The sequence below is a fragment of the Stegodyphus dumicola genome, chromosome 4, assembly GCF_044657685.1.
Source record: "Stegodyphus dumicola isolate Sdum_Otavi_A_Nest chromosome 4, ASM4465768v1".
Taxonomy (NCBI): domain Eukaryota; kingdom Metazoa; phylum Arthropoda; class Arachnida; order Araneae; family Eresidae; genus Stegodyphus; species Stegodyphus dumicola.
In genome coordinates, this window is record NC_140771.1 from 237,081,606 (window position 1) to 237,369,963 (window position 288,358).

The 288,358-nt window shown below is 34.6% G+C and overlaps 2 long non-coding RNA genes across 2 annotated transcripts; both read left to right on the plus strand.

The window, feature by feature from the left end:
• The first annotated feature begins 354 nt into the window (after window positions 1–354).
• LOC118196601 (uncharacterized) lies at window positions 355–138,307 on the plus strand. The gene is made up of 2 exons (XR_015040549.1): window positions 355–472; window positions 138,074–138,307. It is a non-coding gene; the product is annotated as an uncharacterized LOC118196601 (long non-coding RNA).
• Window positions 138,308–192,472: 54,165 nt separating this feature from the next.
• On the plus strand, window positions 192,473–198,250 carry LOC146997841 (uncharacterized). Its single transcript, XR_015040550.1, has 3 exons — window positions 192,473–192,507; window positions 195,050–195,139; window positions 198,118–198,250. It is a non-coding gene; the product is annotated as an uncharacterized LOC146997841 (long non-coding RNA).
• The last annotated feature ends 90,108 nt before the right edge of the window (window positions 198,251–288,358 follow it).

Consider the following 288,358-nt stretch of genomic DNA (forward strand, 5'->3'; position numbering starts at 1 on the left):
AGATGCGAGAAAGTGAAGATTTGACTGTACACACGCAGAGATTTAAACGAAGGATCTATCTTCCAACTCCAACCTCGATATTCTACTATTTGCACTACAAAATCATTCAGGAAAAAGAAATAGGAAAATTCCTGATTTAGGAAAGTTTCTCAAGCTCACTGTTGAAACTCTCACCGACAACCACGTGATTTGCGCATGCGCGCAGCAAAAACTAAAAAAACAGAACTCTTTTTCACTGAACTTTGAGAACTCGTGATGGACGTTTGAGTGAAACATATAATCCTTCTCTTCTGCGTTATATATATATTTTAGTTAAGTGATGTGATTGTAAATTAAATAGTATTTTATTATTTTAGAAGCCTCTCTTTTTCCGTGAGCAGTGCCTTTGATGAATGTAGTGCCTTTGATGAATGTAATTAATAAAAACATTCCCGGATACGCCTTTGGAACGAGAAAGAAGATCGACTAAAAGGTAAGCCTTTTTACCTTTTATTTTATAAGAATTAACAGAAGATTATGCTGTTAATCATAGCATGAACATTACACTCACTTATAATTGTAAAGACTAAATGTAACTTAAAATTGCAAAGATGACTCACTTGTAAAGACTAAAAAGTCTAAATTTTCTACAAATTTAAATATGTCAGTTTTAAATAATCCTAATATATTTCTATCCACCCTGATCCATGAAAAATGCAAATACGTTTACTGGAAAAAGAAAAATTTGGAGATATCAGAAAGGTCTCGATTTCCTTCCAGATCAGTATATTTATATAGTTTGATCTCCTTAGGTAACATAAAATAGAGCAAAATTCTAAAAGACAAGTGATAAATCAGCGCTATGACTTGCAGGTAGCACAGAGATATAAAAGACCCTTTTATTAACTGAAATAAAGTTTAACATTCGGCGCCAACTCGTGCTTACAGAAGCGAACAATTACGGCTTGAGTGAAAGATAACTGATTAACTAAAGTAATGAAAATTAGTTAGCGTAACGTCTTCACAACTGAAATAAAGCGAAAACTGGCTCTGACTTAAAGTCGACGTAACAAACCTAAATACGAGAATAACTCAACGCCGCAGAATACACTTTACAAGAGAATCAGTTTAGCAACGTGGCTTTCAAGCAGGTGAGACACGCTTTGATTCTGTCCTCTAATTAGATTTTTTCCCTTAGGCAGTCTCTTCTTTCTACCTCATTTTAATATCCCGCGAGATAGAAATATACATTCTGCCACGAAAATGGAAAGAAACGTATCAAACTCGTAAAATATAATTGGAACACATGATGATCTAAATATTTCTAACGTAATTTTCATTAGTAATTCTGCTAATATTATAAAGATGACTATATTTGCTGCAGGCGATATAAATTTTAAAACGGAGCTCGCATTTAAATGATGAACTGAAACCTCGTACAAATACAAATAGTTAAACGGGTATATGATTTCATAGCTTGAGTTTTAAGACACTCTTCAACCTGCAATCTCACATTTCTGTTTGCCTCGGAAAGAAACAGCTATGTCGGTTAGACTTTGCACAATAATGTTAAAAATTGCACTATATTGTTCAAAAATGCTACATTGTTCAAACTGTTGTAGTTAATTTCTTTGTAAGATCGTATTTTATTTGAAGAAAGCAAGTAAATTAATTTTGAGGAAAAGCATTTTCTTTCCCCCTCTCCTCAACAATTCGTTAATAATATCACTTATTAACAAATTTATAAAATAAAATAGCGTATAAGAAACAGCGACTTAAATAGCTCAGATGCGTTCACACACAGATGAAAATAGTAAAGCCTAAACAAAGTTCTCAGTGAAGCCTGAACAAAGTTCTCAGTGAAGCCTGAACAAAGTTTTCAGTGAAGCCTGAACAAAGTTCTCAGTGAAGTCTGGACAAAGTTTTCAGTGAAGCCTGGACAAAGTATCAAATATTAAAGTATGATTTTAGAGGAGGAAAATGCTAAATTGTTCCTTTCATATGAATTTAAACACAGAAGAATTCCGCAGTTGATTCTTTATTTCAGTTATTATACAAAGTTTTCAGTGAAGCCTGAACAAAGTTCTGAGTGAAGTCTGGACAAAGTTTTCAGTGAAGCCTGGACAAAGTACCAAATATTAAAGCATGATTTTAGAGGAGGAAAATCCTAAATTGTTCTTTTCATATGAATTTAAACACAGAAGAATTCCGCAGTTGATTCTTTATTTCAGTTATTATACAAAGTTTTCAGTGAAGCCTGGACAAAGTACCAAATATTAAAGCATGATTTTAGAGGAGGAAAATGCTAAATTGTTCCTTTCATATGAATTTAAACTCAGAAGAATTCCGCAGTTGATTCTTTATTTCATTATTATACAAAGTTTTCAGTGAAGCCTGAAGAAAGTTCTCAGTGAAGTCTGGACAAAGTTTTCAGTGAAGCCTGGGCAAAGTACGAAATATTAAAGCATGATTTTAGAGGAGGAAAATGCTAAATTGTTCTTTTCATATGAATTTAAACACAGAAGAATTCCGCAGTTGATTCTTTATTTCAGTTATTATACAAAGTTTTCAGTGAAGCCTGAACAAAGTTCTCAGTGAAGTCTGGACAAAGTTTTCAGTGAAGCCTGGACAAAGTACCAAATATTAAAGTATGATTTTAGAGGAGGAAAATGCTAAATTGTTCCTTTCATATGAATTTAAACACAGAAGAATTCCGCAGTTGATTCTTTATTTCAGTTATTATACAAAGTTTTCAGTGAAGCCTGAACAAAATTCTCAGTGAAGTCTGGACAAAGTTTTCAGTGAAGCCTGGACAAAGTACCAAATATTAAAGCATTATTTTAGAGGAGGAAAATGCTAAATTGTTCCTTTCATATGAATTTAAACACAGAAGAATTCCGCAGTTGATTCTTTATTTCAGTTATTATACAAAGTTTTCAGTGAAGCCTGAACAAAGTTCTCAGTGAAGTCTGGACAAAGTTTTCAGTGAAGCCTGGACAAAGTACCAAATATTAAAGCATGATTTTTATAGGAGGGAAATGCTAAATTGTTCCTTTCATATGAATTTAAACACAGAAGAATTCCGCAGTTGCTTCTTTATTTCTCTGTTTTAAGTTAATTTATTGTTAATGGTTTTAATCCCTCCAATCTCGAATCTTGAATCTGCAATCTCGATTTGCACCTCGTTTTGAAAAGTAGTGACGTATTTTTCTTCTTTCTTTAAACATCCATTATGGATTGGGGGGGGGGAATTAGTGCGGCTATGTCACTTGTACCACTGGAAATTAAAGTCTGATGTTTGAGTCTTCTTTCTGTTAATACTTGGAAATTAATATAAGAAATTTTTAAAGCTTGGTTGCTCTCTGTAATAAACATAATTGAAGCGACCAGAAACGTAAAAGCATTTGAATCCAAAAATAACTCGTTCATTTTATGGGAAATGCTACAGAGTTTACCCAATAGGAAAAGAAAAATTTCAATTTTCCTTAAAAGTCTTTAAGATCCTAAGTTTTATTCGGTTTTCATGCAACCACCTCTTAAATGCGGTGGCGTTACGTTTAGTAATCAGTCTTTAAGAGGCGCTGAAAGTCTTCTCCTTGTGATGTCAGATTGCAGGAAAGGAAAAAAAAATGAGCTTTAAGATCTTAATGCATAGAACACGTATTTGCGAAATGAGGTTCCCGAGGTAAGTGACATTATTTTTTTAGGCAAGGTTTTGATTGTAACAAACAAGTTGGACTTTTCTACAATAGATAAGTGAATATGTAACCTAAGACTCGAATATTATTTAATTAATATAATAAAACAAATGTGCTTAATTTTGCAAATGCATGCATTAGCAAAAATTTTCGGGTAAAATTATTAAAAGCTAAATTCGAGTAAATTTTGTACCCATTTTAACAAGAAACATGCTAATACGAAATTTAAAACTCAGCAATTAAGTAAACTTAGATTACCATCGAGTTTGATTAAATCTGTGTCTGATATAGGCAATTTAACATAGATCCGTCTTCACTAGGGAGGACCCAACATAATACTTTCAATTAATTATAATAGTAATTTACTATTTAAAGATACCTAGAAGTTCGAATAATAAGAATGAACAATAAAAAACTATTGAAAGCGCATTAAGCATTTGGAAGTTTACTTCTTCGGTAATTCTGAGAAAATTATGTTTTTTTAATAGTTCAAAATATTTATTAGTCCGAAACAGGAAACATGTTTTTGTGTTGATTAATTGTAAACGTGTTGTAAGGCATTTTGTCCCTCCTTCCAGCATACCTTCGTGGTGTAGCGGTAGCACACTAGGCGTGTATTCGAGAGGTCTAGGTTAGAGCCCCGGCTAGGGTATTGCTCATGATTCATGTATAAGGTATTTCTCCCACTTTCCTAGCGTCCTTCGTGGTGTAGTGGTTCTGCACGCTGGGCCGGTATTCCAGAGGTCCGTGGTTCGATTCCCGGTTGCATATTTTTCATCTTTTCTGCTTCCAATTAACCTAATGACTCTACAAGTGGCGCCCGAACTAAAAGGGGTGTAGATGATGATTCTCCGCATCCAGGATTTGGCGACTAGATCCCCTAAAACCCTAGTCGCTCTTTGAAAAGGGGAGTATATAAGGTATTTCTCCCACTTCCATAGCGTGCCTTCGTGGTGTAATGATAGCACGCTGAGCCGGTATTCCAGAGGGCCGTGGTTCGATTCCCGTCGAAGGCGGTTGCATATTTTTCATCTCTCTGGCTTCCAAAAAATCCTAATATTTCTATAAGTGGCTCCCAAACTAAAAGGGTTGTGGATGATGACTCGCCGCACCCAGGATTTGGCGACTAGATCCCCTAAAACCCTAGTCGCCCTTTAAAAAGGGGAGTATATAAAGTATTTCTCGAACTTTCCTAGCGTCCTTCGTGGTGTAGTGGTTCTGCACGCTGGGCCGGTATTCCAGAGGTCCGTGGTTCGATTCCCGGCGAAGGTGGTTGCATATTTATCATCTTTTCTGCTTCCAATTAACCTAATGACTCTACATATGTACTGCTGCTTCAAAATAACCCTAATGGCTCTACAGTCCCGCCCGAAATAGAAAGATGGTGGATGATGATTCTCCACCACCAGGATTTGGCGACTAGGTCCCTCAGTCCCCAGTCTCCCTTTAAAAGAGAGAGTGCATAAGGTACCAGAAGTGGGCACAGCCCAAACCACATAACCAAACAAGTTGGTTTTATGTTCATAACACGCCACGCCGGAGTACATATGGTATTTTTTCCCTCCTTCCTGCGTGCCTTCGTGGTGTAGCGGTAGCGCACTAGGCTCGTATTCGAGAGGTCCACGGTCGAGTCCCAGAAACGGCATTGCTCATATTTCATGTACTCCAGCTTCAGAATGAATCTTAAAGCAGAATTTCATAAAGAATCATTTTCAAGGGTCTCCCGAAATTCCATTTTGGGATTTTCACATTAATTGGTTAAAAGATTCTCCGGCAAAGATAATTCCAGGCTTCATTTTCTTTAACAGTATTCCGAAATATTGAAAGCATCTTAAAATAAGTTGTAGACTTTTGTGAGAACTTTTCACAGCTGTGGATGGAAGAGTTTTATAAATAAGAAAAGATATTTTTTTATATGATCCGGTAAAGCGGTAATTCCGAATAGTAAATAATTACCTTAGTTTAGATAGTTTAAGGAGAAGTTAAAGACCTATAATTAGTATTTTCAAGCAAAGTAACTGTAAAATTAATGAGAAACGGAGTTTATCACCAGGAACAATCTTCAATTACTCAAAAAGAACAAAATTTACTTTGTAGCATTTTTTTCTGAGTATTTTATTAAATTTTTCGAATTCTTTTAACACATTTATAATTCAATATCTTCCCTAACGCTTCATGTAAATGTTTCATGCCGCTTTCTGCGCATAAATAATTAAAGCTTAATGGCATTTAATTTTATTTTTAACATTTAAAAGCAATGAAATTCTCTTATCATTCTCCTTTTGTCGCTGAAAAGATAAATTTTATTCTTACAAAACTCTTCCATGTGTTTCAGTGAAAAAGAACCTGCGTTCAAAAATAAACATTAATAGTTCTGTCAATAGCTCTTCTGCAATAAATTCGTCAATCATAAATGCAATTCGCTGTGTGATATAATCTTAAAATGCTCTTCTTTCGGCGAAATAGCTCAAAATTCTACTTCTCCTCATCTGGACCTGCAAGTGAAAGAACTGAGCTGAATAAGAAGCCCAATCTCGGTGAGTCGTACATCTTTAAATGGCTGTTGTTACCATGGTAACACGGCAAGAGGGGGGATGTGTGAGCTCCACCCCTGATTTGGAAAAATAGAAAAAGCATCCAGTTTAAACATGAGTGGCAACAGGAAAGCAGCATGCATGCTTCGTTTTTCTTTGATAGGCTCTAACTTCCTTCGTTTCCAGCAGTATCAATCGCAGGTAAGAGCAGCGCTTAATTTCTTTCAACAAGACCATAATTAAGAAAAAAAATTTTAAAAATATTTTTAAAAAATCTAAAAGCTATTAGATTTTAACGGTCACCCGAAGGGGTTTGTTAAGATTTTAAACGCTGTTATTGAGCTAGCAGTCTACCAGTTTGCTGTACCTCACTATAACCCATTTTGTTTGTCTTTTTAGCTTTATTATTAAGCATCATTTTCTTTTCACTTATTCCATATACAATTCAACAGCAAAATAACAAACAAATTCAAAGCAGCATATGTTTATAAATCCTGAAGCAATGCTAAGTGTTATCATCTATTTCACTTTTTTTTTTCAGTCATTTCTCAGTTCATCATACCAATGTTCAATTTTTCGGTACTATTCGGTTTCGAGGGCCGTAAAAAATCGCCAAATTATTGTTGATGCCAATGCTTCCAAAAATAATTCCGGCAACCCTAGTAACTGCGGCAAGAAAGGAAGTATAATAGTAAATAACTATCTAAGACTGATGTTTTAATTCAGATGAAAGGTTAATTTCATATAATACTTTTTTATTATTATAATTTATATGAAAAAAAGCTAAACATGACTGAATGGAAGCATAAGAGTAAATAACTATTTCAGATCATCATTATAATTTATATAAAATTTGCTAAACATAACTGAATGGATGCCTGCATCGCTATTTCGCTACCGACTTATCGCTAAAGCATAATTTCATCTCGTTGGTTGTTCAAACGTAATTTTCTATAATGAATGATGCCTTTTCTTTGAAAATATTCTCGGTAAAGTCCAGAATCGCTCACTCATTTGTTTGCCGCTTTTTACGAGGATAAAAACAATTGAATTTTGTCAATTTTCTTTTACATTTTAAGTAAAAATAGGTCGATTTGTACATAGATAAAGTCAAGGGTGTGCGCAGTGCAATTTTTGTGCAATTCTAGGATTTTTTTTAAGTGAAAATGGGTCGATGTGCACATGGATACCGAGTATGTGCAATTCTTAAAAACGCGTCAAGCAGTGGGGGATTCTGCACTTTACCCAAAATTCGATTGCCGACTTTTCGTCGTGGGCAATTCTCAAGTTGTTAAATCCATAGAATATCAAAAAAAGGATTTAAAATAAAAACAAAAAAAAAAAAAAAAAAAAAAAAAAAAAAAAAAAAAAAAAGAAATGTTTCAGATTTTAAATTACGTCCAAAGGGGCGTTTTTTAACATTTTGTGTGTTACCTTTCTTTATTAAATATCATGTTCCTCGCACTTAAACCATAAGATCCAGTGCAACAGCAATATCGCAAAATAGTTTTAAAACGAGCCTATCTTTAGAATTTCCGATACAGAGACTCACGCGCTGGAGATAAAAATGTTTTTTCTGCACAACGTTGCCATTGCTCGCTTTGAAATCCTTGAGTTTGTTAATCAAAAATTCGTCAAAGTTTTAAAAAATAGGAAATCGATCATAAAACAAATTTCAAATTTCAAATTTGGTCTTCCACATGCTCATATTCGTTGGAGGATTACGTTATTCAAAATTCGATGACTCTATGTACCGTTGTTTTATCACAATACGAGAAATATACATACATTTATGCAGATTTTTCATTATTTAATTTCTTCAAATATAATGCAGGACTCTAACATTTTGTGGCAACAGTTTGAAAAGTGAACCGACATTTATGAGTCCGACGCAAAATGCCAAAACGAAACTAATAGTCCTTCGGGATTCAAATCCCTTTGGACTAAAAAGGATTTAAAATCAAAAAAGAATTTAAAATCGAAAAAGGATTATAAAATTAATCTAGTATGCCAATCGCGTCTTAAAAAATATAGAACCATATAAACTTAAGCAATCTGAAATCAACGCGTACGCTAGATTTGGCGCGCTGTTAAATGGGAGCGTTTGCTATATTTGGCGCTTTGCGCATACATTTTCGCTGAAATTTTTTTATGGCCCTCAAAACAGAATAGTACCAATTTTTCTTACTAAGATGACTTCAAACAAAAACTTTTTTTGTCTTTTTATTATTAATGATTTGTGTATTTACTTTATGTATGGAATATCATGTTATTGGTGTTTACGCCACATAAAATTCGATTCAATAGCAAAATCCCAAAGTATTAAAAAACAAAATGTCTTTAGAATTTCGAATTTCCCATAAACTGTTGGTTTGGTTTATGCGATTATGACAAAGTCTCGAGGGCCATCTGCCTAAGGGAAGGGATGCTTTCGTGGAGCACATTCTAAGGATAACTGACTGGTATACACGTTAAACATGGGAAAAACCACGAGAAGGCTCATGCAGCCAGCCCTTTTGTGTGATTCGAACCTCGGACCGAACTACCAGTGTTCAGCGATTTTACCGCTGGGCCGCTGATTGGCCCTCCTATAGACAGTATCACGCGCTGGAGATAAAAATGCAGTGTTGCCTCCGCTCCCTTAGAAATTGTTGCGTTTGTTAATCAAAAACTCGTTAAAATTTTACAAAATATGAGATATATAATAAACAAATTCGAAATTCAAAATTCGTGCTTCCAGTCTCCATGTTCGGCTGAAGGACTACGTTATTCAAAATTTGATGTATCTAGGTATCGTTGTTTCTTCACAGTGCGAGAAACATGTCTATATTCATGAAGATTCCTTTTTATTGAATATCTTTAAATGTACTACAGGACGATAATATTTGGTGGCAACAACTTGAAAAGTAATACAACGCATTTTATTTTTTCAACGCAAATTGCCGTTTTGAGACTAATATCGAATTCGGGATTAATGTTCCTTTTGGGCTAAAATTCTCTTTTCAGTGCGGTTTTCTATGTCACCAGCATAAAGCCTTTATGATTGCACTCGAATGATATCAAAGGGTTTGGAGAAAGGTGACTGCAGAATGTTTTCCTTAAATATTTATTCAATAATACTATATAAAAATAAAATATGTATATAGAAAGAATTTCAATGCATTTAAGATAAAATTTCTTTGTAGTCAATAGATTTTATTTTTGCAATGGTCGATATTTTTGCCAAGAACTACAGGTAGAATTACTGCTTTCGACATGTAAGGTGTACAAAATGTTAGTAGAAAATGTACATAAGACATATCTTTAAATAATGAATTTTATGACTGCAAAGCATTTTTATGAAGTGGAAGATGAATTAAAAATTAAGCCTTACGGATTGGGCCGTTGCGTTTTCTTTTGCGAGGAAATGAAAACCGCTGATTGAAAACACAACTTTTCAATTTACTAAAGCAGACAATACACATGCTAATTGTTCGGATTTATTTAATATTTGCATTTCTCTTTTTTCTTTACTTTATTTATTTTCTTAGTATTTAATTCTACGTTATCATTAATATATCATAATCTTGTTACTGGCAACATGTTTTGTTTTACTATTGGATTTGAGTGAATGGCAACAATATTGCTGCTGTACGTTTTTACTTCCTTGTACAAATTAAAAGAAGTATTGTAATCACGAAAAATTTCGGGTACAACGAACATATCCATTTTGACGCTATCGAATGCAATTTAATGTTGATTTTTAGCGACTCTGTACATAAGGGCAGAATAAAGAACTCTTTTTCCCAAAACCGATTGTAAAATGGATTCAGAAGAGATATTTTCGGGACATCTGTACGTGCGCATATAGTATGTATCTCCCATAACTCAAACACGAGTAGCCTCAGAACGTTGATATTTTGTATATAAGACTGCTATTATATGTAGTTGTGCACCTCACGTTTTGGTTAAAATCGGCCTCACCAAATATATATATATATATATGTGATGTACCAGCTTTTGTCAGGAATAAATAGATTGTTGAAGAATCATAAATGTAGTCGTAGCTTAAATTATCAGACGATAAGTTTAAAAAACGGCATCTATTTATTATTGGTCAGGAGAAATAGCAGTTACAAAATCAGATATCCGGAGTAAATAAAAAGAATTACTAATAACTTTTTGTATGAAGTATACTGCATCGTGACATTTAAGAAAAAGCCCCCGATATCCTTTTGCGAGTCCTTTTATAGGAAAGGCGGAGCTTCCAAGAAGTTACGTCAGCCTCGTCAGCCAATCCAGTTCGCTTTAAATATTTCCAGAACATTCGAAAACTGTACGTGTAGAAAAGGCGGGAAAAACAACTTGACTACGGGGCTGTGAATTTAATTCCACGTACTTTTAAATAGGAGACCGTCGCCATTAAAAAGGAAAAAAACATACAGTTAGAATTTTAAGTGTATTCTCGACTATGGAATTTTATTATTACATATATATATATACCCCAGCTCTATTACCCGGCTTGGTGAACTCAGTTTTTTGCTCTTATCTGTTGACAAATTGCGCATTTTTTGCTATAAAAACGTTTGAATTATGCTGTTCTTATATTCCGGTTAAGGTTTCAATGCCTTTCATTAATCTGCATGCTATAGTTGTAGAATTAACAACAGTTTAAAAGTTGTTTAATTGCTGAACAGCCATATTTGTTTACATTTGAAACTTAGCAAAATAGTGAATTAAGTCAGTTTCTGCACCTTCAGTGTCTTTTTGCCAAATGGGACCAAAAGAAATGTTTTGTCAGTTTTGTACACCGAAAAGTCTACCTTCTTACTCACTAGCAGAATTGCTTGTTTTTGCGTAGGATTTTTTAATTTTAATTGTAGCAATTGTTTTCTTAATTGATTTATCTGCAGGCGGTGTTTTATGTTTTCCCATATTTTTCAATTTTTAATGAAGTTATCTATTTTGAATTTTTATTTATTTTTGCTTTGCCGTGAAGTGAGAACTGAGTTAAATGAACGAGAAATTCGAGGAAATAAGTTTAAATGAAATGCAGCAAAATATACGTATAATTTAATAGTCATGTTGTGTCCAAATCAGATATTTTTGGTATATAAAAAAAAAAAAGAAGACTAGACTTCTTAGTCATACTGTACTGCAGGCATTTTCCTGTTTAATAACATTTCACGTTTTATAACTTTTAATGTTATTAAAGTTTCTGTGTCTACAAAGCGCAAATAAAAATGGAATTAAAACTGCCGACTGCGAAATTTCATGTTTATTGTGGATCGACATTTCAGTATTCTGCGCAATCAGTATTCTTCCTCTTCAATATGGATCTACACTTCTACGTCTCAATGTTCCTCAATCAGTACTTCTAAATTTTGCTTTCATTACACATATATATATATATGATGTGAACAGCACATAACTTCCTAGTAAGGCTTATCAAATTATACAGATTTTTTGCTGCATTAAATGAAATGAAACTTATTTCTTCGCAATTCATTAGAGATATATTTCTCATTCAATTAATTCAGTTTTCAATTCGTGCCAAGGCAAAAATAATAAAAAAAAAATAAATAAATAAAATTAAAAAAAACACCAAAACATCTTAATTAAAAATATTAAAAATACAAAAAAAATAATAAAACACCAAATGCAGTTAAAAATAGATAGATTAAAAAAATATTTTACAATTAAAATTACTGTTTCTACGCACAAGCAAGCAATACATCCAAAGGGCGTTTACGAGATAAGAGTTTCTGTTACTCAGCGCGTATTCAAGAAGTGCTGGGTTCAATTCCCGGCGAAGGCACTGCACATTTTCACCTCTCCAGCGTAAAAAAAAATAAACCTAATGCCTCAACAAGTGGTGCTCGAACAGGCACTCGAACCCTGAACTTCTCAAATACGGGTCGAGTATGCTTCCAATTACCCCACTAAGACATGCGAAAAGGAGGAAGAAAATACCTTATAAGGGACGGAAAAGAATATATTGATAGAAGGATAGAAATTAATTAATGCGCAAATTAGCTGATAAGGAAAAAATGGAAAAGAATGAGAAAAATCAATTAGCAGGCATGAAAAATGGAAGCTTCAAGTTCAGTTAGTTAATTAGACTTCCGTCTTTTGTTAATTAGAAGTTTCCCTGTCTTTGTTCGGACTTTATTTATTTATTATCTTCTTATTATTTATTAGAATCTTTCTTTAATTAGTCAAACTTTTATTCTTTTTTGTCAAATGTGTTCTTTCAATGAAAAAAAGTATTCCCTTTTAAAAAAGAAAACTCCGTCTCCTTTACAAGGCAACGTGTTTATTTAATCTATGTCATCACTAACATAAATATAGGAGCGAAAAGCAAAGAGAAGGGGAAAATGTTCTCGGAATCCGGATTCTCTGGCGACAACCGTTTCCATGGTAACAAAAGAAATTCAGGAAGGATTTTGATACTTAAGCCGCCACACCGTTTCAACAAGTAGATTTTAACAGATTTGAGACTTTTTCTTAAGCGCAAAACGTGGTGGTAAACAGTAAGCCATTTAATTACAATGCAATTTAAAGTGACATCACAGGATCGTTTAAATGCATTTTTATTTTAAGAATTCACTTAATTCAACTTTTAAGGACAAACTTTACATTTTCCAAGTTATTTTTTTAACCTTTCCTTTTAGAGCCTATTACGAGCCAAACATAGTTAAATTAAATATGTTGTTTGCATTTATTATAACAGTGTTCTCAAGAAATCATTAAACGTTGCATATCATTCAAAAATACAGGTGAAAGATTCATAAAGAATTGCAACATTTACTTATGCAGTTTCTTGAAAATAGAATCAGAATCAGAAGAATACTAGAAAGTAGAATCATAATACAGGAAATGGTATTGTTGTGTGCTATCAATCTATTACCAACCCGTACGTAAGAAACAATTGCGGTCCGATGATAGGTTGATAAAATTTATTTCATCAAAAGAAACATGTCAGAATTCTGGAATTTTCCACACAAATAGTCGTACAGCTATTTGCAATATCACAGAATACAATTAGCAGTTACTTTTCAAACTACTATGAACTTTAAACACAGCGTACTGCATAACGCAACTAAAGAGAAAGCTACCCGGAGATATCTCAGTACTCCGAACTCACTCTGAGCTAACAGCTAGCAGTAACAAGTACAACTAACAGCAGATACTGTCACCCACGTTACATAGTTTTAAACCGGCCGTAGAGATATTTCTAGTACTTTTTGCTTCTCGAAATCATTGGAAGGCAATATGAGGGTCGAATTACGGTTACAGCTAATATAGTGATCAATTATATTTATTCAATTACAATGTTTATTATTATTATACAGGGACCGGTCCAAAATGTCGCCAAGTTTGGCGACATTTGGCGATTTATCACCAAATTTAGCAGCGAAAATTAGACACCAAAACCCTTCCCAGATTAGCGATACCTCGCCAAATTACCGGGAGGCACATTTACTCAATGTTAAATAGACTTGCCCCTGTATTCGTACGTTTCCGGCATAACTTGTCTGTTAAGATTTTTTTTTTTTTTTTTTTTTGGCGTTGCATTACACAGAAAAGTACAACAATTTCACATATAATTGCGCTAAAATCACATATCTAAGTACAAAATTGGTAACAATATTAAATTGTGTTAAAAAGTCTTTTGACATATAAATGTATTCCCAAACAAAGTGCATTCAAAGTGCGAATTTTTGCACTTTGAATGCACTTTGTTTGGGACCCAAATAGTCTCAGTGCAAAAATTCGCAATTATGCTCCTTTATTTCTTGACAAGTATAAACTAACAAAATATGTATCTTCAAATATTTCAATTAATTATATATCTTCAAACGTTTGAGTAAAATAAAGGGTATCCCAAAATAAACGCAAGATCTGAATTTGGCGCCATTTTTGCATTAAGTTTTTGGCAACCCTGAAAAAAGAACAGCTTGAAAGCCGAGAGTTTAGGGTTAGTGAAAATGGAGCCTTATACAATACAACAACGTGTCTTTATTATTGAACAATATTTTTAAAATAATAAAAGTTTGGCGGTCGCAGTTCGAAAATTTTATACAAAATATGGTAAAAATAGTGTTTTAACCTCGTCAACTGTGAAAAGATTAATTGAAAAATTCGTGGAGACTGGATCAGTTGGAGACGCTAAACACACCGGTCGTCCAAAATCAAGCCGTTCAAATGTCAATATTGAAGCAGTGCATGAGAGTGTTGGTGAAAACACAGGAACATCATTTCGGCGTCGTGGACAAGAATTGCAAATTTCAGGAAGCACTCTACAGCGTATACTCTAAGAAGATCTGTGTCTTCATGCTTACAAAATTCAATTAACACAACAACTGAAGCCTAATGACCATGAACAGCGAAGAGAGTTCGTGGAATGGATTATTAATCATCAAAAAGTGGATGCTGGTTTTTAGAGCAAAATAATCCTAAGCGATGAAGCACATTTTCACCTCGATGGCTTTGTTAATCGCCAAAATTGCCGTATTTGGGGCTCGGAGTACGCACGTGGTGATTAGCGAAAAACAAATGCGCCCACAACGTGTCACTGTTTGGTACGGATTTGGGGCAGGAGGCATCATCGGACCATACATTTTTGAGAATGAGGCTGGTCAAGCAGCAACTGTTAATGGTGCTTGATATCGCGACATGATAACACAGTTCTTTCTGCTGAAATTGGATGATATTGATGGGATCAATATGTGGTTTCAACAAGACGGTGCCACATGTCATACAGCCAATGAAACAATTCAATTACTGAATAAGGTATTTCCTGATCGTGTAATCTCTCGTTTCGATCATCAGAATTGTCCTCCTAGATCATTTGATTTAACACCATTAGATTTCTTTTTATGGGGTTATTTGAAGTCAAAGGTCTATGTCAACAATCCCAAAACCACACGTGCATTACAAGAGGAAATTAAACGCTGCATCAACGAAATTCAGCCACAGTTATGCAGAAAAGTCATGAAACATTTTGACAAAAGGATGCGTATGTGCCGTGGAGGCCATTTGCCCGATGTGTTATTCCATAAATAACCCTATCCTATATACTTTATAATTCACTTAAAAATAAATACCTAAAGACTAAAAACTCTCTTTTATATTGAATTCAAATCCTGCGTTAATTTTGGGACACCCTTTGTATATATCTCATTTAAATAATTTGGCTCTATTTTTAGACTTTTTGGTGTTTATTTACTTTCCATTCATGTTTTATTTATTCAATGGTAATAAAAATAATGTAAAGTTGAGTTTTGAATAGTGAAAATCAGGAAATCTGCAGATTTTGCATTTATAACTGAAACATATTTGTATGCCGCATAAAAAACTTTCTGGAGCTGTACCCTGGCTTCCAGTTTGAAACCACTAATAGATTTTATTTGATGTTAGGTTTGATTTAGGCCTCAAATCGTTTCATACATTGATAGAGTCACGTAGATGATTCTATTATCAGTTGTGATTGATGGATCATTTCTCATCTTCTGGCATACAACTATTAAGAGCTTTTAGAAGTAAATCAGATTGTTGAAGTAAGCCCATTCACGGTAATAAGACGATGAAGTTTAATACTGTACATCTATACATGGGAATGAAAAGATGACGAACATCAGAATGTTATCTCAGAAATGAAATCGTGCACGTACAGATGCCACCATTTCTTAGCGGGAAAGGAAGATGCTTTGTCACTGCAATCATTATTAGAGACCAAACATTTCCTTTCAATTCTGAAATTACCACCAGCCGATTTTCGATGAATGTAATGGCATTTTCGATAGGAGGATCTTATTCTGAAAATTCCGACATAGCTGATAAGGTAAAATACTAATTTTATGAAAAAAATTGTTAGTTGTGATCAGAATTTTATTTTAAACTAGCCGCTACGTGAGCAGCTTTCGTCTCGTTTTTAAATGTATCAGAAAACAAACGTCCTCTTGACAAACTGAACAAACGTCCTCTTGACAAACTGAACAAACGTCCTATCCAATGACTTCACGACAAACATCCAGTATCCAAGAGAAATATTAAATTTCAAAACGGCACAGAATTATCACCTTCATTTTTCCGAGTGTCAACAGAGCTGAAATAAACAACAACGGCTCCCTGCCATCGATTTGATGTGATTTCATCAAAAAAGATAAAGCAAAAAAATCTGATGTGCACACCACATGACTTCCTTGTACGGAATACTAAATTATACGCATTTTTTCTTGCATTTCGTTTAAACGTTTGGATTGAATTAAATCTACTTCGCCGACATCACATAAACCACAATAGAATAAATGCATTCATTAAAATTATCGCTATTTGTTTACCATAGCGACACTCTTAACAGTATTATATTTCGTTTATATTATAACTCAGAATGCACAAAATTTATATCACTTGAAGAATTATCTAATCGTTGCCACATGTTCTATTCAAATACTATAATAAAGCTAGAACGATGTATAAAAGAAATTAAGCAAGCAAAACAAAAAAGAAACAGTTTTTTACAGACGATTGAGTATTTCTCATTCAATTAATTCAGTTCTCACTTCGCGACAAGACAAAAATACATAAAAACTCAAAATATCTGTATTAAAAATTACGAAGTAAATCTTAAACACTTATTTCCCCAAAAAAATTCCAGAAAGGATTAAGCATGATTTAATTCGCAATAATAAATGAAGGCGTTATCTTTGTTGTTGCGAAGCTAAGTTTCTCTAGATTAGCAACAAATCCACTATCCTGCTGTTTCAAATGTAAACAAGCAATGGCCGCCATCAAAAAAATTATTAGGCTTAGCGGCACTTAAACAACTTTAAAATTGTTGATAATTCTAAAAATATTGCATACAGATTTACTAAAGGCATAAAAGTCTTAACCGAAAGATAAGAACAACATAATTCAATCATTTTTAAAGCATAAATTTTCCATTTACAAACATATAAGAGTAAAGAAACTGAGATCACTGAGCCGGGTAACAGAGTGGATATATATATAAATATATTTATATACGTTTGGTGTAACCGATTGCAACCAAAATACGAGGTGTACATCTACATGTCATAGCACTCCTATATACAAAATTTCAACGTTCTGAGGCTATTCGTTTTTGAGTTATGCGAGATACGTACGTACATACGTTCGTACAGACGCCACAGAAAATTCTCTTCAAAATTTATTTTAAAGAAGTTTTATAATTTTTTTAGAGGAAACGAGTCTTTTATTCTGTCTTTACGTACAGATATGGCTCAAAAACATAGTTAAATTTCATTCGATAGCGGTCGAAATGGATATTTGCGTTGAAATATGCTGCCTGAAACTTTTCGCGATTACATTACTTTCTTTTTACTTCGTACAAGGAAGTAAAAAAGTCATTCGAGTTTTGAAGAAAGTGCTTCGAGGTGCACTGTCTCTTGTCTAGATGCACCTATGTACCAAATTTCGTAGCCCTGGGTCTAATAAGCACAAACGAAAGATACATACATTTACACAGACAAACTTAATCTTCCTTTTATTATAGGTAGAGATATTACTCTAAGTTTCTATGAATTGTTATGTTTCTAGCGTTCCAAGGCACGTCTGTGATGGCACTTTGTTCTTTAACAAGTCAAAATTTCTTCTATCAGTTTTTATAGTTGTTGCTACGCTGGTAGCAACAACAACTGCATAAAGCAACACATTTCTAATGAGAGGAAGGTGGAGGGTCCTTTTCACTCTTAACTTGAGCCTGGAGCTCCTGACGATAATGCTATAAATAGACATGAAAACAGCATTTGCCTTATTCAGAGCTTAAGTGACTTGCTGTTCCTCATTTAGCCCATTGTCGGGAGTCTAAAATATTTCTGTGACTTCTTAACTGGGAAAATCTTGTTGTTTGCAACTAGTTTCCGTGTTCACAGAAGTATTTCTTCTTTATCTTCCGTAAAGTACAGCACAGCATTTGTTGGTACTCATTTCGATTTTCCAAAGTGGAAAACTATGTGTAGTTGTAGTTTGTTAATTGCTAATTGTGGATGTTATAAAACATACATTTTTAATCATAGTATATGATCGTTCTTCAAGCTACTCTTTGCGGGTAATGAAATGTAATGGATTTTGTTCAAGGAATGATATTTTCCTATACTAATGAAAACTGCGGAGCATTTGTTGAATATCCACACCACAGTAAATGCAGACTGAAGGTTCAAATTCGGGGTTTGGAATTTCGAACAGGATTATTAAGCACAATATAATGTTTTGAGTGAATTCTAGTACTTGTAATATTAAAGATATTGCAGCACTAAAAATATTGAAAAATTTCAACAGGGAATTAAAAATCCTAAAATGTCCAAAATCCTCATATTAATTTGTAAGGATCCTAAGTTTTACTAACGTTTATTTTATTTTAAATCTTTACTATCACTTCTTATTTTCTACTTCCGGCCAGAATTAAAAGCTTTAACTTATTTATGCAAATTTGTCTTGCTAACGCCAAGTACTTAAGTTGTGGCTTTTTGCCAAGCAAAAGAGAGGAAGGAGTTGTTAGAAGCAGGCCGCTTGCCATAGTAGTTTTACTCGGTTGCTGGTTGCCTTCAAGGCCAGAGGTTTAGTCCTCTTGATAATTTCAAACGTATTGTTTGTTTAGCAGCTCCCTGTACTACATACGGATTTTGTTAAATAACGGCCAATCTTAAAGTTAGGCACTTGTATATTAATCCAAAGTTAGTTTTAGTTAGAGCTTTAGTTAGCAGTTTTATATTTTACGTTCAGACTACAAGTGGATGGTCTCTGTATTCCGAAGTCCGGAAATCATTGTAAAGATAGAAAAATAAAGGGTTTCGTATACCCTTCCTGTGTGTATTGTCTACTTCACAATTTATTGAACATAGCTTGAGTAAGCTCCCTGTTCCGAGTCAGGACAGTTGATGTTTCCAAGGCAAGTAAAGAGGAACACAAGTCCTGATAAATTTAATACTAGTTACATATCATAAAATTCGCGAATTTGTTAAAATAAATTGCAGAAATTCGCGTAACTCATGATCTTGATCATTAAATAGGTTTGTTTGAAAATAAACTGTAAAGAATCTCCAGAGTAAAATGATGTCAAAAATCAAATGCCACCAATTGATTTTATTGACCAATTTTTCTTAATATTTTCTATAAACATACACAGAATTATGACGTCACGTGATTTCGCAACAGTTAAGTTCGTGAATTTCTCCCACAAAGGAAAGTTAAATAAATGTCATAAAGGAAGAGGTTAACATGCATGAATGTTGCACCTATTTCCGAAATTTTAAGCTTCTAATGTATCTGAATGGTATAGAGCTGGCTGCTATGATGATTAATGGCCTATGTCCTAAGCTTGTCTATTTAGTCGATTATGGTATCGTTCACAAAGGTTATCTATTGTACGCATGCATACGTACAAAATGACGTACATGCACGCATACATATATGCATCCATGCATCTGCAGTACCTCTAAGAAGTTGAAACATTAGTACAGATAAAATGATAATTCATGATAAAACTGGAAAGAGCGAATTAATTATTCTTTTTCGAAACATAATTGAAACTATAGTTTCTGAGAATATGTGTTGACGTTAGAAAACTAACGAAAATTTCTTAGAATTTTCTCTTATTTGTTTCTTTTTCTGTTTCGTTCTACAATGATGAGATTAAGACAAATTCTCATTTAAACAAACATATCTTTTGGAAACTATACTTTGCCTCTTTTGACACGCTTTAACCAGAATTTAGAAATCCTGTTGTCGTTGTTGACCAATGCTGTTAACCAATGTTCACTTGTCTGACCTATAGTCAGCCGAAGCCCACGACATATCTCGTGGGAAGGAAAGTAAGATTACACTTTCCGTTGGCAACAGCCTTAAGCACCCTTACAGGTGACAGTGCAACTTAGCTCAGTTCCGTCCCCAGTTTTGATAGAGTGAACCGGGGGGTCGAGTGTCCCCTACTACCAACGTCTCGAGAGAACCTTGAGCTCGCCACATATTTAGAGTGCCCCCACGCCGCACGGCAGTCAGCAACGCTAACCACAATACCAGTTGGGCCGCATTCAGAAATCCTAAAATTAGCCAACCATTGTGACATTCATAAATTCATTCTCTCAGATCCTGCACAACTGCAAATTTATTCTTCCCGGCTTAGAAGTCAAATAAGAATTTGAAACAATATGACTAATTAAAAACCTCGTTGAACACTTTTAAATAAAGAATAATATTTTAAACTTCTTTTGACATAACGTCTCTTGAAAAACTGTTTTGAGATGTGGTAATTAAATTTTTTTCTCTCTACTTGTTTCTTGCTTTCCATGGAAAATAAATTGGACGTTTCCTTTACTTAGAAGGAAAGAAATATGCGAGTATATATATATTTACACCTACAGAGATAACACATTGCATTCGAAAAGAAATTGAGCCTTGCATTATAGAATGCTCTCCATTCATTCCCTTAATTATTAGTCATTTACATCCTATTTCGTCTTAGATTGCGAAAGCAATGAAAATTTAATAATGCTCTTCGCTTTCCATCCAGACTATCTGTCTTAATTTTCCTAGGCGACAATAAAGTAAGAGCGAAAATGTCAAAAACAGATTTCAGAAAATTTGAGTAGGAAGCATAAGTGCTTACGCATCCGGAAATATTTTAGGATGCGCCTCAATTTCGATGATTTTAATTACGGCAGAAAAAATGTAAATGGTTTTAGCTTTTCATTACATGCTTTTGCAGTGGTTCGTTACAGCAAACAATGTAAAATGAGGGTAAAGATCTCTAAACATCATACATCAGAAGGTTGAACCAGATGTAGAAATTTTCGTTTTCTTTTAATCGAGATAAATTAAAGAAATAAATTCAACTTTCTTTAATCATTGAGAAACGGCCGTGGATATTGGAGTATTTATTCCCTTTTATTCAGCACTTAAGAATGCAATTTAGCAATCTAAACCTGGTATAAAGCGCAGCCATAGATATCGCTTTCTCAGGATATGGTCATTAATAATAACAAACCTTGCAAACTGATAACTTATTAAAGAGCTTTATTCATGAGAATTTAAATCTTTTTAAATAAATGTATATACATGTAATAATAAAATTCCATAGTCAGGAATACACTTATAATTCTAACTGTATGTTCTTTTCATTTTTAATGGTCTCTTATTTGAAAGTACGTGCAATTAAATGCACAGCCCCGTAGTCAAGTTGTTTTTCCCGCCTTTTCTACACGTACAGTTTTAGAATGTTCTCGAAATATTTAAAGCGAACTGGATTGGCTGACGAAGCTGACGTCATTTCTTGGAAGCTCCGCCTTTCCACAGGCTATAAAAAGACTCGCAAAAGGAATATCGGGGCTTTTTCTTAAATGTCACGATGCAGTAAACTTCATACAAAAAGTTATTAGTAATTCTTTTATGTACTCCGGATATCTGATTTTTGTAACTGCTATTTTCTCCTGAATAATAAATAATGGATCCTGTTTTTTAAACTTATCGTCTGATTATTTAAGCTACGACTACATTTATGATTCTTCAGCATTCTATTTATTCCGGACAAAAGCTGGTACATCACATATATATATATATACTCTAAGAATGGTATATATATATATATATATACATATATATATATATATATATATATATATATATATATATATATATATATAATAAATTATTTCCTAAACAGTATTGAAACATTATATATATATATATTAGGTAGGGTATATATATCCTTCTTAGGGTAGAAGATCCAAAATGGTACAGAAGATCCAAAATCGTACAGAATCAAATATTTTGTTTGGTCCGTTCGGCGAATTTCATTCAGCACATACGTGTTTAATTAGTCATCTAAATTAATATTAGAGGTCATTTAGCAATGTTACGATCGAAAACTGAATTGGTTATGTATTATATTTCAATGAATATAATTTGAAAATATAGTTTTCTCTAAATCAAAATGACAACTTTCGTTGTGTAGGCTTCTTTTAAAAGTATCAGTATAATATCAGTGAGTGTCAGGTTAGAACTAGGTTTGAACTGGTGGTTTGCCGGATCAAAGATTAAAAATTCATAGTGATATCGATTTAGGGTAAATAGCTTAATAAATATTTTTTGATTCTTTATCCAATAACCAAAAGCCATGTTTCATTTCAAAGCTGGAACGGAAGAGGATAAAGAGATGTTAGTTCACTTGCAAATAAGAATGCATTTTCTGTAAAATTATGAACTAATCCGGTTCAAATGAAGAAAAGCACCTTGAGTAATTGATAAATATAGACGGTTAGAATGTACTGCTATTCTCACAGTTGCGGGTTTCAGAGCATAGTCTTACGTGGTAGCATTGAGTCAAATATAGTATGTAGAATGCAATAATAAGAATAATTTTTAATATGACTTTTGTAATATTTCCAATGAAACGACACGCCGTTAATCCCATGCAGCCGATAATCAGTATTCTACTGCCTAGTAATGAAAAAGGAACTGTCTTACTGCGTAAACGAACTGTAAGAATTCCAGATCAAAGGTTTCTCCTGGAATTTTGCGGAGATTTTCTGCTGTTACAGAACTCTATTTTTGCCGAATATTACACTGCTCTTTATTTAAATTCCGTTACAAGTTAGTATTAGAAATATCACCGGTAATTTATTTATAAATCTTTACTTTTCTGGGTTCTAACATACTAGCAAAAATCCATGCTAAATTTCGTTGCATTTTTCCATGCAGACCGTAGTATACATTCTAAGTTGGTTATCTTTCATGCAGGTTGTAGTGTGTACACTAAAGTCGGTTAATGGAAAATAGAATTCTTTCTGAGCACTTTAAAATGCACTTTCATGCCACTTACTTTCGACTTAGCATAACGGAAACTTAAGTTCCGACTTAGCATAACGAAAATTTAACTTAACTTTCGACTTAGCATAACGGAAACTTAACTTTCGACTTTGCATAACGGAAACTTAACTTTCGACTTAGTATAACAGAAACTTAACTTTCGACTTAGCATAACGGAAACTTAACTTTCGACTTAGTATAACGGAAACTTAGCTTTCGCCTTAGCATAAAGGAAACTTAACTTTCGACTTAGTATAACGGAAACTTAACTTTCGACTTGGCATAGCCACTTCATTTTCCTCTCCTAAAGCTAGAAGATAGTCCTTAATTAGGTAAGAGTTCCTTTTTGATATATTTATAGGAAACTTCAGCTAGTAAATAAACATGATCTTTTCGCAATTTAGGTGGAGGGGAGAAATGCTTATTCTATTTCAGATACAGCCATTTCATTAGATAAATCGTATTTTCTTGAACCAAATAACCTAAACTAGGTTAAAATGAACAGATTTACAATAGTGTCTATGAGAGCTTGATGCTTGTAAAATTTTATTTTAAAAATATATTTTACTGTAAGACTGGAAAAAATATCTGATGTGGACACCACAGTGAGTTCCTTGTACAGACTATGAAAATATACACATTTTTTGATGTATTTCATTTAACTCATTTCCTCCAACTTCATAGCAGATATATTTCTCATTCAATTAATTCAGTTCTCAATTCGCGGAAATGAAAAAATACATAAAACTCAAAACATCTTCATTAAGAATTGTAAAATGCCGAAAAACATAAAATACCAAATATAGTTAAAAACATATAAAAAAATTTGGAATTAAAATGAAAGCAAGCAATTTGGCCAGCGATTAGGAAGACAAATTTTTCGGGATACAAAGCTGAAAGTTTACTTTTGGTTCTATTAGGCAAAAAGGTTTCCTTATTATACATAATAACAAAATCCGAAAATGGAAATTGGGACAATTTTTAGAATCCTGCACCTTGGCTGAATAGATTTAATTAATAAACAATGTAATGAAATTGAAATGAAAATAAATATAGCTCCCACAAAATTGTGTATATTTAGCCAAAGAGTTAAGAATTTCAAATTGAAGTGAAAAGTTAAACCTGTTTAACAATGCAATTTATACATCAGCTCCAATAAAGGTCAAAATAGAGTCACTTCTTCATTATCTTTTAAGTTTAATGATTTTAATTATTCTAATTATCAATAATTTAAAATTTTATTATATTTGTTCTGTTTCGACCTTTATTGGAATTAACATATAAACTGAATTTTTAATCAGGTTTAACTTTTGACTTCAATTTGAAATTCTTAACTTTTTGGCTAAATAAGCACAATTTCATAAGAGTTATATTTATTTTTATTTTTGTTTCATTATATTGTTTATATATTTTGCTTAAGTATTTTATTATTTCACTTAGATTTTCAATTCTTTAAATGTAATAAAATTCTCTTTATTTAAGGTAAAATATTCTATTAGAATTTATTTTGTCTTTTCCTTCCTTTGGGGAAGGGCCAGAAATTTCGGGTGAACTATTATAATTGAAATGGTTCATCGGCTAATTCTGGATACAGAAAAGCAAGAATTTTTGTTGAAGAGAGATATCAATTGATTTCAATGTTCCTCCTCCTCTGACGAAGTGGCATTGAAATTCATTGAATTCCTCTTCTGTTATGATCTTTTTTCTTTAAATTTCATGAAAATTTTTAATAGGGGTGTTGCTTGCTTAAAAGTATTGGTTTTAACATTTTTAATTTTTTTTTACATTTACAGGATTATTTGAAATTTATTACTTATGAATTTCAATTTTTGGTCTTTGTAAAAAGTTAGTTCTAAATTTCTTACTTTATGACTTTACTAATAATTTTCAGCAGCTTAAAGCACGAAAATACTAAGCATATTTATATTTTTTTAAAACGTTGTTTCATAATTATATATACACTATATATAACAAATAAATAATAAACAAATATACATTTTAAATATTAAATAATAAAAGAATTTTATATGTGTAAATATTTATACATTGATCATTAGATAAACAATAATATATACTCTCAGTACATCTATGCTAAGTAAAAGAACTCATGACGACTCGGTGGAAGGCGATGAACATTATACAGGCGGAAAAGTATTAATATGAAAATTACAAGTTACTGAAATATACAACTGAAACAACACACCGATACATCCTACATGACGACACAAGTATACTACTTTAAACGTATTTGAAGCGGGTGTCACAAATTAAAAGTTTTTTAATGTGTTTTATTTTAACGTTTCTGATTATTAAATTTTTCGAAAGCAGCAGTAATAAAAGAAAAGAACTTAGCTTAGATTAAAATAGGAACAGCTTGATTTCTCCCCCTTTAAATGGATAAATTAAAGACAAAAAACAAATGAATAAACCATCTCGGTTCTTTTTGCGGAAATAAAAAAAGAATGGAGTCTTTTCACTTTTCTTAAAACAGATTTGCGTCGATCTACTCTCTGTGTTTTCATATTTATTTTCAAATTAAAGAAAACTACTTCAAATATCTCCGCAATAGTTATAAAATACAGAGGAATATTGTACGAAACAAGTAACTATAGCAACAGATAATGGAATGCTGGGCTTGAAGTTGCGAAAGATGTATTAACTTTTTATAGCCGCTGAGAGTTATTCACCGAATATGAATAAAACTTTTTTAAATTAGAACCTGAGAATGCGAATATTTTTCAACACGAATTGTTTCTCTTTCTGCATAACATAGAAGAGAAATAAGAAGAACTACATTGAAATTTCGTAAACAGAATTTTTATGCATTGGAAAAAGAGTTGAGTTTCCATTAAATTCCACTCTCTTAAGGATTATTAATTTTTTGCTCTCATTTAGAATGTTAAATTTAATTGCATTCCTCTTCCTCAAATACACCACAAGAAAACAGAATAAAAATCAAATTATATTAAGACGTCTGTGATTTCAATTAAAATTCAGTATTTTATTCAAGTTATGCGATAAATATTTAGTTACGAAAATTGTTGCTATTCTGGGATTATTCGAAAGTTGAGCTGCAAACGTTATATTCTGCCAAATTGAAAGATTATAGATGTGTTATATAGATTATAGAAGATTATAGATCAGTTTAACAAAACCTTCTATTGGCTTGTTAAACAAAGAGAAAGGGTAATTCTTACATACTTTTTTTCTGGGTTTTAAATGTATTTATAAAACATTTTGATCTCCTAATGTATTTGAGTAATAGCAGACAAAACAAGTAGATACAATAAAACTACTACTATATTACATCTTAACTATGTCTACATAAACGAAATGCAAAGAAGTAGATTTTCGACTGATCATTGTACTTCTTTGTACGAACTAAATGAAGTATTGCAATCGCAAAAAATTTCGAGTAGCATATTTTAAAGAAGATATCCCATTTAGACCGCTCTCAAATCCATTTGAACGATGTTGTTGCATGATATCTGTACGTACGGACAGATTAATAAGGTGCTTTTTTCTGCCAAAACGGAATGAAATATATTAGATTTCAAATGGAATCAGAAAAAAGTTTTTTTAAAGGGTGTACGTACGTATACATGTATCTCGCGTAACTCAAAAACGAGTCGTAGAACGGTGAAATTTAGTATATGGGACTCTTATAACATGTAGTTTTGTTCTTTCCTTTTTGTTGCAATGGGTCGCACAAAAAGCATACATATAAAACGTATACATACGCATACATATTCCCACTCGTTTGGCCGGATCGGTGAGCTTAGTTTTTTTTATTCTCGTGTGTTTGTAAAATGTGCATTTTTTGCTTTAAAAATGATTGAATTATGTTGCTCTTATGTTCCGGAACATAAGAGCAACTGCACACTATTAGTATTTGCGTTTAGTTAAACTGCTCACGATAGTTGTAGAATTATCAACAATTTAAAAGTGTAAGTAGCGAGTTAAGCCTAACGTGGCCGCTATTTGTTTATACACTCATGTCCATAAATTAAGGATAATGCAAAATCAGGCAAAAGAAGAGTTAGAAGCAAACCAATTTCAACATGCAGGTCAGTTCTGAACCTAGAATAATTCCACCCCAAACGAGCACTCCTGCACCACCGTAACGGTGTCGTTCAATGATGTTTTCTTGGTGGTAACGGGTATCTGGAGCTCTCCATATGAAAGTCCGGCAAGAATCAGACTGCAAGCTAAACCTGGACTCGTCGGAAAACATCACACAAGGCCACTGTTGCGGTGTCCACAATGCATGCTCTCTACTCCAGCTAACCGCAGGCCACAATGAGCTGCAGTAAGTGAAACGCATCTGACAGGTCTACGAGCATATAGACCAATCTGGCCTAAGCGTCTGTACACGGTCTGCCTTGAAATTGTCGTACCAGTGGCTGAAGAGAGCTGACGAGACAGGTCTGAGGCTGTGCTCCGCCTGTTTCTTTTGGCAGTAACTGCCAAATATCGGTCCTCATTCGGCGTTGTAACTCTAGGGCGACTTGTGCTGTGATGTCTACTCACATTACCATCATCTTGGAATCGTTGCCAAAGCCTGGAGATGACACTCTGGGCAATTCCAAGTTCGTCTGATACTTCCAGTTGGGTACGCTTACATTCTAGACGGCCGACAATTATACCACGTAAAAAATCATCCAAATGCGTCCTTTGTGTCATAACTGTTCGGTTATTGCACTGAAATGCTTATAAAGCGCCTGCGAACAATTTTACTTCTTTGCCTGTATTACTTATATATCCCTCTCTTACACTCTCGTCATTGTGACGTACCGTCGGTGTCATCTGGTTACTTCCAGAAATTTGCATATGATTCTTGAAGATGTGTGTAGTGATTTTACAGGTGATATATTTGTTTTAGAGTTCGATTTCCGCGTGACTCAGAATTATCCTTTATTTATGGACATAGTGTATTTGAAACTTTTAGCAGAACAGTGAACCTTTCGTTTTGTGGAAAACGAAATAAGTTTTACTGATTCTTAAAAAGTAGAAATGGATCCACATTAGGATCTGTAGCTTTACAAAAATTTTAAACAGGCTTTACAAGCAGCGAAGGGCAATAATATACTTACGATCGAGCAAGAGGATCCCTTTGTTTTTTCCAAAATAAATGAGCATGTCTTTTTGATGAGCTTTATCTTACATAACGGTTCCTCTTATCTCGACTTCTCTTTAGAAAAGTAGAATTACTAAATCGTAAAATTAGGAAAAGAACAAGATTGTTTTTATCGTAGATTTAGTCAAAAACTCAATCGATCTCTGGGACAAACAGATACAGGAACAAAGGCTCTTCATCAGGAACAAAGAAATCTGAAAACCTGGAAAGCAGCTTTTTGGCTCCTAGCTCGACCTTAAGCCAAGATTATCGTGCTTGTTTTGCAAGACGTGTTTCTGCTCTATCAGGTAATGTCGTTTAGATGCGCGATGATAGCATTTCTTGAAGTGATCCAGCAGACGCGTTTTGAATGGAAATTTGGAGGAGGGGTGTAGCCTTTGTGCCGGGATTCTGAATGGTCAAGAGAAACACAGTCGCAGGGAGTACAGAGTCATGTGAGATGCAACAATTTTTCTTATTGGATCACAGGTACAAATAATCTTGATATACTAAACACATTCAGTTCACAATTAGAGATCAAAACATTCAAACAAAATAAAGGAACTATTTACAATATTTACAGAGACTATGTGCAGTATATGACGAGTATTGGTAGAGCTATATTTTTTATCACTAGAACTGATTTAAGGCAGGGCATTTTAACCCGGCAAGTGAGCTGCGTAGGTTGTTAGATAACGGTCTTCACTGAGAAGTTTGTAATAAAAAGGCCTAACGTCCTTTAGGGTGTCACAGTCCTCAGAGTTTTTGCATGCTTTTCGGTGATAATTCCGATATCGGTGTCGTTATCTGTGAAGAAATTTTGCATTTCATACTGTCTGTTGTGGAGGCCAGGTTAACGGCGTTCCATATCATGATATGAATAGGAGCACATTTAATGGTGTATTGATCCATTACTAGAGATGCTGGTCTGCTCATCAGGTAAACGTTTTTGTCACTGACGTTTGTAAGGAGAGTGATACCCGAGTCTCTAATTATAGAGACAAGGTCGGTGAGGTTTTTGAGAACATGTTTAGCCTCAGGTAGGGCATCAGGTAAGTGCACAGCCTATGATTTGTTGATGATAAATCTGTCTGCGTAGGACTTTACTTTGGGGACTCCTTTCGGCTTGGAGAATTTCTCACAACTTCTGAAATTTGCTTTGTGTGAATTTTTGCAGTTGGAACAGGTAGGAGGTGTATTACCATCATCTTGCATTGTAATGATTCGTGATTTTTTCCGCAGCGGACGCATCTAGCTTCTGTAATTTACAATTTTTAATGTAAATGTTTTGACATTTTATGCATTTTTGCTTTGCCGCGAAGTGAGAACTGAATTAATTGAATGAGATATATCTCTAATGAAATTCGAAGAAATAGGGTCAAATGAAGTGCAGCAAAAAATGTGCATAATTCAACAGACAATACAAAATATTCATATAGTGTCCACATCGGATATTTAACCCGCGAGCACACGCGGCGGGTATGTCATACCCATGTGCATTTTTCTTTTTGTATATTTCTCGCCCATTCTTTCATAAAAGGACGAAACTTGGTGTACCTGAGTTCAAGGTCACATACTTAAATGGGGGAAATTCCTGAGGTGGCAAGTGCAACGGTTTTTTAGGACCAGCATTGTTCGGGCATGTCATACCCGCGCGTGTACTGGCGTTTCTCAGTGAGTCACTTCGCACTTCTCGTTTCCAAGCTTTTAGTATAAGTTTTTCTTGAGTTGTAAGCATAAGGGCCATATATTCCTTACGATGAAGAGATGGAAAGATTGAGAAATCTCCTTGAAACAGTTTCTTTTGATGAGGATTCATTTAGTGAAGAAGAGGAAGATGTTGATGACGAAGAATATAATTAGTAATCATGATTCATCCACATAGAGTAGTGATTCAGATACAGAAACAGAAAATGAAACTCTGGAATTTAGCAATGAGTTTTATGTTGGAAAAAATGGAGTAAAATGGAACAAAAATAAATTCCGGACTAATGTTAGAATCGGGGCAAAAAATATTATAACTAAACTCCCTGGAAATACAAAGTATTCTAAAGACGTCTCAACACCTCTAGAGTCCTTGTCATTGCTTAACGATGAAGATATGTTAAACTCCTTGTCATTGCTTATCGATGAAGTTACTAATACAAATATTTATATTGATTCAATACGAGAAAATTTCACTCGTGAACGGGATGAGTACTTTTCTCAAAGCCTTAGGGATGCAGCTGATAGATAATGTTCAAAATGAACGACGACAAGCATCTGTGGTTTCTGATTCTGGACGAACACTGACCATTGATGAACATGTTAACAATGAACCGCCCTCCAAAATACCTGAAATGACTTACAAGAGGTGTACAGAGTGCTCCAAGAAAAACGATAGAAAGACTAGATTCATTTGTGAAAATTGTAGCAAAAGTATATATATGGAACATATGACTCCATTTTGTAAACAATGTTAAAAGAATTGTAAGTAAATAATTTTTCCTCTCCTTATTGTTTCCTATTTTATCCAAAATGAAGTATTAACTTGGTTTTACATTTTAATTTCTTTTAAAAAACCGATTAATTTTTTTCGGCAAATTTTTATTTACAATTTTTTTATTCGGGTATGACATACCCGGCGCGTGTTCTCGTGTTCGTCGGATCGGTGCGTGTGCTCGCGGGTTAAGAATGTTTTTGGCCTTTTTCACATTTGCTGGTGTTAATGTTTAGAGATCTCGTATAGTTTGGAGCCCAACTGAAAATATTTAGTACTGTAATTATTTTAACCCGATATATTTCCTAATCTCGCTAAAAGCTGGAATTAAACTTTTTACATTTATAGCTGTAACCAGAAATTTGTAGCTAAGAAAAAAACCTAATTTTGGTTTTAGTTGTTTTTTTTGTGTTAACTTAGGGTTTTTTTTATTTATTATTATTATTATTTGTATGTAATGAGTAGTATTCTAGCTTTCCGGTTAGCATTCGAAGTCTTGTGTATTACACGAAGGTAAGACATATGTGTATTTTAACAGAAAATTAGATTTAATTTCACAATTATTATCTGATCAGTACACAGAAATTCCTGCACTTCAGCCATCATAAGTTAATACTGAAGATTACTCAAGTTTTTTTTAGCTATATTGTGTTGATAAATAATTCAATTTGGTTCTCATCTTTCTGCATTTCTTCTCAATGAAAACTAGGTATTTCCATAAATCAACATAAAATGATACCCGTTCCATCCATAAATAATTCAATTTAGTTCTCATCTTTCTTCATTTCTCCTCAATGAAAACTAGGTATTTCCCTATATCAACATAAAATAATAACTCTTCCATCCAAACTCTCTTTATCCTGTGTTTCCCATGAACATGGCGCAATGTATGCGAATCAATGAAAATACCCTTGAACCTATTTTAAATAAGAGAAAAATAAATTACATTCCAGGGATTTATTCAACGTATTGTCTGAATACATTTATGCATCACCGTACTTATTTATTTACGATGTATTTTAAAATGCAAAAGTGCATATGTAAAAATAAATTAAAATTTCAGTTCGTTGTTAGAAATAATTTTTCAAAAATTTTTCTCTATTTCAATAGAATGCCAGACATCGCTTATCAAACGATGTGAAAGCTAATTCAATCTATCCGTGTAAGTAACATTTGATATACGATATGCATTAGAGATCTAAAGTTTCTGCTACGACTAAAACAGAAAGAGCGGTTTTTTTTTTTTTTTTCAAACTCGCAGTACAAAATAGAAGTGTTTCTGTCAAGAGAAAGAACTGATATTTATGTCTGAAATTACTTTTCTTATTCCATCTAACCAAAAAAGAAAAGATTCTTTCCATATGACTATTTTTATTTCCAATTCTGATGATACACTGAATCCTCATGCGTAAAGTCTCTCAGATAAACGCGAAACAGTGGCTGCGTTTAGATCAAATTTTCCCAAAAAAAGGGGGGGTATTATTTCTTAATACATTTTAGCTTTGGAAAAGGCAGCAAAAATGCAAATAAATTCTTTTAATACTATTTTTATTCCAGGAATATTTTAAAAATGCATACTTTGTGAAACAGTATGATTATATCAATTCTCATCTGTCATTTCTAATTTACATGCTGCCTACGACATTGGAGCTCTTTCGAAAATCTCCCTTTGTTTATGTGAGTATCGTTTGCTTCATTTTATTGTTGCAAACAGCGTACATTTCTTTTTTTTTTCTTCCTTTAGTTTTGAACTTTATGTGTGGCAACAAGATAATTGATTGATAGAATTGTGTTTGTGACAGCCATGTAGAATGGCTCGCTTATTTTTTGTCAATTATTTCGCCTCGCTGACATCTTATTTATAATTAAGACACAATAACACGCCGAATAAATACTAATTCAGAAGTCAAACAACAAAAATCAGCGTTAATTTACAAAATTTTCACAGGACTAGTTTCGATGGTTTTACCGAACCATCATCTTCAGCTGCAAAACCGCAAATGAACAAGATAGGAAATAATGTTTAGATAAGATAAGAAAGCCTGGACAAGAATAAGCAAGTGGCGCCATCTGTTGGCGAAACCAGAACTAAAACATAATTTCTCTAAAACCCGAAGGCAAATTTGGATTGGAATTAGGATCGTTAACTAGAACAGAAAGATTTTTATGAATGTGAAATGCCTCTAGAAAATCCAGTTCTCCAATGGAAGATGTTTTTTGAATAATTTTGGCAGCAGAAAAAATGAAAGTGTGATTTTCGGACCAACAATGTTGAGCAACAGAAGACTTCTGTGTTTCCTTTTTTCTAACATATGCCTCATGTTCTTTGACGCGAAATTTTAAAGCTCTCTTAGTTTGGCCAATGTAAATTAAACCGCACTGGCAAGGAATCCTATAAATACCCCAGGAATTCATATCCGGAATGGGGTCCTTGAGTATAGAAGTTGGAATTTTATTGATGGGAGAGTAAACAACCCGAAAGTTAAATTTCTGCAAAATATGTGCAACTTTATAGCTAATTGATGGAAAGAAGGGAATGACAACAGAATTTTTATAATCTCCTAAAATAAGAGTGTGACTTTTAGTGTGTTGAGATGAGAATTTTTTAACTGCTTGATTAATAATGTTGGGTGAAAAGCCCCTGTCAATAGCTATTGCTTTTAAATAATTTAGTTCTTCATCAAGGGCTAGTTTGGAGGAGCAAACTTGAAGAGCACGGAAAACATAGGAATAAAATGAAGCTAACTTTTGTTTAGTCGGATGACATGATTTAAAGTGTGGTGGAAGGCAAACCGATGAAGGTTTACGGTAAACTGTAGTACTGAAGTTGGATGTGTTACGTGTGACCAGAATGTCGAGAAACGGAAGAGAATTGCAAGTCTCAAGTTCAAAAGTGAACTGAATAGCAGGATCAATAGAATTCATTGTTGAAAGAACTCTATTTAAATCATCTTTATTACCTTCAAACAGGGTAAAAGTATCGTCTACGTAGCGGAACCATGCCGGGAAGTTTGGATGCCGGGATGTTTGGGAAACATCCTCCAAACTAGCCCTTGATGAAGAACTAAATTATTTAAAAGCAATAGCTATTGACTGGGGCTTTTCACCCAACATTATTAATCAAGCAGTTAAAAAATTCTCATCTCAACACACTAAAAGTCACACTCTTATTTTAGGAGATTATAAAAATTCTGTTGTCATTCCCTTCTTTCCATCAATTAGCTATAAAGTTGCACATATTTTGCAGAAATTTAACTTTCGGGTTGTTTACTCTCCCATCAATAAAATTCCAACTTCTATACTCAAGGACCCCATTCCGGATATGAATTCCTGGGGTATTTATAGGATTCCTTGCCAGTGCGGTTTAATTTACATTGGCCAAACTAAGAGAGCTTTAAAATTTCGCGTCAAAGAACATGAGGCATATGTTAGAAAAAAGGAAACACAGAAGTCTTCTGTTGCTCAACATTGTTGGTCCGAAAATCACACTTTCATTTTTTCTGCTGCCAAAATTATTCAAAAAACATCTTCCATTGGAGAACTGGATTTTCTAGAGGCATTTCACATTCATAAAAATCTTTCTGTTCTAGTTAACGATCCTAATTCCAATCCAAATTTGCCTTCGGGTTTTAGAGAAATTATGTTTTAGTTCTGGTTTCGCCAACAGATGGCGCCACTTGCTTATTCTTGTCCAGGCTTTCTTATCATATCTAAACATTATTTCCTATCTTGTTCATTTGCGGTTTTGCAGCTGAAGATGATGGTTCGGTAAAACCATCGAAACTAGTCCTGTGAAAATTTTGTAAATTAACGCTGATTTTTGTTGTTTGACTTCTGAATTAGTATCTTATTTATAATTAGTGTAATGAATACAGTCCATGTGTTAAGTGATTATTGTGAAACATATTAAGTAAAGATCATTTATTATTGGTCAAATGTCTAGCCGCGTTCTAGTGAAGATAGTGACTGTTCTAAGTGCATTGTAACAACGCAAATATGCATATGGTTGGTGAAACATTACTCCACTTTGTTAAGTGGATTTTGAACATTTACATTCTATTAAGAATTCGTTTATAACTGATTTTAAGAACAATGTTGTAATACAGTATAGAACTGTTTCGATTTCGTTTTAATAATAGTGTTAAGTGATTTAAGAACAATTTCTGTTTTTGAATTGATCAATTATGAGTTTACTTATCACTTTTAAAACAAAAAGAGCGGTTTTACGCAGGAGTGTTACTAATTATGTAAAGAAAATTGAAACTATTTTAACTGCAGATGAAATTAATTTAATAGAATTAGAGGAATGTGTCGAATTATTGAAATAAAAAGAAACTGAGTTAAGGAAGCTTGATTGTGAAATTGAAAGTTTAATTACAGATACTAAAGAATTAGAAAACGAAATAGATAATGTTCAGGAGTACACAGATAAAATTTATTTGTGGAAATTTAAAGGTGAAAAAATATTAAAAAATCAAAATAGTAAAAATAATTCTAATAGTGTAATTTCAGAACAGGTTCTTGACAATATTAAATTACCCAAGTTAACATTACCGAATTTTGGTGGTAATATTGCCAAAAGAATGGATAGCTTTTAAAGATCTTTTCAGTGCTTGTGTAAAAAATAATACAAATTTATCTAATGCTCAAAAATTGCAATATTTGAAGGCTTCTTTGAAAGGTGAATTATATCGCATTATTCAAACCATTCAAATTTCGGATTGTAATTTTGAAATAGCATGGAATCTGTTAGATGAAAGATATTCAAATAAGAGAGAACACATTTTTGCATATATTAAACGTTTTCTAAGCTTACCAACTACTCAAAATGAATCAGCATTTGCTATTCTAAATTTAGTTGACAATATTAATGAAGTAATTCGTTCTTTAGAAGTATTGAGTCAAACCATTGATAATTTTGGTGACACTTTAATGACTTATTTAATTTTGCAAAAATTAGACCCTGTAACAGAACTATTTAAGTGTAATTAAACTATTTTATTCAACGCCATGAACTAATGAAATGTAAACGAACTATTTTATTGAAACGCAATCTAGTGGCGAAGTGAAAAAACGTCAATCGACCTCCAGCCGCCATGATGATAGTTTACTATGTCTCTGTTATTCTAATGTTTGATGTTCCATTTGGTATATGTTTCATTTTTATGTGTCTATTGAGGAACGGCTACATCACATTAGCGCCCAACTAAATTTGAATCCAAAATGGCGCAACATAATGTTTAGAATTTCTGTTTGTCTTTAACAAGCCCTTACTCCCGAATTTAACTTTTAGTTGCTGGAGATCGGCTCAGTTTCTTTTCAGGTCTGGACTGCTGGTCAAAAATTCTGGAAACCAATTCTGGAATTAAAATTGTTATGCCGTGCTGCTAGCACATCGAATCATCAACTGGACAATTTCAAAGGAAAAGATAAGTTTCGTTTACATTATCGTTTAATCTGAGTTTAAAGTTCTTTTAAACTGATTATTTATTATAAGCTGCTTCTTAAAGCAAATGTAAACTGCTTACTGAAATCTGATTTCTTGATATTGCATAAGAGTATTAAACGAAAGCAAACGGCTTTCTGTTAACCAAACGTTATTTCTTGAATTGTAATTTGTTATTCTAAAATGTTAATGTGCATATTAAATTAATTTGTGGATAATATTGTTTCACTGAATACATGTTTTGATGTTAAAGTTTGAATATATTCATGGACGTTGTTTATTAGAATTTATTAGTTTCGATTCTGACTTACAGTAGCAGAAGTTTTCCTCCCGCGGAATGTTTAGTCTTGAAAAATATTTCTTGAAGCGAAAGAAATAATTATGAATAAAATCGAATGACTATTTAATTAAAGTAAAAGAGTTACTGTGTGTTGCTTAATTAGCTTAATATTTTTTTAAGATTAAGATTTCGAAGAATTCAGCTGAAATATAAAAGTTTATGGTAAGACATTTATGTATGTTTTTGTATGTTTTTGTATGTTTTGTTAAGTAGTAAAAATTTTTTTGAGCAATTTATTACATGTTATTTTCTAGATACAAGTTGAATTTATGAGGGCATTTTATGATATTTTTACTACTCAGAAATAATAAACTTTGGGAGTATTATTGTTTACATTTATAAATGCTGTTTAATAGTGTATGTACGAGTAACATTGTTTAAATTTATATATGCTGTGTAATAGTGGTATACACATTTTACTTAAAGGTATAATTATTAATTCTAAAATACTGTATTGTGAATAAAATTGAAATAACAACAAATTCAACTTCATCTCTTCCCTCCCCCTGACCTCTCATATAATTATGGCTTACCTTGCCAAAGCACGAAAAGAGGATTTAAAAACTCTCGCTACAGAACTGGGTTTCACTGTAAACGACACTATGCGAGTAATAGATCTTAAAGATCTTATCGTCAATTCTGACACTTATGATGAAGCTTTACCAGGAATCTTCTGGAAACTTTAATCGAAACTAGACAACAAAAACAACGTGAAAGCAACGATCTAGAGACACGTCAAAGAAAAGAACAAGAACTTTTATTAGAATTGGAACGTTTAAAATTAAACCTGGCAGCTGCTAGCTCAAATCCTAACTATGCCGCCTTTGCTTCAAATGCAGCTATTGAAACAAATATTCAACACCTAATCCCTAAATTTACAAGAACTTCTGACATTGAAACCTACCTGCAAATTTTTGAAAGACAATGTGAGAAAGTTAATATAAAATAAATAGATTACATCACTCATCTCCTACCTCTTCTGCCTATAGACATTTCGCAAATTATTTTAAGAGAACCAAAAGACAAATTAGAAGATCATTCTTACATCAAGAAGATTCTGCTACAAAGATTCAAATTAAATGCTGAATCATTTCGAATTAAACTTACTACACACCAAAAACACCCTGGGTCCTTATGGAAAGATTTTGCTTACGAATTAAACAATTATCTCGAAGAGTGGCTTCATAGTCTCGATGTTACAGACTTTGAATCACTCAAAGACTTGGTCCTGACAAATCAGCTTAAAAGAAGAGTCAGTAGTGACGTTAAGGAGCATTTTATTGATACTTGTGGAAATATAAAGAGTTCATCTGAATTAGTACAGAAATTGGATGATTATGAAGCTGTACGTGTTAAAAATACGAACTATAAAACTAACTTCCTGGCAGGCGGAACTATTCTTACAAACCGACTAATCCATCCAAACACAAAGTAGAAAATCGAACAAGTGACGTACAGGGAACTCATAAAACCTTTTTAAATCGTGGTCAGCAACAAACAGAATAAAAGCGATCTCCTTTAACATGCTGTGGGTGCGGAAAAACTGGTTTTATCAAGTCTAAATGTGCAGACTATAACCCTCTAAAGACTTCAAATTCAACAAATTTTGCCACTATCCAAATTCGATCCTGTTTATCTTCCACTCGTGCTGCTGTATTTCGAATTAGTATTGGTGGTGTTTCCGGTACAGCTTTCGCCGACAGTGGTGCTATCAGGTTCAATGTTTCTTCTAACCTTCTTCGGAAACATACAATGACCTGACTAGAACAGAGAGCTTACTAAAGCTATGTTCACTAATTGTAGTAAGTAGACAGGATACAGACGAAGGGTATACAAAACCCTTTATTTTTTTCTTTATATACAATGACTTCCGTACTTCGGAATACAATGACCCTCCACTCGGGGTCTAACTTAAAAGATATCAAAATAAAACTAAACTCTAATTTAACTTTAGAATAAGATTGGCCTTATAATAACAGGAAGCGTATGTAGCACAGAGACTGTGAACACTACAATACGTTTAATTTATCAAGAGGATTAAAACCTCTGGCCTGGAAGGCAAAGTAGCAACTGCGTAACTTCTAAGGTAAGCGGCCTGCTTCGAACTCACGGCTTCCTCTCCTCTGCTTGGCAAAAAGGCCACACTTAAATACTTGGCGTTCGCCAGACAACTTTGCATAAACTCCTTCACGCTTATAATTCTGGCCGGAAGTAGAAAATAAGAAGTGATAGTAAAGATTTAAAATAAAATAAACGTTAGTAAAACTTAAGATCCTTACATACTTCCCGCCAGAGTTAATTAGTTTGAAACTGAGGTCTAAAACGACCTTGTTGAAAACTTTTAGCTCTAGAAACTAACGCGAGGCCAAACTTTTACAAACATAACTTAGCTAGAAACTAGAAAATTTTAAAAGAAAGAAATTTGTTACAATAGCAGCTCCCGGAATATACAACAATCTTTTTTCTTTTTCATCTGTACTGCATCAAAACAGGAGCTTTATTCAATTCTGGTTCCTTCCAGAGATCTGGAAGGAAAACTAGTTTAATGAAATGTTACAGAATGACATTGCAAATAACATATAGAATATACTTTTCTTAACATTCTTATTTCATTCATGACTATTTTAATTATCTCTCCCCGTGCTCTCTGACATGTGTTGTAAAAACACCAAACACGAATGTGTTTCTGTCTATGTGTTCAACACTTCCTCCTACAATCAAAACACTAACGTGTTAAAATTCAACATACGAGACCTCTTAACACACCCTAATTTCAACTCTAGACCCTGAGGTACTATTCTGAAAGTGGCTAACTCTAAAGTGTAGCGTCAGAGAGCCTAACTACATCATTCAACCTTTAACACATATTCACCATGATTTAATCTTTACAGTCACACGAATAACAAATTTTTTAACATTACTTTCACTTTTACCATATCACGTTATTTCTAAACATTCAAAATAACAGTTCACATGTATACAAGAACATATCAAGATGCCGTTAATTTTACACATTTGAAAACATACATTAGTAGTACATTGTTAACTTCTATTCTTTTCAAAGCAAGTGCCAATTCTTTCTACATTGAAATAATACTACATTTCAAAAAGTCTTTCAGACTAAAACTTCTTTCTTGTTAGAATGTTTTAAATAAAATTTATACAATATTTAAGTCTTTATACAACGCTATTATACATCAACTTTAGTTTTACGCGCGAGTAATTGAAAAACATAATAAGAAAATCGGTCACAACTCATTTCTCGCCCTTTTGGCGATAAAGGTAGACCTCGCATGAGGTAAAACTTCTTCAAATCTGCCACTTGCAGTAAGAATGAAAGATTAACTTAAGTTTGTAAAGTAACACAAAATTTTACTTATCTTTGTAATATTCAGACATCCTTTTCTGGGCCCAGTCTTTAAAGGTGCTGCAGACCGTAGCTTGGTTGATCCTCCTTCTTGTACGGGCTCGCCCTTCAGTGCTTTCCTCTGGAAGCTTCCGTTTTTCACCACTACGGCCACCCTTGAACATCTTCCTTCTGTCCTCTGCTTGTGGTCTTGGCCGTTTGAAGGCAGCTGGTCTTGGTGGAACCGGGAAACTTCTGTCGTGATCCTGCTTGGACCTCGTTGTTGGCCGTTCAAATTTTTCTTGTACTTTTTCCTCCGCCGCTGATGGCCCTTCCGCAGTTCGGCGACTTTTGCTGCGGAGAGTTCTGTCGGATGAGTCAATCTTCCGTTTCACAGCCGGGTTATAGTTGCCGTCCTTTCTCCCGGTCTTTTCCACATACGTCGTCCTTCTCCCTTCTTCATTCTGGGGGTGTTCGTGAACTCTGTTTTTTGGACGGTGGAACGGCTTCTTTTTCTTTGTACCTTCAATTTTTCCGCGGGGCAATTTTCTTTTCACTTGCTTCTGTCTCTCATTGGCTTGCCCTTGTACTTGTCGTTTTCCCACCTCTGGAACTTGTACCTGCGGTGTCTGCCGTACCGGATCCTGCAAAAGATCTGAAAAGATTTGCATTTTATTACGGTCATAGAATGGTTTTATCTGGTCAATGTTTGCGGAACAGGTTTCACCATTTCTTGCCTTTAATACTACAACAGCGTGAGTTATTTTTTCTATAACATATGGTCCTTCAAAGCGTGGGAAAAATTTGGCAGTTTTATCTTCTGGTGCTGAAGAAAGTGAATGCTTAATTTTTAGTACTTCATCCCCTACTTTATAAGTTACTCCCCGTCGTTTCAAGTCATAATACAATTTTTGTTTTCTTTGTGCTACTTCTGTATTCTTTTTTGCTTCTTTTATTAGTTTTTCTATATCACCCATTTTAAATTCTGGGGCTCTTTGTTGCACATAAAATAGTTTATCTAACGGTGTTATAATCTTTCTGCCTAGAAATAACTCAGCAGGAGTTTTTCCCGTTGTATCATGTTTTGCGGTCCTAAGGGCGAAAGCAAATTCATTGACATAGTTATCCCAGCTTTTATGAAAATTTTTAACATAACTACGGATAATTTTCACTATATTTCTGTTGACCCGTTCCGCTATATTTGATTGCGGCCGATACGGGACCATTTTTAAATGACGTATGCCCAGTTTTTGGCACATGTCTTCAAATATATTACTTACAAATTGAGGACCATTATCCGATATAACTTTTAGGGGCGCCCCGTATTTTAAAATATATTTATTTAAAATAGAATCGGTAACTAATTTCGCGGAGGCTCGTTTTAAGGGAACAATTTCGGTCCATTTACTAAAATGATCAACTATAACAAGGAGATAGCGACTTTTGTTTAACTGACTTTTTGGGAAAGGGCCCAATAAATCGATGCCGATTATTTCATTTGGAAATTCGGATTTAATACTATTTAGAAACCCGGCCGGGCGGAAATTAATATAATTAACGGCTTGACATGTTGGGCAGGACTGGACATACGCCCTTGTTAACTTTTGCAGTTCAGGAAAGTAGACTGCCTCGCGTACGCGTTGGATAGTTTTTCGAATACCAGCATGAGAAGCTAAAGGGCTGTCATGGAGCTCTTGCAGGATATTTAATCTAAGACTAGCTGGGATAACAGGTCGAAATTCGTTGTTGGAATTCGTAGTTTTTGTATAAAATAATAGACCATCTATTAGTTCGTAATGGGCCGCCATATTTCTTATCGCCACAATATCTTGGTGGCTAAAATTTTCAGGATCCTTCAAATACTCATAAATACTTCCAAACTCAGGATCCTTACCCAGTTCGGTTATTACAGTTTCTCGGGAATTTATTGTACACGCTGTCAGCATTGCAACTTTTACGGTATTACCCTGTTCGTCTAATTTAATTCGTGACAGGGCATCTGCTACGATATTTTCCTTTCCGGGGGTATGCTTGATTACCAGATTATATTCTTGCAGCTTGAGTGCCCATCTTATTAACCTTGGGGATAAATTTTTTCCAGAGTACAATCTAGTTACCGCCGCATGATCAGAATATACTGTTATCGGCGCCTTTCCAAAATAGACTCGGAACTTTTGCACTGCTAACAGAACTGCAAGTGCCTCTCTCTCGGTCGCGGAATAGTTTCTTTGTGTTTGATTTAAAGTTCGGCTAAAAAATGCTACTGGCTGCTGATTTTGCGAAAGTACCGCTCCTACCGCATAATCCGAAGCATCCGCTGAAATTTCTAAATTTTCATCCTTTTCAGGAAATTTCAACACAGGGGCTTGCGTTAATGCTTGTTTTAATTTTTCGAAAGCACTATTGGCTTCGGCCGTCCACGAGAATCTTGCCTTTTTCCTTTTTAATTTTAACAATGGCTCCGCGATAGCCACAAAATCTTTTATAAAGGACCTATAATATGAACAAAGTCCTAGAAAAGAAGAGAGCTTCTTTGCCGTGTTTGGAGTCGGATACTTTTGTACAGCGATTATTTTTGATTCATCTGTCTCGATCCCTTTTTGCGATATTTTGTAACCTAAATATTTTAATTCAGGGGCTGCAAATTTGCATTTTTCGACATTAACTTTTAGACCGGCCTCATTTAATAAAGAAAACACCTGTCTTAAATCCTGTACATGTTGGTCTAGATTATCACTAGTAATAATGATATCGTCTAAATAGATAAATGTGGACTTTCCGAGAACAGGTCTTAACACAATGTCCATGCATCGCTGAAATGTTGCTGGGGCGCCTGAAAGGCCAAACGGCATTCGCAAAAATGCATAAGTGCCAGACTTGGTTATAAAAGCAGTCTTAGGCACGTCCTCAGGCCTGATCCCTATTTGAAAATAACCATTCGTTAAGTCTAAAGTTGTCATAAATTTGGTTGATTTTATGTTCCTTAAAATTTCTTCTATAATCGGTAACGGATATACCGGATATTTCGTTATGGAATTTAATTTACGGTAATCAATAGCGAATCTCCACCTTTTTGGATGCTCCAAAGGATAATCATTATTTTTCTTACATAAAACCACCGGACTAGCATAACTACTTGAGATAGGCGTTACGATCTTTTTACGTAGCATATCGGTAATATGCCATTCTATAATTTTTTCCTTATTCTTATCATACCGGTATGGTTTTTGACGAACCGGCAATGCATCTCCGGTGTCAATACTATGGTTAGTAACCTGGGTAAATCCTGGAATATCACTAAATAAGGAAGCAAATTCACTTACCACTTGTCGGATTCTATCTTGCTCGTCATTAGGCAGGTGGTCGAGATTTACCCTTGGCGGTTCAACCTTTTCTACACACACTGGTTTCATCGTCAGCTTAAGAGACGCTTCATTAAAATCCAGTGTAGCTTGTGCGTCTGAAAGAAAGTCTATTCCTAGTATTAAGTGTGCTTGCAAATTCTTTACTATAAAAAACATCACCTTTACTTGTTCGTCCTTGATACGGATGTACAAAGGTACTTTACCTACGCACTTACATTGTTCTCCTTGCGCCGCTAATACTGTTGTATTATCCGCATTATATATGCGGTATTTGCGAAAATACTTTCTAAAAAAGACTTCTGCCACACAGGAACACTGCGCGCCGGTATCCAGGAGTGCGGTGGCCGGGATATTATTTACCAAGACTTCAATCTTCGGAAGAGTTAAATTTTTCACCATTACTGTATTTAACTTGTAGGAAGAGGGGTTTTCGTGGCCTTCGGATTTCCGCACCCTCTCGTCAGCAGAAATCCGTTTTAGTTTAAATTATTTTTCCTTTCGGTGCTTTCCTTCTTTCTCCACTGGCCTTGAGACTTTTTTCCTGGGTTGCTATTGAACTGTCGACGTTCGCCGGCTGTTTTTGAATGCTCGGGTTTCCTTGCCCACTGATTCGCTTTTTCTCCGTAGCCATGTGCTTGAGTTTGCTGTAGTCTTGGCGTACCAAATTGGTTTCGCTGTTGATATTGGCGTCTTCTTTCGACGTCCGCCGTTCTTCTACTTTCAAACTGGATTGCTAGCTCAAATAATTTTTCCAGTGTAGTCGGATTTCTCAATTCAATAAAGTCTTGCACTTGGGGTAGTAACCTCGGCAAAATCACTTGAATTATTTCAGGATCCGGACGGTTTCCATACAAGAGCTTGAAAACGTGAATTTTTCTTAAAATAAACCTGGAGAGGTTTTCCATTCTTTGTTGATATATACTGAAAAGTTCTGTTTCTAATTTCGCACGATCCCTTACAACAGGGAAGGCTTTTAGTAGGGCAGTCTTGAAATTTTCGTAGGTATAGGTGGGACTTCCTGCTTGACCCAAGAGACTTCTGCCGATACATTTGAACCAGTTAAGCGCTTGGCCCCTCAAAGCGCTGGTAGCTAAGGTAACTTTTTGAAACTCGTGCACGGGGTAGAGCATGAAGTGGTCATCCAATTTTTCCAAAAAACTGGTTACCTGTGAGTTTCCATTAAACGTTGCTTCTGGTTTCATCGAAGCGCGCATGGTCTGGACAATATACCCAAATCCTTCCAGGGCGGCAGCTGGCATTTCTGGATTCTGAGCTGTTTCTGCAGGCAGCACAGGTTCTTCTTGAAACTCGGCCATGGTTATTCTTCGTCGGGCGCCACTATCAGGTTCAATGTTTCTTCTAACCTTCTTCGGAAACATACAATGACCTGACTAGAACAGAGAGCTTACTAAAGCTATGTTCACTAATTGTAGTAAGTAGACAGGATACAGACGAAGGGTATACAAAACCCTTTATTTTTTTCTTTATATACAATGACTTCCGTACTTCGGAATACAATGACCCTCCACTCGGGGTCTAACTTAAAAGATATCAAAATAAAACTAAACTCTAATTTAACTTTAGAATAAGATTGGCCTTATAATAACAGGAAGCGTATGTAGCACAGAGACTGTGAACACTACAATACGTTTAATTTATCAAGAGGATTAAAACCTCTGGCCTGGAAGGCAAAGTAGCAACTGCGTAACTTCTAAGGTAAGCGGCCTGCTTCGAACTCACGGCTTCCTCTCCTCTGCTTGGCAAAAAGGCCACACTTAAATACTTGGCGTTCGCCAGACAACTTTGCATAAACTCCTTCACGCTTATAATTCTGGCCGGAAGTAGAAAATAAGAAGTGATAGTAAAGATTTAAAATAAAATAAACGTTAGTAAAACTTAAGATCCTTACAGTGCTAGTCACTCAATCGCAAGTGAATTCCTCTATCATATTCTGCGGAAAATAGATTCAGTAGAAACAAGGTATTTGAAAAGACAACACTACAGCTGTCTTTCGCTGATGGTTTGGTATCTGAAAAAGAGGTACTTCGCACCGAATAAATTATTCTTCTCTAAGGCAGAGAGTTCAAAACTCCGCTCCTTGTGTTGTCTGATGCCAAAAATAACTCGACTCTGTTAGGTAATTGATTTTCATCAAAAATCTAAAATTGTTTTAAATCTTGCTGAAAATAAGTGGAATTTTTCTGATGAACCTCGAAGAAAATATAGCTTCGTGAAACGTCATCAATCCCAAGTACTGGAAGAAGCTCCAGTTGTTGTAAACAACTGCCGACTACGAGAAAATGAAGGACAGCAATTAACTACAGCCCAACGGTTTGCAACTGATGCTTTGCTTAACAAATATCACACTGTCTTCAAAGTAGGGGAGAAGCCACTTCATTCATTAAACATTATATTAACACAAGAAACAGCCCCCTGTTTCAGTCTCTCCATATCGGATGAGCCCAAGTAAGAAAGAACTGTTGAAAAAGGAACTTGATTCCCTTCTAAAACAAGGTATCATAAAAGAATGTGAAAGCCCCTATGCCTCTCTTGTGGAGAATGTGCCACTATTCTTTTGGAGGAAGTCGCCCTTCGATTTGGGTTACCCAGAAAAATAATAAGTGATAATGGTACCCAGTTTACTAGTGCTGTTAGGCAACAACTATGCTATATCTTGAACATTGATCAAAGTCTTACTCCTGTCTATCACCCACAATCTAACCCAGTTGAGAGGAAGAATAGAGATCTGAAACCACGTTTAGCAATACTTGTTGGTAACGACCATCAGTCATGGAAGGATAAACTGCCAGTAATAAGGTTTGCTTTGAATACAGCCAAATGTGATTCAACTGGACATTCTGCTGCTTTTCTTCAATTTGCACGAGAGTTACGAACCTTAGATGATGTAAAGCATGATATAAAAGCCGTAATTGAGAACGATAATTTTGTTCCCGAAATTACTCCATATTTGAAACGTTTTGCAAGAAATGTACAACAGGTACGAAAAAGAGTCGAATTGCATCAAGATAAACAGAAACGTTAAGCTGACAAAAAACGAAGAGGAACACCGAAATTCGTTCCTGGAGATAAAGTTTGGGTCACCCTCCACAGCAAAAGTCCACTGAAGAAAACTGCTGAATTCATGCCCAAGAGGATAGTGACTACAAGATCTCCAACCATTTATGATATTGCCGATCCTCATGACCCAGATAATATTCTTGGCAAGTATCATGTTTCAGCCTTGAAACCACATTAAGATCGAAATAAGTTTCAGAACTCAGCTCGTGTAACTCCAGTGGTTCCCTTAAAGAAAAGAGGACGCCCAAAACGTATAATACCACCCGAATCTGCACCTGTTGCACAAGATGCTGGTGACGCTAAATCTACTGCTCGTCAACTGGAGCCCATTCATCTGATTCTCCGCCCGCTGCACAAAGTAGACAATAGTCAGTTTCTGACTTCTTGCCGAGACGTCTACGAAGTCAGAGGGGAAGGATGTAACAGAACTATTTAAGTGTAATTAAACTATTTTATTCAACGTCATGAACTCATGAACTGTAACCGAACTATTTTATTGAAACGCCATCTAGTGGCGAAGTGGAAAAACGTCAGTCGACCTCCAGCCGCCATGATAATAGTTTACTATGTCTTTGTTATTCTAATGTTTGATGTTCCATTTGGTATATGTTTCATTTTTATGTATATTTCTTTTGTTTGTAACCGTTCCTGTGTGCTCTGTTAATAAATCCTTCTAAAGCTAGCCGGCATTAGTGTCTATTGAGGAACGGCTACATCACAACCCTTCTACAAAATTATTGTGGGAACGTCAGTTAAAATGTAATGAGATTCCAAAACTTACGACTTTAATTGAATTCCTAAAAAACTATGCAAGAACACTTCAAAATAGCAAATCAACAAGTAATAAGGTACCTAAATCTGTGTTTCAAAATAAAAATAATGTTCTGGTCTCTACTTTGGGTTGTGGTTATTGTAAAGAAGATCATAGTTTAGCCAAATGTTCGAAATTTTTAAATTTATCGGTTCAGCAAAGAATAGAATTTGTAAAATCTAATCGTTACTGTTTTAATTGTTTATCTAATATGCACTTGCTCAAAAATTGCAAGACTTTAAATACATGTCAACATTGCTTTAAGAAGCATCACAGTATTTTGCACATTGTAAATAATTCAAAGAATAAAACTCAGTTAAACAGTATATCTCCGCCTAAGCAATCTATCCCTAAAAGAGATGAATTAACGAGTCCTAAGGATGTTTCAGCCACAGTTTGTGCCTCTCATTATGATTCGAATGCAAAAAGTAATCAAATCAATCACATTTTATTGTGTACTGCTTTAATAAAAGTTCAAAATTGTGAACAACAATTTGTGAAGTGTAGATGTTTATGTGACACTGGATCTCAGAGATCATTTATTTCAAGGGAGTGTGTGAAGAAATTAGGATTACGAGTGAAAGATAATTCCATTTCTGTATCATGTCTAGGAGAATTTAATACTATAAGTAATGGAAGTCGATTTAGTATTCACTTCTCATTTTAAAAGTGATATTCGTGTATCAACATCAGCGTTTGTACTGGACAAGGTGACAGATAACATTCCCTATGTATGTTTGCCATCAATCATCTTCGATAACTTCAGTGATTTACAATTAGCTGATCCATTACTTCACAAGTCACAACCAGTTGATATTTTTTTGGAGTAAATGTATTTCTGCATTTAATGACGGGAGTAAATGTCAAACGTGGTCCTGATCTACCATTTGCTCTAAATTCGAGGTTGGGATGGATAATTTCGGGTACTACAAATTTTGAATCTACAAATTTTGAGCCAGTATATGTAAATCATTTGAATACAAACACAGATGAGTTAGTAAATTCTTTCTGGGAATTAGAAAGGTTTCCAAATGTACAACCTTTAACAAATGAAGAAAAACTTTGTGCAGAACATTTTGAAAACTCGCATTTTAGAGACACATCAGGTCGTTATTCAGTTGCATTACCATTCAAACATAATAGAGATATTCTAGGTGACTCCCGTGAAATGGCGCACAGAAGATTTCAATACTTGGAGAAGAGGCTGTTATCTATGAAAGAAATTTACAACCAGTATATTCAGTTTATGAAAGAGTACTTTTCACTAGAACACGTAGAATTAGTGCCAGACACAGATTATGAATTAGAGAATAAACACTATTATATCCCACATCACTTCGTGTTGAAGGACTCTAGCTTAACAACAATATTGAGAGTTGTTTTCGATGCGAGTGCTAAAACAACCACAGATGTTTCTTTAAATGATACGCTAATGATAGGCCCAAAAATACAAGATGACTTAATTTGTATTTTACTAAGATTTAGACTTCATAACACTGCAATAACCGCTGATATTAAAATGATGTACAGACAGAGAAAGGTTCATGAAAAAGATAGAGATTTTCAGAGAATATTATGGTGAGATAGCCCGTATAAACAAATACAAGTTTGTCGTTTGAAAACAGTTACATATGGAACTGCAGCTGCTCCATATCTTGCAACGAAAGTTTTGAGTCAGTTAGCGATTGATGAAAGATTGAACTTTCCAAAGGCAAATAATATAGTGTTAAGAGATTTTTATGTTCATGATATGTTAACTGGTGTGAAAGATAGTTCGGAAGGTATTGCATTGATAGACGAATTGCAACAACTGCTAAAATGGGGTGGCATTGGGTTTCACAAATGGTCGACAAGTGAACCGTCATTGTTAAAAACCTCTGGCTTATCAAGCACAGATAGTGACAATATTCATCGTGTAATAGAAGACAAAACATTGAAAGTTCTGGGATTGGAATGGCATCCGGACAATGATGAATTCAAATGTAAATGTCGGTGTGATAGAGTATCAAAGTGTTCCGACTAAAAGGATTATTTTGTCATTCGGGGGTAGCAAAGCTATTCGATCCATTTGGGTGGATAGCTCCATTTTTAATTCTCGCTAAAATGATCCTTCAGCAATTGTGGAAATTACAATTATTATGGGATGATCCTGTAACAGAAGAGATTGATCGAAATTGGAGAAATCTATGTAGAGAAGTTAAACTTTTGAATTGTATAAATATACCTAGGAAAATTCTGCTACCTGATTATTTTCGATGTGAACTTCACGGATTTTGTGATGATGCGTCTGAAAGGGCTTATGCAGCAGTTATTTATATCAAAACTTGCAATAACTCTGACATTAATGTTAATCTTGTAATAGCTAAAACATGTGTAGCACCATTAAAATCTATTACGATTCCAAGACTGGAATTATGTGCAGCAGTGTTATTGGCACGCTTGATTCAGTCTGTAAAAGCTGCATTAAAAATAAATTAAAATTAAATTAATAAATTTTGATTTAGTGCAAGCTTGGAGTGATTCACAAATCGTGTTGTCATGGCTAAGGTCAGATCCTAGAAAATGGCAAGTATTCGTATCCAATAGAGTTTCTAAAATACAATCCATCTTACCACCTGAGAACTGGAATCATGTTGATGGAAAAGAAAATCCAGCTGATTGTGTTTCACGGGGGTTATTTCCTGCAGAACTATTATCTCATCAATTGTGGTGGAATGGTCCTTGGTTAAAGTGCAGTGAGATTGCCTTGTCTAAATATATTCTTATAAATGAAGAGGCATTACCAGATGCACGTAAAACAGTCTCATGTGTAGTTTCTGAACCTGTACAGGAACTTGCTATTATATCAAATATATCTTCATTTCCAAAGTTACAACGCATATTTGCTTGGATATTAAGATTCATATCGAATTCTAAAGTAGCATATCTAGAAAGAAATGAGTTTTTTTTTATCTAGTAATGAAATATCTAGTAATGAAATTTGAAAATTTCTGTATTGTCCGAATAATACAGCGATTTCACTTTTTTTAAAGAAATTCAGTGTTTGGAGTTGGAAAGGACTTACCTACAAACAGCAACCTCCTTAGCTTGTGTCCAATTTTAGATGACAACAAAGTGTTACGTGTAGGAGGATGACTGAAAAATGCGCAAATATCAGAAAATGAAAACCATCCAATCTTATTACCTTCAAAACACAATCTGACAGAAATCATAATTAGACACTTTCATGTCAAAAATCTGCATGCAGTACCAGAATTTCTTCTATCTTTAATTAGACAGCAATTTTGTATCATAACTGCTAGATCTGCTATCCGAAAAGTAGTAAGATCTTGTATCACGTGTTGCAAACTTAGAGCTAAAACTGCAAGTCAAATAATGGCGGATCTACCGAAATCTAGAGTAACATAATCGCGACCATTTCATCGAACTGGAATAGAATTTTCTGGACCGTTCATGATTAGACATCGTGAAGGACGTGGACAAAAATCATTTAAATGTTACGTATGCTTATTTGTGTGTTTTGTAATCAAGGCAGTACATCTTGAAGTGGTAGAAGATTTGTCAATAAAGGCATTTTTAAGTTCATTGAAACGATTTATTGGAAAAAGCGGGAAACCATTTGAGATTTATAGTGACTGCGGTACTAAAGGTGCAGACAAAGAAATCAGAAAATGTTTTTTGCTATGTAAGCAAAATCAAGAAATTCACAAATTTTTGTCTTTAGAGGAAATAAAATGGATATTCAACCCGCCATCATCTCCCCATTTTGCTGGACTATGGGAATCGGCAGTAAAGTCAATGAAATTACATCTAAAAAAGACTGTTGGTGATACTGTGCTGACCTATCCAGAATTTCAGACCTTGATAGCGCAGGTTGAGGCTTGTCTCAACTCTAGGCCATTGTGTCCAACATCGGCTGATCCAAATGATTTAACTGCATTAACACCTGGTAATTTCCTAATAGGAACGTCTTTAACTGCCATACCTGAACTTGACCTAAATTATAGTTCCTTTAATCACCTTGACAGATGGCATGTGAGACAGTTTATTTTTCAGCACTTCTGGAAAAGAGGGAGTCGCGAATACCTGTCTCAGCTTCAGCAAAGACCTAAATGGCAAAAAAGTCAAAACAATTTAGAAGTCAATGACTTAGTCCTCATCAAAGAAGACAATCTTTCGCCTCTTAAATCGAGGTTAGGGAGAATAATTGCTGTTCATCCGGGCTCAGATCATAGAGTCAGAGTTGTTTGTATTAAAACTGGTCATGGTGTCATAAAACGACCAGTCGTGAAATTGTGTCCTCTTCCTATTCAGACTAAAAACTATGAACTGCGTCGCATATAATATTTTGTATTATTTTTCTTAAGTTTATCTTATCTTACAGACTAAGAAGTTTCAAAATGCTCCAACTGTTGAAATCCCCCGGGATTTCAGCGAGGGCCAAGATGTTTATGTGAGTATCGTCTGCTTCATTTTATTGTTGCAAACAGCGTAAATTTCTTTTGTTTTTCTTCCTTTAGTTTTGAACTTTATGTGTGGCAACAAGATAATTGATTGATAGAATTGTGTTTGTGACAGCCATGTAGAATGGCTCGCTTATTTTGTATCAATTATTTCGCATAGCTGACATCTTATTTTTAATTAGTGTAATGAAATAAAAGTGAAGGAATACAGTCCATGTGTTCAGTGATTATTGTTTGTGAAACATATTAAGTAAAGATCATTTATTACCCTTATTATACGTATATCGAATTTGAGTTAAATTATTTCTCTAATTTCGTTTATTTGTTTATTAGTTCTTTGATAACGGTAGAATATTTTTTAAGCGCTGAAGTAGAGTAAATTTGTTTGTTTTTAGACTTCTTCATCAATAACCCAAGGATTACGTTACATATACACTACGCATACACACACACACAAAACTGGCTTTGCACACACAAACTGTGCTCCTATTGATGAAATATAACTTCCGATTTCCATGTCCCGAAAGCGCAACTTAATACATATCAGATTTATATATAACATTGTTCTAATGCAGAAAATTTGACACACAAGCGAACTTCTCAAATGACATACCTATTTTTTCATATTACGATTTTACGACTCAGTTATGCCCAAATATTAAATTTTGTAAAATTTGGTAAGAAACTTACCTAGAAATTTAAAAATTTATCTTGGCGCCTCTTGTTCAGTTTGGGTCAAGAATAATTCACTTGGTGAAATTCTTAATTTATGGTAACCTATTTTCTTTTCCCTTTTATTTCGCACGAACGGGAGGAAAGGTGCATTGCTCATTCTTTCGAATTATTTTAACAAAGTGCGCAAAGCAAATCTGGCGTTATTATCCCTTATAACAAATATGCCAAATTTCGAAACGCGCCAATGTATAAATTCAAGTATATCTTGCAAAACTGGGAATAACAAAATTTAAATTTTTGCAGGTATGCATAGGAATACATGTACCTCAAGATGATGGCAAAAAATGTATAACTTATAATTAAAACTATTTTCGAAAAATTTATAAAAACTACTAAAAAATACAAATTTTAAAAATAAAAGAGAAAATATCTCCGAATTTTATTTGGATCGAAACTAAACTTCGAATAGTGGAAAAAGGAATCAAGAAAGTTTAATAAAAAAAAAGAGACATTAAATTAATACGTACCAAATTCCATTAAAATTGAAAGGCTAAAATTCTGAGAGCTGAAGTTTTAAAATCTACTCGTGAGATTTTTACAAAACGTGTCAAACAGTCTGAGTCGTAGAACCGAAATTAAAAAAAAGGTATGTTATTTCGGAAAACGTTCGATTCTATGCCACAACACCTATGTTAGAAAAATGCTATATATTAATCCAATATATACCCTACGTCGCAATTTGAGACAGGAAAAACGTATATTAAATTTCATCAATCGGCCGAGTAGTAAAGAAGACATAAAACTGTCAGCCCCATTTTTTTTTTGTGCAGGTACATAGTTGGTTTCAATCGAAGGTTGGTGGGTATTTTTGTTTACATTTTTTTTTCATGGTGATCTTAAATTTTTAAATTTATTAATATTTTTGATTAACCCTTTGCGGCACAGTGTGTCCGGTCTGGAGGCACCTAAAAATTTCCTTCTGTACGCACAGAAAAATTGAATGAAAAAAATTTATAGGTTACTGTAAGTTACTTTGAACCTTCTTTATTTATAGTAGATGGCAGCTCAACACAAACCAGTCCATATATTTTAGCCATGTTTAGTTTTTTAAGACTCTCATTTTTCATAGAAACCTTCCAGATTTTTTTAGGGTATAAAAGGAATTGTTTGAAAAGAAATTTCTATGTTATTTTTTTGGCTGTATGCTAATCTCCTTATTCTATATTAGTTTTAAATGTTTACCTTGAAATCTTGCCTAAAATCAAACGGCGAACCCTAGGTGTGCCCGGCGACCAGGCTCACCGATAATATAGGACAACTGAGAGTCGGTATTCTTTGTTTCTCCGCATCTCATCGGTCAGTTCATTGGCAACAATGCTCGTTTCAGCACTCTTTTCGAAGCTCTATTCAATGAGTATGCCCACTTTGGGCACACTCACAGAATTAAACGATAAGTACTATCTTCACAAAATTTTAAATCTAGGCCTAATTAAACTGCCTATTTTTTTTTAATCAAAACTCCAACTTTAAAAGGTAGCGTGCCGGAAAGAGTTAAATCATTACCAGAAAGAACAGTACACTAATTTTCGATTGTAGTACATTTATTTATTTATTTTTCAGCTTGATAAGGCTATTGTACTGATAGAAAAGTCTCTTCGTCGAAATTATAAATATCAAGTCAAGTAAATTATAATGGCTGTCTCAAAACATTTGGGTCACCCGGTATAAGTCTTAAGCAAAGTTTTTTGCTTGCAAGATTTTGTCTCATATTCCCAGCTGTTGACTTTGGCGTAGCTTCAATAACTTCGGAGAAAAGTGAGTATGAGAACCTGAGCCAATTATTCAAATAGCAGTTGAGATAATAAAAATCTCTAAGGTAGTTCTTTTTATTTGCGCTTAGCCCAGAATGTTTACTCATTTTTGTTTCTTTAGCGCTTTGTTTGAAATTCATTTGTTGTTGATCTTTAGCTGTTCCGCAACGCAGTTTAGGTAGCACTATGAGACAATAAATTTTCTTTTCCTTAAACATTCCATTATCGATTGGGAGGGTAATCAGCGCAAATGCGTCGTTCATACCCCTATTTCTGAAGTCTAAAGCTTTTGTCCTGTTTCCATGTGCTGAAATTATCATGAAGAGTTTTCTGAGGTTTAAAAAAGAACTTTTCGAGGATTTCTCATCTCTAATAATCTTAATTGAATCGTTCGGAAATACGAATATAATGCAGTACTTAAGTCTAAAATTAACCATTTCATTCCATCGAAAATGCTGCACTGTTTACCCATTAGGGAAAGAATGTTTTTTCTTTTAATGTATGTAGGGCTTTTAATGTTAATCTTTAAGCAACCGCCCAAATATACTAGATTTTTATTCACAATCGATCACTAAGAGGAGCTGAATAATTTCGCAGCGCGATGTATAACTAAAGCAAAATGAAACAATCTATAAGATGTTAATACATGGAATAACAACATCCGAAAAAGTATATGAGTAATTTATCAAGAGAATATTATTTAGAAGTCCATTAAATAAATATATATTATTTTGCAAACGCTAGATATTAGATAAAGTATTAGGAAAACATCAGATAAAGTTTAATCAAATATTAGATAAAGTCATAAATGATATAAAAATATAAGATAAAGTTATAAATAATATAGAAATATAATATAAAGTTATAAATAATATAAAAATATAAGATAAAGTTATAAAAATATAAAAACATTAGATAAATATTAATTAAATAAAATATTAGATAAATATTAATTAAATAAAACATTAGATAAACTATTTAATAACATAATACAAGATCAAATTTGCATCTCTTCGAAAAGATACACACTAAAATAGAATTTAAAATTAGGCAAAAAAGTTGCTTTAGAATGGTTTAGATTTCGAACACTATCAATTTCTAGGCGAACAGACTGTAGTCGGGTGCACTACTAGAAGGCGTTGTAATGTGGCAATCTATCCAAATATCTATTTAGAAATCCTTAATTAATTTACATGTGCCCAATTATTACTGGCCTGAATTCTTGGTGATCGTACATTGCGAGTCAAACCTTAGTAACAAGAATAATTCAATATTTTACTTACCCAATACCCCACATGCATGAGACTTGCGGAGACACATTTCTTTTCTAATCTCACATTTATTTTATCAAAAACACATTTTCTGGATTAAATATAGAACACTTATCACACACATATAAAATATTATAACTTAGAACACAAAACGTGAGAACCTTTAATGGAATCGTAGACGAATGCAGAACACGTGTCCGTAGCTAACAATCGCAATCCTCTTACATCACATATTTATGCAGTCGAAATTTTCTCACATTAATTTCGTGCAATGTCCTCATCTTTGTGGTACACATGCAAGATCTTGTTTTACACTTTCACATTCTTTTAACACATTTAAAATAATCACATGGTGACACACCGCTGGTGATGCACATTCTGGAGTCGAACACCTATTGATAATCTGCTTGAGATGTTTTAGAACGTTACCGTGGCAGATGGATTTTTAAGCTAAGCATTTTCACCTAAATATATCGCAACCTTATAATTCCCTTATAGTTCTGATTCTTTTTATGCAAAAATACGACGACACTCCATGTGAAAATATGCAGGAACGATGAAACTCCATCAGCGCGATATGCAGGAACACAAACCTTCACAACGTGCGGCGTCGCTGATTGCCAAGCGACAGCAGGAAGGACGCGGGCAAAGAAGGGGAGAACCAACATGTACGCAACGAGTGATGGTGTACCACCGGGGTACCTGGGTCAAAGGACCCTACCCCCAATCGAAAATACGCTAGTTCGAAAAGAATGCAAACTAAAAATATGCCCAAGATTTTGAATACACATTTTTTTCTCTTTTTTTCAATTTTTATTTTTGCAATTTTTTTAAGAATTTTTTTATAAGAATTTATATATATATATATATATATATATATATATATATATATATATATGGGCTTAATAATGAAGTTAGGATGATTAATAATGAACAATTGGAGCGTACATGATTCACATAGAGAAAATGCCGTCCAGGAAAGCCACTAGCAGAAACAGAAACAACAGTACATAGCAAAACATAATGCAAAAAGATTGGTAAATGCAAGTCCCAGTGTGCAATATTAAAAGAAAACATGAATACATCCATAGAATAATTTACAAATACAATACAGGTAAGAAGTAACATTAATGCACAACACAAAACATGCCATACAGAAGTTAGTCAACAGCATCACTAAGAATGGCCATAGGCCTTTTGATGTTGCATTGATCATTGACATCATAATCATTAATTTTAATCACGGGATTACCAATAGACTCCAGGTCTTCGTGAATTTTTTTGGCCATTCAATAGTAAAAAGTTCTAATATGATCTATTTTCAGTTCAGTATGTAGTCTGCGATTTCGAACATACCATGGGGCATTAGCAATTTGTCTCAAAACCCCGTTCTGTACAGTTTACAGCCTTTTCCTTAAGGATCTACTAGAATAAACCCACACAGGGCAAGCATAACACAATAATGGACGTAGAAGGGACTTGTAAATGAGTAACTTGTTGTCTATAGAAAGAACGCTGTTTAGAGTAATTAAGGGGAATAGTGTATGTTTACGTACTCGAAACTTTCTGATAATAGATGTAATGTGTGGGGCCTATGAGAGAGTTTTACTGAAGATCAGCCCAAGATAAAGGACTTGCCTGGACCACGGAATTGACACTCCATAGAACTGCAGGTTTTGGTGAATTTCTTCTTTTTTGTGAACAGGATAGCCTGAGATTTTCCACATTAACCTTAATTTTCCATCTGATGAGCCAAGTCTCTAATGCGTGGATGTGGTTTTGTAGCCGTTGTATAACTGGATTCAAAAATGCACTTTGTGTAAGGATCGCAGTGTCATCAGCATACATTGCGAGTGTTATGTTGTTCAGAGTAGGTATGTCGTTCACGAAGATATTAAAAAGTAAGGGTCCTAGAAGACTTCCATGTAGAACGCCCGCAAAGATAGGCCTAGGTGCAGAAAGTGTTCCTGTGACGTGAACGACAAAGTGTCTACCTGCCAGGTAGGATTTAACTATGTGTGTAATGTACTCTGGGAGCACTAGAGTGTGTAACTTGTAAATGAGAGCATCCAGCCAGACACGATCGAAAGCCTTAGCTATGTCGAGGAAAATGCCACTAATGACCTTTTTACGTTGCAAGCCTTCACTAATTAGTTCCACAACTCTATACAGTTGATGGGTCGTTGAGTGATGACTTCGAAATCCAAATTGATACGGAATGAGTATACCGTTGCTTTCAATATGCTGTTTCAGTCTTGTAAGGATGACAGCCTCGACTATCTTGCTTTGGGCAGACAGCAGACTAATAGATCTATAGGATTCCGGAACGTTCGCAGGTTTTTGAGGCTTAAGAATTGGTGTGATCACTGCAACCTTCCAGCATTCAGGAAAATGCTGCCATTTGATGATGATATTGATAATTTTGGTGAAACGTAGTATAATCTTCCTGGGGAAATTCTTGATCATCTGTTTCGTAATTTTGTCATATCCAGGACTTATTTTTCTTCAGATTTTTGATGTAGCTACAGACTTCCGACGGTAAGACTGGAATGATGTCTGTGCGTGGGTTTTCTATGTAATTGGGGTGAAAGTTATTAATTAACTGTTCTTTAGGAGTGTCGTGAATGCTGTTAGTGCGAAACTGAAGTTCCAGATGATGAGCTAAAAGTTCTGCCTTCTCAGTTTCAGTGTAGTGAATCCGTTGAGGGCCTTTAAGGGGCGGAATGGAATTGTGGCATTTTGTATACCTTTTAATAGTTTTCCACAGAGAATTGTCATCTGTGGAGAGTGATTCAATATATTGAGTCCAGCGGCGTTGTGCACAATAATTTGTGTTGGACGTGACTGCATCGCAGAGTCTATTGAACGTGGCTTTATCCATTGCGTGTCTCGTTCTTTGATACTGCCTTCTGGCGGCATTCCTTTTCTTAATTAACTGACTCAGCTCTTGAGACCTCTTAACTCTGGTTATATCATTCCTCGATTGAATTGTTGGAAGCGTGTACTGAATGTTGTCTAGAGCTTTGGAGAAAACACGCCAGTCAGTTCTGAAGGCTCTTTTGTCTGATGTGGTATAGCTACTGTTATCCAAAATTAGTCTAACTGGATTATGGTCAGAAGATAACTCATCTAATACCGTAACATCCAGTGAAACACTGGGTGTTTCTGAGTAGATAGAAGTCTATGATTCCAGTGGAACGAGCAGTATACTGTGTTGGGGTGTTAGGAGCTGCTATGCGTAAAGGGGCTGTACGAGCCAAGTTGAGTATGATTCTGCCGTGTGTGCTAGAATTATAGCAGTTCCACGCGCGGTGTCTTGCGTAGAGATCTCCACCTATAATAACGTGTGTACCAAGTGAGAGAAGAATGTTGAGATCACTCTCAACATTTACGGAGTTCCTGTTGGGAGGGATATAGGTGGAAATAAGAGTGTATGTTGTATTAGTGTTTGTTGTGATGGAAACAGCTGTGGCCTCAACGGCTAAGAGCTGTGGAATTGTTATTTCATAATGAGGAATGCAGCGCTTGACAAGGAGTACTGTTCCTCCTGCACGAATACTTTGAGTAGTAGCTGGTCTATTTGATCTGGACACACAATAATTTGCCACGCAAATTGGAGTGGAGGGGCCTAGGCGATGTTCTTGTAGGAAAAAAATTCAGGGGCGTACTCATTTACGAAATCCCGTAACCCGTAACTGAGTCTACGGGCAAGTCCATTCGCGTTCCATGTAATGATATTTATACAGGTATTTACAACAGACATAATTACACATCGCTAGTTGAACTAAAAATTTCTTCGAACATTGAGAACAGTACAAATAACTTATCAATAGCATGCTCTGCACTTTGCAGTTCCGGCATTTTTTCAGAAATCTTTTTTAAAATATTCATAACAGAGAATCATTTAAACATATCACAAACCTCCTTAATCATTTTATAAATGTCAGTTAATGCATTAAAAGAGAATTCAGAACTTTTACCAATATTAAGGGAATTACCCTGGCCAACGGGTTTATCCGGTTGGCCTTTAACTACATTTGCATAACTTATACCAGGTGTTACATTAGTTGTATTCATAACATTTTTTTACAGTTGTTTTAAACTGGCTATTAGCATCATTAGAAGGTTTAACATTTTTTTGGTTAGAATTATTGTACACTTTAGGAAATTTCAGACGTCCACGATAATTCGCGGTATGTCCCGACTTTAGGCAGTTGCAACACATAACATTTTCTAGTCGCTTTGCAGAGCAATTTTGAGTTTTGTGCGACCCCGCACACTTAACACAGCGGGGCTTAAATTTGCACTGGTCAGATGAGTGGTGGAAGTGTTGGCAGTTATGACACTGCACAACACTTCCACGTGACTTATACACAGAAATTTCAACATGAAAACACATAATTTAAGTCATAATTGCATCAACTCCTGGAATATTTTCAGTCTGCAATTGGAACAGTGGCATGAGTGCCTTTGGACGCATCCTATGCACTTGCGTGACCTTACGTATTCCATAACCCAATGTTTATAACTCCTCTCTTTTTCATCGACAGGGTAGTCTATCGGGTGTCTTCGTATTACTGCTTTTATAGGCCGCTCTAATTTAGTGGTAATTATATAGTGATCAATTTCTTTTTCTTCTAAATATCTAGTAATTATCCTACGATCCTCCTCTGAACTTGGGAACACCTTTAAAAATTCACCATTAATTTTAACTGAGAATTCAGTCTTAGTATCATCTTTTAATGTTTTAGCAAAATCTGAAAACTTAACATTTGGTTTAACCATTACTATCTTAATTTTGGGGAGGTTTATTGCAATCACCCCAGATTCCCCTGGCATTTCAACATCATTAACATTCTTTTCATCGTCATTACTCAGACTTTCAAACTTATTTTTAACTTCTATACTAGTATTACACTTAACAAGTTTCGATGGTCTGGCCACGTTATGCGGCTGAATAAAGCCATCAGAGTCCTTTAACTCAGTAACAGTACGTTTCCCCTTTTTTTTGAAGCCCTTTTGGGTTTAGATGTTTCAGAACATACACCAGGATTAGTTTTACATGCATCAATTATAGAAATATTATCGACATTTTCTCGATATTCTTACACGTTGAACCATTAGGATTACTAAGCAAAGATTTGGCATTATTTGACACATTTTTATTAACACTACCAGACAAGGATTTTACGTTATCTTATTCATTTTCCTCAACAACATTAACAGCATTTGCACTAAAATAAATAGGATTCTGCCCACGGAAAGTCTCGCACTTACCTTGGAACAACTCATTGAGTCTTTCAGCGCAGGCTATGTAACCCAGAAACTTCGCGAGGATAGCATCCTTCTCGGGTTCCGAAGTAGCAAGATCCGTTTCTGCATTTAGCTGCATTACAAACGCCCTCCGAGAACACTGTACCAGCTTAATTTGATCCAATAACATGCGATAGTCTTGTATCGTAGCACAGTCCATATCCAGGAGATTTGAACTTTAGGATAAACAAGCAGTCTACAAAAATAATCACATCACAGTGCATCGAATAATCAAGGGGAGAAACCAGTCTAACCGGTGCTTATATACACACGTGCAGTTCCGCGATTATGATTAAAATTGTGATGCTGGCAAACTACGTGATGTGAGAAGTTACTATTCTCACACAGACCTAGGCCCTTCTTTTGATTCGAAAGTTTATACGCCAGCCTAGCAAGCGCTTTTGCTTGTTACTTCCTTATAACAAAGTGAAGGAAGTATTGTAATCCCGAAAATTTTCGGGTATCAAATTTCGACGAAAATATCATTTTGAACGTTCTCAATTCCATTTGAACGATGTCTTTGCGTTACATCTTTACGTACAGACAGAAGAAAAGAAGACTCTTTTTTCAAAACGAATTGTGGAATGGGTTTAAAATAGATACAGACGAGAATTTTTTCATTACATCTGCACGTATGTATGTACGTATCTCGTACAACTCAAAAACGAGTAGCCTCAGAACGTTAAAATTTTGTATATGGGACTGCTATAACATGTAGATGTGCCCCTCCCATTTTAGTTACAATCGGCTTCACCGAAATTATGCAAATGTATGTAATATATATATATATATATATATATATATATATATATATATACCCACTTGGTCATTCGGCTCGATGAGCTAAGATTTTTTATTCTTATATGTTCATAAATTGTGCATTTTTTGCTTTAAATGTGATTGAATTATATTTTTCTTTTGTTTCGATTAATTGATTTATGCCTTTAACTAATCTGCATGTAATAGTTATAGAATTATCAACAATTTAAAAATTGTTTAAATTCCACTAACGAAGCTCCATTTCTTTAGATTTCAAACTTAGTATAGTGAGTTCAGTCAATTTCTGCACCAAGTTCAGTGCCTTTTTGTCCAGTGGAGCCGAAAGTTTAGTGCACAGAAAAAAATTGTGTTTCTCCCTAATTTTAATTAATTAAAACTCTAATTTCATCTGTAAAACTGTTTTTTAACCCTTATTAACTCTTTTTGGTGTTTATGTTTTTCTGCATTTTATAATTTTTAACGGTTTTGAGATTTATGTATTTTTACCTTGTCGAGAAGTGAGAACTGAAATGATTGAATGAGAAATATATATCTAATGAAATTCGAGGAAATAAGTTTACACGAAATGCAGCAAAAAATGCACTTAATTTCATAACTGAAACAAAAAATGCACCGTACAAAGGAGTTATATGGTGCTAACAGGGGATTTTTTTTTAATGTAGTGCTTTCATTTAAGTACATAATAAGAGTAAACATAATCAGTTAAAATTGTAGGTGTTCGAGATTCATAAAAATGCTTAATAAGTGTTCACAGAGCTGTTGGAACATTCATTTTTAACTTCCTTGTATGAAGTAAAAAGGAAGTATTGTAATCGCGAAAAATTTCAGGCAGTCCATTTTGACAGCTTTCGAATGCAATTTAACGATGTTTTTGAGTGATTTCTGTACGTAAGGACAGAATAAAAGACTCTTTTCCTCCAAAAAAATTATAAAACTGCTTTAAAATTAATTCTGAAGAGAATTTTTCGTGGCGTCTGTACGAACGTATGTACGTACGTACGTACGTATCCCGCATAACTCAAAAACGAGTGACCTGAGAACATTGACATTTTGTATATAGGACTACTATAACATGTAGATGTGCACATCGTATTTTGGTTGCAATCGGCCGGGCCAAAGATATATAAATATATTTATATATATATATATCCACTCTGTTACCCGGCTCAGTGATCACAGTTTCTTTACTCTTATATGTTTGTAAATTGTACATTTTTTGCTTCAAAAATGATTGAATTATGTTGATCTTATCTTCCGGTTAAGGTTTTTATGCCTTTAGTAAATTTGTAGGCAATATTTTTAGAATTATCAACAGTTTTAGAGTAGTTTAAGTTCCGCTAAGCCTAATAACTTGATGGCGGCCATTGCTTGTTTGTTGTAGACACATTCCTTCGCTTCGCCGGTTAGGATGCGTTAAACAGATTTTTGAAATACTTCTGCCTAAAAGCGCGCATTTTATATATTTTTTCACAGTGAACGGGTGCAAAAAATGTCTGCTTTTTCGACTGTTAATAACATTTGAAACAGCAGAGTAATGGATTTGTTGCCAATCTAGAGAAACGTAGCTTCGCAACAACAAAGATAACGCCTTTATTTATTATTGTGAATTAAATCATGCTTAATCCTTTCCGGAATGTTTTCGAGGAAATAAGTGTTTAGGATTTACGTCGTAATTTTTAATACAGATATTTTGAGTTTTTACGTATTTTTGCTTTGTCGCGAAGTGAGAACGGAATTAATTGAATGAGAAGTACTCAATCGTCTGTGAAAAACTGTTTCTTTTTTGTTTTGTTTGCTTAATTTATTTTATACATCGTTCTAGCTTTATTATAGTATTTGAACAGAACATGTGGCAACGATTAGATAATTCTTTAATGATATAAATGTTGTGCATTCTGAGTTATAATATGAACGAAATATAATACTGTTAAATGAACCTAGCACCAGAGTGTCGCTATGGTAAACAAGTAGACTGAATTTTAAAGAATGCATTTTATTGTGGTTTATGCGCTGACGGCGAAGTAGATTTAATTCAATCCAATAAGTTTAAACGAAATGCAAGAAAAAATGCGTATAATTTATTATTCCGTACAAGGAAGTCATGTGGTGTACCCATCAGATTTTTTACTTATAGGGTTTCACTAATATTGTGAAGAAATTATATACACTTTAGCGTTCCCTCTATTTAATACAGTTTCCAATGTTCTCTTAGACATGAAGGTATAATTTAGGCTTAAAATTTTAGGTATAATTTAGATATAAATTTAGGTGTAATTGCATATTTTGATATAAGTTTTTTATTTTTTCCTTCATCTGAAATGCATTCCTGTTACATTCAATGCTTGCATGTGAAATGAATTTTATCGTTGAATATTTTTGTAATAATCAAGAGAATCCAAGCATTCAAAGAACCAGTTAAAACTTATTCAATGAAACAAAAGCGGCATAAAATAATCAAAAAACCTAAGAAAATCTTTTTGGGGCAATATCTTTAGTAGGGTAGCAAATAATTTTTGTTTTTAATTGGAAGCTATACAAATACAACATCATTGCAGAAGCATTGTTTAAGGGCATCATTTTCAATCTGATCCATATTTCAAGATTCTGTTTGATGGTTGTAACCATAGTCTTACGTGTAAAAAAAATAAAGATTTTCGTATTATATCTGCTATTTATTATTCAATCGATTAATGCTGTGCACCTCCCCTTTTGGGTGCAATCAGCCGCACGGAAACGTATACATATATATATATACCCACTCTGTTACCCAGCTTCGTGCGCTCAGATTTTTTTTATATGTTGGCAAATTGCACATTTTTTGTTTTAAAACTGATTAAATTATGTTGCTCTTATGTTCTGAATAAGTTTTTTATTTAATCTTCGTGCAATAGTTATAGAATTATCAACAATTTAAAAGTTTAAGTGCCGTTAAGCCTAACGAGGCCGCCGTTTATTTACAATTGAAACTCTTAGAAGAGTAAATTAATCCAGTTGATGCACCAATGTCACTGTCTTTTTGCTGAAAGGAACCAAAAGTAAACTTTAAATTTTGTGTCCCGAAACATCCGTCTTCCTGCTCGCTGGTCGAATTGCTTGTTTCTGCGTAGAAACTCTCTTTTTAATTGTAAAAAAAAAATTCAGCTGTTTTTAATTCTATTGGGGGTTTTATATTTTTATGTATTTTAGAATTTTTAACGAAAATGCTCTGAGGTCTTATGAATTTTTGTCTTGCCGCGAAGTGAGAACTGAATTACTTGAAAGAGAAATATATCTCTAATGAAGTTGGAGGAAAGAAGTTTAAATGAAATGCAGCAAAAATGTGTATAATTTAATAGGTTGTACAAAGAAGTCATGTTGTGTCCACATCGGATTTTTTATACTCTACGAATATGTCAGTTATTTCAGGTATAAAACAAATCGCAGCAACTTTAAAATAAATGCCATTTTGTTTACCTTCTTAAAAATTCGAATAACTAAAAGAAATGGCTAGGATTGTTTAAAAATTCCGCAAGCATTATTAAAAGCGATAAGAATGTGGAAATATTTTTTTATAATCTACATTCAAAAAATTGTTTTGAAGAGTGTTAATTAAATATTTTTTTCCCTGTTAAATTTTCCCCCTTGTCTACTAGAGGGGGGAAATCAAATTAACCTCTTCCTATTAGTTAAAACAAAGAAAATATGCATAATTTTTTTTATCAACAACGCTAAAATAGCATAGATGATGATGAACCATAATAATGAGATAGAAGAAAAAAACTTGACACGAATCTCACACACTGTACGGAAATTTTTCGTTTGATTTCTCTAATGAAAACGTAATAAAGTCTTTCGTTTTTCACAGAGATGAACTCAATGACTCTTCCTAAACGAATGTAAGACAAGAACGAAAAATGTCAAATGCAGGTTTCAGGTAATTTAATATGCAAATTAACATATTTACATGATAAGAAGTTCGGGAAAATACACCTTGTCTTCGTAGAACTTTCTGCAGCACCTGAAAAAAGTCCGAAATTAATTAAGCCTTTCATCATATAATTTTTCACTTATCATTATACAGCACACGGTCGTTCGCCAGAACAAAGGTAAAGATTCACCCAACAACTCCATATACATAAATATCATTTTTCTCTCAACTTGCCCGAAATATTTCAAGCACAGGCCTTAACTAATTTAGATTTTCAGTGACATCATTCTTTAATCCTAGAGTGTGTGTATTTAATTATGGCAAAGCACACGAGGGCTATCTGCCTAAGGGGAGGGATGCCTTCGTGGAGGACTTTCTAAGGGAAACTGTCTCGTATACACGTTACACATGGGGGAAACCACGAAAACGCCCATGCAGCCAGCCCGTTCGCGGGATTCGAACCTCGGACCGAACTACCAGTGTTCAGCGACTTTACCGCTCGGCCGCTGGTGGGCCTTTAATCCTAGAGAAACTGACGTGTTTGGAAGTGATATTTTCCATTTTATTAAGTTCTTAAAAATACAATTAAAAATATTTAAATATAAATTCACGAAACTCTTCCTGCCATCTACCCGGGGGGGAGTCTAATTGTTTGCAGATTGTTAGATAAATAAAAAATTTAAACTACACAAATAATAGTTTAAAATCCTTCTAAAAAAGAGTATATCAATACTAGTGCAGTTAATACTCATGTTATTTGTTTTGCTTGATTCTGCCAAATTAATTGTGGACACGTTCCTTCGCTTCGGCGGTTAGGATGCGTTAAACAGATTTTTGCAAAACTTCTGCCGGAAAGCGCATTTATATATTTTTTCACAGTGAACGGGTACAAAAAATGTCTGCTTTTTCGACTGTTAAATAACATTTTTATTTGAACACGGTGAAAGGAGTCAAACTTAGATAATAAGTTGTAGCGTTGCACGCCTCCAACTTGCACGCAACCAAGAGGTGACTGTGAAAACTGGATAAAAGACAGAGTCTTGTTAAGGGTTTAAGTCCCTTTTTATTCAACGTAATAAATTACAAGTGCGTGCTCTTGACGCTCACAAACTGCGCCAACTCGGCGGTCAAATAAAAATAATAACCTGAAAAGAAATTAAAGACAAGACTCTAACTACGAGGGTCTCTAAAAGTAACTAACCTCACCGCGCTTTACAATACCGCTGCTAATTCAGCAAACTTGAAGATCACGTTGAACGATTAACAATACTTCCAGGCAAGCACACAGGCCGAAACGCGGGGTTCTTCAATTTCTGGTTAACTACCTCCGCGCTCGTGAAGTAAGAACAGCACACCTTGAACTCGTTTCCTTTCTATTTAACTCAGAATACTTCCGCTGATAATTTGAATCCTTGCGCGTTCTACTAAAATTTATATACTCTGGCATTGGCAGTTCCAGGGGAAAGTAAGGCTTGACAGGATAGGTAGTTTAAACTTAAAATAAATGTTAGTTAAAATAAATATAAACCCTACAAAGTTAATTTACAGTGATTTGAGTTTTGGTGCCAAGTTACATTCCTTTAAGATATTAATCTGCGAAAAGGAAATAGAAAATATCGACGCTCGTAAATATGTTCAACACTGAAAATTTGCAATAATACTGATTTCTACTTCCTTGTACGAAGTAAAGAAAGTATTGTAATCGGGTAAAATTTCGGGTATCATATTTCAACGGAAATATCCATTCTGACCACTCTCGAATTCATTTCAACGATGTTTCCGCGTGACACATCTATGTACGGACAGAATAAAGAACATAGGACTTTTTCAACGAAAAAGAATTCTAAAACGGATTCAGAAGAGATTTTTTCCCCTGATGTCCGTACTTACCCATAAGTGCGTATATATGTATCTCACATAACTCTAAAACGAACAGCTATGCAGCATTGAAATTTTGTATCTGGCACTGCTATAACATCCAGGTAATCACCTCCCCTTTGCACTGCAATTGGCGGCACCAAACATGAAACAATATATATATGTATATATAGTCCCTCTCTGTTACCCGCTTCTGTGAGCTGAGTTATTATTCGTATATATTGTAAGTTGTGGATTTTTTGCTTTAAAAGTAATTGAATTATGTTGTTCTTATGTTCTGGTTGCTGTTCTTGTTGTTGTCTGGTCCATATTGAATGGAACAATGGTTCCCGCAGCCTACTCCAAAGAGGCGTTGGACTCCTATTTTCCACCCCAATTTTGAGAGACACCTCTCCCCTTCCACCAATCCACACGAGAGGAATTTCAGCTCGTCGCATATTTAAAATGCCTTCAAGCCGCACGGACACTACACATTTACAAATATCCAAGTCTTCTCCGGGATTCGAACCTGAGCTCTTCGGTACCGTAATAGGCTCCCCTAACCACTATATCCTCTGGGCTACTTAGATTCTAGTTAATATTAAGACTACTAAGGTCCGGTAACTAAAGGTTTAATGCTTTTAGTTAATCTGCATGTAATAGTTGTAGAATTATCGGCAATTTAAAAGTAGCATGTTAAGCCTAACGAACTGACATTTGTTTACATTCGAAATTCAGTAGAATAGTGAGTTAAGTCCGTTTCTAGCCCTTCAACACTTTTTTGCCGAGTGGAATCAAAAGTTAAATTTATGGACTTTCAGTTGTGTGCACCGAAAAATCTGTCTTCTTGCCCGCTGGCCGAATTTCTTGCTTTTACGCAGAAAGTCTAATTTTAATAGTAAAAAAAATTTAACTTTTTTAACTGCATTTTTTTTTTTTCAATTTTTAATGAAGATGTTTTGAGGTTTTAGTTTTATGTATTTTTTGTCTTGTCACGCAGCGAGAATTGAATTGACCGCGTGAGAAATGTATCTCTAATGAAATTCAAGGAGATAAGCTTAAGTCCGGAAAAAAATGTATATAATTTAATAGGGTGTAAATTTTAATTTAATAGCTTATTATTTAATTTACTTTTATTTAATAGGTTTAATTTTAATTTAATAGGTTTAATAGGCTGTTGGTGTCCGCATCAGGTATTTTTATTACTATAATCATTCTTCTTCGTGAGATTGAGAACGCTGAGTTCTTTGCCGTAATAAAATGCCCATCAAGATATGTTTGAATGAGGGTACAATGAAAACTCGATTCAGGAAGTTAATTCATTCTTGAAAATTGTTCGAGAACTAAAATGTTCATAAACCAAAACAAATCTCCTCATACAGATAAATGTAAAATGGATTAATTTGTTCTTGAAATATTAACTAAATTAAATTTTGGACAAGACCGACTTAAGTTTTGGTTTATTTGATTATCGTAAAGCACGCGAGGGCTATTAGCCTAAAGGAAGGAGTACCTTCGTGAAGTACATTCTAAAGGAAATTGGTTCGTATCAACGATTCACATTTAGGAAAGCACATAAACCCCCATGCAACGAAGCCACTCGCAATGATTCGAAACCCTGACCGAACTACCAGTGTTCAGCGACTTTACCAATCGGCCGGTGGTGAGACGAAACAAATTAATAGCTTCCGCGAAGTTCTCTAACAGAAATTATTTCTAACGTTAAATGTGTTTAACATTTTAATACTTTCTAGAAATACCGAACATTTTATTTAAGTGGAGTTAAATTTGATTCTTTAGGAGTTCGTTTATTTTTGTCAATTGCTTCAAACTGGAATAACATATTTTGACGTAAAGTCTATAAAATATTTATGTTGGTAACGTTTCGACATGTAATGAGCATAATTAGATAGGAAAAAAATAACACAAAAATTAACAGGTTAGGTAAAGTGGGGGAAAAATTGAGAAAAAGAAGTTAGTGGGTATTTTAAATTGAAGATTACTACAGTCAAAATGATTAGACTTCAAATTATGTCTCTGGTTAGAATTTTCTCCTCCTCTTGAACTTTATTTATTTACTCCTCCTCTTGAACTTTATTTATTTACTCCTATACTCTTATTACTATTTAGTTAGCTATTATTTATTTCTTTAATTAATCGAACTTTTATTCCTTTCCACGTAGTTCTGTTAAATGCTCCTTAAAGTGAAAAAATAACATCTTAAAAATCTTCCCACTCTTTTTCAAGGCAACATATTCATTTAATCTATGACATCATTAACAGTGGAAAAAAAGTAAAATAAGGAAAGAAAGGAAAATGCTCGGAAATCCGAACTCTGCTGGCGACAGCCGTTTCCATGGTAACAAATGAAGCTTTAAGAAGAGTTTTGGTTCTTGAGCTACGGCGCCGTTTTCAATAAGCAGAATTCAGTAAATCCGGGGTTTTGTTCCATGAACAAAGTGCTGTTGCTGCTCATAAACCACGGGATTAATCTCAATAGGATGCACTTAGATTCTTATAACAGACCCATTTAAATGGATTTTCATTTTATTAATTCACTTAATTTCACCTTTAAGTGACGTTTATTCCGGCATATATGGCGCACTTTTAATACAAAAAATTAGATCGAAATTTATGAGAGCATCTTATACGCCAGATATAAAACTGATAGATTTCAAAATAAGAAAAATTTTTAAAAAAATGTGAAAGCTTTTAGATTTCAGCTTTTAGTTTAACGTTTTTCTTGTTACCTCTACTTATTAAATATCATGTTCTTCACATTTAAACCACATAAAATTCAATTCAACAGCAATATTACAAAATACTTAAAAACAGCAAAACCTTTAGAATTTCTGATACACAGTCTCTCGCGCTGGAGATAATTTTTTTTTTTTTTTTTTTTTTTTTGTACAGTGTTGCCACTGCTCTCCTTCAAGTCGTTGAGTTTGTTAATAAAAAATTCGATAAGTTTTACAAAATTTGAAATAGATAATGGAACAAATTCGAAATTCAAAATTCGAGCTTCCATGTGCCCATATTCGGTTGGAGGACTACGTTATTCAAAATAAGTACCATCAGGTCCATGTGGTCCTTCGTTAGGATTCGATTTATTTTGCGTGAAATAACGTAACTTATTTAAACGTGAAATTCTGCGTGGGGAATTTCTTTCCATATAACGTATTGAAAATATTTATTTTGCATGGAATGTATGGTCGCATAAAATTGCGACTTATGTTTGACTGTCTTTGCCCTGTTTCTAATCATCGACTGGACAGCTATTCAACTGTGTGTGGATATGTGTATACATCTGAATCTCAACTCCCGGTCTATGGGAATATCTAACTCATTTTACACAACAATACTTTGCCTGACACACGGTATAGTGTGTCCTACCAGTAGCGGGGATAAGACCGCTTAATAATAATAAGACAAGATCATGAGTTCGATCCCAGGTGAAAGGGTTGGGAGCATGTTTGGGTTTTTACATGCTAACAAACACACGATCCATTTTCCATTTGAAAGTCCTATATCAGTCGTGGCGAACCTTTTTGGGGCGGCGTTCCCAAAATGCAATTTAAACCCACTTATTTATAGCAAAGTGCCAACACTCCAATTAAACCTGAAAATGGGGGTTTGGCTTAGCAAAACAACACACACTTGACTTAAGACTTAAAGAGAAAAAACAAGAAGAGAGTTTTCAAAGACACAAAAAACTTTTTCTTGTAGGAAATAGATTGTTTTTGCGTAATTAATGGGATTTGTGCTGTTGTATACATACTGAGAATTCGTTAAACCTTGGCTCGTACTTCGTTAATTTGAGCGCAACACATGCAGCACTCAGTCTGTTTGTGTCACATTTGATATAACTCAAAGCTGAAAACAGCCGGCCCGAGCTAAAAAGGATGTTGGATGAAGATTCTCCACACCCTAGATTTGGCAAGCGGTGCCCTAAAAACCCCAGTCGCCCTTTAAAAGGGGGAGTATATAAGGTTGTCTACCCGCCTTCCCAGCGGGCTTTCGTGGTGTAGTTGTTTTGCACGCTGGGCCGGTATTTCATAGGTCCGTGGTTCGATTCACGCCGTTTGCTAATTTTTCATCCTGCCTGCTTCCAAAAGTACCTAATGTCTCTACAACGGGAATGATTGTGTAAAATTTTCTAAATGCATCTTTAGATTTGGCAAATATTTCAGCTACCCACTTGCATGATATCTTTAAAAAATATGCAGTTTTCTTTCAAATGTTATTATATCCCAAAACATCCCTTCAGCGGTTTTTCCTAAGCCTTGCAGTTGCTTGTTCAGTACATTGAAGTGTTGTGTAAAATCTGTCAAAAGACAACGTTGTTAAGCCAGAAAATATAGTTGTGGATAATCCTGCCCATTTTCATTCAAAATTAGTCTACATTTATCCAAGCAGCTTACAAAGCTCTCTAAAACCCGACCTCCGCTCAACCATCGAACATTATTTTACATAAGCAAAGTGTTATATTCTGTTTGAACCTCTTCAAGAACGGTCAACAATTAAGAGCTTGAGCCGTGAAGAAATTCACCATTTTGGTAATCTCTTTAAGAACATCGTCTAATATTTTGCAGCTGTCCCTGGAACAAAGAGCGTCTTGATGATTGAGACAATGAAACTGAATAACTGGATGTTTTGGTTCTTTAACAAAGAACTGTACGAAACCAGATGTTGTTCCCAACATTCAAGGCGCACCATCACCAGTAACTCAAACTACATTTCCTGGTCTTATGTCTTTTTGCCAAAAAGCTTCCATCACAGCACTGTTAATATCTATTCTTGTGTTCTTTCGGGCAAAGATGCCAATTTAACTAGTTCTTTTCTCATCGTATCACCAACAGCATAACGCAAAATCATTGCTAGCCTTGCATGGTTATTTATATCTGTGCTTTCATCCAAGCACATTGAGTTACAGGTTGCCTTTTGTAAGTCAATAGTGAGCTGCTGAGCAATATCACTTGCCATCCGCAGGACTCGATCTTTAACAGAATTTTTGCTAAATGATGCCTTGCTTGTTTTTGGCCTTATTATTGGAAAAAGAGAATTACTCCCAGACAACATAACCTCTTTAATTAAATTCCCATCGGAGAGCGATTTACCATGTTTTGCCAGGCACAGTGAAATTTGAAAGCTGGCCGTTGCTAGATGGTTTGTTTTAGAAATATAATTGCAAAAACCAACTTTATGGTAATTATAATTCCTCAATTTCCTTTCAATAAACAGCTTCCGTTCAGCTTCTTCAAATTCGATAACAATTTTGTGGTTGGTGTTAATGTTCCGTCTCACACTAGATGTGTGACACACAACAATTTCCCTTCACAGAATGCTTTCCTATTGTGTTCAATAATTCCAAATGATTCTGTCCAGGTCTCTTGAAATGATCTTACACGATCAATGTTTGATTTTGCCTTTTTTGCTGGAGTCATTTGTGAATAGTATAGAAAAGTACAAAATTTAAAAATGAAGCATTAAGTATAAATCGGTCATATACTATGAAGAGGTAACATTATTATATACGAAATACGATATATGAGAATCTTAAACCTAAGCTTAGGCCCTGTGGCAGTGACATTATGCGTTAAGGGTTACAGCCGAAAACATCGCGGCAAAAACATCGCGGACGATAACGTCGCGGAGAAAACAACGCAAGGCGAAAACGTCGTGCTACAAAACATCGTGGGAGAAAACATCGCAAAGAGAAAACATCGCAGTTCTAAAACATCGTGGTACAAAACATCGTCGTCGAAAATAAAGCAGTTCAAAAACTTCGCAATTTAAAAACATTGTCGTCGAAAATATCGTGGTAAAAAATAAAGTATCTACAAATCATCGCTTGACGATAACATCGCGGACATGCTTTTTTTCATACATGCTTTTCGCAAACATGCGTTAATAACAGTAAATGGATATTCCCATAATGATTTGTGAGCGCAAAATGGAAAGAAGGATAATTTTTACTTTCACATTTTTTTATTAACTAATAAATTTTTTCTGAAAAAGTAAGAAGGAAATTTAAGCATAGCAAATTAATGCAACTTATAGCAATTAATAGAATTTTAAACCGACATAGTTAAATAACAAAGGCCATTAATAAATAATTTTTTATAAAGTTTTTACTAGTAATTTTTCGTGAAAGTATAATCTATAAATTGCATTTAATTTTCTATGCTTAAGTTTCCTTCTTACGTTTTCAGAAAAAATTTATTAGTTAATAAAAAATGTGAAAGTAAAAATTATCCTTCTTTACATTTTGCGCTCACAAATCTTTATGGGAATATTCATTTACAGTTATTAAAGCATGTAGGGAAAAAGCATGTCTGCGATGTCATCGTCATGCGATGATTTGTAGATACTTTATTTTTTACCACGATATTTTCGACGACGATGTTTTTAAACTGCGAAGTTTTTTAGCCGCTTTATTTTCGACGACGATGTTTTGTACCACGATGTTTTAGGACTGCGATGTTTTCTCTTTGCGATGATTTCTCCCACGATGTTTTGTAGCACGATGTTTTCGCCTTGCGTTGTTTTCTCCGCGACGTTTTCGTCCGCGATGTTTTTGCCGCGATGTTATCGGCGGACACCTGCGTTAAGTAAGTAAGTGAAACATTCAAGAACAGACTAAGACACCTATTTAAATTACACAGTATCATTTTATTGTGATTTTTTATCAAGTAAGTAATATTTTAGTCGCGTGCCGGTTGAGGAGGCTCTGCGTACCGACTGTGGCACGCGTGCCATAGGCTCACCATCACCGGTCTAGACCATCCTCGTCCATAAAAACCCTACGTTGTGATTTACAACATCTTCATATGCTGGGTATCAAACAGTGCGTTAAGTCTACAACTGAATGACTGGACTTACAAAAGGAAACCTGTTACTCAATGTGCTTGAATGAAAGCACAGATATAAATAACCATGCAAAGCTAGCAATAATTTTGCGTTATGCTGTTGGTGATACGATGAGAAAAGAACTAGTTAAATTGGCATCTTTGCCCGAAAGAACACAAGAATAGATATTCACAATGCTGTGATGGAAGCGTTTTGGCAAAAAGACATAAGACCAGGAAATGTAGTTTGAGTTACTGGTGATGGTGCGTCTTGAATGTTGGGAACAATATCTGGTTTCGTACAGTTCTTTGTTAAAGAAGCAAAACATCCAGTTATTCAGTTTCATTGTCTACGCTTTTGTACATCGGTCAGTACCCTGTATTTTTATAGAGGCAGTGAATTAACCTATTTTAAGTTATTTTTGTAATTAATTGATATGAGTTGAAGTAATTGTTTTTAGCCAACATTACAGCCTTACCCTAAACTTTAAAGATATGTAATAGATTTGATTTCACTGTAGGAATTCGAATTTGTGTAAATAGATCTCTTAATATTTGAAGTGTTTGCGTTAATCTCCAACAGCAATTTCATATAGTTGAACATGATTGTTTACTTGTAAATTTGCCTTTGAATGCATACCTTAATATATATAGAAAACTTTGATGGTCTGAATGTAAAGTGCATTGCATTATTATATATCCTCAAGCATACCAATCAAAATTGAACTCGTAATGTGTATATTATAATGTAAATTATCTTGAATTTGTGTTTTAGATCATTTTAATTTGTTGTGAAAAATTAAGGGTTAAATTTTGCGTCTCGTAGTTGAAATTGGCTTTAGTTAAAAAAAAAAAAATGAGAGTTGCGGTATTTTGATTAAAATGCGTAGGTATATCCTAATATTCTTAGTAAAAGCTAAGAATATAATAGCTAAGGATATTTAAAAAACTGCAATAAAAAGAGATTCATTTATTATCATCAAAGGGGAGAAAATAATCTTTAAACATGGTTACAAAAATCTATAGGAAGTTTTTCAAAGGGATTTATGATTGTGGCTGGTTTTTCATATAACGGCAATTCAAAAAGTAAAGAGAAGGGAGAAAAATGTTAGGATAAACTCCAAATATGATCAGAAATATGTTTGGTGCCCAATTTTCAAATATGGAATTCCTTCTTTTTGCCTACAATGTCATCAACCAGTAGAACTGCGTCAAAAGAAAGCAGTCACATGTCAAAATCCACTGTTAATTTTCTGGAAAAAATGGAACAAGAAACGGGTATGAAGGCCGTACCCTTCACTCATACCCCTAACTGAATCTCCTGATTTTTTAACCATAGATATTTGTGCTTCTGGACTTTAAAAATGCGAATTGTCCAAGCGTCGACCTATAACAGTCCTTAGTAACTGGAAAGTTTTTACAATTAAAACGGTAAAATATTTATGTAAATACAAGGAAGTTTGTCTAAAGAATCTGCGAAAAGCATCTGTACCATTTATTGGGCATTTAAATATGTTTTCAGGTAACAGATCAAATACACTCTATTTTTATTTTCTTTTTCAAATACATGTATTGTTTTTTATGTTACGTATACATCTTGTTTGACAGTAACATTATCAGGACTTGTGTTCCTCTTGACTTGCTTTGGAAACATGAACTGTCCTGACTCGGAACAGGGAGCTTACTCAAGCTATGTTCAATAAATTGTGAAGTAGACAATACACACAGGAAGGGTATACGAAACCCTTTATTTTTCTATCTTTACAGAGATTTCCGGAACTTCGGAATACAGAGACCAACCACTTGTAGTCTGAACGTAAGAATATAAAACTACTAACTAAAACTCTAACTAAACTAACTTTGAATTAATATACAAGTGCCTAGCTTCAAGATTGGCCGTTGTTTAACAAAGTCCGTATGTAGTACGCCGAGCTGCTAAAACTACGATACGTTTGAAATTATCAAGAGGACTAAACCTCTGGCCTTGAAGGCAACCAGCAACCGAGTGAAAACTCGTAAAACTACTATGGCAAGCGGCTTGCTTCCAATAACTCCTTCCTATATCTTGCTTGGCAAAAAGCCACTACTTGGCGTTAGCAAGACAAATTTGCATAAATAAGTTAAAGCTTTTAATTCTGGCCGGAATTAGAAAATAAGAAGTGATAGTATAGATTTAAAATAAAATAAACGTTAGTAAAACTTAGGATCCTTACAACATCAGCCCAAGCCCATTAAAATCCTCGCAGCTAGGAGCCCAAAATACACCCGTCGTTGGCAACAGTCTTGAGCACCTTACACGTGACAGTGCGATTTAGCTCAGTTCCGCTCGCAATTTTGAGGGAGAGTACCCCGGCGGGGCGGGTCTGAGAATCTTCCATCCCTCTTCCCCTACTATCAACCTCTTGAGAGGACATTCGGCTCGCCACATATTTAGAGTGCCTCCATGATTCTCTGACACTGTACAGTTAAAAACATCCATACCTTCTCAGAGATTCTAATCCAGTCCCTTCGGAAAGGCAGTCAGAGACGCTAACCACTAACCGGTTGGGCGGCTCAAATACATGTAAATTTTGTACCATAAATTTCGTGGTAATTGTTGATCATAATAGTTTCACCATTCCTTCGACAGAAGAATTGTAAATGTGAGTTGGTTTTTGCTTTTCGTTTATTTATCAATGCTTCAGATCATGCGAGGAAATTTTTATATGTCTCCATATTTCGTGTTGGTTCTGAATTCTAATACAAGGGTTCTAGTATTTCCTTTTACAACCACACCTCATTCATTTGCGATATTTTCTTTGTAAGTTTTCGATGAAAGAAGCTAAACGTGAGCCTACACTTAAACAGTCTGTAGGAACACAGGAGCACACAGGAGCTCCTTCGCTCGTTTGAAGGGAATGAAGCCATCAGAGAACGTTTCTGGAAATAAACTGGAAAATACGTAGATCGTGGAATAACAGAAAAGGAAATACGAAGCACATCTCTGGAGAAAAATAATTCTTTGCACGGTGAGCTCCACGAGGATAAAATGGTAAAATGACATCAAGGTTTCATAAAGGTGCGGTAGGCTTCGGATATACTTTTGTTTTTTATCTTGTTCAAAATGCGTAGAGTAATTTCTTGAAATTTCGTAAACATATATTGTAGAATATCAATGAAAGAGCCATTTGCTGCTTTTGTATGAAAAAGATGATTTAACTCTAGCTAAATTAAGTGATACCAAGACATTAAAATTTTGCGGGAGGTTACTGGTTAACACTAAATTTAATTGACTAAGAAGTGCAGGTATATTAATTTTATTCCCTCCATTGACTTAGATAAATATCTTTATGTCACCAATTAGGAGATTATTCATATAAAATATGAATTACTTATTGTTATACTTTACCCTCGAAAAGTATATTAAGGCAATTAATTATTTCAAAACAATTCAACGGCAATCCACCTGTGGATTTGTTGTTAAATATTTTTAGTTGAATATTTAGGTTAAGTTATTAGAATATTAATTCAGAAGTCAAACAACAAAAATCAGCGTTATATTTTCAAAGTTTTCACAGGACTAGTTTCGAAGGTTTTACCACCATCCATCCTCAGCTGCAAACCACCATCCTCAGCTGCAAAATCGCAAATGAACAAGTTAAGAAATAATGAATGTCTTGCTTTATCTTGCTCGTATTTACGTCACACATGGGGAAAAGCACGAAAACGTCCAATGTGCCAGCCGCTTTGCTTGGGGCACCTAAATACTCAGGTTGAACTATCAGTATTCAGCGATCTTATCCACTCGGCCATACCGGATAAGACGATGAAGGTGAAGTCCTATTTAAGGGGAACTGGCCGATATTCAAGTTAAACATGGAGAAAACTTTGAAACCTCCCATCCAGGCAACCTATTCGCCAGGTGTTTAACTGGGGGGGTCATAATATTCGTATTCAGCGGTCTTATTACTCACTGCTAGTGCACAAGTGCACAAGAAATAAAAAAAAAACTAGTGTACTAGATACATATTACAAAGAATTTCCATAGCATATTTTAATACTGGATTCCAGGTCATATTCATTTCAGAAACGAGAGAAAATGTAAACCAGTTTATAATGCTAATTATTGCTTCAAAAAGAATGCACTAGATCTACTTAATTTAAGGTAACTTATGTGCTATTCCGTATTCGAATTTTCCCAAAAATTTATAAATAATACATCAGAAATAATAATAATATATGGCAAGAATTATTCGAATTAACCAAATAATTTATTCATGAATAGCAATCACCTTGGTTCGTAAAAGAAAAGAACCCATGATTTCTGAAATGAAATTCCATGGAGGTGAAACTTCAAGAAAACCATAACAATCAAATTTGAAATGAATTAACACATATACGAAAAAAGTAATCATTTTTTTACTTAAATACGTAAATATAAACTGAGTAGAAAATCTACATATGACAATTCTTACACATTCATTACAAAAGCTGTTCGCATACACTTGCGAATGCAGAATAAAATCATAATTCAGTGCACGTTAATGTAGCTTAATTATCTCAAGAAATAGACTTTTTGAAATGGACAATCCGCTTTTTAAAAGTCTAAATGCACAAAAATTCATGGATTTATAGATCAGAAGATTTAGTTGGGATATAAGTCATGGATATGGCCTTGATATTCTCTTCTTCTTCCATTTATTTCAAGAAATTAACAGTGGATTTTGACGTGGGACTGCTTTTCTTGACCTGATGCAGGTCTACTGATTGATCGTTCTGTGGTAAAGACAAGGTATTTCATATCTGAAAACTATGTGTACAGTATGTTCCTGATAATACGTGGAGCTGATATTAACATTTTTCTCCAATGTCTTTATTTTTAATTTGCCGTTACATGAAAAACCAGCAACAATGTTAAATCCCTTTGAAAACTTCCTTTAGGTTCTATGAATAATGTTTAAAAAATGTTTCGCCTCTTTCATGATAATAAATTGATCTCTTTCAAATGCAGTCATGAAACATCTATTGTGATAGCAGTTTTCCATTTTTATCCTGATAAATGTTGCTCATAAAGAGTATTGCGTTCTGAACATAACTTGCTACCCGAAGGAAATTAAATGAATAGCAAAGCGATGATGACTGTGTATGAAAACCGAAGCAAATTGAATAACCAATTATTATTGTAATTGTTGCGTGCTTACGGTTTTGTAATAGATTAAATGTACAAGTCCGATAATAGGTTACTACAAATGTATTGTTATCAAAAGAAATATTTCAGAACACAAATTTTCCACAGAAATATTCGTACAAGTGTTTACAGTATCACACATTACAATCAGTAGTTACGCATCAAAATACGTTAACGTTAAACACAACGCAATAAAAAGCAAGCTCATCTAAAGAGAAAGCTAATCCGATCTCACAATGAACTAGCAACAATAGCAACAGCAGCTAACTAAACAACTTCGATATTAAAATAGATTTCAACCGGATGCGCGAGATATTTCTAGTACTTTATTCTTCTCGAAATACGTGGAAAGCCATACGAGGATGGAATTACTGTTACGGCTAACATAGTGGTCAATTTATTCAATTTCAATTCAAATTACCGAAATATTCATTTACTCAATATTAAATGAACGTGCACCTGTATTCTTACCTTTCCCGCATAGCTTTCTCTTAAAAATTTGTCTCGCGCTACATTACACAGGAAAAGGCAACAATTTTAATTATAATTCTACTAAAATTACCAATCCAAATACAAAACTCGTAGCAATATCATCCATTTAGCATTTGACGTAGTATTTTCCTGTTTGGCATTTCAGTGTCATCAACCCATTATATTATATGGGTCATTTAATACTTAATAAAAGTAACTTGAAAAAAGGCTTTGCAAACTAAGCAAGAATGAATACGCTAAAAAATAGAAATGCTTAGAGATAAAATCAATGATGAAAATTGAAGAATGACTGATCAATGATGAATGTTTTCTTGAGATAGCATGATTTAAAAACAAATTCTCTGAATCAGAAATCGGGAATAATGATTATTAATTCTTGTGGAATTCGTAAGAAATATAAGTGAACGCCAATATTCCTCAATTTAGACTCTCCAAGTTATAAGAGGCTCATCAAATTCTCAATTAAATGAAAAAAAATATGTATTGTAAAATAAAATCGCTCTAGAAGAGTTCACATATATTAGTACTACCATTTCAATTTCCTCATTTCGTTGCATGTGTTGGATAATCTGTATTAAATTGTAGAGTCATTAGGTTAATTTTTTGAAGCATAAGACGTGAAAAGTGTGCGCAGTGCCAACTCGTCGGGACTCGAACCCTTGACCTCTAACGTATGCGCCGAGCTTGCTATCGTTACACCAGCATGCGGAAAGGAGGGAAAATATACCTTATAAAATATTAAAATAGGCTTAATTAGAGGTAATTTGATTTTATGCATTGTCTAAAAGGTAAAATTCAAAACACGTTACGAATTACATCAAAATGAAGACTTGCGTAATAATAATAATTGAAAAAAATTAATTAACAACACATATGACGATTATAAACTAATACTAATTAAAACTAGATAAAAACTACATTTTGGCAAAATTTGATTCAGGCCTTATGAAAGAGTAATCAGAATTAAACTTTTACTCACGGATGCTAACTTTGATGGTAAATTTATATTTGTGATTAATAACAATAATAATATTAATAACTTTACCTCACTCTTTTTTTATTACTAAATGTGCAACTTTATTACGTATGATATAAATAGAATCTTCTCAATAAAATCTGATTTTTTTTATATATATTGTGAGCAGTAGTGACATTCATATTTCCTCTCATTCCTGTGAACAGTAATGACATTCATATTTGCTTTCTGTATTCCTTCGTGGTGTAACGGTGGCAGATTCGACGCGTATTCGAGTGGTCTATGCTCGAGCCCTAGGGAAGACGTTGCTCATTTTTCACGTCTCCAGCATGAAAAAAAAATCTAATGACTCTACTGTAGCGCCCGAACTAAACGGTGGTGCATGATGATTCTTTACCACCAGGATTTGGCGATTGGGTTCCCTAATCTCCATTGTCCCTTCAAAAGATTTTTGCCTTCGGGGTGTAACGGTAGCATACTCGACGCGTATTTGAGAGGCCCAGGTTCGAGGTCCAGCGACGGCATTGCTCATTTTCACGTCTCTTTCTTCAAAATATTCTAATGACTCTGCACTAAAACAATTTTAATTAAAAAAAATTCGAAAACGTACTCGATTACTGGATTTTGAGATCCAGGTAATTAATCATATTACTCAAACTGGACTACTGATCCTGTATGAAATGTTTAACGTATTCTTGATGCATCAGCGAAACATCTCTTGGATGGTAGATAAAGAAAACTGAAATGTTCTTCCTCATAAATGAAATAAAATAAATCCTTGTTGGTAAAGATACTTTGTTGTTGTTGTACTTATGTATGATGTCACATGTATGACATGATTATGTTACATGTATGACAGTAATATCAGAACAAGCCCACGAAATTCATAGTGGCAAGGAGTGCAAGATTGGGCATCTCATTGGTCAGAACGTTGAGCACCATGCGGGTTACAGTACCACTTTGCTCAGTTTCGTCCGCAATTTTGAAGAAGCGCACTCCGAGGGAACTGACCTGAGGGTGTCTCACTCCTCTTTCCCTACCACCAACCTCTCGAGAGAAATTTCGGTTCGCCACATATTTAGAGTACCCCTATGCCGCAGAGACTCTATACATTTACAAACATCCATGCTTTCGAAACCGAGTTCTTAGGCAGTCAGCGTGGCTACCCACTATCCCCGTTGCTGACGGGCAAAGATAACCTTCAGCCAAAGTAAGCTTGAAGCAATTGGGGAATTTTTGTGGTCACAATGGCCTCGAGCATTGCACTATACCACAATGTAATTTTGTAAACGCTCTCTCCCTATCTCCAATAAAAACAAAACAAAGCATTTATTTGTGTATTTTCCGTTCGTTCAGTTAGGCAGGGAAAATAAGAATCTCAAATTTCCATGCTCGAAACGTGACTTAACACTATCTAAATTGAAAGAACGTAAAAATATTTTTCCATGACTTCCGTAATTAGAGGATGTTCTTTGAGTCATGGCGAAAAGAGAGCTACAGGGAAAATCATTAATTTGGCGAAGTACAAAATTAAAACTTAACTTTTTTAATCCTACCGAACCAGTTCCTATGTCTAAATTTTCAAAATATTTGGCTTCGCGAAATATGATCGTGGGCTTTTCTTAATTTAAAGCGTTGTATATTTCAGTAACCGTCACTAAGAATATCGTAAAATATTTCGCTTAATAAAGAAGCTAAAAAATATGACCGCTGCTGAAGGAAGATGGAGTTTGTTTACGGCATTACTGGGATTTTCATTTCTTAAAGTTTCTCTTAATTGGTATACCTATAAATTTGAGAAAAGCTTTTATCTAACAACATGCAATCAGTAAAATGACGCACTTTTTCTCGTCTTCTGGAATGACACGTTATTTATTTATAGACTAGCTCAAGTACCCAGCTTTCCCTGGGCGTTACGCAAAATGAAAAAGCTTCATTAAGACGGATAAGGATAGTTTTTTAAAATCTCAACCCACTGTGGTTTTTGAACCCAAAGGAGCGTTAGTTCAGAAAAGCTATTAATTTCGTTTTGGTATTTTTCGTCCATTCCCTTTTTACGTTGATTCATTTTTCAAACTGTTGCCACCAAATATTACAGCCCTGTATTATATTTGAAGAAATTAAATAATGAAGAATCTGCATGAATATATGTATTTTTCTCGCATTATGATAAAACAACGGGGTCTGGGTCATAATCCCGACAGCCGAAATCCCGACAAGCCAGAATCCCGACTGTTCAAAACCCCGACAGGGCCGAAATCCCGACAACCCAAAGTCCCGACACGGTCAAAATCCCGACAAGCCAGAATCCCGACAGGGTCAGAATCCCGAGTGTCCAGAATCCCGACAGGGTCGAAATCCCGACTGTCCAAAATCCCGACAAGTTAATATCTAAATACAAACACTCAATTTAGCTTAATAAAATACAATTTTTAACTAACTATTACATATTACTAATTAAAAGTTTAAATCAAAAAATCATAAAAATTATGTCATTACTTAAATAATTTTTAACAAATTGAAATGACCGTTAAAATTTGAAATGAAGATTTATAAAATTCTTTTTATTAAGAAAAAAGAAAACATCACTTACACATGCAAAAGACATATTTACAGTGACACATTGTGAGCGATAGCACGAAGATATTACATCACAGGTCGATTATCACGATCGTCCACAACAGTCATAATTCTCCTTTCTCTGTCATCATCTACCTTCCTACGTTTTGGTTGTTGTTCTCCGCGAAGAATGCATTCAACTTGGTATTCCACATGCTCCTGTTCTTTTTGAAATCCTTCTATGATGTTATAAACGCCAACATGGCCCGTCCAATTAAGGTCTCCAATCTTCTGTGCCAATCCTCGACAGCATTTTGAGTGCGCGGAGCATTTATAGCTGCCTTTTCTAGATCACTAATGATTCTATATGGTCTCCGTTCAATATTATTTTCTTCAGCGAAATCAATTAAATCTTGGAATAATCTTTTGTAATTTTCTTCAGATTTGCTAGTCATCAAAGCATATACTAGTTGCAGCTGTGGAAGTATGTTAAGGGGTCATTAGGCCTTATTGGGATTTCGCCCGTTTCGGTATTTTGACCCTGTCGGGATATTGGACAATCGGGATTTCGACCCTGTCGGGATTTTGGCTTGTCGGGATTTCGACCCTGTCGGGATTTTGGCTTGTCGGGATTTTGGTCTGTCGGGATTTCGACCCTGTCGGGATTTTGGCTTGTCGGGATTCCGTCTGTCGGAATTCTGGCTTGTCGGGATTTCGGCTGTCGGGATTTTGTCCGGATACGAAAACAACGGTACCTAGAGCCATGAAATGTAATCCTCCTCTGAATATGGGCATCTGAAACCCAAATTTGGAATTTGTTTTATTATCGATTTCATATTCTGTAACACTGCGCTTTCGAGGAATGGAAAACGTAATTTAAATTCTAACAACTGGTATTCAGTAGAACGAATTTTATGGTCTTTTGTTTAGTCCAATTGTCCCTGAGGGACTGTTGTCTTCGTTTTGGGGTTTTGCGTAGAATCCCTCTGAATGTCCATTTTAACTTTTCAAACTGTTGCCACCAAATGTTAGAGTCCTGCATTATATTTGAAGAAATCAAATAATGAAAAATCTGCATAAAATGTATGTCTATTTCTCGCATTGTGATAGAACAACGATATATAGAGCCATCGAAATTTGAATGCAAATATGGGCATGTGGGAGCTCAAATTTGAAATTTGTTTTATTAACGATTTCATATTTTGTAAAACTTTAACGAACTTTTGATTGAGAAACACAATGATTTCAAACCGAGCAATGGCAACACTGTACGAAAAAATATAAATTTTTACATCCAGCGTGCGAGACTGTGTATCGGAAATTCTAAAGATATACTCATTTTAAAACTGTATTGCGATATTGCTGTTGAATTGAATTTTATGGTTTAAGTGCAAAGAACATGATATTTAATAAATAAAGGCAACACAGAAAAAGTTTAAAAAACGCCCCTTTGAACGTACTGTAAAATCTGAAAGCTTTCAGATTTTTTTTTCTTTTTTGATTTTACATTTTACTTTTATTAGTTTGGTAAGTTTTTTGCCAAGGTTTTCCCAGTTAATTAGATTTCAAGTGATAATAATTTTAATAATAATTTTTTTTTTGTTATCGCATATAATATTTAGGATTTTAATTAACTTGCTTCTGTAAGCCCTGAGTTATATATTTGTGGTGTACGGGGAGATCTTGTGTGCACAAAATTGAAAAGATAAGAAATCTAAACTACGCTATGATTATTTCAAGCCAAGCCATAAACAGAGAAACTTAAAATGACCCAGCTAAGTTATTAAAAACTGATTCGGGAGTTTACGTAACGCAATGAATGGATATCAGCTGAAAGTTAAGTTTAATGATACAAAAACCGGTGTTTTCTTAGTTTTAATGATACAGAGACTGTACTCTTTTTAGTTTTAATGATACAACAAACCGGTTTCTTCTTTCAACTAAGGCCTGCCAAAAAAATCAGCCTTTAAAGAAGATCAATGTAAGGGAATTAAAATAAAAGCAAAGTTCACTTCACAGTTTTCTTTCTGTAAATGTTGCTTGAACGAGAACGATGAGAGCTGAAGTTATTAAAAAGAGGGAACAAAAGAGAACATTTTACAAATGATTATCGATATAAGAAAACACAATTATACATTTCTGTTTTCAATGGCTCAATCAACCATTAGTTTACCATGGACTGATATTTTTAATGTCGAGAACTTAAAAATATTCTCTAGAAAGAATTACTTTTCGAAACATTATCGCAAAAAATATAGAAATATAATCCCACTTGAAGTTCTGGCTATAATTCCTCTGGTTTAGAATGAAGAAATCGGAAACAAAAAAAAAAAAAAAAAAAAAAAAAAGAGTTTTTAAAAAAGAAATCTGAAAGCTTTAGATTTTATGTTATGCCCAAACAGGCATTTTTTCATTTACACAAACATAAACTCTTCCAGAGCATTTGGGATAATATCCTTTCGGGCTAAAATATTTAAAAACAGCCTATCTTTACAATATCAGGTAAACAGTGTCGTGAGCGCGAGATAAAAATATTTTTTCCCCGCACAGGTTTGCCATTGTTTGCTTTGAAATCTTCGAGTTTCTCAATCAAAAATTAGTTAAAGATTTACAAAATATGAAATAGACAATAACACAAATTCCAAAATCGGACATCCGGGTTCCTATATGTGGGTGGAGGACTACGTTATTCAAAATTTGATGGCTCTAGATACCGTTGTTACTTTCACAATGCATTCATAAGAAATTAGATTTTAAAGTTAAATTTTATGCAAGTGTTCATCCTTATCCTTATGGTTGTAACACTGGGGACATTGAGAACAACTGGTGAAGAACAAATAAATTCAGATAAACACAAATAATATCTGAATCTCAATACCGGAGATTAAAGATAAACTAAATTACATTATATCAGCATAGTGAAATAAATGTTATCATTTCAAATTCTAAACTCTAAGTCAATACTGAAGAGATAATATCCTCTCTAGTGTTTCAGTGTAACGACAAAAAATTAATTATCAATAAAAATATGAAAATTTTATTCATTATCAAATTATACAAATGCTGTCTTTCAATAAATAAAGCTAAATCCTGTGTCTTTCCCTAAAACACATAAACATCAGTATCTATTCCTAAACTACAGAGATAGCCACAAGCTCTTTTCATTTAAATATAAACTCGGAATACCTCAAAACACCATGGAAGGATTAACCACATAAGTAAGATTCAATTACTACTTGAAAGATTCAGATATTATTTGTGTTTATTTGAATAAGTTGCCCAGCACCAGTTGTTCTCAGCGTCCTCAGTGTTCATAAAATTTAATTTAATTTTTTTCCCTACGTAATAATTCGTACATTCATGCAGATTCTTTATTATTTAATTTCTTAAACATAATACAAGGCGATAATATTAGGTGTCAACAATTTGGAAAATGAACGGGCATTTATAACGAATGGACACAAAATGCCGTTTCGTTGTAACTTGTGGGTTAATTATTTCATCAAAAGTAAGTTTTCAGAATCCAGGGAAAAACAGCGAAATCTGCTAGAAGTAAATAGACTTTTCAAAGAACAGGCAAATTTTAACTCATTAGGTCTATATGTACACTTGAAGAAATATTTGTAAAAATATTTTTTACTTAAACTTAAAGCAAGTGATAATGAAGCAAAAGAATTAGTCCCATTTTCTTTTTCCAAAGCAGTTCATTACGTTGGCTTACGTATAAACTTCGAAAATGTTTTATTTGCCAGGTTACTAATGAAAACATTTTCCAAGAATTTAATTAAATTCACCGAATTTTGTTTAAGGCTCTGAATCAAAATGTTTCATCAGGTAATACTTGAAGAGTTTATGTTATTATTATTACTATTATTATATTTGAGTACTGTATTTAAGTGCCACTAAATACAGAAAAAATTGCACTTTATTGAGGATGGGCAAATGAAATAAATATGTGATCCTTCTCATTGCTATTTTAGATGGTACAGAGTGGTTATATACCAAACATTGACAAATTGCTGGTGCCATGAATGCAATAGTTCGCGTTCAAACAAATGAATTATTAGATGCAAGAGGAGGTTATGTGAATGTTATGTAGCGAATTTAAATTATTAATATGTGTTTTAAGTTATTATTATTCTAATATTTTTATTTGTATTCATGTGTATTTTAATCTGGGAAAAAGTATTCTTAAGCTCTTAAGGTTTTATTTAACTCATTATTCTTGAGTGGGATTTGTAACAAAGGCGAGAGACGGTTGCGAGGACACACATCTGGTTTATGGCCTTTCCAACAATGAAGGTAGTAGGGTAAGTATTGTCGCCTGTTAGCTAATGCCGTGTGAAACGGAAATCGTTTTTCCTGTCGCTTTGGCAGTTTTCTTACTTCAAGACAGTGGGAGGTGTACTTGTAAGGATCTTAAGTTTTACTAACGTTTATTTTATTTTAAATCTTTACTATCACTTCTTATTTTCTACTTCCGGCCAGAATTATAAGCGTTAAGGTTTTTATGCAAAGTTTGTCTGGCGAACGCCAAGTACTTAAGTTGTGCCTTTTTGCCAAGCAAGAGAGAGAGGAAGCAGTTGAGTCAAAGCAGGCCGCTTACCTTAGAAGTTACGCAGTTGCTGTTTGCCTTCCAGGCCAGAGGTTTTAATCCTCTTGATAAAATTAAACGTATTGTAGTGTTCTCAGTTATCTGTACTACATACGCCTTCCTGTTAATATAAGGCCAATCTTCCACGTTTATTATTCTAAAGTGAAATTAGAGTTTAGTTTTATTTTTATACTTTTACGTTAGACCCCGAGTAGCGGGTCGGTGTATTCCGAAGTACGGAAGTTATTGTATATAGAGAAAAATAAAGGGTTTTGTATACCCTTCGTCTGTATCCTGTCTACTTACCACAATTAGTGAACATAGCTTTACTAAGCTCTCTGTTCCGAGTCAGGTCCCTGCATGTTCCCGAAGAAGGTTAGAAGGAACATTGACCCTGATAGTGGCGCCCAACGAAGAAGAATAACCATGGCCGAGTTTCAAGAAGAACCTGTGCTGCCTGCAGAAACGGCTCAGAATCCAGAAATGCCAGCTGCCGCCCTGGAAGGATTTGGTTACATCGTCCAGACCATGCGCGCTTCGATGAAACCAGAAGCAACATTTAACGGAAACTCACCGGTAACCAGTTTTTTGGAAAAATTGGATGACCACTTCATGCTCTACCCCATGCACGAGTTTCAAAAAGTTACCTTAGCTACCAGCGCTTTGAGGGGCCAAGCGCTTAACTGGTTCAAATGTATAGGCAGAAGTCTCTTGGGTCAAGCAGGAAGTCCCACCTATACTTACGAAAATTTCAAGACTGCCCTACTAAAAGCCTTCCCTGTTGTAAGGGATCGTGCGAAATTAGAAACGGAACTTTTCAGTATATATCAACAAAGAATCGAAAACCTCTCGAGCTTTATTTTAAGAAAAATTCACGTTTTCAAACTCTTGTATGGAAACCGTCCGGATCCTGAAATAATTCAAGTGATTTTGCCGAGGTTACTGCCCCAAGTGCAAGACTTTATTGAATTAAGAAATCCGACTACACTGGAAAAGTTATTTGAGCTAGCAATCCAGTTTGAAAGTAGAAGAACGGCGGACGTCGAAAGAAGACGCCAATATCAACAGCGAAACCAATTTGGTACGCCAAGACTACAGCAAACTCAAGAACACGGCTACGGAGAAAAAGCGAGTCAGTGGGCAAGGAAACCCGAGCATTCAAAAACAGCCGGCGAACGTCGACAGTTCAATAGCAACCCAGGAAAAAAGTCTCAAGGCCAGTGGAAAAAGAAGGAAAGCACGGAAATGAAAAATAATTTAAACTAAAACGGATTTCTGCTGACGAGAGGATGCGGAAATCCGAAGGCCACGAAAGCCCCTCTTCCTACAAGTTAAATACAGTAATGGTGAAAAATTTGACTCTTCCGAAGATTGAAGTCTTGGTGAATAATATCCCAGCCACCGCATTCCTGGATACCGGCGCGCAGTGTTCCTGTGTGGCAGAAGATTTTTTTAGGAAGTATTTTCGCAAATACCGCATATATAATGCGGATAATACGACAGTGTTAGCGGCGCAAGGAGAAAAATGTAAGTGCGTAGGTAGAGTACCTTTGTATATCCGTATCAAGGACGAACAGGTAAAGGTGAGGTTTTTTTTAGTAAAGAATCTGCAAGCACATTTAATTTTAGGAATAGATTTTCTTTCAGAAGCACAAGCTACGCTGGATTTTAATGAAGCGTCCCTTAAGCTGACAATGAAACCAGTTCGTACTGAAAACGCTGAACCGCCGATGTTAAAACTTGACCACCTGCCTAATGACGAGCAAGATAGAATCCGACAAGTGGTAAGTGAATTTGCTTCGTTATTTAGTGATATTCCAGGATTTACTCAGGTTACTAACCATAGTATTGACACCGGAGATGCAATGCCAGTTCGCCAAAAACCATACCGGTATGATAAGAATAAGGAAAAAATTATAGAATGGCATATTACCGATATGCTACGTAAAACGATCATAACGCCCATCTCAAGTAGTTATGCTAGCCCGGTGGGTTTATGTAAGAAAAATAATGACTATCCTTTGGAGCATCCAAAAAGATGGAGATTCGCTATTGATTACCGTAAATTAAACTCCATAACTAAATATCCGGTATATCCGTTACCGATCATAGAAGAAATTTTAAGGAACATAAAATCAACCAAATTTATGACGACTTTAGACTTAACCACTGTTTATTTTCAAATAGGGGTGAGGCCTGAGGACGTGCCTAAGACTGCTTTTATAACCACGTCTGGCACTTATGCATTTTTGCGTATGCCGTTTGGCCTTTCAGGGGCCCCAGCAACATTTCAGCGATGCATGGACATTCTGTTAAGACCTGTTCTTGGAAAGTCCACTTTTATCTATTTAGACGATATCATTATTACTAGTGATAATCTCGACCAACATGTACAGGATTTAAGACAGGTGTTTTCATTATTAAATGAGGTCGGTCTAAAAGTTAATGTCGAAAAGTGCAAATTTGCAGCCCCTGAATTAAAATATTTAGGTTACAAAATATCTCAAAAAGGGATCGAGACAGATGAATCAAAAATAATCGCTGTACAAAAGTATCCGACTCCAAACACGGCAAAGAAGCTCTCTTCTTTTCTAGGACTTTGTTCATATTATAGGTCCTTTATAAAAGATTTTGTGGCTATCGCGGAGCCATTGTTAAAATTAAAAAGGAAAAAGGCAAGATTCTCGTGGACGGCCGAAGCCAATAGTGCTTTCGAAAAATTAAAACAAGCATTAACGCAAACCCTTGTGTTGAAATTTCCTGAAAAGGATGAGAATTTAGAAATTTCACGGATGCTTCGGATTATGCGGTAGGAGCGGTACTTTCGCAAAATCAGCAGCCCGTGGCATTTTTTAGCCGAACTTTAAATCAAACACAAAGAAACTATTCCGCGACCGAGAGAGAGGCACTTGCAGTTCTGTTAGCAGTGCAAAAGTTCCGAATCTATTTTGGAAAGGCGCCGATAACAGTGTACTCTGATCATGCGGCGGTAACTAGATTGTACTCAGGGAAAAATTTATCCCCAAGGTTAATAAGATGGGCACTCAAGCTGCAAGAATATAATCTGGTAATCAAGCATACCCCCGGAAAGGAAAATATCGTAGCAGATGCCCTATCAAGAATTAAAATTGACGAACAAGGTAATGCCGTAAAGGTGGCAATGCTTACAGCATGTACAATAAATTCCCGAGAAAGTGTAATAACCGAATTGGGTAAGGATCCTGAGTTTGGAATTATTTATGAGTATTTGAAGGATCCTGAAAATTTTAGCCACCAAGATATTGTGGCGATAAGAAATAGGGCGGCCCATTACGAACTAATATATGGTCTATTATTCTATACAAAAACTACGAATTCCAACAACGAATTTCGACCTGTTATCCCAGCTAGTCTTAGATTAAATATCCTGCAGGAGCTCCATGACAGCCCTTTAGCTTCTCATGCTGGTATTCGAAAAACTATCCAACGCGTACGCGAGGCAGTCTACTTTCCTGAACTGCAAAAGTTAACAAGGGCGTATGTCCAGTCCTGCCCAACATGTCAAGCAGTTAATTATATTAATTTCCGCCCGGCCGGGTTTCTAAATAGTATTAAATCCGAATTTCCAAATGAAATAATTGGCATCGATTTATTGGGCCCTTTCCCAAAAAGTCAGTTAAATAAAAGTCGCTATCTCCTTGTTATGGTTGATCATTTTAGTAAATGGACCGAAATTGTTCCCTTTAAACGAGCCTCCGCGAAATTAGTTACTGATTCTATTTTAAATAAATATATTTTAAAATACGGGGCGCCCCTAAAAGTTATATCGGATAATGGTCCTCAATTTGTAAGTAATATATTTGAAGACATGTGCCAAAAACTGGGCATACGTCATTTAAAAATGGTCCCGTATCGGCCGCAATCAAATATAGCGGAACGGGTCAATAGAAATATAGTGAAAATTATCCGTAGTTATGTTAAAACTTTTCATAAAAGCTGGGATAACTATGTCAATGAATTTGCTTTCGCTCTTAGGACCGCAAAACATGATACAACGGGCAAAACTCCTGCTGAGTTATTTCTAGGCAGAAAGATTATAACACCGTTAGATAAATTATTTTATGTGCTACAAAGAGCCCCAGAATTTAAAATGGGTGATATTGAAAAACTAATAAAAGAAGCAAAAAAGAATACGGAAGTAGCACAAAGAAAACAGAAGCTCTATTATGATTTGAAACGACGGGGAGTAACTTATAAAGTAGGGGATGAAGTTTTAAAAATTAAGCATTCACTTTCTTCAGCACCAGAAGATAAAACTGCCAAATTTTTTCCACGATTTGAAGGACCATATGTTATAGAAAAAATAACTCACGCTGTAGTAGTGTTAAAAGCCAGAAATGGTGAAACCTGTTCCGCAAATATTGATCAAATTAAGCCCTACTTCGATCGTAATAAAATGCAAATCTTTTCAGATCTTTTGCAGGATCCGGCACGGCAGACACCGCAGGTACAAGCTCCAGAGGTGGAAAAACGACAAGTACAAGGGCAGGCCAATAAGAGACAGAAGCAAGTGAAAAGAAAATTGCCCCGCGGAAAAATTGAAGGTAACAAGAAAAAGAAGCCGTTCCACCGTCCAGAAAACAGAGTTCACGAACACCCCCAGAATGAAGAAGGGAGAAGGACGACGTATGTGAAGAGAACCAGGAGAAATGACGGCAACTATAACCTGGCTCTAAAACGAAAGATCTAGTCATCCGACAGAACTCTCCGCAGCAAAAGTCGCCGAACTGCGGAAGGGCCATCATCGGCGGAGGAAAAAGTACAAGGAAAATTTGAACGGCCAGCAACGAGGTCCAAGCAAGAACACGGAAGAAGTTTCCCGATTCCGCTAAGACCAGCTGCCATCAAACGGCCAAGACCACAAGCAGAGGAGAAAAGGAAGGTATTCAAGGGTGGCCGAACTGGTGAAAAAAGGAAGCTTCCAGAGGAAAGCACTGAAGGGCGAGCCCGTACAAGAAGGAGGATAAATCAAACTACTATCTGCAGTACCTTTAAAGACTGGGCCCAGAAAAGGATGTCCGAATATTACAAAGATAAGTAAAATTTTATGTTACTTTGCAAACTTAAGTTAATCTTTCATTCTTACTGCAAGTGGCAGATTTCAATAAGTTTTACCTCATGCAAGGTCTACCTTTATCGCCAAAAGGGCGAGAAATGAGTTGTGACCGATTTTCGTATTATGTTTTTCAATTACTCGCGCGTAAAACTAAAGTTGATGTATAATAGCGTTGTGTAAAAACTTGAATATTGTAAAAAGTTATTGTATAAATTTTATTTAAAACATTCTAGCAAGAAAGAAGTTTTAGTCTGAAAGACTTTTTGAAATGTATGATTTCAATGTAGAAAGAATTGGCACTTGCTTTGAAAAGAATAGAAGTTAACAATGTACTACTAATGTATGTTTTCAAATGTGTAAAATTAACGGCATGTTGATATGTTCTGTTATTTTAAATGTTAAGAAATACCGTGATATGGTAAAAGTGAAAGTAATGTTAAAAATTTGTTATTCGTGTGACTGTAAAGACTAAATCATGGCGAATATGTGTTAAAGGTTGAATGATGTAGTTAGGCTCTCTGACGCTACACTTTAGAGTTAGCCACTTTTAGAATAGTATCTCAGGGTTTAGAGTTGAAATTAGGGTGTGTTAAGAGGTCTCGTTATGTTGAATTTTAACACGTTAGTGTTTTGATTGTAGGAGGAAGTGTGGCACACGTAGACAGAAACACATTCGTGTTTGGTGTTCTTTTACAACACATGTCAGAGAGCACGGGGAGAGATAATTAAAATAGTCATGAAAGAAATAAGAATGTTAAGAGAAGTATAATTGTATATGTTACTTGCCATTTCATTGTGTAACATTTCATTAAACTAGTTTTACTTCCAGATATCTGGAAGGAACCAGAATTGAATAAAAGCTCCTGTTTAGATGCAGTACAGATGAAAAAAAAATTTTTGTATCCTGGGAGCTGCTATTGTAACAAATTTCTTTCTTTTAAATTTCTAGTTTCTAGCGAAGTATGTTTGTAAAAGATTGGCCTCGCGTTAGATTCTAGAGCTAAAAGTTTTCAACAAGGTCGTTTTAGACCTCAGTTTCAAACTAATTAACTCTGGTGGGAAGTATGTAAGGATCTTAAGTTTTACTAACGTTTATTTTATTTTAAATCTTTACTATGACTTCTTATTTTCTACTTCCGGCCAGAATTATAAGCGTTAAGGTTTTTATGCAAAGTTTGTCTGGCGAACGCCAAGTACTTAAGTTGTGGCTTTTTGCCAAGCAAGAGAAAGAGGAAGCAGTGAGTCAAAGCAGGCCGCTTACCTCAGAAGTTACGCAGTTGCTGTTTGCCTTCCAGGCCAGAGGTTTTAATCCTCTTGATAAAATTAAACGTATTGTAGTGTTCTCAGTTATCTGTACTACATACGCCTTCCTGTTAATATAAGGCCAATCTTCCACGTTTATTATTCTAAATTGAAATTAGAGTTTAGTTTTATTTTTATACTTTTACGTTAGACCCCGAGTAGCGGGTCGGTGTATTCCGAAGTACGGAAGTTATTGTATATAGAGAAAAATAAAGGGTTTTGTATACCCTTCGTCTGTATCCTGTCTACTTACCACAATTAGTGAACATAGCTTTAGTAAGCTCTCTGTTCCGAGTCAGGTCCTTGTATGTTCCCGAAGAAGGTTAGAAGGAACATTGACCCTGATATACTAAGTTAAATAATTGGATACTCGTAAAAGCTAGTTTCGCTTGTTAGTTGGGGGGTCTATTTTTTTTCTCACGTTATGTGAGTGCAGATGTTTTTCGGATTGCATTGTCAGATTTTATGGTGTTTGATTCGTCATGGGTGTGTCATTTTCTCAATTTAGATAACTTAAAATTCCGGGATTGGTAATATTTAATTTTATGATTTTTTTGAAAGCCTATGAACTCACAGAGGCGGAGAAACCGAGATTTCCTGGGTGCTTGCACCAGGCTAGAGTTCATTCTGATTCTGATTTTCAAGAAGAGTAAGAGGAGAAAAAGTGGGGGCTTGACCCTTCGGGTCTTGTTTCTCGCGAGCCGCGTGAACAGCCGGCAGAGGGTATGATTTTTCTCTCGGCTTTTAGCTCGCGAGAATTTGCGTTGGCATAAGGCATAGAGCTCAGCAGAAGAATTTCGATTTCTCTTATCCCAAGAATTGTTCGGCAGGTTCTCTTGGTGATCCTGACATCCTGATGCGGTATTCCTGTTTTTTACCGGCTTTGACTTCCTAATTAGATTTTGTTCCAAAGGTGCTCTACGCTTATGGTGAGTTTCGGGGCTTCCAGAATGAAAGAGACTCGTGTAGGACCCTTCTAAGGTGTGCATTGCTGTTTATTCTGCCTGTGCCAGCTGCGTCGATTTTTTGTTTCATCATTCCATGCTCTGGAATTTATTTATTGTAAGGACAGCTTCAATGGTGTTGCAACCAAGTCATCTTTAAAATTCGCAAGAACTGTCTGCCTCCATTAACGATGATTTTGTGAATAAAGGACAGCAGGAATAATGTGGTGCTCGAGTAAACTTTGGACGCTGGACGATCTGTGGAGCTGTCAAATCACCTTATTAAATCAGTATACGAAGGTATTCCCGAGTAAAGTGAGTGTTGCCGTTTGGACTTCACCCCGTGAGTGATTTTTTTTTATTTGTTTTACTTCAATAATTATCTTAATACTCAAGCAAGAATCGTCATTTTAATTTTTGTTGAAATTTGAGCAATTTCTTAATTTAATTAATCGATGTGGAAATTATCAGTGTTCTTAAAGTGAATTACCATGATAAATACTTAAAGTTAGAAGATGAAATGGGAGAAAATACTAGTGTTACACTTATGATACAGTAGAATTTGATAATGTTAATCTTAATTAATATAAGCTGTAATTTGGTGTAGTATTATGTGTTATTTTGCTTAGAAAAAATATGTATTGCTGATTCAAGTAAATAACATTTATTACTCCGTATAGACATTAGGCAATTTTTTTGGAGCATAAGAGATGAAAAATGAGCGACGCCTTCGCCGGGAATCGAACCACGGACCTCTCAATTATGTGCTGCGCTTGAAGACCAATACACCACGAAGGCTCGCTAAGAAGGTGGGAGAAATACCTTATAACTATTTTATATTACTCCTAAAACACTAAAAAATAGTGATGTTTTGATTTTGATGACACATTCGTACTGCTAACCAACTTTCTGATCGATTACAAGTGAATAAAATCTTAATCTTAATCGCATATTGCCTTTGCATTCTGTTCGCAAATATTGTGGCGTAGCGATGCACATATAAAACAGTTTATTCATGATGAAGCATAAAACATAACTTCCTCTTGATACAGCACATGTAGAAAATGTGCAGTGATTTAAATATTTAAAAAAATATTTCTATTTTATTGATTGTCTATGTCTCCAAATCTTTCGATGAGACACTTTAATACTCATATACCCTTTAAACTTAAATAACACGTGTATCATCGATACCAATATGTCGCAAAGCCTTCATATGTCGCAAACCCTCCCCGGGGAGAAAATAATAAAAAAATAAATTTAACAAGTTACACTTTCCACTTCACACAGAATTCATCAATACAACAAAAAATATTGCTTAATATTGCACTCAATACCATCATTTAAATACTTTTATTGCACATAATAATTTTTATTATTTAATTTTTTTTTTACTTTGATTAATTAAATATGGTTTAACCGGATAAAGATAAGTACTGACACATTTACTCTTCTACAAACAAGTTCGTCCTGAGAGAAACAAGAATGCTCTAATACAAGCACTATTACAAATCATCCTCACCAATGAGTAATTCAAAAAAAAATTCAATTAAATAATTTCCTGAAGAACTTAATTTTCTTAACCATTAAGTTAAGTTACAATCATTTTAATAAGGTTATAAATCTTTATTCAATTTAATGCTTTTACTTAATTGATACACCAAAGAAAAATGATTTCTATAGAGTTAGGATAAATTTATCAACTACCAAAAATTTTTAAGGTTCAACAAATTAAGTTAATTCAATCATTTGAACTGCAGAAATCTATAACATTTAACTAACCAAGAATTAACCAAAAAAAAAAAAAAAAAAAAAAAAAAAAAAAAGAAAAAGAAAAAAAGAAAAGAAAAGAACTTATCTGTTCGCTGAGCAGAAGGAAGGTCAAACAAAAAAATCCATTGAAGCTCATGAGGAATGCTGGCAGCCTGTTGAATGGAAAAAAAATTGTTCGTCGAATTGTATGGAGTCATTACGGTAGCCTAGAAGTTCTAGTAGATTTTAGGATGAACAAATGAGGTTCCAATACGGTAAGATAAGTGAAATACAGTTCCGGATGTGGAGATACGAGAAGATTATGATGAACAAATGAGGATCTAAACAGGCCAAATAATTGAATACAGTCCCGGATTTGGAGATACGAGGAGATTAACAGGAACTAATTTTCAAACCAATTCCCGGACATCCTCAGCGGGAAATGACGACTCAAATTCTAACAGGTTCCAAAAGCAATGGTTGTAAGTTAACGCTCCATTTCAGAGTATAGCGACTTTCAAATGGTTGATCTGGGAGCACGCATCATTTTTCTAGAAATTTACTTCTGTATATTTCTCTTGAGACAAACACACACAACAAAAAAAAAAAAAAAAAACTGATGAAAGAATTTCGAATTTTTGCGAAGACATAGATGCCCATACCTACGGCCCGCGCTCAAAGCTCTTAGCCAAGAGGCCCGTAGGTCTATCGGGGCGAAGCTCCATTTTCTTCGTCGGGGTCAGCTGTCGCCTCGGCAGCATCGGAAAGCAATTCAAAGGGCAAAAGAAGTGTCAAAAAGTGACCTCGTCCCACAAAACAACCCGTTAAAAGGGAGAGCGCCGGACTGCCAAGTTGGCACAACCCATTATTCGCCGAAAGTTAAAATAGTTGCAACAACAGCATACCCTCACGTTATCAAACTCGCCAAATCCACTACTTTGAAACCTCAACGGAAAATCTATGTCGCCAAACCCTCACCAAATAAACACCACCTGTGACAGGGGAAAATTAGGAATTTCAACAACCCTGCAAGGGTCCCAACGAAAGAACGCTGAAAACTCGCAAAAAGTGACTTTTCAACCGGAAGGAAGGCATTTCATCCCCCTTTAACTAAATCACAAGCAAACGAAGAAAAATCTACTAATTAAAGCTCATAACTGAAATGCAATTAAAGTTAGAAAAACGAAAGTTATGCCAAATTAAAGAGTTAATTTTTCTGCAACTAATGATATTAAATACTAAGAAATCAAATTAATTTTTGACATGAAAAACTGAGTTTATTATGTGAAAAAATTCACTTATCCATTGTTTGCGTGTACAAGATTCAAGACGCAGTTCGCGTAAACTCGGAAAGCCAAAATATATTTATTACACTAGAGTTAATAGGCCCAAAAAGAATATAACCAAACTTGTGTAGCTCAAATTTTAAATAATTACAAATTAAAATTTTGATTTTTATGAATCACTTAAATTAAATTCGCTACACAACAGGTATCAGAAACCCCTATACCGACAAAGTTAAATTGGCCATTTTCGATGTACCTTTTCTCAAAATCTGCTGTAGATACACCCTTGAAATTTTTTATGTAATTAAAGTATACCTATCTGATCATACTGAAATGATCTTTTGAAACATTTTGAATTTTAGAGTAATTTACAGAATATTTTGTTAGGCATAGTAAAATTTAGCACTTTTCTCACACAAAAAACTTTTTAAAATTTTTTATTCTAAGTTTATCACATAAAGCTCATTTCAGTAAATATTAGGAAACCTAATAAATAACCCATAAAAAGTTTAGATACCTGTAAGTAGTAGTTCGTGAGAAAAGGTCCATCGAGTATAAAAAAATCACGTTTGGAGAAAAACGCATTTTTATGTAAAAATCCTCATTGATCAAAGCAGTCGATGACATATTAAAACTAGATTTTTTTTACAGTTCTAATTTTCATAGAGATTAAAGAAGGGTATTTTTTGAAAGATAAATGTGTAAAGAATTTGAAAATGCAAAAATCCGAAATCACAATTTTTTGAAGATTTTGGGGTTCCAACACCCCTCAAGCATAATGGGAAAAGTAATAATATCTCTGCTTATTTCTAACAGCAGAATAATTTGATAACATCTGATCCAGGGGGGTCCACTTCTCCCATTTTGTTGTTGTAATCTTTTGCAATTATTGTTTTTTTACAGTTCGTTTCGTGTTCCAAAATCAATCATCGAATTATTATGGACTATACTCATCAAACGTATGTACTTCTTATCTTTCCAATTCACAACCTCATTTTTTTCTCTTTTTCTGCTGAGTAGACGTTGAAGCCATCTCTCACTGTCTTGTAGCTTATGTAAAATGGCGCGAATATTCATAAAACCCGGGGTTAATTCAATTAGAAATAGAATGCCTGGTTAGTGCTGCCTTCCAGGAAGTATTAGAACAAACAAAAATAAAAATTCAAACAAGTAAACATTTAGAAAGCGTTTTAAACATTTAAAAGTTTTAAAATGTAGAAGAACGCTTGAAGCGCGTTACGGCCGCCCTGCAGAAGTTTCAGTTGAACACGCTAGACGCGTTACGGACGACTAAGAGGTTAATATTTTGTGGCAACAATTTGAAAAGTGAACCGACACATATAATGATTCAACGCGAAATGCCAAAGCGAAATTATTTCTTCTAGGCAAATTGCCCCTTTGGACTAAAAATATTGGAACATTCATAAAAATTGAAAAAAAAAAAAAAAAAAAAAAAAACATTATTTATAAAATGAAAAAAAAAAAAAGTGTTGGAAAAATACATCGAAGCGTCGAATCAATGTCGAATTTTTATCAAAATATATAAAAAATGATGTAGAAAAACATGAAAAAGCAGACGTAAGCTAAAGGAATACTTCTTGTATTACAAAAATACCATAAAATTATTCATTTAAATGGATTTGTCATATTGTTATTTTATTACTAATTATTTATACTCTGTTAATATACATGTATACAGACAGACACACACATCATCTGTAAGGGTTTTATGCATTGAAATAGATAAAATGCTTTCCATATGAAAGCTAAATGAATGATTTAATTATTTTTGGTTTGGATTATTAGATTAAGGCAAAGCACGCGAGGGCTATCTGCCTTAAGGGAGAGATGCCTTCGTGGAGGACTTCTTAAGGGAAACTGGCTCGTATACACGTTACACATGGGGAAAACCACGAAAACACCCATGCAGCCAGCCCGTTCGCGGGATTCGAACCTCGGAATTTTTGGTCGATGATGAAGCGAAATGAAACTAATTTCACAAAAGCTTCTGGGCCCACCAGTGACCGAGTGGTAAAATTGCTGACCACTGGTAGTTCGGTCCGAGGTTCGAATCCCGCGAACGGGCCGGCTGTTTGGGCGTTTTCGTGGTTTTCCCCCATGTGTAACGTGTATACGAGCCAGTTTCCCATAGAAAGTCCTCCACGAAGGCGTCCTTTCCCTTAGGCAGATAGCCCTAGTGTGCTTTGCTGTATTCTCAATACACAGCAAAAGCTTCTGGTTATATAATTATAATTATTAAAAAGTTAGAAAAACCGTATTTCTTACAACTACTTAATTATTAATTATGGAGATTAATAATGGATATTAAACTAAAATGTTATATTATTTTAAAAACATTCCTGTGGTATTCATATATCGAATCTTTCATGTTTCGAACATCTGCAACTCTTTTTTCCTTCTGACTTGTTAATTGTCTTAATAATTTAAATAAAGATTTGGAAATAGGAAGTTTATTTCAAATTTCCATTTGCAATTTTTAAGCAAAGATTCATATTCAAAATTTTTTATCTGTAATTCCTGTTTATAAAACTATTTTGACACATGCTGATTAAATATTTTTGTTCTTTTACTTCACTTCAAATAGAAACCAAATAAACAATTTTCTTCAGTAAAGAAAAGATAAATTTGCATATATATAGCCCACAGCTTTAATAGATCACATTTTATTTCAACAGAGAAATAAACGTTGACAATGAAAATATTTTAAAAAGGTAACAAAGAAATCCTAAGAGCCTGGCGTTACAGAATTTTCTCTATGCGTTCATTCAGTTTTTCGTTGTATATCGCTTATTTAACAACAGATTGCTAGAGCAATGAAAATTCAACAATACATTTCGCTTTCCTCCTTTTTTAAACGATTCTAAAATAAGAGCGAAATATGTCAACGGCAGGTTTCCTAAAATTTGAACATGAAATATAAGTGTTTACGCATTGAAGTATCGTATTTGAGTTTCGACGGTTCTAAGTACTTTCAGAGAAAATGATTTCAGCTTTTCCCTTACCTTTCTGGGTAGTCCGTTACGCCATGTAATTCAGTCTTGTGAAATAAAGCTATTTTTACACCAGACAGCTCATCCCTTGCACATGCTATACATTATTATATTTATATTCAGTACATAAGCATTCTCTCATCTTGATCGAGATATTTCAAACACGGACTTCAACTAAATTGAATTTCTATACACAGCGTTCTTTATTGATTCTTGAGAAATGAAAGGGGTTAGAGAAGAGTTTATTTATTTTCATACTGAGCACCTAAGAAAGGTATTTCAGAAATCTGTACTTGGAAGAACGTAATTTCACACAATTACTCTTCTCAGGCTTTGGTCTCAAAACATAGCCCTTCAGGGTGGTAGCTAAATAAATGTCCTGCCATTGCAGATTTAATATTGTTACGTTATTTTCTTCCTTCAAGGGACACCAATTCGTACGGGGTTCATGTGGATCTGGAGTGAATAACGACGATACTTGATGAAGTTGCGAAACACACTTTATTTAGCCAATATCAGGACAGCTCCAAAATCACGTTACAGTCGTCGAAGAACTACTATAAACACAACCTTCGCACTATCAGGCTATAACGGTGGAGACAGCTTCACTGCAAAGCACCAGAGTACAGCTCCCGACTCTGCTCGGTCGTTCTCGGAACTCCACGTACTCTATACGCTACAACTGGCTGACTATACTCTATACGCTACAACTGGCTCTATACGCTACAACTCTATACGCTACAACTGGCGATGTACTCAATAACACACAGAGCACAGCTCCCGACTCTTCGGTTCAGTCGTTCCCGGAGTTCAACACGCTCTCTCGACGATGCACTAACCGCGATACACTAAGAGACTCTTTGGGCGCACTCGACGACCCCCTCGGCACTCGCTGCCCGGTTGTCAACTCAATCGACTCCGCTCGGACTGAGTAAAACTCGAGACGCTAACTATCTCGCACTTACTCTTCGCGTACCCGCAGGGTTTACATAGTTTTTGGCTTGCGTTCGAGAACATTCTCGGCTAAGCCGGTAAGAATTCGTTCCAGAAGCTTCTCCATCCGTCCATGGCACATTTCCAATTTTTCGCCAAATGGGCGACTTCTCTCCAAATGTGGCAACCCTACCGTCCTTTGCCATTTCATGGCAACCCTAAAACTGCTTTGCGAGAAGCTATCTCAACGCGCATGGACATTTCATAACAATATATTTAAATGTATACAACGCAAAAAATGGGACAGTTCTATATCTCCCGTTCTAGTGGGTCGATTGACAAAATTAAACTTGTCTCAAAAGTGCACCTTAGGATATGTATTAGACTTATATACAGCATTGCTATAATATGGGTATTTTGCCACAAAATCGGACTTTTTCTGAAATGACATGGCAATTAAATTTTTTTCCATATTTCGATTTTAAGACTCAAATTATTCCGAACTGCCAAGTTTTCTAAGAATCGCACCAGTAGAATTTAAACAATTAGCTCTCAAAATTTTAACACCTCAATGTTAATGGAATTCGATGTATATTTATAATTACCTCGTTTTTTTTATTAAACTTACATAATTCCGTCTTCCAGGATTCGAAATTGAGGTTTGAACCAAATATAACTCGCACATTTGTTATGATTTATTTTTAAAATTTGTACTTTTAAATATTTATTATAACTTTTTCAAAAATGTTTTCGTATTATGACCTATAAAATTTTTAACATTATCTTAAGGCATTTCTAGGCACACATGCAAAACAAATTACAGTTTTTTATTCAAAATTTTCTAAAATATGCGCGAATCTACGTATTGGCGCGTTTTGAAATTTGGAGTATTTATCATAAGCGATAATAACAAAAATATGGTTTACTCACTTTGCTAAAATTATTTGAAAGAATGAACGATGGACCTTTTTCCGATCCTGCATCAATGACAAGAAAAAAAAAAAAAAAAAAAAAAAGAAAGTAAGTAGGTTACCGTAAGTTAAGAATTTCGCCAAGTGAATTATTCTTGGCCCAAACTGAAAAAAATTCGCCAAAATAATTTTTTATATTTCTCCGTAAATCTCGGAACAGATTTTACAAAATTTAATATTTAGGCATAATTTGAGTCATAGAATCGAAATATGGAAAAATATTGGCATGTCATTTCAGAAAAAGTCCGATTTTCTGTCAAAATATCTATATTAGAACAATGCTATATAAATCTAGTATATATCCGAAGTCGCGCTGTCGAGGTATGAAAACCGCAATCTGAATTTCGTCAATCGGACGATTAGAACGGGAGGTATAGAACTGCACTTTTTTTTTTTAGTCCAAGGGATTTCAGTCCCGAAGGACTATTGCTTTCGTTTTGGCATTTTGCGTCGGACTCATAAACGTCGGTTCACTTTTCAAACTGTTGCCACAAAATGTTAGAGTCCTGCATTATATTTGAAGAAATTAAATAATGAAAAATCTGCATAAATGATTGTCTATTTCTCGCATTGTGATAAAACAATGGTACATAGAGCCATCGAATTTTGAATGACGAAATCCTACTGCGAATATGGGCATCTGAAATCCCAAATTTGGAATTTGTTTTATTATAGATTTTATATTTTGTAAAACTTTAACGAATTTTTGATTTACAAACTCAATGCTTTAAAAGCGAGAAATGGCAACGTTATATAGAAAAAAAAAATACTTTTATCTCCAGCTCGCGAGACTGTGTATATCGGAAATTCTAAAGATATGCTTAATTTAACATTATTTTGCGATATTGCTCTTGAACTGAATTTTATGGTTTAAGTGCAAAGAACATGATATTTAATAAATAAAGGTAACACTCAAAACGTTAAAAAAACGCCCCTTTGGACGTAATTTAAAATCTGAAAAATTTCAGATTTTTTTTTTTTTTTTTTTTTTTTTTTTTTTTTTTGCGCAGTTTACCTTAAAAGTTGCCAAATCGTATATGTCAAATATTCGGCTTTGATGTACGTGGATTTGTTTTGATTGCGTATATTTAATTTTCCAATTAAATTACTATTAGGATTTTATTTTGCAATATTATGATAAAAATTACATCGAATTAATATTATCTATTCTATTAAAATCTGTCTGTTTGTTTGTTTGTGACATCATTTCCTCCTGAACGGGGGGAAGTTGAGTTTTTAGAGAGGTATCCCTTCCAAAAATTCCTAGGAAAGCCTTTTCGATCATTCTCATTTTCGCACGACTTTAATTACCCAAGATATTAATTAAAAATTCTGAAAACGCTCATTTTTGCACTTTTTTTTCAGAATGGCAACAGTTTTGTGCGCTGGAGATAAAAACCTGCTTTATTTCGAAAAGTGTTGCCAATGTTCGCCTTCAAATCGTAGAGTTTGTTAATAAAAAAATTTGTAAGTTTTACAAAATATGAAATAAAAATAACATTGCCAAACATTAAACATATTATTATTATATAAGGTCATATTCTGACGTTGCAGAAATCATGCGATAGCATGTGACGTCACTGCATGTCGAAACATTTTCATTAATGTGAGCATTAATAAAAAAACGCTGCTGTTGGAAACTTTTTTGTTTCAAGTTAGTATAATTGACACGATATATTAACCCTACACTGCATGATTTTTCATTTTTCCTCGAAAAAAATACATATGTACTTGAATATAACGAGAAAGCATGAAAAATATTTTTAAAAAAGTTAAATCCAAATTTTCACCGTGTTTTAATTGAATATTAATTTGTTACCAAAATGGCAACAACATACAGTTGAACATAAGTAAAAAAAATTAAACTGTGCCAAATGGCTACACTACGCGTTCAAGAGAGAAATAATAGTCTAAATGATAGTCTCTAAAACGGTTTTTCTCTTTGTAAAAACATAGAGGAACTGAGCGTTTGGTGTACTGTACTCCAGTAATTTCTTTGCAATTCAACATTTTACGTGGTCGTTTATCTGTACAGTGCTCTGGCCAGTGATCTGTTCTGTGAAATATATCTTTTGGAGGTTCTATTGAGCAGGATGTTTTTACTTGCTTTCCAGTTATTTCCTCTGTGGCTGACGGCTTCTCGGCTTCCCTCTTTTTAGAGATTTTGTTTCTCCATATAAGCACAAAGTTCGCGCCAACTGCAGTCTCTCCTACTTGGAACAATGTGCACATCAGGGTACCTAGGTGTGGGGCCTTACTCTTATTCGAATAGAGTGTACTGCTGTCTAAAACTGATAAGTTTTATAGACTTTTAAGTACTGAATTCTTGATTGTGCACTTATACAACAGCCAATAATTGATAATTGTCAGGTCTAATAGATGGTAGAACAACCGAATCAAACTATCAAGTAAGTCCATACCTCCCTTGTTGTAAGTTGTTATAACGTGAGGACTTTCACATGACTTCACACACTACTTTCACATGACACTTTTCTTTCCTATCAAAGCGCTGCAAATTAGGATTAACCAGTTCACCGTTTGCCCCGAGAGAAATACGTTCACAGAAAAGGCATCGTCATCCGTTAGCGTCGGCAGACACTCGTCGGGGTGAAATTTGGTCTGAACCGTAACCCCCGAGATACATACGACGCAGCGACGTTTTTCCAACCCCCACAGAATGAGTCGAAAATCAAAAGGGGTGATTGATGGGTTACTTATCTCCTCAGCGGTGTTGCATTAGGATCACAGCGGGGCTGTTTCAGGAAAGTAAAGGATGGGGACACTTTCTTCGACAAGCTACCCCCTCAACATATCTTATGGGATCCACAACGGCTTTCTCCTTTTCTATTAACGGACAAAGGGATTTGAATGCTATCCTTTCAATTCTTAACGATTCAGTTCTTCTCTTTTGTTACAGGCCATCAAGAAAACAATAAAACAAAATTCAAGGATATTTCAAATACTAGCTAATGCCCTTATTTTTACGTTATATAAAGCTTTTTCTTGACAATTAAAAATTACATTTACATTGCAATAGATTTGGGGTTAGGTGCAGGAAATGGAAGTGGGGTAGGTGCAAAGGGAAAAATATCTGCTCTAAGGATTACACCAGTCTTTGTGTTTTATGTTGCTTCTTAGGGGGTCGTTATTCACCATCCTTCAGTGCGACTGGTACGCTGTTCAATCTGATTTGAACAGAACTTCTAAATAGGCTTTCACAGGTGGTGAAAGGGGAAAAGAAATATTCTGAACCCAGTTTTAGACACAAAAAGTTTACCTTTGGATGCGAAAAATGGCACGAAATGTTTACGATTTTCCTAACGGCGAACTGGTTAAATGTAGGATTTTCATCACTATTGTCCATATCTTCATCACTTCCCTTTAAAAGAGCATTTCATATGTCATCTTTTTCTTTTTCTTTTTCTTTTTTTTTTTTTTTTTTTACTATCCGTATCAACAAAGTAAACAGACTTATTTTGCCTGCATTATTTTAGCTTACAAAGTTTTATAAAACAAATGCATTACTTCCACACCTATCACAAAGATAAAAAATTAAAACTGCATGAACAAAGAAAAGAAAAATTCTAGAGTAAAATATATATACAAAGCATATACTGTCTCAAATACAGTGCTGAGTTGAATTGTTCATTTCACTCTTCCTGCATAATATTGCGAAATGCCTACAGATATATATTATGGCCTAATTTTTTAAGACATTAGCTCTTACATAAAAAGCTTGTTACATGGAAGATAAATGTCAATTATATGCATATGCTTTTTTTAGTGTTCATAGAAAAACATTTAATTGTAATTAGCAAATGTGAAATTTGGTCATTCAAATGATTTGAAAAAGTCTATCCCATAGTTTCATTTACGTTTACATTACAGGTTACTACTGCCATCTATTGAGAATAAAAGGTGATAATTGAACTAAAGATGTCCGAAACTTGCTTTTCATGCACAGTGTTGTCTTATGGCTACATTTTGCTGGTCGTTAAGAAGACGAATCACCTGTGTAACCATTTGGTATCATAATACAGTGTAGGGTTTATGCCACGTTGATTCGTTTATTCAGTAAATGTTTCTATATTACATTAAATTTAAATCATGACATCATGCGTATTTATCTGAAGTCTCAAAACTTTTTGATTCCTGGTTTGATTGTAAAAAAATTATTAGCTCAAAGGGCGTTAGCTCAGAAGGGCTACTAACTGCATTTTGACATTTTGTGGCCTTTCTCTTTTCAAATTGTTGCTACCAAATATTGTCATAAAGTATTATATTTAAAGAAATTATATAATGAAGAATCTGCATAAATGTAGGTATGTTTCTCGCATTGTGATAAAACAACGGTACCTAGAACCGTCAAATTATGAATAACGTTCGTCTCCACCCGAATATAGGCATCTGGAAGCCCGAGTTTGGCTTTTGGAATTGGCTTTACTACCTAGTTCATATTTTGTAACGCATTTATGAGTCTTTGATTAAGAAACTCAACGATTTCAAAGCAAGCAATGGGGGAAAAAAATATTTTTATCTCCAGCGTGCGAGACTGTGTATCAGAAATTCTAAAAATATGCTCTTTTAGATATTTTGTAATATTTCTGTTGAATTAAATTTTGTGGTTTAAGATAAAAAAAACATGATATTTAATAAATAGAGGTAACACAAAAAACGTTAAAAAAAGACCATTTGGGCGTGATATGAAATCTGAAAATATTCAGAAGGCCCAAAGGGCGTTACCGCAGAAGGGCTATTAATTTCGTTTTGGTAATTTGTGACGTTTCACTTTTCAAATTGTTGCCACCAAATATTATCGACCGGTGCTATATTTAAAGAAGTTGAATAATGAAGAATCTGCATAAATGTATATATGTTTCTCGCATTGTGAAGAAACAACGGTACCTAGAGCAGTCATGGCAAACCCACGGCACGCTTGCCACAGTCGGCATGAACAGCATCATCAGCCGGCAGGCGACTAAAATATTACTTTCTTAATTAATAATCACAATAAAATAATACTATGAATTAAGTGTTTTAGTCTGTTCTTGAACGTTTTACTTACTTACGTATCGCATAATGCCACTGGTACAAGGTCTAAGCCTAGGTATAAAATTTTCATATATCGCCATAGAAATGACATACATCTTTATTGGCCCAATTTAGGACGTTTGAATTGTTTGGGCCAATAATATTACTTGTTACATGGAAAAGAATATGGCAAAGTTGAAGCACCGAATATTTGCTAAACGAATTCAAATTTATTGCAGACTGCCAGTGAAAAGCACATTTTAAAACTTTGTGCTTTTCTATACTCCATGTGTTGAACCCTCACAATTGACTCCAGCAAGAATGGCAGTATTAAGCATTGATAGTGGAAGATCATTTCAAGAGATCTGGACAGAATTATCTGAAGTTATTGCACACAATAGGAAAGCATAATACATTCTGTGCGTGGCAAGTGTTGTGCGTCACACATCTAATGCCAGACGGCACTTTAACACAACAACATAACAATATTGTTGCCGAACATGATGAAGTCGAACGGAAGGTGTTTATTGAAGGGAAGTTTGAGGAATTATAATTACCAGAAAGTTGGTTTTTGTAATTATTATTTTAAAACGAACCATCTAACAACGGCCAGCTTTCAAATTCTACTGTGCCTGCCGAAACATGGTAAACCGCTCCTCGATGGGGATTTAATCAAAGAAGTCATGTTGTCTGGGAGTAATTCCCTTTTTCATGACTTTCCAAATAAGGACAAAATTTAACAACACATCGCTGAGATACCATTAGCAGAAATACTGTTAATATCTAGTCCTGTGAATTGCAAATGATATTGGTCAGCAGTTCACCACTGATTTATAAAAGGCAGCCAGTTACTCATTGCGCTTGGATGAAAGCACAGATATAAATTACCATACAAGGCTAGCAAAAATTCTGCGTTATACTGCTGGTGGTACGATGAGTGAAGAGCTGGTTAAATTGGCATCTTTGTCCGAAGGAAGACAAGGAATGCTGTGATGGAAGCTTATTTGCAACAAGACTTAAGACCAGAAAGAGTAATTTCAATTACTAGTGAAGGTGCGCCTTGTATGTTGGGAAAACATCTGGTTTCATACAGTTCTTTGTTAAAGAAGCAAAACATCCAGTTATTCAGTTTCATTGTCTCATTCACCAAGGAGCACTTTGTGCCAGGGACAACTGCAAAATATTAGACGATGTTCTCAAAGATGCCAGCAAAACGGTGAATTACATCATGGTTCGACTCTTAATTGTCGAGAGTTTCAAGCACTTCTTGATTGCTAAGCCAAACCCCCATTTTCAGGTTTAATTGAATGTTGGCACTTTGCTATAAATAAGTTGGTTTAGATTTCATTTTGGGCACGTGGCACCAAAAAGATTCGCCACTACTGGTAATGGTTGGTTTGGTTTGGTTTATTGAGAATACGGCAAAGCACACTAGGGCTATCTGCCTAACAGGAGGGATGTCTTCGTGGAGGACTTTCTAAGGGAAACTGGCTCGTATACACGTTCAAGCACAGTATAACACTTTGCTTATGTAGAATAATGTTCGATGGTTAAGCACAGGACGGATTTTAGAGAGATTTATAAGCTGCTTGGATGAAGTTAGGCTACTTTTGAACGGAAAAGTCAGTGTTATCCACAGCTCACTGATGTGGTCTGGATTAACAACGTTATGTTTTTTACAGATTTTACACAACACTTCAATATACTGAACAAGCAACTGCAACTTGGAAAAAACGGCAGAAAGTTGTTTTGCGATATAAAACATTTAAAAGAAAAGGGCATGTTTTTGAAAGAGATCTTACAAGTGGGCAGATGAAATATTTTCCAAAGCTAAAGATGCATCTAGAAAATTCTACAAAATTTGCACACAATCCTTCAAGTCATGAAGAAATCTGCAAGAAATGTTCGAGCATCGTAAAGCTGCGAAGGATAATTTGACAGGTTTCTACAGTTCCGTCAGATGGAAATAACCATGTGTTTTCTTACTTCTCCAGATTAATCTAAGTTTGAAGAACTTGATCTTTCTTGCGTACAATGATTAGATCTTGAAAATCTGGAAATGGAGCTATTGGAATTTCAAGAAATCTCTACATAGAAAAGAAATTTCTCTGATCTGCGTGCAAAACTTGAAGATGAAGATGGATTGAGAAGTTGGAGATTAAAGAGATCACACAGAACAGAGCAGTTGATAGTTATGGAAAATAAAATCCTTAAAGCTTGGAATTCTCTGCCAAATACGTTTAAAGCAATGAAAACACTAGAAAATGCTATTTTTACTTTGATTGGATCATCTTATGAGTGTAAACGGCTGTTTTCAGCTTTGAGTTATATCAAATCTGACACAAGAAACAGACTGACAGATAACCAGAGTGCTGCATGTGTTGCGCTCAAACTAAAGAAATAGGAGACAAGGTTTGACGAATTACCAGTGTGTATACAACAGCGCAAATCCAATTATGCAAAAAGAATCTATTTCCCTGTAAGAAAAAGGTTTTTGTATCTTTGAAAACTCTCTTCTTGTTTTTTCTCTTTAAGACAAGTGTGTGTTATTTTGCTAAGCCAACCCCCCATTTTCAGGTTTAATTGAATGTTGGCACTTTGCTATAAATAAGTGGGTTTAGATTTCACTTTGGGCACGTGGCACCAAAAAGATTCGCCACTACTGGTAATGGTTGGTTTGGTTTGGTTTATTGAGAATACGGCAAAGCACACTAGGGCTATCTGCCTAACAGGAGGGATGTCTTCGTGGAGGACTTTCTAAGGGAAACTGGCTCGTATACACGTTACACATGGGGAAAACCCCGAAAACGCAATTGCAGCCAGCCCGTTCGCGGGATTCGAACCTCGAACCGAACTACCATCTACTGGTAATGGAAAATGGATCGCGTGTATGTTACGCATGGGAAAAACCAAACATGCTGCCAAACCGTTCAACTAAAATCGAACTCACGATCAGCCTTTATTATTATTCAGCGGTCTTATCCATGCTACTGGTAGGACACAATATACCGTGTGCCAGGCAACGTATTTGTTGTGTAAAATCGGAGTTAGATATTCGTATAGACCGGTCGTAGATATTCAGATGTATACATATATCCACACGGGTGTACTCCAACTGCGCTGATGAAAATCCCCCCCCTCGGCCTGCTATAGTCCAACTGCGCCGATCAAAATTTCTTTCCCCCGTTGCCTACAGGGTTACAATTTTATTTTTCGAAGCCAACTGTAGCGAAGAGGAAAATAAAAATAAAGAAATATATTTTTTATAAATGAATAGTGGATTTGTTGCCAATCTAGAGAAACTAAGCTTCGGCAACAACAAAGATAACGCCTTCTTCTATTATTATTGCGAATTAAGTCATGCTTAATCCTCTCTGGAATTTATTCCAGGAAATAAGTGTTTAAGATTTACTTCGTAATTTTTAATACAGATATTTTGAGTTTTTACGTATTTTTGCCTTGTCGTGAAATAAGAACTGAATTAATTGATGAGAAACACTGAATTGTCTGTGAAAAACCGTTTCTTTTTTGTTTGTTTAATTTCTTTTATACATCGCTTTAGATTTACTTTTGTTAATTGCTCTGTAACACAAAAGAAATTTTCAGAGGCCTTTCGTAATACTCTTGCAAGCATTAAATTCATCTTTGTAACAACATGTGGGGCTGCAAGGCATTCTTCATGAGCACAACTATTGGCTCTGACCTTTTTCACTCCTACAACCGGAAGTCAGTGTATATTACTTAAATAGCTAAATTTTCAATCAGTTCCGAACGATTCTTTGACTATCTTGGTGAAAATTATATTTGCTGAGAAAAATATTTAAAAACACGTTAGCATGATAAAGGATAAACTTAAAGAAAATGCTAAAGTATGAATAAAATAAATAAATAAGTATAAAATATTAAATCATGAAAACGATTTCTAGAGCAAATGTCTTAGGGGTTGAAATTTAAAAAATACAGTAGAAATGAGAAGAGAATTTAGATCTCTTTCATATCATAAGTTTATTAAGCATTACATACTCTACACGGAGCACGCATTCATTGAAACTGAAATACGGACGTTGCGGCACAGAAAAATATTTTTTGAAAAGAACTATGTAGTAATGCATAAATGAAAGAAATTAAATAAAAAATATCAAAGAAAATATATAAGAATTATTATATCAAATACTCTCTTGATTGCAAGTGATAGAATTTTGTTTTCTCGTTTATCTTTCAGCAAAACTTACACAATTAAATAATCACTTTCATTCGCGTAAAATTATAAACAAATGTAAATTATTATACAAAACGCATAAAGTTAAACACTACAGTGTGAAAGGAAAATTCTGGAATAAAAATGTTAGGAAAATTGAGGAGAAATAATCCATAATTTATTGATATTCATATGATAAACTCCATGCTTTTGGAAAAAGTTACACATAATTTGCACTGAGGTATCAATCACCGAAACCAAGTTAATTTCTTTCCTTACTTTTTCTTATCAGAGGGATTTGTAAAAAGATACGCTAAGGTGAAAAATTTTGCAATATTTTTAAAGAATAAATTTTAAAAGAATAATAAAGAATTTTTAAAGGATTAATTTTTACTTCATGAACTGAAATTTTTACTATACATTTTTACACAGTAAATAAGTACAAAAAAAGAAAGAGCTAGGGGATCACTGGGACTAGAAACTCGGGTCGAACTACCAATGTTTAGTGACTTTTCCGCTTGATCATAAGACCTTTTGAAATTAGGCTGAACAATATATTAAAGAAAATAGAAGATACAGCACACGTAAGAACAAAAGGGGGCTGAATTAGAGAGTTACATGTTTAATGAATAAGTTAAACTTACCTGTATGCCATTATGAAATATTAGGAAGTAGCATAAAAGCATGAGTGAAGAAGACAATGGCAATCTAAATCATTGTAATCTAAATGTATAACATTATCAGTATCTGCTATTAATTTCAATACTGCTGAAAAAATTATAAATGAATTATATTATAAATCGTATCAACTCGTTGCATTATAAATTACAACAGTTAAAAATATTATTAGCGTGATTTAGCGACCATCTTTGTTAACAAATAATTTAAAGTAACTAATTTTACAAATAATTCAGCCTGAAACTAGATTAGAAAATAAGCTACATGCTGAAGATTAAGCTTTGCCAAGGTGTTAGAAACATCTTCTGTTAACTAGAGTTATGAAGCAAGAATTTGTAAAAATTATCATTTAATTATAAATTGGCATAAATACAATACAAATTATATAAATTTTACATACATGAAAACTTGAGTACAGTGCAACAATATGTGAAAAAGGAATGGATTAAAAGGGAGACTGGAAATCTCAGAATATGAATATAAGGGAGTTTGAATTTTTTTTTTTTTTTTTTGTTAATTATAAAAATTCTGATGACGCTCATAATTATAAATTTATTAATTAAATGTGTATTAGAAATTAAATGCATGCCAAAATGCATCAGGTGGAAAACAGAATAAATATGTAAACGTTTCTAGTATTAAATATGGAATTTGTAACAAAGTTAAATAACCTTAAAATAACTTCAATGATTAAAAATGAAAAGCTTAATACGGGAATATATTGCAATAATATTAGTGTGAATTTAGAACGACTTAAGAAGTCCAATTTTAGATTTAATAAAGATAATTTTTATAATTAAATTAGAACTGTTTACCTAAAATGGTAAATTTGAAAGTTAAAACCATTCTGCTATCTAAGAAGATTTGTTAATATTTATCTAGACAAGAAACTTATTTAAGGTGTGCTACAAATCCGATATTTGATACGTTGATTATGTATCAGTTTTGTGTATGTCATTAATCTATCAATTTTACTATTCAAAACTAATATATATATCAGCGACTAAAATCTACAATTTTGAAAGTTTTTAATTCTTACAGAGAATAAAAAAGATCTGGCTTATCATTCTTTTAAGCATCATAAAACTTTAAAATGAGTGTAAAAGAAATTTATTTTTTAGCACACGCCAAACTTTAAATTAATATTTGTTTTACATGCACAATTTTTGCAATATTGATAAACGAAAATAAAGGCTTGCAGTCTCAATAGAATGTCCCGTTAATGGCGATAAACGACTTTTTGTAACACTCAATCTTCTTGGAAAGAAATGTGGGACAGGAAACGTCGCGCAGTTCGTGGATTAAAAAAGAGGGGGACGGGGATTTTCGATCAAATTTGGCGCAGTTCGTACCCTACCATCCACACAGCTGTCCAGTCGATGATTAGAAACAGGGTAAAGACAATCAAACATAAGTCGCAATTTTATGCGACCATACGTTCCATGCAAAATAAATATTTTCAATATTTTGTTTAAAATAAATTACGTTATATGAAAAGAAATTTCGCAAGCAGAATTTCACGGTTAAAATAAGTTACGCTATTTCACGCAAAATAAATCGAATCCTAATGAAAGACCACATGGAACTGATGAAAGATATATTTCCATTCAAACTTGCATTATATTACGAAGATATTCTGCCTCACCAGCGGCCGAGCGGTAAAGACGCTGAACACTGGTAGTTTAGTGCGAGGTTCGAATCCCGCAAACGGGCTGGCTGCATGGGCGTTTTCGTGGTTTTCCCCATGTGTAACGTGTATTCGAGCCAGTTTCCCTTAGAAAGTCCTCCACGAAGGCATCCCTTCCTTTAGGCAGATAGCCCTCGTGTGCTTTGCCATAATTAAATAATCCAATCCAAGATATTCTGAAGAAATAAAAATTAATTTATTTTACCCATACATTTCAATTCGTATTACAGGTCACCCTTTCCCCCAAATTACGTAGGTTGACCAAAAATCAAGGAATCCTTAAGCGGTAGAGATATCCCAATAAAATATAAGGACTATGTAGGGGAAAAATTTGATGTGTACACCGCATGACTTCCTTTTACGAAATACTAAATTATACGAACTTTTTCCTGCACTTCATTTTAACTTAATTCCTAGAATTTTATTAGAGATATATTTCTCATTCAAGTAAAATCAAGTCTCATTTTGCGGCAAGGTAAAAATACATGAAACCTCAAAATATCTTCATTAAAAATTTAAAGTTATAGAAAACATAAAACACCAAATTCAGTTAAAAACTTTGAAAAAACTTTTTATAATTAAACTTTCATACGCAAAAACAAGCTATTCGGGCAGTAGGCAAGAAAGCAGATTTTTTGGCCCACAGAAATGGAAGTTTTCGTTTAGTCCCTCTCGGCAAAAAGACACCGAAGGTGCTGAAAATTAGCTATTCTGCTAGGTTTCAAATGCAAACACATATGGCTGCTATGGTAAAAAAATTCGGCTTAGCCTCACTTAAAGACATCTTAAATTGGTGATAATTCCACAACTATTGTATGCAGATTATTCAAAGGCATAAAAATCTTAAGCGGAAGATAAAAAAACACAATTCAATCAATTTCAAAGCAAAAAATATACAGTTTACCAACATACAAGAATAAAGAACTGAGCTCACCGAGCCGAGTAACAGAGTGGGTATGTATATATACTTTTTGGTGAGACCGATTGTCACCAAAAAAGAAGGTGCACAACTACATGCTATAGCTGTCCTATGTACAAAATTTCAACGTTTTGAGGCTACTCTGTTTTGAGTTATGCGAGATACATACATGTACGTACATATACATACGTACAGGGTACATACCCGTACAGGAGCCACAAAAAAAAACTCTTGTGAATCCATTTTAAATCAGTTTTATAATTCGTTTGGGGGAAAAGAGTCTTTTATTCTGTTCTCACGTACAGATGTCTCGCAAAAATATCTTTAAATTGCATTCGATAGTCACAATGGATATTTTCGTTGGATATCTGAGAGTCTGCGGATTTTAAGCAATGCATTTTTAACTACGTAATGAAGTTTAATATTTTCATTTGTGACAGTAAACATGATTTTTTTTACACATGAGAAACATTTCATATATGAGAAGAAACATGTGTATGTGTGAAGAATTTGAAAGCAAATATTATAAATTTCCAGAAACGTACTGTAGTATACTTAAGGTTTAGACAGCATAAAGCTAAATAGAAAATACTATGAAGATAAATGGAGTAAAACAATAAATCATTATATGTTTTTCACTTTAAGGAGCTGGTTAAGTAAGGCTATTTTGAAACGGCAAAGTACAAAAGGTTGATCTGCCTAAAGGCACGTATGACTTCGTGAAGGACTAGAATAAGATATATTGATTTAATATTTTGATAGAAACAAGAACGTATTCACATTACACATGTTAAAAATCAGGAAGACATCTATGTCGTCAAGCCATTTGTCTGGATTAAAATCTGGATCGAACTGCCAGTATTCAGGAGTCGCATCCACTCGGCCATTGGTGGTACGCTTTCAGAAAATGCACTTTGGCTATGTGTAATAATATTATATCTGTTATGGCTGTTTTTGTTGTCTTCGCTAATGCTCAATTGTCTTATGTACAGTCAGTCCAAGCCCACGAAATTCTTCGTGGCAAGGAGCTCAAGTTTACGCCTGCCGTTGGCAACAGCCTGGAGCACATTATAGGTGACAGTGCGATTTAGGTCAGTGGAGCCCCCAATTTTAATGAGGAGCATCTTGAGGAGGCGGGTCTGAGTGTGTCTCACCCCTCTTCCCCTACCAACAAACTCTCGAGAGGATTTTCAGCTCGCCGCATATTTAGGACGAACACTATCCATTTACAGACATCCATGCCTTTTCCGGGAATCAAACCCAGGTCCTTCGGCACTGCAGTCAATAAGAATTGTAAGAATTGGCGGCTCCCTTCAGCGCACCTGCACACAAGTATCCCCATAGCTCAAAAGAAGGGGCCCCGTGTCTCCACAAACGAGGGCAGCCAGTAACCCAGCCACCCCCAAACAACAAACAAAAATACTAAATCAAAGCTAAATAAGCACATCTAACACAAAATTACAGACTAACAAACTAACAAAAAAAAAAAAAAAATCTGAAATGTTTCAGATTTTAAATTACGTCCAAAGGGGCGTTTTTTTAACGTTTTGAGTGTTACCTTTATTTATTAAATATCATGTTCTTTGCACTTAAACCATAAAATTCAGTTCAAGAGCAATATCGCAAAATAATGTTAAATTACGCATATCTTTAGAATTTCCGATATACACAGTCTCGCGAGCTGGAGATAAAAGTATTTTTTTTTCTATATAACGTTGCCATTTCTCGCTTTTAAAGCATTGAGTTTGTAAATCAAAAATTCGTTAAAGTTTTACAAAATATAAAATCTATAATAAAACAAATTCCAAATTTGGGATTTCAGATGCCCATATTCGCAGTAGGATTTCGTCATTCAAAATTCGATGGCTCTATGTACCATTGTTTTATCACAATGCGAGAAATAGACAATCATTTATGCAGATTTTTCATTATTTAATTTCTTCAAATATAATGCAGGACTCTAACATTTTGTGGCAACAGTTTGAAAAGTGAACCGACGTTTATGAGTCCGACGCAAAATCGCAAAACGAAAACAATAGTTCTTCAGGGACAAAGCCCCTTTGGACTAAAAAAAATCTATAAACACAAATTCACAGCATAGAACACCACAGATATCCAAAGCCCATATAAACACAAAATTCAGTTTTAACCGAAGATTCCTACTAGCGCCCTATTTTCATTCATAAACTTCATTAGAGCAATAGATTCATTAGAGCAATGATTTAAAAACTTTAAAATTAATGACACATTAAAATCAGTAATGGTAAAAATCTGTCTAATAGGGGCTGTTAAACTACAATCAACCACGAAATGCCTAGCATAACCATCAAACGGACAACCATTACATAATTTATTTTCTTGCAGATTAAATCGGTTGAAATAGAACGGAAACTTACCATGTCCAGTTAAAACCTGCAGTCAGTGTCGCTAAACCAAAGAGTCTCTAAGGAGAAGAAGTAAAGGTTCCCCGGGGCAAATGTGGCTCCGTCAGACCGAAGAGACACATTATGTATATCCCTGAAGCTTACTTTAAAGGGGCAAACCATTCCAAAGCTATGCACCCTCCGTAACTCACTGCGCATGTGCGAAATAACATCACGAGGCAACAAAGCAGCATCAAAGAATGCAGCATGCCATCGGCCATGTTAGCAATCTTTTACCACGTTGTTCGAAAACGTTCTTTGTTGTTGTAGTCAGAGGTACTTGGTTTTAGCTATGTGAAATTCTTTTAAAGACTTTTTAAATGTAATGCTGTAAATGAAATGGTTTTGGCTATTGGGTGAAAACTTTGCTCTTGGTTTTCCCAATGGTCATTCCAAATAATTGTCTAAACGTTTTCATGTAATTTGTTTTTAAAGTTGTTGTCGGATAATCATAATGTATTTCAGTGTTTTCAATTTATTTAGGGGTGCCTTTAATTGTCTTTAAATATTTTTTTCTGTTTCAGTTAGTTATTGCAAATTTTGCTTTTAAAATTTCACTGTAAAATTTTAACTATGGATCCATAAAAATTTATTACGTTTTGTATGGCATGTGTTTCCCCCCTTTTTAAGTTTACAGAATAAAAGAATTAAGAAATTTATTTGATTTAAATTTTGTCTTCGTACGGCTTGCTGTTTAAATTGAAAGTAAAAATTGGACAGGATTTCTATAATTCGCCCCAAAATTCCAACTAACATCCTTTTGCTCATAAAACTCGAGAAATGTATAAAAATAAAACATTTTGAGTTATTTCAAAGTAAAAAATTTACTATCTCCTCGAACTGCGCTGTTTAAATTTCACCCTGCGCTGGTGTTTCACTGTATAGCCGTGGCTCTTCGGTACAGCGGCGCAGAGGCGAAACAGGTTTACATTGCGTCTATGGAAGCTTTCATTCTTCCCCTTAGAGATTCTTTGGCTAAACACTATACCGGTTGAGCGGCAGCATTTATATCATTAGTAACATCTTGGCTGCCCCTCCAGGTGTCGTATCCAGGTCTTGCGCTGCTGGCGGCAGCATTTATATCATTAGTAACATCTTGGCTGCCCCTCCAGGTGTCGTATCCAGGTCTTGCGCTGCTGGCGGCAGCATTTATATCATTAGTAACATCTTGGCTGCCCCTCCAGGTGTCGTATCCAGGTCATTCTTTGACCAGGCAGCACTGGTCGTCAGTTGCTACGTGCCGATCCCATGGGCGAGCCCGTCGCAGAGGGCCTTTACCCAGCAAACCGGGAGGATAACCCCCCGGCTACGGATCCAACCGCTCAGGACATGCCAGACCCCGTGTCCGGCCAATAAGTGACTTTTCCCTGGGCCTTCAGAACCACAAAGTTCATAAATGTTATACCCCCGTGGCCGAGACAAGAAAAAGTAAAATAAATCATATAAACATCTTGGTTTCCTGTCCAAACATCCTGTTGACTGCACATTTCATTTTAGAAACCCTAACATGCAAAATACTTTAAACATAAAATAGTTAGCTAAATAATTCTCTTTCTCCTAAATCGTAGACTTTGTCAGAATTTCTCCGATATGTGAATTTATAGTGAACTAAACCAGATAGAAAATCGTGAAAATAAAATAAACTTTATCATTCTTACGTAAATAATATTCTGAGCTACTTTTTCCTTTTAATAGTCATTCATATTTACAATTGGAAACAATACTTTCAATTCCCAGGAACCTTTTCAAGGTAAAATTCCCAGGAGCCTTTTCTAGGAAAACAATTTAAAGATCAACTGCACGTAGGCGTGCGATGACTTGTTTTTTAGATATTTTGATTCGCTGCGATTCTGTTCAAACGAATTTCACTAAGCGCTCCACGCAACCTGTAGCTTCTTCTTTCTATTAAAGAGCATGCGCTGCTCACCGGCTTCCAATCAGTGGAAACCAAGAGATATTCCCCTGTTTAATTTCAAAGCAGCTCTCTTTCGATCTAAGAGGGGAGATATTCGTGAAGCAACATTGGTACGCTGCTACGAGTTGTTTCTGAGCGCTGCCTCTCAAACACCTGTGATGGAAAGTAATAAAAATCATAACGCAAGACCTAGAAAGCGGGTCACGTTTGACTTAAAAGGGAGACGTTTAAGAAGAATTTCAAAAAAATGTAAACCACGTACATACACAACCCCTCCCCCAACCCCAAGATTTTTAAGAAAAGAAACCACTTTAAAAGAATCCTTTGAAAATTTACAACATTCAGACCCAAAAGAAACCAAACATCAAAACAAAAATCTCTTCGTTCGTTTGTGGAACAGGATATTTAAATCAAAGAGACAAAAGTAAAAAAAAAAAAAAAAAAATGTGACACGTTTATCTGAGGATACACAACCAAAAGAAAATCGGTAAGTGTTTTATTTATTAGTTTTATGTTAAAGAATCATTTTTGGTCTTTTATATCGAAGCTAGCTGCATTTTTTTTCTTACTGTTACCCCATCACGTAATTTGGCAGCTGTGAATTTCTCATAGCAAAGCTGCATAATCTTTGCTGTTTTAATATAATTTTATTAAGAAAAATTTAAAACAGTAATTAAACTGATTTATTTATTGTGGAGTACAAAGGCACTAAAATATTAATTGAAATTGGTGCATAGATTTAATGCTGAATTTCTACTGCAGTACTGAACTGTCTCGGTAATAAAGATATGTAGTACTTAGCAAGTTTAATCAAAACCTCTTTCAAGTTTAATTAAAACCTCTTTTATTTACTTAGCTAGTTTAATTGAAACCACTTTAATCTACTTAGCAAGTGTAATTAAAATTATAAGGTGTTCTCCCGCCTTCTTAGCATGCCTTCGTGGTGAAGTCGTCAGCATGCTCGACGCGTATTTCAGAGATCTGTCGTTCCAGTCCCGGCGAGGGCATTGCTCCTTTTACACGTCTCCCGCATCAAAATAAATTAATCTCTACAGTGGCGCCCGAACCAAAAGGTGGTGAATGATGATTCTTCACCACCAGGATTTGGCGATTGGTCCCCTAAAACTGCAGTAGCCCTTTAAAAGGGGGAGTATATAAGGTATTTCTCCCACCTTCTTAGCATGCCTTCGTGGTGTAGTGATCAGCCAGCTCGACGCAAATTCGGGAGGTCCATGGTTCGAGTCCCGGCGAAGGCGTTGCTCATTTTTCCTCTTTCCTGCTTCCAAATAACCTAATGTCTCTACGAAATCTATATAATCAATAAATTATTTATTGTAAATGAATATTTCGAGAACTTTAAAAAAATGTCAAAAATATTAGGTGATTAAAGGAACTCAAGGCCATGGAATATTTAATTAATTAATCAACACACACATTTTAGTAAGCAGCTGCCCAAAGAATATCATCATATATAGAGAGAGACTGTTCACGTAACTTTTAGATGATTTTTATTATATTTACAGAAGTATTTTACCTAAAATATTTGTGTTTTAAATGTTCTGTTTGGTATCTCTTATTATTCAGTATCTTTCTACTCCTTAATTTCCAAGCCAATAATGTCTTTTGTAGTATCGGAAGAGGTATTTTATCCCATTCCTCTTGAACAGTGTTCTAAAGTTCGATCAGGGTTGCAGATCGACGTTTGAACAAACCGTTTTTTAAAAGTCTTAAACCACGAAGCTCCATGAGTGATACATCAGGGGATTTAGTAGGGATGTAACCGAAAGGATGCGAGTGAATGAAGCTCATCAAATCCATGTGGGAATTTGATCATCAATTACCTCATAGGTGTGCTCCAAAATTAACGGACTGCCATGTAAATGTGGACTGCCTTGGTGCTATGAATGTGAATGTGAATGTGAGTGAAGGGTGAGCCTTGATTCCCGTTTCTTGTGCCATTTTTTCCAGAAAATTAACCATGGATTTTGACAGGTGGCTGCTTGCTTTGTCTTGATACAATTCTACTGACTGATGGCTCTGTGGATGAAGAGAAGGTATTTCACACTTGAAAACTGAGTATAAAATATGTTCCTGATAATATGCGAAGTTGATTTTAATATTTTTCTCCGATGTCTTTATTTTTGAATTGCCGTTATATGAAAAACCAGCAACAGTCATAAATCGCTTTGAAAAACTTTCTGCAGATTCTTTGAATGTGTTTTAAGAATTTTTTTAGCCCTCTATGATGATAGTAAATGGAACTCTTTTATCGCAGTCATTTAAATACACCAAGATTCGTCTACTGTGACAACATTTTTCAATTTTCGTCCGGATGAAAGTTTTTCATAAATAATTCTGTAGCACGTTCTACGTTCGACGACATGTCGTGGAGAAAAACTATATATATTATATTTTTTCGCCTTTTTCAGGTTCAAATCAGCGTCGATTACTTTGTTTACAGATGATACTGAACACTTTAAAACCCTCTGGGCGGCCAGCGGTTTCGCTAAGAAAGCACAAATTTCCCAAAACTACTATGAGAACAATTTTTTTTTTTTATTTTAATGAAAAAACGCTTCTGGTATTTCATACCTGGATTTGTTTTCTTTTGATACATTGCCTTAATATTTTAATATGCACGTATATATACGTTCTTACAGATATCACAATAAATATTCTAGGCCGTATATATACGGCTTTGCCGCTTAGAGCCGTTGACCTGGCAGACTTTCTTTAACATTAAATATTTTACATTTGCAACACTCGAAACATTCCGTGTTTTGGTTGGACGCGTATTTAGAACAATATTTCCACTTGAAGCCCAAGTATGATGTTTTCCCCCTTCCTGTTCACAATATTACCTACTGAAGCGTTAGATATAAAATAAACCCATGGATTTCACATCATTTTTTAATAATTTGATAATTTGATACGAATATTTTTTCTTCGGTAAGAGCTTTCCATCCACACCTTCTTTGAAAGTGCTATTTTGCATGAAAACAAATCTGCCAACCAGCAGAGATAATTTATATTTTCAAAAAATACAGTTGCAGTTGAAAAATACAAGCAGACCAGATTTTATAGCAAAGCAAAATCATGTATGTGCGAACAACCTCTGTGTTATATTTGATGTAGACTCTAGCTATGATTTATTTTAACTATGCCATACAAGGTGTGACGCAAAAAAAACGTCAGTGGTTCAATAAATCATTGTACTTACATAATCAGTTCTCCGTGACATTATCACCTTGAAATTAGTTCCTTTCAGCATTCACACACTCTTGCATTCGGTGCTGCCATTGCTGGTAACAGTTCTGGAACGATGTTTTTGGAAGGCCCTTCAGGAGATTTTTCAGTTTTGCCTGAACCTCTTCAGCGGAGGTAAAATGGGTTCTCTTTAAGTAATATGTAACTTTAGGAAATAAGAAAAAGTCGCATGGAGCCAAATCAGGTGAATACGGAGGATACCCAGTCACAGTAATGTTTTTGCTGGTCAGAAACTGCTTGACAGATAGGGCCGTGGGAGCGGGTGCCTTGTCCTGGTGCAACAGCCATCCATCACTCCACAACTGTGACCTTTTTTCCCTAGTTTTTTGCACGAAGTCTTTTTAGTGCTTCTATGTAGTGGTGTTGATTAACAATCTGACCCACTGGAAACCCATTTGATCGATCATGATGAACGTGCTGTTCGCCCAACACGTTTATTATCTTCCACACTGTTCCTTCCCCCTGAAAACCGCTTATGCCATTCAAACGCACGTGCGTGAGATAACGTTTCGTCTCCATAAGCCTCGCTTAACATTTGAAATGTTTACTCCGTGGCAGATTTCTTAAGTTTCACAAGAAACTTGATGTTGATTCACTGTCCGCCTTTTTACATTACACATTTTTCCGACAAAATGCAGTTGCACATGCTCACTCAATGACGCAGTACTCCCCACTCACGTGGTCGGTTAGGTCGAAACTGGTCTCATGGATAGAGAAGGTGTGTGGCACGAAATCACCAAAACAGTAGTTGCCAACTGCACCTTGTTTTCAAGCTTCACACTTAGTTCGGTTTTTTTTTTTTTTTTGTGTGTGTGTGTGTGTGTGTGTGTGTGTCGCACCTCGTATCATGATATTTTAAATATGTGACACCAAAGGATGTATTTTCCAAGGCAATTAACGTTTTATGCATAACAATACCTAATGCAGTACAAAATGGAGTTCAATATTTTTATGTAAGGAAAGGAATGTATATTATGTTGAGCATAAAATTTTGCTCAATTAATTTGCTTAAAACTCAACCTCAGAACGGCAATAATTTCCCTTTCAAGTCCCTCTTCTTCAAATCGCAAATATATTATCAGGTTCAATGTTCCGTCTAACCTTCTTCGGGAACATGCAAGGACCTGACTCGGAACAGAGAGCTTACTAAAGCTATGTTCAAAACTGTGGGAAGTAGACAGGATACACAAGAAGGGTATACAAAACCGTTTATTTTTCTCTATTTACAATAATTTCCGTACTTCGGAATACAATGACCCACCACTTGTGGTCTAAACGTAAGAATATAAAAAATAAAACTAAACTCTAATTTAACTTTAAAATAATAAACGTGGAAGATTGGCCTTATATTAACAGGAAGCCGTATGTAGTACAGATAACTGAGAACACTACAATATGTTTAAAGTTATCAAGAGGATTAAACCTCTGGCCTGGACGGCAACCAGCAACTGTGTCAAACTTCTAAGGTAAGCGGCCTGCTTCGACTAACTGCTTCCTCTCTCTCGCTTGGCAAAAAGCCACAACTTAAATACTTGGCGTTCGCCAGACAAACTTTGCATAAATACATTAACGCTTATAAGTCTGGCCGGAAGTAGAAAATAAGAAGTGATAGTAAAGATTTAAAATAAAATAAACGTTAGTAAAACTTAAGATCCTTACAATATTGCATTGTATACTTTTTTTTTTTTTTTTTTTTTTGAAGAGATACTGTTGTCGGAAGTCCTGAAAAGTTAAAAAAAAAAAAAAAAAAAAATTATTATTTTCACCATCGCAAATCTGAGGATGAATATTGAATTAATTTTGAAATCCAAATTGATATTATTTGTTAACACCTATCTTCCTTTCCTTTGTTTAAAGATATACTTGAAATATATGAAGGTTACATTTGCACCTTAGAATAACTCAAAGGTTTCTTAGTAATTATATGATTTATTGTTAATGAGAAACACTCCAGAAGCACTTTTTGTTTTCTACTCAGAAATATATTTCGAGATGAGTGGACACTGCTTTAAATGTCAACATATTTTAGGATTCTTTTCTGCTAATGGATGCCAGAAGGCAAATGTGGGCCAAATAGCCAAATTTAGGGCCCTTTTTATGTTGTATAGTAAATATCTTTGAAATGTTTAATGAGCGCCATATCAAGGCTATGCTTGACTCTTTTCAAATGAAAGCAGATCGCTGTCTACGTGGGAGGAAAAATTCCGCCCACATGTATATAGCGATCTGTTTTCGCTTAAAACATATTACGGAATTGCACGAATTCGACATCATTCATAAATTCGGCATTGCACACATTAAACACAATATGGTATAGTGCTGTTAATTACAATTTCAGTTTTGCTTACTATTTTTCGTTAGGGTTTTCCCTAACTAGTAAAATTTCGCGCCAACTTTTTTTTGGCGCTAAGTGGTAACCCATTAATCCTTTGCCGCACTGTGTGTCCGGTCTATACACGTCTAAAAATTCCCTTCTGTACGCACAGAAAAATTGAATGAAAAAGGATTTATAGGTTACTATAGGTTACTCTGAACCTTCTTTATTTATAGTAGATGGCATCTCAACACAAACCAGTCCATATATTTCAGCCATGCTTAGTTTTTTAAGACCGTCATTTTTCAAAGAAATCTTCCGGATTTTTTTAGTGTATAAAAGTAATTGTTTGAAAAGAAATTTCTATGTTTTTTTTTGGTTGTATGCTAATATCCTTATTCTATATTAGTTTTAAATTTTTACCTTGAAATCTTGCTAAAAATCAAACGGCGAACCTTAGGTGGGCCCAGACCGGGCTCACCGATAATCTAGGACATTGAGAATCTGTATTCTTTGTTTCTCCGCATTTCATCGGTCAGTTCATTGACCGATGAGAATCGTTTCGGTACTCTTTACGAAGCTCTATTCAATCAGTGTGCCACTTTGGGCACACCCACGGAATTAAAACGATAAGTGCTATCTTCAGAAAATTTTACTTGTGTACTCTTCTAGGCCTAATTAGACTGCCTACCGTTTTTTTTTTTTTTTTTTTTTTTTTTTTTTTGTTTTGTTTTATCAAAACTCCGATTTTAAAAGGTAGCGTGCCAGAAAGACATCTATTGGTATAAATGTAGAACATTTGCTTACGTTATTACAGTAAAATACAATAATAAGGAGATTATAATATTTCCACAGACATTTCAAAAGAGATATTCTGCGTCTTTTGAGAAGATTAAATTATCTATACTTTGCAAACAGGCACTTCAATTCTCACGCTGTGAAAAACAACGGTGCCTAGAGACATAAAATTTTGCATAACTTAGTCCTCGATTCGAATATGGGCATTTAAAAGTCCAAATTTGGAATTTATTTTATTATATATTTCATATTTTGTAAAATTTTACGAAATTTTTGATTAACAATCTCATCGATTTTAAAGAGAACAATGGCAACGCTGTAAGAAAAAGAATTACCTCCAGTGTGCGAGAATGTATAGGAAATTCTAAAGATATGCTCTTTTCAAATTTTTTATGATATTGCTCTTGAGTTGACTTTTATGATTTAAGTGCCAGAGACTATGATATTTAAAAAATAAATACAACGCACAAAACATTAAACAAACTCCTCTTTGGATTTCATATATCTTTTTTAATTTACTATATCTATAAAAATTTTCTCGTTTTGCTAAATGATTCAAAAGGCACTTTTTATAACGACAGTTAAAACCCTTAAATCTTTAAAAGTTCTACGAAGCTTCGAAGCTTCTCGTTTATATTTCCAAAGCATTAAATACAAATTTTGAGTAAAATGGTTTCATATACCCATGAATTTATATATATATATATATACAGGAATATACTGTAATGTACCAATCGATATTGATAATTAAATCAGCAACACAAATGCTAGTGGTAGACGAATTTTGAACAATATATTTTCTCATTAAATTGCAAATAGTGTAAGTATCTGCAAATCGTGTAAGTACTATTCTCTTTAGTTTCTTATATTCTATGTGTATAATTATTTACATAATTTATATCACTTCTAGTAAATTCTTAAGTTTTTTTATTAATAAAATCTAATTAAATATAACAAATAATTATATTATTTATTTATTTATTTATTTACCATCAGATGAGCAGCTGCACCGCCTTTAAGACATTCAGCTTTTACGCTCAACTGATGGAATCATCTACCAACTGTGTTGTTATGTAAAATACAATAAAATTTTAGAATTTGATAATTACATAATAAAAATAAAATATCAAGAAATAAATATATAAATAATACAATAAATAATAAACATAAATAGATACAATAAATAAAAGTTAAAAATTTAGAATAAGATAAATACAATGTTGTTATATATGAAGTCAAATAAAGTATCAGAATTTTGAGAATTATATAATAAAAATTGAAGAAATTAAATATATAAAAACATAATACCTAAAGAAATATGAAAGTAATTGAAACGTAAATAGATAAGTAAATACTTAAGAAGATCATTAAAATTTTGAAAATGAACAACATAATGTATAAGAGTAGTAGAGGCTGAGAATGTAAGATATGTAAAGAGTAAAGTATTTCATTATGGAGAATGAAGAGCAGTAATTAAATAAAAGTTGATGAGAAATAGTATTTGAATGAATTAGGATGACCTGAATGAAAAGTTCGTGGAAATTCTTGATAGAGAGTCATTTTTGAGTAAAAGACTTGACTAAAAATCTTGAGTTGAGACTTTATTAATATATTAAGGAGATGGAGTTAGAAAATATCCTTAAATTCTTGATCGAGCTTGAGAGATCTTGAAGGTTTAAATAAAGATAGTCTTGAGTGAAAGCATTAAAATGAGGTAGTAGAAAGAATGGCTTATTAAGTGAGGTAAATGAACAAAGAATAATGATTTCTAAATTGTATGCTTTAAGGCGATAATCTTTAGTAAGGTTGCAGTGAAAGAGATAATGATCTATTGTGCTTTCATTACCACAGGTACAGAGATTTGTATGCTGAAGTCCGAATCTATGAAGGTATTCTGGAAATGGACCATGAGCTGTTAGGAAAAATATAATTGAACGGTTGGTAGATATTAATGATCTTGAAGGTTTTGATATGAAAGTAAAAGTTCTTCTACCGGTAGTTGCTTCAGTCCAGGTTTGCTTCCATAAGTGCATTAATTCTGTTTCTAATTTTGTTTTTAGTAATGATATTGGATATGGAATTGAGTAATTTGGAAGGGAAGAATTGTTTGCAGCCCCTTTTGCTAGTTCGTCTGCGAGCTCGTTACCACTATTACCGATGTGTGCTTTAATCCATTTGAAATGTGGTCTATTATTGTTTTGAAATTGAGAAAGTAGAAAATGGATTTCTTGTACAACAGGCGATCAACTGTGTCCAATTATAGCTTGAATACCAGATGCACTATCAGAGAGAATTAAGGATGGTAAAGAAAGTTCTTTTGCGAAGCATATGGCTTCTTTGATTGCAAAAAGTTCTGCTTGAAAAACTGAGTTGTTATTGTTAAAACGAATATTCCAGTTTTTAATATTTGAATCTTTCGGAATGCGCAATATGCACTACCAACGCCTACTTCAGATTTCGAACCATCAGTACATATGGTGAGTTCATATTTATTGAGTTCAAAGGTTCCCAATAGGGATTTTGTGTAAAAATATGTAGGATGTAGCTCTAAGTTGTGTTTAAGATATTCAAAATCTGTGGGTTGAAATACATTATTATTCATTATGCTTTGAATTCTTAGATTTGATATTCTTACTTTATTTGCTTCTTTTATTAGAGATAAAGTAATTGGAGGGATGCCGGTTATTATTTGTAGCGCACTAGTTGGAGTAGTTCTATATGCTTTTGCTAGAGAGAGGAGGAAAGGTCTTTGGATTGAAAGTAAATGTTTTTGAGCCTGGGAATTCAAGGTTAAACCCCAGACGGAAGCACCATATAGTAGTATTTTTTCAATAACTGTTAGGTACCAAATTTTTTCTAATTTTGAGGATATACCCCAAGTGCTGGCTGTTACAGATCGAAGAGAATTGTGAAGGGTTAAAGTTTTGTTTTTGAGATATTGAATATGGAATTGCCAGGATTGCCGAGTATCTAATACCAGATATGTGATGCTCTTGTCAATTTTGATTTTTTCTTGAGAAATTTTGATTATTGGCTTTCTTAGGTTTTTTATGGAAGTACCTCCTTTTGGAATATATAGTGCTTTACATTTAGTAGTAGAAATTTTAAGATGAAATTTATCTGTCCAGTTGCGGAAGGTATTTAAAGAAAAACTGGAGTTAATTTCTATTGATTTCCGGCTACTTGCGTTCACAATGAGAAGAAAATCATCTGCGTATGCTTGGATATGGGTATGATTAATATTGTCGTATAGTTTTAAAACTTCGTTTGCTATAAGATTCCAAAACGTAGGGCTTAAGCAAGATCCTTGAGGACAACCTTTTGTTAATTTATAATTTATTATACCGGAATCTGAAGAATATTGTAGAGTTCTATTGCATAGGTAGTCTTTGATAATATGAAGGATATCCTGAGGGCATGATATTATTTGTAGAATTGTTATGATGTCTTTCCAGCGGATAGAATCGAAGGCTGCTTGAATATCTATCGAAATTATTATTGAATGAAGATTCTTTGATTCATTCATCTTTAAGACTTGCATTTTTTGAAAAGCATGATCTGTTGATTTATTTGGTGTGAATCCATACTGATTTTAATGCATGATTTTATTCTTATTTAGATAATATAAAATTCTTGAAAGGATTAGTTTTTCAAGGAGTTTGCCCAACGTGGGAAGAAGGCATATTGGTCTATAAGATAGAGGGTTTGTGGCTGGTTTATTTTTCTTGAGGAGCAAACAACTTCTGCATTTTTTAATATATTAGGAAATGTTAAGTTATACCAGCAGGCATAATGAAAGATATAATAATTTGTTGATAATTATAAAAAATAAGTTTTAAGATGATGTTGTCGATACCATCGGGACCTGGTGTTTTCCTGTTATTTAGTCTTTTGATGATATGTTCCAATTCATCGATCTTTGGAGGGATGATAACTGTTGGTGGATTAGGACGACGTGTAGAAGGACTGTTAGATGCTTCTGTATCTGTGGTATGATTCGGTCTATATTCATCTTGTGGGAATAGTTTTGATAAAATTTCTAACGCAGCTTGGGAAGAGGAAATTGATTCAGAGAAGCTGTACATTGATAATGAAGGAGGAGTGAAAATTTTATTGTGCGCTATTTTGAAGGCGGAGCCATAAATTTTGGAGGTAGAAGTGCAAAATGTTTTCCAACTATTAATTTTTGATATTCTGATATTTCTTTTATAATGCGCTCTTGCTTTTTGGAAAGCTATTTTATAGTGAGTTCTTTCTGTACCTTCTATACAGGCTTTGTATCTTCTTCTGAGAGCTCTTACTTATAAATTATTATATTAAAAAAAACCTTTAAATGTATGAAATAAGCTTATAAGGTATTTCTCCCACTTCCCTAGCGTGCCTTCGTGGTGTAACGGTAGCACGCTGGGCCGGTATTCCAGAGGTCCGTGGTTCGATTCCCGGCGAAAGCGGTTGCATATTTTTCATCTTTTCTGCTTCCAATTAACCTAATGACTCTACAAGCTCCATTGACTAGTGTATTAAAAACATATATAGAGAAAACATTTGAAAAACATACTTTAATTTTGTCTAGATGGTGCGTTTTGTATATTTGCGTCTGTGTTCAAAATTAAATTCAAAACTCGTTGAAACAATTCTGATGATATTTTATGCATTTCTTTTTATTGAATGTTGAATTGAAAAGGAGCTAGTTAAAGTCTAATTTCCTGCCCATTTGATTAAGATTTTGCTTCATTTTAAATTTATATGATAAAAATACACTGTTTCAATTTTCTTAGCTGATATGAATGTTCTAACATATTTTATGCTTTATGCTATACTAGAAATAACATTTATTAACTGAAAGGAAGGAGGGAGTAAAAAGAAATTAAACGATTTGAGATTTTTGTAATTTTTTGTTTTCATTTTTACTTCCTTGTACGAAGTAAGTAGTAGTATTGTAATCGCAAAAAATTTCGGGTATCATATTTCAACGAAAGTTTCCCTTTTAACTGCTCTTAAAACCATTAGAACGATGATTTTGTGTGACATCTGTACGTATGGATTTAATAAAAGACAGTTTTTGCCAAAACGTATTGCGAAATGGATTTGAAATGGATTGTAGTAGATCCTTTCTTGATATCTATACGTACGTATGTACTTATCTCTCATACGTCAAGAACGAACAGCCGTAGCACGTTGAAATTTTGTATATGGGACGCCTATAACATGTAGCTGTGCATTTCTCTTCTTCATTGCAGTCGGTTGTACCAGTCGTATATAAGTATGTATATACTATATTCAACCTTTATTTACCTGGCTCTATAAGCTTCGTTTTTCATACTTATATGTTGATAAATTTTGCATTTTGTGCTTTAAAAGTGGTTGAATTATGTGTTTCTTAAGTTCTCGTTAAGGTTTTTATGACTTTAGTTAACCTGGATGCAGTATTTATAGAATTATCAACAATTTAAGAGTTCAAGTTGCGAATTAAGTCTAAATAAACCACCATTTGTTTACATTTGAAACGCAGTAGAATAGTGAATTAAGTTAAATTCTGTACCTTTAGTGTCTTTTTGCCGAATGGGAGCAAAAGTAAACTTTCAGTTTGGTGCACCGAAAAATCATCCTTCTTGCCCGCTGGCCAAATTGTTTGTACAAACTGATTTTAATTGTAAATTTTTTTTAACTGTTTTGACTGCATTTATTATTTTATGGTTTTCTATATTTTGCAATTTTTAATGAAAGTGTTGTGAGTTTTTACGTATTTTTGCTTTGCCTCAAAGAAAGAACTGCATTGCTTGAATGAGAAATATAGTTCTAGAGAAATTCGACGAAATAAGTTTAAATGATATGTAGCAAGAAGATATATATAATTTAATAGGTCATGCAAGGAAGTCATGGAGTGTCCACATCGAATTTGTTTTCTATAAAAATTCTGTAATCATTTTAAATGTTTCATTTTGTGTATGAAAGTTTAAAGTAAAGAAATAGTTTAATCGGAAAACAACAGGGATTTTCTATTCATGAATATTTGCTTGATATATCCGTGGAGGTAATGTGTAATATATTTAGATTTAACCGTTGAGTCTACGTATTTCCTAACACTTGCATTTTTATTGAGAATTATAACTCTGCCTTCATAGGTGTTCATTTTCCAACTTACTTATAAAGTTTACTTATAAATATAGACGATAATGCATTTTTGTTTTAAATGACATTTAGAAAATAACTTTTTTCTTATAACCGCAAGAACAGTTTCATCTACCGAAGCAAATTTATTGACAGAAATTGAAAATTAACACCTAGTTTGAATGCAAAGGTAATTAGTAATCGAACATTTACGGCTAGAAGATATTTTTTATTACTGATTTTATCTTTATTAATATATGTAAATTTGAAATAAGTTGAATGTGTACAAAATTTGATACAGTACTGTAAGCATCACTAGTAATTCTATTGTGTGTGGGGGGGGGTGGAACCGGCGACGGATCGATAACACTGGTAGTTCGCTCTGGATTCGGTTCCAGGCGAACGGACGAGCCCACCAGCGGCCGAGCGATAAAGCCACTGAACACTGGTTATTCGGTCCGACGTTCGAGTCCCGCAAACGGGCTGGATGTATGAGTGTTTCCGTGTTTTTCACCACGTGTAACGTGTATAAAAGTAGTTTCCCTTAGAAAGTCCTCCACGAAGGCATCCCTCCCCTTAGGCAGATAGCCCTAGTGTGCTTTGCCGTAATCTCAATAAACCAACCAAACCTTATAAAGTCCTCCACGAAAGCATCCCTCCCTTTAGGCAGACAGCCTTTGAGTGCTTTGCTGTAATCAAATAGTTCAAAACCAGGCGAGCGGTCTGGGAACTTGGGCGTCGTCTTTGTCCTCTCCCCGATGTGTAACATGAATGCGTGCCAATTAGTCTTCAATCAAAAGTACTCCACGAAGATATCCTTACCCTCAGGCCTAGTTTATCTATTTCATATTTTGTAAAAAATTAACGAATGTTTTTTAACAAACGTATTTTGGAATCGAGCAGTGACAACAGTATGCGGAATAAAACATTTTTATCTCCAGCGCACGAGACTGCCTATGGGAAATACTAATTTTAAGCTGTTTTTAAATACTTTGTGGTTTTTGCTGTTAAATCGAATTTTATGTGGCCTCAGCGCCAAGAACGAGATATTTAATAAGTAAAGTAAACAGGCAAAACGTTAATAATAAAAATACAAAAAAATTTTGTAAAGCCGTCTTAATAAGAGAAGTGAACAATGATATGTCAAACTAAGAAAAGACTAAAAAAAACAGAAAAACGTAGTCCAGCACTTAACGTTGAGTCAGGAATTCTAAACGTAGACTGCTATGCTGCTTTAAAAATTTTGTAATTTTGCGACCTCAGCAAGAGCGGAAAAATCTTAACAAACCCATTTGGGCAACCTTTACAATCTGAAACTTTTCAGATGTTGTTGATATTTTCTTTTTATGTAATCCTAATAATATTCATTAATTGCTTCAAAATATTTTTATTTAATTCGGAAAAATAATTAGTAAAATATGCATATGTGTTTGACAGCCATTTTAGAGGCTCTATTTTAATAAATTAAATCTAATATAAGAATATTAGTGACTTTTTTGGTCAAAGTACGTTCAAGTACACGTACACTCAATATGCAGTATGAAATATTTCATTTTCGTTTAATTATGGTATCTACCATCTGCACAATGTTTATCTACGGTAATTTAAATGAGCTCTTAAGTTATGCAACGATAATTTTAGTGTTTTTCTTTTTCCCATCTTAGTTTTACTAAATGTTTGCATTTTTGCATTACATATTATCAACAGAATTTGCTTTTGAGGAAATCAAGTCTATTCCAACACCCCTGTAAAATTTGTTTTGTTCCATAGGCAAATACATATCACATTTTGATCTGTTTCATAATGCATATTAGCTTATCATGAGCGCAACGAATAACAAATAACGATCTTTCAATAAAATCATTAAAGTATGGAGAACTGTATCTGACATTTTTCCAATTAATACCTACGTTGGAGGAAAGGGCCTCAAAGGAAACTTCAGACATCATGGCAATCGCTTTTTCAGAATCTCCAAAATTGGTCAGGTTGTAAACATCATGGATTATGAATGAAAATAATAATTGCGTATGGTATAATTCTTATAACTCTTGCTGATTTTAATCTGCTTGAAATCTACTAATTACGTAAAGAAACAATGCTATAATATCATCTTTATTTTCAGAAAGCACTGCTATACATATTCGTAGTATAGAGCAAATTAATAGGATATAAAAGCCATGGTTGAATTGTACTCTTTAAAGACTATAAGCAAGACAAACTGTAATAAATCTTGGTTATTCTATTACATTTTAATAAGTCTTGTTTATAAATCTCGTTTAACTGTTAAACTGTAATACTGATTAGGTTGAAATTGAATATTTTAACATAGAATGGTGATAAGCATAAATGTTAATGTAAAATTGAATTTAACTGGGAAATAAGCACAGATATTTCTGAATTTTATAAATGTATTTTTCTATTTTCTTAACAATTATAGTTTAAAAATTATACAGTTTTACCCAGTTTATTAGAGAAAAGCATAACAAATTTGAATTAATTGATTCCAGTTCATAAAAGACACATTGCTACCAAAACAGAATTAGGGAAAACTCTGTATTACTCGCTTTTAACATTATACGCTATACTATAACCTTCATGCCACTGTTTAAATACTATTAGCAGCTCATACGATGAACTGAATGAAACTCAGCTGTTTATGTGGTAAAACTTCATGAGTTCCTTTACTTAACCAACACCTACGGGGAGAAAACACTTATTGTATACTTCTGTGAATGATAGCAGTAATAATTATTACATAATAACTGAAGCACAAATTTTAAATTATTATTAAAAATGTATTAAGAAGGAAGTGATTAGCGTCAAGAAAAGTATTAGAGGCTCGTGAAATTTATAGAAGCGCGTGAAAAATCAGTGAAGTTTCTTCGCTATCTACAAATTTTCGCAAACATAGAATGAAATCAGAACCCTATTATAACTTTTCAATTTTCTCCTGCTGGGAGCGCTATATTAATTATTTTAATACTTGATATTATTATAACATATTTTTATACTTCTATATTCTATTTAATTATATTCCAGGAATATTGTATAAGGTATTTCTCCAACTTCCCTAGCGAGCCTTCATGGTGTAGTGGTTCTTCTGCGCACTGGGCCGGTATTCCAGAGGCCCGTGGTTCGAATCCCGGCGAAGGCGGTTGAATATTTTTCATCTTTTTTTGCTTCCAATGAACCTAATGTGTCTACAATACTACCCCTTTTAAAGAGCGACCGGGGTTTTTAGCTGACGCAATCGCCAAATCCTCGGTGTGAAGAATCATTATCTACCACCTTTTTAGTTCGGGCGCCAGTGTAGAGATATTAGGATATATTTCTATAGCAGGGGTGATGAAAAATGAGCAACGCCTTCTCCGGGAATCGAACCACTGATCTCTGGAATACGCGCCCAGCATGCAGACCACTACACCGCGAAGGCACGCTGAGAAGGCAGGAGAAATACCTTATAGTACGATTGGAAAATTTCAAATGATTATATTGAATATTTTAAATAATTGTTGTAGGTATCTTCTTCTCTAAAATAGGAATACATCACGCTTATCATTTAAAAAGTAATCGTGTGTTACGTGGCATACATTTGTATCTTTTGTGAGATAACATTCACGGTACTTAATTATGTTGCATTCATGCCACTCTATTGCGTTACATGAACGTCGCAATGTGTCGTTACCTGAATGTCGCAGTGTGACTTCACAACAATGTCCAGTGTAACTTAATATCAATGTCTCAATGTGACTTCACAGTAACGGCTCAATAGGACGTCAGATAAATGTCGCAGAGTGTCGTCAGGGACTTAAGCCATACGCACAGCGTCATTGCAACACGGATATCATCACAGTGTGACACATTTGCAATGTCATAGCGACGTTGCCGTGCTGTTTTGGCGGTGCCTCTTTTCAACTGCACATGTACCTGCTTACGTAGAAAGCAATTTGTTAATTCGCTAAAGAGCTTCTGTTAAAATAAAATCTGTGTTAATGAAAGTTACTTTCCTAAAGCTTAATAGAGCATTCCAGCAGAAGTAAAGATCTATCAAATTCTTTCGTTATTTGACGCAAGAAATACAGAGGGTGTTTACACGTTTTTAGAACGATTTCGATAGTAAACGATTCGATTTCGATAGATAAAATAATCAATTAGTTTGGAATAAAAATTTCTGACCACAACTTGTTATTTGAAATAAGAAATATTGTCTGCTACTTTTAAATTTATTCTTCTTAAAAAATGTCGCATATAAAGAAGCTGTGGAGTGAAGAATATGTTTTTTTTTTTTCATTCCGAAAAGAAGTATTCCCAGTCCATAATTCAAAAACGTTGTGATATGCATGATACTAAAATTTCAATTTGGAAAATAAGCAGCATTATTAATCGGAAAGTCAGCTAAAGCATTACATCTGCATCGGAAGAAGACTCCAAACGGTTATCCGTAAAAGTCACGTACTGTTTCCAAAGTTCTGCAGTTAACTCGTTGGTAACAAGAGAAAATCCGCAGGCGCCGACATCAACTGCAGAATCGTTAAACACATTTGTAAGAAAAAATAAATAAAATAATTAACAAAATTTTACAGCTTACTAAAGTTAAGAGGTGCCAAGGCAAGTAGCTCAACGAAGAACAATTTGTAGAATCCTGTATAAACTTATTATCAGGAGATAACTTAAATACATTGTGATCCTTGATTAAACATGGGTTTACCTATATGAGTACAACAAAAAAGCGGTCTATTAACTATCGAAAACGAAAAGAAAAAATGTACAAACCTGGTTCGTCAATGCAAAGACAGTTTCGACTAGAACTTTACGATTGTGTCAGGATTGTCTTGGAACAGAATATAAGAAGAGTGGGAGAAAAGTTAATCTCAAATCAATATATTACCAAGAAAACGTTTTTAGTCTGATATTTGCAGAAGAAATTCCATTTCTTTATCTCAATGACTTTCAAATGTGAATCTTCATGAAGACAAAGCAACAAGTCAGACTTTGAAAAATACCACTGCATTCCTTGAAAAAAATGAAGACTGCTTCATATATTGCATATACACGTTTTTAATATATTCCTGCAAATTCCCCTGAGGTTTCACGTATGGACTATTTTGCCTCTGGTTTCCTGAAAAGAGCTTTATCTAAATGCAACCCTACCATGATTGATGGACTCCACTAAACTATGGAAGATTAATGGAAATCAATACTTTTGGAACTTTTACGAAAAGCTCTTCTTTCAGGGAAATTACAATGCAGACTTACAGCCTAGAAAATCATTAATTAAATGGCCCCCAAATCGTTATAAAACTGTATAAACACCTTCTGCAGAAAATATACCTTAGTGTTAATAACCGCAGATTGCTTTCCATTTATGGCATAGTAAGGTGAGAGTTTTGAAATATATTCTTGTACCTTGGCAGACTATCTCCAAGCAATTTCAAAGCTGAATACTTAGGTTTTGTAATCGAGCTTTTGTGCCAAACCAGAACTACTTGCATTTCGCAAATATCTTTTATACTCAACAAACTGTCAGGAATAATCAGTGTTGTTCCAAATTATGCGCACATTTCTGGTGTAGCAGAAGCTCGAGCACAAAAGCTATTTATTAGTACCTATTTTTTCTTTTTTTACTTGCAAAGTATTCCTTGAAAGCCTCTTCCGGATAGTTCTTCGTTCCTTTTTATTTATTATTATTATTTTTTCTTCTTTTAGGGAAGAAGGAAATTAACATGGCAGTATTGTTTTGACCAATCTTCTTGCCAAGAATGGACTGATATTCGTGAATTGTTATTCGTGAATTAAAATTAATTGTAACCATGTTATGGAACTTTTTGCTCTGCATTATGTTGTATTTGTTTCTTGACAGAATCATCTGAAAGTGGCACAAAATGTTCGTTTCCAGTATAACTTTATGTGTGAATATGTAAATAAAGTCTCAAACTTCAATGTCCATTTTTATTTCCTCAAAATTCAATGGCCCTCCCATTCAGTTTATTGTCGAATGCTACCGGTAATTTTTAGAAGTAAGAAAATCTATAGAGATATAAGACGAACTGGTAAGTATTTACTAACAGTTATACTTTTAGATGTGAATTTCTATAGGTTTAATTTTAATTCAACACTTCTGTTGTAGTTTAACAGCTTGGAATAGTAATCAGAAATCTCAAAGTTTAAACACATGTCGTCTGATGTGTAAGGTATGTAATTCATAAGTGTTAAATAATAGAAATGAATTGAAAATATGGCTTTTTATGAATGTAGATCTTGAAAAACATGTTTTGTATAAAAATTTACAAGAAACGATTTGGAGAGCCGGTAAATGCAAACATTTCTGCAGAATTTTCAAAGTAGTAATGAATTACCTATTGTTTTCGATAAGAAGCATGACTTTTCCAAGAAAAAAATGTAAGGTCGTTCAGGGACATCTCGACACTTTAAGGGAAAATTATGAATAACTGGTTGAAATTTAAGGATTTTAACATTTATTTTTACCGAAAATAATTATTCCTGTATTAGTAACACATTATGAAAATTTGGCTTATTTGAAAAACACCATAGGTTATGTATAAATGAAATAAAAAACATAGAAGCTAGATGTCCACTTCTCCCTTAACTGTGGGAGATCTCGACAGGTATCTACGGGTTGGCAGGTATAAATCAGAAGAATGTTTTTTTTTTTTTTTTTTTTTTTTTTTTTTTTTTTTTTATATATATATATATATATATATATAAGAAATAAGGACAACGCACTATGGAAAAGAAAGATTGACGGACTAAACACATATTAACAAAGCAACAATATATATCCTCCCTTTTAACTATGTACATTCGTTGCATGTAAACTGGGGTTGATTCCCATTTTGTACACACCCCTCATGGAACCACGTACTACACTCTCCAACACTTCTGTCCGGCAGTATCATCAAAATAGTACCCACCGCACTTGCCACAGTAATTTTCACTGTCTTCGAGATGCCTCCTCCCTGACGTCTAGTTCCCTGTGTTGGTGTTTTATTGCGCAGTTGACTCCTGTATTCTGCGGATGTTATAATGGCTGATTCTTGTTTTTTCTCCTGTTCCGTACAGAGTGGTTCTGTACTCCTGGTACAGGGGATAATTCCGAAAATGATGTAAAACCTGATGCAGTAGATGGTGATGATGACCTCTGAAGGTTATCGTCTTCCTCTACCATAACTGGAATGGTGCCATTTGTAGTAGACTTATTCAAACACATTGTCTTCCAAAATATCGGGATTGTATGGGTATATTCCACATTTTCGAAAGCCATTGGCAAAATTGCCTGACTCGACTGTCGAGATCTCCCCGTAACCTACCGTCGAAATCTCCCCGAGTTACACATTTATATGATGGCAGCAGCCCCCTCTGACTGGCTATGAAAACTTTTTGCGTAGACATCCATGTTCCTGAATGCCTGATCTCACTAGCTAGTCATTTGGAAATCGCCAAAAATCGAAGCCATCGTCCACATTTATCGTCGTTATCAAAGCCAATTTTATACTTTATGCATTTCAAACCATAAAGAACTTACCTGACAGATTATTAATATTTATTTTCTTCATCAATCTCTGACGTTACAACACTTTCGATTCACAATGACGCGCTACACTCTTAGGTTATTGCAATACAGTGGTTTCGATATACAACACCAGGGTGCGGACCACTCTACTAAGGGACTTCCTTAAAAGTGTCGAGATCTCCCAAGTGTCGAAATGTCCCTGAACGACTATATCATTTTTATTCATAAGTGTCAGCTCATCCCATTTCATGGCTAAAAAACGGCGTCGAAAATCACTTGTATCTGCTTTCAACAACATGAGCAAATGAGCTTAGTTTCATGTTATTGTAAAACATCTTTGAGCATCAGGCATGACATGAGTTCTATTTCTTTCTTACCTATATAGCATTGATCAGTAATACAGTTTTTGATAGGCAAATTTAATGCAGACAAATTATGGTAGGTATTGCGTAATTCCACCAACACTCAAACAATGCATCTGCAGAATTATATCTGAGAGAAGAAGTTTTTTCCATCATAATATAGATCATGTGGTATTCTTCAAAAATAATTATGCCTTTTATTCCCGAATGTCACACTTGATCCTCACTCCATTTACAGTCCAAATGTGGCACCAGCTCTAATATTTTGGTTTGATATACTCCATGCTATATTGAGCAGAAAAGTTAAATTAGTAATAAAGAATACACAAATTAGAACTAGTGATAGTTGAAAGAAAATGTCTTAATTTTATTATTCAGATAAAGACAATGCAATGTAAAAATGTAAATTTTACAGAAATTAAAATGCATCTTAAACATACACTCGAAAGGTAAAAAAAATTCTGTTTTCAGCTCATTAAGAATAAGTAAAAAAAACGCTTAATCTTGAAATTTATTATACGACATTTACATTTTCTTCGTTTTAAGCAAATTATTATATACAAATATGAATAGGTTAGGTTTTTAAAATTAAACAAATAAAAATAAGTACAACACAAAAAGCTTGAAAGATACATTAAACAGCAGTGGTTTTCTGTTCACAATAAAAACAACAACAATTTCATTAAATCAACATTTCATATATAAAGAAATTCTTTAATTGCGTAAAATTTAATTTTAATGTTACAGAATACCATTTAGTAAAAATAATATGTGTGATGATTTCAGTGTTATTCCTAAGACTTTCTTAAAATACGATTTATAATAAACAATTGATTATTTGTATGCTGAATATGTTTCCATTTCTTATAAAAAGGAAATATTTTTACATCCGATTTTTATTGACTATAAAAATCGCAATGAAAATGAAAATCGCAATGAAATTGAAAATGCCTATAAAAATCGAAATATGAAGCAAAAATAATAATTTACATTACTTTATTTATCTAATTTTCCTCCCAAACCTATATATATTGGGTCAGTCCATAAATTTGTGCGCATTTTTTGGTAAATTTTTAATAATATAAAAAATGCAATTTAACATTTTAATCAATTATATATTTTCCTCCATTACCTACAATGTCTCCCCATCTGACAGGCAACTTTTTTATGCCATTGCTGTAGAAAGACTCTGGTTTTGATGCCAAAAAAAAAAATTGACAGTTGTGTACATCCTGTTTAGAATTTAATTTTTTTCCATTAAAAAATTCTGTAAGGCACAAAATAAGTGATAATCTCTTGGGAGAATGTCTGGGGAGTAAGCAGGATGTGGCAAAAGCTCCCAACTAAATTCACTAATTTTTTGAAGCATTCTTCGAGCCGTATGCGGTCTAGCGTTATCATGATGAAACAACACTTTCTTGATATTCACCAATCGTGAGCGTTTTTTGATCCATTCTGAGTTTATACGGCAAAGTTGTTCACTATAAACTTCTGAATTAATCGTTTGATTTGGTTCTAACAGCTCAATACGTCCTGAACGGGGTTCATCATCAATGCTGCTTTTTCCAACTTTAAATTTTTAAACCATTCCTGGGCAGTCCTTACACTAATAGTGTGTTCACCATGTACACTATTAATTTTTATCACTGCAAACCTGGCAGATTCACCACACGAAAATAAAAAATGTAGCACAACACGTTTGTACTGATTATCTATATTCATCTTCTGCGAGTACTAAAATGCGTTCGATACTTACGAAAGTTGGTAATGAACTGAATAATATGTTAGTCAAAGGATGACAAATTTCAACAGGTTCAAAATTATATTGATTTAGTTAATGCGTCATAGCGAATTCCACGCATACTCTTAATAAGCACGAACTTATGGACTGATGCGATACATACAATAGAAAACTGAATATTATTTTTATTCATTTTTTTCGAGTCCAGTATTTGAAAAAAAAATGGAGACAAATTTGAAAAATGCTCTAAAAAGTTTTAAAACTTGAATAATACCAAATGTAATTTTAAAGATTGTATTAAAATACAGAAAGCAAAACTCACAAATTCAAGCTTTATGGGAGCCGCAAGTACTAATACAGGAAGTCACTTTAATCTTTTAACTTTTATGCCAAAAGTGCCTATAAATGCTTTGGTATCAATCATTTTTTCACTGTCATAAAAAAGTAAGCAATTGCTCAACAATAAAAAGTTCTTATTTTGCTGTCAGACCAAAAAAATGAGATGAAACATGCCACCTCATTTTATTCTGGAAACATTAATCTCTATTTAACGCTATCAGTTATATTATTATAAATGACAATTATAATGTCCCGAAATATCTGCTATAAAATTCCTATTTTAATATTAATTCCTCAATTCTTTTACTCTGAGCATATTTTCGATGCTTATTTAAAGATTACGTAATACTAAGACAGACAGTCTCTTCAATACCAGAGAAGGGACAGCTTCGTCAGTGTGTTAACACCTTTATGCAAGTCAGCCTTATATTAAAAAAAAATAATAAAAAGGAAATCTGGTACTTTTCCGTTTTGCCGGCACAAGCGATAAAGTCGCCAATAATGGTAAAACCGATGCCAAACGGAATATTCTCGCTGGTAACCTTTTACGCCTCATTTTCAAAACAAGTCGCAGCTTTTTCTTATCAGATTGATTGTTTCTTTCAATACTGCATATAATTACATAGAATTTTTATCAGATAGTTCAGTTTTATGTCTAAGGCCATTTTCGGTAAGTAAGTCAATTAGGATGCAATCACAGCGCTTACCCGAAGCCGAAAATATAGAAAAGGTAAAGTCAAGAGTTATATTCATCCATTCTAATGAGAATGCATTAGCGAAGTAAAGCACTGCAGTTTTACATAATTTTTGAGTAAGCTATTCGTATGAATTGAAATATTTCTGGCATTTAAACTTGTGTTCCAAATTAAGATTTAACTTGAAATTAATGTAGATAATTACTGAGAGCATTAGATTTTTGTAGAGTAATTTACGTGAGATTAGATCGCTTGGGATCACGTGATATGAACCGGCGAAACAGGATGTTGAACTATGAAAGCATAGTAAATTCTTAAATTAATGTCTTTTTATAAATTGCAAACTTATTGTCTTTATTTATTGGCTTTTTATAAAATTTTAAGCGATATTAAAATGTTTATGCCTTCTTTTTTTAAAAGAATTCTTAGAACTAACATTTTTTAAATATTTTTTATGTGTATACTGTATGTTGTCGCCAATAAAGTCTGCTTGGCGAGATTTGCGCCGGCGAAACGGAAAAGTACCGGAAATCTTTATAAGAGTGCCTTTACATAAGGTTTTTTCTATTTTTATGAATATCAGTTTCTAATTCGTAAAAAGCAACCTTAATAACAATTGTTCTGTACATAGGTAACAAACTTTTGCATTAATTTGTTTTGATATTTTGATTAGGAAAAAAACAAAAATGAAAAATTTCCAGACATAGCCAGCACTTTACATAAAGGTGCCAGCGATAGAAGGTAGTTGTTTTCCATATTCGAAACTCATCAGCAATCAAGCATCTTTATACGAGAATACTATTAAAATTTATCATAATAATGTTTATAAAATTCCAAACATGTCTGACTCGCATAAATGTGCTGATGTTCTCATAAACGAATTTCTCCTAGAATAGGAAACAGTACTGAAATGACACAATTTGCCTTTCGAAGTTCACATTTACTAGCGACATATATCTGCTATTAAATCCTAATATTTTTGCTATATTCTCTGATATAAATATTTTTAGATTAGTGAAATTATTCTTCATCGGCAATATTTTCAAAAAAACAAGAATATCTTTTTACTACAGAAAAATATTGTTACGAATTTGGTATTTAAAAAGCTAATGTTAGTTCAATTATAAATTAAATGGTTTTATTTCTCGTGCAATGCAGCACGTGATGAATATTAAAAGAAAGCTAAGCGATAAGCAACGGAGGACGTGGGCACTGTCCCTTTACCAAAAGGTTAATCGGTATAGCACCACGTCCACCTATATCTAGAGCCTAAAGAGGAATCACAAGACGCCACGCACCGGGCGCCCAAACTCAAAGCCAAATTCAACCCGGGGGCAGTCCAACAGACCAAATGCCCACGAAAGACAGTCCCAACAACCGCCCAGGCCCCACATTTATTAAATAAAATAACAAAAGCATGCAGGGCCAAAAAGGGCGAGTTTTGACAATAAGCAAAAATTTTACAAAGGTGTAATACACACAAATATAGAATATACATAAGCTAAAGTACAGTCTGATGTTGGGCAGCCCAATAATATACTATGAGTAAAATATAGACAGTAGAATTAGGCTTAATGACGATATAACATAAAAATAGAGAACATAGTGAAATAATGAATGTAAATGATTACAGCAATACACAGAGGATATACCAAAAGAAATAAAAATAAAAGAATACAATGTAACAGAATGCAATAGCGGTACAATACAATTGATCACGTGGTATTGTGGGAAAAACATGCAATAAGGCTAATTATACGATTATGAGGAATAAAAATAACATATTTAGCCTACATAAAAGTTAACGAATATAAGATGCCATACAATACTATACAATATTACAATACAATACAATACAACCAAAAATAAATAAATAAATAAATAAATAAATAAATAAATAATAAAAAAAATTAACATATTTAACCTGTACTGAAAGCCAACTGATATAAGATACTATACAATACTACAATACCACAATACAATACGATACAGTAGATACAATACCACAATATAATACGATACAGTAGATGTTATACAATACTATACAATGAAAATACAAAATATATTCAGTGTTGGTGACACAAAAATACATTTAAAATTGTCATGACACTAGTGATGAACATACAAAATACATTCAGTGTTGGTGACAAATAAATACATTTAAAATTGTCATGACACCAGTGATCCTAATGCAGCAAATAAATTGATGCAGTTACCTGCATAAAAGATAACTTATATAAGATACCATACAATACTATACAATACTACAATACAATACAATACAAAAGCTAATTAAACGATTATAATGAATAAAAATTAACATATTTAACCTGTATAAAGCCAACTGATATAAGATACTATACAATACAAAACAATACCATAATACGATACGATGCAGTAGATACTATACAATACTATACAATAAAAATATAAAATACATTCAGTGTTGGTAACACAAATATACATTTAAAATTGTCATGACACTTGTGATCCTTATGCAGCAAATAAATTGATGCAGACAGTTAAATGTGTTACTATACATTTGCAAAGGATGAAATATAGACTTAAGTATGCCACAAATTATGAACATATATTATACCGTGAAAAACACAAAATACTTTCAATGTTGGTATAAATACAATGGATATATTTAAAACAATGGATAATGGTTGGATATATTATACAATGAAAATCTCTAGCGACCCCAATACATTCAGTGTTATTATTACACAGAGAATTAAATGTATGATATTACATGGGCAATTGATGAAAAGAAGACAGTAACAATATAATGTATAGCCAAATATGCAAGTATATGGTATACCGATGTTTAACAGCAACTGGCAAACAATGTACCATTAATACGCCCAACTAGATATACCAAGATATTATATACTATTATACAGTGAAAAACGCAAAATACGTTCAATGTAGATATTATCATAGTGCATTATGAGGGAATACAGACAGTTATATGTTTGATAATACATGGGCAAAAGATAAAAATAAAGACAATAACATTATTAGTCATAGGTAAATATGCAGATTTAATATATTCAGATATTTAACAGCACCTGGTAAAAAATGTATCATAAGTACGTTGATAGCTGCTATGGACAGCAAAGAGATTATTAGGACGGGACATATGCAACAGATAAATATGCGAATTCAATATATTCAGATATTTAACAGCACCTGGTAATAAATGTACCATAAGTATATTGATAGCTGCTATGGACAACAAAGAGACTATTAGGACAATACATATGCAACAGATAAATATGCAAATTCAATATATACAGATATTTAACAGCACTTGATAATAAATGTGCAAAAGCAAAAGATAACATTATTATTCATCGGTAAATAGGCAAATGCAAGATATACAGATACTAAACAGCACCTGGTATTAAATGTACCATAGGTACAAGGACAGCTGTTATAGACAATATTACCTGGTTGCACTTAGAAAAAGATGCTGAGAGAGAATATACAAATATTTGACTGCTGCTATACACAGCGACTTATAACAGATGGATTACAATAAAAAGAAAGCTAAGCCGGAAAATTTAAAATACAAGAGCGCGTGCATTAAATAAATAAATATCTCTTTTTGATTTCGAGAAAGTACTGGAAAATTCTAGCGCGTGATTTTAAAATCTTATAAAAGGAGGAAAATATCTCAGTTTGTAGTAGTTGCTTAGTTTGTTGTTCTTTAGAAAACTGCATTTGTTGATTGTAGCGAATTCGCGGATTAGCTTTCTTTAGCTGTTTTGAATTACGTTCTATTGGACATTTGAGTAGTTAAAAGATTACTACTGTGAGATATTGTAATACTGCATGAAATGTGAGAAACTTTTAGCATTATTGTTGTGATAATAATAAATTTTTGTTCATTTTTCATCGGACTTGTGCATTCATTTCATAACGAACCCGTACGCACGCAACAATATGTTAGGTCAAGTTTAATCTGCAGAATTGAAACCGATGTTTACAAAACGAATATTTGTTTAACATCTTTTGATAATAATTAAATAGAAATAAACCATTTTAATATTTATTTAAATTAAAATACAGTTATAATATATGTATATTTTATTTGCCATTTCTAAAGTTATAGATAAGTTGTTATGAGTTTGTTTTCAAAAATACACTTCATTTCGCAGCATTTTTATTGGAATGAATATTAAACTTTATTAAATGTAATTGTATGCATTCAGAAATACAAAATTGATTTTTTTAAATTTTAAAATACCAAATTATGAATCTTTGTAATATTTAAAATATTTTGTAGCTGAAAATATATGTCTACCATCAATGGTTGAGAAAAAGCAGCATAAAGACTTTTTTGGACACAGTATATAATGTAAATGCATAGCCACTACTGAAAGGGCAGAAGACAACAGACAGAGAACAATCATACAAAACAATACATAAACAATACATAAACAGCAAATTTTGTTTTAAATGTTTTTCAGATTTACCTATGTACAATCTAAATTTTATCTAGATGAAGAACTTTTAATAAACTTGTTATTAAACAAATAATACAAAATTAGAAATATGGGAAATCCGCATCTAAAAAATAACTTCACTTGAAAAGTAAAATATACTTATTTGAGTTAGAAATAAAATGAACTGCGTCTGCTTATACCAATGTAACTAAATAACATCACAATTCACCTACTGATTTGATTCAAGGAAAAAATGCTTTGCTTAGAATCACGATCATTTTACGAAAACAACATTCACTTAACATTCAGTTCTATTCATCACATGAGATTTATAAGCCAGAAATTATTTTGTTCTAGTTAGGGTTTAGGCAGGAAAGAGTTTATGCAAACATTTTAGATTCGTAAAAGTGGCCTACAGTGTATTAGAATTAAAAGAAGATACCTTCACAGTATACATCCTGTGGTTTAAAATTTTGTCTTAACATATGCCCTGCTTAAATTTTAGAAATATTGCAGCGGTAAATTTTATAATTAAATGAAGAAAAGTATATAAATCAGCAGCATGACCAATAGCAAATTTTTCTTTGGAAACATCGAGAATGAAATATGATACAAGAGAATATAACATTTACATTTACTAAAAGAATTGAATGATAAAGCTTTTATTAAAAATATTAGGATGTTTAAAAACATTGTAATTCAGAAGCATAAAAACAATGAGTCATTTCCAAAGTTTTCAAGTTAAATTTGCATAAGGGAGAACTGTAATGTTGTTTTGTCTAGAATACTAGTGTGAAATCGTAATAAAAGTGTGCACCTAATATCTGCCCGAATGATACAACTTTACAATGTTTCGTTTAAAATTTTAACTGCGAGAATAAAGAGAATATTCTTCCCAGTACGCTTGCATTAATGCAGTTGAACAGATGTTTCAGTACATAATAATGTTGTCTAAAAGTAATTTGTGAGTAAATTTCTTCAGAATCAAAATAAACATTTTTAATACGAGTTTACATCCAAGTTTGCAACATAAAATACTTTAAGATGCCACATTTATATGCATACTGAGCAAGATAGGAAAGAAAATGGAATTAGTATAAACGACAATAAAATTAGAAATGACATAGAAAGTAAGAATTAAAAAAGTCGAGTAGAGTTACAGGAAGACGAAGTTTTCGAAGTCTTTCTTCGAAGATCAATTTTTGTTCAAAATGCTTTTTTAAATATCAGGAAGTAAGTTTTTTGTTTTCACTAAATAAATTTCATGTCCTGGGAAAATAACGATTAATAATATTTCACTTGGAAGACATATTTGTTGCAAGACTTGTGTGAAAGTCATCCGTTGACAAAATGCAATTATGGCTTGCGTAATTAATTTCTCTATTAAATAAATGAACATTAATTTGTGATGCATTTGTGTCATGTAACATTAATTTGTGACGCAGGATTTCAATATCAAATTTTCTCCCTACTGCTTGACCCTGCTATTTCAACAAACCCATTTAAAATATGTAACTTCTGATGTGAAAATTGCAATGATTTTGCTTTCAGCAATCATAATATGTTACTAGCCATTAATAAATTTGCTACTCCAAACTTATGAGCCATCTAAAAACATTTAATTTTAATAACTGAAATAATTTCGTTACAGTTACCAATTTTTAGCATACATATTAAATTTAACCAACTCTTATCTGCAGAAGAAGGGTTTGATTTGTGGAGGACACTTTAGAAGGTCAAGCTTACATTACATATAATAGATGAACTATTTACGAGAAATAGAACTTGAGTCAACGTAAAATGGTTAAACTCAAACGACTATATGCCATTTGAGTGCATATAGTCTTTTGAAAAGACTATATGCTCTCAAATGGCATATAGTCTTTTGAGCTTAAATTAAAATACAAGCTAATATTCGGAAATTTTTTCATGCTTTTATATTAGAACCAGAAGTATATAATACTAAATAAATCAAATTACAATGAAAATAATAAAGGTATAACATATAAAAAGGACAAACCAAATTTAATTTGAAAATAAAAATTTAACTTGTGGAAAGGTAGTAATCCACTAGTTTTATTAAATCTCATTAGAACTTACTTTTGTAATATTTAACTAATATTTTGCAATACATTTTATAACTTTACTATTTTTAGAATACAAATATACACCAGCAACAGGATATAAAATAAGTTGAACTATATGAAACTGAGCTAATGTAGACTAGAAATTCTTCTTGAATTGTATCCAGTATGGCTTCATCGTATTTACCTTGTAACAAGGTTCCTTGCTTCATTCTCTAAGAAAAAAAAATAAATGATTACAATTCAACAGCAAATTTCTTATTTGCTTCAGAAAACTAATATTCACGCAAACTTGCAGTGTTGAACGTGTACATAGATTTTTCCATTCTTGAACCTGACAAGCAATTAAAAAATACATTATTATTTTCAATTTAATTTAAGACTAAAATAAATAAATAAATAGCATCGCTTAGCTACTTTTTAACATTTGATTTTTCTTCTTGCAAAAACCAATAACAATGTAGAATATTTCTAGGAAATAAACAGCACTTTTAGCATGTATTTTCCATAAATATGTTTAGTAGTAATAGTAATCATTCTGATTCGATTAACAGTATTTTATTAGAAAGTATTGACAATTGTGAGAATTGGAATTGTTAAATGCTCAGAAGAATTTTATCTTCGCTTTATGAAAATTCAGTTTCATTATTTTTTTTAAAGTCTGAAATCATAGTTTCATTTTGTTCTTAAATTGTTATCATGAAAATCTTCAATTACGTTGACTCCTCTCTAAAAGTTGATTTTTTTTACAATATTTTGTATTACTATACCTAGTATCCCATTGGAAATTAGTGGCAGTAAATAAATTTTCTAAACGGAATATGAAAATTTCAAATTATAAATCTTGGAGTTGTTCATATTATTAATAAAAAAGTTAAGTTCGTATAGATGTTAGATTACAGCCGTTGCTACCTCACGAAAACGCTGTTTTTGTTAAAAATAACTTTTAACTACTATATTTTAACGAAAATTGTTTATTACTTTTAAGGCATCCGTCTTCCAAAACAACATTATTAATTCTAAAACACATTATTGTTTTACGATTGCCATTCCAGTCTACGTAAAGTTGTAGAAACTAAAAGATTACTATCTTTTCTAGAGGTTACACTAAACGCTATTTTGTATTTAAGAATAACCTTTCATTACTATATTTTAACGAAAATTATTTATTACTTTTAAGACATCGATCTTCTAAAACAACATTATTATTCTAAAACATATTATTATTATTATTTACTGTTGCCATTATAGCCTGCATAAAGTTGTAGAAACAAAAGTATTACATATCGTTTGTAGAGGGTACAAGATTACTAAAATTACTTTCTAGTGCGGAAGTAATATCACAATCAACAGCATAATTTTGTTTATAATAATGATGAGAGTAAGTGCCACTGGAAATGAAATATTCCCGAGCAGTTTTGGAAGTCCATACTAGACTATAAATTGAATTGGTAAATCTGTCAATAATTGCATCTAATAATAGGAATAAGATCCCTGCTTTCTTTTTAAATGCAAATGGGAAGTACTTTAAAGAAAGACTTTTAAGTTATGCTACTTATAAACATTCATAATGCATAAAACTAAATTAGATATAAACATTGATTAGCTAAATAGAAATTATTTGCCACATTAATAACCAAACGGTGTAAATTCAAAGAAACATGCCATTATTATTTCAATAAGTATAAAACAGGAATACCAAAATCTGTCATTTTTATGGTCTGGCAATATTAATGCACAGTTACCATATCTCCATTTTCTGACCAGGCTGCAATGAATTTTTTGTTAAACTTAGACAGCAAGCATCAAAAAAATATTAGCACTTTTCCCGTATGTATTTATATACTTTTACAATTTTGATTTAAAAAATCTAGTTATTTTGAAAGAGATTAATAAAACATGATAAAAAAAATTTAGATCAAAATAATAACTTTTAAATAAATATTTTCAAAGAGTTTTAATATTCAGCATAATTGTAAAATTTCAGCTTGAAAAACTATACATAGATAAACATCCTGAAACAAAAGTATGTAGCAATATACTGATTTGAAACTGAAGAGTAAGAATTCTTACTCCTTTTCTTACTTTGATTAAACTGCTTAAATATGGCAATTCATTTAAAAGTTATCTACAAAAAGAAAAATGCTTCATGAACGGCTATGTGAAGAAAATTGGTTAATTTTTTATTACTTACTATTGCTTGAATATTCAGAAACAAACAAAACAAAAAAAAACATATATGGAACGGAATGACCAGTATTTTGTCAGTTAAGTTTTCCGAAGCAGCACGATGATGTCGTAGTGACGTAGCTGTCTCGTCGCTCATGATGTTGCAAAGACGTCTTTCAGATGTTACATGAGAATTGTGGTGGCCCAGTTACAAAGCCAAAAATTAAATAACAAGCGGTAAAATTAAACCGACACAAACATTTACCTTGCGAAAACATGAGGTCATTCCGCACGAAAGTATTACAGAATGGTAATTAATGCAATGACACAATACTAGAAATGTTTATCATTTGCGTTGTGAATAAATTAGATAGGGAATATAAGTAGGAGTTATAGAAAGTGAGTAAAACCAAGCATATATCAGACAAACTTTTTAAATTTTAAAATAAACTTCATAATTTATTTTTTTCTTAAGCAGGTAGTGAAATGGCAGTTTAACAAATCAACGCATTTCTACACTCTCCCGGAAGGTGGGAATACAGAAATAATTATAAACCTCAAAATTGTTGCGTGCGTACGGATTCGTTACTAAATGAATGCACAAGTCCGATGAAAAATGAACAAAAATTTATTATTATCACAACAAAAATGCTTAAATTTTCTCAAATTATCACGCAGTATTACAATATCTCACAGTAGTTTTCTTTTAACTACTCAAATGTTCAATAGAACGTAATTCAAAACAGCTAAAGAACGCTAATCCGCGAATTCGCTACAATCAACAACAGTAGTTTTCTAAACAACAACAAACTAAGCAACTACTACAAACTGAGATGTTTTCCTCCTTTTATAAGATTTTAAAATCACGCGCTAGAATTTTCCAGTACTTTCTCGAAATCAAAAAGAGATATTTATTTATTTAATGCACGCGCTCTTCTATTTTCAATTTTCCGGCTTAGCTTTCTTTTAATATTCGTCACGCGCTGCACTGCGCGAGAAATAAAACCATTTAATTTCTAATTGAACTAACATTAGCTTTTTAAATACCAAATTCGTAACACTGCCCCCTTCCCAAGGACTGCACGTCCCGGGCAGTACAATCCCTGGACAGGAAGCAAAACTTACAACTGTGGCATAAATGCAACTGAGGCATAAACATTACATTACAATATCAAACAATATAAACAATAAATGCAATAACTAACTTAAACAAATCAAATGCTATCAAATACTAAATACAAAACAAATACTAAATACAAATCAAATACTAAATACAAATCAAATACTGAATACAAATCAAATACACATTTATAAACAAAAAGGACCATGGTCTGATACTATTTACAACTATTTACATTACGTACTATGGCCATAGTAATGAGCTAACCTGTCGTAATAAACGACTTTAGGTTTAGAGTTCGAAGACTTACGAATCCGAACCACGACGTCATTCAGCCTGTTTAGGACTGTGTACGGCCCATCCCAAGGTGACTGTAATTTCGGACAAAGTCCTTTCCGTCGAGTCGGATTCCACAACCACACCTTGTCTCCTTCGTGGAATTGATGTTCAGTAGCTCTTGTGTCGTACCGGGTCTTCATCTTCTCCGTCGCCAAGTTGACTCGCTCTCGTGTAAAATTGTGCATCACTTCAAACCGGGCCTGGAGATCTTGAATATATTCCTCAGACGATGAAGGAGCATCCGGAGGGCGGCCAAACAATAGATCACAAGGCAGACGAAGGTCAAGACCGAAGAGCATCTGTGATGGAGAATAGCCGGTAGTCTCGTGGACAGCACTGCGGTAAGCCAGTAAAAAGAGTGGTAATTTCTTGTCCCAGTCCTGTTGCTTTCTGGAAACCACTAATGAGAGGTTATTAAGGATGGTTCGATTGAACCTCTCTACCATGCCGTCCGACTGGGGATGCAATGGCGTCGTTTGAGTTTTGTCAATGCCAAGTAGTTTGCATAGTTCTTTGATTACTGCCGAGGCAAAATTCCTTCCCTGATCGGAATGTAACTGAAGAGGCACTCCGAACCTGGAAATCCAGTGCTGTATCATTACCTCAGCTACTGTGACTGCCTCTTGATCAGGAATAGGATAAGCTTCAGGCCACTTGGTGAAGTAATCAATGACAACGAGTATGTATTTGTTGCCATCAGCAGTTCGTGGCAGAGGTCCCAGGATGTCAAAGGCGATACTTTCAAAAGGCGCACCTACGTTGTAACGTTGCAGTCTGCCTCGGCTGCGTTTCCTCGGTCCTTTCCGACCTGCACAGGCATCGCAAGATCGGCACCACTTTTGCACGTCATTCTTTGCATTATTCCAGTAAAAGCGCTCACGAACTCTCTGTAAGGTCTTCATAATTCCAAAGTGACCTCCTGTAGGGCTGTTATGTAGTTCTTTGAGGACATCAGGAATCCGGGATCTCGGAAGTATCAGTTGCCATCGGAACGTCTTCCCATCATCCGACTCGAATTTCCGGTATAAGACGCCGTTTCGAATGTGAAGTTGTAAGGATCTTAAGTTTTACTAACGTTTATTTTATTTTAAATCTTTACTATCACTTCTTATTTTCTACTTCCGGCCAGAATTATAAGCGTGAAGGAGTTTATGCAAAGTTGTCTGGCGAACGCCAAGTATTTAAGTGTGGCCTTTTTGCCAAGCAGAAGAGAGGAAGCCGTGAGTTCGAAGCAGGCCGCTTACCTTAGAAGTTACGCAGTTGCTACTTTGCCTTCCAGGCCAGAGGTTTTAATCCTCTTGATAAATTAAACGTATTGTAGTGTTCACAGTCTCTGTGCTACATACGCTTCCTGTTATTATAAGGCCAATCTTATTCTAAAGTTAAATTAGAGTTTAGTTTTATTTTGATATCTTTTAAGTTAGACCCCGAGTGGAGGGTCATTGTATTCCGAAGTACGGAAGTCATTGTATATAAAGAAAAAAATAAAGGGTTTTGTATACCCTTCGTCTGTATCCTGTCTACTTACTACAATTAGTGAACATAGCTTTAGTAAGCTCTCTGTTCTAGTCAGGTCATTGTATGTTTCCGAAGAAGGTAAGAAGAAACATTGAACCTGATAGTGGCGCCCGACGAAGAATAACCATGGCCGAGTTTCAAGAAGAACCTGTGCTGCCTGCAGAAACAGCTCAGAATCCAGAAATGCCAGCTGCCGCCCTGGAAGGATTTGGGTATATTGTCCAGACCATGCGCGCTTCGATGAAACCAGAAGCAACGTTTAATGGAAACTCACAGGTAACCAGTTTTTTGGAAAAATTGGATGACCACTTCATGCTCTACCCCGTGCACGAGTTTCAAAAAGTTACCTTAGCTACCAGCGCTTTGAGGGGCCAAGCGCTTAACTGGTTCAAATGTATCGGCAGAAGTCTCTTGGGTCAAGCAGGAAGTCCCACCTATACCTACGAAAATTTCAAGACTGCCCTACTAAAAGCCTTCCCTGTTGTAAGGGATCGTGCGAAATTAGAAACAGAACTTTTCAGTATATATCAACAAAGAATGGAAAACCTCTCCAGGTTTATTTTAAGAAAAATTCACGTTTTCAAGCTCTTGTATGGAAACCGTCCGGATCCTGAAATAATTCAAGTGATTTTGCCGAGGTTACTACCCCAAGTGCAAGACTTTATTGAATTGAGAAATCCGACTACACTGGAAAAATTATTTGAGCTAGCAATCCAGTTTGAAAGTAGAAGAACGGCGGACGTCGAAAGAAGACGCCAATATCAACAGCGAAACCAATTTGGTACGCCAAGACTACAGCAAACTCAAGCACATGGCTACGGAGAAAAAGCGAATCAGTGGGCAAGGAAACCCGAGCATTCAAAAACAGCCGGCGAACGTCGACAGTTCAATAGCAACCCAGGAAAAAAGTCTCAAGGCCAGTGGAGAAAGAAGGAAAGCACCGAAAGAAAAAATAATTTAAACTAAAACGGATTTCTGCTGACGAGAGGGTGCGGAAATCCGAAGGCCACGAAAACCCCTCTTCCTACAAGTTAAATACAGTAATGGTGAAAAATTTAACTCTTCCGAAGATTGAAGTCTTGGTAAATAATATCCCGGCCACCGCACTCCTGGATACCGGCGCGCAGTGTTCCTGTGTGGCAGAAGTCTTTTTTAGAAAGTATTTTCGCAAATACCGCATATATAATGCGGATAATACAACAGTATTAGCGGCGCAAGGAGAACAATGTAAGTGCGTAGGTAAAGTACCTTTGTACATCCGTATCAAGGACGAACAAGTAAAGGTGATGTTTTTTATAGTAAAGAATTTGCAAGCACACTTAATACTAGGAATAGACTTTCTTTCAGACGCACAAGCTACACTGGATTTTAATGAAGCGTCTCTTAAGCTGACGATGCAACCAGTGTGTGTAGAAAAGGTTGAACCGCCAAGGGTAAATCTCGACCACCTGCCTAATGACGAGCAAGATAGAATCCGACAAGTGGTAAGTGAATTTGCTTCCTTATTTAGTGATATTCCAGGATTTACCCAGGTTACTAACCATAGTATTGACACCGGAGATGCATTGCCGGTTCGTCAAAAACCATACCGGTATGATAAGAATAAGGAAAAAATTATAGAATGGCATATTACCGATATGCTACGTAAAAAGATCGTAACGCCTATCTCAAGTAGTTATGCTAGTCCGGTGGTTTTATGTAAGAAAAATAATGATTATCCTTTGGAGCATCCAAAAAGGTGGAGATTCGCTATTGATTACCGTAAATTAAATTCCATAACGAAATATCCGGTATATCCGTTACCGATTATAGAAGAAATTTTAAGGAACATAAAATCAACCAAATTTATGACAACTTTAGACTTAACGAATGGTTATTTTCAAATAGGGATCAGGCCTGAGGACGTGCCTAAGACTGCTTTTATAACCAAGTCTGGCACTTATGCATTTTTGCGAATGCCGTTTGGCCTTTCAGGCGCCCCAGCAACATTTCAGCGATGCATGGACATTGTGTTAAGACCTGTTCTCGGAAAGTCCACATTTATCTATTTAGACGATATCATTATTACTAGTGATAATCTAGACCAACATGTACAGGATTTAAGACAGGTGTTTTCTTTATTAAATGAGGCCGGTCTAAAAGTTAATGTCGAAAAATGCAAATTTGCAGCCCCTGAATTAAAATATTTAGGTTACAAAATATCGCAAAAAGGGATCGAGACAGATGAATCAAAAATAATCGCGGTACAAAAGTATCCCACTCCAAACACGGCAAAGAAGCTCTCTTCTTTTCTAGGACTTTGTTCATATTATAGGTCCTTTATAAAAGATTTTGCGGCTATCGCTGAGCCATTGTTAAAATTAAAAAGGAAAAAGGCAAGATTCTCGTGGACGGCCGAAGCCAATAGTGCTTTCGAAAAATTAAAACAAGCATTAACGCAAGCCCCTGTGTTGAAATTTCCTGAAAAGGATGAAAATTTAGAAATTTCAGCGGATGCTTCGGATTATGCGGTAGGAGCGGTACTTTCGCAAAATCAGCAGCCAGTAGCATTTTTTAGCCGAACTTTAAATCAAACACAAAGAAACTATTCCGCGACCGAGAGAGAGGCACTTGCAGTTCTGTTAGCAGTGCAAAAGTTCCGAGTCTATTTTGGAAAGGCGCCGATAACAGTATATTCTGATCATGCGGCGGTAACTAGATTGTACTCTGGAAAAAATTTATCCCCAAGGTTAATAAGATGGGCACTCAAGCTGCAAGAATATAATCTGGTAATCAAGCATACCCCCGGAAAGGAAAATATCGTAGCAGATGCCCTGTCACGAATTAAATTAGACGAACAGGGTAATACCGTAAAAGTTGCAATGCTGACAGCGTGTACAATAAATTCCCGAGAAACTGTAATAACCGAACTGGGTAAGGATCCTGAGTTTGGAAGTATTTATGAGTATTTGAAGGATCCTGAAAATTTTAGCCACCAAGATATTGTGGCGATAAGAAATAGGGCGGCCCATTACGAACTAATAGATGGTCTATTATTTTATACAAAAACTACGAATTCCAACAACGAATTTCGACCTGTTATCCCAGCTAGTCTTAGATTAAATATCCTGCAAGAGCTCCATGACAGCCCTTTAGCTTCTCATGCTGGTATTCGAAAAACTACTCAACGCGTACGCGAGGCAGTCTACTTTCCTGAACTGCAAAAGTTAACAAGGGCGTATGTCCAGTCCTGCCCAACATGTCAAGCCGTTAATTATATTAATTTCCGCCCGGCCGGGTTTCTAAATAGTATTAAATCCGAATTTCCAAATGAAATAATCGGCATCGATTTATTGGGCCCTTTCCCAAAAAGTCAGTTAAACAAAAGTCGCTATCTCCTTGTTATAGTTGATCATTTTAGTAAATGGACCGAAATTGTTCCCTTAAAACGAGCCTCCGCGAAATTAGTTACCGATTCTATTTTAAATAAATATATTTTAAAATACGGGGCGCCCCTAAAAGTTATATCGGATAATGGTCCTCAATTTGTAAGTAATATATTTGAAGACATGTGCCAAAAACTGGGCATACGTCATTTAAAAATGGTCCCGTATCGGCCGCAATCAAATATAGCGGAACGGGTCAACAGAAATATAGTGAAAATTATCCGTAGTTATGTTAAAAATTTTCATAAAAGCTGGGATAACTATGTCAATGAATTTGCTTTCGCCCTTAGGACCGCAAAACATGATACAACGGGAAAAACTCCTGCTGAGTTATTTTTAGGCAGAAAGATTATAACGCCGTTAGATAAATTATTTTATGTGCAACAAAGAGCCCCAGAATTTAAAATGGGTGATATAGAAAAACTAATTAAAGAAGCAAAAAGGAATACGGAAGTAGCACAGAGAAAACAAAAGCTATATTATAACTTGAAACGACGGGGAGTAACTTATAAAGTAGGGGATGAAGTATTAAAAATTAAGCATTCACTTTCTTCAGCACCAGAAGATAAAACTGCCAAATTTTTCCCCCGATTTGAAGGACCATACGTCATAGAAAAAATAACTCACGCTGTAGTGGTGTTAAAAGCCAGAAATGGTGAAATCTGCTCCGCAAACATTGATCAAATCAAACCCTACTATGATCGTAATAAAATGCAAATTTTCAAAGATCTTTTGCAGGATCCGGTACGGCAGACACCGCAGGTACAAGTTCCAGAGGTGGAACAACGACAAGTACAAGGGCAAGCCAATGAGAGACAGAAGCAAGTAAAAAGAAAGTTTCCCCGCGGGAAAATTGAAGGTAACAAGAAAAAGAAGCCGTTCCACCGACCACAAAAGAGAGCTCACGACCACCCCCAGAATGAAGAAGGGAGAAGGACGGCGAATGCAAAGAGAGCCAGGAGAAATGACGGCAACTATAACCCGGCTCTAAAACGGAAGATTGACTCATCCGACAGGACTCTCCGCAGCAAATGTCGCCGAACTGCGGAAGGGCCACCAGCGGCGGAGGAAAAGTTACAAGGAAAATTTGAACGGCGGCCAGCAACGAGGTCCAAGCAGGAACACGAAAGAAGTTTCCCGGTTCCGCCAAGACCAGCTGCCATCAAACGGTCAAGACCACAGGCAGAGGCGAAAAAGAAGGTATTCAAGGGTGACCGAACTGGAAAAAAAGAAAGCTTCTAGAGGAAGGCACTGAAGGGCGAGCCCGCACACGAAGGAGGATAAATCAAACAACAATCTACGCTACTTTCCAGGACTGGGCTCAGAAAAGAATGTCCGAATATCACAAAGATAAGTAAAATTTTATGTTACTTTGCAAACTTAAGTTAATCTTTCATTCTTACTGCAAGTGGCAGATTTGAAGAAGTTTTACCTCATGCGAGGTCTACCTTTATCGCCAAAAGGGCGAGAAATGAGTTGTGACCGATTTTCTTATTATGTTTTTCAATTACTCGCGCGTAAAACTAAAGTTGATGTATAATAGCGTTGTATAAAGACTTAAATATTGTAAAAAGTTATTATATAAATTTTATTTAAAACATTCTAACAAGAAAGAAGTTTTAGTCTGAAAGACTTTTTGAAATGTAGTATTATTTCAATGTAGAAAGAATTGACACTTGCTTTGAAAAGAATAGAAGTTAACAATGTACTACTAATGTATGTTTTCAAATGTGTAAAATTAACGGCATCTTGATATGTTCTTGTATACATGTGAACTGTTATTTTGAATGTTTAGAAATAACGTGATATGGTAAAAGTGAAAGTAATGTTAAAAAATTTGTTATTCGTGTGACTGTAAAGATTAAATCATGCTGAATATGTGTTAAAGGTTGAATGATGTAGTTAGGCTCTCTGACGCTACACTTTAGAGTTAGCCACTTTCAGAATAGTACCTCAGGGTCTAGAGTTGAAATTAGGGTGTGTTAAGAGGTCTCGTATGTTGAATTTTAACACGTTAGTGTTTTGATTGTAGGAGGAAGTGTTGAACACATAGACAGAAACACATTCGTGTTTGGTGTTTTTACAACACATGTCAGAGAGCACGGGGAGAGATAATTAAAATAGTCATGAATGAAATAAGAATGTTAAGAAAAGTATATTCTATATGTTATTTGCAATGTCATTCTGTAACATTTCATTAAACTAGTTTTCCTTCCAGATCTCTGGAAGGAACCAGAATTGAATAAAGCTCCTGTTTTGATGCACTACAGATGAAAAAGAAAAAAGATTGTTGTATATTCCGGGAGCTGCTATTGTAACAAATTTCTTTCTTTTAAAATTTTCTAGTTTCTAGCTAAGTTATGTTTGTAAAAGTTTGGCCTCGCGTTAGTTTCTAGAGCTAAAAGTTTTCAACAAGGTCGTTTTAGACCTCAGTTTCAAACTAATTAACTCTGGCGGGAAGTATGTAAGGATCTTAAGTTTTACTAACGTTTATTTTATTTTAAATCTTTACTATCACTTCTTATTTTCTACTTCCGGCCAGAATTATAAGCGTGAAGGAGTTTATGCAAAGTTGTCTGGCGAACGCCAAGTATTTAAGTGTGGCCTTTTTGCCAAGCAGAAGAGAGGAAGCCGTGAGTTCGAAGCAGGCCGCTTACCTTAGAAGTTACGCAGTTGCTACTTTGCCTTCCAGGCCAGAGGTTTTAATCCTCTTGATAAATTAAACGTATTGTAGTGTTCACAGTCTCTGTGCTACATACGCTTCCTGTTATTATAAGGCCAATCTTATTCTAAAGTTAAATTAGAGTTTAGTTTTATTTTGATATCTTTTAAGTTAGACCCCGAGTGGAGGGTCATTGTATTCCGAAGTACGGAAGTCATTGTATATAAAGAAAAAAATAAAGGGTTTTGTATACCCTTCGTCTGTATCCTGTCTACTTACTACAATTAGTGAACATAGCTTTAGTAAGCTCTCTGTTCTAGTCAGGTCATTGTATGTTTCCGAAGAAGGTAAGAAGAAACATTGAACCTGATAAAGTGAATCCCAGAGTGCCCAGTAATGTTTTGTTGTAGGACTACAGATAGAAATGTCCTGCCATGTAGGTTTTCTGTTTGATGACTCTATTAAATCAAGTATGGGTTTAATGTCGCGGTCTTCCAGCTGGTCTTTCCTGACTTCATCATCACTCCACGGGTCTCGAGCAGCCGATGTTGATGTTGTAATTTGTCTTGCGACCGGAGTCAGCAGTTCGTATTTCGCTTCCACCCTGGAACAATATCGGCAGTTTTCTTGGCAAGGTCTTCTAGACAGGGTGTCGGCGTTTCCGTGTGATGATCCCTTACGATGACGGATAGTGATGTCATATTCTTGGAGTCTCTGTATCCACCTGGCTATTTGACCCTCAGGATTTTTGAAATTTAAAAGCCATGCCAATGAGGCATGGTCCGTGCGGAGCAGGAATTTTCTCCCGTATAGATAATGATGGAAATGTTCTACAGCTTTGACTATGGCGAGCAACTCTTTCCTTGTGACACAGTAATTCCTCTCCGGTTTAGACAGGCACTTGCTCCAGTAAGCTACTACACGTTCTTGGCCGTCTATTTCTTGGGACAAAACAGCACCGACACTTTCATTGCTCGCGTCGGTGTCGAGAATAAATGGTCTGTCGAGCTGAGGATACGTCAGGATTGGAGCAGATGTTAAAGCTTCCTTTAAGTTGTTGCATCCTCGCATTCCTTTGTCCACAAGAATCTTTGCTTGCTCTCTGTCAGCTTGTGAAGTGGTCTTGCGATGGAAGAAAAGTTCTTCACGAATCTCCTATAGTAGGTGCAAAGCCCTAGGAAGCTTCTCAGCTGATGGACATTTTCGGGACGCGTCCAGGATTTAACCGCTGATACCTTTTCAGGATCCGTGCGCACACCTTCTGCAGAGATGACATGTCCCAGGTAAGCCACTTCCTTTCGAAACAATTTGCATTTAGCGGGAGTCAGCTTCAGATTGGCCTCTTTCAGTTTCTGAAGCACCTTTCTAAGATTTTCTAGATGCTCTTCAAAACTCTTTCCGACGATGATGATATCGTCCAGGTATATCAGACAGGCTTCGTAGGAAAGGCCTTTCAAAACAGTCTCCATAAGACGTTCGAATGTTGCCGGCGCATTACACAGTCCAAACGGCATCACTTTGAACTGCCAAAGTCCTTGTCCCGTAGTAAATGCCGTCTTTTCTCGGTCATCAGGATGGATTTCTACCTGCCAATACCCACTCTTTAAATCAAGTGTTGAGAACCACTTGCTTCCAGAAAGAGTGTCTAGAATGTCATCAATTCTAGGAAGAGGGTAACTATCTTTCTTCGTAACCTCATTCAACCGGCGATAGTCAACGCAAAATCTTGTTGAGCCGTCTTTCTTTCTGACGAGAACGATGGGAGATGCCCATGGACTCGCTGAAGGCTCGATGACATCGCCTTCTTCCATATCTTTTAACAGTGTTCGCACCTCTTCCTGTTTAGCAAACGGTAGACGTCTTGGATGTTGCTTGATCGGGGGATGATCGCCAGTATCTATTCTATGTTGTGTCAAACTAGTTCGACCCACGTCAGAAGACGAGCGGGAGAAAACAACTTGAAGATCTTTAATGACGCGATCGGCAGCATTTTTCTCTTTATCGTTTAATTGTGCATTCTGCAATAACTCCAATGTAATTCTCTCTGAGGACACGGATTCTGGGATGTTACTCTTTTTTTCAACGCTGGTTACTGGAGTACATGTTGCAACCATTTCACCTTTCTTAATAACTCTCGACTTTTCAGTTACATTGGCGACTCTCACCGGGATAACCGTTCTGGATAGGTCGACGAGTGTTGAGGCTACTAATACTCCTTTTGGGATATTACAGTTATTGGGATATTCTATGATGCCGTAGCGGAAATTTCTATTTTCGGCTATGGATCCAGGAAGTAAAATTTCTGTTCTTGCCGGTATTGTAATATAGTCTTGTGCTATGATTTTATGGACAGATTTAACTTCTTCATCATTAACGAGAAATAACGCTATGTCCTCAGATGTAGAATGCAATTCGTTATTTTTAAAATCCAAGAAAAAATTGTATTTCCTTAGAAAGTCCAATCCGAGTATGCAAGAATCAGTGATCTCTGCTACATATGCCGTATGATGGTAAGCGACACTTCCAAACGTGATGTTAACATTTACTTTTCCGTCGATGTCGATCTTCTCACCGGACACAGTCTGGAGGGTAACGCAGGGCGGCGTCCAGATAAGTTTGTTTCCTAGTTGTTGAGCCAAATCTTTTCGGATGATGGTGACGTTGGCTCCTGTATCTATAGTCATATTGCACGGAACTCCATTAATATGTCCTATTATGAAAAGTCCATTACTGCCGCCTCTCACTGCAGAAATCTGAAGCGCTTTAAACGGGGGCTTTTCATTATCTGGCAAACTCCGCCCCGCGAGATGGCCACTAATTAGTTTCCCTGCTGCTTGTTAGAAGCGGTCTTAACATCAGTACCCTGGGGTGTTTTGCAGTTTCGTCGTATGTGTCCTTCAGCACCGCAATTCCAGCACTTAACGGTCGGTTTCTTCTCACCAATATTCCGTCTCAAGGCGTTCAGTTGTCTAGTTAAATCGTCAAGTCGAGCGGTGACTTGATCCCCTGGCTCCTGGACTTGAGCAGCTCTGACTGGGTGGCGGTCTCGACGAGTGGCTTGCTGGGCTGCCTCAAATTTCATGGCGTACACTAGAGCACTTTTTAAATCTTTTACATTCGCCATTCGTAGAACTTTCTGTATTTCAGTATCTCGGATGCCGTCGATAAAGTATTGCAAGGACAGGATTTCCCTTGTTTCTGTCGGGCATTCCGAAAAGGCGAGATGGGACAGCCTTTCAACATCCGCGGCGAGCTCCTGAAGTGTTTCGGTAGGCTTCTGTTGACGAGATTTTAATTGGAGCCTACTGTAGTCTTTTAAACACTTCTCCCCAAAGCGCAACTCCAAGGCGCCGGACAGAGCTTCGAAATCTAACCTTTTGTTTTCGGGAAGAGTCTGAAGGATATCCGCTGCGTCGGCTCTTAGAGAAGCGGCGAGATGACAGGCCTTAGCTTGGGAATCCCATCCATTCGCATCCGCCACGATAGAAAATTGTGTCTTATACACCTGCCAGGAGGTCTTCCCATCATATGTGGATAGCTTCAGAGGTGGACGAGCAGGCATTGGTAAGAATTTAAAATCATCACTCCTGCTCCCTGCCGACGCTACGAATTTCTTTAAAGTATCCATTTCTTTGGCAACTGCAGAAACTCTCTCATCAATTTGTTCTTTTACAGAAGAAACTCTTTCTTCTATTTCTTCTTTCACCGAAGAAACTCTTTCTTCAATTAGTCCAACCTTATTTTCAACTGTGTCGATTCTGCCTTCCATAGCTTCAAATTTATTTTCTATTATGCAGGTAATCTCTCTTTTCATTTCTTCTTGACCTGCTTCAATCTTTTCTTGACCAGCTTGAACGGCTTTCATTTCGTCCTTAACAGAGTTGACGGCCCCTTCCATCTTTCCTTGGCTAGATTTCATATCTTCTTTCATTTCTTCTTTAAACGAGGCAAAGGCTGTTATCAATTGCCTTAACTGCTCTTCCATCGCTCTTGTTATTGGCATTCAAACCCCACTCCTGACACCAAAAATTGTTGCGTGCGTACGGATTCGTTACTAAATGAATGCACAAGTCCGATGAAAAATGAACAAAAATTTATTATTATCACAACAAAAATGCTTAAATTTTCTCAAATTATCACGCAGTATTACAATATCTCACAGTAGTTTTCTTTTAACTACTCAAATGTTCAATAGAACGTAATTCAAAACAGCTAAAGAACGCTAATCCGCGAATTCGCTACAATCAACAACAGTAGTTTTCTAAACAACAACAAACTAAGCAACTACTACAAACTGAGATGTTTTCCTCCTTTTATAAGATTTTAAAATCACGCGCTAGAATTTTCCAGTACTTTCTCGAAATCAAAAAGAGATATTTATTTATTTAATGCACGCGCTCTTGTATTTTCAATTTTCCGGCTTAGCTTTCTTTTAATATTCGTCACGCGCTGCACTGCGCGAGAAATAAAACCATTTAATTTCTAATTGAACTAACATTAGCTTTTTAAATACCAAATTCGTAACAATATTAATCAACGATCTCTGACCACATAACCTTCACATTTTAAAACTAAATGAAAATTCATAATGCTATTCAGATACAAAAATATTACAATATACTTAATATAAAATTTTTCTTACAGGGTAACTGTATCACATATATATATATATATATATATAATAAAATTCCATAGTCAAGAATACACTTAAAATTCTAACTGCATGTTCTTTTCATTTTTAATGGCGACGTTCTCTTATTTGAAAGTACGTGGAATTAAATCCACAGCCCCGTAGTCAAGTTGTTTTTCCCGCCTTTTGTACACCCACAGTTATAGAATGTTCTGGAAATATTTAAAGCGAACTGGATTGGCTGACGAGGCTGACGTCATTTCTTGGAAGCTCCGCCTTTCCAGAGGCTATAAAAGGACTCGCAAAAGAATATTGGGGGCTTTTCCTTAAATGTCACGATGCATTAAATTTCATACAAAAATGTATTAGTAATTCTTTTTATTTACTCCGGATATCTGATTTTCTAACTGCTATTTCTCCTGAATAATAATAAATAAATCCTTTTTTTTAAACTTATCGTCTGATAATTAAAGCTACAACTAAAGCTGGTACATCACATATATATAAACTCTATTATTGCACAAACGCTTCTACTTTCCTACAAGCCCAAAACGTAATCAGGAGCGGACAAACCAACCTCCGGCAGATCAATTAATTAAGCAGAGACAGTATATTTTTTCTTTTTCAACTATTAAGCTATGAAACCAATTTTACTAGCATCCTCAACCCCAAAAAATATAACACTAAACCGGAGATAGGGTCACGCATTGAATCCGGGATCAAAAAATAGGATTTTTACTTCCACAATGTTGCAGTTAATATAGATAATTAAAATTCCTCCCCAAGCTTAATCATTCTACCTTATATCTTAAAAAAATAAAAGCTTATCTGTGTCAACTCTTCAGGAAAACATGGACTTTCCAAATTGTTATGTTAGCAAATTAGAAAGAAAGCTTTGCTGGATTTGAGATTACCTTAATCTACGGTTGACTTTAGTTTTTAACATTAGCGAATATATTTCATTATAGAACTGTGTAATATATTGTATATATAACTGTGAATAAAATTGTCTTAAATATTTACAAAATTAAAATAGTAATTTTATTTTGTTGTAATTGATTACACATTCTGTGTCGCAACCTACTGAAGTCCACTATAAGGAAATAACATCTAGATATAAGAATATTTTTGAAAGTTTTCACAGGTTATGATAACGCCATCTGAGATGCATGCATGTGACACTAAATTCATCACCAATTTCTGGCACAGAATGCAACAGGTAAATCCAATAGCGACATCTTCACATTGTCAAGATAAGTATTAAGAAAGTTTCAATCTAAAATCGCGTATATATATATTTATGTATCGATCGAGTAAAGGCCGGTCTACGACTTTTCGCCCTCGTCATTTCCCCGTGGCAGTTTCGCCCTCTGGACGTTTCGCCGTCGAGACGTTTCGCCATCGGAATGATTCGCCGTCAAGCCATATTTTTCTTTACATGACTATCAAATCTCGCCCTATTATACTCGTTTTAAATTTATTTAGTTTAATAATTGTGCTTACCTTTTTGTATACGTAATAAAGGTTGCTTATAATATATATAATTGTTTACAAATATGAGATATAAAGAAACTGCACATAGTTGTTTAACCCTTTGCGACACCGTGTGTCCGGTCTGGACACACCTAAAAATGTTTTTCTGTACGCACAGAAAAATTGAATGAAAAAGGATTTATAGGTTACTATAGATTACTCTGAACCTTCGTTATTTATAGTAGATGGCAGCTCAACACAAACCAGTCCATATATTTTAGCCATGTTTAGTTTTTTAAGACACTCATTTTTCAAAAAAACTTCCAGATCTTTTTTAGGGTATAAAAGGAATTGTTTGAAAAGAAATTTCTGTATTATTTTTTGGCTGTATGCTAATCTCCTTATTTTATACTAGTTTTAAATTTTTACCTCGAAATCGTGCCTAAAATCAAACGGCGAACCCTAGGTGTGCGCAGACCGGGCTCACCGATAATCTAGGACAACTGAGAGTCTGTATTCTTTGTTTCTCCGCATCTCATCGGTCAGTTCATTGACAAAAATGCTCGTTTCAGCACTCTTTTCGAAGCTCTATTCAATCAGTGTGCCATTTTTGGCACACCCACGGAATTAAAACGATAAGTGCTATCTTCACAAAATTTTACTTGTGTACTCCTCTAGGCCTAATTAGACAGCCTAGTCAGAAAATTATGTTAGTATCAAAGAGAACTGGGGCTAAACCTCTGATATAACAGAAGTTATATTATCTATTTCAAAATTACGCAAGTATAATTTTTACACGATTCGTCAAAATTTCTTAAAATTTTAATCGGTAGTTTAGAGAAATCACTCATGCAAGGAGGAAATTCACATTTTTATGAAATCTGAATTAAAAACGAAATTATTTCGGAATCTTGACAGCACATAACGCTCTTAAAGTCAATCTGCCATGCGTAACGATGTGTTTGTATAAAATTGTGTATAAAAAAACATTGCATATATTATTCAAAAGCTTTTAATAAGAACTGTAAACGTTAACAAACTATCTGGCTCTTTAAATGACAAAAATTTAGAAAGTTGTTTTATGCTATTTGTTTAAAGTACTTGCAAGAAATTGCGAAAAGTTTTTTTTTTTTTTTTTTTTTTTAAATTTAAGACAGCCAGAGGTATACAGGTGACAGGTGACGGAGGACGGGGACACCTGGCGTATAACATAGGTAAACAGATAAACAGAATTATTAAACTAAATCAAGTTAATATAACACGTCAAGATGTAATATAGTCATGTAAAGAAAATGTCCCGACGGCGAATGGTCCCGACGGCGAAACGTCCCGACGACGAAAGTTCCCGACGGCGAACCATCCCGACGGCGAAACGTCCCGACTGCGAAATGATCACGGCGAATAGTCCCATTCCCCGCTGTGCCGACTACACTCAGATCCGCACAAAGTCCGTAACAGAACGGACAAAACTGTCACAAATGAAATAAACAGCCTTAAATCTACTGTATCCATAGACCGTGTAAAACCGATCTATTTGCTTTCGGACTCTGATTTGCCTGAACGGAAACCAGACAGAAACTTAAATAGGAAGTTCAACAAAATGCTAAGTCCGATCTAACGCACTCTAAGACACGAACTGTCACAAGATCGGGAAGGCAAGTTCACTACCCAAAGAAACTCGCATCTTACGTTACAATTGAAAATTTTTTCCGCATGTTTATTAATATTTCATTTTTATATCTGTGCATTATTATCTTGTCATATGTTGAATCGCATTTTGATTTTTATAATTTTATATCCTAAATTTGTTGTTGAATAGAAAACGGGACAGCACGATTCCTCTTAAATATTTCATAATCTAATGTCGTTTCTTTGAGCTGCCATCAAAGGAACTGAGTTTACTTGAGGGATAGCTCTGGGGTGATAGCGATAAAGAGCGCGCCTTTCGCCCCCACGTATCTGCCAATATTTATTGGCAAACCTAAGGAGAAGTTTTTGGAGAAGCGGTAGAAGGAGAATAGAGAGCGGCTGTCGAGGGATGAAATGCATATCTGGTTCTAAAATAAAAAATTAGTTGCGTATTATGTTTGACTAAAGTTTTGATTATGCAGTGTGAATATGTAATGTGATATGGACCACAAGAATCGAGGAGAGACCACAACGATTATTACAGTATATATATATAATCGTATGTTTAAAAATAAAAACCTGATATAAAATGGGCTGCAATTTCGCCTTCTATGCAGAACAGCAAGTGATCTGTCGACGTGAATTTGCAGTACAGAAACAAGAAATGAAAAAGAACACAACAAGTAAGCCTTTATTTTTTAAAATTCCTACTATTAGCTCACAACCTCCTATATCTTGTTCAAATTTTCAATCTTTAATAAAATAATTTTTATTCATCCACTCAAGTTCAAATACATGTTTTAAACTTGTAGTGGATGACACTTGATGTTAATACAGTTGTTTTATATGTTGAAGTCAATTCCCATTTATTTATTCCTGTTTATCGGAACTAAAAATATGCTGTTTTTTTAATATATTATAAGACTTACACATAAAGACCGTTTATTAGGAATTCTCACGTGCTGTAAAAATTAATTTTATAACAACTTAATAGCTATAATAGTGCATGACTGTGAGAAATGAGAATGTAATATTTAACAAAAATAAGTGGCAACACTACGAGAGAGTTCTAAAGATTTTTAAAGTGTTTGGAAAAGAATCGTAGTTTTACAGAGTTGGATGAATCGGATACAATGTCCCATTAATGTAGCGAAATTTTCCCTTATTTCTATGTTAACGTAATAATAATATATTTTTAAAATATAACCTTTTAAAATTTCCCTTGCTTATTAAAATAAATAAATAGCACTGTAGATTATGCAGTAATATATCTAGGACGTAAACTCTTCGCTGCAGTTCAAGCATATGTCGCCTTGAGTCGTGTGAAATTATTAGATGGAATATTAATTGGAAAACTGGACTGTTCGAAAACTCACTATAAAGGTTCCTTGCAATAATGAAGCATTACAAGAGAAGGATAGAATGAGAAATTATAGACCACCCGCTTCTTCATGAATTAGAAAAGAAAAATTAATTATAATGTTAATAAAATGCAACTAAAATAAAATTTTTCTTTGCTGACCTAAGTAGGAATTTAATTTTGTTTTATATTACTTATTTTTAAATTCACTTAGAGTGTCATTAGGATGTTCATATATTTCGTTGTGCGTGTATAATATGAAAGCAAAAACAAAGCCGATATTTCTCTTTTTAAACGTGCTTTATTTAGTTCTAAAAAGAGTGCATTTTTTAGTTGTAAAGAAATATTTAATTTTAAATTAACCAGTTCTTATTCAGTTATCTTTTCTGGTGTTCAGCAGTAATTTGTCCTCGTCTTATCAGAGCTTATCACGGAATCCCACTAGGGGCGTCACACATAACGGCTCTTCATAATTGTTTCACCATAAAGATGTGAACACTTGAGGTTAATAAAATGAGACACGTTGTCTCTGCAGACTCACCGGCGGTGAGAGTGTGATGACCTGAAGTCCAATCAGGAGCGAGAAAGTAGTCATTTGAATCCTACTACGCAAACGTCAAAAGCAGTAAAGTCCTGAGTTACGCAAAGTTGGGGAGAAAGTTATGTTTAGAATTCTGTTATGCAGTGTTAGGTGTTGACTTACATTTTTCTACTTTTTCCAGTCTTTTGCCAGTTCATTATATCAATGTTCGGTTTTCTTAGTAAGATGGCTTATAAAACCATTTTTTGTGTGTTTTTATTAATAATGCTTTGTGTGTTAACTTTAATTATTATTAGATATCACATTCTACTTAAGTACATCACACAAACTTCAATTCAATCGCAAATAGTCTGTCGGCAGACAGCCGACAAATAGTCTGTCCGGCTGGAGATAAAAGTATTTTATTCCGTTAATGTTGACAGCACTCGCTTTCAAATTGTTGAATTTGATGAACAAAATTTTATTAAAGCACATCATTTTACGAAAACTTTTACAGTTTTACAAAATATGAAATATAAAATACAAATTTAAAATTCGGGTTTCCAGGTGCATATATTCCAGTGGAAGATAATGTTATTCGAAATTTAATGCCTCTAGTTACCGTCGTTTTCTCACAAAGCCAAGCATATGCGTGCGTACATGTGAATTCTTCATCATTTAATTTCTTGAAAGCTAATACAGGGCGATAGTATTTATTGGCAAGTTATCAGTTTAAGAACTTAAGGTTTGGTTTTTTTGTCCCTCCTTTTCTGTGCCAAGACACTGACTTGTTTGGTTAAATGGTCTAGACGAGTGTTTCTCAACCGTCGGTCCTCAAGAAATATTAGCCGGTCCGCGAAATATCCAGCTATCTGTCCAAACCCCAATGTGTTATCGGCCGATAACCGATATTACAACAGCACCTACATTACAATAACAATAGTTTACTAGTTTAGAAAATAATATGACCGATGATGAAAAATATAACAAACAGACAACTATGTACCTAATCGCCTTCCATAAATTGCCGGGCCGTACACTTATTTCACAAATTAGTGTCTGCCTTGAGTATCGCTGATTACTTGAACGCTGAGGTAATAAGAATATTACAATTAACGTAAGTAGTAATTTTTGAATACCTTGTCCTTTGGCAAAAGCCTCCTAAGATTTTTTTGGGGGGAAGGAGGGGCAAAAAAACCACCGCTCCACGAAATTGTTTCGTAAGTTTTACCGGTCCACGGGGCAAAAAGGTTTGAGAAGTAATGGTCTAGACGAGCAGTCGCTCGATGCACTACCTCCGAGACACGAACAGTTCTGATTGGGTAGCGATTTCTATCAGTTGACTGATGGACTGTCTCAATTTTGAAGGCGTACACTAAAGCGCTTTTTAAATCATTGACATACGCCATTCACAAGGTTTACTTTATCTCAGGATCCCAGATGGACATTAATTACAATTCATTTCTTCTCTGATGGTAAATATTTTCTAAATGGATGGTTACTGTGAAAAGAAACCAGAAGTATTTTAAGTATAGTTTTATAGTAATATGCATGGTATTTTTGTAAGACATGAATATTTTTCACAATTATATAACAAACAACTTAAAATATGAAATCACAGAATGTAATTTATAATTAAGAGTAGTAGAATTTCTGAATTTTGGTACATACTTTCATAAACCACATGCATAAACTGCTTTCAGAAAATATGAAATATTATTACTAATTTTGTATATACGTAAATAATGTTAGTAAAGCTATGCGTGAAATTGTAGTAACATTTGTATAATGTAACACGAAATGCTTAATAAGCTAAACTCTGCTTAAATAAGGTTACGGAGAATCTCTGTTATACGGAGAAGAGCTATGTACTTTTGTTGAAAAACAGAACTGTAAAGTGTTTCTTCTGGAAGAATAAATTATATTACGCTATTATCGGTTCTTTGGGCATTCAGTCCATTACGATCCCCTACACAAAAAGCAGTATTATAAGTTTGCATTAAACAAAAGAAAGATACCGTGTAACTAATCATAGAAATGTATAAATTAATCTAATAAAAAGCTCAAAGCGTAATCTAATGAATAGCACAATCTTATGTACTGTATTTAATATACAAGTCATTTGCTCTGAAATGTTGTGTATAATGATACTTTGCGACATTGGAGCATTGATAAAATATCCGAATTATAGGTAAATATATGTAGGAAACCCCCCCCCCCAAAAGTAAAAATGTAGCACTGCAAGAGCGCATTTCGTAACTGCTTTATCATGGTGTTATGCCTTATTAACATGTAATTTCCCCTCGCCAATTTGTCAACTGGCTAGGAAGATTGGTTGGTTTTAAAGAAGGAAAAGAATTGACTGATACGACTGGAAAGATACAACTACAGGAACACCATTGAAAACAAATTACATATATTTAACAAGACGAAAGGAATCTTTTTTAAAATGGAAGCGAAATTATGCCACGATTTACAACATTGTAACACCATAAAAATTACGTTTACTTATTTAAAATAATGTTTTCGCGCTATAAGGTTCTTAGAATAGCATACGTTGAATAAAAAAAGCATACTTTGAAAAACGCATACGTTGAAAAAAATATACGTTGAAAAAAGCATACGTTGTTCTTATGGTATTTCTATGTTGCGTTACGCAACTTTGTACGAACCATAAAATATTTTCGTATTAATTATTTAGTTATTAATAAAAATTAAAATTTCTAAAATGCTTCTATGATCTTTAAAATTTTTATTTGACTCCTGAGCAAATGCATGTAAACGCAATCATGAGCAAAACTTTGGTACATTGCCTAATATGTACTAAAGAATAATGCGTGTAAGTCATTTTCAGCTATCTAGATTTGCTGCGTCTCTTATTAAAAACTTTTCTTGGAAGAGGAATTCTATTTTCATCCATTGACAAGACTAAAAAAAACTCTGCATAAAATAAAAACACATTTGACGCTTTAGATGTGTATGATTTAACTTTTAATGCGCTTTTAATTCACATTGGAAACTTCGTATCCTCACCGGAAGGTTTTCTAATCTGCACATGTTTCCTTATCGATTTTATGCTCAGCGCATGAGCGGCTTCGATGAAAACAAACGATTCCTTCAGCCAGCGCATCATTTTCAAAATGCTGTTGACAGAGGAAGACATCGACCTCAAGTAGAGATGTCATCTAGTTGTCGACGACAAGAATCGCTGAGGTAAATTATTTTTCGATCTAGTTTTTTATTTTGTTCGTATTTAAGTTTAATTTGTATTTTAATTGGATATATTATTCTGACTTAATATATTTCGTGACCTAAAACGTCGTAATAATTTAAACACTTTGTTGACACTTTAGCAATATTTCCTTTCATTAGGCATTTAGTATATAGGCATCTTAATGTTCCCGAAAAATGGAAACACTTGTTACCAATGTTCCGGTGTTCGCTAAAGCAGAAAATCGTCACACTGATTCATAAATATTGACAGAAAACAAAATCCCACAACAAAAAACAAATCAAATCTGTTTCTCGTATGTTCAGAATTAGGAAAATCGCTTTTCAAATCGCTGAACTTGTTAAACAAAAATTCATTAAAATTTTACAAAATAAGTAAGAAAACAATTTCGAAATAAAAAATTCGAGAATATATTTGAAGAAATTAAATAATAAAAAATCTGCATAAATGTATGCATATTTCTCAAATTGTGATAAAACAACGGTACATAGATCCATCGAAGTTTGAATGACATAATATTCCTATGAATATGGGCATGTGGAAGACCAAATTTAATATTTGGAATTTGTTTTATTATCGATTTCCTATTTTGTAAAACTTTACCGAATTTTTGATTAACAAACTCAAGGATTTTAAAGCGAGCATTGGCAACGTTGTACAGAAAAAAAACATTTTTATCTCCAGCAAGAAAGACTCTGTATAGTAAATTCTAAAGATATGGTCAATTTTAAACTATTTTGCGATATTCCTCTTGAATTGAATTTTATGGTTTAAGTCCTAAGGACGTCATATTTAATAAATAAAGGTAACAGACAAAATGTTAAAAAAACGCCCACCTTTGGACGTAATTTAAAGACTGAAACCTTTCAAATTTTCTTTTTTACTTCCTTGTACGAAGTAAAAAGGAAGTATTGTAATCGCGAAACGTTTCAGGCAGCATATTTCAACGAAAATATCCATTTTGACAACTATCGAATGCAATTTAACAATGTTTTTGCGTGATATCTGCACGTAAGGACAGAATAAGACTCGTTTCCTCCAAAAAAATTATAAAACTGCTTTAAAATTAATTCTGAATAGAATTTTTCGTGGTGTCTGTACGAACGTATGTACGTACGTATCTCGCATAACTCAAAAACGAGTAGCCTCAGAACGTTGAAACTTTGTATATAGGACTGCTATAGCATGTAGATGTGCACCTCGTATTTTGGTTGCAATCGGCCGCACCAAACGTATATAAATATATTTATATATGTATCCACTCTGTTACCTGGCTCAGTGATCTGAGTTTCTTTACTCGCATATGTTTGTAAATTGTACGTTTTGTGCTTTAAAAATGATTGAAATATGTTGTTTTTATCTTCCGGTTAAGGTTTTTATGCCTTTAGTAAATCTGTATGCAATATTTTTAGTATTATCAACAATTTTAAAGTTGTTTAAGTGCCGCTAAGCCTTTTTTATGGCGGCCATTGATTATTTACATTTGAAACAACAGACTAGTGGATTTGTTGCCAATCTAGAGAAACTTAACTTCGCAACGACAAAGATAGCGCCTTCATTTATTATTGCTAATTAAATAATGATTAATCCTTTTTGGAATGTTTTCGAGGAAATAAGTGTTGAATATTTACTTCGTAATTTTTAATATAGATATTTTGAGTTTTTATGTATTTTTGCCTTCTCGCGATGTGATAACTGAATTAATTGAATGAGAAATACTCAATCGTCTGTACGAAACTGTTTCTTTTTTGTTTTGCTTGCTTAATTTCTTTTATACATCATTCTAGCTTTATTATAGTATTTGAATAGAACATGTGGCAACGATTAGATAATTCTATTCTTTAAATGATATAAATGAGTTAATTGTGCATTATGAGTTATAATATGAACGAAATATTTAAGTTAACTGTTATATAATCATTGTATTATATAACAGTTAACTTAGTTTCCGTTATATAATTATTATATAAGTTAACTGTTATATAATTATTAATACTGTTAAGTGAATCTAGCGCCAGAGTGTCGCTATGGTAAACAAATACTAGAGTGAATTTTAAAGAATGCATTTATTCTATTGTGGTTTACGCGCTGTCGGCGAAGTAGATTTAATTCAATCCAATAAGTTTAAATGAAATGCAAGAAAAAATGCGTATAATTTAATATTGCGTACAAGGAAGTCATGTGGTGTACACATCAGATTTTTTACTTCCAATAATTCTCTCATCTCAAATAGTCGGATATTTTCTGACTTTCAATAATTCGCCCAGAAATCAGAAATTTCGTTAAAAATGAATATAGATGCAGAAATTCATGTCAGCATTAAATTCAAAAATAATTAAATGATATTTTTATAAAACTCGTTTTAATATACTATATTATCATCCACAATCAATATGTTTGCAAATTTTGAACTCGATAGCTTATCAGGAAGTAGTTTAAAAGTTTTTGATGATCTTCGTTTCATAGAAACCAATAACATGAGTTAATTGAATATGTGCTACTTCTAAAGAGAAATATTATTTTGTTTGAAAGAGGTCATCAGAAGAATTTTTGCATATTTTTAAATACTTGATAAATATAACTACTTATACTTGTTTATGAGATTTGTTGTCATTATGTAAAAATTATTTTGTATAAAATATATTTTCGCCTCTCCACACTTAATAATCTTATCACCACTCTGATAAATGGAAGGTTATGAGAACCAAACATTGAGTAGGTACTCATAAATCTGATTAATAAATGCCATAAAAATACAACTCTTCATATTTGAGTAGAATGTTTTAGCTCCTGATGGAAAGGAATGTGTGTGAGGTTGATCTGGTAATCAGTAGAGTTTTATACCAATGTAAGGTTTTTTAGCCCAAACGCCGTTAGCTCAGAAGGGCTGTTAATTTCGTTTTGGTATTCTGCGTTTGATTCACTATAAATGGTGAATCACTGTTTAAATTGTTGCTACCAAATATTAGAGCCTTGTATTATATTTAAAGAAATTAAGTAATGAAGAATCTGCATAAATGTATGTAATGTGATGTACCAGGTTTTGTCGTAGCTTAAATTATCAGACGATAAGTTTTAAAAAACAGGATCCGTTTATTATATTTCAGGAGAAAATAGCAGTTACAAAATCAGATATCCGAAGTAAATAAAAAAAATTACTAATAACTTTTTGTATGAAGTTTACTGCATCGTGACATTAAAGAAAAGCCCTGATATTCTTTTGAGAGTCCTTTTATAGCCTCTGGAAAGGCGGAGCTTTCAAGAAATGACGTCAGCCTCGTCAGCCAATCCAGTTCGCTTTAAATATTTCCAGAACATTCTATAACTGTACGTGTAGAAAAGGCGGGAAAAACAACTTGACTACGGGGCTGTGGATTTAATTCACGTACTTTCAAATAAGAGAACATCGCCGTTAAAATGAAAAGAACATACAGTTAGAATTTTAAGTGTATTCTTGATTATGGGATTTTATTATTACATGTATGTATGTTTTTCGATTTGTGATAAAACAACGGTACCCACAGCCATCGAATGTTGAATGATCTAGGCCTCTACTGAAATATGGGTATCTGGAAGCCAGAATTCGGAATTTGTTTTATTATCCTTTTCACATTCTTTAAAACTTTCACAAATTTCTGATTGCCATATAGAGACATTAGGTATACTTTTGGAAAACGGAGAGGTGAAAAATGAGCAAGCGCCTTCGCCGGGAATCGAACCACGGGCCTCTGGAATACCGGCCCAGCGTGCAGAACCACGACACCACGAAGGCACGCTAGGAAAGTGGGAGAAATACCTTATATATTCCCCTTTTCAAAGGGTGACTGGGATTTTAGGGGACCCAGTCGCCAAATCCCCTGTGGGGAGAATCCCCAACCAACACCCTTTTAGTTCGTGCGCCACTTGTAGAGACATTAGGTATATTTTTGGAAAACGGAGAGATGAAAAATGAGAAACCCCCTTCGCGGGGAATCGAACCACGGACCTCTGGAATACCGGCCCAGCGTGCAGAACCACTGCACCACGAAGGCACGCTGGGAAAGTGGGAGAAAGTTGCCTTATAGACAATCTCAACGATTTTAAAGACAGCAACGCTGTATGGGAAAAAAGTTATATCAAGCTCGCGAGACTGTGTATCGAAATTTCTAAAGATATGTTCTATTTAAATTGTTTTATGATATTGCTGTTGAATTGAATTTTATGATTTAAGTATAAAAAATTATATTTAATAAATAAAGGCAACACACAAAACGTTAAAAACGTACCCCTCTGAACGTAACATAAAATCTGAAAGCTTTCATATTTTATTTATTATTATTTCTTGTTTTGTTCTTGCCTCTTTTTCAGTTTTTCATGTGTACATTAAAAAGCTTTGCTGCCTAAAATGTTAATAGCTTTAAAATATTCGCAGTCTCATGCAATTTGATATTTACATGCTTTTACCTTACGATTCCTTTAAATTGTATTCAATACAAGCGGATTTAATTTATTTGGATTATGACGAGGCACGCGATTGTTTACCTGCCAAAGAGGGAGGAAACTTTCTAAGGGGATCTGGCTTCTATTCACGTTGCACTTGTAAAACAGCAAAGAAATTTTGCGGGCAACCAGCTCCTTCGCCAGGATTTGAACCCGTGTCGAACTACTTATGCTCATCGATTTTAGATGCTCTGCCACTGGGGATCCGGAGCCTTATTTAAAATATTGTTTTGAAATCTCCTATCCTGATTAAGTGTGATAGATGTCATAGTATGAGGGTTAGGGTTATTTGAATACAGCGAAGCACACGAGAGCTATCGGCCTTCTTGGAGCCCTTTATGCAGGAAATGGCCATGTTGCACAAAAAGAAAACCAAATAGGCAGGAATCCAGTTGGTTCGTTTGGCTTCGAACCTAGGTCGAACTCCCAGTATTCAACGATCTTAGCCATCTAACCACTGGTGAGGCCGTAAGGGTAAAATAAATATTACCGCAATGTTCTCTGTGATATCTAACAAATAAGTAAAATATATTTTATTTCATAAATAATCTTGACTTCATTTTAAAGTTTTTTATGCTAATGATTGATACAATTATGTGGCGCAATTAATGCAATTGTGCATTATATTAGTCTTAGCACTCCATTTTTCTCGAACAAAATTTTGCATTCAAGCAAGCAAAAGAAATTGAAATAAATTTATATTGTATTTAAAACAAATAAATGACAGTTAAATTTAGTTTTTAAAAACGATTATTTCTTTTGCAATACTATTAACTATATGAATTTTTTTCCTTATTATTAATTTAAAAATTTAAAGAAGTTTCGTATAATTTTAGGCGCATCCTATATATAAACCGATTAATACTCTCTAGGTTTGTTGATGCGCCCATATTTTAAACCACAACGTCCTATGTGTAGCGTAAATTTAAGCCTGTTTACCTTCGAAATTCCTCCACGGAAATATCCCTTTCGTTAGGGACATCGATTTGGTGTGCTATCATTCCAAGCATCAAGTTGCAGTATTTTATATATTAGTAATATGAAAATAATCCAGACCATGATATTATTCGTAACAGGGAAGTGCCAGACAAGATTCACAGCATTGGCCGGCACTCCTCACAGCAGAACTCAAGAACATCAACAACAAATGCCTATCTGGAAATGAAAATGGAATTTATATACAAATTGACACTAATATGTACATAGATTGATATTATTATTCTTATTCATGTACGTATATATGTATATACTGTTAAGTGTACTGAGTTAGTATAATTTTTTTTAAATTCTCTGGCATTCCAGGAATTGTATTAGTACACTTCTCTATTTTTAAAACTTAGATTTACAAATATAGTCTGAATTGCCTACCCAGCACTACTTAGGGTTTGGCCGTTAATGAATATACTTTGTGGAGATAGCTGGAAATACTGTTTGTTTTATATCCGGTAGTTAGGAAATATCTCCATGATGCACTATTTATTACTGCTTCTGCACAGATGTTAAGATACTACCTCAGTTAGTGCAAAATTTAATTTGCAGTGATATATAATTTTGTTACGGATTTGGTATTTAATTAGTTAATGTTAGTAGAATTATAAATAAAATTGTTTTATTCCCCGCGCAATGCAGCGCGTGATGAATATTAAAGGAAAGCAAAGCCGAAATATTAAATACAGAAGCCCGTGCATTTAATATTTAATAAATAAATATCTCTTTTTGATTTCGAGAAAATTCCAGAAAATTCACGCACGCGATTTAAAATGTTATAAAAGGAGGAAAAACCTCTCAATTCAGTGAGTTGTTATTAGTTAGTTTGCTGTTGTTTTAAGAGTTTGCTTAGAAAAATGCTCTTGTTGACTGTAGCGAATTCGCTTTTTTGAATTAAGTTCTCTTGAACGTTAGAGTAGTTAAAAGATAACTACTGTGAGATATTGTAATATTGAACGAATATCTGAGGAAATTTAAGAATTTTGATTTTTTTTGTTGTGATAATAATAAAATTTTGTTCATTTTTCATCGGACCGATGCATTCAATTCAAACGAACCCGTACCCACAATATTATTATATTAAAATATTCAGTAATCCAGGAAAATTGACCGCAGGAGAATAAATGTAATATCGGTAAATTCATATTTGTGTCCATATATTCATACATCAATATTTATGACCAGAAGGGTGAAGAAATGTTTTTCCAATATTAGAAAAACTAAGCAGTTATCTTCGCATTTTGGTTAGCTTTCAAATGGAAATGCAAAGCATATATCATTTTTTTGGAGGGAAAGAAGCCTGGAGATATTTTCGCGTTTCAAAAGCATTCAGTCATTAATTTAAAGGTTTGCTTATCAAACTGAGCTTAATAATTTTCTACTAAAACTTCCAAAACATTTCTTGAAATTAAATAAATTAGGATTTGCAAACTATTTTATGCTAAAATAAAACTTCCTAGACGGAATTTTTCTCACTGGGGGTCGAGGTTTCTTGGACACTGCCGAGCCTCTTTTTCTGCTCCGATGGCCGTAATCATTCACAGATAGACCCAATCTCTCCTATAGTGTTAATCGCTTGAGGAGAGAAAGCGTTAAATAGAAAAAGAATAGCTTCCCTATTCTGAAAGATTTTGATTTTTCTCAAAATCTAAACATTACGAAAATAATTTTTAAAAGATACATTCTCTGACTAATAAAATATTTTAGCAATAAAATTGTAAACAAAGAGTGAAAGATTTTATATTATACGCAAAGATGTGTTTTCTTAAGCGATCTGTGTGTTACCTTTATTTACTAAATATCATGTTCTTCGCAATTAAGCCATAAAATTCAATTCAACAGAAATATCAAAAAATATTTAAAAGAGCATCTCTTTAGAATTTTAGATACACAGTCTCGCGCGTTCGAGATAATTTTTTTTCTCGTACAGTGTTACCATTGCTCGCTTTGAAATCGTTTAATTTCTTAAATAAAAATTCATATATGCTTTACAAAATATGAAATAGATAATAAACCAAATTCCAAATTTGGGCTTCCAGATGCCCATATTAGGTTAGAGAAGTAGGTTAGTCAAATTTTGATGGCTCTAGGTACCGTTGTTTTATCACAGTGTAAGAAACATACATACATTTATGCAGATTGTTTATAAGGTAGTTATACCGCCTCCCTAGCGTGCTTCGTGATGTAGTGATCAGTATACTGAGCCGGTATTTCAGAGGTCCGTGGTTCGATTCCCGGCGAAGGCGTTGCTAATTTTTCAATCTCTCTTGCTTCCAAAAAATCCTAAGGACTCTACATGTTAATTGTTTAATTTCTTTAAATATAAGAGCTCTAATATTTGGTGGCAATTTAAAAACTGATTCGCCATTTATAGGGAATCAACGCAAGATGCTAAAACGAAATTAATAGCGCTTTCTGGGCAAACTGCCCCTTTGGGATAAATAAAATTGGTAAAACGTATTTCATATGTATATATATATAAATGTGTATAATAAAATAAATCCTAATAACGAAAAAAATGAAAGAATTTAATTTATTTCGAAACAAAAGGATATCCTTTTTAGTCGAAAGGGACAATTTGCCCAAAAGAAATATTAATTTCGTTCTGGCATTCCGCGTCGATTCACGATAAGCGTTGTTTCATTTTTCAAATTGTTGCCACCAAATGTTATCGCCCTGTATTATATTTATAGAAATTAAATAATGAAGAATCTGCATGAATATATATATGTTTCTTGCATTGTGATAAAACAAATGTAGCTAGCGTAATCGTCCATAGAATATGGACATGTGGAAGCCCTGAATTGAATTTGAAACTTGTTTTGTTATCGATTTCATATTCTGTAACACTTCAACGAATTTTTGATTAAAAAACTAAACGATTTCAAAGCGAGCAATGGCAACACTGTAGGGAAAAAAAAACATTTTTATCTCCATCGCGCGAGACTGCGCATCGGAAGTTCTAAAGATATGCTCATGTTAAAACTATTTTGCGATATTGCTGTTGAACTGAATTGTATGGTTTAAGTGCGAAGAAGATGATATTTAATAAATAAAGGTAACACACAAAATGTGAAACAACGTCCCTTTGGACGTAATTTAAAATCTGAAACCTTTGATAGTTTTTTTATTTTTTCGTACTTGAAAGGCTATTTTATTAGAAGGTAACCCGGGCCCTGCGATACAGAAGGGCCCGGGTTCGAATCCCGGAGAAGGCATGGATGTAAACTGTGTGTTCCTTCATAGGAAGGCAACGGTGGCCGGCTATTAGGTGCCTACACAATAAAATGTCCTCCACTTCCGCCCTTAGGAGCGGCCAGTGTTGTAAAAATACAAGTACCTGCCAAAGGATTAAAACAAAATCAGGAAAATGAAGTAATGCAAGTACTTTTACTAGCAAAAGTCATGGGATTTGTCAGACTAATATTTGTCGGTCTCCTTTTGCCCGGCGAAGTGTAGCAACTCGACGTGGCATGGACTCAACAAGGCGTTGGAAGTCATGGCAGGAATATTGAGCCATGCTGCCTCTAATGACGTCCATAATTGTGAAAGTGTTGACGGTGCAGGGTTTTTGGCACGAACTGACCTCTCGATGATGTCCCATAAACGTTCGATGGAATTCATGTCGGGCGATCTAGGTGGCCAGATCATTCGCTGGAATTGTCCAGAATGTTCTTCTAACCAATCGCGAACAATTGTTGCCCGGTGACATGGCGCATTGTCATCCATAAAAATCCCATCCTTGTTTGAGTACGTGAAGTCCATGAATCTCCAAGTGTGTGTGATCACTGTAAGTGATCTCCAAGTAGTTGAAGGTATTCATTTCCAGTCAATGATCGGTACAGTTGCACCAGAGGACCGACTCCATGCCATGTAGAAACAGCCCAGACCATTATGGAACCACCACCAGCTTGAACAGTGCCTTGTTGACAACTTGGGTCCATGGCTTCGTGGGGTCTGCGCCACACTCGAACCCTACCATCAGCTCTTACCAACTGAAATCGTGACTCATCTGACCAAGCCACGGTAGCAGAACTGACTTAAGTCCATCATCATAAAAAACCACGCCACGGTTTCCCATTCGTTTAGGGACCAACCGATATGTTCACGAGCCCACGAGAGTCGCTGCAGGCGATGTCGTGCTGTCAGTAAAGGCACTCGAGTCGGTCTTCTGTGGGCATAGCCCAAGGAAGACAAATTTCGCCGCACTGTCTTATCGGACACGTCCCTCGTACGTCCCACATTGATTTCTGCGGTTATTTGACGCAGTGTTGCTTGCCTGTGAACATTGACAACTCTACGCAGACGTCGCTGGTCTCGGTCGTTAAGTGCAGGTGGTCAGCCACTGCGCTGTCCATGCTGGGATGTTATGCCTGAAATTAGATACTCTCGGCATACTCTTGACTCTGTGGATTTCGGAATGTTGAATTCCCTAACGATATCCGAAATGGAATGACCCATGCGTCTTCCTCCAACTACCATTCCGCGTTCAAAGTCTGTTAATTCTCGTCGTGCGGCCATAATCCCGTTAAAGCCTCTTCACATGAATAACTTGAACACAAATGAAGGCCCTGCCAAAGCACTTCGCATTTATACATTTTCTACGCGATACTACTGCCATCTGTATATTTTCATATTGCTATCCCGTGACTTTTGTCACTTTAATGTATAATGACACATAAAGCAATAATTTAAAATTTCATACACTGTATTTGAGCATTCATTCTATCAGACAAAAAACAATTTTTTGTCCAATTTTCAGGTCATATGCAGGTCTTAAATTATCTTGCTAGTTTCCATTTTTATATAAATAGATGCATAAAGCATAAAATGAAACAACTGATTTCATTGCTTATCTTTTTTTCAAACTTTTATTCCTGTAGATATAATTTTTAGTTGTAAACGATGTTCTGCTAAGCTATATTAGGATATAAAAATATTACAAATAGTAATTCATATCCTAATGTAAGTCATTGAAAACAGAATTTGAAAACTCATTCAAATCATATTTAGTCAAAACATTTTATGCAATTTTAGGAAAAAGGAATTTTGAGGTTTGTTTCATTTTTAGCGATGAATTAAATTATTAAAACATTTTTACTGCGTTTTCTCATCCATATAAAATTAGTAAAATACTCTGAGAAAATTACACGGTTTTAGGTAAATACTTTGGAAAGTAAAATATAATTTTTAGATGTAATATTATGCTTGTTCTTTGTTAGATGATTAAAAATAAAAGAGGCTGGTATCCAGTATTTATTTATATTTAATTAATTAATTACAATACTTGGCTGTTGACATTTAAAATATAACCTTTCCATATTATCACATTTCTATTAGTTCTGGAAATGATATTAAGTACCTCATATAAATCGTATATAGTAATCCCATGATTAAATAAAACTGCGAGGCTACTAATAAAGGCAAATTTTAAATGAAAATTGACAAACAGGGATTTATTTAAGTTGACTATAATTATTCTTATATTCTATGTCGATTCTGTATTATAATTTCAATTGTTTTTTAAAATACTGCAATGCAGTAATATAATTTATAAGTGGGAGTTCCTTAGTCACATACGGGGAAAATATTTTGAAAGTGTCAAAACAAAATATTTTACAATTCATTTAGCTGAAGCAGTAAGAATGAAAAGGGATTTTCGTATGTTCTGTCTTATACATTTAGTGTATAAAATGCGGAAAAGAGAGAAAACCCTGCCTTTGAACACAGAAAAATGACTCCTTCTTGTCTGTGGTAAAACTGCATAAATTCATTTAAACTTCCATTTAAATTAGAAATGGGATATCTCAAATCAGCGAAAGAATAATTGTTTTATTTTATATTTCATATTGCTAGCAACTGCATACCAGCTAAACTTTCGAAAATAAATTTAGAAAACCGCCGAAATTCTAGAAATTGCTTTAAAATCTCCAAAAACGTTCATTAGGAAGATTATAGTTTGACAGTTCCTTCCTGAAAAGATGAAGCGTTTATGAAGATGAGTTCGAATGCTGACGAACAACTTCTGAAAAACATTAAACATTAAACATAAACATCAAACTTTAAAATTTTCAAAAAATTGCTGCGGAGTATTATACTCTTATTGCAAATATACCTGTTAAAATGTCACGAAAACTGAATTGGTAAAACGGATTAAAATTTAATTTCCCGAAATACACTGGCTTACCAGTAAACAAATAGAGAAATAAAATTAAATAAAAAAAAACTGAAATGTTTCAGATTTTAAATTACGTCCAAAGGGGCGTTTTTTAACATTTTGTGTGTTACCTTTCTTTATTAAATATCATGTTCCTCGCACTTAAACCATAAGATCCAGTGCAACAGCAATATCGCAAAATAGTTTTAAAACGAGCCTATCTTTAGAATTTCCGATACAGAGACTCACGCGCTGGAGATAAAAATGTTTTTTCTGCACAACGTTGCCATTGCTCGCTTTGAAATCCTTGAGTTTGTTAATCAAAAATTCGTCAAAGTTTTAAAAAATAGGAAATCGATCATAAAACAAATTTCAAATTTCAAATTGGGTCTTCCACATGCTCATATTCGTTGGAGGATTACGTTATTCAAAATTCGATGACTCTATGTACCGTTATTTTATGACAATGTGAGAAATATACATACATTTACGCAGATTTTCATTATTTAATTTCTTCAAATATAATGCAGGACTCTAACATTTTATGGCAACAGTTTGAAAAGTGAACCGACATTTATCCGTCCGACGCAAAATGCCAAAACGAAACTAATATTCCTTCGGGATTCAAATCCCTTTGGACTAAAAACAATGTAAAACCTTTTGTGTAATAATAAAATGATCTTTCTTAAAACATTGCCCAATAAAACACGTCGAATAATTGAAAATTTACAACAAGCCTGTAAGCTAAAATGCTAAAACCATTTCGGAAAATTTGGAAGCCAAATTTTAATGAAACAAGACTACGAATACCAAGGAAAGAAATAAGAGAGACGAAATTAACGCAATAATTAGCTCTTGCCATTCATTAGTGGGGACGTCATTTTATGGCTTATCCATCACACCAAGGGGAAGTGAAAATACTGCTCTAAGCTGTGGCGAGATTTCAGAAAGGAAAAGCTATTTCTTGGAGGGATTTGTTAACTAACAACACGATCATTTTCAAAACATTTTGTTTGAACGGTACAGCCGGTGACTTGGTTAATTTTTTTAAAAATAATACAGGGCGATAATGTTTGGTGGCAACAATTTGAAAATGATACGGTGTTTAGAGGACCCGGCGCAAAATCCCATTTCGAGACTAATAGCCCCTTTTGCGCTAATAATTCACGTTGTTAATACAAAATAAAAATCATTTAAGTAGTTTAAAAAGAGATAACACAAAAGCCTATTTATCTTCCGTCATTTTGCTATGAATTTTAAGAAGAAGCTTCATGACTATCAGCGGTATAAGGTTGGAAGTTATTGCAGGCAGAAGTTAGGGTTACGAAGATAATGAGAAATTCGGCAAAAAAATGTGCAAGTGGAGAATTTGAAAATGGTAAAACAATAATAATTCTGAGAATGAAACTGAGTAAAAAACACAGCAACATAAGATCTTCACACTCATCGGCTTTGAAGTGACTAACTAGAAATTAAGACTTATCGGAATGAGACACAGCAGAGACAGCACCAGCGTGTAGGCTTCCGACCTAAGGTATAACCAAACGGAATTATGCCGACAGAGCAGAAGGATAATTAACTATTTGCATCCTCCAACTCCAGGGCAGTGCCGACAGATCAGTAGCATTTATTGTTATTATTATTAAAGCATTTGTACATAATCAGTTTGATAAAGCGCATAGTCTGCTTCTCACAAAATGCGACGTTAAATTCGTTCAGTTAGTACATAATTAAAAAATTACTGCGCAATTTAGGAAATATGACATAATCAGAAAAAATAACTCAATAGAAAAATGTTGTTAAAATACTGTAGATATGTATTTTAATCTATGTATTGATGAATCAATATTTCACCAGTGAAACAGCTGGCTTCAGCTTATAAAATGTACTATACAAATAGAATATTAATATCTATAAGCATACAATATCTGACCTCAAGAAAAAGATCAGAATGTTCCTGTAATTGTAAACGCAGAGTGCATCAGAATTGAACAAATCAGTTTGTTTGATTTCCAGAGAAAGTTCAGAAGGAGTCCATTTATTTGTTTCATTTGTTCCTAATGAATAAATATAGTCAATCTCTCAGTTCATAAAAACATCACTAATCCATAAAAGTCGTCTCTTGCACAGATCTTAATCCATTACTTAAAACAATCACTTAGTTCATAATAAAATCTAAAGTATTCTTAAAAAGACATCCCATTAAAAACCAATATACAACACGAATTGGAAGAAAATAACATTATAAATGAGCACAGTAAAACAATAAAATAATAAAAACAGTGAAATTTACAATGGGTTTTTAAAACAGTAAAAAAATTACGTTATTAATTATAAAAAAAAATATTTCACAATCAGCGATCGACTCACATTATTAATTAACGAAAAAGCAATATTTTCATATTTACTGTACGTTTCAAATATGCAAATGTAATTTTCACCGCATCAAGACTAATCTTTGTAAAGGCAATTGTCCGTAAAAGAAAAAAATATGCTTAGATAATGACGTAAATAACCACAAAGTTACATTATTCATTACTCAAAAAACAATAGTTTCCTATTTCCTGTAACATTTCGAAAATGCAAATGTTATTTTCACCGCATTAAGACTGGGTTGGCAAGAAAAACCATATTACAGGCAATTGACTGTAGAAGATGAAATACGCTTCGAGGAAATGATGTCGCCACAATCTGACATTATTCATTATCCAAAGAACAATAGTTTCCTATTTCCTATAACATTTAGAAAATACAAATGTTATTTTCATATAAAAACTATACATATGCGAAAACAGTTTGACATGCAATTAACAATAATGGAAAAATTCAGCAGAAAGAATACAATTACATGAAAAGAGCCAAAAGAAAGCAATTTAAATTTATAGAAAAACATGTGAAGAAAAGCTAGGAAAAGCGTTTATGCAAAAATCAGAGAGAAGAGAATGAAGGAAATGACAAAGGAAAAACAAGAAGGAAAGGAGAATTAGGAACATGCTATGCTACAATATTAAATATGCCAACATTATATTCACCTAAAGTGAGTACAAAATTATATTCCTTATCTAGACAAGTAACGTAAAAAACAGTAACAATTAATATGAACAGTAAGTGCTGAAATACGGGAGCTCATAAAACAAATTTACTAATATACATTTGATTAAATCCTGTTTGCCAGAAAAATGTCTCTTGTAACGAACGTTCTCATGAACACTTGATACTATCGTATTTTGCTCACAAAATAACATACCATTTCCTAATTTCTTAGAGATAATGTTTTAACTGTAGCTGGTAGATTTGTTAGGTTTTTTATGCTGGAAACGTGAAAAGTATGCAACGCACTCCGGGCCATCCGAATATGCGTCGTGTGCTCCAGTTACACTACGAAAGCATACCGAAAAGAGGGAGAAAATACTTTATAAAATAATTAATTGCAACTACAAAACATTTAATGAGAGGTCTAATTAAAAAGATTCTGTAGACGCGTTTGCAATTCTAATTTTTAGGACGGGCATTGATGAGACACAATCGTAATGACGGAAGTATTTTGCTACAACGGTAATATGCTGCGGCTGGAAAACCGTCATCCGGCGATGGCCCGCAGAAGTAGAGGGATGGAAAGTTTTAGAAATTGATGTTTAGCTGATATGTATCTAGCGTATGGAGTTGCTGATTGTAATGTAATAGCCGCTGCTGTGCGCCTGTTTCGGGCGTGCCACGTCATAAGACCCGACAAGCCACCAGACGATAGAACGGCTGCTTCAAAGTTTATGTGAAATGGGTTCTTTCGAGAGAAGTACCATGATTAGGAAACGAAACGCACAGATCCCGGAAATCCAATAGATGAGACCTCTTAGTCAACAAATGGTCCACGTGGCTAATGCAAAAGCAGTCACTGCTCAATTTTGTCTCCTTGAAACCATTGCTTGTCTGGAAGATTCGGAACTCAAAACAGGGGTACATAAACATATACTGCAGCTTGTATAGCTCCTGCATTTTAAACCATGAGAATATTGTTTCTCCTCAATGATATCTGCAGAAGATTATGATGGACTCTCTTTCTACTGTTTTGCTAATATTCTCAGATGATATATACTTCGCCAGAGGAGTTTGCTATAATGCACATAACACGAATGTTTGGGCGAATGTTTTAAGAGAGCCCTTAAAATTTCTCCAGCACGCAACCAGTTTGCTTTCAGCGTTTGGTTCAGCATTGTTAGGAGCCACTTAATGGGCTCATACCTTTAGTCTGTTTGTTTGGAAGTATTGGTGTTATAAGATTTTTCGGAGGACGTCTTACCTGTTAAAGGATCAATATATCTAGCTGCTGCTGCGCCATGACTTGCGATTCCGGTGTGACGGAGCTACAATGCATTTCAGCTGTGACGTTCGGAGAGCATTTCATTGGAACATTTAGATGACATTGAATGGATCTTAGAGGTCCCATTCATTGGAGTTCAATAGTCCCGTACCTACACTGCCTGTGTCGCTTTACAGTGAAGTCATTAGAATGATTTGGTATGCGCTAGAGCCTTGGACATGCCAGACATGAATACCACAAATGTGAATATCAGCCTCGACCGTTTGAGAAACGTCCGGAATATTTCAAAACGTCAATAATTTCGTGTAGCGTTGATATATCAGGCTTGTGTTTCAGATGATGGCTGATGATATGCATCCTATAGCTTCTCTTAATACTAATATAGGGTTCTTCACTTTTATCTTGTTAAATGTAATGTCAAGGAACCTAGTGAACTACTAAGAAAATAATCGCTTAAGTCCAAGAACAGAAATGTAAATTCAATTCTTTATTTGCTCCAAATAAAGATATACATTTGGCCCCTTTCACAGGGCGTACATCAAAGCCTCCACTTGGGCTTAAATTCAAAACGTAAGAGATGGGAACTAACTCATGGCTAACTAAAGATATTTAGCCGAAGTTAACACAATTCTAAGCTAGCTAGCTCGTCATATTAACTTAGCCAGCGAAGCTATCACGTAATACGGTCGAGCGTAATACGGTCGAGACATGTAATATGGTCGAGCGTAGTAACAGTTTAGAGAGACGTATCTGAAAGGCAAACGCGCGCTATTTTGGAATCCTAATTCTCTCCCTGGCGACGTTGGTGGATCTTGACTTGAATACTACTATACTTCTCATTTGCATTTAACGCGATTCTAAAACCTCACTCTAATAAGGAATAGTAAGCTGAAGATAGAAGAGATAGGAAAGTGCCATAAACTTTAAAATAACACCCCCATAGCACAAAACATCCTCAGGATGTCCTATTTAAGTCGCAATATCCCGGGACATACTTAGGATGTCCTAAGGATGTTGATTCTCAGATGTCCTGAGGAGATCGTAATTTAACATCCTGAGGATGTCTTATTTAAGTCTCTATGTCCCGGGATATGACAGGATGTCCTGAAGATGTTGATTCTCAGATGTCCTGAAGATGTTGATTCTCAGATGTCCTGAGGAGTTTACCAATTTCACATCCTGAGGACATTCATTCTGCATTGTCCGGAGAACTTTCGTTGTCAAACATTTTGAGGATATTTGTTCTCAAATTTACCAGTTTTAATTTTTTGACATTGCACATCTGAAACTTGCACATTATTTTATTTTTCATATGTATTTTACTAAGTTGTTTCTAAATGCTGTACATTAAAAATATTGATATGATTGATGATTTATTCTTGTTATTTTGTTATTAATTTTAACTGCTATTTTTTCTGACGTTTTTAAAAATTTATTTAGTCATGGAAAAGATTTTTTTCAATGGATTAGCATTTTCTAGAATATTTGCAAAATTCTAAATAACATATATTTTTTTTTATAAAAAATGTATAAATTACATGTATAATTACTTACAGATTACAAACCCTACTACAAATATAGGTAAAATTAGATATAGATATATTTAATTACGGAAACGAATTTTTTTTTTAAATTTGGGTATAGAGACATTAGGTATTTTTTTGGAAGCAGAAAACATGAAAAATTAGCAACTGCCTTCGCCGGGAATCGAAGGACGGACCTCTGGAATACCGGCCCAGTGTGCAGAACCACTACACCACGAAGACACGATAGGTGTGGTGGTGGTGTATTTAATTATGGCAAAGCACACTAGGGCTATCTGCCTAAGGGGAGGGATGTCTTCGTGGAGGACTTTCTAAGGGAAACTGGCTCGTATACACATTACACGGGGGAAAACCACGAAAACACCCGTGCAGCCAGCCCGTTCGCGGGATTCGAACCTCGGATCGCACTACCAGGGTTCAGCGACTTTACCGCTCGGCCGCTGGTGGGCCGAAGACACGCCAGGAAAGAAGGAGAAATACCATATATTACTTCTCTTTTTAAAGGCCGACTTTTTTTTAAGGGGATCCAATCACTAAATCCTGGGTGTGGATATACCTCATCCAACATCTTTTTAGTTCGGGCGCCACTGTAGAGAGATTAGGATTTTTTTGGGAAGCCGTAGAGATGAAAAATTTGCAATCGCCTTCGCCGTGAATCGAACCACGGACCTCTGAAATACCGGCCCAGCGTGCAGAACTATTACACCACGAAGGCACGCTAGGAAAGCGGGAGAAATACCTCATAAGGAAAATTTTTTTTCCTCTAATTACAGGACAGAAAATGTTTTTCAATCGCGCGATCTGTTATTGATATTGAATTACAATCGTGCGATAATTTAGCAGTAAAGATACATCTCTGATGACTATCCACGATTCTAGAAACTTTGGTCTTATATAGAGATGGTCGTCTTATAGAAATTATGCTTAATATCAGTATTTATTTATAATCTCAGAACTATTGGTCACTTTCAGAAGTGGTCGTTTGAGAGACGATATTCTATATATTTATTTACTGATACTCTCAGATTCCAAAATTTGTTTATATTCTCAGAAATATTGGACGGAAGGTGGTCGTCCCATACATGCAAAATTTTACATTTCATTAAAAATGAATTCGGCATTATTTAACTATTTCCCTATTAATTAATTAATTAGATAAAGAAAAAATTAGGAAATAGTACTGTTTATTACGGAATAATGTAGGAAGTTCTACAGAACTATATTCTTTCGCGTCATTGCACATTGTATCCTGCAAACTACTAGTTCCTCGTATTCTTCCGCAAATCCGTAAACATCTGTCTGATTTGAAACGAAATCCAAAATGGCTGCGCCATGAGGTTAACTTGTATGGATATTTTTTGTTGCATGAAAGGTAAGTTCAGTTGCAATACTTGTGTGTTTACTTTTTTGCTTTTCGAATTTATGTCATTTTGACAGTTAAATGTTTCACAGCTTTATGAATTGTTACCATTCTGTCGTGAATTACGTGTATCTCAGTGGCTGGCTGTCTTTTCAAATATCTAATTTGCCCTGCTATCCAAATGTTTATGACTGAATTTTTTTTAGTCTAGTTTATGCATTCAATTTCAAAATAATATGTGTGATCAGATTGCTTATTATTTTATTGCAGCAATAAATTTATGTTAAATAGTTTGAACAATTGTATAAAAATAAGAGTTTGCATTGTTTTGTCCAAAATATGTATGGTTGAAACATTATCTTAATCTAGTTTGTAATTCAAGTTTTTTGGGTGTACTGTTCTGTTATTGGGACCAGAATCGGAAATGTATGAACCTGTGTTCGTAAGTATGTGCATAGATGTGTATATGTAGACACACAAACATACAAATATACAAGCATACATAAATACAATTCTGAACCCGGTCCTGATAACAGAACAGTACCTTTTTTTAATCTTTTTTGAATATTTTATAAAAGGATTAAGCATTTTTCAAACTGCATATCATTTTAAGATTCGATTTGCAGGAAGACAAAATATGGTCATTCAATCAAATGCTTATGATTGCTTTTAACATTTTCTCATAAATATTGTTTGCATTTTTATTGTATTTTAGATACTTTAGTTATGTAAAGTGAACATGAGAATATTAGGAAAGCTGAAGAATATGAATAGCTACCATAATACATGTATTTTTTCATCGAGCCCATTGTTTTAGAAACCAATGCACCATTATTATATGCTGGCTTATTTTATAGTTATATGCAGTTTAATTTTATGTTCATGTTACTGTAGTATTGTCATTATAGTAAAAATTTTGATAATTTTTGTTGAATCTTGCAAGTTGCCTAACATTCAGAATTATTACTACCGAATTTTACTGATAGGTTTTTTCGAGTTGACATAATCTGTCTGATAAATAAAATAAACTGGTGTTTAAATTATATGCATTTCTCTCAATGTTTCATTGAAAGTGAGATGGAAATATAAATGCTATCCAGAAAAGTGAATTCTTTTTGCCTGAAATAACAAACTGTACTAAATGATTAATGTTTATTTCATTTTAGAAATGTCGGCAATATTAAAGTTTCTCCCCCTTCTCTTCTTTGATTTTGAAATAATTTATAATAAAATAATATATGCATAAGTGTAATTAATGTAAAGTGCCATTCAATAATATAATTTATTTTTACTGATATTTTTATATTTCTTATCTGGGTTTTCTTTTGGTGTTAGAAGGAGGAAAAGACCGTAATGTTTTAATTAAGGAAATAATTAAATTATTACAGTCTTTTAAATAACACAGTTACAGTAATGTTTATTGAAGCAATCAGTACTGTGTGATTGCCAGTGATTGAATAATGTTAAAATGCATTGTTGATAAGGAAAGTTGCTTATCTTTGTGTTATAGATTTTATTTTGACACAAGCTGAAATTTGAATTATTGGAAGCACTTTGAAAACCCAAATTATTTCCTGAATCATTAATCAGGCCAATATATAACATACAAATTTTCATACAAAATTATTTCTTTGAGCATATTATAAAGAGCTCATTTAATTTTATTATTTGTACAAATTTTAGACAAAAGTAGCATGTAACAGTTAAAGATTTATTGAAGCCTACTTGTTACTTGTGGTAACAAAGAAGTATGAAAAATATTGCCACATTAGCGAACATGACGATCATTGATACTTAGTGTAGTAATTTAATAATATATTGAGAAATGCTGGGAACTTTCAGAAGTAGATATTTCGGAAATGATGGGCTTGATAAGAAATTTACATGATTTTATTATTTATTCTTTAGTTAAGAATGGATTTTAGATGTTCATGTGAAAGAATTCTGTTTAATTATATATGAAAGAATTGTTAAAGTTTGACATTTAAAAAAATGAATTAATAATATGCAATTATCTTTTTATTATACATATATTACTATATATTTCTAATGCGCTATGTAAATGTCAGTGCTAAACAATTGAGATACTATTGTCAGCGCAATCTTTTCTTATAAATGAAAAATTCTGATACTTTCTTATCATCTGCCCTCACAGCTTCAACGTATGCTAAAACAGCAAGAGTATGCACACGATAATAGCAAACTATGAATATGCATACCACACACATGTATTTACATGCTTTATATTTAATCTTTATTTCTGAATAGTATTCCATTGGATGAAAAATATGTGAATATTGACCCAATGTATATATTTTTGTGTGTGTGCATCCTAAAATGTCTTGTTTCTTATAAAGTGCTTATTTGAATTACTACTTGTGAACAGAGCAGTAGATATGAACCATAAACTAACCATTTTGCCAATTTTCACAGCTTTGCAGATAGTCAGAAAGCACCAAAATTTGTAATAATGTTAAGTTTAAATGATGTTCTATACTTGTGTTAATTTTTCAATTCTATTAATTCTATTACTGTGTTATCTAACTTTCTGCAGGAATTTCAACTGGTTAAGATGTTATTACCATGTGGAGAAGAATTTGGTTTTCAAGCTAGAAAAAATTGCAGCTGAAGGATTTTGTAGAAGGTCAGTCAAACTGGTTTTAGTTAATTATAATTTAATTTTGGGTGAAGAATTCTCAAATTTATTTATCATAAGTGTCTAAAGGTCTTCTAAATTAAATTCTGCTTGTTTTCGAAATTTTTCATGACATTCATTCTTTGATTATTATTATTATTTTTTTTTAATTTACTAACTTATATCCAGGCACATAATGTTGCATTTAATGCCATACCTTAAATATTGTAAAATGTTAAAATAATACATTTCACTTAAAAATGTGGTTGTGACAGTAAATTTTCTGTTACATTTAATCATATCTATAAACATTGGTATACATCATTTTTCATTAATCTGTATATTATTTTGTGCATTTCTTTTACATCCAAGATCTGGCATATGACTTGCTTTTCAAACTGATAACATGGTGTAATAATGTAATCTAATGGTTAAAGTTAACTATGGAACGGGCCGAATTTAATAAATTATTCTTTGATAGAAATTTATTCATGTGTTCAGTGTGTCTCATCTCTTTAAATTGCTAAAGTAAATTTTATGTACTTGCATTTAGGAATTTTGACTGTATCAGAGTAATTTTGTTTCAGTTATTATAACATGCAAGGGAAAAAATTCATTCATAGCTCTGTATTTAAAATTAGTTAATTAAAGTCCTTAATAAAGAGGGACGTTTTGTTGTTTTTAATGTCGACAGAGTTTAATTCAAAAATATGCCACATTAAGGGTTACTTTTTAACCTAATTTAAAATTTTCATTACTTTAACATGTCCAATAATTGTTATTTTAACTCCGATATTGTAATAATATCAAAAACAAGAAAAGAAAAAATTAAAATCTAGAAGTATATTTATTTCATACCTCTAACAAATAAAAACAACACAAGCACTTTTTACTGTCTATCTGCATAGTGTGGCATGTCCCGTAAGACTGAGATTTGTATGGTCAAATCCATGTTTCAGTTAAAGGGAAATGCATGCACAGTCTTCTGATTTTCCCTTCGATTAAGGATTCTGTATATACTAGCATAAGAAATGTATTAGTTAATGCAGTGTTATACATCAATATTTATAGACAATTATTGTGCCTATGTTTATTATAATTTTGTTCACTGTAATGGCTGGAGTGCCTAAACCATCATGCTGTGTAAACAAAACTCAAATCTTCATCTCTGCATACTGCTCCACTAGTGTTTAAACCACTGAAATGGTGATTATGGTAGAACATCTTTGGTAAAAATTTACTCTACTGTAACCCTTGGCGAATCGTTTCTTTTTTTTATATCAAGATCGTCACCTGAGAGGATCGGCACCAATTTCAAGGTGGCCGCTACACAAAACCAAAATAAGAAGTCAAAGACATACACAAACTCTGTGTCCATGTACACATCGACCTATTAAAACAGAGAACTGCACAAACTGGGCATTGTGCACTGCCTTAACTTTGTCCATGTACACATTGATCTATTTTCACTTTAAGAAAATCAGAAAGTTAAAAATATCATAATTACCAGAAAAATATTCGCCACTGTCTTAACACACAGACAACCAAAAATACACAAACAGAGAGGAATAAGTTACCAAAAATACATATTTCCTAACATAAAAACATTAAACAACAAATCTTCTAACAAAAATTAACACACAGAGACAAAAAAATAAATGAAACGTCATTTTTTTAACATACCTTTTTTTTCACATGCATATGTTTAGGCTTCCCACCACCATCCTCCAGGTAAGCAATTCAATTAAATTTTTCGTCTCTTAGTCACCTCAGACATACTCGAACGATGGTACCCACACCAAAATAATAAATAGCATGTTCAAAATACAAGACCATACCACTTCCGTGCAACCAAACACAGCAATTGAAAAGAATGGTAAGAACCAAAAACCTGGGACCGTACAAAAGGTTTACTATTAAAAAAAAGTAGCCCAAAACTAAATTTATCACAGCACGTTGGCAATATTTGCAGAAATAACTCCTTTTTATTGACCAAAAAAAAAAGTTTTTTTTTTCCCAAAGGCTACTTTCGCCAACATTATCAACATTAGGGTTACCGAAAAACTTATTTGACGCAATGGGCTTCCACATTTCACAAACAACCAATACCACTTTGTGATTTTTTTTCAGACAGAAACCAAGGTGTACCATACAGTAAAGATTAGCCACATCTTCATTTACTACTGTTACAAGTACTTCTTTGGTAAATTTCTGCGGTTAAATTCAAAAGTTTAAAATTGCATTAACATGATCAGATTCAGAGTCATAGCTATTGTTTTCAGCGCTCAGAGACAACTGAAGATTTCGCGCCCCCTACTGCTTGCCAAGGATGGAAAACATTTAATTCTAAAATGTTCTAACATCAGTTTGGAGCCCCTTGGATTCTGCACCCGGGGACAGATGCCCCCCTTGCCCCCCCCTCTAGCTACGCCCCTGATCAGATTTTATTTTCTGCACGTAGCTAACAATTACTTATGTGTTGTCAGATAAATGTTACCAGATACAGTTAATTATTTTTTACTTGCCAATCTCATGAGACAAGTTTTTTTTGCTCCTGCAAGACTTTACTTTGTGTTGCAAAATAAATTCATTCTCACTCTTTTTGGACTTGCCTACACATTAAATTTAAAATAGTTTTATGAATAGGTAAGATGTGATTATCATAATTTTGTTTCTCTCTTTATCTTGGCAACTTTATATGTTGATTCAGTATCCAGGTTACCTACCAGTGGCTGATTGATAAAACTGCTCATATATATGTTCAGCTGGTGGTTTGAGTTTATTTTCTGACATAAAAATTTTTAAAAGGCATCCCCATGTTTATTTTACTATAATCGAAAAATCAAATAATTGCTACTCTGTTTATAGGTACTAAATGTTAAAATATCTTAAATGCTTCCTTTAATTTGCATTCTAATAGTCATTTGTTTAAATTTAATTATGAATTATATTCCCATATAGTAATTGTGAGTGTTTTTTTATTTTAGGTGCTGTGAAAGGCAATGACAGAGATCCAATTTATCAAGAGTTCTTATATACATAAGAATACATGGATATAAGATTGTTTTTCATGAATTCAAATAAAATGTGATAAATTGGATTAATAAAAACGATTTTGAATTTTGAAAAGTGTTTTTCCTCTGTTAATCATAATATAGTGCCATAAATTTCTGAATGTGTTTATTTTTCATCCAAATAAATAGCTTTACAAAAATTTGTCATATTAATAGATATTGCATAATTTAGCATTATTATAAATATTTATTATAGCAGATTTAGCTGAACTACTTTTTTAGTCTCTTTGCAGATGAAGTCACAAAGGTAAGTGGTTAGATATTTTTCCGTATTCCCCATTAAGTAATTTTATCTGGTAAATTACCATTACTTATATACTAAAGGTGAAAGAATAAGCTTTCCTTGAAGATACAAAAATTTGCAGATATTTCAAAAAATTGGTATACGTAAAAAAGTTCTTAAATTGCCACATATGCGAAACTAAAAATGTTATATATGAAATAGTTCAGAAATATAAATATTTTCACTATTTTTTAACTATAATTCACTGCATTTGTTATATATAATCACAGTTTAAGGTAGCAGTGCTTTTCTCACTGTGATTTCTCATGTATTTTGATTCATAAATACACGTACATAAATCCGCGTATTTTGATTTCTCTTTTGAGACCGAATAAAAAATGAACTAAACATTCTCGTTGACATTGAGAGTTGAATAAAAGCTCACCTCAAAATAAAATGAATTAATAAATTTATGGAAAATTTTACATTGCATATATTGAGCAGAAAGAGTAAACTGAATGTACTTAATGGAATTAATAATTGGTAAATTTGATAGCAGAATAAAATGCCTTAATTGCATGGTAAACAGTAGATCTTTTGAAGTTTTTCTATGTTGCGTAAAATGCAGATTTAAATTTTTGATATTGATTGTCATATAAATGGCAATTACTGTTTTATTTTGCTCTGAAATGAATGGTTAGTAATAAAATTCTGGATGAGACAACCTTTAACATGCGCTAGAATTTACAAAGTTTAATTTGGTGCTGATTTCAACGGGTAAATTTCATTTTACTGAATTTTGCGTAAAATAATACCAATGAACCATTGCAAATTATTTTCAGAACATTTTTTTTAATCTAAAAGGGCTATTAGTTTTGAAATGTGACTTCATATCGTCTGTCGTAAACTTGCTTCGCTTTTCATTCAAGTCTTGCCATTTGGCAAAATTTAACATATTTACCTTTAAAATCTAATATATTATTGACTAACAAGCCAAGCTATTTAAAAGCATTACACACAGTTCTTAATGCTTTTTTTAATTTTTAATCTGATTGATTTAAAATGCATTTAATTCATGATATATCTAATTGAAAACATTTTAATATTTCTACATAATTACATGATATATTTCTTCATTTTTCAAATATATAGAAGATACATAACTTTCTGGTGTCAGTATCTTATAAAATGTTTTGCTATTTCCACTGCCCCATCTGTATTGATAATCTATGCATTCATAAACTTTTAGCCTCTTTGAGTGACTGCTAAAATCTGAGGCCTTTCAGATTTTTTTTTAATTGTGTGAGCAGAAAGATAGAATTTTAGAAGAGCTTCTTGAGTTACCTTTTGAATGATATAAAGAATTGTTAACATAATGTCAAATTTTTACAAATAAATATTAAATATATAAAAAAGCCTGCAGCATTCTCATGTTACGAAAACATATTTATTTATTCTGAGGCTAGGAGTTGATTTAGTTTTAAAAATACAATTTATTCCTTTTAACAATTTCCCAACAGTGTCATCAAAACACTATAAATTCCTTACATGTTTTAAAGAAAGATGATTCATTTATGTAAAGATTATTAAATTGGTAATTTTATTATTCAATTTTTAATACAAATTATCTGAAATTAGAAACTGATTTTGTAAAATAATTTAATTATGAATAATTCAATTTGGGGGCTATTGGATATTTAAAAATGATCAAAAGATTTTTAATATCTTAAAAATAAAAGCAAAATTTTCAGTTTTAATATTTTGTATTAATAATTCATTTTAATTTCCTTGCTCAGTTTTAATATATTCACAAATTCAGATTTAAAAACATAATAAGTTGTATAAATATTTTCAACATTTCTGATTTTTCCATAGTAACCATAGGAGAACGATTTGAGACTATCGGTGTAAAAAAAGTAGGTTTTAGATCATCACACTTTCACATACTTTCACTGGAATTTTCCTCTGTATATATATACTGGGATGTGACACTAAGCAGTTGAGAGTATGTATTTAAGAGGTTAAAGGGATATTGTAACTAGTGTTTCAAATCCTGATAACATCCCATACGCTGTCGGTGGGACGTAGATAGGATGTCCTAAGGATATACTGGGATGTGACATTAAGCGCTCAGGAGGATGAGTTTAGGAGGAAATTGGGATATTACGGGATGCCCTGAGGATGTAGTAAGTAGGACTTTAAATCCTAATAACATCCCATATGCTGTCGATGGGACATAGGATGTTTTTAGGATATAATGGGATGTGCTTAGGAGGTTTGTGGGATATCCCGGGATGTCCTGAGGATGTAGTAAGTAGGAGTTCATATCCTAATAACATCCCGCACGCTGTCGATGGGACTTGGGTAGGATGTCCTGAGGATATCCCGGGATGTGACATTAAGCACTCGGGAGGAGGTGTTTAGGAGGTTCGCGGGATATTCCGGGATGTCCTGAGGATGTGCGCATATCCCGCGAGCAACATCCTTGGGATATCCCAAGGATGTTTTTGTGCTATGTGGGCAGTTACAAAATAAAAATATACCTTACGCCACAACTGTTACATTTGATGAACAAAATGATTTTTTCAGTTGTTAGTTGTTCGTTCATGTCTCGCTTTCTCAGCCCACTTGCTTTTCCGACTCTAAATTGCTATTTGATCAAGATCCTTCTTTGAGTAACCTATTTCCAAAAGTTTGGAAGGGAGTCATTTAGTTATGAAATTATAAGCCTTTCAAAGTATCTGTGCTGCACCATTTTGACGTCATTAGTCTCATCCAGTAATCCGTATTGTTAGAAACTCTAGCTCAGGTTTTGTTCATGATTAAAACAAAGGATCCGAGCCTCTAAATAACTCCAGCCTTTTAACCCTTTGACGTGACGCGCGGTGGTTGCGCCCTGAAACCATCATTTTCCGAATTTTTTTCTCCTCTTTTTTCCTAAATTTTTGAGTGAAAACGAATTGATTACTGATTCTTTAACATCTAAATAACACAAAATGACTGTAGAATCATATATGTTTTAGGTATTAATACTTCAGATCGGATGCCTTTTAAAATTCGATTTCGATGAGACAAAATAACTTCCTTTTATTAATATAAACAACTTTAAATTTCAAAAGTTAGTCATCGCACATCATGATTTCTATCATAAACAATAAAAAATTGCAGTAATTAAACTGCATATATAAAAAGAACCCTCTATATGTATGGCATTTGCTATGTGATTTCAGGGCGCGACCACTGCGCTACTAGAGCTCTGTGTCACAATCCTTACAATCCTCTAGAGGCTCGGTGGTCGCGCCTTGAAACTACTGGCGTTTGCTTCTCAATGGCGTTCGCTTGCTTTTCAAATAGGCATCTTTATTTTTACCCGGATATATATAAAGAGCTTTGAAACCACAGAGTTATTTTATTACTAAACAATACATGCACCTGCCCAGTAAAAAGGTCTTTCTTTTCCAAATACTTTTCTCTGACATCAACATCCTTGCTCCCCAAGCTAGGATTGTGATTTTATAAATTATTTCCTGTGGTTTAAATTTAATGTATATGTACTTTGCTATAATTAAAAATAGAAATTGCGTTAAAGTTTTATTTAAATTTAAAATATTTTCTGAATATTTTGTGACGAAATACGAATAAAATAAGTATGAACGGGAAACGAACGATCCTTACAAAGCCAAATCCTGGCAGTATACATTTTGTAGCACAAGGAAGAAACCTCATAGAACACGATGTATGTGCGAAACGTGCAGTGTGAGTCTACGCATGTACCAAAGAGACAAAACATGCTTTGAACAGTGTCACAAAAAAAATATTGTTCTTTTAAATTAAAAAAAACAACAACAGTGAGTACTTTTTTATCTTTATTTTATTGAGTTTTTTAACCCATTTATCCAAATGTCCTTATTATGTAGGTACTTATATTTTCACTGTTATAGACCGCAGCTCTCAAACAAGAAATTGAAAAGGAAGTTCCGTTTTCCGCAAAAGTTGCAAAAAGGCTTCTGAAGACGACGTTCCAAGAGGCATGGTCATAACGATAAAAAGAAGAAGAGACAGGAAGATTTACTTACAAAATCTTCCCAATACCTACACTCAAGCGAGGCTCAAATGCAACCGACTCTTCCTGCACGCCTGTACCAACCACGGAAAATTCCCAGCATATCACAAACGATTTCTCAGGCGGGACGTCAACTGTTCTTGCGGTCTTCGAGTGTAAGACGCGGACGCACTTCTTTACCTGCTCTCTTGCCCTCTGACAGAACACCTTCGACAGCAGTTCTTTCCTTCCGACAGCATCACATATCCTGTGAATAGATTGTTCACGGACTATCACTACAACAAGAGCATCTTGGAAATAATGAAGCAAGTGAATGAAAAGAATTATATCCAAGAAGCTGAAAATTAATGTAAAATGTAAAAATGTGGCCTAACCATCAGATCGCTAGCAACGGCTAGGATGAATTCCTAACCCTATAGCGCCATTAACTTAGTTTGGCGGAAAAAGGTTAAGTAAAATGACCAACCTCTCCTGCTTTCAAAAAATACCTAATGTCTCTGCAGTCCTATCGACCATATATATATATACTAGAGATTTGGTTCATATAACTGTGAATATTTTTACTCATACTGCATATACGTTTATAAGATATAGATAGGTTTTGATGCATACGTTTGTGTAATAAAATATGAGATTAGTTTGAGTATAGTTTGAATTTTTTTTTTATATTTCATGTGCAGTATGGTTGCAGTTTTAGAACTTAGTCACATAATTCAGACGTCATGTATATCATATAAGAGGATTTTTATGAGTATAATTTAAAAGAAATATTTTGTTAAGCTAGGCAGGAAACTAATCTTGGAAAACAAAAATTTGATGACATACTCAGATTAATTACGTTATCGCATTCTTTTCTGAAAAAACACTATCGACAGCACAGTACTTGTTCTGGTTGTCCAGACCGATTTGAGTGGAGTTTGTAAATTTTGTTTCGAAGTCCTCTCCGCTTTATTGAAATTAGTGGTAGGCATGAACTATTTTCACTAGAGAAATTGCTTATTGTTATCATTTCCATAAATATCTACATAAATCTATGAGAATATTGGTGATTAAGTATATAAGAAGTCTGTTAGTGACGGAGAAACACTAGTAGATTGGTTCTAGTCCGGTTCTTGGGGAACAGGATGGCTGAATGAGAGTTTTCGTGATTTATTCCATGTGTATTCACAATAAAAGTTAGTTTTCTTTATAAATTTCTTTTCTAAAACATTCCTTTTCTTACATAGATAGGCCCCGCATACTTTACTGTACTTATCAAAGAAGCATAAATTTTCTGGGTCTTATATTTTACAAACCTGAAAATAATTAAAAAACATATTTCACTTGCTGAACTTGAAAAGCTATATTATTTGGTGTCAAAAGTAATTTATAGTACTATGAAAAATCAGAAGCAAATCAGAAGAAATGATCACTGAAAATGAAGTGTAATAAAATTATACAAATTTATTTTTCTCGGTATACTTAAATACTGGTGATTTTCTCTTCGTGTACCAGGAATATGAGCCAGCTTCTCTCAGAATTCTTCTGCAACAAATCCAAGGCAAAATACGCATTCCACGTAATTATTTAAGGCTGGAGAAGGAAGATGCTTTTATAACCGAAATAGAATAAAATATTTCATTTTTTGGATCAAATACAGCTGCCTGAAAATTTCTTTGTCACAAAAAAGGAAGACAATTCTCCCATATCTGTTTAACCTAAAGTGAAAATACTATTATTTTATGTGCCTGCATCTATCTGTCTGTCTATTTATATCTATATATCGGTATTCTATGTACATCTATATACCTAAATCTATCTATTACTGTATATATATATATATATATACATATATTACGGTGAAACACCGAAATCTGGAGAATGTCGACTTTCACCGGTGAATGTCAACATTCACATAGTCTCTTAGTGTATGTCCGAAATATTTTCCAAACACTCTTATTTCTGACTTACGCCGGTCAATGTCGACATTCACCATGTACTAATGGTAAAAATGTTGCACATATAACAATATTATATTTTCTTCTCCGTAATTCAGTCGCTAATAAACGAACATGAGACTTGAAATAAGAACTTAAGAACATGAGAACCTAAAACACACAGTACCTTCAAAATGAGAAAGGAAAATAACAGAAGTTAAAAATTTACTTCATTATACAGTACGTTCTAAATGAGAAAATAAAATAACAGTCATAAAAAACTTACTAACTTATGTGATTCAAATCTTATTTATTGCAACAACTTAATCTATTATGGCACTTTATGACCTCTCTTTTCGACTTACACCAGAGCATATCTGTGATTGTCGACATACACCGGTGAGGGTCCGAATATACAAGAATGTAGTGCAATATTCGATCTTTCACCAACGTATTTGGTGAATGTTAACATTCTCCGGTGAAAGTCGACATTCTCTAATTTCGGTCTTTCACGGTAATATATATATATATATATATATATATATATATAACAATATTAAAAAATTGGAAGACGATTCTACTATGCCGTAAATAATACTTGTAGGGAAGTTGGAACTTAGATAAGGAGAGGGTCTTCAATTAAATTCTGCGCAGTTCGTAGCCTACCATATATACAGCACAACATTTATTATCAAAAAGCTAGATTTAATTAAATAATGAACAAAAAACATTACTCCTAATTTTTATTTTGAGTGTTCAGGTAGTTTCTACTTTTTTCAATAATTTCTTTGCAATTTTAAATTGCAGGTAGGATATCCTGGCTTCTAAACTTTGCCTTCCCTTTATGCTTGAGATTAAAACTATTGGAGGCATCGTTCTTCATTGCTTCCAGCGTAATTTGTTGAAATGACTTCTTCAGTAAGTATTTTTGTTAACACTTTTACTTTCGAACATGTTACGTCTCTGTTTTGTCGTTGCGTAAAAAATAATCTAATCTTTCTACTTGTAAATTTCTGTCTAGGGAATCTCTACAAAGTTTTATATTTTGTATAACCTAAACATTATTTATCATTAATTGATTGACCATTAATTGATGGCATATCCAGGGAGTACGCCGTCAGTTAATAGCTTGAGGGACTATCAATGAAAATTCATCAAGTTGGTAATACTTATAACTACACTTGTAAGGATCTTAAGTTTTACTAACGTTTATTTTATTTTAAATCTTTACTATCACTTCTTATTTTCTACTTCCGGCCAGAATTAAAAGTTGAACTTATTTATGCAAATTTGTCTGGCAAACGCCAAGTACTTAAGTTGTGGCTTTTTGCCAAGCGAGAGAGAGGAAGGAGTTAGTCGAAGCAGGCCGCTTGCCTTAGCAGTTTTACTCGGTTGCTGGTTGCCTTCCAGGCCAGAGGTTTAATCCTCTTGATAATTTTAAACGTATTGTAGTGTTAACAGTTCTCTGTACTACATATGGCTTCCTGTTAATAAACGGCCAATCTTCCACGTAGGCCCTTGTTTATTATTCCAAATTTAAGTTAGAGTTTAGTTAATATTTTTATATTCTTACGTTCAGGCCACAAGTAGCTGGTCTCTGTGTTCCGAAGTACGGAAATTATTGTAAAGAGTGAAAAATAAAGGGTTTCGTATACCCTTCCTGTGTATCTTGTCTACTTCCCACATTTATTGGACACAGCTTTAGTAAGCTCCCTGTTCCGAGTCAGGTTCTTGCATGTTCCACAAGCAAGAAAGGCGGAACACTGAACCTGATAGTGGCGCCCGACGAAGAAGAATAACCATGGCCGAGTTTCAAGAAGAACCTGTGCTGCCTGCAGAAGCGGCTCAGAATCCAGAAATGCCAGCTGCCGCCCTGGAAGGATTTGGTTACATCGTCCAGACCATGCGCGCTTCGATGAAACCAGAAGCAACATTTAATGGAAACTCACCGGTAACCAGTTTTTTGGAAAAACTAGATGACCACTTCATGATGTATCCCGTGCACGAGTTCCAAAAAGTCACCTTAGCTACCAGCGCTTTGAGGGGCCAAGCGCTTAATTGGTTCAAATGCATAGGCAGAAGTGTCTTGGGTCAAGCGGGAAGTCCCACCTATACTTACGAAAATTTCAAGACTGCCTTAGTAAAAGCCTTCCCTGTCGTAAGGGATCGTGCGAAATTAGAAGCGGAACTTTTCAGCATATACCAGAAACCAATTGAAAATCTCTCAAGCTTTATTTTAAGAAAAATTCACGTCTTCAAACTCTTGTATGGAAACCGTCGGGATCCTGAGATAATTCAAGTGATTTTGCCGAGGTTACTGCCCCAAGTGCAAGACTTTATTGAATTAAGAAATCCGACTACACTGGAAAAGTTATTTGAGCTAGCAATCCAGTTTGAAAGTAGAAGAACGGCGGACATTGAAAGAAGACGCCAATATCAACAACGAAACCAATTTGGTGAGCCAACACCACAGCAAAGTCAAGCACACGGCTACGGAAGCAAAGCGAATCAGTGGGCAAGGAAACCCGAGCAACCAAAAAGAGCCGGCGAACGTCGACAGTTCAATAGCAATCCAGGAAAAAAGTCTCAAGGCCAGTGGAAAAAGAAGGAAAGCATGGAAATGAAAAAAGATTTAAACTAAAACGGATTTCTGCTGACGGGAGGGTGCGGAAATCCGAAGGCCAAGAAAACCCTTCTTCCTTCAAGTTAAATACAGTAATGGTGCAAAATTTGACTCTTCCGAAGATTGAAGTGTTGGTGAATAACATCCCAGCCACCGCACTCCTGGATACAGGCGCGCAGTGTTCCTGTGTGGCAGAAGATTTTTTTAGGAAGTATTTTCGGAAATACCGCATATATAATTCGGATAATACGACAGTGTTAGCTGCGCAAGGAGAAAGATGCAAGTGCATAGGTAAATTACCGCTATACGTCCGTATCAAGGACGAACAAGTAAAGGTTATGTTTTTTATAGTAAAGAATCTGCAAGCACATATTATCTTAGGGATAGATTTTTCTTTCAGAGGCAGAAGCAACGCTGGATTTTAATGAAGCGTCCCTTAAGCTGACGATGAAACTAGTTCGAGAAGAAAAATCGGAACCGCCAATGTTAAACCTTGATCACCTGCCTAAGGAAGAGCAACAAAGAATTCGACAAGTGGTAAGTGAATTTGCTTCGTTATTTAGTGATATTCCACGATTTACTCAAGTTACTAACCATAGTATTGACACCGGGGATTAAATGCCAGTTCGCCACAAAGCATACCGGTATGATAAGAATAAAGAAAAAATTATAGAATGGCACATTAGCGATATGCTACGTAAAATGATCATAACGCCCATCTTAAGTAGTTATGCTAGCCCGATGGTTTTATGTAAGAAAAACAATGACTACCCATTAACACATCCCAAAAGGTGGCGTTTCGCGATTGACTATCGTAAATTAATCTCCATAACTAAATATCCGGTATATCCGTTACCTATTATTGAAGAAATTCTAAGGAACATAACGTCCACCAAATACATGACAACTTTACACTTAACGACTGGTTATTTTCAAATAGGGGTTAGACCGGAGGACGTGCCTAAGACTGCTTTTATAACCAAGTCTGGCACTTATGCATTCCTGCGTATGCCGTTTGGCCTTTCAGGGGCACAGGCAACATTTCAGCGATGTATGGACATTGTGTTAAGGCCTGTTCTTGGAAAGTCCACATTTATCTATTTAGACGATATCATTATTACTAGTGATAAACTGGACCAACATGTGCAGGATTTAAGACAGGTGTTTTCTTTATTAAATAAGGCCGGTCTAAAAGTTAATGTCGAAAAGTGCAAATTTGCAGCCCCTGAATGAAGAAGCTCTCTTCTTTTCTAGGACTTTGTTCATATTATAGGTCCTTTATAAAAGATTTTGCAGCTATTGCTGAACCATTGTTAAAATTAAAAAGGAAAAAGGCAAGATTCTCGTGGACGGCCGAAGCCAATAGTGCTTTCGAAAAATTAAAACAAGCATTAACGCAAGCCCCTGTGTTGAAATTTCCTGAAAAGGATGAGAATTTAGAAATTTCAGCGGATGCTTCGGATTATGCGGTAAGAGCGGTACTTTCGCAAAATCAGCAGCCCGTGGCATTTTTTAGTCGAACTTTAAATCAAACACAAAGGAATTATTCCGCGACCGAGAGAGAGGCACTTGCAGTTCTGTTAGCACTGCAAAAGTTCCGAGTCTATTTTGGAAGAGCGCCAATAACAGTGTATTCTGATCATGCGGGGTTAACTAGAATGTACTCAGGGAAAACTTATGCCCAAGGTTAATAAGATGGGCACTCAAGCTACAAGAATATAATCTGGTAATCAAGCATACCCCCGGAAAGGAAAATATCGTAGCAGATGCCCTATCCAGAATAAAAATAGACGAAGAAGGTAATACTGTAAAGGTGGCAATGCTCACAGCATGTACAATAAATTCCCGAGAAACTGTAATAACCGAACTGGGTAAGGATCCTGAGTTTGGAAACATTTATGAGTATTTAAAGGATCCTGAAAATTTTAGCCACCAAGATATTGTGGCGATAAGAAATAGGGCGGCCCATTACGAACTAATAGATGGTCTATTATTTTATACAAAAACTACAAATTCCAACAACGAGTTTCGACCTGTTATCCCAGCTAGTCTTAGATTAAATATCCTGCAGGAGTTACATGACAGCCCTTTAGCTTCTCATGCTGGTATTCGAAAAACTATCCAACGCGTACGCGAGGCAGTCTACTTTCCTGAACTGCAAAAGTTAACAAGGGCGTATGTCCAATCCTGCCCAACATGTCAAGCAGTTAATTATATTAATTTCCGCCCGGCCGGGTTTCTAAATAGTATTAAATCCGAATTTCCAAATGAAATAATTGGCATCGATTTATTGGGCCCTTTCCCAAAATGTCAGTTAAATAAAAGTCGCTATCTCCTTGTTATGGTTGATCATTTTAGTAAGTGGACCAAAATTGTTCCCTTAAAACTAGCCTCTGCGAAATTAGTTACTGATACTATTTTAAATAAATATATTTTAAAATACGGGGCGCCCCTAAAAGTTATATCGGATAATGGTCCTCAATTTGTAAGTAATATATTTGAAGACATGTGCCAAAAACTGGGCATACGTCATTTAAAAATGGTCCCGTATCGGCCGCAATCAAATATAGCGGAACGGATCAATAGAAATATAGTGAAAATTAACCGTAGTTATGTAAAAAATTTTCATGAAAGCTGGGATAACTATGTCAATGAATTTGCTTTCCCCCTTAGGACTGCAAAACATGATACAACGGGCAAAACTCCTGCTGAGTTATTTTTAGGCAGAAAGATTATAACGCCGTTAGATAAATTATTTTATGCTCAACAAAGAACCCCAGAATTTAAAATGGGTTATATAGATAAATTAATTAAAGAAGCAAAAAAGAACACTGAAGTAGCACAAAGAAAACAAAAACTCTATTACGATTTGAAACGACGGGGAGTAACTTATAATGTAGGAGATGAAGTATTAAAAAGCATTCACTTTCTTCAGCACCAGAAGATAAAACCGCCAAATTTTTTCCACGATTTGAGGTACCATATGTCATAAAAAATAACTCACGCTGTAGTGGTGTTAAAAGCCAGGAATGGTGAAACATGCTCCGCAAACATTGATCAAATAAAACCATACTATGATCGTAATAAAATGCAAATATTCAAAGATCTTTTGCAGGATCCGGCACGGCAGGCACAAGCTCCAGAGGTGGAACAACGACAAGTATAAGGGCAAGCCATTAGGAGGCAGGAGCAATTGAAAAGAAAGTTTCCCCGTTGGAAAATTGAAGGTAACAAGAAAAAGAAGCCGTTCCACCGACCACAAAAGAGAGCTCACGACCACCCCCAGAATGAAGAAGGGAGAAGTACGACGAATGCAAAGAGAGCCAGGAGAAATAACGGCAGCTATAACCCGGCTCCCAAACGGAAGATCTACTCATCGGACAGGACTCTCCGTAGCAAATGTCGCCGAACTGCGGAAGGGCCACCAGCGGCGGAGGAAAAGATACAAGGAAAATTTGAACGGCCAGCAACGAGGTCCAAGCAGGAACGAGAGAGAAGTGTCCCGGTTCCGCCAAGACCAGCGGCCATCAAACGGCCAGGACCACAGGCAGAGGCGAAAAAGAAGGTATTCAAGGGTGACCGAACTGGAGGGAAAAGGAAGCTTCTAGAGGAAGGCACTGAAGGGCGAGCCCGCTCAATAACGAGGATAAATAAAACTAGAATCTTCGCTACCTTCCAGGACTGGGCTGAGAAAAGAATGTCCGAATATCACAAAGATAAGTAAAATTTTATGTTACTTTGCAAACTTAAGTTAATCTTTCATTCTTACTGCAAGTGGCAGATTTCAAGACGTTTTACCACATGTGAGATCTACCTTTATCGCCAAAAAGGCGAGAAATGAGTTGTTACCTATTTTGGTATTATGTTTTTCAATTACTCGCGAGTAAAACTAAAGTTGATGTTTAATAGGAATGTGTAAATACTAGAATATTGTAAAAGTTATTGTATAAATTTTATTTAAGACATTCTGGCAAGAAAGAAGTTTTAGTCTGAAAGACTTTTGAAATGTAGTGTTTCAATGTAGAAGAATTGGCACTTGCTTGGAAAAGAATAGAAGTTAACAATGTACTACTAATGTATGTTTTAAAATGCGTAAAAATAACGGCATGTTAAAATGTTCTTATATACAATGTGAACTGTTATTATAAATGTTAAGAAATACTGTGATATGGTAAAAGTGAAAGTAATGCCAAAAATTTTAAACTTATTCGTGTGACTGAAAAAAAAAAAAAAAAAAAAAAGAGAAAAGTATTATGAATATGTGTTAAAGGTTGAATGAATGTAGTTAGGCTCTCTGACGCTACACTTCAGAGTTAGCCACTTTCAGAATAGTATCTCAGGTTTTAGAGTTGAAGATAGGGTGTGTTACGAGGTCTTGTTATGTTGAATTTTAACACGTTAGTGTTTTGATTGTAGGAGGCAGTGTTGAACACGTATACATAAACACGTTCGTGTTTGGTGTTTTCTTTTACAACACATGTCAGAGAGCACGTGGAGAGATAATTAAAATAAAGTCATGAATGAAATAAGAATGTTAAGAGAAATATAAATGTTACTTGCCATTTAATTGTGTAACATTTCATTAAACTAGTTTTCCTTCCAGATCTCTGGAAGGAACCAGATTTGAACTAAAAGCTCCTGTTTAGATGCAGTACAGATGAAAAGTGGTTGTCCGTGGAGCTGATATTGTAAAAACAAATTTTTTTTTAATTTCTAGTTTCTAGTGAGAAATCTTTGTAAAAGATTGGCCTCGCGTTAGATTCTAGAGCTAAAAGTTTTCAACAAGGTCGTTTTAGACCCCAGTTTCAAACTAATTAACTCTGGCGGGAAGTATGTAAGGATCTTAAGTTTTACTAACGTTTATTTTATTTTAAATCTTTACTATCACTTCTTATTTTCTACTTCCGGCCAGAATTAAATGCTTTAACTTATTTATGCAAATTTGTCTGGCGAACGCCAAGTACTTAAGTTGTGGCTTTTTGCCAAGCGAGAGAGAGGAAGGAGTTAGTCGAAGCAGACCGCTTGCCTTAGCAGTTTTACTCGGTTGCTGGTTGCCTTCCAGGCCAGAGGTTTAATCCTCTTGATAATTTTAAACGTATTGTAGTGTTAACAGTTCTTTGTACCACATACGGCTTCCTGTTAATATACGGCCAATCTTCCACGTAGGCCCTTGTTTATTATTCCAAATTTAAGTTAGAGTTTAGTTAATATTTTTATATTCTTACGTTCAGACCACAAGTAGTTGGTCTCTGTATTCCGAAGTACGGAAATTATTGTAAAGAGTGAAAAATAAAGGGTTTCGTATACCCTTCCTGTGCATCTTGTCTACTTCCCGCATTTATTGGACACAGCTTTAGTAAGCTCCCTGTTCCGAGTCAGGTTCTTGCATGTTCCACAAGCAAGAAAGGCGGAACACAGAACCTGATACACTTTTAATTAGTTAGAAAGGTTTTGTAATTAATTTTCTCTCTACTTGGTTTAAAAATTGTTTCTTACTAATACATAGAGTAGCTGTAGAAAAATATGGAAACACCTCATAAGATGCATGTTCAAACTGAAAGGTTTATTCTTTCCAAAGCGTTTGGTGACGCTTGTATGTTTTCTCACTAGTGCCACCTTTACATTATCCTCAATACGCTGCAAGTGTCATTCATTATCAAGACAGTGTTCTGTGCGGTTATGAGTGCATCCTGTAGAAGATAAATGAATTCTAACATGGAAAAGTTATTGGGGCTCAATGGGCTGCTTCCTTATAAGCAGGGTAGCTGAACTGTTTGATATTTCAAGAAGCACATTATCTAAAATTTTAAAATCATATAGGAAAATGGATGCATAAAATCTCATCCTTAAAACCCTCATCCTCTAAATTAAAAAGCGGACGAAATTTTTGTTGCGAAATCTTGACAAATGATCATTGAAGAGAATTGTGATGAAAAAGGAAATGTGGGAAGAAGGAGGGAAGCAGGTGCAGCCAGAGTGACGTCAGCAAGCATGGACCGACGCATCCGCCGACAAGCTGTGGCGGTCCCGGAAGTCACTTGTACTGCAATTCTGCAGCATGTGCAAGATACCCTGGATGTTTCCCTGTCGACCAGAACCATTTCCCGTCGATTAGTTGAACGTGGCCTGCACTCACGTGCAAGAATACTGCCTTTGAACCCACAGCATAGACGCCAGCGTTTAGAATGGTGCCGGACTGAAGCGATGTGGATGAAAGAATGGCGAAACGTCGTGTTCTCAGATCTGCCACGCTCCTGTTTATCCAGTGACAGTCGTCGCATAAGTGTGTGGCGTCGACGTGAAGACAGATCTAATCCGGTAGTAATTATGGAACGCCCCACCGCGCGACAACGTGGCATAATGGTTTTCGGAGCTATTGCTTACGATTCCAGGTCACCTCTAGTTCGTATTCAGGGCACTATAATGGCCCAACAACACTTGGATAATGTACTACGCCCGGTGGCAATCCCCTACATTCAGGGGCTGCCTAATGCAAGTTTTCAGCAGGATAACGTCCGACCACATAGTGCTCGCATCTGCCAACATGCTCTGTTTCCCTGGCCACCGTACTCTCCTGACCGGTGTTATATCTTGTTATTTAATAAATAAATATAATTATTGTTGAAGTGGCAACGCCATATTTGTATCAAACCGTTACTCAGCAACGAGAGACATTGTTAAAAAGATTTAGTATTCTGAAGATTTTAACAGCTAGGAGTAGTATAAAAATTTTGCCACTTAAGAATTGTATAAAATTTGTCTATCACTGTGAACTAGAAATAATATATGTGTTCTACTAAGAAGATTGTCTGTTTTGTAAATTAATGCAAAATACATTACAGTCTTAATTAATTGGAGGTTCCACCGAGATACTGGAAATTAGGAGTGCAATTATCAATTTCGATGGTGCTGGTCTCCTAATCCCAGAAATTTACTGAATTTTTTAGAACAAGTTTCCTAATACCAATTGCAAAGTTTGTTTATTTCAAGGAGAAATAGATGTAAGAAGTCTTCCGTTTTAAAGCCAAATTTGAAGCGGATCATTCAAAGGTTATCTTCTGTAACTTGCGTCCGAGCAAAAACTGTCAAAAATAGGATACTGCTGATCTCTGAAGATAAGATTAACTTTTGGTTTTCTTAAAAAAAGATTTTATTGAATTTTAATACTTTGTTTCAGAATTATAGTTTATCGTGTAAGATTTTGTTTAAAATAACTAACGCTAAAAATATTTAGCTTAAATTTATAATTGATATTTGTGGTATACTCGTAGAAGTATTTTAAAATTATTATTTATGCTTTACTTTTATTTGTATTGAAATTTTATGTTGATAATTGATATGTGTAAGCCATCCCGGCATTTATTAAAAAAAAAAAAAGAAAAAAGAAAAAAAAAAAAAAAAAAGAACTGCTAGCTGAGTTTTTGAATTTGTTGCCAAGCAGGCGCGTGAAAATAAGTAATAACGTCAAACTGACGTAGAGTGAATTGATTATACTGCAGAATTGGCAAAGTCTAAGTTCTCGCCATCAAGGCGTGTGGTAGATAGTAACGTCATCCCGACGTATTACAGACTGTATATTCTAAAAGTTATATTGCCAAACTGGCAAAAATTGTTTTTGTTGTCGCCAACCAGGCGTGGAGATAGATAGTAAAGTCGTCAAACTGACGTGGGTAAAATTCCATTGTATTGCCTAACTGGCAAAGTTTATGGCAAAGGTGTTTATATAGTTATAGCTAACGAGGCTTGTGAATAGTGAGTTAAAATGTCAACCCGACGTAGTATTATAGTATTTTGTGCCAACCTGGCAAAGTTGTTTAAATAATTCTCTCCAATTGGTTAGTGTGAATTTCGTATTTGAGAAATTAAGTCTCGCCAGAAATTATACATTTTTAGTAGAAGTACGATCTTTTAGATTCAATTTCAAAAGGACGCCTAATAAAGGTAACTTGTGTCAACATGTCATTCTTAGCTAGGAGTAAAAAACAGGATTTAAAAGTACTAGCAGAAGAGTTAGGTTTAACCGTGAAACCTGAATTTAAGATTGCTCAGTTGCATAAACTGATTACTGAAAGTCCCGATTATGATGAGGAATTTACTCGAGAACTACTGGCTGCAATTAGAGAAGAAAGGGAACGAAAAGAAGAATGCGAAAGAGAAGAAAGAGAAAGAGAAAAAGAACGCGAAAGAGAAGAAAGAGAAAAAGAACGCGAAAGAGAAGAAAAAGAAAGAAGAGAAGAACGCGAAAGGGAAGAAAGAGAAAAGATACACGAAAGAGAAGAAAGAGAAAGAAGAGAAGAACGCGAAAGGGAGGAAAGAGAAAGGGAAAGAAAAGAAGAGCGTGAAAGAGAAGAGCGAATTAGAGCCTTTGAGCTACAGAAACTTCAGTTGGAAGCAATGGCTGCAACAGCACAGCCGGTAGAAACTACGCAGTTACCTGAGCAGCCTTTAAAAATCAGAATTCACGATGTCATGCCACGTTTCAACCCTAAAGAAGATGAAATAAGTTTATTTCTGGTGTTATTTGAGCGTCAAGCTAAAATAATGAATATACCTGCTGAAAATCAAGTGACTCAACTTATTTCATTGCTGCTTCCCGACATTGTTCAGCTTATTGCTAGAGAACCAGAAGAGGACGCGAAAAAGTATGAATATGTAAAAACTTTACTGTTACAACGATTTAAATTAAGTGCGGAAAAATTTCGACAACTATTTAATAAACACGAAAAATCTACTGAAAGTACTTGGTATGATTTCTACTATGAATTAAAGAATTATTTAGAAGGATGGCTTAACAGATTAAACATTAAAACTTTTGAACAGCTAAAAGATCTCAAGCTGGTTGATCAAATAAAAAAGCGTACCTCTCCTGATTTCAAAGAACATTTTATGGATCAATGGACAACCATCATTTCACCTACTGAAATAGTTAAGAAAATTGAAGATTTTGAAGATGTGAGGAAAACAATAAAACCGAAATTTTTTGTCAATCAGACTGAGAAAATTAACAAAGGATCATTTAAACCGCGTTATGATAGTTTTGTGAAAAAAATAGAGCATCCGCCTCATTTTAAGCATTCTGATAAATGGGACGATTCAAAATACCAGAAAAATCACCGACAAAGAAGTCAATTTCAAAACAAGAACCAAGAAAATTTATATGACAAAAGGTATCGACCATGTTGTTTCGAGTGTGGATCATACGAACATTTTAAGCCTCAGTGTCCTCGCTTAAAACCAAATGAAAAGATAAATTGCGTATCTTCGAATGATGATTTGTTAGAGACATATACAATTAACGGTTTAGTTAATGGGCATGAAATGCCTATTCTTCGAGACACAGGAGCCACTCTTTATTTTATTTCTCCGAAATACATAGATAACGCAAAAATGACTGGAGAACATGTCTGGGTACAATATTTTTTAAATGACCATTTAGTGTGTCTACCGTTAGCGGAAGTTGAAATTAATTGCGAACTTGGTCATATAAAGACAAAAGCAGCTGTTGTTACAAATGATCCAGGCAGATATGTATTGGGTAATAAAACTGCCCAATTGTTCAAAAGTAAATCGTTCTTAAATTTAGAAAAAATAAATTCAGTTTTGACACGATCTCAAGTAAAAAGATCTCATGAAGATGATCGAAGCAGAGAAATTGAAATGGAGAAACTATAAGAACTGAAGTTTATTGAAACTGAAGAAGATATTTTACCTCAAGCTGATGAGGAAGACAAGGAACTTGAGAAAGCGATTAATGTTAATTCAAAGGAATTAATTGAATCTCAGCATCAAAGCAGAGATCTACCGTCATATCTTAACAAGCTAAAAATGAAAATTCCAGCAAGACAAATGATTTCAAAGTAAAAGAAAATGGATTGTTGGTGAAAAGGAAAATAGATAAAAATGGAAATGAAAGGGAATTAATTGTTATTCCTGAAAAATATAGGGATCAAATAAAGTCATTATGTTATGATAGCACATCTGGACATTTAGGCGTCGTCAAAACTAAAGATAGATTAACAAGATACTTTTACTGGCCTAATTGCTATAAAGAAATAGAAGAGTATGTTAAAACTTGCGATCCATGTCAAAGAGTGGGAAAATCTAATGATAAAGCCAAAGCACCTTTGACTTTAGTACCAATTATTGCAGAAGTATTTTCAAAAATTAACTTTGACGCATGCGGTCCTTTACCAATAACACCGAATGGCAATAGATATTTAATTACAGCTATTTGTTTAGCTTCAAAATATCCGGATGCTGTACCTGTTCCTAATATTGGCACAACGTCAGTAATTGAAGCCATGTTACAAATATTTAGTAGAATGAATACAAACTGATCAAGGTACCTCCTTTATGAGCAATCTAGCCGTAGAATTTGTAGAAAAATTTGGACTAGAAGTAACTAGAAGCTCAGTACACCATCCGCAGAGCAACCCTGTTGAAAGATTTCACCGAACAATCAAACGAATTTTAAAAGTTTTGTGTATCGAAGCAGCCCCTGAGTGGGAGAAGCAAGTTCCCGCAGCTCTCTTTGCTTTAAGAACAATAACGCACGAGAGTACGGGATTTACACCTGCAGAATTAGTATATGGTCGAAATCTTAGAACACCTGTAACATTATTATATGAACAATGGATGAATCCTGAAGACGAAGGAAATAATGTTGTTGAATACGTTTTTCAATTGATAAATCGGTTAAAAAGATCCAAAGAGCTGGCTACAGATAAAATGCTGGAAATGCAAACCAGAAGAAAGGTGTGGTACGATCGTAAAGCTATAAAAAGAGAATTCTCTGAAGGGGATTTAGTATTAGTTGTATCAACGAATAAACCAAACAGACTAGCAGTTGAATGGAAAGGTCCTGGGAAGGTTGAGAAGAAATTATCCGAAACTAATTATATTGTGAGTTTCGAAGAAAAAATGACTTTAACCAAGTCTACCATGTTAACATGCTAAAACCCTATCATAGACGAGCAGAATCGGTTAACCTTATGATTACAGAAGATCAGTCTGAAATTGATGATATGAAGGAAAATTTCCCAACAATTGACTCTGAACCAACATTGTTCAATTTTGAGGACATCAAAGAAAACAGCTCCTTAAGTGATAAGCTAAATGAACAACAGATTCAAGAATTGCATGATATGCTGCTGAAGTTTTCAAAAATCTTTTCTAATAAACCTGGAAAAACTCATTTAATAACGCATGATATTCAATTGACAGAAAACACCCCAATCCACTGTAAACCATACAGAATGTCTCCTAGACAAACGGATATATTAAAAACAGAAATCGATAAAATGCTTCAGCATAAAATAATTGAAATAGGAGATTCAGATTACACTTCTCCTATGATTTTAGTAGAAGTAGCAGGGACGGATCCAAGACCTTGTAGCGACTATAGAAAATTGAATAAATTGACTAAAACACAATTCTTCCCCTTACCTAACATCGAACAACGAGTAGAAACGGTAGCAGGCGCAAAATATATAACTCTTATGGATTTAACAAAGGGATACTGGCAAATACCTTTAACACCTAATGCTCAAAGATTAGCGCACATTTAGACCTCTACGGATGCCTTTCGGACTTAAAAATGCACCATTTTCATTTAGTAAAATGATGGCCGAAATCCTTCACGGTTGTGAAAACTTTGCTGTTCCATATTATATGTTCCATATATGGCGTGGCAATCTTTTCAAACACCTGGGAAGAACATCTAAGTCACCTGAAAGCCGTTTTGTCCAAAATAAACGACACTGGTTTAACTATTAAACCAATAAAATGTAAATTTGTTCAAGATAGAGTAAAATATCTAGGACATATTGTAGGTCGTGGTATAAGAATGCCAAGTGAAGTGAAAGTAAAAGCTATTCTTGATTTTCCAGTGCCATCCACAGAAAGTCAAGTCAGAGCATTTTTAGGATTAGCGGGATATTATAATCATTACATTCCCATATTCTCATCTATCGCAGCACCTTTAACAGAAACTTTGAAAGGAAACTTAAAGAAAGGGAAAATAAATTGGACAGAAGAGTGCACAAAAGCATTTGAAGAGCTAAAAAAAACTGTCTCAAAGGCCTATACTACATGCACCTGATTTCAACAAGGAGTTTATTTTGCAAACTGATGCGTCAAACTCTGGTATGGGTGTCATTTTAGCTCAAAAAGATGAACGAGACAATGAACATCCAGTATTATACCTCAGTAAGAAGTTTACAGAAACTGAAAAAATGTACTGTACCACAGAAAAGGAATGCGCCGCCATAATATTTGCTGTAAAGAAACTTCAATGTTATTTAGACGGGCATACTAAATTCCTCATCATGACCGATCATAATCCCTTAGTTTGGCTCAAAAATAATGTGAGTCTAAATCCACCACTTATGAGATGGGCACTGGTACTACAACCCTACAATTACACAATCGTTCATCGAAGTGGTAAAAACCATAAAAATGTAGACGCATTAAGTCGTACTCCCTGGCCTGATTAAATAATTTGTTTCTCTATATAGATAAAAAAATATTTTGTTCCTTCCTCTCTTCTTCAGTGTATGTTATTATGTTATTTCTTGTTTAACTCTCCTTTAAATGCTTGTATTTTAATTCTGTGTTGTGCTGATATTATTGTTTTAAAAACTGTAAACTTTAATTTATAAAAATAAAAATTCAAGTTTATCTGGAGGGGGGAGAGGTTGTAATATCTTGTTATTTAATAAATAAATATAATTATTGTTGAAGTGGCAACGCCATATTTGTATCAAACCGTTACTCAGCAACGAGAGATATTGTTAAAAAGATTTAGTATTCTGAAGATTTTAACAGCTAGGAGTAGTATAAAAATTTTGCCACTTAAGAATTGTATGAAATTTGTCTATCACTGTGAACTAGAAATAAAATATGTGTTCTACTAAGAAGATTGTCTGTTTTGTAAATTACTGCAAAATACATTACACCGGTCACCAATCGAACATGTTTGGGATGCGATTGGACGCCGTTTGCAGACTCTGCCCCTGCCTCGTTCAGAAGACGAACTGTGGCAAATGGCTGAAAGGGAATGGAGAGCCATCCCTCAGGACACCATCCGCACGTTCTGACGTCTCTGTCTTTTTTCCAAATTTCATCTCTTTCTGACCACTCCTTCTTGGTGTTGCATTTTCAGTGTCGAGCAGTGTATATTAATCTAAGGTAGATTCATCTAATGAAATATAAATTTGATATAAATACTTGAATTATTAAATTTAATTAGTACTAAAAATACGTGCTAAATTATTGTTAAAATTTTGTTAAAATAATTAACATTAAAAATATTTTTTATAAATATTATAGCAAAATATTAAAAAATGAAACAAATCTATAAAGTAAGTAAGTTATTAATTATGCATTTTATATATTTTAAAAAATCATATTTCGAAATCAATGCAAATCACACGTTAGCAATTATTTTACTGCTGAAATATGACTTTATTTATTATTTTTGAAGTAAGAACGAATTTATTTGAATTAATATCCTGACATAATATGAAACATTTTTACCGCATACAGAGCAAAAAGTACAATTTTAGCGAAGATATGATTGTGCGTGAACATTTATTCACGATTACAAGTGGGGCGATTTTAAGAATTCCGAGAAAACGTCCAATGTTAAAAGATGTTGCACATCCATGCATATTTAACGGCTGTCCAAAATATCTGAGGGAAAATTAATGGAAAAGGAGAAAGAAATATTAACACTTTTAATGGAAAACGACAAAATTAATGGATTAACGACAAAATAAATTACTAATAAATGTTGATATCAAAATTAGAGAAACTGTGAACAAAAATACGAAATTTATTACCTATAAAAGTTCTGATAAACTGTTTGTTACGTTTTTGTCCATCTCCATGCATTTAAAAATGCTTGGTTTAATCCTAGTATACGGTACACTCGGGATTTGGCGATATTGACATTACAAATGTTTTAGCGAGCCCAATAAATATTTTTTAATAAATATAATCTTGTGAAAATTGTTCGTAATTCTATTCAGTTGAAATAATTCTTTTATGCCATTTAAAAAAGATTCTATTAAATTATCAGAAGAACCGTCGAAAGGTTTAATGCCATCGTATAAACCGCTGAAACGTTTAGACTGAACTGTTGTTCGAGAGATTGATAATCCAAGCATATAATTTACTGGATGATTATACTATTAACGCACATCTGAGGTCGAGGCTTGCGCGCTTTGGCTAGCTGCCAAATTCGAACACGTCAGTTAACGGCGAAATAATTTCAGACTCCATCTTATTTTCAGGAAAGTTTTCGTCACGGTTTTGCAATTCACTGTCGAATTAAATACTGGAGAGCTTCAATACAGAAAAACACACGTCAAGTTTTCGCGGTTGCAAAAGGTTCCCTAAACCAAAAATAGTCAAGGAGAAAGTTTTCAGCAACAGAGTTGTAAAAAATAAATCTTATGCTAAGGCTCTCTCAGCTGGAATGTATCAAGAACAACTCACCGAGGCTAAAAAAAGTCTTCGCTGATCTGGCGGAATTGGTGACCGTCATCAAAAGCGCAGGCTTCCAACTTACTCAACAGGTCAAACAGTTATCGCAAATAAATCAAGAGAACATTCCCTCCAAATCTTCTAACAATAGGGAAAAATAGGAATTTAAAAGCGCCTTTAAACGTGATGATATGGAATGGTTGTAGTATTCATGGAAAATTATTGGAACTCACCGATTTCATTCAAAACAATGATGTTGACATTACTATGGTAACAGAGACACATGCAAATCCTGGTATTAGTATTAACATAATGAATTTCAGATGCTATCGCACAGATAGACTCAGTCACTGTGGGGGGGGTAGCGATATATGTAAAGAACTCTCTCCAATCATGCATGATTAAGCAGTACAGAAATAATGGACAAGAGTATGTCATTGTCTCCGTGTTTCTTCAAGGTTATGAAAACACTTATTTCACAGCCTTCTATAACCCACCCAGATACCCTTTAGAAGCTGAATTATTAAAGGACATCTTATTCACAAATCTTCCTGTTATTATTAGCAGTTGATTTTAATGCGAAACATGAGGAATGGAACTGTCGTAAAACAAACCCAAATGGAGAACAACTCTTTGAATCTATAAACAACGAACCTGTTTATTTCTTTGCGCCTGAGGAATACACTTATCTTGCACACGACCGGAACAGAGGGGACATTCTTGATCTACTACTTACCTCCGCTTCAATTCCAGTATATCTTGAAGTTGTTAATAATCTAAGCTCGGATCATTTACCTGTAATGGCCACACTTGGAATCCTAAAAGACAAAACGACGCAGGAGAAAACGATTACAGACTGGAAGCAGTATAATCTGATCTTAAGTAATAGTACCTTCCTGAACACAGCTTTAAGAACCAAGAAGGACATAGACTTAGCTGTGCACCTGTTTACTAACAGTATCATTAATGCAGTCAATACTGCCACCAAGAACATTCCCATTAAACAGACATCTGGAAGACTTCCCCCCCCTCATCAAAGATAAAATCAGAGAAAGAAATAGATTAAAGAAAGCCTGGAATCGAACATGGAACCCGAGTACTAAAACGGAAATTAATAGACTGAATCGTGGCATCAAGCAATCAATTCATCAGCTCAGAAATGACCTTTGGGATGAAAAAATCATGAATTTTAATGAACCAGACAATGCGTTCTGGTCATTTGTCAGAAATCTAAAAGGAAAGACTGTAGCGAACAAACCACTTCACTTCAATAATAGTGCGGCTTTCACTAATAAAGAAAAAGCAAACGCCTTTGCAGAACATTTTGAAAATCAGTTTAAACCGAATGAGCGTCCTTGTGACAGAGACTTCGCTTATGATGTAAGATACTGCATTAATGACTGGTTTACCTCACAGGAGGACTTAGAAGACAATATGGAACTCACCTCTCCACATGAAATCCAAGAAATCATAAGGAAACTAATAAACAGGAAGGCACCGGGCTATGATGCAATAACCAACCTAGCGATCAAGAACTTACCGAAAAATTGTATCGCAAGGTATGCCAGTATTTCAAATGCTTGCTTAACTATCAGATACTTTCCGCTTGCCTGGAAAAGAGTCAAAATGATTGTCTTACCTAAAGCCGGCAAGGTTACCACTCGCCCAGAAGGATTTAGACCTATCAGTTTGCTTCCCGTTTTGGGGAAAATTTTTGGACGCATCATTTATCATAGAATCCATCCATACTTAGAGAAACTACCAGAAGAACAATTTGGTTTCCGAAAAACCCTTTCCACCACGAAACAATTGGTCAGACTTTCTGAGTTCATCGGCAGTGCGTTACATAACAGACAAAATGTGGCTTTACTCATGCTAGACGTGGCCAAAGCCTTTGACCGCGTCTGGCATGAGGGTCTAATTTTCAAGCTCCGTTCCCTTGGCTTCACCAAAACTTTAACGTGTCTCATCTACTCATTTCTGAAAGGCAGAAGTTTTCATGTTTCTATTGGAAATGAGATTTCTGAAGTCAAGCGAATTCACGCCGGCGTCCCGCAAGGGTCAATTTTAGGTCCGATCTTATATCTCTTCTTTGTGACTGACTTCCCTAAAACAGGCTTTAACTACAATTACTTTATTGGCTGTTATGCAGATGATACGGCGCTTGCTGTAAAATCTATGTGTCCTAATCAAGCTGTCAGGAAACTTCAACAAGTCATGCCGCAAATAGAATTTTGGTATACCAAATGGCGTATTTCAATTAACGCAGATAAATCCAAACTGCTCATTATCCGAAAGAAGAACTCTGCCACTGAAATAACAGAAAAGCTTAAGCTATTTGACACAGAAGTTCCTAGAGTACGCAAGGCGAATTACTTTGGCCTTATTATTAATGATCAATTTTCCTGGAAGGATCACCTGACTCATGTCAGGGGAAAAACACTAGGAGTCATTCAGAGTCTTAACCCACTTATTAACGAGCACTCTAAACTGGACTTAAGAAGAAAACGGCACTTATACATCTCTGTTATACGGCCAATCTTCACGTATGCTTCCCCTGCGTGGGCATCAGTTAGAGACAGGGACATATCTAAATTACAAATTACACAGAACAAGTTGCTGCGTACCTTCACGAATGCACATTATTTCGTATCTAATAGGACTTTACACAAGGATTTGAAAATTAAAACTGTCATAGAGCATCTTCAACGCTTAAACTCCAGCTTTTTCCAGAAAGCAGTTACATGCCCTCACATGTCAAAATTACATGTATTTGACTACATTCCACTATCGGAAGATAAAGAGTTACGACCGCTGGCAGCCCACCTAGCCAGAGATCTGAACGTTCCTACATAAAGTAGAATATTCCTGTATATAGTTGTATATATTGCTATAGCTTTTATGAATACTTTTCTCATTATTTCATCAAAACTTTTATATGATATCTGATCTTGCAAACTGCACTTTTCTCACTGTAACTCTATATCTGCAAATGTATGCTTTTGAGAGTTTGTATTCCTACAAACTCGTTCTGTCATGTAGTATACTCTCACAGTAGCTTATCATAAAACTCATGATTGCTTTACCTTGTACTGCTCCGTCTGCGGGACGTCTTCTTGTCTGCCCTAATTCCTAGGCTTGCGGCATCTTGCTCGCCCCCCTTCTGAATCACCTCATTCTCTTAACTCCTACCACGTCAGACTTCCTACCGTCATGTGCCTACTGGCTCTCCTCATGAGCTGGAAACAGCTACTCCAGCCATGCTTGTTCGGATTGATTGATTGATTCAATACAGAAAGAGAACGATGCACAAGAATATAGTGATGGCAGTTTATTTTGAATTGAGGAGAAATCTTCGCGGTAATGCCGAATTTCTGCTTAATTTTGTATGTGAATATCTTCTCTACAAGACCACACCAAAATTCTGAATTTTGGATACATCGTTTAAAGAAAATATCGGATGCAACTTGCTGAAATCGTCCATATACAGTGAAATAGTGTTCTGGTTTCGTGTTTTATGTGTTACCAGCGATTAAAATTATATGGTGGTTTTTTGCAATCTTTAGTGACCCCAGCGGTGCAATATTTGGTTACACGGATTAGCGATTCGGTTGTTATAACGTCGTAAGTGCTATACCGTATATCATTCATATTAATCGATTAATGTGTTTATGCTTAGAATTAATTCATATAAAACCAAAAACAACATACAACGTTAAGGTATTTTCATACAGAAGCAACAACAATTCAAGCTGTTATGGTATGTTCATGAGTTTAAAATTGGAAAGAAATTATTGGACTGGTACTTAATATGACTGCTGAAGATGAATTAGATATATGTAGTAATAACATAGAAAAATACAAGGAATACATTAAAATTAATAATAATGTACATTGTATATTATGTTGTCTTTTGTATAGTATGCAGAAACGATAAATGATTTTAAAATGTATGAAATGTATGATTGAAAAAATAAAGTTAAGGAAACATTAGGATTACTATGAAATATTGTAATTTATAATTATGTGATATTTAATTGTGTAATATTAAAAAATATTAAATATGTTTTATTGATTGCAAATTGCAGTTTTATTACTTTTCGTTTGGTATCTTTTCTTCCAAACACTGTGTAATTCGCTTTTTTTAATATTGCCGCTACGTATGTTTATAAGATTATCTCAATAAATGAAAATGTTGGAAATTAGGTTTTATTTTTTATTAAATTTAAGCATATTCTACTTTCTTCGCTTACTTTTTATGTGGTAATAACAAAGAAATCCATAATAAATAGAAACAAAACGTTTCATCCTGTGCTGTTTAACGAAGAGCTTACTTTAACGTACTTAGCTTACTATCGTATACTATATTATTTAAATTATTTCTGTACAATAACAAAAGGAAAAGTTATTGATTATATAAAGTGCATGAAATAATCATTGTAATCTACCACTATTTTTAAATGTAGAAACTAATAGTAAGTAAATACATTAATATATGATCGAAAGAAATGGTGTTAAAAACATCAGCATTACTAGTAAATACTGCAATTCATAATTATTGCAATTTTAATTACTTACTATTTAAGAAACACGAATATTTTTTATTAATTGGAAATTTTAGTTCTGTTACCTTCCTTCTGCTTATTTATACTTTCAAACACTGCTAGTTAATGTTTTTTCTTAAATAGTGCTGTCATGTATGTTGTTTGTTAGATTATTATTTCATTTTAGATATGAATATGGGAATTTTCTTTTTTTGGTTATTAGATTTAGATATATTTTTGTATGAAATACTTTTGATCACATTTATTAACTACGTTATACAGTGTTTCATTTGGATATCTTGCAGATATAGAAATTAATGGTAATATTTTTTACTATAAAACGCGAATAAATTTATACTTGAATTCAGGTAAAATACCGATTATACTACCTTAACAACCGCTTCCTAATTTACATGACGGGGGCAATTTTCAATGTCTCTGAGATTTAACAGAAATAAATGTGATAATGCTGTTATAATCAGAAACGCTCTTTTTTTTACCCACATATATATCTTTACTTTTATTTATGTCCGATTGCGTTTTATTTACTTAAAACCTACTATTAATGCTATATATTTATAATAACCACTTTCATAATTATTCTAACTTACATACTAAAGGATTAAGGGAAAAAGTTATGAAATCTTAAATAATCGTGACTTGGAATTTAAGTTACTTAAAAAATATAGTTTAAATTGCTGAAGATAAATAAGCCTATTATTAATTATGCATACTTATTCTAAAGAGAAAAAATCTTCTGCTTTCCAGGAAATGATAAAATATTTAAACTTTAGATAAATGCAAGGAATACAAAATTTCAAAAAAGAAGAAAAATATATTAATTATTAAGCTTATTTTTCTGCATAAATCAATATGTAATACAAGGACATAATAACGACATTTTCACAACTGTTGCTAAAAGGGGGGAATTTGGCGAACATTTAGGCGCCTTTAAGACGTCGTGATACGATGCTTTCACAACCAAAATATCACCTGCGAAACATGCAATAACGGCGTCTATGCGACAAAAACCTCATCTGCAAAGACGTAATAAAGACGTCTTTGCAACGGTTACAAAACAGTGGGTGTTCGCGGACATCTGGGCGTCTTTAAGACGACATATTGCAACGACATCCGTGACCAGTTTGCAACGTCGTTACGACGTTGCTGTGCTACTTGGGTGGAGTAATGGAAGAGGGACATTTGGTTTGATTAGTCTTAGTTCGTAAGGTTTCTGATTTCGTACCGTTTCTCGGTGAGGTTACGTCTGGCAACGCCTATGATTGAGATTGTTAGCTGCAGATAGTGAAACATGTCGGCGATTGGGCCATGGTTTGGTCAACCATATCGTGGTATTTTATGGGCCCTATCATTACTGTGCAAGGTCACATTACTGCCAAGTATTATGGGACAATTTTAGCTGGTCACGTCCATTCCATTGGATAAATGTTATTCACGAATGGTGATGTCGTATTCCAAGACGACAGGGATCCTCTTCACTCAGCTCACAATGTCCAGGCCTGGTTTTTGGAGCATAAGGGTGAACTTGCATATCTACCATGGCTACCACAGTCACCATATATCAATATTTTTTAGGCTTTGGGCGCTACTTTGGAAAGGAATCTGCGTAAGCGCTATCCACCGCCATCAATGTTCACTGAACTTGCTAACGCTTTACTGGAAGAATGGTACAAAATTCCCTTGAAAAGCATACAAGACCTCTGTTTATCCATTCCGAGAAGACTGCTAGCTGTTTTGAATGCCAACAGTTTTCCTACACCGCATTAATCACAGAAATATGTTTTTATTTCGGCGTTTCTACGTACGTGTTCAACACCATTTAGAAAGAATTACAATGAGAAAATAACGAAAATAAAATCATAAATGTGGTATCATGGGTTGAATGGTGATATAAAAAAGCTGGAAAAATGGAAAATTATTTATAACTGGTTTTGGGGGCTTAAACGTAACAACCGGAATAAGCAGAAAACAAAAAATGCATCTGCCGAAATTATGATTTACGAACTCTTAAGTGGTTACATGACAATGCATACTGCAATATTGTATCGGAAATTCTTCCCTTCCCCAGAGCATATCGAGGATCAGTGGGTAAGACGCTGGATTCGGAAATCGAAGGTCCCGAGATCGAAACCCGTCAAAGACAAATGAATTAAGAACTGATTTTTGTTTAAATTTCGTTCCTGTTAATTTATTTCCTTTTTGGTCCATTTATTGAAGAATGTTCTCAATTTTCTAGACCTTTCCAAGTCTGAAATGTTCCAGCTTGTTCCTCAAGTACATATAAGTGGTTAAGTATTCAGTTCAAATAATAAAATCTTGAACTGAGATTTGAGAACCTTCCTCTTTATTAGCATGAATACGATCACTGCATCTATACAACTGTTTGATGGAGAGCCGAGTAAACAAATTACTACGGAAGAGTTAACTCAAAAGCAACTTCTAGGGCAGTACCAACTGCTAGGGCCACCGAAATTGCCAAATTTATGGTTGAAGAAATTGTACTGAAGCCCTGTACTCTCAAAGAAATTATATGTGATCCCAAATAAAGCCATTATGTTTCGTGCAAATATTCGTATTTGAATATATTCATTTTTTTGACAAATACGAATATATTTAATCAGACCTGTATATTTTTACATCACTTTAAAAACTAAGTAGTACCATTTATAGATTTTATAGTTCATTACTCAAGTTGTTTTAATACCAATTAAAATAACGTAAGTCCGGACTTCAAATGACTAAAATCTTAAAATCTTTGCAGCATCATATACAGTAAGATCGAAGTAGAGCGTAATGCGAAACAGCGCTTAGCGAGGCTATCTTAACATGTAAATAATGGGGTTAGGGGAAGACGGATAAAAAATGGTTAGGCATTAAATTTAATAATGTTTTTGTTAATAAAAATAAAATCAAACATTTATTTCTTACAAAAATAAAAACAATATAAACGCATATACTTTTAAAAACAAATAAAATTCTCAGTCAGATCATTCAGTCTATTCTGGGTTTCCAATTTTCTGCCTTTTTGTCAAGAAGGCATTATGATAGATTGGCTTAATAGCATATTGCGTTCAATTTCGTCGTCAATCCATATAGACAGTCGTTTTCCCATTTCCTGTATAATGTTATTTCTAAAACGGGTAATTCTAGTTGCAGAGCTTGACGTAGTTGCAGTTGCCGATGACAGTATTTTTTCTTTATTCTTAAGAATTGTCCTTATTGTTGAAGTTGCCAAAATCAATGCAGCGCTAATTTGAGATGGACGTTCACCAGAATCTAATCTTCTAATCACTTGCATTTGAGTTTCCAGTGAAATGCTTTTTCTGGTTGCTTTCCTTTCTTGTTTTTTACTATCACCCATGATAAAAACTAAAGATCATAATATTTGTCACTGTATATACAAATACGTTATAGTATTATACAAATTTAAACTTACAATAATGTCAACAAATGTTGTTTCAAATGATAAAAAGCAAGAAACACAACTACACTGTTTCGGATATGTTATTTGGAAACCTAGCGCTGCGCACAATTTCGGAGAATCCCCGGGTTGAAATAAAAGAGCGCTAAACCGAAACAGCGCTAAACGAAACAGCGTTAAGCGGGGTCTTACTGTACATACTTGAAATAAATACATACCTGAATATATTCGTGGGTCGAATAAGATTGCGATGGGAACCGTATGTGGTCTGTGGTTCATCAGTTTGATACCGCTGCCTTACATTGCAAAAACCTAACACATGTTGCCTTGCGTGCTCTTGCTTTTCCTGCCTCCTCCATACTAGTGCAGCTGGACTAATATCTGCTATCGGATAGGTAGGTTAGCATTATCAATATATCTTTGTATACCCGTGGATGTATAACGAAATTCACAGGTTTTTGAACTGGAAAAATGGCCTTTATGCTAAAGATAAACGCTTTTGAGTGGATTTGCTTTTAAAATTTGAGAGTTTGAGTTGTTTATAACTGAAACAATATGTTGTAATGTCGCACCCTTCATGCGTGTGAAAAAATTCAATTACTTCTATACCTTGATTTTCTGAATCAATTGATTCCTTCCGAAAGTCCTAGATAAGACCTGTTTTAAAAAGAAGTAATATGCAGGAATGCTCTTAATCTTCATGCAAGGCTTTGAAACTTCATGTAAGTTTTTGAGACTTTATTAAAGTCTTCGGGACTGAACTAAAAAATAAAACTGCTGACACAGCAGTATAAAACTGATTCATAATTGTGTCTCCAGTTCAAAAATGCAAATGCAGATTCAGGATTCTAAGGTAATTGTCGTAATTGTATTCTAAGGTAGGTCGTCTGATTGATATAGTAATTCTGAAACAAAACAACTTACGTAATATAAATTCTTTATAACTCTCTTGGCCATTATAATGCCAAGTGTTCTTTTTATGAATTGTAAATTCGTTGAAATACGTTTTATAGAGAAGAGAGCTTAAAATAAAATGAAAATGAGATTAAATAATAAGCTTTATTCCTAAAGACTGGCAGAAATTTATAGTTTCTAATGGTCAGGAAATTTGTTCGAATGGCATTAAGTTGGCTCTGATTTCCTTTACTGTTTTCAGAAATATTCAAATATTTATCTCCGTTTCTGTTAAATTAGGTACTTAAAACAGGGAGGAAATTGAAAGTTACCCGATCTTAGATCTAACGTTTCTGCATTTTTCAGAGGATACTTTTAACACATCGGCAGAGTTTTTGCCACTCATATCGCTAAAAATGATGAGAAACGAAAAGGAACGGCAGAAGACTCGCTCTTCCTTGGCAGAATTGCGGCAGCCTGGAATTCTATTAAAGGAACGGAATCATAGAAAAGTTAATTTGTAAAATTGTTAATTAATGATCTTTTACAGAAGCGTAGTCTTTGTGAAATGGAGATCAGTGTTGTTACATAGACAATTCGATGCCAAATAATCACATACAAACGTCTGATAAGTACAAATTTTAATCTTACTGCCTAATGAACATTTTGATAATTTAGTGCAAATGTAACAGTAATTCGGAACTAAGCCAGTTTCGATCAATGGCAAAGTAATATTCAGCCTCTTAACGATGCTGACATGCGCAGAAATCATAACTCTATAATAACATAGCCTTGCTATAGAATTATAAGAACATAATTACTCCATTTAACATATTAAATACACAAGAATATCTCAGTCAAGAACCTTCTCCTATCTAGAGGAAAATATAAAAAAATTTAAAAATTTCATAATCAAATAACTACATGCTGAGAGAAAGTAGTGGGATCTACGTCTGAAGATTTATGTGCAGACAAATGGATCTCGATAGCCAAATTAAACCGAGAATCATTTTCCGCCGCCCCACAGAGATTTAAATCAGTCTGTTCCTTATTGCTTCAAAGGCCGAATCCTGCCACATCACACAGTTGATAGCCGAAGTCACTAAATCTGGAATTTTGCATTTTCGCACTCATCTGTTCCTCTGTCGCTCATTGAATAACACTCTCGACAAGGTGTCATTGACCTTCGTCCGAGGACTCAAAGTTTCGGGAAATCCGCAAGTCTGGAAACTTTTACTACGTTCACGCTCCTGTGTTTCTCCGCTCATTAAATAACAGTCTCAAATAGGTACCGTTGACCTTCGACCAAGTCCTCATAACCTCAGAAAATCAGCATTGCTAGATCTGAAAATTTGGTATGTTCACGCTCGTCTGTTCCTCCACATATTAAATAACAGCTTGGAAAGAGTTCGTCTGATGATCTTTTCCAGGATCTCCTCCTTCTTCATATTGCTCAACTCAGCTCTAATTCCAAACAAAAGCTAAAATCTAAGCACCACTCTCACGAAAAAAAGCCAATAGAAAACTCTCCGTATCTCACTCAAAACAAGCTGCTGAAGACAACTCTGTCCCTTTTCCGACAAAATCTCCCCAATTTTAACTCCTCTCCTAATTATTAATTATACAGCGACGACCTATGCACCAAGCATCATTTTAAATTAAGTGATCAATCGCCGTCTGCGACGATCGTTTCCCAGTCAATTATATCTGCGTGAAAATTAGAGCAAGCGCTGCACAACTTTCTTTATTAACAGCGTGAGAATCCTCAGGGTAATTTCCTCTTCCTGGGAAAAAACCGGAAAAACATCATGCCATGATAAAAAGGGATGAACAATGCACTTGTCTGCAACTTTTATTTACATCACACATCAAGCAAAGCCATACAATGAATTGGCGTCATCTTCAGTCAATACCTATTTTACACAAGTAGCCGCTTGCACGTAAACAACCTTAGCTTTCCCTTCAAATCTATCCTGCACACCGTCCAGTGGCCAGGCTCAGGGAAAAGGAAAACAATCTCTTCTCTGTCAAACACAGAAACGAAAAGTGTTCTTTATTACCTTTTTTTTTCTTATCTAGAATTTCCGATGCCAGCTTCACAGTTAGAAAACCCCCTGATGAAAACCTTACTACATAACAGTGTGGACAGTATCCTGGAATTCTTCCTTTCAAAGGAGGCACTTCTAAATGATTGAAGAATAAATGGTAATAAATGCGAAACTTCAAATTCGATTCTTTATAAGTTTCCTCTTCTTATATTCATTACTTACCTGTTTTAAAAAAGCAGCATTTTGACTCATCATGCAACATGATGATGATTACGAGAAATAGTTTCTGTTACATTTAGCTAAATTACTAGTTACAAATTATTGGTTACAGGATGCTATATAGATCAACACTTGCTTCTAACGAATTCCTGTTCTTTTTTAATGTACGTTTATGTTTGGACTAGTCCATGGCAATGGTTATATAAATCAGTTAATGCTCTAGAGCAGCGTTACCCAACTATGTTTTTTCGCTTACTCTGCAATAAATCTTTGCAATAGTAGAACATCCCTAATCCTCCTGTTCAGAATCTATGAACTCCGATATGCCTTTCTAGTATTCCCGGAACACATCTTATTCCTGTATTATTTTTTAATGCAATAAATTGTATAGTCATTAGTTTACTTTAAAGCAGGAGACGTGAAAAAAGAGCAGCAGGAAAAGGAGTAAAGTAGGAGACATGAAAGCAGGAGCATACCTGAATACGCATCGAGTTCGCTTCCAATTATACCACGAAGGCATGCGGAAAGGAGGGAGAAAATACCTTACACCCCCTTTTAAAAGGTGACTGGGTATTAGGCAACACAATCGTCAAATTCTGATGGTGACAAATTATCTACCACTAGCTTCTACTTCGGACGCCACTCGGAGTCATAAAAGGTTTTTTTTTTTTTTTTTTTTTACTTTTTTTTTCCCCAGTATTTCCAGTTACATCCCGCAGGCATGAGAAGAGAGGGAGAAAATACCTTATAAAATTAGTTAAACTGCAATGAATAAGATAGAATATATAACAAAAAGGTTGTTCTTTTTTCACGAAATTATATTTTTGAAGCGTCTTTAAAGAACTCTTCGTTGAAAGGATCTGAAATCCAATTATCATCCTCACTTCATTTACGAAAGAAATGTTCAAATTACCTTGTAATAAATTTAGGTGAGCACCGTATTGTATACCGAAGGTGATTTAGTGCATGGTCAAATGTGTTTCCTCTTACGAATCCATATTGTTTCCCACTTAAGATCCTGCTCTTATGAATATGAAAATTTACTCTTTGAAAGAATACCCGTTCCAGGATTTTCCTCATGGCTGGGAAATACAAGACTGCCCTGTATGAAGTTGCCTCTTTCGGGTCATGGTTCCCTTTAAGAATATAGCGACTTACGCGACTTTAGCACCCTTTGGAAAATGTCGAACTCTTCAGCAGGCCTGTATGTAAGAAGCCAGAGGTACTGTGTGAATATAATACACTGCTTTAAGAAGGCCGTTATCAGGCATATACAACTTGGCTAAATCCTTTTCGGCACGCTGTGCTCAGTCCAGGCGCACCTAAAATATTCCCTCTGTACACACAGAAAAATTGCATGAAAAGGGATTTATAGGCTACTATAGGTAACTCTGAACCTTCTTTATTTATACTAGATGACAATGCAACACAAACCAGTCCATATACATTTTAGCCATGTTTAGTTTTTAAAGATCCTCATTTTTCAAAGGAATCTTCCAGATTTTTTTAGGATATAAAAGGAATCGTTAGAGAAGAAATTTCTGTTATTTTCTTGTCTCCGTGCTAATCTTGTTATTATATATTAGTTTTAAATTCTTACCTTGAAATCTTCCCTAAAATCGAAAGGCCAAGATCTGATGTGCCCAGAGTGGGATCACTGAAACACTAATAACTGTATCTTTGTATCCCTGCAGTTCTCCGGTGTGCTCATTCACAATAGAAAGGTGGCTTCACATATGTGTTCCATTTCTTGTTTTTGGGGGGAGAGCTTTTATTTTTATTTTTTTATTTTATTTTTATTTTTTATTTATTTATTTATTTATTTTTTTGGAAGGGAGGCTTGGTTATCAACTAAGAAATTGTTGGGGTGTCGTTTTGAATCTGAGGAGCAATTATATCAGTTAGCTCTTTGGCTTTCATTAGATCAGTTCTCGTTTTTTCTTTCGCTTTAGTTAGCTCTTCGTTAGTTTTGTTCCTCTACGTTTTGATAGTTTTGAGATGTAGACGTTTATTTAATTTTATTTTATAGTTTATATTTTCCAATTGTAGATATAATATTAGTTTATTTTTTCTGATTTTTAATTCTTTTGCAAATGGATCGGAGAGGGCTGGCCATTTCTGAAGCACTGAAAGAGTTACACGATTTGCCTTCAGAGAGTGAATCTGATACGGGTCCCGGTACATGAGCAAAACATACAGTGTTGGGTTGTGCTTTTTCAAGGGTGGTGCCACTTGCTTCGAAAAGCTCCACCATGAAAAAAAAAAAAATACACGAAAGTGTAAATATGAAATGCAAATAATGTAAATATCATATAGCCAACTTACTTTTTTCTCTTTACATGCATGGAATCATCATACAACCAAGAACGTTTATTAGAGTGGGCCTGTAGAGTAGCAGGCCTCCCCGTGGCGCACCCTGGTAATGCTAAATCTGCTACTATCTTCAGAATCTAGTGTTTTTTAAACGTAGGCAAAATCTTTTACTTTATTATGCGCTTCCCAGCAATGCTCGCTTCAACACACTTTTCGAAGTTCTATTCATTCAGTAAGGCCGCTTCGCACACACCCACAGAATTAAAACGGGAAGTGCTATCTTTACAAAATTTTACCTGTGTACTAATCTAGGTTTAATTAGGCTTTTTTTTTTTTAATTGAAATTCCAATTTTGAAAGGTAGCGTGTAGGAAAGGGATATTCGGATGGCTGTATTCGGACTGAGCTCTGTTCGAGTTTAGCTATCTAATTTATGTCTGCAAGTACCTTGTGCATTGTGGTAGGTTTTGTGACTGTGGCTCTTGTCCTATAGTAATAAGTCTGGCAGCTCGTAAGCTAAGCTTTAACTATCATATTCTAATAGGCAGCGCATTGTTTCCTAAGTAACAACCAAGAGCCTCCTTTTCACTAAGATCATTATTTTTTTGGAAGCATCTTATTAAGGCAAGAACACGGGTCTTTTCGGCTGCGAGCATCGAATTCTACCACGGAGCTTTTATAGGAGAGGAATGACTTTTGCGATTAACGCTTAGTCGCAGATAGTCAATAAGGTAAAAATATGTGTAACCTTTTCATGTGACGCAACCTGCTTTTACCAATTGCTAACATTGTTATGGGCTGAGAATAGGTCAAGAACATTAGATGTCGGGTCTTTTGCAAATTTACAATATATTTAGTTTCAAATATATTTAGTCTTCCTCCTATTTTTAACAATATAATGTTGCTGCTTATATATATATCAAAATATTGTTACGAAATGTAAAGGCGCGGTGAGATGGCTTCCCCGCAAAGCAGTTTTAGGGTTGCCATAAAATGGCCAAGGTGGGCTGGGTTGCCACGTTTGACGAGACATCGCCCGTTTGGCGACATTTGGCAATATACCATGGATGATTGGAGAACCTTCTGGAACGAATTCTTACCGGTTTAGTCCAGAATGTTCCCGAACACAAGCCGAAAGCTATATAAACCGTGCTGGTCTGCAGTCAGCAAGTGTGCTTCATCGAAAAGAGTGTGCGTCTCTCATCGAGTGAGTGTGTCTCGTCTAGCGAATCAATCCCTGCCGATGCGACCGCGTTGACAGCCGGGCAGCGAGTGCCGAGTGGGTCGTCAAGTTCACCGAAGGAGTCTGTTTGTGTATCGCGGTTATGCATCGTCGAGAGGCCGTGTTGTGCTCCGGGGACAACTGAACCGAAGAGTCGGGAGCCGTGCTCTGTGTTCGTCGAGTGCATCGAGTTGTAACGTGGAGAGTCTCGAGAGTACGTGGAGTTCCGAGAACGACTGAGCAGAGTCGGGAGTTGTACTCTGGTGCTTTGCAGTGAAGCTGTCTCCACTGTGATAGCCTGATAACATGAAACCTGTGTCGCTGATCGTATCAGCGTGTTTACAGTAGTTCATCGACGACTGTAAAACATGTTTTGGAGCTGTCCTGACAATACTGACAAATAAAGTGTGTTTCCATACTTCATAAAGTGTCGTCGTTATTCACTCCAAATCTGCACGAACCCCGTACGAACGTGAAGTAAGAAAATAACGCAGCAACTGGTGTCAGAACAAAAGAATTAGAGAAGAACGTAACAATATGTATATCAATAATCATTTAATGACGGGCAAACTTTACATATATGCCCATTAGGAATATAGATGAAGGAGGTTATTAACGTTATACCTGACCAACCTTTTGCCCAAGTTGTCCAGAAATTTGGCGGAATATCCATGGAGTTCCCAATAGCCAAAGCATTGCAGGTAGTAAAGTCTAGAACCGAAGCCGTTCTTGTAATTCCTTCCAAAATGCGTTGCAAAGAGGGCTTGCAGTAAGTAGAAGGGGTAGAAGTCCCTCCGCCGCAATATTTATTGAGCACAAGTAATAATAAAACTTGCTCTAGTTCAGACAATGCTGTGGGCATGTCACGTCAAGGAGAGGTGTATGCTTTGGTAATAAAGATATTTCTATTAGGACCCTCAAGCTGTGCGGTGATTGAGTAATCACTCTTATGCAATAGCAAAGACCTAAACAGTGACATTGTAGACTACTGCCGCGTGGTTACTCATAGATTGAAAAACTTTTAGAGAACTCATACTTGTTATTTTCTCTTTGATAGTGTACCTGGAGTATACCCACTTTTTAGGTTAAAAACTATTTGTTTTAAACCTTCCGAAATTCACGCGAAATTCAAAGTTACAGATTATGATTAAAAAAGTATTACAAGAGTATGAATAAACGTGCTTATGATGTGCTTCGTACGTAATTTCTTTCTAATACAAAAATTTTTATATGGAAAAATCCTTTTCTTGGGTGCAATAATTACTATGACTTTTGTTTACTAAAATTATAGCAATTAATCCTATATTGTACTGAAGAAGCCCAAAAATGATAGCAAGTATCATTAGTTATGATTTGATGCTTGATAAACGTAGACGGTATTAGAAATGTACGTTCATTAATTAACAAAAGCTTCTTAAATTTGCATATAAAGCTACAGAGCACTAACATAAAAAACGCTGTGAGTAAGAATAGGAGAATTCAGGGATTTGAATATATTAAATGTGCAAATACAGAAAATAATTTTGACAAGAAACCAACACCGTTGCAAAAACATTATTTAAAACCACAATTTAAAATGCTATGCTGAAGCAGGTTATTACAGTTTGTAAAGTTCATGAAGTGGGACCTTTTGAGCACATTCACAGAATGTAAAGTTCATTAAATTTATGCAGGAGTAGGAACTTACATTTGGCAAAGATCTAGGAAGATATTATCTTTAATTAGATTTTATCTTTAATTAGAAACCTTAGAATGCTGGAAGATCACTTTGTGAGGATTTTAGGTTCACCAGAGCTTTCGTTTTTCTTATTGAATATTATGATATTGCTAACTTTCAGGCAATTAGGAATAATCGACAGTTCTGTACAATGATTACAAAAACTGCAGATTATGTCAGGATGAACTTGCTCGATTTTATTTTTCGATTTAAGGCTCTTTCTTGTCTCATGCGTTTGAGTGCGTAATTGTTCAGGTAATTAATTTACATGAAAGTAGGTTATTTCAGATCTTATTGAGAAAGTATATTCATAGATTTCATTTATGTGTGTTATAAATTCTTCTGTTGGTTTTGTTTAGATCTTCTTTTATTGAACAAATGTGGAAGAAGGAAGTCATGTGGACGTACAGATTCCTAAATTTGCTTAGTAAAGTTCTTTTCTTTCTTTTCAGTTATTTTGAAGCTTTTCATTAAGCCCGAAGCTGAATACTCTTTAATTTCAAACGTAATATATTTATGATGCGATTAGAAGTTGTCTTCTTCGATTCTGCGATATGAAATCAAATGATGGGAAGAAATTACGAGATCTGGCCACTCTTCCCCTTACATCCTTTCGAAAGAAGTTAAATAAAAAAACTGATAATGAATGACAAGAAGTTGTAAATTGGAATTACAGCCAAACAGCCTCTGTCTCTTTTGGCGGTAATTCAGTGCCAGTTATTATTGAAACTGATGCCTTGGATGCTGCTGTGGTATATTGATTAGGAGACTAGAAGGAGAATATTTAACCAGTTCACAGTTTGCCCCGAGAGAAATACGTTCACAGAAAAGGCATCGTCATCCGTTAGCGTCGGCAGACTCTCGTCGGGGTGAAATTTGGTCTGAACTGTAACCCCCGAGACACATTCTACGCAGCGACGTTTTTCCAACCCCCACAGAATGAGTCGAAAATCAAAAGGGGTGATTGATGGGTTACTTATCTTCTCAGCGGTGTTGCATTAGGATCATAGCGGGGCTGTTTCAGGAAAGTAAAGGATGGGGACACTTACTTCGACTAGCTACCCCCTCAACATATCTTATGGGATCCACAACAGCTTTCTCCTTTTCTATTAACGGACAAAGGGATTTGAATGCTATCCTTTCAATTCTTAACGATTCAATTCTTCTCTTTTGTTACAGGCCATCAAGAAAATAATAAAACAAAATTCAAGGATATTTCAAATACTAGCTAATGCCCTTATTTTTACGTTATATAAAGCTTTTTCTTGACAATTAAAAATTACATTTACATTGCAATAGATTTGGGGTTAGGTGCAGGAAATGGAAGTGGGGTGGGTGCAAAGGAAAAAATATCTGCTCTAAGGATTACACCAGTCTTTGTGTTTTATGTTGCTCCTTAGGGGGTCGTTATTCACCATCCTTCAGTGTGACAGGTACGCTGTTCAATCTGATTTGAACAGAACTTCTAAATAGGCTTTCACAGGTGGTGAAAGGAGGAAAGAAATATTCTGAACCCAGTTTTAGACACAAAAAGTTTATCTTTGGATGCGAAAAATGGCACGAAATGTTTACGATTTTCCTAACGGCGAACTGGTTAAAGACATTCCAAGCTGTTCGAATGCTGCATACTGTACCTTCAATAAAATACGGTTCTTGGTATAAAAACAAAGTCTTTATGGTTTGGGGATTAGAATTTTACAAGAAAGTCAGATGCCTTTTTTCCCTTTGTAACTTGCTTTGGAGAAACTGAATGCAAGAAATGTATTGAGGGTTTTAGGAAGGTTGGGGGTATTTTATTTTGTACATTACTTCCCAGGTTAAAATCTTGAGTAGGACAGTTGCTCTGCATATTGTGTTCTCGCTTGTTATTTGCAGTTGGAGAATTTTCTGTTGTGGATGTTGACATCACGGCAGGTCGTGGCTTTGTCCGGATATAATAATTTGTTCATTCTCATAAGTCTGGCATATTCTTTCATGAGCAATCTGATCAATAGGGAATGAAGAACCAGGATCTTCGTTGCCGCGAGCACAATTTTCACTGAGTTTTACACTGGAGGAACACTCTCTATGAGAATGTTGGTTTACGCAAGTGGAACAGCTGGCAGGATTTTGTCAAAGACCCTGCCAACGAAAAAACTTTGCACGTTGTTGTCATTTTCAAGTGTTTCTTTGCTGTTTTCATTGTTTCATTGGAATTGAAATGTAAGGATGGAACGAATACAAGCTAAATAGAACAAAGACTCTTGATGAAGAAAACAATCACAAGAATCTGCGGAAAATTCAGAAATTTAATTATTTATGTTTTCAGATCAGCGAAGTAAAGAACAAGGGGGATATCAAGATTACTATTTGATGTAATTGATGCAATTCTCTGAATGAGACAATGGGGGTAAAGCAAGTTCGCTGATTGCATTGGATGTCAAAAGAACAGTCAAATTAAAATGTTCATTCATTCTCTCAGTGGTATGTATTTCTTTTAGCTTCTTTTAAAAAGAAATTTCCTTGGCGATTTCCCAAACCAACAGTTTAACCATTTCCCATGTGCCATGGGGACCAAATTTTATATATTAGGGTCATTTAGTCAGATGCTTTTACAGGAAGAAGTTAAAAAATCAACAGGGTCTTAACATTAAACTTACACTTCATATTAAAGAGTAAATTTTGAATCTCCGTAATTTACTGTAGTTTCTTAATCTTTTACATGCCAATGTTCCTTTTCTGGAGCATCATGTTTATTATTTTTTTAAATAAACTATCATATCTATCAGCATGAAAAAATTACTGTTTATTATAAAAGGTATGATTGATGTTTGATTAAATATTTCAGAGTAAAAAATCTTCTAAAAAATCGGTTTTTTTACGCTTCTTACAGTACTTAAGGAAAAAATTCTATAAAATTCCTAAAAATTCAAATCCACTCAAAACATTTCCTCAGCATGCTTGCAAAAGACAACTTTAATGAGTTAATAAAAGAAATCCAAATAATTACAAGAAATATTTCCTCAAGACTGCGTAAAATTGCAATGTTCCAAAAAAGGAACATTGGCATGTAAAGATAAATACATTCAGTGCTCATTTCTCATAAACATGCCCTTTTTTAGAGCCATTAATGGTATGTCATTTATTTCTGTAGAAAGAAGGGTGGTATGACCTCTCTCACCAAGGGGTGGTGGTAATTGGTTTCAGCTGTATTTCCCTGTTTTGAGCTTCGATATTTGCTTGTTTCTTTGAATAGCAATGACCACATTTGCTTCATTGTTTATATAAGGTCTGTCTTTCTAAAAATTAAAATTTGTCGCTTAGATCAAATGTTTTCTCTGAACAATTGTCTTTTATTGACAATCCACGGAAACACAAAGTATTTTTTGATAACGTTTTTTCATCGCACGTTCTGCCGGCAGATTTGCCTAACAAAGGGTTTATAGCAATATGCACGGTTCGAGCAAAAGGGATGCAAACATCAGAACAGCAAAAGAGATGTCGAAATTTCAACATGGAGAATTTGATTACCGATGGGATGGAGAAGTTTATATGTGCCGCTGGGACGACAATTCTGTTGTAACTATTGCATCACATTTTATCACTTACGAACCATTAGGAAGAGCAAAAAGATGTGTCCGAGCTTAAAAAAAGAACTTGCTCTCCAATCTTGCATTATAAAATTACATAATGAAGGAATGGGGGAGTAAACCTGTTGGACCGACTTCTTGGAGTTATCAACAAACCCTTTGCAGTAAAAATTGGTACTGGAACTTATTTATCAATACACTGAATATGGCAGTGGCTGCTGGGTGGATCTTACACACTGATTTACACAAAAACACCACATTAGAAATAAATCACGTGTATTTTAGAAGTGAAACTACTTTGAATTTACTTCGTGGTGAAACCTAAAATTCACATTATACCTGGACCCCGGGGCCATCATTTGACATCTGCAAGAAAATCAGATGCACATTATATAGTTATATCATCACAAGGGCATTGAGTAGTGTGACAAAAAAAAAAACGCTAGAAACATGTATTTTGAATGCAAAAAAAAATGCTCCATGTACATTGCTTCCTGCAATATCATGGACACTGTGAAACTGCTAAAAAGGATTACAAAAAATTAGTTTTTAGAAGGTTTTACATTTTTGTGCTATTGGTTGAAATTCCACTCGCCTTCTAAATGATAAAATATTTTATTTTTTATTGGTAAGACATTTTACATTTTTAAAATCTCTTTTATTCATATTATGTGCATTGTTAGTCAAGCTTGAGTGTAGTGTAAATTTATTTTTATTGCTTCTTTACACTTTTTGCATTGCATTTCTTATAAAATAATATGCTAATTAAAAATTACGTCATTTTTTATGAGTTTTACTTAAATTTTAGTAATTTAGCATCAAATTGTTCAGTAAATCATTAAGACACAAATAACACGCCGAATAAAGAAGTTAAAAAATTCTCATCTGAACACACTAAAAAGCACACTCTTGTTTTAAGAGATTATAAAAATTCTGTTGTCATTCCCTTCTTTCCATCAATTAGCTATAAATTTGCACATATTTTGCAGAAATTTAACTTTCGGGTTGTGTATTCTCCCATCAATAAAATTCCGAGTTCCATACTCAAGGACCCCATTCCGGATATGAATTCCTGGGGGAATTTATAGGATTCCTTGCTAGTGTGGTTTAATTTACATTGGCCAAACTAAGAGAGCCTTAAAACTTCGCGTCAAGGAACATGAGACATATGTTAGAAAAAAGGAAACACAGAAGTCTTCTGTTGCTCAACATTGTTGGTCCGAAAATCACACTTTCAATTTTTCTGCTGCCAAAATTATTCAAAAAACATCTTCCATTGGAGAGTTGGATTTTCTAGAGGCATTTTACATTCAAAAAAATCTTTCTGTTTCATTTAACGATCCTAATTCCAATCCATCTTTGCCTTCGGCCTTTAAAGAAATTATGTTTTAGTTCTGATTTCATCAACAGATGGGCCACTAGCTTATTTTCTGTCCAGGCTTTCTTATCTGATCTGATCATTATATCCTATCTCGCTCATTTGCGCTTTTGCAGCTGAGGATGGTGGTTCGGTAAAACCATCGAAACTAGTCCTGCGAAAATTTTGAAAATATAACGCTGATTTTTGTTGTTTGACTTCTGAATCAGTAAATCATTATTACAGCATAAAATTTTAAAAGATTCATCATACAACGCTTTGTTTTCATGAAGCGGAAAAAAAAGAGAAATGACAGCGTTACATGCCAAAGTTTCAAAAGTGGAACATCAGGGAAATTATAGACAGAATTTTTTTTACCGCAATTTTTTTGTTTTATAGTCTTTTATGGGTGTATTCTAATGGGAGTTGCGACTTTTATTTCTGGATCATTGCGCGGTATGTAAAAAGGTTAAGACACATTTAAAGTAATGAACGTGCGGGACATATACACTGGTGTGCAAAAATTAAGGACGAGACGGTTTTTCCAATATAACTTTGTACAAAAGCTTTCCAAATCAACACATTTAATACCGTAAGATCCCCAATACGTAAGGACATGAGTAATGTAAGCAACACTTACTAAAAGAGAAATCAGAGGGATAAAAAGAAGCTTTATTGAAAAAGTAGCATGGAGCGCAATGCAACTGAAGGCCGAAACATGCCTGTGATGGGTGTCCAGCAAGAAACATCCGGTCTTTTAATAGGGGATATGATCTCCCCTGACTGCTAAGCAGGTTTCACAGTGTCTGCCCATGCTGAGAATGAGGGTGTCAGCGAGCTGTTGAGGCATTGCTGCCCATTCGTCTTGCAGCGCCAATCGAAGCTCCGGAATCGTTACTGGTGGTAAGGTACGAGCTGCCAAGCGTCTGCCTAGAAAATCCCATACATGCTCGATGGGATTCAGATCCGGAGATCGTGCCGGCCAATCCATACGTTCAATATCCTTACTCTCTAAGAGCTGTTCGGCAGCTACTGTGCGATGACATGGTGCATTGTCGTCCATGAAAAGGAACTGCGGACCCATAGCGCCTCTAAAAAGACGCACATATGGAAGAAGAATCTCGTTACAATAACGGGTCCCGTTGACTGAACCTGCGTCGAAGATGTGAAGGTCTGTACGACTACCAAGCATGATGCCTCATGATGTTCGAGGGATGATTGCGGCTTCACGGCTCTCTCCAGATGAGTATGCGATGAGAATCGCTACTCAGACTGAATCTGCTCTCATCTGTAAAGAGTACTCGTCCCCATTCATTGTCTCTCCAATGCCGGTGTTCCCGGCAGCACAGAGAACGCCTTCTCCGATGGGCAGGCGTTAGAGGTACACACCGTACAGGGCGTCGTGCAAACAGACCACCACCGTGCAGTCTTCTGACCACTGTAAAACGCGATATCGGTCGTCCAGTCGCCTGTGTCGTTTGTCTAGCCATTTCTCCCGCTGTCTGCCGCCTGTTTCTTCTGTCCTGTAAGGCAATATACCGGTCATCTGCTGGTGTGGTTCGTCGTGGACGACCACTACTAAACCCCGAATAGCTGTTCCTGTAGTTTGAAATTGTCTCCAAAGTCGTGAAACGATGCTGTGAGCAATTCCGAACTCTGCATCCACACTTGTCACACCGCGGCCTTCCTCCAACTTCCCAATGATTCGACCTCGGGTAAAAGCATCCAGATGTCGTCTAACAGATTGATTATTCGCCATTTCTTGCTGAGGCATCAACTCGGTGTGATTTTAACTGCGATACGGCGTGCAATCTCTTTGCCAGAAATACTGATCTTACACCGACAACATGCTTTATACTGCTCAGACACTCCCCCATTACGTCTACCTGCATATCTGCGCATGTGCTACCGTACATCACCTTACTTAATCTCCTGATTGGTCTTTCTGTCCGCTCTGCCTCTTCGTTCAGCTGATATGCTAATTTTTCGACTTTGTTATTAATTTTTGCACACCAGTGTATATCTCAGTACCCTGAAAAGAAAAGTGAAAAGCCCAAATAAAGACGTAGATTAAAGACCATGGATTACATTAAATTAAAAACGTGGATTACATAAAATATATTTTAATGTATTGCTTTTCAAATAAACATAAACCAATAAAAACGCTTGTGACTTTTACAATATTTTTTATTCTTGCAGATAAATACATTTTTGCTTTTGTTTGCTTTCAGATATGGTTTAGATTTCATTTCAACGCGAGTTTATTTTCCTCAATGAAGAGTATTTCCTCCTGGGCAACTGATAAAAAATTCTCAAATTTTGTTTCTCTGTACTGAGCGACAAACATATCAACTGAAAGTGATGGGATGTACAGAACAGTTCGAGAGAATGAAAATGAATCAATAAATGTACAACCTTTTTTTGTGCATTGAAACGCACAAAAAATGATCCCACATACATTTATATATGCGTTATACTCATATATGTGTGTATTTATATGTTTTTGTGTATATATATGTATATTATGTATATATGTAATAGTAACACTAATGCTTTTTCCATTAGTTATCACTGTTATATAATGTGCTGCTAAGCTCCATCATTTCGGTGCATATATAAAATATTTTGTGATTAAGTGAAAGAAGACAATTCGAGTATTCATGGAAATGAAGCTTTTAAAAAATATAGCAATGTGTTTTCTGATTATTTATTTATTTATATGTTCATTCGCTTTTTGCTTATTTATTTATTTACTTATTTTCTTTTTAATTTTGACACGCAACGTTTACAGTTTGTAATTCAGTAAACACAAAAAGTCGTTTTTAGCAAGATTACTGAATTTTAATTACTGACTACTGATTACTGAATTTTAATTACTGACTACTGATTACTGAATTTTAATTACTGACTACTGATTACTGAATTTTAATTACTGACTGTAAATTTAGTCTACATTTGTAAATTAACTAAAAGAAGGAAATTTACTAATCGCGAAAAATTATCCCTAAGGTCAAGAATTTAGTAAGATTGAAATAACGTTATACAGTTTGACCTTCTAAGCATAGCAAATATCAAATTCCACTACACTTGGAGCTAAGTATCGCTGAGTCTGAAGATAGCGGCAAACCTTTCCATTAGATGAGCCAATGAAGCTTAAATAACAATTAAGGCTAGTATTAATCTAGAACTACATGACTGATTACGCCTAGTAGTCAAAGACTACACTGTACAGTCATGATGCTGTTTTAAAGCAACAGACGTGAAAATTGTGCAATGCCCTCGCTGATACTCGAACCCTAGACCTTTCGAATACGCGTCGAATATGTACCCAACTACACCACGAAGACATGCAGAAAGGAGGGACAAAATAACTTATAATAATCTTGGTAACCTGGCCTCGAGGGGCAGAAACACACTCTGTCTTATCATCCAAAAGCCTCTACTTAAACACTCATTAACTGATTTGCATTCGTTGAGGAAACGAAAAGGGAATTGATAGTAAAGTTGAAATTATACACATTAAATTATAAGGTATTTCTCCCGCCTTCGTAGTGTAGTGGTCAGCGCACTCGGAGCGCTTTCGAAAGGTCCGTGGTTCGAGTCTCGGCGAGTGCAGTGCTCATTTTTTATCACTCCTACTTTCAAAAAATACCTAATGTCTCTACACTTTGATAACATAACTAATAACGGATAACTTCACTAAATAACTGACTAATAATGCAACACGGGGGAGGCGTAGCATTAGGAGATAAGTTTTGGTATATGATAAAAAATGCGAGTTGGAGAAATGAAGATTAAGAACAGCTGTTGTAGACAAAGTAATTCTAATGAGATCATCTATCGCTTCTACAAACGGTTTGTAGTACCTTTGTAGGAGGTTACAAGAAATTACGACCTTGAGGAGCAGTTCTTTCTCATTGCATCTCCCTTTGCTGACTTCGGACAATAATTCTTTATTTATTAATTTACCACATTAGGGAACCCCAAATATGAAGTGAGCAAAGCTCTTAATTGCCTCTTTACATATTAGCCACATTCGAGCTTCTTAACTTCAGTTATTTTAAATGTAATTTCTCATATTTAAATTAAAATTCTATCTTCTTTGATTGTTGATTCTCTGATGAAATGACGATAAATATACAAATATATAGTTAAACTTTTCACTGAAATAATTTTATTTTTATTTTTGGGTATTAAATTTAAATATATGCTCTTTTTATTTTCATTCCACCTAATGGTACTGATTGCTATTTACGTCTCTATTTCAATTTTCATATGCTTTTAAGTTTGTTGATGGAAATGTAAATTATTTTACCATTTTCTTAAAGTTCTTGTAGTCATAAATGCTAATTTTTTTATAAAACAATAGCATTTACTATTGTAAAGTTATCGATTTTAAAAGTGTTTATATGTCATATTTTGTATTATATATGTATTATATATTATATCTGTATTATATATGTATTATATATTATATTTGTATTATATATATGTATATTATATATGTATATACTGAGAATGTGAAATTAATAAATGTCTATAAGACATAATACAGTTGTGAAATATTTATTCTTGTGATCATGACATAATGTTATACATTTCGTTTAAAAACAAAAATTAAGTTCCAAAGCTAAGCAAAGCAGTGCTTGATTTTGATAATATTCATGCATTTCGCCTAAAATTATTATTATTTCATATTTTAAGAAACTGATTTGTTTGTCTGGTGCAAATTTAAATCTAAAATTAGCATTTCATCCTAATCTGGATGCCTGATTAACGAAGGCAAGATCTGGCATATGCAGATAAAAGAACATCATATTAACGTTTTTCAGTCATGTAAATTGTTTCAACAGAAATCTTACTAAATTTCAAATACAAAGTAAAAATTCACCTTAACTTGGATCACTGATTAATGTCAGCAGAGACCTAACACGGACAGACAATCTAAAAACTACGACCGTTTTCAGTCATGTATAATGTACTGAATTGTTTGAGCAGGGAATTTCATTAATTTCAAGTATAAGTTCTACGGACATGCTCTAACAGATTCATCTTTTAACGCTAACAGCAAAGCAAAGTAATATAGCTTCCCCATTATAATGGTGAAACTGTATAATGTGGTATTCTTTGTTAACACACTGTCCATCAAGTTAGGTTAAAATAACAATTTAGAATCAGTGTAATATTTGCAAATTTTGCAGGAATAGTTTCAATGGTTTGCTACTTGACCAGCTGCCTAAGTGCAAATATCTTCTCAGCTGCCAAAGAGCATTCTCCATTTGCAGTTCGACAGCTGAGGAAGATGGATCTGTAGTTAAAATATCGAAACTACTCCTGCAAAAATTTACAAATATTATATTGATTTTTGTTGTTTAATTTCTCCATTAAACATCCCCCATCTTTAAAAATCTAAAAATTGAAGTAAATTAAGAAACAATTTACTTAACTTAATATTTAAAAATAACAAATTCTCTAATCCCAACATAAATATACTAATTAGAAATATCAAGTTATCACAAAAAAATATATTATACAAATACATCATCAAAGATCTATAAAATGCTTCAAAACTTACTAAATTTACTAGCTAAATTTTCATTTAATTCAGCTTTTGAAAACATATGCCTTTATAAATCAAACACAAAATATGCAGAATAATTTTACAAAGTTATATAAAAACGATGGGTAAACATATTTTGTTGTTACATGGAGAATATACCACATGTGGTCTTTTTATCATAATTCTTGTCTTATCAGTTAAAACCAGGTAAACAGGAAAAAGTCTATAATTCTATAAGAAACATAATGAGGAAAAAAGTATTTTCCTTTTAAGAGAAAAAGCATAGTTTTAGTGTAAAATTTCCTGCCCTTCTAAGATGATTATGATAATCAGTTTGCCAACGTTAAGATATAATCTGAATTAATTTGGTAGCAGTCAGGATTGTCTATTTTCTGCACTAGGAGATAAAGGAGGCTAAAGGTAAAAGGAAAACTCTACAGTTAGAAAATACCCTTGTCATGCCCTTGAAGAATATATTAATCATTATATGCTAACACATAAGTATTTCTGATATAATAATTTTCAGCTTCGCATATTTTTTAATGTGAGAATATTCTACGTATAAAAATTTTCTAAAATGACTAAAATGTTGGTATTTCCGAAAGAAATCTTCCAACAAGTATTCCTCTACCATTATTTAGTACATTAATATTTTTAGCTTACTAGATAAAATTACTTAATGCGAATTAAAGCGAATGTTTAAACACATACCTTTGTAATAACAAGTGCAGGAACATTATAAAAAACTAGTTTCAGAATTCAATTTTCTTTTAAATGACAGTAAAATAATTTACTTTTGAACACCTAAACATGGCAAATGTAAGCATTGTTGAATCATAAAGTGCATCTTTGCCATTGCCTTTCTCAGCACCTAAAAATATTCCCAATTAATATAGACGAATATAATTCACAAAAAAAAATACAATTAAGCGCATGAAATTAATCATTTGAAATCAAAAGCTGAAGAAACCCACATTCCCCTCCTCTGTACTCTAATCTGGACCTCTGAAATACGTGCCAAGTGTGCTACCGTTACACCACGAAGGCAAGCTGGAAGCAAAGGGAAAATACGTCATATTATAACCAGAGTATTAATGATTTGGTTATTCAATTATAATACAGTAAACATTGGGAAAGCCCTTTTTAAGGAACAATTGTTCTCATTCTTGTTAGAAAGAAAGTCAAAGAAAGTCATTAAAATTTCCATGCTGATACTCTTTTATCAGGACATGAAATCAGATAAAGCTGAAAATGTGAGCAAATGTATCACTGCAAGCAATCTGGATATCATCAATATACGAAGTTGCTAGTATAAAAAGAACAAAACCACAAGAATCACTTCTAAGCTAGTCATCCAATTATGTTAAGTTTGAATGGTAGGTAAATACAGTTTGATTACATTAAAAAGCAATCTAGGTATGTATCATATTGTTGCTTGCGTTATTTTCTTCCTTCCCGTTCGTACGGGGTTCGTGTGAATTTGGAGTGAATAACGACGACACTTGATGAAATATCGAAACACACTTTATTGGCCAGTATTGTCAGGACAGCTCCAAAACACTTTTTACAGTCGTCGAAGGTCTACTATAAACACGCTGGAACGATCAGCGACACAGCTTTCACACTGTCAGGCAATAACGGTGGAGACAGCTTCACTGCAAAGCACCAGAGTACAGCTTCCAACTCTGTTTGGTCGTTCTCGAAACTCCACGTACTTTCGAGACTCTCCACGTGATGCACTCGACGATACACAAGAGTATAGCTCTCGACTCAGGACAGTCTAAGACTAAACTCGACTATGCACTCGGCGCTAGACTTCGAGACACTCGCTCAATGACTGACTATCAGCTTATCAGGTTCAATGTTTCTTCTAACCTTCTTCGGAAACATACAATGACCTGACTAGAACAGAGAGCTTACTAAAGCTATGTTCACTAATTGTAGTAAGTAGACAGGATACAGACGAAGGGTATACAAAACCCTTTATTTTTTTTCTTTATATACAATGACTTCCGTACTTCGGAATACAATGACCCTCCACTCGGGGTCTAACTTAAAAGATATCAAAATAAAACTAAACTCTAATTTAACTTTAGAATAAGATTGGCCTTATAATAACAGGAAGCGTATGTAGCACAGAGACTGTGAACACTACAATACGTTTAATTTATCAAGAGGATTAAAACCTCTGGCCTGGAAGGCAAAGTAGCAACTGCGTAACTTCTAAGGTAAGCGGCCTGCTTCGAACTCACGGCTTCCTCTCCTCTCTGCTTGGCAAAAAGGCCACACTTAAATACTTGGCGTTCGCCAGACAACTTTGCATAAACTCCTTCACGCTTATAATTCTGGCCGGAAGTAGAAAATAAGAAGTGATAGTAAAGATTTAAAATAAAATAAACGTTAGTAAAACTTAAGATCCTTACATACTTCCCGCCAGAGTTAATTAGTTTGAAACTGAGGTCTAAAACGACCTTGTTGAAAACTTTTAGCTTTAGAAACTAACGCGAGGCCAAACTTTTACAAACATAACTTAGCTAGAAACTAGAAAATTTTAAAAGAAAGAAATTTGTTACAATAGCAGCTCCCGGAATATACAACAATCTTTTTTCTTTTTCATCTGTACTGCATCAAAACAGGAGCTTTATTCAATTCTGGTTCCTTCCAGAGATCTGGAAGGAAAACTAGTTTAATGAAATGTTACAGAATGACATTGCAAATAACATATAGAATATACTTTTCTTAACATTCTTATTTCATTCATGACTATTTTAATTATCTCTCCCCGTGCTCTCTGACATGTGTTGTAAAAACACCAAACACGAATGTGTTTCTGTCTATGTGTTCAACACTTCCTCCTACAATCAAAACACTAACGTGTTAAAATTCAACATACGAGACCTCTTAACACACCCTAATTTCAACTCTAGACCCTGAGGTACTATTCTGAAAGTGGCTAACTCTAAAGTGTAGCGTCAGAGAGCCGAACTACATCATTCAACCTTTAACACATATTCACCATGATTTAATCTTTACAGTCACACGAATAACAAATTTTTTAACATTACTTTCACTTTTACCATATCACGTTATTTCTAAACATTCAAAATAACAGTTCACATGTATACAAGAACATATCAAGATGCCGTTAATTTTACACATTTGAAAACATACATTAGTAGTACATTGTTAACTTCTATTCTTTTCAAAGCAAGTGCCAATTCTTTCTACATTGAAATAATACTACATTTCAAAAAGTCTTTCAGACTAAAACTTCTTTCTTGTTAGAATGTTTTAAATAAAATTTATATAATAACTTTTTACAATATTTAAGTCTTTATACAACGCTATTATACATCAACTTTAGTTTTACGCGCGAGTAATTGAAAAACATAATAAGAAAATCGGTCACAACTCATTTCTCGCCCTTTTGGCGATAAAGGTAGACCTCGCATGAGGTAAAACTTCTTCAAATCTGCCACTTGCAGTAAGAATGAAAGATTAACTTAAGTTTGTAAAGTAACACAAAATTTTACTTATCTTTGTAATATTCAGACATCCTTTTCTGGGCCCAGTCTTTAAAGGTGCTGCAAACCGTAGCTTGGTTGATCCTCCTTCTTGTACGGGCTCGCCCTTCAGTGCTTTCCTCTGGAAGCTTCCGTTTTTCACCACTACGGCCACCCTTGAACATCTTCCTTCTGTCCTCTGCTTGTGGTCTTGGCCGTTTGAAGGCAGCTGGTCTTGGTGGAACCGGGAAACTTCTGTCGTGATCCTGCTTGGACCTCGTTGTTGGCCGTTCAAATTTTTCTTGTACTTTTTCCTCCGCCGCTGATGGCCCTTCCGCAGTTCGGCGACTTTTGCTGCGGAGAGTTCTGTCGGATGAGTCAATCTTCCGTTTCACAGCCGGGTTATAGTTGCCGTCCTTTCTCCCGGTCTTTTCCACATACGTCGTCCTTCTCCCTTCTTCATTCTGGGGGTGTTCGTGAACTCTGTTTTTTGGACGGTGGAACGGCTTCTTTTTCTTTGTACCTTCAATTTTTCCGCGGGGCAATTTTCTTTTCACTTGCTTCTGTCTCTCATTGGCTTGCCCTTGTACTTGTCGTTTTCCCACCTCTGGAACTTGTACCTGCGGTGTCTGCCGTACCGGATCCTGCAAAAGATCTGAAAAGATTTGCATTTTATTACGGTCATAGAATGGTTTTATCTGGTCAATGTTTGCGGAACAGGTTTCACCATTTCTTGCCTTTAATACTACAACAGCGTGAGTTATTTTTTCTATAACATATGGTCCTTCAAAGCGTGGGAAAAATTTGGCAGTTTTATCTTCTGGTGCTGAAGAAAGTGAATGCTTAATTTTTAGTACTTCATCCCCTACCCTACTTTATAAGTTACTCCCCGTCGTTTCAAGTCATAATACAATTTTTGTTTTCTTTGTGCTACTTCTGTATTCTTTTTTGCTTCTTTAATTAACTTTTCTATATCACCCATTTTAAATTCTGGGGCTCTTTGTTGCACATAAAATAGTTTATCTAACGGTGTTATAATCTTTCTGCCTAGAAATAACTCAGCAGGAGTTTTTCCCGTTGTATCATGTTTTGCGGTCCTAAGGGCGAAAGCAAATTCATTGACATAGTTATCCCAGCTTTTATGAAAATTTTTAACATAACTACGGATAATTTTCACTATATTTCTGTTGACCCGTTCCGCTATATTTGATTGTGGCCGATACGGGACCATTTTTAAATGACGTATGCCCAGTTTTTGGCACATGTCTTCAAATATATTACTTACAAATTGAGGACCATTATCCGATATAACTTTTAGGGGCGCCCCGTATTTTAAAATATATTTATTTAAAATAGAATCGGTAACTAATTTCGCGGAGGCTCGTTTTAAGGGAACAATTTCGGTCCATTTACTAAAATGATCAACTATAACAAGGAGATAGCGACTTTTGTTTAACTGACTTTTTGGGAAAGGGCCCAATAAATCGATACCGATTATTTCATTTGGAAATTCGGATTTAATACTATTTAGAAACCCGGCCGGGCGGAAATTAATATAATTAACGGCTTGACATGTTGGGCAGGACTGGACATACGCCCTTGTTAACTTTTGCAGTTCAGGAAAGTAGACTGCCTCGCGTACGCGTTGAGTAGTTTTTCGAATACCAGCATGAGAAGCTAAAGGGCTGTCATGGAGCTCTTGCAGGATATTTAATCTAAGACTAGCTGGGATAACAGGTCGAAATTCGTTGTTGGAATTCGTAGTTTTTGTATAAAATAATAGACCATCTATTAGTTCGTAATGGGCCGCCCTATTTCTTATCGCCACAATATCTTGGTGGCTAAAATTTTCAGGATCCTTCAAATACTCATAAATACTTCCAAACTCAGGATCCTTACCCAGTTCGGTTATTACAGTTTCTCGGGAATTTATTGTACACGCTGTCAGCATTGCAACTTTTACGGTATTACCCTGTTCGTCTAATTTAATTCGTGACAGGGCATCTGCTACGATATTTTCCTTTCCGGGGGTATGCTTGATTACCAGATTATATTCTTGCAGCTTGAGTGCCCATCTTATTAACCTTGGGGATAAATTTTTTCCAGAGTACAATCTAGTTACCGCCGCATGATCAGAATATACTGTTATCGGCGCCTTTCCAAAATAGACTCGGAACTTTTGCACTGCTAACAGAACTGCAAGTGCCTCTCTCTCGGTCGCGGAATAGTTTCTTTGTGTTTGATTTAAAGTTCGGCTAAAAAATGCTACTGGCTGCTGATTTTGCGAAAGTACCGCTCCTACCGCATAATCCGAAGCATCCGCTGAAATTTCTAAATTTTCATCCTTTTCAGGAAATTTCAACACAGGGGCTTGCGTTAATGCTTGTTTTAATTTTTCGAAAGCACTATTGGCTTCGGCCGTCCACGAGAATCTTGCCTTTTTCCTTTTTAATTTTAACAATGGCTCAGCGATAGCCGCAAAATCTTTTATAAAGGACCTATAATATGAACAAAGTCCTAGAAAAGAAGAGAGCTTCTTTGCCGTGTTTGGAGTCGGATACTTTTGTACAGCGATTATTTTTGATTCATCTGTCTCGATCCCTTTTTGCGATATTTTGTAACCTAAATATTTTAATTCAGGGGCTGCAAATTTGCATTTTTCGACATTAACTTTTAGACCGGCCTCATTTAATAAAGAAAACACCTGTCTTAAATCCTGTACATGTTGGTCTAGATTATCACTAGTAATAATGATATCGTCTAAATAGATAAATGTGGACTTTCCGAGAACAGGTCTTAACACAATGTCCATGCATCGCTGAAATGTTGCTGGGGCGCCTGAAAGGCCAAACGGCATTCGCAAAAATGCATAAGTGCCAGACTTGGTTATAAAAGCAGTCTTAGGCACGTCCTCAGGCCTGATCCCTATTTGAAAATAACCATTCGTTAAGTCTAAAGTTGTCATAAATTTGGTTGATTTTATGTTCCTTAAAATTTCTTCTATAATCGGTAACGGATATACCGGATATTTCGTTATGGAATTTAATTTACGGTAATCAATAGCGAATCTCCACCTTTTTGGATGCTCCAAAGGATAATCATTATTTTTCTTACATAAAACCACCGGACTAGCATAACTACTTGAGATAGGCGTTACGATCTTTTTACGTAGCATATCGGTAATATGCCATTCTATAATTTTTTCCTTATTCTTATCATACCGGTATGGTTTTTGACGAACCGGCAATGCATCTCCGGTGTCAATACTATGGTTAGTAACCTGGGTAAATCCTGGAATATCACTAAATAAGGAAGCAAATTCACTTACCACTTGTCGGATTCTATCTTGCTCGTCATTAGGCAGGTGGTCGAGATTTACCCTTGGCGGTTCAACCTTTTCTACACGCACTGGTTTCATCGTCAGTTTAAGAGACGCTTCATTAAAATCCAGTGTAGCTTGTGCGTCTGAAAGAAAGTCTATTCCTAGTATTAAGTGTGCTTGCAAATTCTTTACTATAAAAAACATCACCTTTACTTGTTCGTCCTTGATACGGATGTACAAAGGTACTTTACCTACGCACTTACATTGTTCTCCTTGCGCCGCTAATACTGTTGTATTATCCGCATTATATATGCGGTATTTGCGAAAATACTTTCTAAAAAAGACTTCTGCCACACAGGAACACTGCGCGCCGGTATCCAGGAGTGCGGTGGCCGGGATATTATTTACCAAGACTTCAATCTTCGGAAGAGTTAAATTTTTCACCATTACTGTATTTAACTTGTAGGAAGAGGGGTTTTCGTGGCCTTCGGATTTCCGCACCCTCTCGTCAGCAGAAATCCGTTTTAGTTTAAATTATTTTTTCTTTCGGTGCTTTCCTTCTTTCTCCACTGGCCTTGAGACTTTTTTTCTGGGTTGCTATTGAACTGTCGACGTTCGCCGGCTGTTTTTGAATGCTCGGGTTTCCTTGCCCACTGATTCGCTTTTTCTCCGTAGCCATGTGCTTGAGTTTGCTGTAGTCTTGGCGTACCAAATTGGTTTCGCTGTTGATATTGGCGTCTTCTTTCGACGTCCGCCGTTCTTCTACTTTCAAACTGGATTGCTAGCTCAAATAATTTTTCCAGTGTAGTCGGATTTCTCAATTCAATAAAGTCTTGCACTTGGGGTAGTAACCTCGGCAAAATCACTTGAATTATTTCAGGATCCGGACGGTTTCCATACAAGAGCTTGAAAACGTGAATTTTTCTTAAAATAAAGCTCGAGAGGTTTTCGATTCTTTGTTGATATATACTGAAAAGTTCTGTTTCTAATTTCGCACGATCCCTTACAACAGGGAAGGCTTTTAGTAGGGCAGTCTTGAAATTTTCGTAGGTATAGGTGGGACTTCCTGCTTGACCCAAGAGACTTCTGCCAATACATTTGAACCAGTTAAGCGCTTGGCCCCTCAAAGCGCTGGTAGCTAAGGTAACTTTTTGAAACTCGTGCACGGGGTAGAGCATGAAGTGGTCATCCAATTTTTCCAAAAAACTGGTTACCTGTGAGTTTCCATTAAACGTTGCTTCTGGTTTCATCGAAGCGCGCATGGTCTGGACAATATACCCAAATCCTTCCAGGGCGGCAGCTGGCATTTCTGGATTCTGAGCTGTTTCTGCAGGCAGCACAGGTTCTTCTTGAAACTCGGCCATGGTTATTCTTCGTCGGGCGCCACTATCAGGTTCAATGTTTCTTCTAACCTTCTTCGGAAACATACAATGACCTGACTAGAACAGAGAGCTTACTAAAGCTATGTTCACTAATTGTAGTAAGTAGACAGGATACAGACGAAGGGTATACAAAACCCTTTATTTTTTTTCTTTATATACAATGACTTCCGTACTTCGGAATACAATGACCCTCCACTCGGGGTCTAACTTAAAAGATATCAAAATAAAACTAAACTCTAATTTAACTTTAGAATAAGATTGGCCTTATAATAACAGGAAGCGTATGTAGCACAGAGACTGTGAACACTACAATACGTTTAATTTATCAAGAGGATTAAAACCTCTGGCCTGGAAGGCAAAGTAGCAACTGCGTAACTTCTAAGGTAAGCGGCCTGCTTCGAACTCACGGCTTCCTCTCCTCTCTGCTTGGCAAAAAGGCCACACTTAAATACTTGGCGTTCGCCAGACAACTTTGCATAAACTCCTTCACGCTTATAATTCTGGCCGGAAGTAGAAAATAAGAAGTGATAGTAAAGATTTAAAATAAAATAAACGTTAGTAAAACTTAAGATCCTTACAAGCTCACTAGACGAAGCACACATACTCGATGAAAGACACACACTCATTAACTGGCTGCGGACCAGCAGGGTTTATATAGCTTTCGGCTTGTGTTCGGGAACATTCTGGGCTAAACCGGTAAGAATTCGTCCCAGAAGGTTCTCCAACAGTCCATGGTCTATCGCCAATTTTGTCGCCAAATCGGCGATGTCTCGCCAAATGTGGCAACCCAGACCACCTTTGCCATTTTATGGCAACCCTAAAACTGCTTTGCGGGGAAGCCATCTTACCGCGCCTGTACATTTCGTAACAATATATTTTGAAGAAAATTCTATCGACTTAAATGACCTATAAGAACGGTAAATGTACTTTCCTGAGTACCCTGATATGATTTATCAACATGAAATGACTAAATAAAACATCTTGTCTGATAAAAAATTTGAACACCCTGGCTGTATCTATCAAAAATGTCTCCACTTGCATCCATCATAATATTGAACGCCCTCAATCTTTCCAGAGTTGCCACTGACGGTAAAGAAAATATTGAATATGTACCATGCTTTTGATACAACTTAGTTTTGCATGACGCTTTTTTTGTTCCCTCTTCTGAAATCAAAGTTGCAAGGTGAGCATTTCAATGTCCCTTTTGAACACAGGAGATGTGATTCTACAGAGAGGCCAAAGATAAAATCTAACTCATCCTATTGAACTATATGTGAATATAAGAATTACTTCAAAAAGATATATAAGATGGATTCCGAAAAATTTTATTCATCCGCAATAAATTCATTTTCATTCTTTTTGATTTGTCCTCATAACTTAAATTATAATTGTTTTCTTGACCAATCACATAAAAAAAAGTTATTTATTTAGGGAATTTAATTCACTAATTTTAAATATATATCAATGTATGAAATTTTTCCTTGAATAGCAAATGAAATAAAATTACACAGATACAGTCAATATTTTTATATGCAAATATATGCAATCTACTTAAGCAGTTTTAAGAGATACCCCGTAACGTCTTTCATATTAAAATTACACTATTACATAGTGATGTTATCAGTTTCAAAAGCAAGTTATACATCCGATTACATAGACCTTGGCTGTAAAAAAACATCAAATAGTAAATAGTTTATCGAAAAGTGAGGTATTTCAGTATTTATAGATCATCATATTATAGAGACATTAGGTATTTTTTGGAAGCAAGAAAGATGAAAAAGGAGCAACGCCTTCTCGGGAATCGAACCACGGACCTCTGGAATACGCGCCCAGCAGGCAGACAACTACATCACAAAGACACGCTAATAAGGCGGGAGAAATTCCTTATAATGTAATTGCAATTAACTGAAAATTCATTATCACAACCATATTTTTAAGTGATATACATTATTAAGCATTTTAAAATATTTAAGTTTGGATATTATATGCAGAACTGTGTAAATGTATATGAGTTAAATAAAACAAGAAACGAAATCAAACAATGAACATCATTAAAAAATTTCAAACTAGAAAACTAGAAGAATTTAGTTTAGAAATCTCCCACTTATTGTAAATTACCTTAACAAACTTCTTCATTTAAAATGAAATAAGAATTAACCAAAATATTTTTGACTGACTTCAAAGAAATCCTTCACCTACAATTTCATAAAATTTGAATAACAAATTCCTTCCTTCATGATAAAATTTATTTTGAAGAAAACTGCTAGATATTAAACATATCATTTAAGTTTTTTTTTTCATGTTTCATGCAATACATACCAAACTATACTAAGCTGAAACTATAAAAACAAAATGCATAGAACTTTTTTACTTCCTTGTTGTTACTTTTATTGTAATCGCAAAAAGTTTCAGGCAGCATATTTCAACGAAAATATCCATTTTGACCACTTTCGAATGCAATTTAACGATGTTTTTGCGTGATATCTGTACGTAAGGACAGAATAAAAGACTCTTTTCCTCCAAAAAAATCATAAAACTGCTTTAAAATGAATTCTGAAGAGAATTTTTCGTGGCGTCTGTACGAACGTATGTGCGTACGTACGTACGTATCTCGCATAACTCAAAAACGAGTAGCCTCAGAACGTTGAAACTTTGTATAAAGGACTACTATAACATGTAGATGTGCACCTCGTATTTTGGTTGCAATCAGTCGCGCCAAACGCATATAAATATATTCATATATACACTGGTGTGCAAAAATTAAGGACGAAGTCGAAAAATTAGCATATCAGCTGAACAAAGAGGCAGAGCAGACAGAAAGACCAATTAGGAGATTAAGTAAGGTGATGTACGGTAGCACATGCGCAGATATGCAGACGTAATGGGGGAGTGTCTGAGTAGTATAAAGCATGTTGTCGGTGTAAGATCAGTATTTCTGGCAAAGAGATTGCACGCCGTATAGCAGTTAAAATCACACCGAGTTCTGCCTCAGCGAGAAATGACGAATAATCAATCTGTTAGACGACATCTGGATGCTTTTACCCGAGGTCGAATCATTGGGAAGTTGGAGGAAGGCCGCAGTGTGACAAGTGTGGCTGCAGAGTTCGGAATTGCTCACAGCATCGTTTCACGACTTTGGACACAATTTCAAACTACAGGAACAGCTATCCGGGAGTTTAGTAGTGGTCGTCCACGAGCAACCCCACCCGGAGATGACCGGTATATTGCCTTACAGGACAGAAGAAACAGGCGGAAGACAGCGGGAGAAATGGCTAGACAAACGACACAGGCGACTGGACGACCGATATCGCGTTTTACAGTGGTCAGAAGACTGCACGGTGGTGGTCTGTTTGCACGACGCCCTGTACGGTGTGTACCTCTAACGCCTGCCCATCGGAGAAGGCGTTCTCTGTGCTGCCGGGAACACCGGCATTGGAGAGACAATGAATGGGGACGAGTACTCTTTACAGATGAGAGCAGATTCAGTCTGAGTAGCGATTCTCATCGCATACTCATCTGGAGAGAGCGGGGAAGCCGCAATCATCCCTCAAACATCATTGAAAGGGACAGGTATGGAGGTGGCGGTGTTCTCGTTTGGGGAGGCATCATGCTTGGTAGTCGTACAGACCTTCACATCTTCGACGCAGGTTTAGTCAACGGGACCCGTTATTGTAACGAAATTCTTCTTCCATATGTGCGTCTTTTTAGAGGCGCTATGGGTCCGCAGTTCCTTTTCATGGACGACAATGCACCATGTCATCACACAGTAGCTGCCGAACAGCTCTTAGAGAGTGAGGATATTGAACGTATGGATTGGCCGGCATGATCTCCGGATCTCAATCCCATCGAGCATGTATGGGATTTTCTAGGCAGACGCTTGGCAACTCGTACCTTACCACCAGTAACGATTCCGGAGCTTCGATTGGCGCTGCAAGACGAATGGGCAGCAATGCCTCAACAACTCATTGACACCCTCATTCTCAGCATGGGCAGATGCTGTGCCTAGCAGTCAGGGGAGATCATATCCCCTATTAAAGACCGGATGTTTCTTGCTGGACACCCATCACAGGGATGTTTCGGCCTTCAGTCGCATTGCGCTTCATGCTACTTTTTCAATAAAGCTTCTTTTTATCCCTCTGATTTCTCTTTTAGTAAGTGTTGCTTACATTACTCATGTCCTTACGTATTGGGGATCTTACGGTATTAAATGTGTTGATTAGGAAAGCTTTTGTACAAAGTTATATTGAAAAAAGCGTCTCGTCCTTAATTTTTGCACACCAGTGTATATCCACTCTGTTACCCGGCTCAGTGATCTCAGTTTGTTTACTCTTATATGTTTGTAAATTGTACATTTTTTGCTTTAAAAATGATTAAATTATGTTGTTCTTATCTTCCGGTTGAGGTTTTTATGCCTTTAGTAAATCTGTATGCAGTATTTTTAGAATTATCAACAGTTTTAAAGTTGTTTAAGTGCCGCTAAGCCTAATAATGTTTTTGATGGCGGCCATTGCTTGTTTACATTTGAAACAGCAGAGTATTGGATTTGTTGCCAATCTAGAGAAACGTAGCTTCGCAATAGCAAAGATAACGCCTTCATTTATTATTGCGAATTAAATCATGCTTAATCCTTTCTGGAATTTTTTCGAGAAAATAAGTGTTTAAGATTTACTTAATTTTTAATAATTTAATTTTTAATAATTAGTAATTTTAATACATATATTTTGACATGTGGCAACGAATAGATAATTCTTTAAATGATATAAATTTTGTGTATTCTGAGTTATAATATGAACGAAATATAATAGTGTTAAGTGAACCTATCGCCTGTCGCTATGGTAAACATAAAGTGAATTTTAAAGAATGCATTTATTCTATTGTGGTTTATGCGCTGTCGGCGAAGTAGATTTAATTCAATCCAATAAGTTTAAACGAAATGCAATAAAAAATGCGTATAATTTAATATTCCGCATAAGGAAGTCATGTGGTGTACACATCAGATTTTTTTCTTTGGAATAGAAGTGCCAGACTTACCCACTATGTTCATGAAAAAGTAACGCCAAAACATTTGGCGAGCCCGTTAAGCTTGTTGTCCCGGTTTGGCAAACTCGTTATGCTTTAAGTGCTATATATAAACAAGAAACGTAAATAACTAATGCAGTGTACACAATAGAAATAAGTTAATATCCAAACAAAAATGTACATAAATACCTAAACTGGGTAAATGGGTTGTCATACTAAACGAAATCTCTCGAAACTGCATATTTACGTGTAGGTCTTCCCTTAGTTTGAATCACCAATTATTCTAATTTTTGTTATCTTTTTTGAACTCCTCAACTTATCCTCTCGTTTCCTCGCCAGGATGCAAATTAAGGTAAAGTGAAAAAGAGTCTTTAAACTGGCGAAAAGAGAAAGTTAGTCACAGCGTGATTTCGCTCTATCGTGGGTGTAGATTGCTGAGTCTGCCTGTTAGTTTTAAGTAATTTAGCACTACTCTTTACCATTTAAATTTACAGTCGGCAGTTTCCTAGTAAGGTCGCACTAACTGTATGATAGCAAAGAATAGTTTGGTTATTTTAAGAATTAACAGTTTGCACGTGCAGTGCCACGAAAGTTCCATTCCTGTCAGCACACTCGTTTGGTTGCTTTTTCTATATCTCATAAATCAGTTACTGGAGTGATAATTAAATAATGATGAATTAATTTTCAGTAAAATGTAAAGCTTTGCCCATGAATATAAATGAACATATTTATGGAGATCAACATCTGTGCAGTACTCCTGGGATTACAAATAAGTTTTCGTTTCTGAGAATATTGATAAATAAACGTACAAAGCATCACCTCTCGAGCTCTACTGATAATGACTGAAATTCCTGAGACTATAAATTATATTCGTATTAAACATTATTGCTTTAAGACGACCATCTCTGCAGAAGACCGAAATGACTGGAACCATGGGCGTGTATCAGAGAGCATTCTTTTAACTCAGAAAATTGAGCAAACAAGTTGTTCTCTTGAAGTCCTTTTGACATGTTTATGGATACGTGAAGTATTTTATTACTCTTTCAACGCAATGTACTAAATATACCGATTTCAGGCCAGCAAATATTGGGAACATGTAAGTTGATTGGATACTTGTAGGTATCCAGTTAAGACAGATTGTCACGTACAACGCCACACTTATTTTATTACAGCAAAATTTACGAGACTTTATGCATTGATCACTTAAAATTATGTGATCATCAATAAATGTGCATTGTTTGATATTTGTTGTAATGAAACTCATCAAATTTTAAGCAGCTTTTCATCAAAGAAGAATAAGAAGCACTAGCGAAGATCTTTTTATTCTCTATAAAATTATGATTCTCCTTATTACTATTTTGATAGAAGGCAAAAAGGTAGTTACTATTTTGATAGAAGGCAAGAAGATTCTAAAAATAATTTAAATCACAAATGAGAAACTTTTGAGTGCAAACTATGCAAAGAAACAACAAACACTGATCATAATTTATTTTCTGAGATATTCAACATTAGACTTAATCAATAAAAGATTTAAACAACAAAAAACAGCAGAAATGTTTCGTATTAATTAAAAGAAGAGAAACTATCCCTTAGGTTTGTCAATAATAAAATAGTTCCAAATAAAGAACGCTTTATTTATTACGCTATACGTAGCTTTTTTCTACATATGTTAATAACACTTCTTTCCAAATCCATTAAAATGTTAGTTTCTTTGAAATGAATTTTAAATGCAATCTCTTTATGCAGTCTTAAAATATGCTTTAAATATATATCTTAAGTAATATCAAGATTACACCTGTGATTATATGTCTACGGTTTCCATCCATTAATGGACTCAAATATAAGCCATTGCAAATACATGATACGTCGTTATGAAACACGAATGAAATAGTACTGGCGCATAAACCAACCTTATTTTGCATGAATACTGTTCAATAAAAAATAAGCATTTGAAAATTTCAGAGAACTCTGCTATATTTTACTTTTAAATTTTACTTAGTATCTTCCGTCAGAGTTGTCCAAAGAGGTTTTAATAAGCTAAGAAAATGGAGTGTAATAATTTTACTTAATTTTTAATCTCATAATTTTCATTTACTACAATTTAGATGAAAGTGTTATCAATAACTATAGTTTTCATTTCGAATATTAAAAGATTTACTTCCAAGGAATTTGCATTTAATATAAACTTTAACGGCGATTAAATTATTAGGAAAATTGGCTGGCTCATGAGAATTGGGTAGCTTTTGAGGTAGATACCTCGAGCGCTTTTGTGAATATCAAGGGAATTTTAAATTACGTGGGTACTTAAATAAAACTCGCATCATAATAATCGTAAGGCGCTTAAACTGGTAGAAAATTAGATACAGATGAAACAAGGTTGGGTATTGTTACTAACTTGTTCAATTTTATTCTATTTAAAACATTAGAAAAGGAATATTGATCAATGATTGCAAAATAAAAGAACTTGAGTGGCAGTGGGATTGGGAATATGTTTATATAAGCTTTTTAAAAGCAACATAAATGAATTTAGAGTATTGAATTGAATTCTTAAGACGTTTCAGGCAAGTATCTGGTAATCGGAAGGTAACGTTGAACTGTTATTCTCAACAGAATTTGGAGGCCGTGTAATCCGATTACGGAAGATATCTCAAGCATGTGTTTCCAAACATTTTTCATTACATTATACATTTATAAATTTATTTGAAGAAATTCTTTCCAGATGACTGCAATAAAACTGGCATTTAAATCGATGCGTTTCCATTTGTTGTTACAAGCCCAGCAGGGTTTGCTCTCTAAGGTTTTGCTCTCTAAGGTTTAGCTCTCTAAGGGTAATGAACATGTATATTAGAACCAAAGGAATAGGTTTTGAACCTCTAGTTATCCTACCATATTGTTTATACACATAAACTAATCGACATTAACATTCATTCATTCTATGACTTAATGGTTAAGAATATAAAGTTTGACTAATTGCCTTTATTACCTATTAAGTCATGAATAGACCATAAAGTCATGAATAATAGGTTAGTTATATATGATTTGACAGCAGAAGTAGAACTGGGACTTTTATGCCTTCTTTCGAAATACTAATTTTTGGGAAATTTTAAAATTATTTCTTCTTTATCTTTTCAGCGACCGACGCTATTAGTAAACTGTTAATGTAACTATTAATTGGCTGAAAAAATTAATCGCCTGAAATTAATTTTTTCAGCCAATTAATAGTAATTAATTGCCTGAAATGCCTGAAATTAATTGCCTGAAATGCTGTACTTCAGTAAAGCATAATAAGAATATTGTTACGAAACGTCCAGGCGCGGTAAGATAGCTTCCCCGCAAAGCAGTTTTAGGGTTGCCATAAAATGGCAAGGGAAAGCAGGGTTGCCTCATTTGGCGACAAAATTGGCGATATACCATGGACGGATGGAGAACTTTCTGGAACGAATTCTTACCGGTTTAGCCCAGAATGTTGTCGAACCCAAGCCGAAAGCTATATAAACCCTGCGGGTCCGCAGTCAGTAGAGTGTGTGTCTCAGAGAGTGTGCCTCGTCTAGAGTGCGAGTTAGTCAGTATCGAGTGTGTGTCTCGTCTAGCGAGTCAGTCCGTGCGGAGTCGATCGAGTTGACAGCCGGGAAGCGAGTGCCGAGTGGGTTGTCGAGTGCACCGAAGGAGTCTGTTAGTGTATCGCGGTTAGTGCATCGTCGAGAGAGCGTGTTGAGCTCCGGGAACGACTGAACCGAAGAGTCGGGAGCCCTGCTCTGTGTGTCGTTGAGTGCATCGCGAGTTGTAGCGTGGAGAGTCTAGAGAGTAAGTTGAGTTCCAAGAACGACCGAGCAGAATCGGGAGCTGTACTCTGGTGCTTTGTAGTGAAGCTGTCTCCACCGTGATAGCCTGATAACCTGAAGGCTGTGTCGCTGATCGTGTCAGCGTGTTTCTAGTAGTTCTTCGAAAACTGTAAAACGTGATTTTGGAGCTGTCCTGACAATACTGGCCAATAAAATGTGCTTCGATACTTCATCAAGTGTCGTCGTTATTCACTCCAAATCTACGAACCCCGTACGAACGTGAAGGAAGATAATAACGTAACAACTGCAGTCAGAAGAAAAGAAAAACTGTAACAATATATTTCCAAATTAGATGTCTATAAGTTTACTCTAAACTTTATTCACAATGTGCTTGTTATTTTTAATCAACCATGCGTCGTCCATACAGGTGTAAAAGAAGAAACGAGCAATGTTTGGGCTAATTTTCGTATTTTTTTTATTTTCAATGGTTAGGCAAAAAGGTGCAGAAGAACTAAAATCTTATAAACAGAGGTTATAAGCAATAGAACTAAGAAAAAAAGGCCGAAGTAATTGCCTAAAGAGCGTTCTTGTCTCCCAGTATCATGACGCTTCTGTAAGACCACGAACAGCCCCGCATCAAAGAAGATGATCTCTGTCCATGCCTTCTTCAGAATCACAAAAGTGGGCAAATAAGATCGCTTGAAATGCCTATGCGATGCAGGTGAGCTGCAAAGCAGTCATGTCCGAGCACACCCCCAGTTACATCCTGCTAAACTCTTAAGAATTTATTTGAAGAAATTCTTTCCAGACGACTGCAATAAAACTGGCATTTAAATCGATGCCTTTCCATTTGTTGCTACAACCCCAGCAGCATTTTTGCTCTCTAAGGAACATGCATATTAGAACCAAAGGAATAGATTTTGAATCTCTAGTTATCCTACCATAGTGTTTATACACATAACACTAATCGACATTAACTTTCATTCATTCTATGACTTGATGGTTAAGAAAAGTTTATTTGAAACAGCTCAACATGAAGCTTCCAACTTAATGTATTATCGAAAGTCACTCCCAAATACGTAAGGTTGTCCTTGTTGGTAATCAAAGTATCTTGGGACTTATTGTTATTAATAGTGTTTAATTTTATATCCTTTTTTAGTTTTTACAAGAAAATTCAATTTATTAAATTTTATCTGCTATGTAATTTACAATTTTAGGTCATCCCGTACAGTAATTACAAATTAAATAGCTTTATTTAGCATAGTCAAGCAGCTGTTTATTTTTATTATGTAAAACTAGTAAAAGTTATCGTTTTTTTTATGAGCATCCAACTTCTAGCTTGCTACGCTTTTGGAGATGTTTCATTATCTACATGCTAACATCTCGATTTGAATGAAGTTACCGTAGCACTGTGAAGAAAGCTGAAGATGGCATTAGAAAAATTATTCTTTCTAAGGGAAATCTATGCTCATAATTTTTGCAAAAGAGTATTATTGAAGTAGAGACGAAAAAGAATATCAGTAATGTTATAAGGTTCCTTTATGTTAATCAAGCAGTTATTTATGTTTTTGATCTTTAGTCATTTCTCCTTTCCATTTACCCGCCGAAATGCAAATTTAATTCGTAATTCGCGTGTATTTAAGAAGAGAGTTTAGTCTGTAAGATACATCATGTTCTGCCTCTTGAAGCCACGTTACTGGGTTTGATAGGTAAGATAAGATTTGTGGTTTTCAGCATTGCATTATAATTACCGATACTGAAAATTCACGCCAGATAAATATTAGTCAACTTATATGTGTAACCTTAGGCTACAAACTTATTTGAATTTATATTTTACTTTTGACTTGCTGTACTTAAAAATACCTCGCCACAAGTAATTGGCTGAATTGTAAGCACCAAGCATGCCTTCTGTTCAGATTTAGCTTCAAATAAATGTTCTTTTACCCTCTCCTGAAGTTTCAGTTTGTACTTAGAGATAGTTAGCGTAACGTCTCCCAAGAATCTGGTCACTTTGGATGATTGTGAAATATGCTTGATGTTATGGTGGTACATGAACTAAAGTAAGAACCATGTCTCCAGAAAATTCAGTCTGTGTACCTCAACTTTCGGAGATTTTGACGGCAGAAGTTCCGTAATCACATATCTATAACGACTGCTTTATATAGGTGGATAAACTCAAAAGGTCACCATAGCAACCGCCGTACTTCGAGGACAGGCACTGAGCTGGTACAAATGCATCAGTAAGTTTTTGTTAGGATCACGAGACAGCGACAGTTATAGATTCAAAATATTCAAAGCCACACTGGTAAAAACTTTTCCCGTAGTGAAAGATAAAACTGGCGGTTTTTATATTACGAAAAATACAATTGGTAAATTTATTGCATGGGAAAAACACCCCGACGCGGAAGTCATCCAGATTATACTGCTTAGGTTATTGCCACAAATCCAGGATATTTCAGAATTAAGAAACCCGAGCATACTCGTGAGTTTGTTTGAGCTTGAGGTAAAGTTTAAAAATAGAAAGATTTCAGAAAATATACCTATCAGGATAAGACCAGAGGTCGAACGAAGAGTTTCATAGGCCTATAGTAGAAGGAATTCCAAGGTTTTTAAGGTAACAAAGTTTTTAAGGTGGAAAGAGTGGCGATCGCCAAGAGAAAACAGGGGGAAAGAGGTAATAAGAATTTAAACTAATAAAGGACAGTGAAAGTAAGAGGGCACAATCAGCCCACCTGCAAGAAAATTCATCTAGAATACCGGAGGAAACATTTTAAACGATAACAACAGAATGTTTGTGGTTGAAGGAGCAAAAGTTATTCCCGCCCAAGACAAAGAGTGTATATGTGTAAATAAAAGTCACATTACACGTCAGTTTTTTTCCCCCCAAAAAAAATCACAAGCACTAGTAGTTTTGGGAATGGACGTTATAAAGGCGGCTAGGACTAAAATTAATTTTCAGGAAGTCACACTACAGTCGGTTATGAATGCAGCTGAAAAGAAAGAAACGCGCCCTCCTGCCATTCAGCTGAATCACCCAACAGCTAAAGAGAAATGCAAGTTGGAACAGTTGGTAAGTCGTTTTCTAAATTATTTGACAATACTTCCAGGCTCACTAAAATTGTAAGCCACAGCATAGACACAGGAAAGCCCCCCCTCCATCGAGGACAAAGCCCTACCTAATTAAAATAATAATGTTTCCTATTTTAATTTCAGTCACCTGAAACGTTCATAACAGTATCAATTTAATATTTTGAGATTTTAATTTCAATTTCTTATTAATATACTAGAAAGACCGGCGGAATGACGGCTGTCCTAGAAATTATAAATTGTAATTAAAATGATTTGTGCAAAGGTGTCTGCTAATTTAAACTGAATTACTCAGGGCAGGCGGCGAGGACGCCCCTTTGCTTACTGCCCAAGGGGTTTCCCCCTTCTACTTGCTTAATTGCTTAAAGTAGAGTGCAATGAAGGAAACCACTGGCGGCACATTTCTTAAGAGCCCACCGCTACCTCAATCAATAAAGGTGATTTAAATAATGAAATGTTAATTCACATGTCAAAGATCTCTTTGTACACAACATTTCTTGTGAATCTTTCCATGATTTTTAAGCTCGCCTTGCAGAGGAACATCCATTATTTTTAATTTTACATCCGTTCTTTCACGAACTTTTGAACAGGCAACATAAAGTTGACCGTGTCCAAATGCAGGCTCAGGTAAAAAAATGCCAACACGCTTAAGCGTTTGGCTCTGAGACTTATGGATGGTCACAGCAAAGGCAAGTTTTACAGGAAATTGTCTACGTCTCAATTGAAACGACAACCCTGTGCCGTGGCAACTTCAACCCATTGGCTAGTACAGTTAAGCAAGCAATCAACAAACTATTGGCGACAAACAGACACTTAAGCCGCATATATATATGGGGTGAAGTAACATCATCTCCTCCGAAACGGCTGGCTCCCGGGCTTAGCGAAGCCATCGGTGGATTCCGCAGGTCCTTGGCACGCTATTTTGACCATTCGCGTCTTTTGGGGACTTTAATTAGCCGAGATATTAATTTAAAACTAATTGTCTTCTACGTTTTCTCTACATGTTTCACTTTTTCTTGGGTTTTGCCTATTACAGAAATTTGGCTACATGCCAAATTCTTTTTTCTCGAGTATCTACGGAACGGCGCCGAGTTGAAATTCGAGACGCGTATCCTTGGATTCCAAAAAAATCTCCGAATCCGTCGATACCGTTCTCATCTTCTTACGACTTTAATCGGCCGAGATTTTAATTAAAAACTGCGGAAACGTTAATTTCCGCTCTCATTTTTCCGAGTGTCAACAATAAACTATCGGTGACACACACTTTAGCCGCTTATATATATAAAAGAATTTAAACAGTTAATAATTATGGGGAAGGCATTTTATTTTAGTTTTCATTTTGATACATTAATTGTAGGACTTCAAATATAATTTACCAATACCACAGCTTAGATCAAAAACATTTTAAATTTATTTTTCTTTTTATCTAATTAATTCGACGCAAGTAAGTATTCTTCTTAATCTATATTAAAAGATTATTATAACATCTAATATTATAACTTCAGGTAAAAAAAAAAAACTATTTTACAGCTGTTCGAAGTTTGCTAACGTCATTTCACTTTCAGCATTAATCACTCATTATTAACAAGATATCACAATCAGTGCAAAGTTTATAGAATAAAGAAACCAAGATAATTTATCGAAATAACAGCATTTCAAGTAAAAACTATTAAATTTTTTTTTTTGTTACTAACGGTACTTATCTTTGCTAAAGGGCAATAAACTGGATCTTACAAAATATCGCGCTGGGTTTATGAATAATGCGCAATTACAGTTAGCAAACATCATAGTTTTGCTAAATGCAAGTGACATTAGGAGAGTAAAATATTATTTAAGACGAATGCATATCTATCGCTGTTGCTTAATTTATCCTTAACTGTGCCTAGTGATGACAGTTCCTATAAACACGTCTCTACTGCGTCTGCCAGTCTGTCTGACGCACTCAAATGTCTCTTCAGTTGGTTAAACGAATATGAAGGATGTTATAAGCTGAGATATAGTCTATGTTATACGAAATGCTCTCTAAAATGGCAGGAAATAAAGTTCAGTTTGGAATAAAAAGAATATTATATTTAGTTCATTCCCAGGAATGAGCTTCTCAATGAAGTACTTGTAGAGTTGTAAATACCTACATTTAATGAACATTAGGATTGTGCTTTATAATGAGTTCAATAATAGTAAATATAATTTCCGTGTAGCAAGTTACATTTGAATTATTTAATTTTAGTTGAATTAATAGATATTAAGAATGCTGTTATTCAAATGATAAATTTAACAAAATAAAACTTAGAACTTTTTGCACTGTATGAGATAAAATGTTTCATACTGTGTCAGCATATTAATTCAAATAAATTCGTACTTACATCAAAAATAATAAATAAAGTCATATTTCAGTAGTGAAATCATTGCTAACATGTAATTTGCAAAGAATTAGATTCGGATTGATTTCGGAAATATATTTTTTAAAAATATATGAAATGCCAAATTAATAACTTTATAAATTATTTTCATTTTTAAATATTTTGCTGTAATATTTATAAAAAATATTTTAAGTATTAATTATTTTAACAAAATTTTAAACAATAATTTAGCCGGTGTTTTTAGTACTAATTAAATTTAATAATTCAAAAGTATTTGTATTAAATTTAAAAGTCATTAGATGAATCTACATTAGATTAATATATTTAGATGAAACCAAGTAATGAAACATTACAAAATACTCTTATGCGGACTTCAGATTCTTGAAAGGGCAGATTTAGTCTCTTTTCATTTTAAAAGTAGCGCTGATGAACTAAAAAAAAAATGCTAAAACGACCACCTCTAAAAGCGGTCAAATCATGACGTTTCAGCGACGTCGATAAATTGCCAAGATGCAACGGCAAATATTTTGCGTCTTTTCTGCGTTGTAAAAACGTCGTAAAAGTTGCCACGACCACTTTGCAACCTCTCGGAGTCAGTTTACAACGTCTTTGCTACGTCACGTGCCATTTCAAAGCCACCAAGAAGAGACGCACCTCCACGGAGGTGGTCTCTACTCATTAGATTTGCCGAATTACAGAAAGAGCAAGCATTCTAAATGCGATGGAGGTATCCTGCCAAGCAGTCATGTCCATTCAGGAGCCGGAACTGTATAAAAGCTCTCCGTCGTGTACTGCCAGCGATTGCTAATAGATCTTCAGCTATTCAAAGGCCTTATCGTATTTTGATTTTTGCAATTTATAACTTTTTTTCATTATTTGCTTGGTATAAAGTCTTATAGAATGCAAAAATAATGTTAAAAATTTTGTTTGTAGTTGTCTAGAGCCTACACAAGGCAAGGCCGGTTGGGAACGAGCAGGACGGTTGTCTTGCGAGCAAGGCAACCGGCCTGCTCATTCCCAAAAATGCCACAGTGTGCAGGTATCCACTGAAAGACCACATGTTTCATTTTTTGAAGCCAATTCCTTAAAAAATGCGGATATCTGGAGATTTCCTCCAATAGACGCAAGCACGAAGAACTAATGACCTGCATGTCTTTCTTCAGGTTTATGTCAAATATTGAAATGTTGCCATGTGAAGAAACTTAAATTATCACCTTTTGCTTCATAAAACATGTGCCTTACTCAGGATACCTTGATCAATGGAGGAAACGCTAGAACGTTTCCTAAAATTTGCTCACGAATTTGACTAATTTATTATATTGCAATCAATGGTAATATTTAAACCCTTGAAGAGGAAAAGATTTATACTTCAGAAAATGGAAGATATTTCCAATAATAAAAACAAAAAAGTACCAAATTTTGTACTTGATTCGCACTATTTCATGTCAATTGCTTTAATGTCTTGAAGAAAGCTGGAATACGGAAACGAGGGAGAAAATACCTTATAAAATGTGTAGGAATGTAGTTTCATATCAGTTTAAGAAACGTGTGTGTGTGTGTGTCATTATGGCAAAGCCTCGAGGGCTATCTGCCTAAGGGGAGGGATGCCTTCGTGGAGGACTTTCTAAGGGAAACTGGCTCGTATACACGTTACACATGGGGAAAGCCACGAAAACGCCCATGCAGCCAGCCCGTTCGCGGGATTCGAACCTCGGACCGAGCTACCAGTGTTCAGCGACTTTACCGCTCGGCCGCTGGAGGGCCCAGTTTAAGAAGAAGAATACTAAGATCCATGACTTTCGAAATTATCTAACTTCATTCAGTTTCAACATATAATTGACCAATCTAGCTGGCTTTGTTATCTGATATTTTTTTACACTTTTTTCAAAGAATAAAAGTTTGTATTTATTTTATGTATACTGTTACAGAAGCTTAGACACATTTTATATATTCATTTATACTTTTTCAATTTTCGTATATACCGTAATATCTAAAAATGTCAATTAATAATATTGTTTCGCTGGGATAAGAAAAATTGAAAAATTGAAAAGATTCGTAGAACATCATTGTTACTTTAAATTTTTAAGGCTACGGCTATGACTGCGATTTAAATTTCAAATCTTTCATCAGCTGTGCAAGACCTCGAGCTTATTTTAACCTGAACAAAAACAGCACAGAAATCTATCGAATGTGCTGCAATAAATTCACTTTATGTCCTTGTCCGTTGTCATAGGAACGAAGCGCTCTCTTCTTCATCGTAATCCTGGTTCAATCGCCAGGCTAAAATGCACTTCCTCATTCTTCTGTTTATATTTCGGAATCTTTATTTTCTCCGTACCCACGCTTAATGGAGAAGTGGCATCGAAAACATTATCAATAGAACACGCTGTTGCTCCTCGCATTTTCCATTTTAAATTTTCTGCGTCTCGTTTTCTTCCGCCTTAATAGACTTAGAGGTGGCTATCGTTATTGCGGCTTGTGTTGCGAATATCCATACTATAAGGATAAATTTTCATCTGTGGGAAAGGTTTTTCGCCACAACATGAAAACGAAATAATAATAATAATAACGGCTAGCAGGTTCTTTTTAATCATTTTGAATCAATTCTGATATTATTTTTTGATGTAATAGTATATCACGAAAAACTACCGCATATTCCGGCCTCTATTCCAGCACTTTTAATTCAAAATAAAAAATCTGATGTGTACACCACATGACTTCCTTGTACGGAATATTAAATTATGCGCATTTTTTCTTGCATTTCATTTAAACTTATTGGATTGTATTAAATCTACTTCGTCGAGAGTGCATAAACCGCAATACAATAAATGAACTCTTTAAAATTCACTATATTTGTTTACCATAGCAAAATTCTGGCGCTGGGTTCACTCTGGCGCTGAGTTTTTACTTCGTTCATATTATATAGCTATGTCTATGTCTTATCACTTAGTAAGAGGCAATCGACCATTAACGGCCTTTACCAATATATTATACTTGACATTTAAATGCGTGAAAAATCGAGTGTATCCAATAATATGGAAGTACTTGTGTATAATATAGAAGTATCCAATAATATGCACATACTGTGCTAGAACTCAGAGATTACTCTCGACGGAGGCTCCTGTGCCGCCGTCCGTAGAATGAGTAAACTTTGAACAAATTAGGCGCTCGTGTGGCGCCATCTTTTAGTAGGGATGAAAAGCATTTTATTGACTGGAGCTCTGGTGACGCCATCTCTTGCAGGATGTATTGTAGGGAATTTTTAAAATTTCATAAAAATTAGTCTTCTGATAAGCAATAATTTGTAAGTAAAATGATAAAAAACACAATTTGCGGTAGACTGAAACGTTTCACAAGAGTAAAAACTATTTACACTTATATTATATAACTTAGAATGCACAAAATTTATATCATTTGAAGAATTATCTAATCTTCGCCACATGTTCTATTCAAGTACTATAATAAATCAAAAACAATGCATAAAAGAAATTAAGCAAACAAGACAAAAAAGAAACAGTTTTTCACAGACGATTCATTATTTTTCATTCCATTAATTCAATTCTCACTTCCCGCCAGGGCAAAAATACATAAAAACTCAAACTATCTATATTAAAAATTACGAAGTAAATTTTAAACACTTATTTTCTCGAATAAATTCCAGAATGGATTAAGCATGATTTAATTCGCAGTAATAAAAGAAGGCGTTATCTTTGTTGTTGAGAAGCTTAGTCTCTCTAGATAAGCAACAAATCAACTATTCTGTTGTTTTAAATGTAAACAAATATGTCCGCCATGTTATTTAAAAATTTAGGCTTAACTGCACTTCAACAGCATTTAAATTGTTGATAATTGTACAAATATAACTTGCAGATTTACTAAAGCCACAAAACCCTTAACCGGAAGATAAGAACAACATAATTCAATCACTTTTAAAGCAAAAAATGCGCAATTTACAAACATATAAGAGTAAAAAAACTGAGATCACTGAGCCGGGTAACAGAGTGGATATATATATAAATATAGTATTTATATACGTTTGGTGCGACCGATTGCAACCAAAATACGAGGTGCACATCTACATGTTATAGCAGTCCTATATACAAAATTTCAACGTTCTGAGGCTGCTCGTTTTTGAGTTATGCGAGATACGTACGTACGTACGTACATACGTTCGTACAGACGCCACGAAAATTTCTCTTCAGAATTCCTTTTAAAATAGTTTTATATTTTTTGGGGGGAGGAAAAGAGTCTTGTATTCTGTCCTTACGTACAGATGTCAGGCAAAAACATCATTACATTGCATTCGAAAGCGGAAAAAATGGATATTTTCATTGAAATATGCTGCCTGAAACTTTTCGCGATTACAATACTTCCTTTTTACTTCGTACAAGGAAGTAAAAACAGTTTTTCTATCTCTGACTGCTTTCTATAACTTATTTTGCTTTTAAAATTGGCCATACAAATTTCATCACAATTGTTTAATTCCAGTTGGAAACTATTTATTTTCGAATCTTTTTGAAATATTTTCTTCCCAAGTAACACATGACGTAGATGTTACCACGACCACGTTGCAACCTCTCGGATCAGTTTGCAACGTGTTTGCTACGTCATGTCCTACTTGGGTTTTAATTTATAATTTAATGCAATTCATAATTTTCGTCACATATTTCGACTATCCTATATACTTCGAAGTCATAACTGTTCATATAATTCATACTATTTTTATTGTTTAATAATATTAGTAACTTTTAATGTCTTTCCAAAATTTTATCTTAAAAATTTTTATACATTACGACAAATTGTAAAAGCAAATGTAAAAGGAATTTTATACATATATAAAGGAAACTTTAATACATGTGTAAAAGGAACTGAAATTGTAAAAAATCTGTGTAAAAGGAACCTAAATTGTAGAAACATATGTAAAAATAATTTAAATACTCATCCTGCGAAATTTCTGCAAATGACGTAAATTCTGTAAATTCACAATATTATAAAAGTAATAATTATAATTAAACAAGCTAAAAAAGAAAGAAAAGATTAAATCAAAGTGTAGATATTTAAATGGGACTGCTTTATTTTTTCTTATTTAAAAGTAATGATAATTTTGACATGTTTTTACAAAGAGTAACATTTTAATTTTTACAGTTTGTAGAGACATTAGGTTTTCTTTTAAACACGCAACATGAAAAATGAACAATCGCCTTCGCCGGGAATGGAATCGCAGACCTCTGGAGTACCGGCCCAGCGTACAGAACCACTACACCACAAGGCACAAAGGGGGGAAATACCTTATATAGTCCCCCTTTCAATGGGCGACTGGTGTTTCTAGGGGACCCAATCGCCAAATCCTGGGTGGGGAGAAATCATCATACACCACACTTTTAGTTCGGGCGCCACTGTAGAGACATTAGGATTTTTTTTTAGACGCAGGAGAGATGAAAAATGAGCAACCGCCTTCGCCGAGAATCGAACCACGGACCTCTGGAATACAGGCCCAGCGTGCAGAACCACTACACCACGAAGACACGCCAAGAAGGTCTGAGAAATACTTTATAAGTTTCTATATAATTTCGTTACATGGCTCATTTTTGTTTATTTTCTTATACCTGTTCAGTTATAATTATTACTTTTACAATATTTATTATACATACCTACAAACATGCATATACATATATACGAGATGTGACACAAAAGAAAACGAGACTATTTGTGTATATTGAAAACAAAGTGGTGTTGGCAACAACTATTTTGATGACGTCATGCCACACACCTCCTCTATCCATACGGCCAGTTTCGACTTAACCGACGACGCCAGTGGGGAGCACTGCGTCATTGAGTGAACACGTACAACTGCATTCTGTCAGAAAATTGTCTAATGTGAAAACGGAACAGCGAATCAACATCAAGTTTGCTTATGGAGATGAAACTTTGTCTCATATACATGCGTTTGGATGGCATAAGAGGTTTTTAGGGGGTAAGGGACAGTGTGGAAGTTGATGAACATGCTGGGCGCCCCCCCCCCCCGTTCACACGACCCTATCTGTCAAACAGTTTCTCACCAGCAAAAACATTACTTGTGATGGGGTATCCTTCTTATTCACCTCATTTGATTCCATGCGAAGTTTTTTTTTTTTTCCTCAAGTTAAATCTTTCTGAAAGGACATCCATTTTACCTCCGCTGAAGAAATTCAGGCAAAACCGAAAAACTCCCTGAAGGGCATTCCAAAAACCTCGTTCCAGAACTGTTACGAGCAATAGAAGACCGAATGCAGACGTGTATGAATGCTGAAGGGAACTAATTTGAATGGGATAATGTCATGAAGAACTGATTTTGTAAGTACGATGATTTATTGGACCAGTCTCGTTTTTTAGTCCAAACGGATTTGAATCCCGAAGGACTATTAGTTTCGTTTTGGCATTTTGCGTCGGACTCATAAATGTCGGTTCACTTTTCAAACTGTTGCCACAAAATGTTAGAGTCCTGCATTATATTTGAAGAAATTAAATAATGAAAAATCTGCATAAATGTATGTATATTTCTCGTATTGTGATAAAACAACGGTACATAGAGTCATCGAATTTTGAATAACGTAATCCTCCAACGAATATGAGCATGTGGAAGACCAAATTTGAAATTTGAAATTTGTTTTATGATCGATTTCCTATTTTTTAAAACTTTGACGAATTTTTGATTAACAAACTCAAGGATTTCAAAGCGAGCAATGGCAACGTTGTGCAGAAAAAACATTTTTATCTCCAGCGCGTGAGTCTCTGTATCGGAAATTCTAAAGATAGGCTCGTTTTAAAACTATTTTGCGATATTGCTGTTGCACTGGATCTTATGGTTTAAGAGCGAGGAACATGATATTTAATAAAGAAAGGTAACACACAAAATGTTAAAAAAACGCCCCTTTGGACGTAATTTAAAATCTGAAACATTTCAGTTTTTTTTTTTTTTTTTTTTTTTTTTTTGTGTGTGTGTGTGTCACACCTTGTTTTTTATGATATAATAATAGCAAGGAAAGGACGGAACACTGTTGATGCGCTATAGATCACTGATCCATATTGAAGAGGAAGAAATCCGATTGCTTAGTACGGTAATATGTTAAGTTCTTTATATCCAAAAAACTCGGCAATCGACTCATTTTTATATTCCATTTTCATTTGCATTATATTCCATTTTCATTTGCAATTGCTATTTTTGGCCACAGTTGGCTTGGCACTCTAGCAGTGCCGTTTTAATCCTAGTATCCGGTGCACACGGGTTTTGGCTACTTTTGGTGACTTTATGATGAGCAGTAAACACGACATATACGATGAGTAGTAAACAGGTCATTTTGGCGTTGGCCATAATCTTCAAAATCGTGCCAAGGCTGCACCGTATACTAGGATTTTAACGCCGTGCTTTTTCACAGAACATTTACATTTTTGATATTATTGCAATAGCAAGCAAGACAGCGAAGTTACATCCTAGCAGGATAGACAGCGAAGCAGAAGGGCGTAATTATGCAATATGGAAGCACACGAAGAGAAAGGTTTTGGTTCCTAATTATTACGTCATCAGCGGTGCGCAGGCAATGCAATATGGAATGATATAGAAATGATGCAATCGAGAGAAGTTATTACGAATTTTAGAACCGAGAGGAAGAATTAAAGAGTGTACTGCTAGTTTAAATTAAAATGTGGATTCACATACTTTTCATCTTACATATATATGTATGTATATATTAACAAACATAAAACATATAAACAAACAAAAAAGTGCATTTTTCTGCAACTTAATGAGCGAAAATACTAGGCATGTTTGGGTTTTGTTTCCAAAAGAATTGTTTTGTAATTATGGAATACAACTAGTAATTATTTTTTGTATTATACAAAAGCAACATGTTTTACATGCACAGTTATATTAAGATAATTCGTTATTTGTTTCGCTTCATGATTTTAATTTATGAGTATTTATTCAGATTTCAGTTTACATCTGTACCCGTATGCATACCCTGTCCTTATTATATTTGTATGCCTAACATATACCATAATAGTGAAAAGTAACTAAAATATATATTGAACTAGCAGAAGTACTTGACATGTTACCAAATCGAAATGCTCTTCGTAATGTAACACCTACATCGTCAATCTTTTATGCATTTAATACTGATTTATATTTATTTAATATGCATTTATGTGTATTTAATATGTGTTTAATTTAATTGTGTAACTGTCAGTACGCAATCAAATATGAACACATTTTAACTCGATAATAACAGTTCCTCCTTGCAAACAACAGCATCCTTACAGCGCTCAAGACAAGTGGTCGTCAGCATTTTCTCCTAGTCTCAACAGCCCCCAGAATGCACTTTCTTTCCATGTTCTGGTCCTTTTTTCAGTATTCCTCAGGAAAGGAGGGATGGAAGCTAGCCTTTCGTTTTTGGATGATTTTCTTTAAGTCTCTGAAATTTTCGTGTTGGCTTGCAATGTGGTCTTCATTTCCCCTGTTCTACTCAGTATCTTTCATTTCGGAAAATTCAAGACAGTTTAGCACTTTACATTAACAGCTTTTAAAAATCTTTTTAATTTTTTTACTACTTTGAAATGTTAAGAACATAATTTCTAGCAATAGGATTCTGTTAACCCCAGTGTCTAAAACAAATAACGGTCAAAATAAACAGTTAGAAGTCATCGTAAATTCGCAAACTTTCATCGATATCAGTAAATGTTTTTACTGGTTTCTTTTGTGCGTTTTTAGAAGGAAAATGTTAGGAGAGCAGGAGTAGAATTTAGAAATAAATAGTCATATAGCCAATTGCTATATGACTCAATGCATTTTAAAATGCAGTTAATATGTCAAAAAGGAACAATAATATAAAATGTGAGGAAATTTAATAGAATTGTAGAATCAATACTTACTGTCTAGGAATATAATGTCCGTAAACTTACTTCTTAGGTGGCTGTCTAGGGGCTGATAAACTAGTCCAATTTACAAATAGCTTGAATATTTAATGGAAACATGAATAGTTTCTACAAGCTACAAAATGATTACATGTGTAGAAGAATGAATTTACATAGATGATACTTACCGATGAAGAGAATCGACCGTCTTTTACATGCAAACATCTTTCAGTCGCATCATCGTCTTAATGGTGGAATCGTCTGACTTCTATCATCGCAAAAGTAAAAGATTTATTCTCACAGCTTGTCACGTCATATGATTATAATGAACGATGCCATCCCACAGAATTTTTATTACCAATATTTATGCAGAATAACAAGTCTATTTTATATAATTTGAACCATTTAAAAATGCCTTCACTTTTAAAATAAACACTGGACAAAAATTTAATATACATTTATTTTTTTATTATTATTTAAAAGTATCTATTTTTAAATTATATTTATGAGTTCTAAAATATATTTGAATTAAAATGAATGTAATTTTATACTTTAATTTAACTGTAAATTGAACCATCTTTTTCTTTCGCAGAGATGTGTACAACCAAATTTGTTAATATTTTTAAATACCAAGAAATAAAAATTATCACAGATGTTTACTTCAAAAGATTTCATTTTATTTAGTTTTAAAATAACGATATGCAGTTGTTCAAGAAGGAAAGGGATGAACACAATTCGTATTTATGCTAAATAAAGCTAAAATGTAATCTTTTCCAGCTGCTGAACTTCATATTAATTCAAGATGCAAGAGAAACATATTATTCTTTCATAAATTTATGCAAAGACAATTTCATATCTTTGCATAAATTTATGAATGGAAAAAATTGAGGTCTTAAGTTGCGCTTAATCAAGCTAAATTCATCAGAGATTAATATCGGTCGGGTGATGTTAAAATGCTAACTATGCATCCTTTGTCATTCACAATAACGTTCATAACGTCTTCCCCTATAATACCTAAATGAAGAAATTTAGCGTAGAAAGTTATCATAAATGTAAATGATATATTAAAACAATGCAAAACTTTTAAGAAAGCTTTGTTATTATTACGGTGATACGGGGACTGTACCAAAATGTTCCCAAATGGTCGCCAAGTTTGATGACTTCTCGCCAAATTTCGCGACAAGAATTAGTCGCCAAAACCGTTGCCAGCTTGGCGAAATTACCGAGGTGCTCAAGCAATGTTAAATAGACTTGGCCCTGTAATCTTACTTTTCTGGCAAGCTTCGCTCCTTTAGATTTTCATATTACATTATAGAAAAGAAATAGAACAATTTCACATATAATTACACTAAAATCATCTATCTACGTACAAAATTCGTAATAATGCATTCGAGCGTGAAAAACATGGTGGGATTCTTTGAAGCATTTTTATCCATGCTTTTGATAGGAAAGCGAAAGGTTTACGAGGTTGCTGTACATGAGAATTTCAAAAGCTTCAAAGAAATTCAAATTGTAAAATGAATTCACACCAGCAGTAATTGTAGTTTGCAAGAACTGAAAGCTAAGCTTCACTGTTCCATTGGAATGTTCCAGAATTTTTTTATTTCCTTCTCTTTAATATATCAGATATTTTAATCTCCTGAATTTTAAATATTTCTCGGTTGCTCTGTTTACGCAAAACTAGATTCAAAAAGAATTTGATTAATGCCTCTAGAAGGAAGGTGTAAATTCCGTCTTTTAGGATTTAGAATTCACGTAATTGAAAGGTTTAGGTGTTCACCCGAGTGTTTTCTTAAAGCTTTTTGCTGTCTCTTTGCCACTAGATATTCGCTTTTCCGGGCCATATAAATTTAACTTTGTTTATTTTTGCATATATATTTAAAGGGAAGTTCATTTATGCTCCAATTCTACCACTTTCACAAAAGAAATTTGCATTTTAAAAGGTATTTTGTTGCCAATTTTATCCGTCTACCATTATTGATACTGCATAGGAGCTTTCCAGAAGTTCTTTCCGAGAACTCGAAATCTTTAGAATGAGTGTAATTCAATTCCTCGATTCGTTGGCCTTTCATTGCTAATCTTAGCACTCCTCTGTCTGAATGCTTCAAACAGCATGATTTATTTTAAACAGGAGAATAAAATGAAATTCTCAGTTATAAAGGGCGGAATACTCGATCTTTATTCATGGATTGGTTTATAAATTTCTTGTGAATAAGATTCAAGTACACAGAACAAGCAGACCTGAAAAATAAAATAAGTGAGCATGTGCACTGTATTGAACAGAAGGAAGTGTGCACTGTATTGAACAGAAGGAAGTGTCACTGCCAGAAGAGATTAAAAGCGCAGGCTTCCTCCCCCCCCTCTTCACCAAAAAAGAAATGAAGAAAACTAAATATAATTTCTTTACAGCAATCTTAGATCCGTATTTTTGATTTAAACTCTTAAGCAGTTTATAAAGAAACCTCGAAAAATAAGTCCAGATTGCGCAGACAAAATAATTTTATTTAATAGTAGATAGTTAGCAACTTAGTTTGGAAAGCAGTTTGAGGAATTTATGGGTAAGACCACTGTGCATATGCATGAGTAATGCAGACGAAGATGCTAGAGAAAATCGTAGAGGAATTGCGGGTACTATTGAAGATTACTAAGATATAAAGAGCTGCTTTATAACTATGACAAAGACAATCTTATTAGCCCAAAAAACGTTAGCTCAGAAAGGCTATTAATTTCATATTGGTGTTTCGTTTTTCAAATTGTTGACACCAAATATTATCGCCCTGTAAGAATTGTAAGAATTGGAGGCTCCCTTCAGCCCACCTGGACACGAATGTCCCCATAGCTCAAACGAAGGGGCCCCGCATCTCCACAAACGAGGGCAACCAGTAACCCAGCCACCCCCAAACAACAAATAAAAATACAAAATCAAAAATAAATAAGCACATCTAACACAAAATTACAGACTAACAAACAAACAAAAAAAATCCATGAACACAAATTCACAACATAGAACACCACAGATATCTAAAACCCATACAAATACAAAATTCAATTTTAACAGAAGATTCCTACTAGCGCCCTACTTTCATTCATAAACTTCATTAGAGCTATAGAATATGATTTAAAAAACTTTAAAATTAATGACACTTACATTAAAATCAGTAATGTTAAAAATCTGTCTAATAGGGGCTGTTAAACTACAATCAACCACGAAATGCCTAGCATCACCATCAACATGACAACTATTACATAATTTATTTTCCTGCAGATTAAATCGGTTGAAATAGAACGGAAACCTACCATGTCCAGTTAAAACCTGATTAACATTCATTGTTCATATTGTTCATACATTTCATTTTATTTGTGATTTTAATTAGTTTCATAAATCCTTTGTTTTTAGGTGAAGAGAACCACTATATTTTCCATTTGTTAACGTAAAATTTTTTCATTCTTCAAATTGCAATTCTCTTCGAACCTGTTACTTCAATATCCATTGCACTGACATTTGAGACCGCCTGCTGTATTATATTCAAAGAAATTAAATAATGAAGAATCTGCTTAAATGTATGTATGTTTCTCGCACTGTCATAAAACGAAGGTACATAGAACTATCCAATTTTGAATAACGTATATGGGCCCGAAAATGGGCATCTGGAAGAACAATTTCGGAACTTGTTCTATAATCGATTTCATATTTTGTAAAGCATTTGTTAATTTTTTATTAAGAAACTCAACGATTTCAAAGCGAGCAATGGCAGCACTGTATGGAATAAAAAAACATTTTTATCTCCAGCGAGCGGGACTGTGTATCGGAAATTCTAAGTATATACTCTTTTTAAATTATTTTACGATGTTGTTGTTGAAACGCATTTTATGGTATATGTGAGTAGAACATGATATTTAATAAATAAAGGTAATAAAATAAAACGTTAAAAAAAAGCCCCTTTGGGCGTAATATAATATCTGATAGATTTCAGTTTTTTTTTTTTTTTTTTTTTTTTTTTTTTTTTTTTTTTTTTTCCAAGACATTGGAATTTGTGTACCAGGATAATGAATGAGTTTTCTTTAGCTTCTTTCTTTGTTTAAACGCGATATAGTATATGAACAAAAATCGATATGCCTCAGATTCGATATGCCTTAGATCGATATGCCTCAGAAGAAAAAAGAATTTAGTTTGAGTTCCAGACTCAGTCCCTTAATTTACACTGCATGGCAAATACTGTTAAAAATGCCTTCCACCTTTTTTGCTACTTAAGATTAAAATTTCAGGAAAAATTTTAATAAACAGAAACTGACGTCAACAATATTTGCATCTTTATTTGCATTAATTTTTACTACTATATTTATATTAACCGCACAAAGCTGCTTTCTTTGGCTATTTAGCGTAGATTTGTATACAAATAGAAAAAGTTAGAATGAATTCATACTGTAGAGCAGAAGTTCTCAACCTTTTGACTAACTCCTACGATTTAAACAAAAATTGAAAACCTTTAAGTATCACCGCTACAAAGTACTACTACATCCACCATTCTTGAACAAACCTCAGATCTCATAAACTTACGAGTGTTAGAGAAAAAACTCTCAATCAGGATGTTGGGGTTTTAATTTTTTAATTTAATAGTTAAAAATACTTTGCTTCTTTGCGTACCACCTATTTTTCTCTTGCGTACCACCGGTTGAGAACTCCTGCTGTAGAGACATTAGGTTATTTGAAGCAGAACACGTTAAAACTGGGCTATCCTTTTTCCGGGACTCGAACCGGGACCTCTCGAATACGAGTGAGCTACCGTAAATCCATGAAGGCACGCAGAAAGGAGAGAGAATATCTTTCTAAAGAGGAACTGGGGACTAAGGGACTTAATTCCCAAATCCTGGTGGGTAAGAATCATCATCAACCACCTTTGAGTTCGGGCGCCACTGTAGAGTTACCAGGTTAATTTAAAGCTGGATACGTGAAACATGAGAAATGCCCTCGCCGGGATCCAAACCTGGATCTCTCGGATGTGCGGCAAGTGTGCTACCGTTACACCACGAAGATATGCAGAAAATAGGGAGAAAATACCTTATAATACGATGAATACAAAATTAAAATCTTATGTTCTGAGATTAGCGAAAGAAATTATTTAGTTTTCCCTAGGAATCAAGATTTATTTTCACTGCCAATGAAGAAACTGGCATTCGATATTTATATCTATTAATATTATCCTACAGGAGAAACAACAGTAAATATATTAAAACTAAATCTAGTTGAAAGAGAACAAGAGTTTGAAAAATATTAATTTCAGATAAAATATTTTGCTGGATAATTTTATTAGAAATGACTGAAATATTTTTAAGTATAAGAGTGCATTATAAGATATTAATGGCATAAAAGAAAACTTAAACTTTAAGTAATTGGATGTCCAAGAATTGGATGTCCAAGAATTGGATGTCCAAGAGCCTTCAGAACCAAGTTCATAAATTTTATACCCCCGTGGCCGAGACTGCCTAGGTACAGATCCTAGCCAGTAGCTTCGCAGAGTTCTCTACGTCGACCCCCGGGGGGGAAGGCGTAAGACGTATACCAGATGGTTCTGTAGCTTGGTGCGGAACGGCACCACGGTGTTGGACGGCACCGAGTTTGCTAGGTAATGTCCTGATGGGACGCGCTGCCCGTTTAGTACTGGCGGGAGCATTTAAATGACCGGTCAAGTCCATCAGGTGTTCAGGTCACGCCTCCGTCGAAAAGCCGAGAACAGGGAGTGGTGACCCTTCGGGCCCGGCCCAGTAAGCGGAGGATTTTTGGAGTTATTCTGTCTGAGGCTAAGAGCCGGTTTGGGACCCGGTTCTCCAGACATTAAGGAATTTGATTAAAACTCCTAAGTTGAATTTGTAATTTTGGGCTGAGGCTAAGTTTTGGATTTGTGCCCCACGACTCCAGTCCATAAAGTCGAACTCGTTTTACGTGGCCTACCTGCCATGACCCTCCCCGTGCTTGATATGGGGGTTCACAGGACGACTGTTCCCTCAGTTGCTTAACTGTTCGCAGGAGAGGTGTATAAATGTTGATTGATTGATTATAGTAACGGGTGGCCATAATTAAACTGACAGTGCTCACAGTGTTCTGTAGCGCGATCTATTTGCGAGAATGACGCCACATTTTGTAGGAAGATTAAACAAGACGGGGGACGAAGGATTCCGCGAAAAAAAAATAGTTCCAAAAGTCACCGCTAGGGGAATATTTGGCGCTGTGTAATAGAAAATAGAGTGTTAACAAATGCAAATCAATACAGAAATTACCTCTTATTTTGCATTCAAATGAGGTTCAATGTGGCTGACGTTGTTGTGGACCACATATTGCATTCTGTGCACAGTATGCACAACAGCAGAGAGTAACATGTCTGCAGAAATCTCCCGTACAGTCCGTGATATGTTATCCTTCAACGTAGCCAGGTCCTGGACCCCTCCTTGATAGACCTTGGACTTAAGGTAACCCCATAGCCAGAAGTTGCATGAGGTAAGATCAGACGACCGAGGTGGCCATGCAGTTGGAAAGTAGCTGCTAATGACTCTTTCTGTTGTGAATTTCTGTCGTAGCATCTGTTGCACCCGTACAGCAACGTGTGGAGGGGCTCCATCTTGCATGAAAATGATTTCCCCCAGGCATTGTCTTTGCTGAAGTGCCGGAATGACAAAGCTATTCAACATGTGGCGATATTTCTCCCGGTAACAGAACAGGATTTCGGTCCTGTCGGGATAAAGTTGTCATGGAAGAACGGTGACCTACGATAAATTCCGCTGTGAACATACACCAAACAGTTACCTTTGGTGAATGTAAGGGAATTGCTGTGACTGCATGTGGTGATTTGCCATCCCAAATTCGGCAGTTCTGGGTATTCACAGTTCCATTCAGGTAAAAGTGGGCCTCGTCTCCCCATAAGATTTTCCACGGCCAAGAATCATTCACCTCCATTCTGGCAAGAAAGGTGAGAGCAAAAGTCAATCACTTATCATGGTCGGGATACAGTAACTCCTGTACACGGCTGATCTTGTACGGATAGAAGTTGATAATCTTTCGTAAGATTTTCCATACCCTACTGTAAGGCATATCCATAATAAAAGGCAATTTTATTCCGCATTAATTTGCATTTGTTAAACCTCTATTTTCTATTACACAGCGCCAAATATTCCCCTAGCGGTGACTTTTGGAACTAGTTTTTTTTTTTTTTTTTTTTTTTTCGCGGAATCCTTCGTTCCCCGTCTTGTTTAATCTTCCTACAAAATGTGGCAACATTCTCGCAAATAGATCGCGCTACAGAACACTGTCAGTTTAATTATGACCACCCATAGCATTGTTCTAATACAGGTATTTTGACATAAAATCGGGTTTTTTCAGATATGACACGCGAATTTGTTTCCATATTTCGATTCTACGACTCAAATTATGCCAAACTGCCAAATTTTGTAAAAATCGAATGGGTAGTTTTTTAAAAATTAGCTCTCAAAATTTTAGCTCCTCAGTGTTAATTGAATTTGATACGAATTTATTAACGTATCTTTTTTTATTGAACTTATTTGATGCTTCCTTTTACATTTCGAAATTTAGGCTCATTCAAAATAAATTTCGCCTTTTTTATGATTTACTTTTAAAATTTGCGTTGTTAAATAATTTTTATAAATTTTTCGGAAACAAATTTGAATTATAGCTTGTAAAAGATTTACCATCATCTTAAAGTAGATGTATTTCTATGCATACCTGCAAAAAATTAGAGTTTCTATTCAAAATTTCTTAAGATATAAGTGAATTTATATTTTGGAGCGTTTCGAAATTTGGAGTATTGATTATAAGCGATAATAACGAAAATGTAGTTTGCATACTTTGTTAAAATTATTTGAAAAAGTAAACGATGGACCTTTTTTTCTACTCGTGCATCAATGAAAAAAAAAGGAAAGTAAGTTTGTTACTATAAATTAAGAATTTCGCCAAGTGAATTATTCTTGGCGTAAGCTGAAAGAAATGAGCCAAGATAATGTTTTAAATTTCTCACCAAAAATTACAAAATTAAATATCGAGGCATAATTTAATATATATACTCGGCTCGTGACCAAAGTCTCAAACCTTTAACACACTATGGCGTGTGTTGTGTGAAGAAAGGTGCCATTTAGGACTTTATTCTGATGCTTAGTTCAATGAATTTATGAAAATCACCAGATATATTAAAATATTCGAGTTATTTGAATGCATTCAGAATTAATTCTAATATTTTGTTAGTAGTTACCATCCCTCTTTCTGAAACTTAAATAATGCGAAAATTCTCTGTAGCTTAAATAACGTTTTGGATGCTTATGAAATGTTTCGCTATAGCTGAAAGCTAATGGTAGTAGTATTATAATATACACACGCAATAAGCAAAATACATGCAAGCAATACATATATATTTTATAATCGATATTTAAAAAAATACATATATTTTTGATATTCTGGGTATTTTATTCTTTATTTAAAAAAGTTATTGCAGACAGTTCCTCCTATATTTATAAAATATAAATGACTGTAAATGAAATAAATACAAGGACGCAATTTAATATAAAATTGCATATATAATGTTATGAATATACTACAGAGCCCGGCCTTCATACG